Source organism: Macaca mulatta, chromosome 8 (assembly GCF_049350105.2).
Source record: "Macaca mulatta isolate MMU2019108-1 chromosome 8, T2T-MMU8v2.0, whole genome shotgun sequence".
NCBI lineage: Eukaryota > Metazoa > Chordata > Mammalia > Primates > Cercopithecidae > Macaca > Macaca mulatta.
In genome coordinates, this window is record NC_133413.1 from 25,367,062 (window position 1) to 25,655,419 (window position 288,358).

At 42.1% G+C, this 288,358-nt stretch overlaps 3 protein-coding genes, 1 long non-coding RNA gene and 1 other non-coding gene across 6 annotated transcripts; 1 reads left to right on the plus strand and 4 right to left on the minus strand.

Annotated features, from left to right (window-relative positions):
- Window positions 1-19,009: 19,009 nt before the first annotated feature.
- On the plus strand, window positions 19,010-159,334 carry LOC144330755 (uncharacterized). The gene is made up of 4 exons (XR_013397200.1): window positions 19,010-19,130; window positions 118,402-118,476; window positions 119,878-120,028; window positions 158,720-159,334. It is a non-coding gene; the product is annotated as an uncharacterized LOC144330755 (long non-coding RNA).
- On the minus strand, window positions 28,858-33,077 carry NKX3-1 (NK3 homeobox 1). 2 transcript variants are annotated; one of them, XM_077942644.1, is made up of 3 exons: window positions 33,009-33,069; window positions 32,762-32,789; window positions 28,858-31,810 (listed from the first exon to the last, which is right to left on the minus strand). In XM_077942644.1, exons 1-3 carry the CDS (start codon window positions 33,039-33,041, stop codon window positions 31,392-31,394), a joined length of 480 nt encoding a protein of 159 aa, XP_077798770.1. In that variant the 5' UTR covers window positions 33,042-33,069; the 3' UTR covers window positions 28,858-31,391.
- Window positions 58,037-63,230, minus strand: NKX2-6 (NK2 homeobox 6). Its single transcript, XM_015144985.3, has 2 exons — window positions 62,567-63,230; window positions 58,037-59,380 (listed from the first exon to the last, which is right to left on the minus strand). Exons 1-2 carry the CDS (start codon window positions 63,039-63,041, stop codon window positions 58,749-58,751), a joined length of 1,107 nt encoding a protein of 368 aa, XP_015000471.3. The 5' UTR covers window positions 63,042-63,230; the 3' UTR covers window positions 58,037-58,748.
- Window positions 159,335-175,344: 16,010 nt separating the features above from the next.
- LOC114680496 (small nucleolar RNA SNORA67) lies at window positions 175,345-175,485 on the minus strand. The gene has a single exon (XR_003732714.1). It is a non-coding gene; the product is annotated as a small nucleolar RNA SNORA67 (small nucleolar RNA).
- A 37,486-nt stretch (window positions 175,486-212,971) lies between these two features.
- STC1 (stanniocalcin 1) lies at window positions 212,972-224,161 on the minus strand. Its single transcript, NM_001261309.1, is given in 4 exon segments — window positions 212,972-214,678; window positions 220,929-221,140; window positions 221,836-221,978; window positions 223,999-224,161. Coding segments are annotated over 4 exon segments (744 nt in total). The 5' UTR covers window positions 224,117-224,161; the 3' UTR covers window positions 212,972-214,407.
- Between the last annotated feature and the right edge of the window lie 64,197 nt (window positions 224,162-288,358).

Consider the following 288,358-nt stretch of genomic DNA (forward strand, 5'->3'; position numbering starts at 1 on the left):
TAAGCAAGTTTGCTCAGGAAGTGTCTAAGAGAGTGGATAAACAGAGGGGATCAAGATGACCTCGATATGACAGGTTCAACCCTTGGGCTTGGGCATGTGTTCTTAGCAAAAGAAGTTTTGCTGGCGCTCAGCTAGGAGGGAGGCACTTGCCAGGTGTTGGAGGGCTTGGCCCTCTTCCCACCCTCCCCATCTTTTCTGGCCTTGGCAGTCTCCCACAGCCTTGATAGTAACCAGTGAGCCAGCTCATCTCATCTTCTGCCATGCAGGGGAATGTTGTATTGAAGACTATGAGTTTGGAGTCAGAGAAATTGGTCTCTAACCCCACCTCTATCATTTGCTTATCCACCGAGTGACTTTGGGAAAATTATATTAATAAAAACTCTCTCTTGGGTACAATGATTGGGCATGCTATTCGGGTGACAGGTATATGAAAAGCCCAGACTTCACCAGACTATTCATATATGTAGCCAAAACCACTTATACACCTAAAGCTGTTGAAATAAAAAAGTTAAAAATAATAAATACAGTAAAATGGTTTTTTTGTTCTATTTGTTTTTATTTCCCTCACAAGAAAAATAATGGACTAAATCTTTATTTGCTTTACATTTTTAATAGAAGAGTAATTAACAAATTGGTCTTTCTTACCTATATTTACTGTTATCCCAATCAGACGAGCTTATTGTTTTTGTTTAGCTAACTTTGTACTTTAATTAGAGACTATTAAATAATTAATAATGTTTTGAATTATAAAAGCCTGTCAAACCAGGAAGCTAAGTTTAATCCACACATTCAGTGGAAACATCTCTGGCTAAGATAATAAAGCATAATTAATTATTTTTATTTTTGAACTTTTACTTTCAGGAGCACATGGCAGATTGTTACATAGGTAAACTGGTGTCATGGGAGTTTGTTGTTCAGATTATTTCATCATCCAGATATTAAGCCTAGTACCCATGAGTTATTTTTCCTGATCCTCTCCCTCCTCCCACCTTCACTCTCTGATAGGCCCCAATGTGTGTTGTTCCCTTCTATGTGTCCATGTGATAAAATGCTTAAAAATAAATAAATAAAATAAAAACTCTCTAGGACTCAGTGTTTGTATCTATAAAAACATGAGTCATAATGGTTCTAGGGTACTCTGTCTACCTAGTGGGGCTGTGAGGACAACTCAGGTGACTCTTTTAAAGTGTTAAACACAATGCTTAGAACATAGACTGTGCCTTGTAAACATTAATTAGATTATTGTACTTGGTTTCTCTGTGGCCTTATCTACTCCCATGCCTCTAGGCACAGGACACCAAGATCTTTAACTGTGGCTCCAGCTTTCCTCCAGAGAACTAGAATCCTCTATCTCCGCACTGGACTTCTAGGACATTCGAATGCCACTTTCAACTCAGTAGATCCCCAATCAAACTTCCAAATCTTCCCAACTTCTTATTTCTGGAGAAATCCTGGTGCTACTTTCGAGTCTAGAGGCTTTTGCCTTGTTGCCTACATCCAGTGAGTTACTAAATTCTCTTAGTTTTTCATTTTTTACTGTCCCATGCCAGATCATTGCAATAGCTCCCCACTCAAAGACTTCCTCTCAGTGAATCCTTTCCCTCCTGCCTTTTTATTTTTAAGATAGAGTCTCACTCTGTTACCCAGGCTGGAGTGCAGTGGCACAATCTTGGCTCACTGCAACCTCAGCCTCCCAAGTTCAAGCGATTCTCCTGCCTCAGCCTCCCTAGGAGCTGGGATAACAGGCGTGCACCATCACACCCAGCTAATTTTTTGTATTTTTAGTAGAGACAGGCTTTCCCCATGTTGGCCAGGCTGGTCTGACCTCAGGCAATCCACCCACCTTGGCCTCCCAAAGTGCTGGGATTACAGGTGTGAGCCACCACACCCCACCCTTTTCCCTTTTAACCACCTCTAATCCAGCCCCAAATAGCTATTTGAAGACTTTCCTAATTACTCCAACTTCAAGAGATTTGTGTTTCTTTTAAACCCCTGTAGTGCTGATTTTCTGCCCCCGCCCCCCCAATTTAGTATTCCACTTTATCTTTTAGTTATCCTTTGTAAATGTGTGGTTTGGTTTCCAAATAAGCTGTGAACAGGAACTGAGTCTTAGGCTTGTTATATCTCCCCCAGTACCTAGATCTCTGGTGAACATATACTAGTTGCTCAGTAAATATGTATTGGTTGATTGAATGTGAATCCATCCCATCAGAGTTTGCTGCCTTTCTTGAGACTGTGTGAGGGGGCTGTGTTCTGAGTTTAGGGACCGTGCATAAAGCTCTGCTTGGCCTGCAGGTGTGGGTAATGAGTCAGTTTCTTTTTCATTAGGGCATTACTCTCAACGCAGAATTTTCTATATTTAAGCCCCAATTTTCTGTATTAAAGGTCTCACCTTACCACTTAGCCTTTGACAATGGTCGTCATATGCAGTGCCTCAGCACAGATTTGTTTACTATCCCTGGACCTTTAGGGCTCTGGATAGTGGAGCTGAGCATCCTGGAAACAGCACATTGGAAACATCAATCAAATACTGGTCTTTTGACTTCATGACCAATCATGCTCTTCTCTTCTCTTCTCTTCTCTTCTCTTCTCTTCTCTTCTCTTCTCTTCTCTTCTCTTCTCTTCTCTTCTCTTCTCTTCTCTTCTCTTCTCTTCTCTTCTCTCCTCTCCTCTCCTCTCCTCTCCTCTCCTCTCCTCTCCTCTCTTCTCTTCTCTTCTCTTCTCTTCTCTTCTCTTCTCTTCTCCTCTCATCCCTTCTCCTCCTCTCCTCTCTCTCTCCCTCCCTCTCTCTCTCTCTTTCCTTCTTTCTTTCTTTCTTTCTTTCTTTCTTTCTTTCTTTCTTTCTTTCTTTCTTTCTTTCTTTCTTCTTTCTCTCTCTCTTTCTTTTTCTTTTTGTGGGTGACTTTGGGTAATTTACTTGACGTCTATGTCTGTAAAATTTAAATTAAAATGTCTATTTTAAATTAACCAAGTAGGATGTTGGAAAGTCTTATTACAGTGCCTAGCACACAGTAGCCATTCAAGAATGGTGGTTGAACCTGAGTTAGGGAGGCTATGAACTCAGCTCCTAGGAAGGGCTGGGGGTGACTTCACCGGGAAATCTCCTCCCTGCTGTCTTTGAATAGGTCCTCCACTAATGCCTGAAACTCCACTTTCAGAAGAATGAAGATTCTGAAGATTCATTCCTCTGATCTATCATTGCCGTCTTCAATTTGCATTTTTAAAAATGCTCCTTATTAATAACTTTAAAATGTGAAGAGTTACATATTGAGTCCTAACACCATAATATGTACTTATTTATAGGGAAACAGCAGTCAGCCCAATCTTATTTATGCCCTGGGCAGTTGTGGATATTGGATATGGGGGAAAAAAGGAAGGAGAAAGGAGTTGGGGGATGTGGGAAGCAGACTCCCAAGTGAGCAAATTTGTAAGTCAGTATATGCATGGCCTACTGGCACCCCTGTACTTTAGTGTGTTAGAAGAAAGTCAAGAAGATGGCAATGAATTACAAACATCTGATCTTCCGTTGACGTTTTTCGTGAATGTTAGACAGTGTGACTTTCTTTTCTTTTTTTTTTCTTTTGAGACAGAGTCAAAAAGACAACTCTTGTTGTCCAGGCTGGAGTGCAATGGCACAATCTTGGCTCACTGCAACCTTTGCCTCCCAGGTTCAAGCAATTCTCCTGCCTCAGCCTCCTGAGTAGCTGGGATTACAGGCATGTGCCACCATGCCCGGCTAATTTTTCTATTTTAGTAGAGACGGGGTTTCACCATGGTGGCCAGGCTGGTCTCGAACTCCTGACCTCAGGTGATCTGCCCACCTCGGCCTCCCAAAGTGCTGGGATTACAGGCATGAGCCACCGCACCCGGCCGATGGTGTGACTTTGAGTTTCCAGATGGAGGTGGAACTCCTTCAGATGATGAGTCTGCTCTGGTAGGTCTTCCAGGAACCACAGATAGGTCCCATTCTCATTCTCTCCCATAGAAAACGAAGTACTCAGAGGAAGGTGTGTCCCTAAAGAAATAATAAGAGCTGTTTTTATTGCAGTTTGTGTGTTCCAAGTCGCAGTTCCAGCCAGTTGCATATGATTCAGTATCATCTCTCATTGTGAGCTTATTTTCGTTCTATTTGAAGTCCTCCTCTCCTGTGTTTCTTTGAAAAGGGGTTTATGTGAACAGGGCTATGCTTTCAATGCCCTAGGTCTGCCATGCAAATAAGACACTTCCATCTCAGTGTGTTCACCTAGAGAAAGATTTTATTAGGTAAACAAAGCAGTAAGTCACCTTTACATCAGAATAAATACAAAGACATCCAGCCTTTTGTCCTTTTCTCCTCCTTTGCCAAAGGAAACGACCCACTCACCTCACCGAATTGTTCCTCATGTGGGTTCATGGGACACAAAATGTTTTTAGCAGGAGATGAGGCATTTGCTTGACAAGAACATTTCTGAGCTGAGGCTTCTTGTTTTAACTTTGTCAACCAGCAGGCAGCATTTCTCTGACTGTAAATCTGAGTTAATTTACAGACATGCTCCTAAGGAAGGAAAAACTGAATCAGTACCCTTGGTCCTGACACAGAGAGATGGCCGCTGAATTGAGAAAGTCACCACCAGGAGAAAAAGAAAAAAAAAGATCTCAGGTTTCAATGAGACAATAAACTTGTAACCACCTGAATATATCAATGAGGCAAAGTTAATGGTCTGTCTTTTCTTACTTTTACAGATACCTCTTGAGCTGTGTGTTTTGATTATGTTTCCCCCTTTAAACTTACCTGGAAGCTCATTGAACCTGGATTCCCTTAAATAAAAACATTGTGGAGGTGAAGGATCAGAGAGCAATGGGACATGATTTGCTTCTGACCCTTGGAGTCTCTTAGAACAGGCTTGGGCCCTGGGGACACGCAGGGCAGGCTGGGATGGGAAAGACAGAAAAGAAAGCAAATGTCTGCTCTGGCTCCCTGCTCCTTCCGTTGAGATGAGAGCCGATGGGGGAAAATGAAGTCTCTTCTGAATGTAGGCAGCTGACATAGAAGACTGATGTGAAGATGTCTTGTCTGATTGTCTCTGAAGTGAGTCTCTGAGTCACAAGAACAGTGGTCTAAGAGAAAAAGAAAGTGTTGGAAAACAGTGGGCCTAGAGAGGAGCTGTATAATCACCTATTGTTCTTGCCCTCAATTCCAGCAGTTGGCTGCCCCGTCAAGCTGACTTGGCAGTAAGGGGCAGGGGGAATGTTGTATCTGTGGAATGCCACTCAAAGCCTGACCAATTTCTCACAAAGGTGACAGAACTCCAGAGAACACCCATAATTTCCAATAGCCAAGCCACTGGTAAGAAAAAAAAAGGTTGCTGGTTTATCCTGGTTGCTTTTCTCACTAAATGTTGCCTCTTTTTTTGTTTCAAAAGTACAAACATGACCACTCCTTTCTTCCTTATAGCCTGCAAAGGGATGGTGTCATTGAGAAGAGATTACTGTTTGGAGCAGGGGTCAGGAGACCGTTTCTGGAAAGGGTCAGACGTTAAGTATTTTAGGCTATGCAGGTCATATAGTCTCCTGCCACTACAGTCTGAAAGCCATGCCTGTGGCTGTGCTCCAATAAAATTTTATTATTATTTGAACGACATATATTTTATGTGTCATGAAATAATATCTTTCTTTTGCCTTTTTTTTTTTCTCTGCCATTAAAAAATATGAAAACCATTCTTAGCTCACAAGTCATCCAGGTGGCAGGCTGGATTTGCCCTGTGGTACAGAGTTTCTTGACCTCTCTGGTCTAGGGTAAAGAAAGTCAAAATGAGTAAGAAAAACACTTTCGAAGTCAACTGTATTGAGGTATAATTTGCATACAATAAAATGTACTCATTTAAAATATACAGTTTAGTAAATATTGACAAGTAATGCAGTCATGTAACCACCTCCACAATAAAAATGGAGAGCATTTCCATCACCCCAGAAAGCTCCCTTGTGCCTCTTCTCAATCTCACCTCCACCGCAGCCAAGGACAAGAATGGCCTGATTTCTGCCACTTAACAGGCCATACCCTCTTTTCTAGACCCTGATAGAATTACATAGCATGTCCTCTGTTGTGTCTGGCTTCTTTTGCCTAGAGTGATTTTCTAGATTTGTCTATGTTGCTACATGAATCAACAGTTCGTTTCTTTTTTGTGCTGAATACTCTTCCATTGTGTGAATATACCACAATTTATTTATCCATTTACCTCCTGATGGACTTCTATTTTTTTTCTGTTACAAACAAAACTTCTAATGACCTTTCATACACAAATCTTTGTGTGAACATGGTTTTCCTATATCTCAAGTAAATGCCTAAGAATGGAATTGCTGCATCATATGTAAGTGTATATTTAACTTCATAAGAAACTGTGAGATTTTCCAAAGTGGTTGTACCACTGCTGGTGAGTGCTTATGCATTCTTACCAGCAGTGTCTGAGAGTTCTGCTTACTCCTCGTCCTCACTAACACTAGTGGATATGTGGTGGCATCTTACTACACTTTCAATTTGTTTTTCTCAGATGACTAGCTATATTGGACATCTTTCCATGAACTTACTAGCCATTTGTACATCTTCTATCTATTGGCATCTTTTGCCGATTTTTAATTGGGTTATTTTTCTCCTATTGAGTTATGAGTTCTCTGTGTATTTTGTATATAAGTTTTTTGGTTAGATAGGTGTATTGCAAATATCATCTCCCAGTCTGTAGTTAGGCTTCTCCATTTCTTAATAGGGTATTTTGATGAGCAGGTGTTTTACATGTGATAAAGACCAATTCATCAATTTTGTTTTTCATGGCTCATAGAAAAAGACTCTTTTAACTTTTAAAACTTCATGGACCCTCATGTGATGGTGGGTATTAATTCTGTATCTAAGTTTGAGAAAATTACATAACACAAAAGCCACTGTTAACGTTTCTTAACAGGTTTTTTGAGATATAATTCACACGCCATACAAACATGTGAAATAAAATAAATAAAAACATCGTGGAGGTGAAGGATCAGAGAGCAATGGGACATGATTTGCTTCTGACCCTTGGATTCTCTTGGAACAGGCTTGGGCCCTGGGGATGCACAGGGCAGACTGGGATGGGGAAGAGAGAAAAGAAAGCAAATCTCTGCTCTGGCTCCCTGCTCCTTTTGTTAAGATGAGAGCTGATGGGGGTCACCTATTTAAAGTGTAGAATCCAGTGGTGTTCAGTGTAATCAGAGAGCCATGTAACAATCACTGTGGTCAACTCTAAAACATTTTATTTACCTCAAAAAGAAACCCTGTACCCTTTAGCTATCACTCCTCTCTTTCCATTCTCCCCACTGCCCCGGACCTATGCAAACAGTGATTTACTTTCTGTCTCTATGGGTTACCCTATTCTGACATTTCATGTAGATGAAATTGTGGTCTTTTGTGACTGGTCTCCTTCAATTCACATAAACATTTTAAGGTTTATCCATGTTGTAGCTTTCATGAATACTTCGTTTCTTATTTATAGCTGAATAATAGTCTGTTGATGGATATATCACATTTTGTTTATCCGTTCGTCAGTTGACAAACATTTGAGTTCTTTCCACTTTTTGTTATTATGAAAAATCCTGCTACAAACATCTGGGTACAAACTTTTGTACAGACATATGTTTTCACTTCTCTTGGATATTTGCCTAGGAGTGGAATTGCCAGTTCATATGGTAACTGTATGTATACTTGTTTGAGAAACTGTCAGACTGCTTTCCACAGAGGCTGCGTCATTTTATGTTTAATATAAAATCAGAGGGTTTTCTGATTTCTCTATATCCATATCGAGACATATTCTCTGACTTTTTGATTCTGGCCATCCTAATGGAGATAAAGTAGCATCTTAATATGAATTTGATTTGCTTTTCCCTGATAAGTATACAATCTTTCTTGGAGAAATGTCTATGTAGGTTCTTTGGTCATTTTAAAAATTATGTTGTCTTTTTATTATTGATTTACGAGAGTACTTAAAATATTCTGGAAAAAAGTCCCTTATCAGATTACGATTTGCCAATATATTCTCCTGTTTTGTGTGTTGTCTTTTCACTTTCTTGATGAAGTCCTTTGACACACAGAAGCTTTACATTTTTATTGTGTCCAGTGTATTTATTATAGATACATAGTAGTTGTACATTTTCTGCTTATGCTTTTGGCATCATATCCAAGAATCCTTTATTAGTGTGAGGTCATGAAGACTTAGCCTTATATTTTCTCCTAAGAATTCTAAGAGTTTTGTAGTTTTAGTTTTTATGTTTAAGTCTTTGTCCTATTTTAAGTTACTCTTTATATGGTGTGAGGAAGAGGACCAACTCTTCTCTTTTGCACATGACTATCCCGTTGTCCTGGCATCATTTGTCGAAAAGGCTATTCTTTCCCCCATTGAGTAGTCTTGATGCTCTTGTAAAAAAAAAAAAAAATCAGTTGACTAGAGAGATATGAAGTTACTTCCATACTCTCAATGATATGCAATTGATTTATATGTCTACTTTTGTGCCAACACCACACTATCTTGATGTCAATTGCTTTGCAGTGAGTTTTAGAACCCGGAAGTGTGAGTCCTCCTACTTTGTTTCTTCTCTTTGAAGATTGTTTCAGCTATTTATGGTCCCTTATAATTTCATATGAATTTTAGAGTCAGCTTGTGAATTTCTTCAAAGACATCAGCTAGGATTTTGATAGAGATTGTGTTGAATCTGTAGATCAATTTAGAAAGTATCAACATCTTAACATGTTAAGTCTTCCATTCCATGAACATGGGATGTTTTCCCATTTGCTTCCCATTGCATGTATATGGAAATACAATTGATTTTTGTATATTAGTCTTGTATCCCACAAACTTGCTAAACTTGTTTAGTACTTCTAATACTTTTTAGTGGATTATCTGGGGTTTTCTATATATAAGATCATGTCATCTGCCAATAGAGGTAATTAAATTTTTTTCCAACTTAGATGACTTTTACTGCTTTTTCTGGTCTAATTACTCTAAAACTTCCCAGAGCAACACTGAATGGAAGTGCTGAGAGTAGACATCCTTGTCTCTTCCTAATAATAGGGGGAAGACATCCAGTCTTTCACCATTAAGTATAATGTTACCTGTGCGTTTTTCATATATGCCCTTTAATGGATTGAGGATGTTTCCTTCTAGTTCTATTTATTTTTTGTATGTGTGTTTTTTTTTTTTTAAATCATGAAAGGGTGTAGAATTTTGTCAAATGCTTTTTCGGTATCTATTGAAATGATCATGTAATTTTTGGGTTTTGCTAAATTTTTAATAACTTTGTGTTATTAATTACAACGACACATACTCAAGAGACTATTTGTCATTAATTCAGACTGCTTGATTCACAATGGAGTTCTTGGTTATTTGAAAAAGATACTGTAAACTTCAAGTGTCTATAATCTCAAGTTCAGAACCATTGGTCTGGCAACTTGCTATCTACATAATAAGTGGAGTGTTCGCTACTTTACTCTGTGAAATGGGTTCTAGTGTAATAGAATCCTAGCATTAGGAGTGGCTTGATTGTGTAAGTAGTCTGGTCTTCTGCCCAATGTGAGAGTCTCCTCCACAGTATCTCCAATAGGTGGTCATCAGCTTGGAATCCACTCAGGAATTAAAGTAGGCCTTTTGGAAAAGGTGCAGGGGCACTGTGTTATAAAGTTTCAGTATCATTTTTTACAAAAACACAGACTGGATTTTCTGTATTTATTTATTGACTAGACTAAGGGTCAGGAACCCAGGGTTTCAGTGCTGGTTTCAATCCTGACTTGTTATGTAAACCTAGCCAAGTTTCTGCTCCACTGATCCTTAATTTCCTTCTCTGTTAAATGGCAACAATAATAGTAACAATGCCTTATAAATTTTATTTGTCCTAGCTTCTTCACAGATGCTAGAAGGCTCAAAAAATGAATTACATGAAGACAAATAAAAAATAATTTCATAAATTTAACTTATTAATATCAGACAACCTTGGTATTATTTGTAACTCAAGTAATAAGAGTTAATGCCTTAAAAAGAGTAGGTGGGCCAGGTATGAGGCTCACACCTATAATCACAACATTTTGGAAGGTTGATGTAGGCGGATCACTTGAGCCCAGGAGTTCAAGACCAGCCAAAGCAACATAGTGACAGTCTGTACCTATAAGAAAATTTTGAAAATACAGCCAGCCTGGTGATGCACACCTGTAGTTCCAGGTACTCAAGAGGCTGAGGTGGAAGGATCACTTGAGTCTGGGAATTTGAGGCTACAATGAGCTGTGATCACACTACTGCACTCCAGCCTGGGTACATAGTGAGATCTTGTCTCAAAAAAAAAAAAAAAAAAAAAAAAGTAAATAAATAAACAAAGAGTAGATATTCATTATTTACATTAGTTCCTTAAAATTTCAGAAAAGCAGAGCTCACGGATTTTGTCTGTTGGTGTAGATGAAAAGTTGAGTAGATAACTTGCTTTGGAGTTGAAACTCAACTAAGCTGGTTGCACAGGTGTTAACTGAAGAGCTTAAAGGTAAGAGAGTCATATAGAACAGACACAAGACCCCAAACTCTATTCCAGGGTAGAGTTAATCTGTAAAATTCAGATTCTGCATTCTTCACTCCCAATGTGAAGTAATATACTAAGAAGAAATCCTGCCCATAAAACACTCACATTGGCAACATTACATAATCTTGAAGGAAGATTATAAATAACAGCCTGACACTAATAGAGAATGGTTTTGGAGACCAGCTGTGTGGCTAGATACTTTAGAGAATATTTATCTCTTTACTGACCTTCTCAAGAAGTGGAAACAGAATGGAGATAGAACCCTCTCCTCCCAGAGCCTGAGGCTTTGGAATTCTCTGGCTCTTCTATATCTGAGGTCTTCTGTGTTGGCAACTTCTATGAAAGAAGTGTGAATTACTGCAATGTTTGTGTTTCAGAAAACAGACTATAAGCCTCCAAGACATTTGTTTCTTCAGTCCTCTTTCCCCTCTATTCAGTAGAATCCCAAATCTGAGTACTCATGGGCTCTAAAAAGGTGAAAGTTTTTTTCTACACTCGTACGGAACACTTCTGACTATGCGCCTCTCATCATCAAATGTGTGGGTTTTTCTGCACCAAGCAATTGCTCAGTTTTCTGAAGACACCAACTGGGTGTCCTGTAATTAAATTCATTTCTGACACCATTTATCTGGGGTTAGTGCCGACTCCACAGGGCAAGGGCTCAGTCCCAAAGACTGCCTCCACTTCAGATGCCAATTGCAAGTCCCAGGTTAATACCTGTGCTTCTGCCTGAGCTGGCTGTAAATTGAGTTCTCATGACTCCCTCTTCAGGTTCAATAATTTGTTACAGTGGCTCACAGAGCTCAGGGAAACGTTTTTCTTACTATTAACAGTTTTATAAAGCAGCAGTTCCCAACCTTTTTGGCACCAGGGACTGGTATCATGGAAGACAATCTTTCCACAGATGGTGGGGGGATGGTTTCAGGATGAAACTGTTCCACCTCAGATCATCAGGCATTAGATTCTCATAAGCAGTGTGCAACCTAGATCCCTCGCATTGGAGTTCACAACAGGGTTCATGCTCCTATGAGAATCTAATGCAGCCGCTGACCTGACAGGAGGCGGAGCTCAGGTGGTAATAGGAGTGACGGGGAGCAGCTGTAAATACAGATGAAGTTTGTCTTCTCACCTGAGGTTCACCTCCTACTGTGCAACCCAGCGGCAGGGAGGTGGGGGGTGGGGGCAGGCATTGAGGACCCTTGTTATAAAGGACACAACTTAGAAACGGCCAAATGGAGGAGATGTAGAGGGCAAGGGATGGGGAAGGGGCACGGAGCTTCCATGCCTTCACTGGGCGTGCCATCTTATTCAAGCCTATTCACTGACCTAGGAACTCCGTGAATCTCATAGTTCAGAGTTTCTATAGAGGCTTCATTATGTAAGTATACTTGATGAGGTCATTGGCCACTGGTGACTGAACTCAATCCCCAGCCCTTCTCTCCTCCCCAGAATTCCTAGGTGGGGGTGAAAGTTCCAGTGCTCTAATCACATGGTTCCTCTGGGGTCCAGACCCCATCATCCAAGAGTCACTTCATTTGCATAAACTCAGGTATAATTGAAAGGGGCTTATTATGAATAACAAAAGAAGCTCCTCTCATCACTACTCAGGAAATTCCAAAGGTTTTAAGAATCCCAGGCAGAGACCAAATATGTATTTCATAGTATATCCCAATATTACATGCTTTCGCCCCATTTAGACCTTGGGCATCTGTCTGTGCAGCCATGGAAATATTGGAGCTAAAATCTCCCAGGCAGAACTGAACATCCTTGCCAGAATTCACTTGGTTTCCCCTTTCAGGTACTGTATTTTGATTTGAATAGCATCAGAAACCAGATGTGAAGTTCTTCCTGAAAACTACTCTTCTGTTCCAGGGCAGAAGGAAGTTTAATGGGAGCCATTTTCCTGCCCTGGAAAATGACTTCTTTGGGGAGAGGATGACAGCAGAGGGTCCATCTCCTTGACCCATGGCAACAGGCCCTGGATTGGAAAAAAGCAAGACAACAAGGAACTGTTGCTGAACTGGTCATATCAGCTGGAACCCCTGCTCCCTTAAGGAGCTGAGGCTAGCAGTTGTGTTTGTTACTCTGTTGCTACTGGGGATGGCTATAGCACAGTCTAGCATTATAATGAACTGGGTGTGTAGGAGCTGAGAGCTCTTGACCAGCTCTGTAATTAAAAGGGGACATGCATTAAAAGCAGAGCACATCCTGCACATCCCTGGTCCTTTGCCAGGGGCCACAGATTGCATTGTCTGCACTTTGCTTCTTCACTCTGATGGGGTTTGGCAGTCTCTGGGGCACTGGGAGGTGCAGAGCCTCATAAATACAGTGTTTGCTTGGAAGTCCAAAGTTCCTAGGTTCTATTTCTGCTTTGGCTCCATTTAGGAACCAAACTGGAAATGGTGGCTTGATTTCCTTTCTCCAATACTTGGGGGGCCATGAGGACTCTTGAGATAGTGTATGTACCAAAGGCTTGCTAGAATCTCCTGTTCTGACTGGTTAGCTCAGCTGGTTGACAGTGGGCATTAACCAAAGCTGAAGTGTGGGTCCTTTTCCTTTGTGGGCATGTGAGCTTTTTTCTATTTCATGGCCATGGGCTGCATCTCTAGCTCCAATCAGGCAAAATTTCCTGGGTGAATTAATGTAGATTAAATGCCTTGCCTAGGATACAACTTGGTAGGTATTTAATCTGTGTTTGCCCAGTGAATGAATGCAAATCATTCAGAGAATCACAGAATGACAATAAAAAATGTTTTTAGAGACCATCTGCTGCATCCCTTTACAATATTATTTGTCAGAGAAAAACAATTCTGAGTCTCATTTGACTATTTACAGTTACTATGTAATTTTTCTCAATTGGAGGGATAGAATTGCATTTTACTTATGCAATCCTTTATGTCCTCTCCAGCACCCAGGGCCTTGCCTGGCAATTAGCTGAAACTCAGATGGCAGTGCCCAGCGACCCTCAGCTCTGACAATGGCCCTTCCCAAGTGGGCTCCCTGTCCAAACACCACACTGGGTATAAAGGCTATCACAATTACAGAGCTTTGAGTACAGAAACCTGTAATCTAGGGAAGAATTCACCCAGAGCAGTTCCTCCTACACCAGGAACAGAGCCTACAGCAAGCAGTGTAGAGACCTCGGTGCTCCAAGAAGGCCTGGCCTCTGGGGCTGCTGCTGAGAAGCTATTTGGGGGCCTTGGAGCAGACTTGGGGCTGCTGAAGGCTGTACAAGAGGGAGGACCACCCCAATTTGTTAGTGAACAGAGGGGAGAACTGAAGACAAGCCTCTCTGCCTTTGCTTAGGCCCAGGACCGAAGAAAATAAATAGATGTGTAGTTGAATAACACCACTTTAGATGATATGGGAGGAGAAGGCCATGTGACTTGATAGGAAAATCGACTTCATATAGCCACACAAATTAACCAAAGACTTTCTCCAGCGAAAGATCTTTGGGATGCCGTAAGGAACCAAGTTTGACTCTAAATTGCAGAGGAGTGGTCTTTGGGATGCATATAGGAAATTGTTTTGTAAAGAGACAGAATCCAGGTTTGGAATCTGAGAGGTGCAGCAGAAGTCAGAGTGGAGACTTGGTGGCTCTAATGTAGCGGAGAAGGAGTAATTACGTGATGGAAGGCTAATGCCCACTCTCATAAACCTGGGCTGGAAATGTGGGTCTCTGCCAAGCAGGTGTACTGCTTACGAGGCCCCCCAGGGGCGCATGTCCTTGTGCCACTCTCCTTCGTGTAGCTCTTCAAGGAATTCCAGTGGCTAGGATTTTTTTTTTTTTTAACTTTGATTTTTTGGAGGTATTTGTGGGTTTCCAGAGGGGATGCCTGTCCTTCCATGTTGGTGCAATAGAAAGGCATGAGTGTGACTCCCAAAGCAGCTGGATGGAGCCGTGGTAGAGGCTCCCCAGCTCTGGATTTGAGAAGACCCAGCAGGGCTGGGAGAAGTGCTACACAGGAGGCCAGGGGTAAAGCTCGCCTCTGCTCTCTGGAGGACTTGGCCACACCAGCCTTCCAGCTCTTGCTCACAGACTTCTCTCCACTGTAAATGTTCTCCTTCCATCTTTCCACTCATCTTAGTCCTTCCAGCCTTCAGAGTTCAGCTCAAATCCCCATGCTACCACAAAAACTGGCTGGCCCTCCAGAGAAGACAGCTTCTGTCTCTGTAACTCCTTTAAGCTGTTATACACTAACTTTGTCATCAGAGAGGCTGAATTCAAATCCTGGCTCTGCCATTTGTCATCCATATGACTTGGCAAGTTACTTAACCTCTTTGAGCCTCGGCTTCCTTATCTGTAAAACAGAGATAATTATAATGGCAATAATCCTAGCACCTCTTCTGGAGGCTATTGTGAGCATTAAATGAGATAACACATGTGAAGTTTTAGTAAACACATGGTAAGCATTTAATAAAGGTTACTTGTTATTACCAACTATTTGACACTCAGATCAGATAGCCTTATATTACTAACATTTTCACATATGATGTTCTCTCTTTTTGTGCAGAATATAATTTCCTTGATGCCATATACATTGTCGTTTTACTGTTCAATAAGTATTTGTTGTGTCAAAGGTATATTTTTATTTTATTTATACATTTTATTTGATAGACAATGATGTATACATTATTGTATTTATGAGGTACAGTGTGATATTTTGCTATATGTTTGCATTGTAGAATAATTAAATCAAGGTAATTAACAAATCTATCACTTATATACTTTTTTTTTTTTTTTTTGAGACGAAGTCTTGCTCTGTCACCCAGGCTGGGGTGCAGTGGTGTGATCTCGGCTCACTGCAACCTCCACCTCCTGGGTGCAAGCGATTCTCCTGTCTCAGTCTCCTGAGTAGCTGGGACTACAGGCACACGCCACCACACCAGACTAATTTTTGTATTTTTAGTAGAGATGGTGTTTTACTGTGTTGGCCAGGCTGGTCTCGAACTCCTGACCTCAAGTGATCTGCCCACTTTGGCCTCCCAAAGTGCTGGGATTATAGGCATGAGCCACTGTGCCCAGCCTGCTCATACACTTGTTTTTTTTTTTTTTTAAATGGTGAATATACCGTACATTTTTAAATAGACTTTAATTTTCGAAAAGTTTTAGATTTTCAGAAAAATCGCATAGATAGTACAGAGAGTACTATATGCCCCAGAGAACTCCCATCCACCCTCTCCAGTTTCCCTATTATCAACTGCTTACACTACTAGGACTCATTTATTACAACGAATGAACTGATATTGATACATAATTAATAACTGACATCTACTGGTATATTTTTTCAGGTTTCGTTAGTATTTACCTAATGTCATCTTCCTGTTTGAGGACCCCATCTGGGATACCACAGTATATTTGGTCATGTTTCCTGAGGCTCCTCTTGGCTGTGAGTTTCTCAGACTTTCCTCATTCTTGATGACCTTGACAGTTTTGAGAAGTATTGGTCAGGTATATTGCAGGATGCCTTTTATTGAAATGTGTCTGATGCTTTCCCATGATTAGACTGGATTAATGGGTTTGGGGGAGGAAGGTCAGAGAGGTCAAGTACCATTTTCACCATGTTATATTTAGAGTACATGCTCTCAACTGACCTTGATCATATGGATGAAGTGGTGTTTGTCAACGTTTCTCCACAGCAAAATTCCTCCCGTTTTCCCCCTTTCCAAGCTGCACTCTTTGGAAGGAAGTCATTATTTGCAGCCCATCTTAAGGAGTGAAGAGCAAAGTATTCCACCCTCCTTGTTGAGGGTGGAATATCTACATAAATTATTCTGAATTCTTCTGCACAGGATTTTGTTTCTTCTCATTCATTCATTCATTCATTCAGTTATTTATTGTTACTAGAATGCGCTTATGTGTATTTATTTCATGCTTTGGGTTATAATCCATTATTCCTTTATTTATTTTATTACTTAAATCATTTCATATTTGGCCACTGGGATCTCTTTCAGTTGGTTCCTGTGTCCTTTTGATATACCCCCATCATTGTGTGTGTGTGTGTGTGTGTTTAATGCTTTCTTACTTTCTGAAACTATAAGATGTTCTAGGCTCATTTTGTATATTTTCTGTAGAAATGGGGTTTTGCTATGTTGCCCAGGCTGGTCTTGAACTTCTGAGCTCAGGCAATCCAACTGCCTCGGCCTCCCAAAGTGTTGTGATTACAGACGTGAGCCACTGGACCCAGCACACTAAGTGAGTTTAAAAAAATTTACATAGATTAAGCATCCCTCTTTGTGAGGTAAAGTTCTGTGGGTTTTGATAAATGCGTCGTGTCATGTATCCACTCTTACAATGTTACATAGAAGTTTCACTGCCTTAAAAATCCCCTGTGCTCCACCTATTCATACTTCTCCTACTCCCCCAAATTGCTGGCAACCACTGATTTTTTTTAAAAAAGCTATTTCTATAGTTTTGCTTTTTCCAGAATGTATAATTAGAATCATTTAGTATATAGCATTACCGTGCTGACCTCTTTCACTTATTAATATGGATTTAAAATTCCTCCATGTCTTTTCATAGCTTGATAGCTCATTTTTTATCATTAATACTGTTCCATTGTATGGAGGTACCACAGTTTGTTTATTCTTTCATATGTTCAAGGACATTTTGGTTGCTTCCACTTTTTGGCAATTATGAATAAAGCTTCAATAGACTTTCATGTGCATGTTTTGTGTGAACATAGTTTTCAAATCAAGTGGCTAGAAACCTAGGAGCACAATTGCAGAGTCATGGGGTCAGACTATGTCTAGCATTCTAAGAAACAACTGTCTTTCAAGGTGACTGTACCAGTTTTCATTTCCACAAGCAATTAATGAAAGTTCCTACTGCTCCAAATCCCCACCAGCATTTGGCATTGTCAGTTTTTTTTTATTTTTCATTTCAGCAATTCTAATATGCGTGTGATGTTATCTCGTTGTTTTACATTGCAATTCTCTAATTGCAAATAATGTCTAGCATCTTTTTATAGGCTTATTTGCCATCTGTATATCTTTGGTGAGATGCCTGTTCAAATGTTTTGTCCATTTTAAAATAGGGTTGTTTGTTTCCTTATTGCTAAATTTTAAGGATTATCTGTATATTTTGGAGATGAATCCTTCATCAGATAGGTGATTGCAAATATTTTCTTTCAGTCTATGACTTGTCTTTTCATTCTCTTAAATGTGTCTTTCAAAGAGCACAAGTTTCTAATTTTAGTGAGATCTAACATCAGTTTTTTCTTTCATTGAAATCATTCATGGATTATTCTTTTGGTGTTGTATTTAAAAACTCATCACAAACCCAAAGCCGCATAGATTTTCTGTGTTCTCTTCTAGAAGTGTTATAGCATTGTATGTTTTATTTAGGTCTATATATGATCCACTTTGAGTTGACTTTTGTGGAAAGTATTAGGTCTGTGCCTACATTATTGTTATTATTTTTTGCCTACGGATATCTAATTGTTCCAGCCCTATTTGTTGAAAAGACTATGATTTCCCCCATTAAATTTCATTTACTGCTCTTTAGTCAAAGATCCCTTGACTATATTTACATGGGTCTGTTTCTAGGCTCTCTATTCTGTTGCATTGATCTATGTCTCCTTTAACTAATGATCACACTGCCTTGGTTACTGTAGCTTATAGTAAGTCTTGAGGTCAGATAGTGTCAGTCCTTCAACTTCTTTCTTCTTTTTCAGTGTGCTGGGTATTCTGGGTCTTTTGCCTCCATATTGCATTTTAAGCTTCATTGATTCATCAAGGTCTAGCTTAGAGCCTTGCTTAATTACAGGCTCTGAACTAATTGTCTACTGTTTGCTTACCTCTGAGTACAACTAAAGTCATTTTTTAAGACTACTGGAAAATAAGTTACCTTAGCTTTTTCATCTGAAAATTTTTCTATGGTTATAAATTGTATATTTATATAGTACTATTATGATGAGTAATAAATTATTACCATAATGGTGGTAATGTATTACCATAATTTACCACTTTATGGTAACAATTTATAACCATAAAATTTTCAGACAAAAAAGCTAAGGTAACTTAAACTATTTTAGGCACCAGAATTCTTCTTAGGGAAAAACACCATTGTTTGGAAAAAACATTTTGATAAGTTACTAAGAAAAGAAGGTAAATTTTGCAAAGGCATAAGTCAAGGCAATAACCAACAAAAAATAGTGCCCTGCTTGAACCAAAGAGAGGGCGCTCTGTGCTCCCAAGAGGGAGGGTACAGAAGACAGGAAAGGAAAGATTAAGAAAGGAGATTGGAGGAATGAGCAGATGAAATAAAGCTGAGATCCACATGCAATGAAGCAACCATTAGAAATTCCACCACATAAGATTAGGGATGCCTGATGTTGAATTTGAAAATCTTCCTGTTGCTGTGATATGACACTCAGTTTTGTCCCTAACCACTTCATCTCACCCTTACTAAACTCTATCACACTCATGAGTGCTTTGTGTGAAAGTTTTGTTTTGTTCTTTAGGAATTCAAGAAAGAACTCGAGTTCTACTTTTGCAGTGAAGAACAGAGAACACCTGAGGAAGCTGAGAATGAAATGAGACCACCAGGACTTAGCAACCGTCTTGCTGAGGTTTGGATTTTGACAGGGCATGAATGGTGGTTGGAGATAAGCTTATCTGGTTCTCCAGGGGCCAGGAGACCTCAGCTAGGTTAGTATATGCATTGCACATATTACAGTAAGGATGCCTGTATAGTTATCAAATTACTCTAACAGCATTATTTCCTTTGACTCTGTTTAACAGTCATGTGAAGCAAACTCTTTCTGTAGATTGTGCAAATTTAACTCAATCTGTATTGGGCTGGACATTGTGACAAATTACTAGGGATCTACTTGAATGACACTTTATATGCAAACTTTATCTTTACCTTTTAATGTATTCAAACTTATATGGTTAGGAGAAGAGTCTGACAGCTTCAAAAATAGAAGAAAAATCATTAAATGTTGACTGGTAGAGCTGGAAGAGATCTCAGCACTACTTTATAGATGAGGAAACTAAGATATAGAGAAGTGGATAACTTTCCAACATCATACAGCCTTTGAACAGTAGATTCATTGCAACAATTGAAAGAGAAAGTCTTCTTTCCCTGCTAGGGGAATTTCTGCCATGAACCACTCCTCCCGTAGTACTCAAAGGTCTAACTTGGCTATGGAAAAGCCGCCATCCCAAGAATGTTTATGTCTTTGGATCCTTTCCTCTCTTTTACAAAAGAATGCTGGAGAAAATAAAAAGAAAGGTCCACATGGTCATAAAACACTGAACTTCAGCTTTTTCTGAAGCCACCGTTTGTCCAAATTTTGGGGACTTTACATGGATGGGAGCAAGCAGTGTTCCCACTTCCTACCTCTCCCAGGACTGGGAGAGTCAACTGAAAACCAATCAATATATGTTTCATTTTTGTTTTCTGTATAAATAGTTGTCTTATCTGAAATGACCTTTTTCCAAGAGCTAATAGCCATAAATTTTTGCAGCCGGGCATGTTTAGAAATGTCTCTTAGCTATTTTTGTTGATTTATTTTCTTTGTCTGTATTTGTGCAATCCAGCTTTGGTCATAGAAGCAACAGCTCTGGTTTCTGGTCCTCTACCTCTAATGATTTTAATTCAGGGGATGTAGTTCTCTTTCTGTGGGAATGGTCCTATATGGGATTCCATGGAGTCATATCTCAGCCCAGGAGATATTACTCTATCTTGGAGACTCATATTGAATTCTTTTGTGGCAACTTTTTCTGCATTTTCTGCATTTCTTTCTGAGTTTGCTTTGAAATGTTTTTATCTATCTACCTGCCTACCTACCTACTTCCAATTTCCATGTCCAATAATATGGTTATATATTACAGAGTATTAACTCACTGGCATATTAAGTGACCACAAAAAATACAAATGAAAATATCACCTGCTGTGTAGCTTCATGGAACAGCACATCTGAAACATATTAAGTGACCATTTCATATATTTAATTATAGTCTAAAAACTTATGTAACACGTGGATAATTTTAGACATTTTCTCAAAAAGAAGAAAGTGAACTGGCAGTTCTTAATGGCCTAATATATGCTGGATTTATCTCATTTAACCCTTAGAACAATCCTGTAAATTAGGCATCTATTTGAAGACGTAGAACCTGAGTCTCAATGGATTAAATAACTTGTCTAAAGTCACACAGCTAATATTAATATAAAGGTATAGCCAGAGTTCCAGATTGGTTCTAAAGCTGGAATCTCTGCTCTTTTCATTATGCCATGCTACATTTAGAGAAATCTAAACAATGATAGACTTAGGTAAAGGTCTTAGAATTGTAGCATTTTGGGTTAGAAATAAAAATAAAATTAAATATAAAAATATTTTTGTCTCCCTTCATCTACACTGTATTAATAATTTCTGAGTTGGAGGAAAGGACACATGACTGACACAATAGAGAGAAATCATCATCCCTCTCTGTCCTTTTGCTTCTAGAAGAATGTTGTTCCCTCTCTCTCTCTGGATATCCATTTTCCAGGCCACAATATATATGTTCTGAGGTCTGAAGTCAAAAGATTCCAAGAAAATAAGGCAATAGCTTAAGCCCAGAATGTAAGACTAAGCAATAAAACAATCAGAATTATCTGACTTATAAGCAGTGCTAAACTTAGATGAAATTTAGAAATAGAAATATAAGTTTATCTTTTTCTTCTCAAGCCGCCACTATGCTTTCCCTTCTCTTTTATACAAATTTGTTTTCTGTATCACATGGTGCTGTGTTGATATTAGGAAAATTATTCATATTAGGAATAAATGATTCATTATGTTTAATTCATTACTTCTCCCATGAATATTCATATTTTAATTGGAAATAAATTCTTAAGGTTCAAGAATGAATCCCTACAGGTGGAATTTCAGATATTAATCAGCAGGTATCAATCAATCAGTAGATCTTCACTGTCCTTGAAATCACACAGTTGGTTTCCTTACGAATCAAAGATGGGACCTGCAGAGCTGATTTGATTCAATTAACCACCAGGAGAATTAATTTCTACGTTTAACAGAGGAGTAGCTGAAACTCACAGAAGTTGGGTGATTTACCTACATCTCACAATTAGTAGGTGGCAGATGAGTTACAACCAGATACTTCTCTCTAGAGCAACAGAACCAGAGTGTTGACAAGGATCTTAGAGTAGCACCATGCTGTTCATCCTTCTCAAGACCTCCTTACCAAATATTATTTTTGAGAAACTTCCCCAATGACACAGAACACACATCAGCCCAATATTTTTGCAGGCGTTGCTGATCTCAGTCCTATGTCACCTTGAAGATTGCACCTACGACAACACAGAAAAAGTCTAGTCCTTCTTCTCTTCCTTGAACCCCATGCCTTCCCCACCCTCAGCACCGACTTTTCTTTTTCAGGATAAATATTCCTAGTTTCTCCTACTTTTCTTCATGTGACATGTTTATACTCTTGCATCCTCCCAGTTATACTCTTCTGAACTTGCTATAGTTTTCCTCAAAGTATGGTGTGTAGAACTGAACCTAGTACTCCAGGCGAGGTCTGAACTCACTCATTCATTTATTCATTCATTCAACGTATATTTGATCAGTGTCAAACCTCTGTCTGATCAGTGCAGAGAAGGGAGGGGACACTTAGCTCCATTGCTCAAGATGCCATACACTGTTGGTTGTAGCCTAAGATCAAATTAATTCTGGTTTTTAGGGGTTCATTTTCAATGAGTTCTCTGGAGATTTTCCCGATGACCTACTATGTAGTGTGCCTTGTTCTTCACCAAGCTGCTTTTCTGTGTGTGAAGCTGGCCGTCTTTGTATGGGGGGTGTGTGCCTGCACAGGATTTTATAAAACCTATTTGGGTTATAATGAGAACACCTTTCCTCAGATCCCAGTCCAGCTTTTGTTCCTTCCTGATGCCAAAGTTGACATGTCCCCGGTCTGTCTCTGTAATAAAATCTAATCTCCAGGATGTGGAGCCATCTCTCTGCTCAGGGGTCAATCAGGAGCCAACAAGAGGGGTTGTGAGCTCATATGTGTACAAAGATGCTTCTGTAGCCCATGGAAAACTACCCATCCGGTTCTTCCCCCTTGCTTTGGACTCTTCGCGGTCCCTCCTCCTTCTCTTTTGCTCTTCCCATGCAGTTGAACTGGCTCAAAGCAAAGAAAGGCAACAACCCAGTAACAGGGCACACAACTGAAGTCAAGGCCTGAGAGACATTTCTGAAGTTGGGATTCTGCAGATAGGAGGCTGAAGAATTCTGAAATCTACACTTTGGGTGTCTTTAATGTGTCTTTTCTTGCCCATGCTATTATCCTTCACCCTGTTCACTTTTTTTTTAATCTAAAGAATTACTTCCACCAGAATTTCTTGATGCAGTTTGCAATTTACGGAGTCTTGTCTATGCACTTTACAGACAAGGAAAACTAAAAACCCAGATAAATCCTTTGTAGGAGTCACATTGTGGACCCCGGGACCTTTGTCCTAAACTTTGATGATCAATTTACCCTGGTAATTTGTGTGTTTTGCTAACGGAGCAACTAAAGAAAAATCCGTACCCTCTGTAAGTCTCTCTAATGTAATCCAAGTCTCTCAAGCTGTTATTTTTCCCCCCACAGGAAGGAGATGGTGGAACATCTAAGTAGAGCTCTGCTAAAGCTAATTAAGCACCTTCTCATGTATCTTTATTCACTGCAATCCTCTGTGCTCACTCCACATAGTCACCTACCATCCAAGTCTTTGAAAAGCAGGGGAACCTGCACATATTAGCCTTTCGTGAGTCAGATCTTCCTTGAAGGGAAAAAAATATAAAGGATCTAAGTATAAACCAGCTCTCAGGATGGAGTGAGGGAGAGATCCAAACTTTTCCGTGATAGGATGCCATCTCCTCCCTGCTCTCAAGTTCGTGTTGTGAATATTGCCTGCATTCTTCTTAATAAAAGAACTAACTCATTTCCATCCCTCTTGTTTGCAGATGCTGTTTAGGTCAAGTTTAAGCTTTTCTGGCTTTAGGGTGGAGTTCTAAGGCCAACTCTGCATTTATTGCAAGCAAATTTTAATTTAAAACTCAAGGCATATTCCTTCTCCTTGGAGCACCCTCCACACCCATCTAACCCTGAACACATAATTTAAGTCTGCTATCTACCAGGATGCAGTAATGTGCACCTGTAGTCCCAGCAATTTGGGAGACTAAGGTGGAAGGATCATTTGAGCTCAGGAGTTTGAGTCCAGTCTGGGTAACATAGCAAGACTCTCTCTCAAAAAAGAAAAAAAAAAACAAAAAAAATTAAATGTACATTACCAATTTGGCAGAAGGATGTGTAAATGTTGTGTCAGCCTTAAGACATGATTTAATCCTGATAGATGAGTTGTCAGGGAAGTGTGACACTAGTTGACAGATGTTAGCTGGCACCTGCTATTCCCAGCAATGCACTAAGAAGGCTCTGTGGTTCTGGCTGGGTGAAAAGTTGTCAGCGGCACAGTCAAAAATGAGATTTTCTTTTCTGTCTTCCATTGGTGAAGTCAAAGAGTGTGCTGCCAGTCTGGGGGAGCCTGGGTTGGAGGTGGGTAATAAATGCTTCTGAATGACCAGGTTGGCAAAAGCACGCACACATTTTGGGTCCCTTAGACTTCTATTGAGGGATCAACCAGAATGAGCTGGGCTTTTCTAGATTACAAAGGGCGTTTGATGATATCAGACATTCCAGGAGGAGGAGGCTTGGTAGGAAAATAAGAAAGATTGAACATCTGTTTTCTGTAAAAAGAAAAAGCAAGTCAAAAACAAAACAAAACAAAACAAAGAAAATCCACCCCCAACTCCTCCCTTGCTGGTGGGCACCTCCAGATATCTCTCTCCTGTCCTGGCATCCATTTGTCTTTCACAGGATTTTATAAGGTCTGAGAGGCCGAGTAGACAAACCAGTTGAAAGGAGGATAAGGAAGTGGTTTGTAATCTTGGACACTGTTAGTTTTTAAAATAAGTACTGAGACCAGATGCCTCGGCTCACACCTGTAATCCTAGCACTTAGGGAGACCAAGAAAAGAGGATCACTTGAGCCCAGGAGTTAAAGACCAACCTGGGTGACATAGTGAGACCCCTTTTCCTACCAAAAATATCAAAATTAGTCAGGTGTGGTGGTGTGCACCTGCTGTCCTAGCCACTCACCAGGCTGAGACAAGAGGATGGCTTGAGCCCAGGAGTTTAAGGCCGCATTGAGCTATGATTGTGCCACTCCAGCCTGGGTGACAGAGCAAGACCCTCTCTCAAAAAACAAACAAACAAACAAAACCTCAAAAACCAAAAACAAAAAGCTGATGCCTGAGCCCTACTTCCAGATATTACAGTAGAGTTGGTGTTAAGTAGGAAGTAGTGCTGGGCCTTCGTATGTCTTCAAAGACTCCCAGGAAATTCTATTGCACAACCAATGCTGACAACCACTGGGTAAAAGGCATCTACAGGTGCAACTGCAATTGTAAGTACAGTTGGTATTTGAGACTAATTGCTGCTGGACTTGCACTGTTAAGAGAGCAAAATCAGCATTTATTCTCCCATACAGATTTCTAGGTGATATGGTTTGGCTCTGTGTCCCCACCCAAATCTCATCTTGAATTGCAATTCCAATGTGTCAAGGGAGGAACCTGGTGGGAGGTGATTGGATTATGGAGATGGTTTCCCCCATGCTGTTCTCATGATAGTGAGTGCGTCTCACAAGATCTGATGGTTTTAAAAGTGGGAGTTTTTTCCTGTGCTCTCAGTTCACTTCCCACCTGCCACATGTAAGATTTGGTTGCTTCCCCTTTGCCTTCTGCCATGAGTGTAAGTTTCCTGAGGCTTCCTAGCTATGCTTGCTGTTAAGCCTGTGGAATTTTGAGTAGTTAAACTTCTTTCCTGTATAAATTACCCAGTTTTGGGCAGTTCTTTATAGCAGTGTGAAAATGAACTAATACACTAGGCTTTAAACAAATTCTCTAGGTATCCCATAGTCATTCCAATGAGAAAATAGAACTTTTCTCTGTGTATCACCCTTTTCTCTCTACCCGGTCACACCTCCCCAGTACGGGCTCTTCCCATGATGGAGCTGGCTGGAAACAGGTGAAGAATGCCCAGTTAGAAGATGCCACACAATGGATCTATCCTAAATCTCTGTCCTAAATCTATCCTAAACTCCATATTGGACCCAGAGCAAGCTCAGGAAATAAGTCAAGTCTGTATCTACAGCCTTTGCATAAATTAGGGGAGAACATACCATGGAAACTGAAATTCTTTTCCTTTCCCTTGCAGACTTTAGATAACCCTTTCCACGGGGTAGTCTGTCTGGGAAAGTTTGCATGAAGGCCAAGTCTAGGCTAAACTAGGAGCTCTTCATGTCCCAGGGCTATCGGTCCTGCCCTTTTTCTTGAGCAGTAAATAACTCTCAGCTTTGAAAAGCATGCCCTGGTGACGTGTTCATCATGGCCGTGGGAGGAGCAGAGTCTGGCTGTCTGGGTGCAGAACTCGGAGCTCCAAACCTCGTCTGACACCGATTTTCTCACTGCGATGAATGGTGGAGACTGTGGCCCTGAGAGTGACCAAGGAAAGGATCCTGTCTTATCGTGGATCACATGGTGCTCCACTGAGTCCTGCTGTGCAGGGCTGATGTGCCCCCTCCCAGCTGCTAGGCATATTGGTGCAATGAATCACAGCTGGGTCCCTCGATGGCCATCGCCTAACACAGACAGGACGACATTGCCCAAGGTTATTCTCATTTTCGGGAGGCAGCTGATGCTGGGATACAAATGTCCAGCCTACAGTCCTCAATTTGGTGCACAGTGGTTTTGGAGCTTCTTAAGGTATTGGGTGAGGCCTCAGTCGCAGCTGTCTTAAAAGTCACGTTCCCCTTCTCCTCAACCCTGCCTTCCTCACTTCCTCCCAGATGTGTCCCGAGCACCCTCTCAAGAAAGCTTCTGGGTGCAATTTCCCAACAACTGGAGCTGTTTCCCAGGCACCTAAGCTAACTAACTTTCTCATAATGGCCACTGTTTTCTTCAAGGTCAGCTTTAAGATGTGTGAAATTAACATCACCCTACAACAGTAATTTGCTTTGATAGAAGGAAAACATTGTTGTTAGATGCAAGCCTCTGACATTCATTTCCCCTCTCACAGCTATGGTTGGCCTTCCTAAGGACGCTTGGGGAGAACCAATGGGACCACAGATGACAAAGCTGCAGTGGCTCTAGAAACTTTCACCAGAAGTAACTTGAGAGACAAATTGAAGAGAAATTCTAGATGTCACGAAAATGTGGCATGCTAACTGGGATTGCTGGACGGCATGTTAAGGGGAGTTGCTAGAAGAAGACGGGTGTGAGATTAGCAGAGATATTGAAAGAAAGTGGGAAAAGGGACAAAAAGAGGAGGGAGAAGAGGACTTTCTTAAGGGATGGTAGATTTTTATTTAATTTCCTGGATTAGGTATTTTTATTTATTTATTTATTTTTTGAGAGGGAGTCTCGCTCTGTTGCCCAAGCTGGAGTGAGTGCAGTGGCGCGATCCCGGCTCACTGCAAGCTCTGCCTCCCGGGTTCACGCCATTCTCCTGCCTCTGCCTCCCGGTTAGCTGGGACTACAGGCGCCCACCACCATGCCCGGCTATTTTTTTGTGTGTTTTTAGTAGAGACGGGGTTTCGACGTGTTAAAATCTACATCTGTTAATTGACTGCAAGTGTCTTTGTAATTTGAGAGCTCTTGGCCTTCCAGGCAAGGAGAGGATGATTACAGATTTGTGCAAAGAGGTAAATCTTATGATGTGAGCATGCCAAGAGAAGCCCCACCTGTGTGTACATGTGCTTAAAGGATTAGAGCAAAGTTTGAAATTATGATATATTTTCTTTAGAGTAAGCACCTTACTCTTTAAGCTTCTGTTTCCTTGAAGGAGGGAGGAAGAAACCGTCAATTCTTGAAGGTAATCGGGTGAATGGGATTCTCCTCTTGTGGGATTTAATGAAGGTTTAAGTGCAGGGAGATGAAGGATGTGTTGTTTATGTTTTATTTTAACACATTAATAAAACCTATTTTTCATACTTGTGATTCCAGTTCAAAGGCGTCACTTGCAAGAGGTCTGTCAGCTCTGGATGAAGGTGACATTTTTTGGGAGATGCAGGAGCCAGGGAAGTTATAGCATGAGGGGCTAGTGGGACATAAAAGGGTTTTTTCTTTTTTTTTTTTTTTTTTTGAGACAGAGTCTTGCTTTGTCGCCCAGGCTGGAGTGCGGTGGCATGATCTCAGTTCACTGCAACCTCCGCCTCCCGGGTTCAAGCGATTCTCCTGTCTCAGCCTCCGGAGTAGCTGGGATTACAGGTATGTGCCACTACACCCAGCTAATTTTTGTCTTTTTAGTAGAGACAGGGTTTTTTTTTTCAGCAGGTTGGCCAGGTTGGTCTCAAACTCCTGACCTCAGGTGATTCGCCCGCCTTGGTCTCCCAAAGTGCTGGGATTACAGGCATGAGCCACTGCACCTGGCCAAAGGGGAACTTTTAAAGAAGGATTGCTGTAGTCTTTGTGTTCCCTTTAAGGTCTTCAAGAAAGTAAGTACTTGGTTATCTTTTTTTAAACGAAAGGTATTCCTTGACTGGAGTAGGTGATTATTTAAATTTTTTATTTTTATGTTTATAGGATCAGGGGTACAAGTGCAGTTGTGTTGCATGGATCTATTGCACAGTGGTGAAGTCTGGAATTTTAGTACTCATTGCCTGAATAGTGAACACTGTACCCAGTCATTTTTCATCCCTCACTTTCCTCCCACCCTCCAACATTTTGGAACCTTCAGTGTCTCTTATTCCACTCTGTATGTCCGTGGGCACCCATCATTTAGCTCCCATTTCCAAATGAGAACATGCCGTTTCTGACTTTCTGTCTCTGAGTCATTTCACTTATGATAATGGCCTCTAGTTGCATCCATATTGCTGCAAAAGACATGATTTCATTATTTTTGATGGTTGCATATGTATTCCATGGTATATATGCACCGCATTTTAAAATCTAATCATCTGTTGATGGACACGTAGGTTCAGCCCATGATGTTGCTATTGTGAATAGTGGAACAGTTGATTATTAAACTGAAGAGAGAAAAGGACTTCCTCTCCCCATGACTTAACAGGAATGAAGGACAGTGCATTTATAAAAGGATGGCCATCATTAGCTACTGGGTAGGCTGAGGCTTTCGATCACCATAGGTTGCAACTGGTGTGTCAGGTGGACGAGGGCAAGAGGATATGGTAATTAGAAATATCTAAGTTACACAGCATGTAATTTTTGGGAAACTGAAAATCACACACAGATACATCTAATAAAGACACGGGTACTTTATTTTCAAAACACTCATATGTTGCAAAAAACACATAGAAAAATAAAGTTTGGTGGGGGTGCTGACTAAACTTCAAGTCACAGACTTTTATGTTACAGACTGGAGCATGGTTTGTTATGCATGTAGAGAACCTAAACTAATTTATTAAACAGGATAGAAACAGGCTGTCTGGGTGAAATGGTTCTGAGAACCATGCAGTTCCCCTGTCAGATGCTGATAGACTAGCTCTTCAAATGTTTTTCTGCCAGTTCAGAGATGGGTTAATGACTAGTTCCAACAGGGAAAAAGCAAGATGGATTCACAAGCCAAATAATTTTAAACCAAGACACTTTTTTTTTTTCTTTTTTGCAACACAATATACATCACAGTGAAATGTGGAATCCTTGCAAATTGCAAGTTGAAAGAATTAAATTCAGAGGAGGGGAGAGAAAGAGTACTCAGTAGGGACTGAGCACTATATGCTTATTTTAAAAGAAATGTAAAGAGCAGAAAGCAATTCAGGCTACCCTGCCTTTTGTGCTGGCTAGTACCCCGGTGGGTGTCAGCAGTACATGGCATTGAATATTTCAGTGTGGAGCCCAAACCACTGAAAATGGGGTGAAATTGGCCAACTTTCTATCAACTTATGTTGGCAATTTTGCCACCAACAGTAGATTGGCCCTTTTAATAAAAGAAAATTGAAAGGTTTCTCACTAAATGGAATTAAGTAGTGGAATCAAGAGACTCCCAGGTCTCAGCATACCTCATTAGTAATTGTTTTGTTGTTTCATGTTTTTCTAATGTCTCCCCTCTACCCGGTCACCTGAGATAACAGAATGAAAGTGGAAGGACAGCCAGATTTCTCCTTTGCTCTCTGCTCATTCTCTCTGAAGTCTAGGTTACCCATTTTGGGGACCTATTATAGGCAATAAACACAGTTCCCAAAGCGTTTGGACAGTTTCTTGCTGTGTTTTAAAATGGGTTTCCCTTTTCTTAGCCTTTTCCTGCAAAAGGCTCACTCGGTCCCTTGTTTGCTCAGTGAACTGCGCTCCCCAGGGCCTAGGCTGCCTTCTTTTCCATGACTCCGCCCATGAGCCCTCCACTGGACAGCTCAGTGAGCCTGGCCCTTCATTCTGCACTGTGTTCTTCCTTCTCTATGAAAATCCAATACCTCTTACCTCCTCTGCATGCAAAGATTCTCAAGGATTGTCAGACTTCAAACGTAACAGCAGAACCACCAGAAGGTCCTATAAATGTAGCAGTGACCTTCTCAAGCTGTCAGGTATTTAAATAGGATTTGGGATTTAATGCTATATATTTTTAAAGGAAAGAAATAAGAGTTGCTAGTTTTAAAAATGCATGTCTTTTAGCCAATTCAGAATCTGCCCCCAACCTTTTTTTTTAAAAACTCAAGACAGATAAAGCTTTGGGGAGAGGAAAAAAAAAAAAAAAAAAAAAAAAAAGACCAGATCTCGGGATCTTGGGCTAAATACGTGAGGCATAAGTTAGGTGCAGCCAGACTAAAAGTCTGGACTAAAATGAAGCCCTTTAGTGAGTAATTGCTGCAAAAAAGGAACAAAAAATTGTAAAAGGAGGGAAGGAAGAAATATGTTGCCTCTGAGGATACAGTATATATGATAGCCTGAAAACTCCAGGAAACTTCTGATTCTAAATTCTCCAGTCTGGGAGAAAAAAGTTGAGGAGAGTCCTTTCCACTTTCTGCTAACAAAAAACGCAACAGTCCCGAGCAGCAGTGTGGAGACCCTCCTTAGGCTCCTGTCTTGGACATGTGGAGATTCTCCTGGCACGGCCCCACCTCTTGCAGTGGAGTTCTGTTTATACAGCTTGTCTTAAAATCACAGCCAGTGCATCTTGTTCTATTTGGGCCACTCTGTAAATACTTAAGTTGGCATACCATTTTAAAAGGAATAAAAAGGAATAAGAAGCAGCTGATATTTTCATCTCCTCCCACCCATCTCCCCCTCCCATGCAAATGTGTGCTAAGCATGAGGGTGTTCTCTTGGAGACCCTCTATTTGCCCCACTCTTTTACAGGGACAGAGAGAGCCTTGGCCATATTCCAAGGCCAACAGGAGGCTTCTGGACTTAAGTTTAATTCAGTTGGTGACATCCTCGTCCTGGCTGTCCTTTCTCCCGTTAGGTTTGCTCTTTCAGAGTTGATATTCAGTGACACAGGAGGATGGAGTTGTAGAACAGAATCCTCACGTGTACAGTTCCTCCAAAATCATGCAAAGAGCTGAGAACAGCACTTGATTTTCCCTCTCTCCCCTTCAAACAGGTAGCCAGAAGCAAAAAAATGACCTACAGTATGCACTGGGGGACAGACTTAGATATTAAAACGTTCACTGTCTCTGTTGTTTCATTGTCTCAGTAGTGAAGATGTGAGATTTCCACAGAAATCTCCAATAGCTTTGTTGCGCACACCTCTTGCTCCCTGACCTTGGCCCCTTGTGCTTTTCATAGCCACACCCTGGGGAAAGCAGTTTTTGATCATACATGGTTGTCACCTGAGCTGGCATTACCAAAAAGCTGGGCTCCAGCTGCCCACGCAGTACAGGTATGGGTAGTAAGGATAGTTGTTATACAAGGAGACCAGGGAGGCCCGGGAGAAGGCCTCCTCTTTCAGAGCCGGCAAAGAGGAGTGCTTCTCCAAGTCTCCCAGCTCCGAGGAGAGCTGCTTTCTCTTAGTCTTATAGCGTCTGTTCTGGAACCATATCTTCACTTGGGTCTCCGTGAGCTTGAGGTTCTTGGCCAGGTGGGCCCGTTCAGGGGCCGACAGGTACTTCTGATGGCTGAACTTCCTCTCCAACTCGATCACCTGAGTGTGGGAGAAAGCAGCTCGAGAGCGCTTCTGCGGCTGCTTAGGGGTTTGGGGGAGGCTTGGAAGGGAGCCTGAAGTGTTTTCACAGTCCAACAGATAAGACCCCAAGTGCCTTTCTGGAAAGGACAGCGGGGAAAGAGGGATGGGAAGACAAAAGTTACATGTTAGCAGGGAAGAGAACAGAATTCAATCCACCCTTATCTCTTTAGTGAGTGAACAAACAGCCCACTGTCATCGTGGATACATTTCACTTTTTTCACATGACTAAGGAGCTCTCCGGAGTGAAGAGTGAGTAAATATGTTTATAACCTATTCATTTTCTAAGAATCATTAAGAACCCAAAGTTAGAGATGTTTCGTGGTTGAACGTTCTCCCTATTGTCTAGTAGAATTAGATGGGGATTCTGGATCTGTGTGCTGAGGAGAGGCAGGAGAGGGAGGCAGGGAAGACAGAGGAACAAGACACCCGGGAAGGCCGGACCAAAAGGCATCCGGTGTTAGGACTCAGGTGGGCAAGAAAGGGCTTGTGCCACGGGAGACGCAGAGGCAGGCTCATTCTGGGCTTTAATTCCGTCTTCACTAAACTAGGCGTTCAGTCGCCTCATCAGAAGTGACAGGGAAGAAAATAACTCTTTCCTGGAGGGAACCCAAAATGTACCGCTTTACTGCCCACGGGATTGGGAAGCACACGGAGGCTTTCCTGGTCAACCCCTACTTTGTCACTATTAATAAGTTATCATTAGTTCTCGTAACTACCGTGGGGCTGGCGCCGATCGCGGGTGGCACGGGGCGGGATCCGCTCCCGGGACGGTGGAGGGCGGTGGCGCTGCGGTCGCGCCGGCTTCTGAGCCCCGGGGAGCGGAGGGCACGGAGCCGGGAGAGTCCTGCCGTGTCAGAATCCTGCGCCGCCCTGACGCTGGGGCTCAGGGTTCATCCCCGGGGCGCGCGCGCGTGGCTGCGGAGGCGGGGAGTTCCCTCTGCCTGAGGCCGCGGGGCCCCGCGTCCCTGCACCGCAAGCTCTGGGGGGTCCACCTTAGGCTGCCCTCGGGTCCCGGCCTCGCCGCTTACCTGGCTCCGTCTCCGCCAGCGTCTCGGCCTCCTCCGGCGCGGCGCGGGGCCTGGGGCTCAGCTGGTCGTTCTGTACCCCGGCGGGGCCGCGTCCTCCCTCCGGCTCTGGCTCTGGCTCCGGGTCGCGCCGTCTCGGGCTGTCCGTGTGGCCGCCTCGCCGCTGCGCGCCGTCCCGCAGGATGTCCTGGATGAGGAAGGACGTGAGCGGCTTGGACGGGGTTGGCGGCGCGGCCCCCTCCGCTTTCGCCTCCCCGGGCAGCGGCTCCGTAGCCCTGAGCATCCCGGCTGCCCCGCTCTGGCCTCGCTGCGCCAGCCCGCACAGCTTTCACTTTCCACCTCCCAGCGCGCTTATAGCCCCGGGGGAAGCGCGCCGCGCCGCCCTCCCATTGGCCGCGGGACGGGCCGCGCCGCGGATTGGCCGCCCTGCGCTCCAGGTGACGCCGCGGAACGGGAAGGCCTGACCACGAGCCGGCTCCGCTCCTCCCTAGGGGATTCCTTCCCCAGTTCCCTCTCCTTCCCCAATTCCCTATCCTTCACCCAGCTCTCCTCCCTCCGCCCTGAGCCGTTTTCCCAGGTCGGGAGCGCACCCCAAAGCTGGGCTCCTCTGCCCCAACCCACCCGCAACAGAAGTTGAGAAGCTCATGGGGATGGGATGACCAAGACGAACACTCCAGTTAGCTCTTCAGGACGGTCAGAGCCAATCACACGGGGTGAGCACGCAGTCACTGCAGCCGCACGGTACTGTGAGAGTTCTGGATGCTTTCTCTCTCTGGGAGAGATGGTGGCAAACTTAGATCTGCAATATCTAAGATCTCAAAGAGGCATGACAAGTAGGTGCAGCCTGACCCCAGGCTGAAAGAAGGAAACCATATTTGCCAAAGCCTTTTCCCATTGCACAAGTGGTTTTCTTTGGTGGTTCCTTTATCCGCAATAACCTATTAACTTTCCTTCCTTCCCAGACACATGACATACCATCCTTTTGAAAAGTTTCCAGAAGGATGGAAGGCGTTTTAGGCCAGGATAGGCGCAAAAACTGCATTTAAAAAAGTAGTTCAAAAGAACATCAGCATACTCTTTTTCCACATTACCAACTGTTAACATTTAACCCATTGGCTAAACAATGGGTTAGCTTAATTGGACCAGCTGGTACTGTGATTGGACTGGACGGTACCGTGACACGGACGAAAGTGGAACATAGATGATAGAAGTATTTTCTTTCCTTGGCTTTTGCCTTCTTTTTCTACGGACAGGATCTCCCTCTGCCGCCCAGGCTGGAGTGCAGTGATGCCATCATAGCTCAGTGCAGCCTCGATTTCCTGGATTCAAGTGATCCTCCTGCCTTGGCCTCTCAAAGTGCTAGGACTACAGGCGTGAGTCTCAGCGTCAGGACGATGGTGGAAGTATTGAATTAATGTTAAATTTACTGAAGTTGTACACTGTACTGTCAGTGTATAAGATAATATTTTTAGGAAATTAACACTGAAGTGTGTAGGAGCAAAGGCACAAGATCTACGAAACTTACATCAAATGGTTCTGAAACAAGGATGCAGTTAGATCCCACACCATAAAGCCAATGGGTTAAATGGTAACAGTTGGTAATCTGGAAAAAGGGTAGGCTGATTTTTTTTTAACCATTTTTTTTTTTTTAATGCGACATTTTTGTCTGTCCTGGTCTAAGATGCCTTCCATTCCACTGGCAACTTTTCAAAAGGATGGTATGTCATGTGTCTCTGGAGGAAGGAAAGTTAATAGGTTATTGCTGATAAAGCGGCCGCCGAAGAAAACTACCTGTGCAATGGGAAAGACTTTGGCAAAGCTGGTTTTCTTCTCTTATCTTTTCAAAGTCTCTTTATATTAGAACATTCTTTAATGTTTTCTTTTGAATCGTTGTAGATTCACAGGAAGTTGTCCTCCAATGACATTTTATACAACTGTAGGACAATGTAGAAAACAGGAAATTTACATTGGGACATTACAGTTAACTAGACTACAGACTTTTTATTTATTTATGTATTTATTTAGAGTAGGGTCTTGCTCTGTTGCCCAGGCTGGAGTGCAGTGGAGGGATCATGGCTCACTGCAACTTCAAACTCCTGGACTCAAGAGATTCTCCCACCTCACCCTCCTGAACAGCTGGGACTACAGGTGTGTGCCACCCTGCTCAGCCAATTTTTACATTTTTTGTGAAGATGAGGTTTCACCTTGTTGCCCAGGCTGGTCTCAAAGCCCTTGGCTCAAACAATCCTGCCTCCACCTCCCAAAGTGCTGGGACTACAGGTGTGAACCACTGTGCCTGGCTTTATTGTGGTTTAAATTTTTAATTTGCATTTCACAAATGCCTAGAGATGTTGAATACCTTGTCATGTGCTTGTTTGCCATCCATATTTCCTCTGTAGTGAAATATCTGTTCAAGCCTTTTGCTCGTATTATAATTGAATTTTCTTTCTTTTTTTTTTTTAACTATTGAGTTGTGATAATTCTTTATATATTGCTGTATGTAAGTATTTGTCTGATAGGTGATTTGCAAATATTATCTCCCAGTCTGTAGCTTGTGTTTCCATCCCTCTAACAGGATCTTCAACAGAACAAAAGATTTTAATTTCATTGAAGATCAATTTATGAATTTTTGAATTTTACAGAATGTGATTTTGATGTCCTGCCTAAGAACTCTTTACTTAGTCCTAATACTGAAGATTTGCTCCTATGTTATCTTCTAAAAGTTTTATGCTTTACTCTTAAATCCATGATTCATTCAGAAGTAATTTTTGTATATAGTGTGAGGTTTAGATTGAGATGGCCTCCTTTCATTTTTAAAATTGAGAGTTGGGTGTGAATTATTTAATAAAAAGTGCTGCCATTTGGAAATATAAAGTCCTATTCTTATGACAAAATAAATTCCAGACAGCTCAAAGATGTAAAACACAAACAAGCACGTGAAAAAATAATTTTAACTACACTTCATCAGTGAAGGAATGCAAATCAAAATCACATTGAGGCAAACCTTTTCCACCTTTCAGACTGACAAAGGTTGAAAGAAAATGGATAATGTCCAGTGTAGAGCATGGAGGAACAGCTGCTATCATAAGGTCATGCCCTGCATCGTGACGTTTGGTCAGTGACAGACAGCATATATGATGGTGATTCCATAAGGTTATAATACTCTATTTTTACTGTACCTTTTTATGTTTAGATATGTTTACATGCACAAATTCTTACCATTGTGTCACGTTTGCCTACAGTATTCAGTATAGTAACATGCTGTACAGGTTTGTAACCTAGGAGCAACAGGGCATACCATGTAGCCTAGGTGTGTAGTAGACTATATCCATCTAAGTTTGTGTAAGTAGCTCTGTGATGTTTGCACAACAATGAAATTGCCTAACATTGCATCTCTCAGAGCATATTCTTTTCCCTAAGGATGCATGACTGTTTTTGGATGGTAACTTGGGAATATTTGTCAAAATAAAACTGAGCATATCCTTTGACACAGCTATTCTGTGTTTGGCGATTTGCCCTAGAAGTGCACAAATACACAATGTATTGACTTGGGAATATACCTTCAATTTGGTTAGAGACTGGTCCAAGCTGCAAAATGTGTTATAGACAAAACCCATTGTATAAAACAGCATTATAAGTTACCTATATAATGTTTTTCATTTGAACACTTTAACATACAGACTATATCAGGAACAAGATATATACATATGTATTCTTTTTTTCCATAGAGTAGTTACCTCCTCTCAGTGAGATGGAGAGATGGAGACAGTAGGTTGGGAGAGGTGCGGGAGGATAGTGGAACAGGGTGTATTTCCTTGTACTCGTTGATAATTTAAAAAGATGAAAAATATCAAGTTGGAGCTGAGCCTAGACTGCCCTCCTCCACCACACCCTCCTCAAGCCTGTGAGTGGGGCCACAGCTCATGGTCCTCAGCCTCACCTCACTGCATCTTTCCTCCCCTTGTGCTTTGTATTTGGGGGGTGTGGACAGCTCATCTTCTTTATGAGACTATGGGCTCCCTGAGAAGGGACTGTATCTTCCTCATATTTGTACCATCCCTAAAGTCTGGCTTAGTTCTCGGCATATAGAAAGTGCTCCATAAATGCTTGCTGGCTCAATGTCCAGCTCCAGTTGTTATGAGACATCTCACTGGCTAGCAGAATTATCCAAGAGGGGCCAAAGGACCCCCAGGGAAATCACAGTGGAAGGCTCATCCTCCTCCCCTTGCTGTGTTTATGCAGTTTAAACTGGGTGAAAATGTGCAAGGCAATCTGGAGACACTCAGGGGCTGCAGCCCAGAACAATGCCCCCTTCCAGTGATGGCCAACCCCTAATCCCCAGATTCTGTGAATATGCTATGTAAATAGACAGCGAAAGTTAATGCTGCAGATGGAATTAGCTTCGCTGGTCTGCTGATCATGAGGTGGGAAGGTTATTCTGGATTATCCAAGTGGGCCTGTTGTAGTCACAGGGGTCTTTATCAGCATAAGTATGAGGCCGGAGAATCAGAGTCAGACAAGATGTGACAAGTGAAGCAAGGCTAGAAAGACTCAACTGTGGGAAAGACTCAACTGGCTCTTGCTGGCTTTGAGGGTGCAAGGAGGACAGGAGCCAACTGATGGAGGCAGCAGGGAAAGAAAAGAAGTGGGTTCTCTCCTAGAGCTACCAGAAGGAACATAACCCTGATGACTCCTTGATATTAGCCCAGTAGGCCAGTGTGGGCTTCTGATCTCCAGAACTATAGCATAATAAATGTGCATTGTTTAAGCCACTAACTTTATGGTAATTTGCCACTGCAGCAGTAAGAAACTAGTATGGGGCACTAGCAAAAGAGTAGCAGTGATGAAGGAGGCCCTACCAGCTTGACCTTGACTGTACAGATGAACTTTGGAGCCTTTTTTCCTTTTAAGTTATAAATATCTCTTTAGACCCATGATCCCATCCCTTCATTAAAACTGTTTTCTTTGTGTGTTTTCTTCCAGTCTTTGGCTAGCTTCAATGGTAGGATAAATATAATTTTGTATCCTTTTTTCCTCCCAAATTCATATTACACAGAAACATTTTTACATTGCTCCATTGCATGTTTTAGAAACCATCTGAGAGCTAGAAGGGACCTCTGGATTATCTAAGAAAATGTCTTGCTTTTCTAGGAAGGAGCCTCAAGTTTACAGAGATGACAGAACTATAACAAAGTTGAGTCCCTAAACCTCTAGGCCCTTGGATGTCTCCACTGCATCACCCTCAATCCTTCCACCCACCCCACCTGCCTCCACTGATACCCTTCAGGGTAGGAAGTACAACCAGAGCCCATAGAATTGGCCCCTGTATGTGTGTTTGAAAAGGTATCCGGGGTTTGTTTTAATTAGGTATGGTAAGACACACAGACCCAGAAGTGAATGTCACAAAGGAAGAAGGTGTTTTATTTATTTATTTATTTATTTATTTATTTATTTATTTATTTATTTATTTTGAGACAGAGTTTTACTCTTGTTGCCCAGGCTGGAGTGCAATGGAGCAATCTCGACTCACTGCAACCTTCACCTCCCAGATTCAAGTGATTCTGCCTCAGCCTCCTGAGTAGCTGAGATTACAGGCACAGGCCACCCCACCCTACTAATTTTTATGTATTTTTAGTACCCCATGCTGTCCAGGATGGTCTCCAACTCCTGACCTCAAATGATCCACCTGCCTCGGCCTCCCTAAATGCTGGGATTACAGGCATGAGCCACCGCACCCAGCCTGGAAGGAAGTTTTATGCTCACATGCCCTAGAAGCAGGGGGCACAGCCTGCAGGGCCATGCAGGGAAACACCAGGGTCAGTTGGGACATAGAGAGGGTGAGGGGAAAGCCAGAGACTTTACTGTGGTTTTAATGGAAAGGAATGGATTAGGGGAGCAGACAGCTACACAGATTTAAGATTGGATAGTCACAATCCTCAGCTTCCCTGTCCTCCCTCCCCTTCCTTACTGACATTCTCCCCTGCCTCTCCTGACTGGTTTGTCATGGTTTCCAATTGTGTCATGCTCACTTCTATCAGTCCTAGGCCTTTTTGCAAGCTGCATGTACATTTTCTATCTCTTGTTTGTGTTCACTGGTTCAATTTCCACCCAAAAGACTTTGTAGCCCTCTCCAGCCTTCACTGATGGCTCTGCGGCTCATTTGGGCACATAATCTTATATTGCCTTAGAGTATTTAACCTTTTGATGCTCACCAGTTGTCTCAGTCCATTTGTGCTGCTATAACAAAATACCATAGACTAGGTAATTGATCAAGAGCAGACATTTATTTTCTCACAGTTCTGGAGGCTGCAAAGTCCAAGATGAAGGTGCCAGCAGGTTCGGTTGTCTGGTGAGAGCTGCTCTTTGCTTCCAAGGTGGTGCCTTATGTTGAAGTCTCCAGAGGGGAGGAACGCTGTGTCCTCACATGGCAAGAGGTTGAATCCTTTGTGAAGCCACTTGCACAAGGGACTTAATCCCATTTATGAGTGAGGAGCCCTCATGACCTAATCACCTCTTAAAGCCCCATCTCTTAGTACCATGAAATGTCAACACCTGAACTTTGGAAGGGACACATTCAAACCATAGCACCAGTTTTCTTGTAAACCTTATTGAGGCCCAGGGTTGTGTTTTGGCTTCTCCTCTTCCTTCCTCACACCAGGACAGCGCAGAGAAGACTGACACCTGTTGAATGCTCACTCTAGGCTCACCACAGTGAGTCTGTGGCTCACTATAGGCATTCAATAAGCACTACAACCCACTGGGGACTGTTTTGTGCAGAGAAGGAAGCTCAGGCATGAAGGTAACATGCCCAGGTTCTCACTATTAACCCAGGTTGTCCTGGCTCCAAAGCCCGTGCCTTCCCCGCCACCCCATGCACTGGGCACATAGCAGGTGTTCCATAAACACCTGTCAACCTGGCTCTTTGGAAATGGCTTTGAGAACAGGTCAGGCTCTTTGACAGCCTGGGTTTCATTGTTTGGGTTGACACTGGGAAAAGAGAAAGTATGCATCAGTTTCACAGAATAAGGAAGGCAGCCAGGACTGTGGACAACTTCCCGAGGGTTGCAGCGGTTGTCCATGGCTTCTCCAAAATTCCTAGCTCAGTTGACCCTCTTTCCTGGCTTGTTTCTCTTTTTCTTCTCCCAAGGGAGCCCACTAGGCAGGGCCATTGAAGAATGGAACCAGAGGCAAATGACACTGTCCTCAGGCCACTTCCTTTCCTCAGTGGTTCCCCGGCAACCCCTCCCCACTGGTCTTGCTCTGGGCCCTACATTTTTCCCTGTGGCATTTGGTTAAGATTATTGTCATGTGTTAATATGAAAATGTGATGTGAGTTTGGTGGCACATTAAGTGATCCTCCACCATTTACACAGTGGCATGGATTAGTCTGACCTTTATTTTCCAGCTGGTGGTTGGCAGAGGGCGGAGCTGCAGGTTATGAGAGACCTGGCCCAAGAGGGGAGGGTAAAGAGACCAACTGCTGGGGCACCGCTTACACACATTGAAGATCTTGTTAAAATGTAGATTCTGAGGCCGGTCATGATGTCTCACACCTGTAATCTCAGCACTTTAGGAGGCTGAGGCAGGTGGGTCGCTTGAGATCAGCCTGGGCAACACGGCGATACTCCATCTCTACAAAAACACAAAAAATTAGCTGGGCGTGGTGGCATGTGCCTGTAGTCTCAGCTACTCAGGAGGTTGAGGGGTGGGGGAGGATCGCTTGAGCCTGGGAGGCAGAGGTTGCAGTGCAATCACGTCACTGCACTCTAGCCAAAAAAAAAAGTAGATTCTGTTTCGGTAGATCTGGGAGGGCCCTAAGATTGTGCTTCTAACAAACTCTCAAGTGATGCCTGTGCTACTGGTCCAGCAAACACTCTCTCCCTTGAGCAGTGAGACCCGAGGGCTCTGAGTGGCTCAGCCAGAGAGGGAGGGGGGCTTTATGAGGAGGAGACAGAGGCCACTATAGGTTCACGCGATGGTCTCCATTGTTCCTCTTGGGGACTCCAGACCTCATGTGTTTCTGTGCTCTTTATCTCATGTGCCCATTCATGCTTCCTATCTCATACCTGCAGAAAGTCCTCCTCTCTTCCATCCCAGAACCCTTTAAAAATGTCTGACCTCGCCACTCTGTAGCTGTTTGTGCCAGCTGTCCCTGCAGCCCTTTCTGTAAGGCCAAGGCATGAAGGTTTGGGAAACATTTGCAGCAGATGATAGCTCAACCTTATTATACCCCTCATCAAGGCTATGGCCCCAGAAAAGCCACCAGTGGGCATTTACTGGGCAATAGGAATCCAAGAGTATTTTGCTAACGGTGCCCTGGTCACCTCTTCTCACCCCTCCATGGCTGCTGGCTTCTGGAGAGCCCCGGGCTGCAGGGCTGAGTCTGCAGAAGTTTCCCTGCCCTCTCACTGGGTGGCCTTGGTCCTTCCGAGCCTGGTCTGCTCAACAGTTTAACGAAGACCCTCGCCTGGGAGATACATCGGGTGTTGTTTGTCTAAGGGAGGAGGCTCTGACCTTCCCACCCTGTGCTGCCTGCCAGAGCAATTTGAGACCTTCCCTCTGCCACTCCCTGCCGCACAGTGCCCACCATAACATGAAGCAGGTTATTGTAGCCTCCTGGTGCCCCAACATGACACCTTCCCAGGTGGATGATCATCTGAGAAGGTGATGGAGCTCATTTCCAGGCACGGGGTGGGTGCAGATCCCTGTGGGTGAGCGGCTGGGTGCCAGGCCTCTGCTTGGCTCTCGAGAGGATTCTACTGATCCTTGAGACTGGACAGGACCTGGGGGGTTGGAGAGGCTGCCTCACAAAGCAAACGGCTTTCTCTTAGGACTGCTGACTGTGGCTCCTCTGATGGACACTTTCCTGAAAATTATTCGGGACGGCACAACCGTGGACCACTGGGTGGGGAGGAATTTGCTCAGCCAAGAGTTCCAGTTTGGCCTGAGGCAGGTCCCATCCCTATTGCTCCCAGGGAGGGAAGCAGGCAAGACCCTCCTGTTGTTTTCACAGCTCAGAAGGGAAATGGCCACCTCAGGCATGTGGGGAAGGAAGGGCAGACTCCCGAGACCACCCTGCAGCAGCGCCCTGATGCCTGAAATACTTTGGGCATGGACAGAACCTTTCATCCATTCATATATTTATCCAGGCTCCCTTCCCCTCTTGAGGGGCTGGGGGAGGAAAGAAGGAGATAGGGAATAAGCTGGAAGGCATGGAAGCAGGGAATGGCAGAGAGAGGAGAATGTCCAGGAACAGGAGACATTGCGGCATTCCCACTTAAACATCCACAGAATTGCATGATAAAGGCCTTAGGTATCATTGTAGTAGTGGAGAAACTGAGGTTCAGATAATCTAAATGACTCACCAAAAATTACATGTCAGTGACCAAGTCAGAACTTTGACCTATGTCTCTCAATGTGTAGGTCAGTTTTATTTTGATCTCCTAAAAAATGTGATTTTTTTTACACTAACATGTTTTATTTTTTATTTGTTTTAAATTTTAAAAATTAATTAATTAATTATTTTTTTGAAACGGAGTCTTACTCTGTTGCCCAGCCTGGAGTGCAGTGGCAGTGCCATCCCGGCCCGCTGCAAGCTCCGCCTCCCGGGTTCATGCCATTCTCCTGCCTCAGCCTCCCGAGTAGCTGGGACTACAGGTGCCCACCACCACGCCCGGCTAATTTTTTTTTTTTAATATATATTTTTAGTGGAGATGGGGTTTCACTGTGTTGGCTAGGATGGTCTTGATCTCCTGACCTCGTGATCCGCCCGCCTCGGCCTCCCAAAGTGCTGGGATTACAGGCATGAGCCACTGCGCCCGGCCACATGTTTTAAACAATTAAAAAAGTGGAGGTAATTGTTATAATTTGATTTATCTCATGTACTTTAAGAGAAAAGAAACACAATGTCACAGGCACAGTCAAAGCCCCTTTCTAGTGTTTTATTTCTATGACATGGCAATGGAAATGTAAAGGACTTAAAAAAAAAATCTCATTCACATATTCTCCCGTCAAAGCCAGCAGTTAAGCCTGGGCAACATGGTGAAACCTCACCTCTACCAAAAATACAAAAATTAGCCAGGCATGGTGCTGCATCTGGGAAGCAGAGGTTGCAGTGAGATGGCACCACTGCCCTGCAGCCTGGGTGACAGAGCAAGACCCAGTCTCAAACAAACAAACAATAACAAAACAAACAAAAACAAAACAAACAAAAAGCCAGCAGTTAGCTGATTGGCAAATAGAGAAACTGACCGGCCAGATCAAGCATGACAGCGCCTCTTCCCTAGACATCTGGAGAGAATCAAGGTCAGCTAGAGGAGGCAAGGGGAGAACAATGGTGAGCAGGTGGCAGGGAGGGCTCCGGTCTAAGCAGGTGATCTTGAAGAGGAGGCTGCAGGTGGGGGACCCACACTCTGACTACTGAGCTTAGCTGAAGGCCCCTGGGAAACCAGTCCCCACGGGCACATTAAGGCCCCACATTCCTGATGGCTGCTTTCCTCAAATATGGATATAAGCTGTTTGGTGCCATCTGAGATGTGAGCAGGAGGAAAAGTGTGGAAATTCCCCAGGGATGGGGAATCCTAGAGCAGGAGAAAGGAGCAGCCAGGTGAGACACCTGGTTTTCAGGGACACACTTATCCACCCTCCAGTGAGGGATGAGTGCTGGGGGGAGGCTGCCCCATTTCATGTCCAGATGTTTTAGGGTGACCTGAACTTGCATTGGGAGTGCATGAAACAGTCCGAATGCTTCATTAGTTTGAATGTTTCCAAACTAATGAAATTCAGCAATGCAGAAATCCTTAGCTTGGCATTAAAACAATAGTAGCTACTTCTTACCTAAAGCTTAGAATGCACTGTTCAAAGCACTGTGCTTGTACTTATTGATGATATCAATTGATGTAATATCAGTTGATTGTATATTAAGATTGATATTGATTATATTAGTCGTCCCAGCAACCCCACACACAGAGGCTATTATTATACCTCCATTTTATGGGAAAAGAAACCAAGGCAGGAGAAGTGGACTAACTTTGTTGCAGCCACTCAGCTAGTAAGAAGCAAAGCCAAGATGCACACTATCTGGCCCCAAATCTTGCATGTTTAATCACCTAGGATGCTGCTTTCTGCTGACATTGCTCCTAGCCACGGATTCTCCATAGGAGGAAATGCCATATCCTTAAGGGATGAGTAGGAATTGTCCCTGGAGTCAGCATGTGATTTAAATTGGGAAGAGGGGTGTTGGGAGGTTGCAGAATGTGCTGTCTGCCCTCAGGGAGCTTAGAGTCCAACTGGAGAACATGATAGATCTGAAACAGCAGCCTTCTTCTCACACCTATCCCCCACATTACTCAAGGTGCAAAAGGATAAAGAAGTGACCACTGACATAAAGCACTGGAACTCAGGAAACCATAAATTACACATAAGATGCATTTTCTGTGCATTCACACTAACGCTTCTGTGCATTCACAGAAATGATTCACTCGAACATGAGGGTTGTGGTTGTCTCTGAGAAGAGAGTGAGCAGGCAGGGATTGGGGTAGGGCTTTAGCTCTGTCTGCATTGTGTTATGTCTTTAAAGAAATACCTGAAGCAGACGATGGAATAGTCATAATAAATAAACGTATCTTAAGCCTTGTTAGCCCTGGAGATAACCAAATATAAGACCTCATCCTTGCCCATGAGGAGTTTATATTCAAGTTGGGGAGACAGATATACACAAGAAAAAACAATTATATCAACAGCGGTAGAATATACCAGATGTCAAATTCATAGTGAACAGCAAGTGCTGGAGGAGCTTCCAATTTGTAGAATGAGAAGGTTGGACTGGATGCTGCTTATTATGCTATCATTACTATGTCATACTAAAATTTTATAGTAGTAATATAATTATATTACATATAATTTATATAATACTAAAAAAGATATTATATAACATTATATAAAATATATAATATAATAATATATTATAAATTGTAATATATAATATATTGTGTTGTCATACTATATATTGTATTATAACATATATATCATATATAAATATATGATATATAATACTATATTAATATGCATTAATATAATACATTAATATTATATGCTAAAATAATATATAATATATTGTTATATATAATATAATATATAATATAATATATAATATATTATAATATATTATAATATATTATAATGTATAATATATAATATAACAACATATTATATTATATATAATATATTATAGTGCATATTATATATAATATAACAATATATTATACATTATATAATATATTATAGTGCATAATATAATATATTATATATAATATACACTATAATATATTACATATTATATTAAAATATATATAATATAATATATTATATTAAAATATAACATATAATATATTATGTTAAAATATAACATATAATATATTATGTTAAAATATGATATATAATATATTATGTTAAAATATAATATATAATATAATATATTATGTTAAGATATAATATATTAAATATAATATATAATATATTAAATATAATATAGTCTATATTATATATAATATAATATTATATATAATATAGTCTATATTATATTTTAATATAATATAGACTATATTATATTAAAATATATAGTATAATATATAATATATTATTATATATTAATATATTATATATAATATATATATTAATATATATATTAATATATAATATTATATATATTATATATATAATATATTATTATATATTATTATTATATTAATATAATATATTATTATATTATAATATATTATATATAATATGACATATATGACATATATAATATATAATATATTATATATTATTATAGCATGATATAATATATAATAGAAAATATAAATATAACAATATAACAATATAATATTATTATTATATAATAGAAAAAAATAAGTAAAATATAAAATATTATATTATAATAATATATTGAATAATATATTCAGTAATATATTGAATACATAGTATTGAATACATTATTATAATATATTTTATATATTATATTGTATTCAATACTATATTACATGATTCAATATATTCAATATTATATTACATATTTTTATAATATACTACATAGAAATACTATATTATATAATATACAATATAATAATTATGTGTATGTGATACATAAAATATTATGTATTATGTTAGCAGCAGAACCTTTTTCAGATGAAATTTTCCAGAAATCCCAAATCCATGGCAGATAAAGGTGAATCTGCTGCCGGGAGCTCATGACCCCTCCCTGCCACATGAACCCAGCAGCTGTTTGTCCCAGTGTAGGTCCTGAGGACCCTTGTAGTTTTTTAGCACCTAGTTTGAAAGTCACTAGACAAGGAACCCCTTCAACTCTCACTCTCTGAGACCAGTGGCTTCAGGACAGAAGGTTTCATGGAGGAGGTGGGCTTTTACATGGGCCTTGACGCATTGAGAGAGTTGGAGTGGGTGCAGAGGAGGGAGGAGAAGGATGCGGGGCCTGTGTGAGATGGGAAGCAGCCTGGACTGCCACACGGAAGGGTTTGTATACAACAGGCCACTCGGGGGCTGTGCAGTGATTTGGAGCAAAGAGAAGCAATACCACCAAATTTGCATTTTGGAAAGACACTGCTGACAGAAATACTAGGTGTCCACTTCATAGTGGACAGCATGTGCCGTTGCAGCACTTGAAGACAGGTTGCAGCAGTGGAATCAGGAGGCCCAGGCCAGTGAGCCTGAGCTAAGGAGGTGGACCTATGCAGGAGAGGATGCAAGGAAGCCAGCAGGCTTCAGGCTCTCAGAGGCCAAGTTTAAATCCCAGTTCTGCCATTTGCGAGGTGCATGTACACTTAACCTCTCCTGGCCTAAGCGAGCCCTCTGATAAATGAGAGTCCTAAGGGTTGGCTGTCACATGGAAGTGTGCCGAGGATTGACGAAGTATGTGAGGTCTTTGCTTTAGTGTCTGACCAGCTTATGAGCTCAGCCTTGGACAGCTCCATCCAGCAGTGTCCCTGATGCCTCTGATGGGCCATGTCACATTCCCTATCAGTATAGATGGAGGAGGGCAGGACTTCCATGAGCTTACCCAGAAGAGCTTTGCCAACAGTTTCACTATCCAACCTAGAAGCTGAGAGTGCTTGAAAAGCAGGAAAAAGTGTGTCTGAAGAAATCAATTTCTGCTTTAATAGTATTGTTGGGTGAACCCTGGGTTCACTACCTCTGGATATACAATTATCCTGAAGCCTGGGACTCTGTTCCTCAAGTGTTGAGGCTCAGAGCTTGAGAGGAGCCGCTTAGCGGGAAGGGAACCAGGCAGCCCTGGAACAGAGCCTTCTGTGGGGGTGGTGTAGAATCAAAGCAATCTGTGGTCTATGGGCTCCCCACTACATTTTGTATATAGAGGGGGGATCAGGTCAAAGTAAAGCCTAAGGCAGTTATCAGAGGATGCTGCAGGCTGGAGGGCATCTGGTGTCTCCAGCTGTCCCCAGAACAGTGGGTGTGTGTGTATGTGGAGGCTGGTAGTTATAGACTGGACTTCATGCACATTAACTTCATTTTGATCTTCCTGGGTGGAGCCAAGTCCTTCTCTTACTGCCCCTCTGTGTATCTGCCAATTGCCACAGCTTGCAGTCCTGGGAGGAAGCCAGCCACTGCATCCCAGCCTGACCCACCCTGGAGGTTTTGGCCCTTCCCTGTAGATAAGGCTAGTTTTAGGTCAAGAGGATTTTACTCCATAGTGTAGGAAAGCACAGAGTCCCCAAAGCTGCACTGATTTTTTAATTCAGTGGTTAAGAGATCCTGCTATTCCCTGGTTTCAGCCATCCTTAAGTGCAGCTCCACCTTAAGCCTTTCTGCCATTCAGCCGTGTGGGCAAAGAAAGTGCCCATGCAGGTGTGAGTTGGGCCTCTGTCACTTACAACCCAAAGAGTCTCATGGGTGAGATTTAACTCATTCCATCTTACCTAAGATGCAGTTGAAGGCTGGAGAGATGAAATAACTCGATCTCCATCACCGAATTGGTCAGGATAAAGTGAGGCCAGAATCCACTAGATTCAATGATGTTGATTCTCCAAGCAGTCTTCAACTCAGGAAGAGTGGGGAACCTCTGCTCTGAGTCAAGAACAACAGTTCAGTGGGAAGGAACTGATCCGATCACCTTCCCTTCGGTGTGTTGGAGTGAGAGCCTGGACGCTGGTGAAGAGGCAGGCAGAATTGCAGGCTAATCTGTTAGCAGTATTTGCTTTACCAGCCCTTCAGAGGGCGTTTCTTAAAAACAGACAGTTATATTTTAGGTACACAAATTAAACCCTGAACAGAGGATTTGTTAACAGGATTCATGGGTTTGTATTCTCTCTCTGATTTACAAGCTGGGTGACCTAGGGTAAGTGCCTCAATTTCCCTAGTTTCTTCAGCTATGTGGGAATAATACTTTCTCATATGGTGGTTAAATGAGACGGTATTTATGGAGGACATTAATGCATTGTAAAGCATCCCACTGATCTGATAGCCACCAGCAGCACCAATGTTATCATTAATATTTGCCACACTGAAACCACTGCCAACAACAGCAGCTATCCCTGGAGCCCTTAATCTGTTGATTCAATGTCTCCAGTTCATCCCCAACTGTCAACATCCAAATAGGAAGGTAAAGGGCTTGACCTGAAAAAAGAAACCTGAATCATTGCTCAAAGTCAAATGGAGCTTCGAGTGGAGTCCCGAGGAGTTTGGGGGAATTCCCTCTTTCCCACGGTAGGAAACTGGAGGCAATGGTGTCCCCTGGTGGGCAGTTGAAGTTCTGCAAGCAATGGCTGCTGGTTGCTCCTCTAGCACAGACGTTCTTGGCGTTATATGCAATATTCATACGTAATAAGTCGTTTATAGATTCTGAATGCAGACATCCCGGGATAGAGATCAGAGCCCCATGGGCATCGCTGAGATCTTAGCCTTCTGAAACGTCTGAAGGTGCTCTTTGGGCCACTTTCCCTCCAAGTCACTCCCTCTGAGGCTGGGATGAAAATAGCAGGATCAAAAAACACCACAATCAGTCAGAAGGCAGATGCTGGGTGCTGAATCATTGGCAAATAGAGCTGTATGTTTAAGTAGTTAAAGAATAGGAGCAGCAAATTGTAATGAGTGCCAGAAGGCAACAGGATATAATGGAAAGCAAGTGGACTTTGGAGGCTCAGCTTCTACCTCTACCTTTAGTGATGGTGATTCTGCATAAGTTTCCTAATCTCTCTGGTCTTTAGTTTCCTAATTTGGGAGTTTATTGGGCTCCACTGGATTTTAGAGTGTAGAGCGTGATTATAGTGATTAAATACTATAAAGCATGTCAAGAGCTCAGCACTCGGTATGGGTTTAAACATTCATTATTTTTACCTCCCTCTGCTCCTCCAATGGTTCAACTCAACTGTATACCGTTATACAAACATTCATGGTACTCTCACTCTCTATCTGTATTGCCTTGTTCTGGGCAAGGAAGGGGAAGAAGGGAGACGTGAATAGACAACTGATTATGGATGGTGAGAATATGGAGCTCCCACTTCTAGTGGGAATGTAAATTAACACAACTCCTCTGGATAAATAGATCTACTAAACCTGGCCATATGCCTATCCCATGACTCAGAGTTTCCACACCTAGTATATACCCATCAGAAATGTGCTCATATGTTCACCAGAAGACATGCACAAGAATATCTGGCTGGGCGCGGTGGCTCACGCCTGTAATCCCAGCACTTTGGGAGGCTGAGGTGGGCAGATCACCTGAGGTTGGGAGTTTGAGACTGGCCTGACCAACATGGAGAAGCCCTGTATCTACTAAAAATAAAAAATTAGCCAGGAGTGGTGGTGCATGCCTGTAATCCCAGCTACATGGGAGGCTGAAGCAGGAGAATCGCTTGAACCCGGGAGGTGGAGGTTGCAGTGAGCCGAGATGCACTCCAGCCTGGGCAACAAGAATGAAACTCTGTTTCAAAAAAAAAAAAAGAATGTTCACAGCAGCACTAATGAGAATAACTCCAAACTGGAAACAGCCCAAATGCCCATCCATTGTGGAATAGATGCATCCATTGTGGTATATTCATACAATGAAAACCAAACAGCAATAAGAGTGAATGAACTGCAGCCACCTACAACAACATGGATGAAACTCACATACATAATGTTAAGCAAAGGAAACCAGACAAAAATTGAGTATAAACCATATGATTCAACTTATGTTTACTTTTGCCTTTTCCAAAAACAGGCAAAATTAATCTATGATGTTAAAAGTCAAGATAGTAGTTTCCTTTGGGCGGTGCTGACCGTAAAAAGAGTACAAGAGAGGTTCTATGGGGGAGGATATTAATGTTCTGTTTCATGATCTGGGTGCTGATGATATGGGAAGTTCACTTTATTAAATTTCCTCTGGCTGTACATTTATTATTTATACAATTTTTTCTACATATGCTGTACTTCAATAAAAATGTATATACACAAAGAAAATTGGGTAAAACTGATTTCTTCAATTAAGTGGCTTATGGTTTTATTGGAGAGCAATTAGGGAAACAGCCAACTACAATCCAAGGGTGAACTATGTGCTACAACAGGGAACAAACCATGAGCTGTGGCAGCTCGGAGCACCCTGAAGAGTCCTTGACTGGGTAGCTCAGAGGACTTCCTTAGGGGTGGCATTGAACTGGGCATGAAAGACCAAAAGAGGAAGACATGCCTTATGTGTTTTGGAGAGCCAGAGGTTTGCTGACCGCAAGCAGAAAGCATGCAGAAGAATTTGGCAAGGAATGAGACTGAAAATGTAGGGAAGAGACAGATTATTGAAGCTCTTGTGTGTCTGGTTGAAGAATGCAGACTACATATGAAAGTCTTTTCATCAAGAAACAGAATTTTTAAAAAATCCTATAGAAGCATGAGGAGTGGCTTGGAGAGAAAAAGGAATGGCTTGGCATCCAGGAATGCCAGTTAGGAGAAATTGCACATGGTCAGGTGGGAGATAGTAACCTGAGGCCTAGCCTTCTTCTATCTTTTGTTCTGTCATAATCTAAGATAGCTGCTACTGCTCTCACCATTTCATCTGTATTCCAGCCAGCAGCAGGAAGAGAAGGAAAGTGGAGGCGTGTCATGGAGAGTGCCCCCCTCACAACTGCTTACATCCTTTTGGCTAGAATGTAATTATTTGGCTACCCCTCACTGCAGAAAGAGTCAGGGAAATATAATCCTTAGCTGGGAGACTGTGTGCTTAACTAAAACTCGGGTTCAATTACTAAAGAGGAAAGAAGGAAAATGGACATTGGACGACAGCCAGGTTGTCTCTCATCATAAGCATCTTTTGGACAGGAATCATAATGTAGACATTCCATTAATTGAATGAATGATTGACCACAGTCAGAATAAATAGTTCCCTTCTGTGTGCTCCCGGGCGATGTTTATAATGCACCTCTTCTAGTTTTCCATGTGGTATAATTAGCTGTAGAGGTGCTGTCTCACCTGCCAGTTTATAATCTTCTTCAGAATAGGACTAAATGTTCTTTGCATCCATGGGTCTCTCTTGCTCTCTATGCTCCCTTTTCTCAGTGCATAGAAGAGTATTTTGCACTAAGTAATAGGTCTCTTGTAAATATTTTTTAATGATACTGATCTTATATTCACCCGCAACGCTTGATTTGTTATACTTGCTAATTAAAGTTAAGTTGATCTACAGGAGAATGGTTGGAAGGAGCAAACAAAGAACTTCCTTTTTCTCCATAGCCATAAATCCTGGCTGACAGAAATTCTTAGGGTCCCTGTTATCAGGGGTCAGACAATCCCTGCCAAGAGCTAGGTCCCTATCCGCACAGAGAAGGGATTTCTTCCAGAGGATCTGACTGCTCAGGAGCCAGCTCAGTGCCTGAATGTTTAATGAAGACTTTGTGAGGTCATACAAAAAAGTCAACCAGCAGCCATTCATGCATTTGATCAATCAACAAATGGTATGGGGCCCCCTCCGCTATGTTGGGCACAGGGCAAGTTGGAAATACATAGGGCAGATTCATTGCTTAAAAATAACAGACAACTGATTGTTTAAAAAGGACAACAAACGTGGAGAGTCACCGAGCTATCGTGGAGACATCTGGGGTACTCCAGGATCTCATGCCGGAGGCACCTGACCCAGTTGGGGCATTAAGACAGGCTGTCTACCAGGAATGTCCAGGCAAGGCACCAGAGGGCTCTGCGATGGCCTGGATATGGGAGCTGTGCAAGGAAAAGATCCCCTTTGGACCACTAAAGTCCTCACTTAGATTTCAATCCTGTGCCCTCAAATTTCAGGCAATTAAACTGGACTGGCGATGGGAGGAAGCAGGAGTCACTGTTGCACGAGTGGGAAGGAGGCAGGCATAACTGAGAGCAGCTTACAAGGACAGCCCCACAGGGACAGAGTCAGAAGCACTCTGAGGTTGGGGCTCAGGGCTGCTGGGCATATCTTTGCTTTTCTTACAGTGGAATCTGGACTATGTCACTAAGACCACATTTCTTTTGGTTTGGGTGGGGGTTGCTAGACAAGTCTAAACAGAGGGTCAGGGAGGAAGGCAGATCAGCTTCCCAGGAAGCCCTCTCCCCACTGTGGGGGGAGGTGGAACTGAGGAGGAGAAACAGTCAGGGGAATGCTCCCCACTCTGAAGAGTTAGCCATTTGAAAGCTTGAATCAGTGTCCCCAGGGCCTCAAGGCACACAGGAAAATGTGGACTGAACTAGGCAAGGGGAATGCAGAAGCCAGGGTCATCACGCATTGTTTACCCACAGGAATAGGAAGATGCAGTTGTATCTCTCCCTTCCCTCCCCACCCTTTCTGGCATCTGGCTTCATATTTCTCCCCTCTTCATGCTTTCCAAAGGCCTCCTACCTCTTCTGCATTTTTCACTCAGCACACACAGAAAGTGTCACTCGAGAGTCCCGTGATTTGTATGAAGACAAGAATGCCTTGTGGAGTATTCAGTGGAAGGAACCCAAGGATGAGAGGACAGAGAGCCCAGGGTCTATTCCCAGTTCCATCACTAACTCACAATGTTGCTGTCACTTTTCTGACCCTGGGACTCTGACTCTGGATGGCAGTAGTAATATATTCTGCCTTGTACGGATGGTAAGTACAGCATAAAATCATACCATAGTTCAAAGGGTATGCCAGTGCAAGGCTGTTATTTGTTATATAAAATAGAAATCTATCAGAGGATGGATGCTTGCCAGCAAGTCACAAAAGTGCATGACAGCCCAGGACATATTCCAGCTATGGAATCCAGCTGTACCTGTGAGACAGGGTACCACTAACAGAAATCTGTTACAATCTACAGTTGGAAACTCCCTACATTTTCAATAAATACATACATTGAGGTATAGGCATTTAATGGAACACAGAGTAGCAATGAAAATGAGCTAACAGAAGCTGCACACAACAGCATAAACAAATCTCACAAACATCAAATTAAATAAAAGCAGCAAGTCATGAAAGAATACATACATAGCTGGGTGCAGTCACTCCTGCCCATAATCCCAGCACTTTGAGAGGCTGAGGCAGGAGGATCGCTTGATGCCAGGAGTTCAGACCAGCCTGGGCAATATAGCCAGACTCTGTCTCTAAAAAAAAATTGGGCCGGGCGCGGAAGCTCAAGCCTGTAATCCCAGCACTTTGGGAGGCCGAGACGGGTGGATCACGAGGTCAGGAGATCGAGACCATCCTGGCTAACACGGTGAAACCCTGTCTCTACTAAAAAATACAAAAAAACTAGCCGGGTGAGGTGGCAGGTGCCTGTAGTCCCAGCTACTCGGGAGGCTGAGGCAGGAGAATGGCGTGAACCGGGGAGGCGGAGCTTGCAGTGAGCTGAGATCCGGCCACTGCACTCCAGCCTGGGCGACAGAGCGAGACTCCGTCTCAAAAAAAAAAAAAAAATTAATATTTAAAAAAATTAGGTGCAGTGGTGTGTGCCTGTAGTCCCAGATACCTGGGAGGCTGAGGCGGGAAGATCTCTTGAGCCCAGGAGTTTAAGTGAGTTATGATTATACCACTGCACTCCAACCACAGTGAAATCCTGTCTCAAAAAAAAAGAAAAGAAAAAAGAAAAAAAGAATATATGTAGTATGATTCTACCTATAGAACATTCAAAATCCAGCAAAATTAAACCGTATTTGTTAAGAGATGTATCCATATGGGTAAATACAAAAAGAGAAGCCTGGTAAATCCGTAAAAAGAAGCCTGTTCATTATTTATTACTATTAAAGAGAAGTCAGAGTAGCTGGTACCTCCTTTGAGAGGAGGAGGGAGAAAGGGTTGGCATTCTGGGAGGGGTGTGGGAAGAAGGGTTGCTGGGGAGCTGGCATCCCATGTTTCTTGCTTTGAGTGGGACTTCCATCTGTGCTCACTTTACAGGTATTCTTTAAACCGTACATATGTTTTGTGTAGTCTTCTGGATCTATGATCTATCTTATAATTTAAAAAAAGTAAGCCGGGCGCGGTGGCTCACGCCTGTAATCCCAGCACTTTGGGAGGCCAAGGCGGGCGGATCACAAGGTCAGGAGATCGAGACCACGGTGAAACCCCGTCTCTACTAAAAATACAAAAAATTAGCCGGGCGCGGTTGTGGGCGAGTAGTAGTCCCAGCTACTCGGGAGGCTGAGGCAGGAGAATGGCGTGAACCCGGGAGGCGGAGCTTGCAGTGAGCGGAGATCGCGCCACTGCACTCCAGCCTGGGCGACAGAGCGAGACTCCGTCTCAAAAAAAAAAAAAAAAAAAAAAAAAAAAAAAAAAAAGTAAAGGCATCTGAAATCAATAGGGAGCCACCTCAAATTAGAATAGTAGCCTCAGAGATCCATCTCCTCAATTGTATAGGTGCAGAGAGTGAAACCCAGAGAGGTTAGGAGGCTTACTTAAGGTCACAGAGCATGTTCTTAGTGGAACTGGGACTAGAATGAAAGGACTCCAAACTCAGGTTTCTCTACATCCTCTGTGTCTCTGGACTCTTCGTTAGGGGAAGGGAAGGGAAAGGAGGAGCACAGTTTTTAAGCCTGAGAGTTCCCTCGTTTTGTGAAAAAGAAAAAGGGTCAGTTGACAAGCAATAAAATACTAAAGAGCTGGTCTAAACATTGAGGGTTGTAAACACTTTTCAAATGGAATTTTAAAAGATTTAAATATGCCTTCCTCAAATCATCATAATGATTTTGTTAATCATAATAATGACAACATTACAAAAAATAAATACCAGGAATCTGGCAAGTCTGTGATCTAGAATTAGACTCCATCTGACTTGCAGATGGTATCAGGATGGAGCTGGCTTGGAGTGGGGCTGGGATGGGAAAGGAAAGACAGGGAGCCAGGAAGTCTGCAACTTTATTGACTTATCCACCTGGCCTAGGTGAGACCCCTAGCCCTGGGACAGTCAGGAAAGGAACCTCTGCTATCTCTCTGAGAGCTTTTTTGTTTTGTTTAGAGGTCAATTACTTCCCATTTGGGGAACTTGTGAACATTAAGAGGTGACCGGAGTGAACGATGGAGATAAGAGGCTGATTGCTTACAGAGCGGCTCCCTGGTAAAAGCCCTGCAGAGGATAAGCAGTTGTCGGGTAAGAGACACACAAAAAGGGGCAGCTTTCAGTGCAGAGGAGAGATTAGGGAGATGGGAGACGGAAGACAGGCAGCTGGGGGTGGGCTTGATGAGCTGGGAGACCGATGCGTTTTAAAGTGATCTTGACAGGCAGAGAGTGGGGAGATGGGGGAAGAGAGTTTTCCTTCACTCTCCTTTCCTTTAGGAATGAAATCTTTGCTGTCATGTGAATCTCAAACTTCCTTGCTGTGGTCTGAAGGGAAAGCCACGTGGATTGCACATGGACAAGATTTTGGTTATAGTTTTTTTTTTTTTTTTTTTTTTTTTGCCAGCCAGATATAGATGCCACAGCAATCCAGGGAGCATAACAAAAAATGTGGCAGGCAAATGGAACATCTAAAGGATCTTGGGTGTACATGTAACTGACACCCCTTCCCACCTCGCACACCCCTTCAGCCAACTGAATGCAGTTTACAAAGTCCCTGAAGCTAACTTGAATTGTGTCTCAAACTACTATAAAATATAGCTCTGGCTTTGGCATATACCCATTTCTTTTATCCATTCCAAAGTCCTAGAGATTTTCTGGAACGTCTCCCAGCAAACAGTGTCATTCCTGTGCTAATCACCTGGATTAACCCCCATTCTCCATGTAGCCTTCTCTAAGCACCCCAGCTTGGGCCGGATTTTCCTTCTCTCTAGAGTGAGCTTAATGTCTGTCCTATTTGACATGCAGCATGGACCACTTTGTATTTTTAGATACCTTCCTCATGTTGGTCTTTGCTTTCCCAATTAGAAAATACATTCCTTAAGGATGGCAGCCAAATCTTATTTTTTTCTTGTGTCCCTACCAGGAATGTTCAGCAATGACTGAGTTCCTGATGATTAAACTGCGCCTCTTTCTTGCCCCCTTCACTCTGAGCCTTGACCCAACTGATCTTCCTGTACCTCTCCCTGTGGTCACAACGGTGTAGAGGAGGCAAGGGAGTCTTTCACTCACCCTAACTCCAGAGACAAGGTTATTCAAAACATCACATATCTAGTAACTGCTTCTTCTGCTACTATTCTATGTTAGAAGAGGGTGAGAGGGTGAAGGAAATAACATTTATTAATTTCCTACTCTGTGCCAAATACTTCTCAATCCATACTACAGTGACCTACATTTCTGGGGTAGGGACCTTCCCCGGAGGATTTTAAACAAATTAACATATAGCATTCTAGAATCTGATAATAGAAAAGTTTAATAAACCTCACTTAACCATTGCAGGCTGGGCAGATTATAATTCAGTGGCAGCATTGGACTGCAGCTCACCTGTCATGGGTCTAAGGCTGGAGTCCAAGGGTGAGACCTCTCCTCTTGTGAGGAATGGCCTCCCAAGTGAAAGAAGAGTGGTGGCACTCTATGACAATTCTCTCATGGTGGAAATTTTCAGTGTAATCTCCACTTTTTTTCTCAGTTTTGTTGACCAAGTTGACTCACCGATATTCCCAAATTTAAAATAGACATATCCACTTTTTAATCCCAGGGGCACAACACTGTAATTGGAAGATACTGTGAAGTGTTTCTGAACACACTTTTATTGGCAATGAGCATGGAGAAATGAGGGCTGGGCTCGGTGACTCACACCTGTAATCCCAACACTTTGAGAAGCTGAGGCGGGAGGATCGCTTGAGCCAGCCTGGGCATCACAGGGAGAACCTCTCTATATAAAAAATTTTAAAAATTAGCTGGGTGTGGTGGCATGCACCTATAGTCCCAGTTGCTTGAAAGGCTGAGGTGGGAAGATGGTTCAAGCTTGGGAGGTGTAGGCTACAGTGAGCTAAGATTGTACCATGACATTACACTTCAGCCTGGGCAACAGAGCAGGCTCAATAAATAAATAAATAAATACCCCAGCCCAATAATAAATAAATAAATAAATGGAAAAAAAGAAATAAAAGAGAGAAGTGGCAAAACCCCAAAGGAGAGAAAATGTAAGAAAATGATAGTAAAAAAACCTAACCACTACTTTTTTTTTTTTTTTTTTAAGCTTAAACATATACACTCTAAGGGATGAAAGCTATCAACAGTCAGGTATAGTTTACACACCCTCAAGCAGTCTGCTTCTCACTTTAGTAAAACAACCAGGTCATATTAGAAATGAGAAAATTCAGGGGTAGTACATTTGAATTAAATATAGGAATTTATCAAATACGAGAATTTAACATTCAAGAAGTCAGTAGTCCTGCGGGATGAATAATTAGAATTTTCATTATCTAAAAATGCAATTCAAGGGGAGAAAAAAAGCCACATTTTCTTACTAAATGTTCTATAAAATCTGTCTCGGCAAACACACATTTTCTATTTGATCCCATGTCCCTATGAGTAAAATGAGTTTGTTTTCATTCTTGAGTTTGCATGACCTCAGATACGTTAGGGGTGGAGATGTCAAAATTTCACAATTTTAGAAAGCCTAAAGGTCAGGCTTTCTACCCATCTTTTTAGGACTTCGGGGCACTTGATCTTTTCCTGGCGCAAAACTTAGAAACTGTTGATGCTCCAAAGAAAACCTACAAAGAGGGAGAGAGGAGTGTGAAGGAAGAAATTAGGAAACCTACCTCCAAGACTGAATTGGTTTTGTTCTCCTAGCACTTCTGAGCTTCATTTTTACTTTAACTCGAAATTGTTTCAAGGTAATGGCGTATGTATGTTCTAACGGCCTACACACACGCAACCACACGCACACTTGTTTAGTGTATTTATTGGAGGTCCTGTGCTGTACAAAGAGAGAAAATGCACAACAGTGAAAGGCACCGGAAGGTAGAGCCTACTTCCAGGAGAGCAATCATGGCGGGAAAAGAGCGCTCCTCTGGATTAATGGAGTCCGCAGGGGCGCAGCCTTGTGGGGATGTTTAAACCCCACAGGAGGAGGCTCAGAGCAGGTCCCTCTTCGTGAACTTCCCCATCCTCAAGTTCCCGGCTCTTCAGCCGGCTTCCCGCACTCCCATTCTCTTCTCGTTCTTCCCCAACAGCTGTCATTAATTGGAGGATGGTAGGCCCGCTAGATCACCATCTCCATTCACCCCCGATGCACCGGGGCTGCTGCGTACAGATGCGAGAGCCTCTTGGGCCTCTGGGGTTGAAGCCCCAAAAGTCACGCGCCTCAGTACTGCTCCCACACCCCAAACTGCCTGTCAGCCTCGGTTTTCTTCAGTCCCTGTGTTGCTTGGTGGGTGACCGGTAGAGGGTTCGCCTTTTGGGGGAAGAACGTCCCAGGCAAGGCCTTTAGCTGGGTGACTATGGTGCAGATCGCAGTTCCAGAGATCGCTTCGGAACGAAGCGCCGTTGGGCAGCAGCTTCCCTCCAGCGCCGCGTCCCCTCCTTCTTGTCGCGACCTGCGGGCGGAGGGGAAGGGACCGAGCATCTGACCCTAGTGGGCAGAGTCAAGCCGAGGAGCCTCACCAGGCCCTGACGCCCTGCAGCGTGGCTGCCAGATGGTCCTGCGGGGTGGCATTCTGGCCACTGTGTCCGAAGCCCGCGCTGGCCAGTGGTGTGTGCGGCGCAGGACCGGAGGGCGCGCCCGCGTAGCAGCTGCCGTAGCCTACTCCGTAGGGTGCTCCGGTGTAGCCTCCGTAGCAAGAATAGGGCGACACTGTGGCGCCATAGGGACTGGGGAAGGCAGGTGCGCTGGGCCCGGGGCCCAGGCAGGGCTTGCCATCGCGCACCAAGACAGGCACCGCCACTCGGCGCGGCGTTAGAGGGTGGCCGGCCAGTTCGAGCGACTTGTCCTGGCGCTGTCTCTTGCATTTGTAGCGTCGGTTCTGGAACCAGATCTTGACCTGCGTGGACGTGAGCTGCAGCGCGCTGGCCAGGTGCTCGCGCTCGGGCGCTGACAGGTATCGCTGCTGCTTGAAGCGCCGCTCCAGGGCCAGCACCTGCGCCTGCGAAAAGAGCACGCGCGGCTTCCGTCGTTGCCGCGCCTTGGGCTGCTCGGAGCAGCCACCCCGCACGCTGTCGCCGCCGTTGCCAACGCCGCACTCTGGCACCCTGGTCCCGCCGCCGAGGGGCGAGGCCGCGCTCAGGCCGGGTTCTAAAAGCACAGGAAGTGACACATCAGCGCCCAGCCTAAGGCTCACCTGAGCAGTTTCTACTTAGTTTTCAAGACTTCCCTCTCCCTGGCAGCCTTCATTCTGCCCATCCCCCTCCTCGCTCCTACTACCCCCGAACCCTGTCCCAGGACTGTCTCAATGTTCTTTCCCTCCAAGCTCTGTCACTTTTATGTTACTGCTGGAACATAAATTGTGACACCATGTGGTCCCCGATGTGTGCGTCCTTTTCCAAAACGTAGACTCTAGATAAAGAGTTAAGGCAGCTCCATTTGCTTCTTAGAATGTGTGTGCATGGGCCGGACGCGGTGGCTCACGCCTGTAATCCCAGCACTTTGGGAGGCCGAGACGGGCGAATCACTAGGTCAGGAGATCGAGACTATTCTGGCTAACACGGTCAAACCCCGTCTCTACTAAAAATACAAAAAAATTCGCCGGGCGTGGTGGCGGTCGCCTGTGGTCCCAGCTACTCGAGAGGCTGAGGAAGGAGAATGGCATGAACCCGGGAGGCAGAGCTTGCAGTGAGCCGAGATCGAGATCGAGCCCCAGCACTCCAGCCTGGGTGACAGAGCCAGACTCCTTCTCAAAAAACAAACAAACAAACAAAAAAACCGTGTGTGTATGGTGGTCGAGTTTGGTAAACCTTCGCTGTGAGGAACAAGTGTGAGTGGAGGTGTCGATCAGATTGGGGAGACTTTGGACTCTCGTTGGAAGTAGAGAAAGAGGAGAAGAAAGAGGAAGAGGAGGAAGAAGAGGAGGAGGAGGAGGAAGGCGGGGAAGGAAGGAAAAACAGAGAAGCCCGGGTGTCAAGAAGGCGCAAACTCGGTGACAGGCTCTCAGGAGGCTCCCGTCTGCCTCATTTTCCTTCGCAGCCCCAAGCGCACTGCAGGGAACTCAGCTCTAAGTCCAGGAGCCGGGGCCTTGAGTGTCTCCTACCTTCACCCCACTTGTGTGCACACTCTTGTCTTTTTGACGCAGCACTCCACCAACACCAGGATGCATCCCAGCTTTCTTGGATGTGATGGTTTGTAATCCAAAATAACAATATATGATGAAAACAAAATATTTCTTGGCTCCTGACTCTTGGCTCAGAAACTGAGGTTCTCTTTGAGAGTTACATAAAGTTGAGGTCCACATTTGGCTTCTTAAAAGGTAGCCTCTCCTTCCTTTGGGGTCTTTCTGGCAAGCAGGTGATGTGGGCTTCACCCTGAAGTCCTCCTTTCACCCAGGGCGACCCCTACAGCTGAGACTGTGCCCACCGCGGTGCAGCATTTTCCTCCCTTCTTCTCACCTCTCTCCTGTCTGGGCTTAAGCCCCATTTTACCCCAAGGGTGGATAGAAGGGAAATGCTGAGTTTTCATGGAATCTCATGCCAGGAGAAAACCAGGAGCATGGAGGGGGTGCAAGTTCATGGCAAGAAGGGACAGGACTCTAAATGAGCCAGTGCGATTGGAAGCAGACTCCTAAGACCCAAGGCCCTGGCACAATGTCATGGGGGGATGGAGCTGTTTGGTATTTAAAGTTTGAGGAGAGAACAACTTCCTTCAGAGACGCCTGTGCTCAAATAAACTGAGGCCATCTCTCCTTGCAAAGAGGAAAAATCCTGAGGTAGGTTTGTTTTCTTAGCACATCGAAAGGTAACAACTGACCTTCAGTCAGGCTGTAGAGCAAGGAGGACCCCATTTGAAAGTCACAGATCATGCAGGCCCTGGGGCTGCACAGTACTGCTGGGCGCGCCAGCACCCTGCGCCCTCCTGCTCACAATCCTGGAGTTCTTGAAGGCAAGGTGGTTGACTGCGATGGAGGAGGGCATGAAGCCCACCGAAGGTGCCTTCCCTGTCCTGATCGCTACCGCGGCCTTGGGCTCAGTTCCTGGAGCCCGCCTCGGGTCCCTCCTCGGCGGCGTCCACTGCTGCAGCAGAAGAGACGCTCCCAGGATTTGGTTTCCAGCGGGACAAGGAAGGCGCCACCAATACCATCGACTGCGAGGCGACTGTGGTGGTCGAAGAAACGTGATCCTTTGTCAGCGGAGCAGAAGTGATCGCCGAGTTAGCTGAGCAGCGCCGAGGGAGTTTAGAATCCGCTGCAGAAAACCTACCAGCTTCTTCGCGGACACAACAGATAATGTTCTCCGGCTTCCGGAGTTAGTGAGTAGCCGGCCTGCAAGCCGGTAACTCCGATCCAGCCCCTTGATTTATTTCGTTCGTTTGCGCCTTGAATGGAGGCGCCATGGCAGTCTGGCAGAGGAGGCCTGCCCTGCCGGGCGCTACTCAGAGTCCCTGCGTTGAGAATGCTGAGCGAGGTGCTGAGGTTTGGAGAGAAAAAGGTGTAGTTTTCATCCCTTGGAATGTCGGGCCTCTCCAGCCAAAGCCTCCGTATCGACGCAACACAACTCCCCGCCAGCCCCTTCCCTTCCAGGCTGCTGGACACAGGTGCGTGGGCCTCGCAGCTCGGCGCGCATGGTTGCGCCTTCGGATTCAGGCGACAGGACTCGGCCAGAGCCATGTCCCAGGGCAGAGAAAACCCTGGCAGCCTTTAACACTCTCCCTGACGCGGAGAATCCTGTGCCAACGGGGCCTTCCACTTCGGGAGACTCAATCGCCACCCGGTCCCCATCTTCCGTCTTCCAGAAGAAAAATCCATGAGGAGGAATGGGCCTCCCCGCCCCCGGCCAGGCCAGCAAGAAAGGGCCTGGTTAGGAGTGACCTCGGAGCCACTAGGGTTCCACTGCTTTGATTGCTCACACTCTTTTGCAAACGGTTTGGGGGTGGAGAGACACCAGGTGATGGAAGGGAAGGGTGGTGGTGACTGGCACGGCTAAGACCCTGCAGAGGGTTTCGCTGTGGAGATGAGAAGATGGAGGTTCTGGGCACTGTGGCTGCGAGTGGGAGCCATGCGTTTGTGGGAATCAGAGGAGCGGATTTGGGAAAAGTGAATCCTTAAGATTCAGGGGCTTAATTTCGTTAGAGGTGTGTGAAGAACGCTGGGTGTCGGGAGAGGGTGGGAATGGGGTTCGAGAGGCCTTTTTTGGACTCCTGAAGTGAGAAAAAATGAAGACAGACTCTCGAACCCAGGAGACAGGAGCCGTACTTTCCCCATGCACCCATGGATCACGCCCCCCCCGCCCCCACATTCCCCCCGTAGGAGGCAAGACCTGAGCGCTTACTCACGTGGCTCCGCCATCCGTTCCGCGTCCATCTCCAAGACTGCCTCACAGGCACCCCCAGGAGGCTCCGAACCGTCCAGCCTTCTGTCACCGCCGCCGCCACCAGCGTTGTGAACCTCTGACCCTCGCGGCTCTGGGTCCATTCTCAAGTACTGAAAGTTTTCCGAGCTCTTCCGCATCCCCGGATGTGGCGAAGCCGCCGGGCAGCTCCGCTCGCGCTCCAGTCGCAGGATGTCCTTGACCGAGAAGGGCGTGGAGGTGACGGGGCTCAACAGCATCCCGAAGGCGGATGGGGCGGGGCCGAGGAGTGCCTGGTCCCCGTGAGGATCGGCACCCTGAGCTTCCTGTCTTGTTGCTGCAGGCCCCGCAGACAGACCCAAACTCTGGGACAGACGCCCAGCGTCCCACACAGCGTCTTCCTCTGGGTCATGCTGGCAGGCCCGGGTCCAGGGCCGGGTGACGAGACCGTAGCCCCCCATTGGTTCTCGCAGAAATCACGTGCTAACCCTGCACCTTCCTCCCCCAGCGCTTTCTTCACGCACCCGTCTAATCCTCTCCAGTCCCCAGTCGCCTTCCTGGGAGGTTTGGTTCGTACTGATGGTTCTCAAAGCAAAGAAAACGCGGAGAGACAGTGCTGCGCGGCTAGGATCTTCGTCAATACGGTACTAGCGGGCGCTTCCGAGGTCAACCTAGGGTCCACGGGGACCCTCCTAGTGGACATGCGAGGATTGGGGGTGGAGTCCTTGCTGTGCAACCCGATCCGGTCCATCCAGCCTGCTCTTAGCTCAACTCTGCATTCTTATGGCGGAGGAAAGCTAAGATAGAGACAACTGGGACCCGCGGGATTTGAGGTGCGCGCTGGGATCTTACGTGCGCAGAGGCCGTACCGCAGAGTTGAAGTGAGTCATGACCCGCCAGGGCCTATATTGAGATGGAAACCTCTCTCTTTGAAATGAATCCGGGTCTGCTGAGTCCCGACCCGCCACTTCCTAGGAGCAGCGTCTCAGTCCCAGGACCGAGGAATGGGTGTGGGGGTTACATGTCTGGAGCCCTCGGCCTCTTAAAGGGCTCCGCGAATGGTGGGGGAGACGGGAAGGCAATCGCTGCGGCCGGCGCAAAGTGGTCAGAGGCGAGGTGGGGTGGGGGGCTCCCGTCGCCCTGGGTGTCCCCACGTTCGTTTTCTTCTTCTGCTTTATCCTCCTTAAAGCGGATTGCCTGGAGCGTGCCAGCTTGTGTGCGCGTATAAATGCGGCGCCCGCCGAAGGGCTGGGAAGATTTGACTCGCATTAGATCTCCAGAAAAGTCCCTCGGTTACAGCGGTCGCCGAGTAAATGGGGCAGTGTGGCCCAAAGGTCACCAATACGGAGACAGCGCCAACAGATCCAGCCCCTGCTGTTACTACTCCTGGATCAGCGAAACGGGATTTGGTGTCAGCAGTTCCAGCACAGAATCGAAGAGGGTTTAAAAATTGTGTTTTAATCACAATGGGATCTCATTAGAGTTCTTTTGGGGATTTCAGATCAAATGTTTCTTTTTCTTTTTCTTTCCTTCCTTTCTCTCTCTCTCTTCCTTCCTCCCTCCCTCCCTCTCTCCTTCCTTCCTTCCTTTTTTTTTTTTTTTGAGACAGAGTCTCTCTCTGTCTCCCAGGCTGGAGTGCAGTGGCCAGATCATGGCTCGCTGCAGCCTCGACCCGGACTCAGTGATCCTCCTACCTCAGCCTCCTGAGTAGCTGGGACCACAGATGCAGCTACTAAGCCTGGCTATTTATTTATTTATTGCAGAGCCGGGGTTTCACCATGTTGCTTAGGCTGGCCTTGAACTCCTGGGCTCAAGCAGTGTGCCCACCTCGGCCTCCCAAAGTGCTGGGATTACAGGTGTGAGCCACCGCTCAGGCCTCAAATGCTTCTTAAACCTACTTACGTGAATTCAGTGTTACAACAGCTGTTTGAATATGATTATCTCCTGAAATCCAGATAAACCCAACTCATCTCCCCAGGCTAATGGGTGCAAAATTGCACACAAAGATTTATGCAAAATTTCAGCAAATTTGATCATTCAGCTACCAAGTAATGATTTCTTGTACATAGTAACATTTAATCTTTACATCAAAGCTATACCCAAATGTTTCCAGCTGCTGCTGCTGCTGCTGCTGCTTCTTCTTCTGCTGCTGCTGCTGCTGCTGCTGCTTCTTCTTCTTCTTCTTCTTCTTCTTCTTCTTCTTCTTCTTCTTCTTCTTCTTCTTCTTCTTCTTCTTCTTCTTCTTCTTCTTCTTCTTCTTCTTCTTTTCTTCTTCTCCTTCTCCTTCTTCTTCTTCTTTTTGTTCAGCGAGGAGTCTAGATCAGAAAGGTGGCCCAGATAGTTCACCAAATGGCAAGACCAGACTAGCCTCTAAACCAAGATAATTAACCCTTTCTTTCTTTCCTTTGGAAATAGATATCCTTTGCTCTTAGAGATCTCAAAATCTTGTGATGACCCATACGTTCATTTGGATTTTTCTTTCCTGATAAAAGTCAATCATGTGCACCTTGGAAAAAGTGAAGAAAAGTTAAAAGTAAATATCCACCCAGAGATAACATTTTCGTGCACCTTCTTCTCTTTATTTTTGCATATATGAGCTCATCGGGTATATCTATTTGTATATGTTTAAATTTACATCATAAGCATGCCCAGTTCATCTTTAGAATTTTTTTTAACAAATATAATTTAAAATAGGTATCTAATATTTCATGTTATGGATAGACCATAATAGACTGTGTTTGTGTTTTCAGATAATATCTTTTTTCCATCACTGTAAATAAGACTTTATTTTGTGGCTTTAATTTCCATCCTTGTCAATATTTTCTATTATTTTCTCAGGATACATATATAGAAGAAACATCAATGAATCAAAGATTTTAATGCTCATAAGACATGCCATTCATTCCAGGGCTTTCTAGAAAAACAGTATTATCGTATTTTTTCCCTGGAGGTGCAGGCGAGTGCCTAGTCTATGGGTATTTACAATCATCACCGGACACCCACAAGAGACCCTGAATTTAGAATATTTCCGCGGTAGGAGCTCCGCCTCGTCCTTGCAGGGGATACTGACGGCTCACTGGGTTCTCGCCTTCCAAGTGCTGGAGGCGGGAAGTAGCGTGACCCGGGGTAGAAACCTAACGCCAGAAACCTTCCAGCGCCTTATCACTTGGTGGAATTTTCGTGGCAGACAGTCGCGCTCTACCTAAGTCATAGAAGAAAGGACACCTTGGGGGGGGACTTGGCTTCGGAAGCCTCGATTTCAAATCCTAGCCCTACGTCCCCAGCCTTGCCCTTCCTGGCTTGCTGCGAGGATCAGATGAGATTTTTGTACGTGAAAATGCTTTCTAACCCCTCTCGAGTGGTGGAAACATCTCCCTTCGCCCGGAGTCCAGGTCTGCGGAGCAGTTACCCGCCGCTTTGCAAGAGCAGGCTCTCCACCATAGCGAGTCCTTGTTACGGAAAGGGTCGTTTCGGCTCAGGATGCGCGCTCCGGGCGCAAACCTGGGGATAGGAGTCCCGGTCGCGCTCGCCCCACCCTTGCAGGGAGCAAGGTCGTCCTTCTGCAGCACTGCGCCACGCGGCGGGAATTTGCAGTGTCCTGCGTTCAGGTTTCAGTTTCTTTGCTCGCTTGAGTCTCGCCCTCTCTCAGTCACCTCTCGGAGGGGCCTGGCGTCCCTCCACCCTCCTCCTCCTTCAGCGCCAGGAGCATTGAAAGCCGCCTGCCCGCCGAGAGTGGAACTGGTACCTGGAATCTCGCCCATTCCGGGTCAATTGGAGGCGCATTAGCGGCTGCTGCCTCACAGTGCAACAGACGCGCGAGCGACGGGCCACCTGCCTAAGCGCTGGCGCCCAGGAGAGCCGGGCAGGAAACTAGGAGGGGCGGCGAGAGCAGAAAAGTCAGAGTCCAGAGACTCTTTCTTAGGCAGGACTCCGTGCAGCCCCAACAGCGTGGTGCGGGGAGGGGTGTGTGTGTGTGTGTGTGTGTGTGTGTGTGTGTGTCCATTACTCAGGAATGGAGACATCGTGATCACCTCTGTTCTTACGTGAGATGGAGACAGTCGTGCTGGGGGTGTGATTGATCCGCTTTGCTTCACTCAGATCCACAGAGTGTTTTAAGCGCCTACCGTGGGCCGGCTTTGCCCAAGCTCTGGGAATACTGAGAAAATGAGAGGTCACAGCCCTCTTATCCGAACTTGCATTCTTGCATAGAAGACAGACTTTTAAATGATTCCCATGCAGTGTGTTACCTTGCACAATCAGAAGGAATTTGTACACTATATTTATTGAGTTTTTAATTTTTCTTTTGAGATGGAGTTTCACTCTGTCGCCAAGGTTGGAGTACAGTGGCATGCTCTCCTCTCACTGCAACCTCCGCCTTTTCGGTTTCAAGCGATTCTCCTGCCTCAGCCTCCCAAGTAGCTGGGATTACAGACGCCCGCCACCACGCCCGGCTAATTTTTGTATTTTTAGTAGAGACGGGGTTTCACCATGTTGGCCAGGCTGGTCTCGAACTCCTGACCTCGTAATCAGCCCGCCTCGACCTCCCAAAGTGCTGGGATTACAGGCGTGAGCCACCGCGACTGGCCCTGAACCTCTTCTTCTCCATGGTTAACAAAAGTCATTATTTCCTGTTTCTTTCACTCTTCTAAAACGAAGGGATTCCCTCCAGCAGGTACCATACTCAACAGGCAATTCCTGGTTACCTTGCGGCTTAGTGGGCCCTGTGGGCCGAGATAAAATCATTCCTCTTTAACCCAAGTGCAGGATCCCCGTTAGACTAGACTAGACTTGGGCTCTGGGTCTGTTGTCACAGCTGTGTCCCCAAGGCACGTAGTAGGTCTTTAACAAATATTTGTTGGGGACAGGTATCTGTCCTGCTTGATTGGGGATAGTTCCTAGGATACTCTGGGGACTGGCCCAAAGGGTGTCTGGGGATCATCAATGGTGGAAATTTCCGCTTTGCTATGGTCCCTTTTGCTGGGATCCACTTTTTAATACTCTAATAATGTATTTATATTTTTGAGTATTTGAAAAATTAACATGGTTCTCAAAATCAAAATTTTGTAAAAAGATATTCTAAGATATTCCATATTAAGAGACTGGTTGATCACTGGTGCATCCTTTTTCTGCTGCCACAAGGCAAGCACATCTGCAGCCAATCACACACCCAAAGTCCCATGGCTGGCACAGCCTCCTCCCCAGAACATGAACTGTTCCCAGCTCTCATTGATTCCTGAAGATACTCTTTTGCCATTAGCTTTTTTTCACTTAACAATATATTCAGCAGTCACATCATATTGGTCCAAAGAGGTCTTCCTTATTGTTTTCTGTAGTTGCCTGGTACTCCATTACATGAATGTACCAAAGTTTATTCAACCACTGTTCTATGAATGAGTATTTAGAGTTTTCCAGTACTTTAAGTTTGTATGTGTTTTCATATTGTTGGAGGCGTGTGCTCAGAGTCAAAAGACAATTGTCAGTTGAATTTGTCAAAAGACAAATTTCTAAGAAATGGGACCATAGGTGAAACATAAATGCATATATAATATTTTTAGGAGTTCTCCTCTCCAGAAAGGTTCTACAGGTTTGCATTCCACCAGTATTGTATGGGAGTGCCTGCTTCCCAGGTAGTCTGGGCAACGGAATGCATGATCACGCCTCTTAATTCTCACAAATTTGATAGGTGAGAAACAGTATCTCAGTGTTGTTTTTAATTTGCATTTCTGTAATTATAAGTGAGGTGCAACATCCTTTTATATGTTTAAGGGATATATACATATGTGTATGTATCTATATATACACATATGTGTTTGTATCTATATATATACATGTATAATATACATAACAATTAAAAACACATAAATATATACACATATATACACAAATGTAAATTGCATCCATCTCCCAATTTCAATTTTTAGGTTTTCTCAATATCAGTTACTTTGCTTATGTGTGCTATGTGTTGAAAATATTTTCTTCCTGTTTGACAATTGTCTTTTGACTTCTTTTATAGTGCTTTTTACCATGCATTTTATAAAATGTAATCATTTTTGTTATCTCTCTTGCTTCTTGATTTGAGTCATGGTGAGAAGACCTTTCTTTTCCTACACTGAGGTTAAAAAGGAGTTCACCCACTTTTTATTCTAGTATTTGTTATAATTTCTTTGCTTACATTCGAGTGTATTCGAGTGTATGGTGTGAATTAAGGATCTGATATGATCTTTTCCAGAATTGCTGTGCTGAGGCCGTTTTGACGGTTTGCCCGCTATCACTTTCAGAGGCGCTCCCCGCGAACCCCGAAAATCTGTGCAAAATTCTCAGGGTTAGGGGAATTTCCGAGCATGGGTGGAGCGTAAAGTGAAGCGGGCCAAGAGATTTCTTGCATCAAATGTTTAGAAAAACCAACCAGTTAAAGAAAATAAAAATCTGCTGGTACGTAACCGCCAGGTGGGCTTCTCCATTTCTCTGCGTCACCCTCCCCAGCCGGCCTCCCAGCTTCTCGGCTTTGGGTGGCGGAGACCGTTTAGTTCTGGGACGGACCGTGGGGCTGACTCCGGGGGGTCGCGGGAGCCGAGCCGCCTCCGCGCGCGTTTCATTCCTCCACCTTGGAAAAGAAAACCCTCAGCGGCCAGAGAGGCGGCGGGTCCTTCCCCGGATGGCGGATTCGGGGAGCCGCAGCCGGGGACGCTGCTGGGCGAAGCTTATCTGCTCCGCGCTCGCCAGCTCCGTTTCAATTAACATTCCAGTGCCGCCGCCTGCCGCGGTAGCGGAGTCCGCACCAGGCCCTGGAAAAATAAACTCCAGGCCCAGCGGCTGTGCATGCATCTGTGTGTGCGTGTGTGTGTGTGAGTGTGTCTGTAGGGCCAACAGAGTCCCAGATCAGCGCAGCCCAGAGCTGCCCATCCCCGCGTCGCGGTTCCCTGCCCGGTGGAGCCTGAGCCGGGCTGCAGCTCTCAGTCCCACTGCGCGGCAGGACGGCAGCTGCTCTTTTAATAACTGGCAGTCGGCGGTCCTGCTGAGCCCTACAGCATCCCCAAAGCATGGTGTGCGATGGAACACGTGGCTGCGTCCCCAAACCCCGAGAGGGGAGTTGCACACACATTGCTGACCTTGAGGGTCAGACAGACCCTTTCTCATCTAGTTTTTAGCATCAGATGTAACCTCAGCTTGGGCTTGTATGATCTCATCGATGTCCCTTTGAGATAAGCAGGGCAGACGTCTTTCTCTCCATTCCAGGGATGGGATGTTGAGGCTCAGAGGAGTCCCTTAACTTGTTTATAGCCGCTGGCCAGCCGCTCGCCTAGGGAGGGGGACATGACAGGTATACTATTCATGGCTTCCCGGGGCGGGCGGGGGAGGCGGGGAGGAATAGCTTTAGGAGATATACCTAATGTAAATGACGAGTTAATGGGTGCAGCACACCAACATGGCACAAGTATACATATGTAACAAACCTGTACGTTGTGCACATGTACCCTAGAAGTTAAAGTATAACAAAAAAGAAACAAAAACAAACAAACAAAAAAGAAGTTACCAACCTGCACATTGCTATAAATAAGTTTCTAGTATCGTTATTGTTATTCTCTACAAATGTAAAATATGTCTACACCTCTCCTTGTGCCCACTGAATATAGGGCCACCCACCCCCTCCACTGGCTGTATATGTGGGAGATGTCCACAGTGAACAACATTCTAAATGGAATCTTTCTACAAAAAAAAAAAAAAAAAAAAAAAGAAAGAAAAAAAAGGCCATTTAAACAAACAAACAAACAAACGGAAACCCTTGTTGATTTCTTTCTTCAACATAATTACAAGTTCCCAAGAATTGTTCCTGAATTCACCCTCCAGGGGCCTCCTGTGACTTGCTAGAATCAGCCCAGGCTTCTGAACTTGTTTTTCTAATTAAAAGCTATTTTGGGGGTATAATACAGATAAACTAGTTGTGCTTGTGAGTTTAACTTTTAAAAGACCTTTTAAGCATGCTCTTTAGGAAAAGGAGAAACCTGCTAAGGTGAGATGGGTCAGGCCAAACTAGAAGCAGTTCTAAGTGTTAAGAGCAGCTGTGAAGTGGGCTTCTCAGTTAAATACCATCCGGCCGGGCGTGGTGGCTCACGCCTGTAATCCTAGCACTTTGGGAGACTGAGGATCATGAGGTCTGGAGATCGGGACCATCCTGGCTAACACGGTGAAATCCCGTCTCTACTACCGTCTCTACTAAAAATACAAAAAATTAGCCGGGCCTGGTGGCAGGTGCCTGCAGTCCCAGCTGTTCGGGAGGCTGAGGCAGGAGACTTGCTTGAACCTGGAAGGCGGAGGTTGCAGTGAGCTGAGATTTCTCCCCTGCACTCCAGCTTGGGCACCAGAGTGAAACTCTTGTCTCCAAAAAAACCAAAAAACCAAAGAAACAAAACAAAAAAAACCCCTCTATCCCAGCTTCTGGGGCCCATAACTGAATGGAGGTATGAATGAGGTGACACGACATCCTTCAGATGTATTTTGCCTCTGCACAGCACTCTTTAAAAATTTTTTTTAAAATTTTACTTTAAGTTCTGGGATACATGTGTAAAACATGCAGGTTTGTTACATAGGTATACATATGCTATGGTGGTTTGCTGCACCTATCAACCCATCATCTAGGTATTAGGCCCAGAACACACTAGGTATTTGTCCTAATGCTCTCCCTTCCCTTGCCCCCCACCCCATGACAGGCCCCCGTGCATGATGTTCCTCTCCCTGTGTCCATGTGTTCTCATTGTTCGACTCCCACTTATGAGTGAGAACATGCGGTGTTTGGTTTTCTGTTCCTGTTTTAGTTTGCTGAGAATGATGGTTTCCAGCTTCATCCATGTCCCTGCAAAGGACATGAATTCATCCTTTTTTATGGCTGCATAGTATTCCATGGTGTATATGCGCCACATTTTCTTTATCCATTCTATCATTGATGCACAGCACTCTTTGAGTCCTAAGGTACTCATAGTCTGATGATCTATTGCCCCCTAAGGCAACAACTGTCAGACTATGTCCCTAACCATCTGTGGGACCACCCAGCCCTGGAGGGTGCCTTGCATGGAAGGAACTTTATTTGTAGTATGGCCACAGGCTTCCATGTTCCTTAATCCTGGAATGATGCCAGAGAAAGTGGAAACTCTCCTGAGATCTTCCCCCAATGCCCAGGGAACTTGTGGATGCTTCCCAGCATGTGAGTTACTGTGCAGGGGGAGTGGAGGGGAAACCCGGGGCCTGGGGAGCTGCTGCAGCACAGTCCATTACTCTTTCCCCAGTGGCCACTCTCCAAACATGCATAGCAGTGGTGGGATGGGGAGTGCAGTGGGGAGCAACTACGTGGATAAAGATGGAGCAGGCAGGCACAGCAGCATGCTGATGTTTGGTGCCATGTAGATAAATTATTCTGATAACCAAGTGTGTGCTTCCCTTTCTACCTCCTCCCCAGACAGTCTGACGCTGGGAAGAAATATTAGAGAGCAGGATGGGTCATTTAAAAGCGACCCAGGGAAGATCTTTTTTTTTTTTTTTTTTTTTTTTTTGAGCAGGTCCATTTTACATAAAAGAATTAGGCCCAGAAGACTCTCACTGTGCCAGAGCTGCTCATCCAACTTTCTTTGGCAGGACTCCTCCCTCCAGGCTGCCTTGCTTGCCTGGAGCAGGGTTGGAGTGGACCTGTGGCCAGAAGACCCTGGGTATGCTTGGGGTAGGTGAAGGATGGAAGGGGAATACATTTACCCTAAAAGAAGCTGCTAATTCATTATCCATTCCTAGCAATTTGAGAGACTGCAGAACAGAAATTATAAGAAAAAGTTATAGAATATTTGACTCTGAACTGTCATGCCGACTGTCAAATAGTCACATCTTCAAAATTTTACTTTCTGTTTCCTTTTGATCCCTCTGGGAATCTGGGAATAGAGGTAGGAAGGGAGGAGCTGAAATTGTGTAAACACACAGGAGAGAGTGTCAAACCAAGTTTATGCAGAGAATAAAGCTGCCGGTCCTAACAATAATTGTTATTTCCTGTCTTATTCCAGGAGGGACTCTTTATCAAAAGCTAATATTTGGCTATTAATTTATCCAACTCTAGGCATTATCAACCACCCCTTCATTTTTACAGACAGGGCCAGAGAAATTGAATAATGTAATTGACAGCACATCCTTCCAAGCAGAGGATCAGGGCCTCTATTATGCTGGGAATGCCACATTCCTCCCTGGGTCTCCTAGGCATGAGTTAGGTGTCTGTGGGATATCAGCTTTTGGCATTCTCCCCCCGCCCAGCCTTCTTACCTAGTGCCTTTCTGCCAAGTAGCTTTAAATAAACATGGTTGGTTTAATTATAAATGATTTATTAAAATTCACAGCATTGCTTTTCCATTTTGAAGGGAGAGGTGGACTAAATATTAATAGTAGCTAGTACTCATTCTGTGCTTACCAGGCGCTGTGCTTTCTGTGGATGTTTCTCATGTGTTTGTACAATTCTCTACCCGTAGCATTATCTTTTCTGCCAGATGTCCTCATAGCCCCTTCAGGTCTTTGCTTAGGTCAGCTTGATTTCTGCCTTTAGGAGCTTACACTGGGGAGGGAGGAACAGGAAACAAACAAGAAGTATAACACATGGGTAAACTGCATAGCAAGTTAGAAGGTAATGTAAGATAAGTGGCAAGGGGGATCAGGGATGTGTGTGTGCCATGCATGTGTGTTGCACAAAGGAGAGCAATTGCAATTTTAAGAAGAAATATTAGGAATAGGCCTTTTTGAGAGGGTGCCGCTTGAGCAAGGACCCAAGGGAGGTCAGGGAAGGAGCCATGTGGGAGTCTGGAGGGAGTGTGCAAAGGCCCAAAAGTGGGCTCACACTTGGTATGTTTGAGAATCAATGTGCTGAGAATAGATGGAGTGGAGTGAATGAGGGGAAGGGGGAAAGGGGATAGAGGAGATGAGGTAAGAGAGGTAAGGGGGCCTTGATGGGCTAGTGAATATCTTTGGCTTTTACTTTTGAGGCAAAGTCAGAACATGGGAAAGTTTTGAGTAGCAGAGTGTATAATACATAATGTGACTTAAGATTGTGAAAGCCCTCCTTGAGTTCTGTGTTAGAACAGGTTACAGGAGAACAGAGGTGGAAGGAGGGAGACTTGTTCAGAGGCCATTGCAATAATCTAGACAGCGGACCCAGGTGGAAGCAGTGGAGGTAGTGAAAAGTGGTCAGATTCAGAGGATATTCTGAAGGGTGAGGGAACAAGCTTTCCAGACAGATTGGATGTGGACAGTAAGACACAATGATGAGTCAAGGATGATTCTAAGTTTTTTGGCTTGAGGAAATGGATAGGTGGAGTTGCCATCAGTTGCGAAGGGAAAGGCCACAGGCAGAAGAAGTTTTGGGAAGACCAAATGTTCAGTTTTAAAATTTGAGCTGATTATGAAATACCAGATAGAGATCTCCATTAATACTTAGAGTCAGGCATTCAGGAGACAGGCCTAGGCTAAGAATATATATTGGAGAGTTATTGGCATGTGGATGATATTTAAAGCCATTATCCCAGATGAGATCACCAAGAAAATGAGTGTAAATAGAGAAGAAAAGAAGTCCAAAACCAAATTCTCAGGCAGCCCAGAAGTTAAGAGGTTGGGGGATAGGAGAAATTCACAGACCAACTCTTCTAAACTCTGCAAAAAAGGTCAATGTTATTATTATTTTCTTTAAATGTGCTGAGCTGATCTAGATTAAAAGAAGCCAAAGAGTGATCACCACCAAATACATTTTGTGAACCTGGACTGGATACTGACTAAGAAGAAGCTACAAGAAACAAACGCTTTTCGGACAATTGGAGAAATCTGAGTAGATATTAGATGGTATCATATTAATGTTAATTTTCTTAGCTGTAGTAGTAATAGAGTGGTTCTGTTGAAAGTCATGGCATACGCAACTTTCAGATGGCTCAACAAATACACATGGAGAGAGAACAAATGTGGTGAACTGGCAATAGCTGGTGAATGGTTAGGGGAATAGTTGGGTGAGGGAAATAGGAGTGGGTATTCATTGCCCTGTTCTTTCAATTTTCCTATAGTATGAAAATTTCAAAAAAAACTGTCAGAGAAAAAAAGGTCGGGAGAACCAGTATAGGAGACTCTAGAGAAGAGCAGAACAACCAGAGAGGGCAATAGGTGTCCTGGAAGCCAAGTGAAGGAAGCGTATAAAGCAGGAGGGAATAAAATACATGTGAAATGCAAGGCCGGGCACAGTGGCTCACACCTGTAATCCCAGTACTTTGGGAGGCCACGGCAGGCCCATCTTTTGAGGTCAGGAGTTTGAGACCAGCCTGGACAACATGGTGAAACCCTGTCTCTACTAAAAATGCAAAAATCAACCGAGTGTGGTGGTGTGCACCTCTAGTCCCAGCTACTTAGGAAGCTGAGGCACAAGAATCACTTGAACCCAGGAGGCAAAGGCTGCAGTGAGTTGAGATGGTGCCACTGCACTTCAGCCTGGGGGCAGCGTGAGAAAAAAAAAAAAATCCATGTAAAATGCTACTGGTAGGTGAAGTAAGAGGACCTAGAAATGAACCTTGAATTTAAAAACAGAGTTAATGGTGACCTTGGCAAGGTGGCTGGGCAGGCGGGTGGGTGACAGTCACCTCTGCTGGCTAAACCCAAAGGATGGGCATGCTGATTCAGAGCCTGGGCCTCCAGAAGCCAGGAATGCATGTGTGTGTGGTCACTCATCTTTGTGTAGGATGAGTCACGGTGAGTGAACTGGGCGGCTGTACCGGGCAGGAGGGCGACCCAGGGGCTCTGCCTTGGCTCTCCAGTTTGGCAACACAGATTGACTTTTCTCTGGCAGCGCTCAGGGGTGGTTCAAAGAAACCTCTGAGTACAGTAACTGGGATTGGCTTTTATTTGACAGGGAGTAAATTAATTCAAATGGAGAAGGTTGCATAGAAAAACCAAAATAACTAGAATAAAGCGTACATTTATTAAGCAAATTCCAGTTTTCTCCAGGCAGAAAAACAGCAGAGGTTTCTTCTCCTTCCCTCCCTTCCTCCCTTTCTCTCTCTCTCTCTCTCTGTCTCTCTCTCTATCTCTCTCTCTCTCTCTCTCCTGCCTGAATTACCCCAGTAGTTGCCTCAATTCAGAGTTTTCTAGGGATATAGACCTTGCCTCAGGGTTGATTGCACAGAAACCAGCCTTGATGACAGGTCTGCCCTCACCCCAAGGAGCCAAAGTAGTTTTGAAAATGTCGTGAATCAATCTCAATGTCTCTTTTTTCTCGATCACTCTCCTTCTTCCTTTATTCAAAGACACTAGATTCCTAAAGTAGCACGCATTCATCAAACACAAAGAAAAATTTAGAAAAACACAAAGAAAATCAAAATCTCCTAATCCCGTTACCTAGAAAAAATTTTTTGTTATCATCCATTTGCTTATTTTTTGTATATGTATATAATTAATTCCTTTTAAATAAATAAGGATTAGATATGTGGCTTTCTGCTTTCCCCCCTTCACAATATAACAATGTATTGTAGAAATTGTGCATGTCATCAAACATTCTTCTATAACATAATTTTGAGTAATTATATTTTATCCTGTGGATCCATAGATTTTTTTTTTTTTTTTGAGATGGAGTCTTGCTCTGTCACCCAGGCTGGGAGGGCAGTGGTGCAACCTTGGCTCACTGCAACCTCTGCCTCTCGGGTTCAAGCGATTCTCCTGCGTTAGCCTCCCAAGTAGCTGGGATTCCAGGTGCCTGCCACCATGCCTGGCTAATTTTATATTATTGGTAGAGACTGGGTTTCACCATGTTGGCCAGGCTAGTCTCAAACTCCTGACCTCAGGTGATCTGCCTGGTCCGGCCTCCCAAAATGCTGGGATAACAGATGTGAGCCACTGCACCCAGTGGATCTATAGAATTTTAACATTAGAGTTATTTTGTGGGATATTTAGGTTTCTTACAGATCACTTTTATAAGTAACATTTCTACTGTCAAAAGACAAAAAATCGTACCAAATTTGTGATAGATGTAATTGACTTTTAGTTGCCATTCCTGAATGGGGGGAGCCTCCATTCTACAAAATATCTGGAGAGTTGCACTGGGCAGTGTTTGAACAGTGAGTTTTGGAAGGTGGGAACAAGGAAACAAAACAATAAAAAAGAAGCTGATTGGTTAATATCAATTTACTTTTTTGTACGGGTTAAAGCAGAGGGGACTTTCTGATTATCCTGACTTGAATAGACTGGAATCTCTTGTTTTTAGGGAAAAAAGTGGCCGTTTTGAAATCTGTCTGCTTTCATAAAATTTCAGTTTGATTTTGTGGCATTTAGCATGAGTGACTCCATTTTGGCTGGTCTGGTCTGTTGGAGCCTGGTGCAAGAGCTCAGTCTAAAACAATGGCCTCCCACAGTGTTGTTCATCACCATAAACTTTCCTGCAAAAAATATTTTTCTCAGGTTGTTTTTCCTTGGTATAAAGTGGGGGAGAGGGAGGAGGATGGAGGGCATCAGTTCTTCCAGAAAGGAGGCCTGTGGTGGCAGAACCTACTAGAAAAGTGGACACCACTCAGAGAGTCTCAAGTGATGCCTCTGGGTGTAGTCTCAGCCCCTCTGTGCCCAGCTGGGCCTTGGCGCCTAGCAGGATCCATTCACAACCACTTCTTCTCTGGGTGGGGGTGGGGTGGGGGCTCCTCCCAGCCTCCTAGGAGACCTCAGTTTCTAGAGAAAGTGATCCCACCAGGAGAAGCCAAGGGATCAGGAGGTGACAGGGGTGGAGGGGTGGTGGTGGATGTTGAATGGGCCCAGTTCCTGGTTCCCAGAGTTCCCTGGCTCAGAAATGGCTGTTGGAGCTTGGAGAAGGGCTCATGTTGGGCAACCCACTGTGGGGCACAGCCTGCTGCCAGCGCAGGGTTGTGAGGGCTTTCTGGTATTTTTGCAAGTTGCCTTGGGGATGTAAGGGGCAAACGTGGAGCACATCTGCATCATTTGGCTTTGAGATGGTTGCACAGTAGCAGACATGAATTTTTCTTGGCTGCCTGCAGCTTCCCCCACTTCGGGCTGCCTGGGGCCAAGAAAACCCAGTGGTTATAGAGGCCACGACCAGAATCTTGAGGATATTTGTCTTGCATCGCAGGAGAATGTCTTGGAGGTAGAATTTTAAGGCACCGACTCAAAACCCCAATGTCCCTAAAAGTGAAAAGCAAATGGTTAAAGCTTCTTTAAAAATGAGGCCAGGTGCAGTGGCCCACACCTGTAATCCCAGCACTTTGGGAGGCCGAGGTGGGCGAATCACCTGAGGTCGGGAGTTCGAGACCAGCCTGACCAACATGGAGAAACCTTGTCTCTACTAAAAATACAAAATTGGCCAGGCGTGATGGCACATGCCTGTAATCCCAGCTACTCAGGAGGTTGAGGCAGCAGAATCGCTTGAACCAGGGAGGTGGAGGTTGTAGTAAGCCGAGATTGCGCCATTGCACTCCAGCCTGGGCAACAAGAGCAAAACTCTGTCTAAAAAAAAAAAAAAAAAAAAAGAAAAGACTTGGAAGAATATTTTCATGACTTCGGGGTAGGGGGTGGATTTCTTATAATACATATAACTATGTAGGAAAAGACTGGCAAATGAGACTACATTTTGGTCATCAAAAACCATCAGTACTCTACTAAAAAGGCGAACCAGAGAGATTTTTGCAGTATATCATGGCAAAGAGCTGGTATCCAGAATATGGACCAATCTCTTCCAAATCAGTAAGAATTTAAAAAATGGACAAACAACTTTTTTTTTTTTCCCCAGAAGGAAGAAATCTAAACAGGCAATAAGGCATAAAAAGGGGCATTCATCAACAGGTTAAATTGGCTGAAAGTTTAAAGCTTGACCACAGGAGGCGTGGGCTAGGATGTGGAGCCAGAGAAATGTCCATACACTGTGAGTGGGAGTGAAAACTGAAAGTCTGCATGACAGTGTCTAATAAGGTTGGAGGTTCAATTATTCTATGACCCAGCAATTCCGCTTGTGCAAATAAACCCCACTGAAGTATGTGAACACCTGCACTGAGACGCTTACATTAATGTTCATGGTGGCACTGTTTTCAATAGCTCCAAAATGGAAATAATTCAAGTGTTCACCCATAGTAAAACTGGATAAAAGAAAGTATGTTATAGTATGGAATGACACAGAATAATATATATGAAATACTGTAAGCATGATATGCTAAGTAAATAAGTAGTATGAAATACTCTACAACAACAAAAGTAAGTGAAGTACAGATACACACAACAAGGATGAATCAATCTTTCTTTCTTTCTTTTTTTTGAGACAGGGTTTTGCACTGTTGCCCATGCTGGAGTGCAGTGGCACAATCAGAGTTCCTTGCATCTTTTATCTGGGTTTAAACAATCCTCCCTCCTCAGTCTCTTGAGTAGCTGGGACTACAGGCATGCACCACCCATGCCTGGCTAATTTTAAAATTATTTTCAAATGGAGACAGGGTCTCACTATATTACCCAGGCTGATCTTAAACTCCTGAGCTCAAGCGATCCTCCCACTTCAGCCTTGAAAAGAGCTGGGATTACAGGTGGGAGCCACCATACCCGGCCCCAGGGGTGAATCTTAAGGACAAAATATTGAGCAAAATAAGCCAGATACAAAACACACACTAAATGATTTCATTTACTTCAAGTCTTAAAAGCAGGCAAAATTACTGTATATTCTAGAGGCATACTTAGGTAATGCAACTACTAAAAAGAAAAGGAATGAATTCCATAAAAGTAAGGGTGGTGATGACTACTAAGGAGGAGGAAGAGAGAGAGGTTTATGAGCCAGAAGAGGCTTGTGAGAGTTTCCGGGGTATACTGATCTGGGTGGGTGTTGTCTTAGTGTTTGTTTTACAATTCATTAGCTTCAACATTTATGTTTTATACATTTTTTGGTGTGTGTTTGCTATATTTTGTATGCCTCCTCTCAGTTAAAATAGAGAGAGAGATTATCTGAGGCAGAGATTGGGGGAACCCTTTTTATTTTCTGATTAAAGAATGGAGGAGTGGAAGGATAAAGTTTTGCTGTTTTCAGCTATGCACACAAAGTGAAACTATGTTAGTGAAACATAAAGTGAAACTATGTTAAGATATTGTGGACGTTACATTCTTTCCTAGTAGATTCTTCAAGGGCCAATTTAGTCCTGTAGCAGAGATAATTGATTTATCTTTACTTGAATGTAATGAACATGACAAGGCTTAGCCTGAAACAGTGTCTCCATCTTTTGAAAGCAGCCTGCAGTCATCATCTTTGCATTGACGAAATGAATCATTGCTGGTGTTATAGTATCTATGTCCTTATTATAATTATTTTTACTTAACAAAACTTTTCTCCACAAATAGAGCAGACACTTCAAATAAGTCATTATTCCCAGTCAGGTGTGTTCCCAGTTAACAAAAGCCAGCTGCCCACCAGGGTTTCAGCCTCTGACTGGGAGGAACCCTGAGGTGGAGGCTCCCAAAGCCCCGCCCCCTTCCCTATTCTCAGCAAAACCAGGCAGAAAGCGGGGCAGGTAAGGAAGCTGTTCACTCCTACGTATATTACTGGGAATGTATGGACCAACTGGGGAAGAATTTCATGGCAAAATTAGGGAAACGAGGGGAATTAGAAAGTGTAGATGGCGGCTGGGGTGTGGTGGCTCATGCCTGTAATTTCAGCACTTTGGGAGGCTGAAGTGGGCGGGTCACTTGAGCTGAGAAGTTTGAGACCAGCTTGGACAACAGAGAGATACCCCATTTCTACAACAAACAAACAAACAAACAAAACAAAACAACAAAAAAACCCCAAATTAGCCGGATATGGTGGTGCCCGCATGTAGTCCCAGTTATTTAGGAGGCTGGGGCAGAGGATCGCTTGAGCCCAGGGGGTTGAAACTGCAGTGAGCCCTGACCATGCCACTGCACTCCAGTCTGGGCGACAGAGTAAGACCCTGTCTTTAAAAAAAAAAAAAGTGTAGAGCATGGGTTCTCAGGCAAATCAGAACTTGCTGGATGATTTGATTTTTAAACTGAAAGGTGATAAGCGGTGATTGTCTCAGCAGAATTATTTGTGTAAGATTTACTTGTATGTTGCATTTTCTCATTAGAGGTTTCTCTTATCATTTTAATAGAATAGCCATTCATTTAGCTATCTATTTTGAAATATACACCTTGAATTTTACATTGAAACAGACACAAATACTCCGTAGAAAAATAACCTGTTCACTTTCTAAATCTTAGAGAACTTTGTTTTTTAACCCTTGATGATAAGAATGTTTACGTGGTGCCAGGCCCTGTTCTAGTCCTTTATGGATATGAACTCGTTTAATCCTCGCCCAGATGGTTTGAGCCGAGTACCCCTTATTGCAGCGGGGATACTAAGGCCGGGACAACAAAAGCACGTCGCTGATTTGAAGTTGGGCGGCGGGTTTCAGAGGCTGAGTTCTTAACACCAGAGCACTTCCTTGTAGCCACCGCGCCCGGCTGCATCCTCCACCCGGCAGGTTTGTAGAAACAGGAGATACCGAGAAGTTAGGGTGGCCCAGGTCTGGCCTTAGATCTGCGGAGGGGCGAGTGCAGATTGCGCGATGGCGAGGTTCCTGCGACAAGGCGAACAACAAGGACGCGAGCTATCTGGAACGACAAAACAAACTCTGGGACGACTTTGACACCGCGGCCACCTCCTAGGAGCTTCTTGGAAGGATGCGGCTGTGGTGCCTGCTCTCCCCGTGGCCCCGCTTACTTTTGGACTCTGTCCGGATGGGGCTGGGGTCCGGGTCCGCCTCCGCCTCCGCCGTCAGTCTCTCTCTGCTCCCCGCTGGGTGGCGCCGCAGGGGGTTGGGTTGTTTTCGTTTGGCCACGGGGACGTCCTTGTCATTCCAACAGCCTCCCGGTGTGGCCTAAACACCCTGGGCCACCCGACACCTCCCGCTGTTGACGGCGCGGGGCCGCCGGCGCCAGGGCGGGTGGTGGAGTTCGGCGCGTGCCGGGGACCGCAAGAGGAGCCGGGGCGGGCGGCGACCCCGGGCCGGGCAGGGGCGGCGCAAGAAGTCCACACAGAGCAGTGAAACGACCAGAGGCCCTCCCATTCTTCCCGGACGCCGAGGAGCGAAGCCGGCAGGGACTGCGCACCCACCCTGGGCACTGTACCTGCATGGTGGCCAAGACCCTTTGTCCCGACCCTACTGTTTTCCTCTCGCACTCCACTTCCCTCCGTACTGTTAATATTATTTACTTAATAGCTTATGTTGATTTTACTAACTTTTAGAAAATGTAAAACAAAATATTTATTTTAACTTAAATCTAGATAATAGTGTCCGTAAAAGCATAGTATCATATGCTTTAACGGATACTGTTATTGCATTATAACTATAACTTGCAAAACTGTTTCTTCTCATCGTCTTTCACGCTGGCTGTGACCTGCAAACCACACTCGAGAGATTGTTTAATCCTATTTTAGACCTCTTCTCCCCACCACAACCAGTCCCATTGTACAGATGAAAGAGGTGAGGTGCGTAGAGACCTTTCTTGGGGATGGCAGCACGCACCTGCCCCACACCTGACCTGCACCTGCCCTGCACCTGCCCCACACCCAGCTGCGCATGCCTTTCCGGCTTGGATCCGCAGCACGGTAATGCTCAGCTCCTGGGTGACTGGAGGAGACTTCCTAGCCCAGGGGCGGGGCCTTGACTGAACATTCACTGCTCTCCCAGCCTGGAAAGGCATGGGAGGTGCAGGAGAGCACCCACCTGGTATCTGCTGGCACTAGGCAGCCCGCACCTGAGGTTTTGTAGGCAAGCTTAGAAAGCGATTCCTGCAGTTCTGACAGTCTTGCCGCTTGCTCTCCCATAGTGCCCCACCTACACTCCAGGACTACTCTGGGGCCATTCAAGAGCTCCCCCACTTTGTGATTGCTAGAGCTTCCTTGCTGAAACAGCCTTCATGTACCTACGCTCACCTGCCCACTGAGGCTTACTGCCAGGATGTACCCCTTTGGGGAAAGAAAAAAACCAAAAACCTAGCTGGCAGATTTGATGGCATTGGGTGTCTGGCTCAATCTGTTTCTCCACTTTCCATGTTCACTTGATGAGGGACAGTTCTGCTAGAGACAATGCCTTATCCCACAGGACTGCGTGTCTGTACCAGGGCTTCCCAGACTTTAAAGAGTCTAGGAATTACCCTGGCCCTTGTCACAGTGCAGGTTCTGATTCAGCAGTGTGGGACCTGAGATTCCACACTTCCCATAAGCTGCTGGTTCTCAGACTACACTTTGAATAGCAAAGGTCTAAGGGATTCAGAGTTTGGGGCTGGCTCAAGGGACAGAAAACTTAGGGCAGTTGCCTTTCCCCACAGCCCTCAGTTGGCATCACCTTCCTTTGCTTGAGTGGACTCTTTGTTTATGAATTGATTACAATGGCAAGGAGGTTTGGCCAGGGGAGGTGACTCATGCCTATAATCCTAGCACTTTGGGAGGCAAAGGCAGGTGAATCACTTGAGGCCAGGAGTTCGAGACCAGCCTGGCCAAATTGGTGAAACCCAATTTCTATTAAAAATACAAAAATTAGCAGGGCATGGTGGTCTGCCCCTGTAATTCCAGCTACTTGGGAGGCTGAGGCAGGAGAATCCCTTGAACCTGGGAGGTGGATACTGCTGCTGTGAGCCGAGATCATGCCACTGCACTCTAGCCTGGATGACAGAGTGAGACAAGGTCTAAAAAAAAAAAAAAAAAAAAAAAAAGACAAGGTTTGTAATGAAGAGCAGGCCTCTTGGAGGCCAAGCTGTTAAGTTTGGCTTACATCACTTACTGCATGAATTTGGGTGAGTCACACAGCTTCTCTGAACTTTGTTTCCTCATCTGTAAAATGGGCATAGGAATCTGTATCACTGGGTTTATGCAAGAATTATGGGGGGAAAACCCCATATAAACATGCTTTTTCTAGATGTAAAGCCTTGACTGCCTTTAAAGGTTTAATATTTTCTTCTCCATGGATTTGCAGTAAGTTCTCAAAAGGTAGATTGATGTGACTAACCACACAAATAAAAGGGATATTAAATGCATGTGCATTCACACAGAGCTGTTTTGTTCAAAAGTGAAAGTTACATTCCTCTCCCTGAAATGACTCAAGCATCATGCTTCACTATTATGAGTTCAAATTCTTAAGGAAAGGCATAGAAAGAAAAGTGACAGTTTGTGGCGGCATTGGTTTCTGTACCTCTCACATCAATCTTAGGAGAGCATGTGCATTGGGGTGGGGACCCTTAGGGGCACAGTGCCATCTGGAGCTGGGCATTGGAAGGCATCCTTGACCACATTGACCACTGCCCTTGGTACTTTATCAGGCCTCATTCCAACTCATTTTTGGGAATGATGATCATTTTTCTATTCCGTGGACTTTTTCCTGTAGTAACTTACAGCTCACTTAGAGCAAAGACAAGTTTTATCTAAGCCTGTTCTTAGATAGGGTGAGGACCCTAATGTTGCAGTAAGGTGCATTGACAAGAACTTGGAATTGAACAAAAAGCCTAAATTCTAGTCTTGACTTAGCCACTAACTAACTACTGTAGTCGTTAATGGGCATCTGTTCCTTTTTCTGAAAATAGGGTTCATTTGTATATTAATGGATTCACTTCTCTTAAACAAGGGTTACCAACTATTGGTCCTGCAGAGATGGTGCGTTTGGCCCATGCTGTATTTTTAAAAAATTAATAGACGTTTTTTGTTTTTTAGATGGAGTCTTGCTCTGTCACCTAGGCTGGAGTGCAGTGGCGCAATCTTGGCTCACTGCAAGCTCTGCCTCCAGGGGTTCACACCATTCTCCTGCCTCAGCATCCGGGGCAACTGGGATCACAGGTGCCTGCCACCAAGCCCGGCTAATTTTTTCATTTTTATTTTTAGTAGAGATGGGGTTTCACCATGCTAGCCAGGATGGTCTTGATCTCCTGACCTCGTGATCCACCCGCCTTGGCCTTCCAAAGTGCTGGGATTATAGGCATGAGCCACTGTGCCCAGCCAAATTAATAGACATTTTTTAGAGCAGTTTTAGATTTATAGAAAGATTAAGCAGAAAGTGGTGTTTCCATGTACCCCACCTATACAATTTCCCATACTAGATAATAAAATCTTGGATTAGTGTGATATATTTGTTATAATAGATGAACCAATATTTGATACCTTAGTCTTAATCTAAATTCCATAGTTTACTGTAGAGTTCACTCTTGGTGTTTCATATTCTATGGGTTTTCACAAATGTATGATGACATGTCTCCAATATCACCGTATCATAAAGAATAGTTTCGCTGCCCTAAAAATCCTGTGTGTTCCCTTCATCCCTTCCTCCTTCCCCCTTGAATCCGTGTCAACCAATGATTTTGTAAATGTTTCTGTAGCTTTGCTTTTCCCAGAACGCCATATGGCTGGAATCATAGTCTGTGGCCTTTTCAGATTGTTTTTTTTTCACTTAGCAACATGCATTTAAGGTTCTTCCATGTCTTTTCATGACGTGATAGCTCTATTTTTATTTTTTAAATTTTTTTTAGAGAGTCTCAGTCTGTTGTCCAGGTTGGAGTGCAGTAGTATGATTATGGCTCACTGCAGCTTCATCCTCCTGGGCTCAAATGATCCTCCCGCCTAAGTCTCCCGGATAGCTGGGACCACAGTTGTGCACCACCACACCTTGGTAATTTTGTTTATTTTTTGTAGAGACAAGGTTTCACTATGTTGCCTAGGCTGGTCTCCAACTCCTGGGCTCAATCTTTCCTCCTGTCTTGGCCTCCCAAAGTGCTGGAATTATAGATGTGAGCGACAGTAATATTCCATCATCTGGATGTATCACAGTTTGCTTATCCTTTCATCTATTGAAGGTCATCTTGCTTACTCCTAGTCTTTGGCAATTATGAATAATGCCGCTATAAATATTAGTGTGCAGATTTTTGTCTGCACAGAGGTTTTTAACTCATCTGGGTAAATACCTAGGAGTTTGATTGCTGGATCAGTAAGAGTATGTTTAGTTTTGTCAGAAAATTCCAAACAGTCTTTCAAAGTGGCTGTACAATTTTGCTCTCCAACCAGCAATGAATGAGAGTTCCTGTTGCCCCACATCCTCACCAGCATTCAAAATTGTTAGTGTTTTGGATATTAGTCATTCAAATGATACCTCATTCTGGTCAACTAGTCATTCTAGTAGTATCTCACCACCGGTTTAATTTGCAATTCATTAATGGGAAATGACTGGAGCATCTTTTTATGTGCTTATTTTGCCATCTGCATGTCTTCTTTGGTGAGGTGTGTGTTGAGGTCTTTTGCCCATTTTTACATTAGGTTGTTTGTTTTTGTATTGAGAGTTGAGTTCTTTGTATATTTTGAACACAAATCTTTTTTCAGATATGTATTCTGCAAACATTTTCTCCTAGTCTATGGCTTGTCTTTTCATTCTTTTAAAAGCATCTTTCACAGAGCAGTATTAAATTTTAATGAAGTCCCATTTATCAGTTTTTCTTCCATGAATTGTGTTTCAGTGTTGTATCTAAAAAAAAAAAATCATTTCCTGGTCCACACTGTATGTTAAAATGTTTGAATATAAGCCCATACTTTAAAAGTAGAAATATTCCTGTAAGCCCAGCACTTTGGGAGGCCAAGGTGGGTGAATCACTTGAGGTCAGGAGTTTCAGACCAGTCTGGCCAATATGGTGAAACCCCGTCTCTACTAAAAATATAAAAATTAGTTGGGTGTGGCTGCGGGTGTCTGTAATTCCAGCTACTTGGGAGGTTGAGGCAGGACAATTGCTTGAACCCGGGAGGTGAGGGTTGAAGTGAGCCAAGATGGTGCCACTGCACTCCAGCCTGGGTGACAAGAGTGAAACTCCATCTCAAAAAAAAAAAAAAAAAAAAAAAAGTATGTTAAGGAACAAATCTGACATTGGATAAACACAAATTGAGGGATATCTTAAAAAATAACAGGCCTTATTTTGGTTATTATGTCTGTGTAACAAATAACCCCAACACATATTTATGTCAAACAATCATTTATTTTGTTTATGGCCTCTGGGCTAGGAATTCAGAAAGTGTGAAAAGGAGTGGTTTGCTCCTACTCCATAATATGTGGGTCTTGGCTGGAAGACTCAAAGCCTGGGGATTGGAAGTGTCTTAAAGTTCATTCACTTACATGTCTGGTGGTTGATGCTGCCTGTTGCTGCGATCTTGGCTGGGCCTCTTGGCAGAAACACCGATATGCGGTTTTTCCATGAGACCTACTTGGTTTCTTCACAACTTGGTGACTGGATTCTAAGGATAAGTGAAGAGAGAGACAGCAAGAGAGATAAAGAGATAGAGACAGAAAGAGAGAATCAGACAAAAGTCACATTCTTTTCATAACCTAGCTTCAGAAATCAGAGAGCATCACTTCTGCTGTACTCTACTCGTCAAAGCAACAACAACCCACTCACGTTCAAGAAATAGACTCAATGGAGAATGTCAAGACTATTCTGGAAGAGCATATTGAACTAGAAATACTGTGGCCATTTTTAGAACATGCGATCTATTACAGGTCTTTAATCATCAAAATTGTTAAGATCATAAAAGTTAAGGAAACAATGAATAACTCTTCTTGATTCAGTGAGACTAAAGAGACCTGGACGTTGAACGCAAAACATGATCCAGGAGTCTTTTTTTTTTTTTTTTGATGAAAGGCAATATTTGGAAAGTTGGTGAAATCTGAGTAAGATGTTAGTGCTAATTTCCTGATTTTAATAACTTCACTCTTGTTATATAAGATAATGTATTTAGAAAACATATACCCAAGTATTTAGGTATAAAGAGGCATTATGTCTTTTTTTTTTTTTTTTTTTTTTTTGAGATGGAGTCTCGCTCTGTCGCCCAAGCTGGAGTACAGTGGCCGGATCTCAGCTCACTGCAAGCTCCGCCGCCCGAGTTTACGCCATTCTCCTGCCTCAGCCTCCCGAGTAGCTGGGACTACAGGCGCCCGCCACCTCGCCCGGCTAGTTTTTTGTATTTTTTAGTAGAGACGGGGTTTCACCGTGTTAGCCAGGATGGTCTTGATCTCCTGACCTCGTGATCCGCCCGTCTCAGCCTCCCAAAGTGCTGGGATTACAGGCTTGAGCCACCACGCCCGGCCCATTATGTCTTAAACTTCACAGTTTACAAAATAACTCACACACACACACATAGAGAGAAAAAAAGGATGAAGTAAATGTAAAATTTTAATGTCCAGGGAATTGGTAAAGGGCACATGGGCATTTTTGTACTGTTCTTGAAACTTTTTTAATGTTTAAAAGTTTTTCAAATGAGAAAGGGCGAAAAAAATCACCAAATCTTGATTTTTGGCATTTCTCAGAAACTGGAAGAGCTGGCATCATATATTGTTTTTCTCTCTCCCTCTTTTTTTTTTTTTTTTTTTTTTTTTTGAGACGGAGTCTTGCTCTGTCACCCTGGCTGGAGTGCAGTGGCACAATCTTGGCTTACTGCAACCTCTGCCTCCTGGGTTCAAGTGATTCACCTGCCTCAGCCTCCATCAGCCACCCTAGTACCTGGGACTACAGGCGCCCACCACCATGCTCAGCTGATTTTTGTTTTGTATTTTTAGTAGAGACAGGGTTTCACCATGTTGGCCAGGCTGGTCTCAAACTCCTGACCTCAAGTGATCTGCCCACCTTGGCTTTTCAAAGTGCTGGTATCACAGGCGTGAGTCACCATGCCCAGCTGAGTTTCAGTTTTTATGGCACCAGAGACAGTGAGCCTAAGGCTCACTGGGTATAAGCTAATAGAGAATTTCTACAGAAAGCTAGGACTTCATGTGATGACATTCTCTGTGCAAGAATGATTTAGAAAAGAGGATACAGCCAGTTAATTTGCCTACTAAGGCAGAAAGTAAAAAACATATTACCTGAGAACTCAAGCTGAAAACTGGCACCCACACAGGTTTGTAGCACCAATTCACATCATCAGGCTGGTCTGAACATCACACTGATAATTTACAAGCCAATAATTTATGAGCATGCTTATAGATTGGTAGTGCCCACAGGGTCCTGGTGGAAGCATGTGCAGATATTCGCTGCAGGAGCCCAACTCTAAGACTCAGAATTCACACAGGTAAAATGTCACAAAGTAGGAAACCAAAGGCAGAGTTAAAACCCACACGTAGGCAGGACATGGTGGCTCAAGCTTGTAATCCCAGCACTTTGGGAGGCCGAGGTGGGCTGATCACCTGAGGTCCGGCTGAGACCAGCCTGGCTAACATGGTGAAACCCCATGTCTACTAAAAATACAAAAAGTTACTGGGGCGTGGTGGCGGGCACCTGTAATTCCAGCTACTTGGGAGTCTGAGGCAGGAGAATAGCTTGAACCCGGGAGGCAGACGTTGCACTCCAGCTTGGGCAACAAGAGCGAAACTGTCTCAAAACAAACAAACAAATAAAAAACAAACAAACAAAAAACCTCCCACATATACACACAAACAAAGCACCATAAGCTAGGGCCAGTGGAAACAACACATGGCAACATTAGGTCCACAAAAGTTACAGATATTGAAGTGATCTGACTCAGAATGGAAAGTAACCATGTTTGGTGTGTGTAATGATGTAAAAGAAAGGACTGAAAATTTAAAATGTAAGAGACTATTGAGAAAGCAAAAAGTAGCCTCTAACATCTAATATCTGGCCTGACACTCACTGTTCTTTTGTTGAACATAGACAACAGAAAATTGGCTGAGCGCTGTGGCTCACACCTGTAATCCCAGCACTTTGGGAGGCCGAGGTGGGCTGATCACTTGAGTCCAAGAGCTCGAGACCAGCCTGGGAAACATGGCGAGACCCCCATCTCTATAATAAATAAAATCATTAGCCAGGGGTGGGGATATGCAGCGCCTCTGATCCCAGCTACTTGGTAGGCTGAGGTAGGAGGATTCCTTGAGCCTGGAAATCGGAGGTTGCAGTGAGCCACTGTAGTCTAGCCTGGGCAACAGAGTGAGACCCTGTCTTAAAAAAAAAGAAAAAGAAAATCAGCACCAGACAAGGCTACTCTGTGACCACTATGGACCTGGGCAAAACCAAGACCACTCCACTGTCATGTCTGACAATATATGAACATTGTCCTAATAGCAAAAATGACCAAATATCCCCGTATCTTGGCTAATATGAGTGATCATAATTGTCCTCTTTTTAGATAAGATTTATTGATACACAGTTATAGAATTAATTTTGCTTCCTCACCGCATCCAATACAAAGCAAAACCCTGGTTTCTTAAACCTTCCCTCAAATCACCCAGCCAAAGTCCAAATCTTTTTAACAGGTCCTTTTACTACTCCCTTACTGAGATGCCTAATGGCATCTACAGCCTCTAGACCCTCTTACTGAGATCCTCATGGATCCTTATGGTATGCATGTGCCTTTGCTGCAATGAGTAATGAACCCACTTGCTCAACTACAGGTGTGTTCCTGGTGTTCTTTGCCTAAAGATAATTGATAATATAAAATTCAAGCCAATTTGAAAAATAAACAAATAGTACTTCAATAAATAAAATTATAAAGTTAGGAACTAATTGAACACATTTAACAACAGCTTGAACACTAGAGAGAGAATTAGTGAACTGGAAAATGCATCTAAAGAATTTACTGATTATGCGTATAGAATGACAAACACGAGCTATGAAAGAGAGGAGACAGCAAAAGGTCTAACATATATGTCACCTACATTCCAGAAGTTCCCAAAGGTGAGGAGAGTGAGAATGAGGCTAAGGCAATATTTGAGTAGACTGGGCTGACAATTTTTCTGAAAGGATAAAGGTATCGATTCTCAGATTCCAGAATCCCAACAAATCCCAATCATGAAATATAAATAGAAATCTACACCTAGATACATCAGAGGAAGTGGCAGAATGCAAAAAGCAGAGAAAATCTTAAGGAAGCCCTAAAGACAGATGACTCAAAAAGGAGCAATGATTAGACTGATGGCTGCCTTATCAATAGAGTGCTCAAGAGCAACAATGAAAGCCAGAAGACAGTGGAATAATATCTCCAAGATATACCAAGGGTGTCAAGTGCCAAGAGTGAACACCTGACAACCTAGTATAGTGTATCTAAGAAGGACATTATTAGACTAACAGAGAGCATTTTCACCAGCAAATCTTCATCAATGCACTTTAGCCACAAGGAAAGTAATCCCAGAAAGGAAGTTTGAGATACAAAAAACGAATGGTAAACAAAGAAGATGGTGAATTGAAAGTAAACAAATTGAAAGTAATTGAAAGTAAACAAATCACAAAGGCATATAACATTCATAAAAATAATGTCCTATGGGATTGGGGAAAAACATAAAATAGAAAAGAACAAAAAAAAGCATGTTAAGACGATAGGAAAACCATGGTTAAAATATCCCATAGTCCTTATGTTGTTCATGAGGATGATAATGACCTCATTAATGGTAATGATTTTGATAAATTGGGTATGCATGTTATAGTTTCTGGGGTAGTGTATTAATTCCCTAGGGCTACCATCCCAAAGTACTAAAATCTGGGAGGCTTAAAACAACAGAAATTGATTTTCTCCAGTTCTGGAGGCTTGAAGTCCAAAATCAAGGTGCCAGCGGAATTGGTTCCTTCTGGGGCTGGGAAGGAGAATCTCTTCCACGCTTCTGTCCTATCTTCTGCTGATGGCTGGCAATCCACAGTGTTCCTTGGTTTGGAGATGCAGCCCTCCAATTTCTGCCTTGATCTTTACATGATTTTTTTCCTGTGTATCTCTGTCTTTTCATAAGGACATCAGACATATTAGGTTAAGGGCCCACCCTACCCAGTATGATGACCTTAATTTAACTTAACTACTTTGGTAATGACCCTATTTAAATGATGTCATGTTCTGCGGTACTGGGGCTTAGAATTTTCACATTTTTCTGGTGGGGTCGTGGGGAGGACACAATATAACATATAACAAATAGCTACTAAAAGAACAGAAAGAGGGAGGGAAATTGGAATGAGAGAAAAAAATTCTTCATTATCAAAAAAGGCAAGAAAGGAGAGAAAGGGAAGCAAAACAAACAGAAAAGCAAATAAATAAATAAAAGGTGGGACAGGACAGAAAGGAAATATAAAATAAGATTATAAAAGTAAGTGCAGGCCTGGTGCAGTGGCTTACACCTGTAGTCCTGCCTGTAATCCCAGCTCTTTGGGAGGCTGAGGTGGCTGGATTGCTTGTGGCCAGGAGTTCGAGAACAGCCTGGCCAACGTGGTAAAATCGTATCTCTACTAAAAATACAAAAATCAGCCAGGTGTGGTGGTAGGTGACTGTAATCCCAGCTACTTGGGATACTGAGGCAGGAGAATCGCTTGAACCTGGGAAGCAGAGGTTGCAGTGAGCCGAGATTGCACCCACTGCACTCCAGCCTGGGTGACAGAGAGAACCTGTTTCATTTAAAAAAAAAAAAAGTGCAAATATACAAGCAATTACAATAAATGCAAACAGACTAAATCCTGCAGTTAAAAAATAGATTTTTCCAAGAAACACACCTAAAACATATTCACTTAAAAATACTTGAAATTAAAAGAATGAAAAAAGATAAAGCACATACCTACTAACTCAATACTATCAATTATGAGAAAATAGACTTTGAGTTAAGAAGCATTCTTAGAGAAAAAGTGTTGCCCTATAATGAGAGATTATGTTTGTGAAGAAGAGTTAATATTCTAGACTTGTATGTATCTAATAACATAGTTTTAAAGCATATAGAGCAAAAATTATTGTATGTGTAAGGAGAAATAGACAAATAGATATCCAGAGTGAAAAAGTTTTAAAATAATACTTTTAGCAATTGACCTCCTCCTCCTCCTCCTCCCCTTCCCCTTCCCCTCCCCCTTCCCCTTCCTCCTCCTCCTCCGCCGCCATGGCCTCCTCCTCCTCCTCCTCCTCCCCTTCCTCCTCCTCCTCCTCTTCTGCTGCTGCTGCTGCTGCTGCTGCTGCTTCTTCTTCTTCTTCTTCTTCTTCTTCTTCTTCTTCTTCTTCTTCTTCTTCTTCTTCTTCTTCCTCCTCCTCCTCCTCCTCCTCCCCCTCCTCCTCCTCCTCCTTCTCCTCCTCCTCCTCCTTGAGACAGGGTCTAGCTCTGTCACCCAAGCTAGAGTGCAGACCATCTCAGCCTCCTGAGCAGCTGGGAAGACAGATGCACACCACTATGCCCTGCTAATTATTCAATTTTTTTTTTTTTTTGTAGAGACAGGGTCTCATTATGTTGCCCAGGCTGGTCTCAAACTCCTCAGCTCAAGCAGTCTTCTTGCCTTGGCCTCCCAAAGTGCTGAGATTATAGGCAGGAGATACCACGCCCAGCCAAGTAATTTATCTCTTTAAATGAACATATTTCAGAGTTCTAATTTATCTCATTTATCTCATTAATTAAGTTATAACTTATTCAAAGGACAATTCGAAATAACACACTCACACACACACACACACAAACACACCCACACAGATAAGGAGTGCTAAAATGAATTTGAAATAGATGCAAAATGGGTCACTAATCAATTGCATTCAACTGGACCTAATTTATTTGTACTTTTTTGTTTGTTTGTTTGTTTTTGAGATGGAGTCTCGCTCTGTCGCCCAGGCTGGAGTGCAGTGGCGCGATCTCAGCTCACTGCAAGCTCCGCCTTCCAAGTTCACGCCATTCTCCTGCCCCAGCCTCCCAAGTAGCTGGGACTACAGGTGCCCGCCACCGTGCCCAGATACTTTTTTGTATTTTTAGTAGAGACAGGGTTTCACTGTGGTCTCCATCTCCTGACCTCCTGATCTGCCCTCCTCGGCCTCCCAAAGTGCTGGGATTACAGGCGTGAGCCACCGCGCCCGGCTAATTTGTACTTCTATAGACAAAAACATTTGCATCATTGTCAGAGTTTTTCAACTTACGGAGTTATAAAATAGTTCAAAGGTAATGAAAGGCAGGTACAACCTGGAATGATGCTGTAGACAGAACACTTAGTAATCTTTTCTTTCTTTGCACATTTCAAAATCTGAACATTGTTCATGATGATATTCCCCCTTGTAATAATACTCTCAAAGAAAGATTATTTTTGTTCACAAAATAAGGTTGCTTTTGTGAGATTAGTCTTATTTAAATAAGTGCAACCAGACTGTTAATTTGCCATGTAGTTTGCTTTCAAATCTGGAGCCAGATAATTGAATTAAATCAACAGTATTATTTCTCTGTCACCATTGTTCCTAATGTGCAGTCTCAGTCACATGTAATGTATATAACTTATAAATAATAGCAAAATTTATAAACCCATGAGTTAAAGAACATAAAATACAAATTAAAAATCATTTATGACTGAATTATCATAAAAATACTACATATCAGAATTTGTAGAATATAGAAGAAAATTTATAGCTCCAAAGTGTTTATAACAGAAAAGAAGAAAGGCTGAAAATGAGTGAGCTAAGCATTGACCTTAAGAAGTTAGGAAAAAGATGGTGGAGAATTCTAAAGAGAATGGCAAAGTGGAAATTGAGAGAAAGGTAGAAGTTGATGGAATAGAAAACAAACATGCAAAAGAGAACTTTAGCAAAGCCAAAATGCTGTGTGTAAAGATGAACACAGTTGAAAAATCTCTGGCAAGATTGATTAAGGAAATGAAGAAGGCGCAAGAAAACAAAACCAGGAATAAAAAAATGGAATAATAAAATATGCTGCAGACATTAATCAGGTGATAGAAGAATATTATACATTTGGAAATAGATGTAATGGTAAAATTCCTGGAAGAATACAGTATACCCAAACTGATTAAAGAATAAAGGGAGAATGTGGGACATGAAAGGCACAGGCAAAAGAAAGAGTGGACAAACTAGACCACATGAAAATGAAAAACTTTTGTGCATCAAAAGATACTATCAACAGAGAAAACAGGCAGCCCACAGAATGCGAGAAAATATTTGCAAATTACATACTGATAAGGTATTAGGATTCACAATATACAGAGAACTCCTAAAACTCAACAACAAGATAAACAATCCGATTAAAAAACGAGCAAAGGACTTAAAGAGACATTTCTGCAAAGAAGATATGCAAGCATCCAACAAGCACACGAAAAGATGCTCAACATCACTAATCATTAGGGAAATACAAATCAAAACCATACCACTTCATACCCATTAGGACAAGCTACTGTAAGAAATCCCAGAATAATAATAAGTGTTGGTGATGATGTGGAGAGACTGAAACCCTCGTGCACTGTTGAGGGAATAAAAAATGGTACAGCTCTGGTGGAAAACAGTATGTTGGCTCCCAAAAGAAATTAAACATAGAATTATCGTATGATTCAGCAATTCCACTTCTGGGTATATAATCAAAATAATTGTAAGCAGGTGATATGGTTAGGCTTTGTGACCCCACCCACATCTCATCTTAATTGTCATCCCTGTAATTTCCACGTGTCAAGGGAGAGACCAGGTGAAGGTAATCGAATCACGGGGGCGTTTTCTCCTATGCTGTTCTCATGATAGTGAGTGAGTTCTCACAAGATCTGATGGTTTTATAAGGGGCTCTTCCCTCACCTTTTCTCAGCACTTCTCCTACCTGCGACCCTGTGAAGAAAAGTGCCTTGCTCCTCCTTTGCCTTCTGCCATGATTTTAAGTTTCCTGAGCCCTCTCTAGCCAGGCTGAACTGTGAGTCAATTAAACCTCTTTCCTTTATATAATAAATTACTCAGTCTCTGGCAGTTCTTTATAGCAGTATGAAAACAGATTAATATAGCAGGACCTTGAGAAGATATTTGTGCACCCATGTTCACAGTGGCATTTTTCACCATAGCCAAAATATGGATACAACACAAATGCTCAACAACAGATAAATGGATAAGCAAAATGTGATACATACATACAAAGCAATATTATTCAGCTTTAAAAAGAAATGCGGCTGGGTGCGGTCACTCATGCCTGTAATCCCAACACTTTGGGAGGCCGAGGCAGATGGGTCATCTGAGGTAAGGAGTTCGAGACCAGCATGGAGAACAGCGTGAAACCCCATCCCTATTAAGAATATAAAAAAATCAGCCAGGCGTGGTGGCAGGTGCTTGTAATCCCAGCTACTCGGGAGGCTGAGGCAGGAGAATTGCCTGAACTCAGGAGGCAAGATTGCACCATTGCATTCCAGCCTGGGAGACAAGAGCAAGACTCTGTTTCAAAAAAAGAAAAAAGAAAAAGCAAGTCTGACACATGCTGCAAGGAAGAACCTTGAAGACATTCTGTTAAGTGAAGTAAGCCAGTAACAAAAAGACAAATACTGCATGATTCCACTTACATGAAGTACCTAGAGTAGTCAAATTCATGGATAGAACAAGTAGAATAGTGGTTCCAGGCACTATGGGGAGGGAAGAATGGAGTCTTGTTTAATGGGTTTCAGTTTTGCAAGACGAAAGAATTCTGGAGATGGATGGTGGTGATGGTTGCACAATATGAATATACTTAATACCACTGAACTATAAACTTAAAAACGATTAAGATACAAATTTTATGTTACATGGATTTAATCACAATTAGAATAACTTACAAAAATTTAAAACTGGAATAATTTTACAATTTTGAAAGACATTATTGGTGATAATAATAGCAAATGAATAGCCCTTGCCATGAGCTGGGCATCATTTTAAATGTTTTAGGTAGGTTAGATCATTTAAAGTAGGTGATCTTATTATTCTTGTCTACTGATGAGGAAATTAAGTCACAGATCACATAACTTGCTAAAAGGTATGCTTGTAGGAGGCTAAGCTGGAATGTAAATGCAGACAGTTGAGCTTTAGGTCTATGCTCTTAATCAGTATACTATCCTGGTCCTCAGTTGGTAGCTAAAAAATGTTTCCTTCAAGAAAGCAGTAGTCCCTATTGACCGCACTAAGTTCTTCTAAATATTCAAGGAATAAGTAATTCCAATTCCACAGAAACTATTCCAGAGCATACAAAGAGATTCCACACTGAATCTTGCATTTCCCCAAGAAATGTAGGGTTAGTTTAACTTTATAATATCAATGAATGCCATTTGTCATGTAATGAGCCATTTTGATATATTTAGATATAAGATTGATTATAATTCTACATTCATAATGAAAACCTCAGCAAAGCAGGAATAGAAGAAAGCTTTCATAATCAGATAATGTGTATTCATTCTTTTAAAACCTACAGTGTGAAGGTAAAAGACAAGACACAGAAAGCATTCCCTACAATATCAAGAGTAAGACAGGATGTTCACTACCAGCACCTGTTTTCAGCATTGTGCTGGAGGTCCTAACCAGTGTAGGAATGCATGGACAAGGCACACAAAATACAAGGACTGGAAAGAAAGAAACACAATAGTCATCATTCACAGATTATATGGCTGTGTACCTGAAAAATTCAAATGATTCTACAGATAAATGATTAGAACTGATAAGAGCTTCGCAAGGTTGCTGGGCATAAAGTCAAGGTGAAAAAAGCCGATTACATTTACATTATTAACAACAAACAGAAATTAAGTAAATACATACCATCTATAATAAGTCCAAGAAATGAAGTACATAAAAATAAATCTTTAAAAATACGTATAAGACCTTTAGTGGTGAAAATGATAAATCTTTATTGAGAGCTGTTAAAGGCTGGGTATGGCGGCTCATACCTGTAATCCCAACACTTTGAGAGGCTGAGGCAGGAGGATAGCTTGAGGCCAGGAGTTTGAGACCTGCCTCAGCAATATAGTGAGAACTCTGCCTCTGCAAAACATTTAAAAAATAGCTGGGCCTGGCGGTGCACACCTGTGGTCTGAGCTAATTGGAAGGCTGAGGTGGATGATCACCTGTGCCCGGGATGCAGAGGCTGCAGCGAGTCGTGATTGCACCACTGCACCCTGCCTGGGTGACAAAGTGAGACCCCCATCTCAAAAAAAAAAAAAAAAAAAAAGTTGCTAGAGAAGCCCAGAGTCTTCCACGCATGTGGCATAAGCTCTGCCTCTGTACATACAAGGACTGGGTTTTCTCTCACCTTTGAGATTCCTCAAGTTGGAGGCTCCTCTCTCCTTCCCGGGTGGAGGCAGCCTGGGCCTGGCTGGAGCAGGCAATTCTGTGCTGGTGGTTAGAGAGAGTCACACCCCAAACCTGTTCCTTTTCTGTTCATGGTGTTGAGCAGTCAGTGACGACTTTGCTAATAAGGAGAATGCCCTGGTTCAGATGGTTGACAGGTGCCAGGCCCAACTGGCTGAGAGTTATCTGCAATGGCCCTAAGTTTCCTGGGAAGCCCATCACATCGGCTTTGATACGCATCAGAGCTGCAGCCTTCTCAACAAGGCCAACAGAGCTAGGGTCTAAGACTGAAGACTATGGAAAGTCTCCCATCTATTGTTTCAAAAATCCAGAATCCTAAAATTTCCAGAATGCTTCATTGTTTATAACGCTGGACCTTTTTAAAATCCTGTAGTTTATATTTTAAAAAGACCTTAAGTTTTTAACTTTTTAAAAGTAGTGGCATGTGGGGGCGGTTCCAAGATGGCTGAATAGGAACAGCTCCAGTCTACAGCTCCCAGCATGAGCAATGCAGAAGAGGGGTGATTTCTGCATTTCCAACTGAGGTACCAGGTTCATCTCACTGGGGCTTGTCGGACAGTGGGTGCAAGACAGTGGGTACAGCCCACCGACTGTGAGCCAAAGCAGGGCGAGGCATTGCCTCACCCAGGAAGCGCAAGGGGTCAGGGAATTCCCTTTCCTAGAAAAGGGAAGTTGTGACAGATGGCACCTGGAAAATCCTGTCACTCCCACCCTAATACTGCACTTTTCCAATGGTCTTAGCAAACGGCACACCAGGAGATTATATCCTGCACCTGGCTGGGAGGGTCCCACGCCCACGGAGCCTCGCTCATTGCTAGCACAGCAGTCTGAGATCAAACTGCAAGGTGGCAGCGAGGATGGGGGAGGGGGCACCTACCATTGCTGAGGCTTGAGTAGGTAAACAAAGCAGCCGGGATGCTTGAACTGGGTGGAGCCCACCACAGCTCAAGAAGGCCTGCCGGCCTCTGTAGACTCCACCTCTGCGGGCAGGGCATAGCCGAACAAAAGGCAGCAGAAACCTCCGCAGACTTAAATATCCCTGTCTGACAGCTTTGAAGAAAGTAGTGGTTCTCCCAGCATGGAGTTTGAGATCTGAGAACGGATAGACTGCCTCCTCAAGTGGGTCCTTGGTCCCTGAGTAGCCTAACTGGGAGGCAGCCCCTAGTAGGGACAGACTGACACTTCACACGGCCGGGTACCCCTCTGAGATGAAGCTTCCAGAGGAACAATTAGGCAGCAACATTTGCTGTTCAGCAATATTTGCTGTTCTGCAGCCTGCACTGCTGATACCCAGGCAAACAGTGTCTGGAGTGGACCTCCAGCAGACTCCAACAGACCTGCAGCTGAGGGACCTGACTGTTAGAAGGAAAACAAACAAACAGAAAAGATATCCACACCAAAACCCAGTGTGTATGTCACCATCATCAAAGACCAAAGGTAGATAAAACCACAAAGATGAGGAAAAAACAGAGCAGAAAAGCTGAAAATTCTAAAAATCAGAGTGCCTCTCCCCTTTCAAAGGAATGCAGTTCCTCACCAGCAACAGAACAAAGCTGGATGGAGAATGACTTTGACAAGTTGAGAGAAGAAGGCTTCAGACAATCAAACTTCTCCAAGCTATAGGAGGAAGTTCAAACCCATTGCAAAGAAGCTAAAAACCTTGAAAAAAGATCAGACGAATGGCTAACTAGAATACCCAGTGTAGAGAAGTCCTTAAATGACTTGATGGAGCTGAAAACCATGGCACGAGAACTATGTGATGAAAGCACAAGCTTCAGTAGCCGATTTGATCCACTGGAAGCAAGGGTATCAGTGATTGAAGATCAAATGAATGAAATGTAGTGAGAAGAGAAGTTTAGAGAAAAAAGAGTAAAAAGAAATGAACAAAGCCTCCAAGAAATATGGGACTATGTGAAAAGACCACATCTACATCTGATTGGTGTACCTGAAAGTGATGGGGAAAATGGAGCCAAGTTGGAAAACACTCTGCAGGATATTATCCAGGAGAACTTCCACAACCTAGCAAGGCAGGCCAACATTCAAATTCAGGAAACACAGAGAATGCCACAAAGATACTCCTCAACACTCCAAGACACATAATTGTCAGATTCACCAAAGCTGAAACGAAGGAAAAAATGTTAAGGGCAGCCAGAGAGAAAGGTTGGGTTACCCACAAAGGGAAGCCCATCAGACTAACAGCAGATCACTCATCAGAAACTCTACAAGCCAGAAGAGAGTGGAGGCCAATATTCAATATCCTTAAAGAAAAGAATTTTCAACCCAGAATTTCATATCCAGCCAAACTAAACTTCATAAGCAAAGGAAAAATAAAATCCTTCACAGACAAGCAAATGCTGAGAGATTTTGTCACCACCAGGCCTGCCCTACAAGAGATCCTGAAGGAAGCACTAAACATGGAAAGGAACAACCGGTATCAGCCATTGCAAAAACATGCCAAATTGTAAAGACCATTGATGCTAGGAATAAACTGCATCAACTAATGAGCAAAATAACCAGCTAACATCATAATGACAGGATCAAATTCACACATAACAATATTAACCTTAAATGTAAATGGGCTAAATGCTCCAATTAAAAGACACAGACTGGCAAATTGGATAAAGGGTCAAGATCCATCAGTGTGCTGCATTCAGGAGACCCATCTCATGTGCAGAGACACACATAGGCTCAAAAAAAAAAAAAAAAAAAAGGGAAGGAGGAAGATCTACCAAGCAAATGGACAACAAAAAAAGGCAGGGGTTGCAATCCTAGTCTCTGATAAAATAGACTTTAAACCAACAAAGATCAAAAGAGACAAAGAAGGCCATTACATAAGGGTAAAGGAATCAATTCAACAAGAAGAGTTACCTATCCTAAATATATATGCACCCAATACAGGACCATCCAGATTCATAAGGCAAGTCCTTAGAGACCTAAAAAGAGACTTACACTCCCACACAATAATATGGGAGACTTTAACACCCCACTGTCAACTTTAGACAGATCAACAAGATACAAAGTTAACAGGATATCCAGGAATTGAACTCAGCTCTGCAACGAGCAGACATAATAGACATCTACATAACTCTCCACCCCAAATCAACAGAATATACATTCTTCTCAGTACCATATTGCACTTGTTCCAAAATTGACCACATAGTTGGAAGTAAAGCACTCCTCAGCAAATGTAAAAGAACAGAAATCACAGCAAACTCTCTCTCAGACCACAGTGCAATCAAACTAGAACTCAGGATTAAGAAACTCACTCAAAACGGCTCAACTGCATGGAAACTGAACAACCTGCTCCTGAATGACTACTGGGTACATAATGAAATGAAGGCAGAAATAATGATGTTCTTTGAAACCAATGAGAACAAAGACACAACATAACAGAATTTCTGGGACACATTTAAAGCAGTGTGTAGAGGGAAGTTTATAGCACTAAATGCCCACAAGAGAAAGCAGGGAAGATCTAAAATGGACACCCTAACATCACAACTAAAAGAACTAGAGAAATAAGAGCAAACACATTCAAAAGCTGGCAGAGGGCAAGAAATGACTAAGATCAGAGCAGAACTGAAGGAGATAGAGACACAAACAACCCTTCAAAAAAATGAAAATGAACGAATCGGGGGCGGAGCAAGATGGCCGAATAGGAGCAGCTCCAGTCTCCAACTCCCAGCGCGAGCGACACAGAAGACCGGTGATTTCTGCATTTTCAACTGAGGTACTGGGTTCATCTCACTGGGGAGTGCCGGACGATCGGTGCTGGTCAGCTGCTGCAGCCCGACCAGCGAGAGCTGAAGCAGGGCGAGGCATTGCCTCACCTGGGAAGCGCAAGGGGGAAGGGAGTCCCTTTTCCTAGCCAGGGGAACTGAGACACAACACCTGGAAAATCGGGTAACTCCCACCCCAATACTGCGCTTTAAGCAAACAGGCACACCAGGAGATCATATCCCACACCTGGCCGGGAGGGTCCCACACCCACAGAGCCTCCCTCATTGCTAGCGCAGCAGTCTGTGATCTACCGGCAAGGCAGCAGCGAGGCTGGGGGAGGGGCGCCCGCCATTGCTGAGGCTTAGGTAGGTAAACAAAGCTGCTGGGAAGCTCGAACTGGGTGGAGCTTACAGCAGCTCAAGGAAACCTGCCTGTCTCTGTAGACTCCACCTCTGGGGACAGGGCACAGTAAACTAAACAAACGCAGCAGACACCTCTGCAGATGCAAACGACTCTGTCTGACAGCTTTGAAGAGAGCAGTGGATCTCCCAACATGGAGGTTGAGATCTGAGAAGGGACAGACTCCCTGCTCAAGTGGGTCCCTGACCCCTGAGTAGCCTAACTGGGAGACATCCCCCACTAGGGGCAGTCTGACACCCCACACCTCACAGGGAGGAGTACACCCCTGAGAGGAAGCTTCCAAAGCAAGAATCAGACAGGTACACTCGCTGTTCAGAAATATTCTATCTTCTGCAGCCTCTGCTGCTGATACCCAGGCAAACAGGGTCTGGAGTGGACCTCAAGCAATCTCCAACAGACCTACAGCTGAGGGTCCTGACTGTTAGAAGGAAAACTATCAAACAGGAAGGACACCTACACCAAAACCCCATCAGTACATCACCATCATCAAAGATGAGAGGCAGATAAAACCACAAAGATGGGGAAAAAGCAGGGCAGAAAAGCTGGAAATTCAAAAAATAAGAGCGCATCTCCCCCGGCAAAGGAGCGCAGCTCATCGCCAGCAACGGATCAAAGCTGGACGGAGAATGACTTTGACGAGATGAGAGAAGAAGGCTTCAGTCCATCAAATTTCTGAGAGCTAAAGGAGGAATTACGTACCCAGCGCAAAGAAACTAAAAATCTTGAAAAAAAAGTGGAAGAATTGATGGCTAGAGTAATTAATGCAGAGAAGGTCCTAAACGAAATGAAAGAGATGAAAACCATGACACGAGAAATACGTGACAAATGCACAAGCTTCAGTAACCGACTCGATCAACTGGAAGAAAGAGTATCAGCGATTGAGGATCAAATGAATGAAATGAAGCGAGAAGAGAAACCAAAAGAAAAAAGAAGAAAAAGAAATGAACAAAGCCTGCAAGAAGTATGGGATTATGTAAAAAGACCAAATCTACGTCTGATTGGGGTGCCTGAAAGTGAGGGGGAAAATGGAACCAAGTTGGAAAACACTCTTCAGGATATCATCCAGGAGAACTTCCCCAACCTAGTAGGGCAGGCCAACATTCAAATCCAGGAAATACAGAGAACGCCACAAAGATACTCCTCGAGAAGAGCAACTCCAAGACACATAATTACCAGATTCACCAAAGTTGAAATGAAGGAAAAAATCTTAAGGGCAGCCAGAGAGAAAGGTCGGGTTACCCACAAAGGGAAGCCCATCAGACTAACAGCAGATCTCTCAGCAGAAACTCTACAAGCCAGAAGAGAGTGGGGGCCAATATTCAACATTCTTAAAGAAAAGAATTTTAAACCCAGAATTTCATATCCAGCCAAACTAAGTTTCATAAGTGAAGGAGAAATAAAATCCTTTACAGATAAGCAAATGCTTAGAGATTTTGTCACCACTAGGCCTGCCTTACAAGAGACCCTGAAGGAAGCACTAAACATGGAAAGGAACAACTGGTACCAGCCATTGCAAAAACATGCCAAAATGTAAAGACCATTGAGGCTAGGAAGAAACTGCATCAACTAACGAGCAAAATAACCAGTTAATATCATAATGGCAGGATCAAGTTCACACATAACAATATTAACCTTAAATGTAAATGGACTAAATGCTCCAATTAAAAGACACAGACTGGCAAACTGGATAAAGAGTCAAGACCCATCAGTCTGCTGTATTCAGGAGACCCATCTCACACGCAGAGACATACATAGGCTCAAAATAGAGGGATGGAGGAAGATTTACCAAGCAAATGGAGAACAAAAAAAAGCAGGGGTTGCAATACTAGTCTCTGATAAAACAGACTTTAAACCATCAAAGATCAAAAGAGACAAAGAAGGCCATTACATAATGGTAAAGGGATCAATTCAACAGGAAGAGCTAACTATCCTAAATATATATGCACCCAATACAGGAGCACCCAGATTCATAAAGCAAGTCCTTAGAGACTTACAAAGAGACTTAGACTCCCATACAATAATAATGGGAGACTTCAACACTCCACTGTCAACATTAGATAGATCAACGAGACAGAAAGTTAACAAGGATATCCAGGAATTGAACTCATCTCTGCAGCAAGCAGACCTAATAGACATCTATAGAACTCTCCACCCCAAATCAACAGAATATACATTCTTCTCAGCACCACATCATACTTACTCCAAAATTGACCACGTAATTGGAAATAAAGCACTCCTCAGCAAATGTACAAGAACAGAAATTATAACAAACTGTCTCTCAGACCACAGTGCAATCAAACTAGAACTCAGGACTAAGAAACTCAATCAAAACCGCTCAACTACATGGAAACTGAACAACCTGCTCCTGAATGACTACTGGGTACATAACGAAATGAAGGCAGAAATAAAGATGTTCTTTGAAACCAATGAGAACAAAGATACAACATACCAGAATCTCTGGGACACATTTAAAGCAGTGTGTAGAGGGAAATTTATAGCACTAAATGCCCACAAGAGAAAGCAGGAAAGATCTAAAATTGACACTCTAACATCGCAATTAAAAGAACTAGAGAAGCAAGAGCAAACACATTTGAAAGCTAGCAGAAGGCAAGAAATAACTAAGTTCAGAGCAGAACTGAAGGAGATAGAGACACAAAAAACCCTCCAAAAAATCAATGAATCCAGGAGTTGGTTTTTTGAAAAGATCAACAAAATTGACAGACCACTAGCCAGACTAATAAAGAAGAAAAGAGAGAAGAATCAAATCGACGCAATTAAAAATGATAAAGGGGATATCACCACCGACCCCACAGAAATACAAACTACCATCAGAGAATACTATAAACACCTCTACGCAAATAAACTGGAAAATCTAGAAGAAATGGATAATTTCCTGGACACTTACACTCTTCCAAGACTAAACCAGGAAGAAGTTGAATCCCTGAATAGACCAATAGCAGGCTCTGAAATTGAGGCAACAATTAATAGCCTACCAACCAAAAAAAGTCCAGGACCAGATGGATTCACAGCTGAATTCTACCAGAGGTACAAGGAGGAGTTGGTACCATTCCTTCTGAAACTATTCCAATCAATAGAAAAAGAGGGAATCCTCCCTAACTCAGTTTATGAGGCCAATATCATCCTGATACCAAAGCCTGGCAAGGACACAACAAAAAAAGAGAATTTTAGACCAATATCCCTGATGAACATCGATGCAAAAATCCTCAATAAAATACTGGCAAACCGGATTCAGCAACACATCAAAAAGCTTATCCACCATGATCAAGTGGGCTTCATCCCTGGGATGCAAGGCTGGTTCAACATTTGCAAATCAATAAACATAATCCAGCATATAAACAGAACCAAAGACAAGAACCACATGATTATCTCAATTGATGCAGAAAAGGCTTTTGACAAAATTCAACAGCCCTTCATGCTAAAAACGCTCAATAAATTCGGTATTGATGGAACGTACCTCAAAATAATAAGAGCTATTTATGACAAACCCACAGCCAATATCATACTGAATGGGCAAAAACTGGAAAAATTCCCTTTGAAAACTGGCACAAGACAGGGATGCCCTCTCTCACCACTCCTATTCAACATAGTGTTGGAAGTTCTGGCTAGGGCAATCAGGCAAGAGAAAGAAATCAAGGGTATTCAGTTAGGAAAAGAAGAAGTCAAATTGTCCCTGTTTGCAGATGACATGATTGTATATTTAGAAAACCCCATCGTCTCAGCCCAAAATCTCCTTAAGCTGATAAGAAACTTCACCAAAGTCCCAGGATACAAAATCGATGTGCAAAACTCACAAGCATTCTTATACAGCAATAATAGACAAACAGAGAGCCGAATCATGAGTGAACTCCCATTCACAATTGCTTCAAAGAGAATAAAATACCTAGGAATCCAACTTACAAGGGATGTGAAGGACCTCTTCAAGGAGAACTACAAACTACTGCTCAACGAAATAAAGAGGACACAAACAAATGGAAGAACATTCCATGCTCATGGATAGGAAGAATCAATATTGTGAAAATGGCCATACTGCCCAAGGCAATTTATAGCTTCAATGCCATCCCCATCAAGCTACCAATGAGTTTCTTCACAGAATTGGAAAAAACTGCTTTAAAGTTCATATGGAACCAAAAAAGACCCTGCATTGCCAAGGCAATCCTAAGCCAAAAGAATAAAGCTGGAGGCATCATGCTACCTGGCTTCAAACTATACTACAAGGCTACAGTAACCAAAACAGTATGGTACTGGTACCAAAACAGAGATATAGACCAATGGAACAGAACAGAGCCCTCAGAAATAATACCACACATCTATACCCATCTGATCTTTGACAAACCTGACAAAAACAAGAAATGGGGAAAGGATTCCCTATTTAATAAATGGTGCTGGGAAAACTGGCTAGCCATATGTAGAAAGCTGAAACTGGATCCCTTCCTTGTACCTTATACAAAAATTAATTCAAGATGGATTAAAGACTTAAATGTTAGACCTAAAACCATAAAAACCCTAGAAGAAAACCCAGGCAATACCATTCAGGACATAGGCATGGGCAAGGACTTCATGACTAAAACACCAAAAGCAATGGCAACAAAAGCCAAAGTTGACAAATGGGATCTCATTAAACTAAAGAGCTTCTGCACAGCAAAAGAAACTACTATCAGAGTAGGCAACCTACAGACTGGGAGAAAATTTTTGCAATCTACCCATCTGACAAAGGGATAATATCCAGAATCTACAAAGAACTCAAACAAATTTACAAGAAAAAAACAACCTCATCAAAAAGTGGACAAAGGATATGAACAGACACTTTTCAAAAGAAGACATTTTTGCAGCCAACAGACACATGAAAAAATGCTAATCATCACTGGCCATCAGAGAAATGCAAATCAAAACCACAATGAAATACTGTCTCACACCAGTTAGAATGGCGATCATTAAAAAGTCTGGAAACAACAGGTGCTGGAGAGGATGTGGAGAAATAGGAACACTTTTACACTGTTGGTGGGACTGTAAACTAGTTCAACCATCGTGGAAGACGGTGTGGCAATTCCTCTAGGATCTAGAACTAGGAATACCATTTGACCCAGCCATCCCATTACTGGGTATATACCCAAAGGATCACAAATCATGCTGCTATAAAGACACATGCATGCGTATGTTTATTGTGGCACTATTCACAATAGCAAAGACTTGGAACCAATCCAAATGTCCACTAATGATAGACTGGATTAAGAAAATGTGGCACATATACACCATGGAATACTATGCAGCCATAAAAAAGGATGAGTTTATGTCCTTTGTAGGAACACGCATGAAGCTGGAAACCATCATTCTCAGCAAACCATCGCAAGGACAAAAAACCAAACACTGCATGTTCTCACTCATAGGTGGGAATTGAACAATGAGAACACTTGGACATAGGAAGGGGAACATCACACACCGGGGCCTGTCGGGGGGTGGGGGGAGTGGGGAGGGATAGCATTAAGAGATATACCTAATGTAAATGATGAGTTAATAGGTGCAGCACACCAACATGGCACATGTATACGTATGTAACAAACCTGCATGTTGTGCACACGTACCCTAGAACTTAAAGTATAATAATAATAATAATAATAATAAAAAGTAGCAGGATGTAAAAGAGACTATCAAATAGGGTGACAGTTTAGTTTCCATTTGAAAAGGAATACATTGAGTCTTAGTGACAGGAAGTAGATAGAAGGGCAAAGATTTGAATAAAATCATATCCTGATGTCTATTTCTTTTAAAAAAGTGGAACAATGGACACAGGATTCAAATTCTTCTGGAAGGATCTTAAGCTGGCCTGAAGGTGACACTCTCCAAGTCCACATTTACAGGTCTGGATGACCCATTGAGAGGAAACTGGATGAACAAAATCCTGGTGTTCAGCCTTACCTGGAAACGGGCAGAACACCTGCTGACAACTTCCGTCATCCCAGACAAATAGTTACTTTACAAAGTTCCAGATTGAATGTGAAAGACCAGAGATGTTATGATTTTTTAAAGAGAAGAATCAGTTGACCTGTTCAAACAATTAATCGAAATCACATGATGTTCCTTACGGTGATGGGACAGTAGTCATGGGGTCTTGGTGACTGTGTGAGGTGGGCGAGTTACTGGCTGCTATATTTATGTGCTGAGGACTGGCTCTGGGACAGATTTTCTCCTTTTCTGCTCTCCTCTTCTCTCTTCCTCTCTTCCCCCAACTCCCATGTCAACAGTCCTATAAATCTATAAGATTTCACATTGATGCTTTTCCCTACTTACTCTTCGGTACTCAAAACACCCTGAACTGCAGTGTGGTTTACCGTGAGGCCTTTGTTTTCAGGTCTTGCAACGTGTGTGTGTGCAGGATCCCCGGCTCCTTCAAGCATGAGATTTCTAAGCATGTCCCTAGACCACCATTGTGCCATCTCGTACCTTAAAAACTTCTTATGATATTAATGAGGAAAGCCACACTGCTTTCAGCGATGTGTAGATGCTTTGGAGAACTCAGTGCAATGGGTTATTTTACTTTCAGATGAATTCATTTTGAGTAATAAAAAAAAATTCAGGTATTGTCTTCGTTCTGCTCATGAAATACCTTCTATCTGCAGATTATCAAATATCTTGACACTTTGTCATCCAGACAGACCCTTTTTTTTTGTGGAGGGGAAGGAGTTTATGTGGCTGCTTGACAAAAAATGGTGAGCCTAGCCAGTGGAGACACTGATGACCCCGTTAGGTCTTTTGCCTGTTAAGAGACATCCTGCTTCCCAAGATTCAGTTAATTAAACAACACTGGTTCTCCCCTCATCCTCCTTTGAGCGTAATTTAGACAGATCAGTCGGCATAACCGTCTCCTAACTATGAATAGCGTGACAAGTGCCTGGCCCACCTGGCTGAGAATAACTGTTCTTTACTCTTCTTGGAGGGAAATAGTGCCTCTCAGTTAGTAAGCTGTTTGGTCACCTTTGTCCTGCCCCCTACTCTCTACCTGGCCTAGGGAGGCCAATTTATTACTCCCTTCTTATTGCATCTTCAGCTTTTGAACTTTGGTTTCTCATATTATTCTTTTGTTGCAGTGGCAGGCATCTATTTCTAGTTGAATAGATAGTATTCTCTTTAAGAAATTAATATGCAAGAGAAATACTTAAAATTAACTTTTTAAAGCAAATGATAACAATTAAGGTGTCATTTACATTTTCTCCTGTTTCTTGTGTACTGTATTTTACAATTTTCTTCTTTTGTTGCTAAGTGACATCAAAGAGCCAGAATTTAGATTTCAGTTAGTAAGCTGAAGTCATATCATAGCTGTGGGACTGAACAATGTGGGGTTGAGTCAAACACAAGGAAGTACTGGCAACTCCAGTAGCTGAACAGTGGAGAAAACGGTGTGGTTTTCTCCAGGAAAACCTCCAATCTAGACCTTTAGAAAGAGATCAAGCCAGCTTCTACTGCCTGGGAGGCTTCCTGCCACATACTACTTGGACTTTGATATTGCAAAATCCAATGTCATCTTTCATTTCTATGCAACTTTTAATCTGCCTAGATGTGGAAAAATATCTCTTAAAAACTCCTTCAAGATTTTTATTTTTTTTCCAAATTGTGTATTCAACTTTTGCTTTTGTTGTAAAATTACCTGCTTCTAGTGTTGGGGATTCAGAGGGAGGGCACTGAGGAGTTTGAATTCTCAGTGTTGTGAATCCCTTGTCTGCCTTCTCGGGTGCAAACTGAGCCAAAGTCCTGGACCTGCCTTTTTTGGTTACTTACCTGCTTGCCCTTGAGATTGCGGAATCATTTCCAGAGAAATTGAAATTTCTTCCCAGAAAGAAAATCTCCCAAAGACTTTTAAACAAGGGGCCTCCTATCCCCACTGATAACACATTAGGTTTTTTTCAATCTCAAATTGGAAACTCACACGAGCCTAGCACCTGGTTACTGCCTGACCTGGCAACTGCCTGATCTGGCAATAACTCAGCTTTCAAGGGTTGAACCCGGGAGGCAGAGGTTGCAGTGAGCCGAGATTGTGCCACTGCACTCCAGCCTGGGTGATAGAGCAAGACTCTGTCTCAAACAACACCACCACCACCACCACCACCACCACCACCACCACCACCACAGATTCCTGGCCCTCACTGCAAACCCGTTCCATTCAATTATCTGTGGGTAGCGCTCGGGGCAGTTCTGACATGCAACCCCCAGGTTTGAAGGTTGCTGGCCTAGGTAACTGGGTCTCCTTCAAGGGACTTCCTCGAAGGGTCCCTTTCAAGGGCGGTATGGCAAGCAGGTACAATTTAACCAAATGACCCTTTTTATCCCAATGAGAATATAGGAGCTTGGAAGAAACCGAAAGGGCTGGACCCTGAAAGCAGCATGAAATCTATGTCTGCCTTGCAATCTCTCTCTCTCCCTCTCTCTCTCTCTCTTTCCTCTTTCTTTCTCCTTCCTTCCTTCCTTCCTTCCTTCCTTCCTTCCTTCCTTCCTTCCTTCCTTCCTTCCTTCCTTCCTTCCTCCCTCCCTCCCTCCCTCTCTCCCTCCCTCCCTCCTTCCCTCTCTCTCTCTCTCTTTCTTTCTTCACTCTTGTTTCCCAGGTTAGCGTGCAATGGCACAATCTTGGCTTACCACAACCTTTGCCTCCTGGGTTCAAGGAATTCTCCTGCCTCAGCCTCCCGAGTAGCTGAGATTACAGGCATGCGCCACCATGCCCAGCTAATTTTGTATTTTTAGTAGAGATAGGGTTTCACCATGTTGGTCAGGCTGTTCTCAAACTCCCAACTACAGGTGATGCTCCCACCTCGACCACCCAAAATGCTGGGATTACAGGCGTGAGCCACCACCCCGGGTCCCTGCCTTGCAATTTTTAACAGAAGTAATCCCAGCACCACTGTGCAACTTGGAGTCTATTTGCTTCTCTGATTTTGTCCATAAGGAGCATAACATATTTAAATATGAATTACTTTTTATATCTTTTGTAAAACACAAGAGGCAACACAAACACTTATTTTTTAAAAAAAAATGCTAAAATAAATGAGTAGTATAGTCTAAGCAATATTCTTTTCTATCCATGGAGTGGTTTAGTGATCACAAAAATATTCCTGTCTCAAAATACTTGTAATTGAGGAAATAAGCCAATTTTATAACAACTGCCACCCAAAAAGAAAAACAACAACAACAACAACAAAAAAGATAAAAGCTAAATTAAAAAAAATGACTTCTGAGTATTTGGTATGATTTATACTCAGAACATGTCAAACTATATTTTTAACTATTCAATATTTGATAAGACAAAACCCCCCTACAAACTGAGCATGTCCTTTGACTTAACAATTCCGTTTTAAAAATTTATGTTTATTTTTATTTTTTTGGAGACAGACTCTCGCCTAGACTGGAGCAGTGGCCTGGTCATAGTTCACCCTATGCTCAAACTCCTGGGCTCCTTAACAACTGTTTCTGTTTTACAAAAGCAATGCCATAATTACATAAAGATGTATGCCCCAGGAGAGTAATTGGACTGGCATTTGTAACTGAAAAACAAAAAAACCCCATTCATTAATGTATATTTCAGTGGTAATACAGTGATATAGCACATACCCACTATAAAAATGTATGGACTTGGAAAAAAGATATCATGATATATTTTTAAAGTGAAAAATATGAGTTATGGACCAAGAAATTTTATATAATTCCACACTGAGAAAAAGAGTTTACATGCGCATATGTATGGTATGTATAAATACACAATGGACTCGTGTGTTTCAACTTAGGAACAAGTCAGAAAGGATACAGATGAATGTTAACGGTCACTTTGTGAGGTGGGATTGGATTGTACTTTACAGAATTCAAAGAAGTGATAGAATTAGGAATTATATTTGCTACCTTTTATTATTATTAAAACAAAAACAAAAACACAACAATGCCTTTAGGTCGAAAGCTTAACGCCGAAGAAAGATCCGTGGGAAAACCTTGAGCCGACACTGCTCTCTGCTGGGAATCTAGCGCCATGCACCTGCTTGGTTTGCGCCGCACTCCGTGGTGAGGTCCCTCCGCGCTCCTGCAGAGGGCGGCAGGCCCAGTGCCTTCTGCTGGCGCAGGGAAGGAGACCCGGTTACTCAGGTCAGCGACCTTCAAACCTGGGGATTCCACGTCAGAACTGCCCGGAGCGGCACCCACAGATAATTGAATGGAACGGGTTTGCGATGGGGGCCGGGAATCTGCTTTTTTTTTTTTTTTTTTTTTTTTTTGAGATGGAGTCTTGCTCTATCACCCAGGCTGGAGCGTAGTGGCACCATCTCGGCTCACTGCAATCTCTGTCTCCCAGGTTCAAGCGATTCTCCTGCCTGAGCCTCCCGGGTAGCTGGGACTACAGGCACCTGCCACCACGCTCAGCTAATTTTTGTATTTTTAGAAGAGACAGGATGTCACCATATTGGCCAGGCTGGTCTCGAACTCCTGATCTCAAGTGATCCACCTGCCTTGGCCTCCCAAAGATTATAGGTATGAGCCACCGGGCCCAGCCTGCTCTTCTTTTTATAGTGCAAAATGGCAGCATTGAGGATGGTTAGAAGAAATAACGTCACACCTGGAGCCTCCATGGGCAAAGGTAACCATGCCATCCTGGACCTCCTCATTCATTTTAGAGAAGCTCTGGGGATGCAGTGTCTATTTAATCCTGAGAAAACCCTTTGGAGATGGAAGAGGGCATAAAGAAATGAAAGCACTAAAAAACTCCACAGTGTAAAATTTTCTAGTTTTAAAGTTTTAAAACATTTCTCCTAAGGGAAAAAAAAAACTTTCCTGTTTTCTGTCTTCACATTAGAAGATATTCAAGCGTTTTATGAGAAAACTAATTTATGCACAGTATATTTCTAAGCTGACAAAGTGACTTTAGAGCCTCAGTGAGTATTATGATATGCAAAGCATTCAAATGTGTTCCCAAACTTTGTTTCTGCATGCCATTATAATTACTGGATATTTCATTTATATGAGCAGGGCTCTTTTTGAAACACAGATGTTGGAGGGGATTTATTTTAATGGGCAAGGAGGAGCAGGATATTGGATATGGACACACAGTGTTTGGGGGAGCCCAGAGTGAGGTGGAGAGGTGTCCATACACAGAGCAGGGAGGGTTCCTGGAATGCAGGAGGTGAGAGCTGAGAGTGGGTGTATTAGGGCAGGGCAGGGGCCCCATGGGGAACAGCTGCTGCAGCAGTGGTTTCTTTTCTTTTTACTTTTTAAAAATTTTTATTTTTTTATTATACTTTAAGTTCTAGGGTACATGTGCACAACGTGCAGGTTTGTTACATACATATACATGTGCCGTGTTGGTTTGCTGCACCCATTAACTCATCATTTACATTAGGTATTTCTCCTAATGCTATCCCTTCCCCGTCTCCCCACCCCACGACAGGCCCGTGTGTGATGTTCCCCGCCCTGTGTCCTAGTGTTCTCTTGTTCAGTTCCCACCTATGAGTGAGAACATGCAGTGTTTTGTTTTCTGTCCTTGTGATAGTTTGCTGAGAATGATGGTTTCCAGCTTCATCCATGTCGCTACAAAGCACAGGAACTCATCTTTTTTTAATGGCTGCATAATATTCCATGGTGTATATGAGCCACATTTTCTTAATCCAGTCTATCGTTGATGGACATTTGGGTTGGTTCCAAGTCTTTGCTATTGGGAATAGTGCCACAATAAATATATGTGTGCATGTGTCTTTATAGTAGCATGATTTATAATCCTTTGGATATGTACTCAGTAATGGGATGGCTGGGTCAAATGGTATTTCTAGTTCTAGAGTCTTGAGGAATTGCCACACTGTTTTCCAAAATGGTTGAACTAGTTACAGTCCCACCAACAGTGTAAAAGCATTCCTATTTCTCCACATCCTCTCCAGCACCTGTTGTCTCCTGACTTTTTGATGATCGCCATTCTAACTGGTGTGAGATGGTATCTCATTGTGGTTTTGATTTGCATTTCTCTGATGACCAGTGATGATGAGCATTTTTTTCACATGTCTTTTGGCTGCATAAATGTCTTCTTTTGAAAAGTATCTGTTCATATCCTTTGCTCACTTTTTGATGGGGTTGTTTGATTTTTTCTTGTAAATTTGTTTGAGTTCTTTGTAGATTCTGGATATTAGCCCTTTGTCAGATGAGTAGATTGCAAAAATTTTCTCCCAGTCTGTAGGTTGCCTGTGCACTCTGATGGTAGTTTCTTTTGCTGTGCCGAAGCTCTTTAGTTTAATTAGATCCCATTTGTCAACTTTGGCTTTTGTTGCCATTGCTTTTGGTGTTTTAGTCATGAAGTCCTTGCCCATGCCTATGTCCTGAATGATACTGCCTGGGTTTTCTTCTAGGGTTTTTATGGTTTTAAGTCTAACATTTAAGTCTTTAATACACCTTGAATTAATTTTTGTATAAGGTACAAGGAAGGGATCCAGTTTCAGCTTTCTACATATGGCTAGCCAGTTTTCCCAGCACCATTTATTAAATAGGGAATCCTTTCCCCATCTCTTGTTTTTGTCAGGTTTGTCAAAGATCAGATGGGTATAGATGTGTGGTGTTATTTCTGAGGGCTCTGTTCTGTTCTGTTGGTCTGTATCTCTGTTTTGATATCAGTACCATGCTGTTTTGATTACTGTAGCCTTGTAGTATAGTTTGAAGTCAGGTAGCGTGATGCCTCCAGCTTTGTTCTTTTGGCTTAGGATTGTCTTAGGAATGCAGGCCCTTTTTTTGGTTCCTTATGAACTTTAAAGTAGTTTTTTCCAATTCTGTGAAGAAAGTCATTGGTAGCTTGATGGGGATGGCATTGAATCTGTAAATTACCTTGGGAAGTATGGCCATTTTCACAATATTGATTCTTCCTATCCATGAGCATGGAATGTTCTTCCATTTGTTTGTGTCCTCTTTTATTTCATTGAGCAGTAGTTTGTAGTTCTCCTTGAAGAGGTCCTTCACATCCCTTGTAAGTTGGACTCCTAGGTATTTTATTCTCTCTGAAGCAGTTGTGAATGGGAGTTCACTCATGATTTGGCTTTCTGTTTGTCTATTATTGGTGCATAAGAATGCTTGTGATTTTTGCACATTGATTTTGTATCCTGAGACTTTGGTGAAGTTTCTTATCAGTTTAAGGAGATTTTGGGCTGAGATGATGGGGTTTTCTAAATATACAATCATGTTATCTGCAAACAGGGACAATTTGACTTCCTCTTTTCCTAATTGAACACCCTTTATTTCTTTCCCTTGCCTGACTGCTCTGGCCAGAACTTCCAACACTATGTTGAATAGGAGTGGTGAGAGAGGGCATCCCTGTCTTGTGCCGGTTTTCGAAGGGAATGCTTCCAGTTTTTGCCCATTCAGTGTGATACTGGCTGTGGATTTGTCATAAATAGCTTTCATTATTTTGAGATATGTTCCATCAATATCTAATTTATTGAGAGTTTTTAGCATGAAGTGCTGTTGAATTTTGTCAAAGGCCTTTTCTGCATCTATTGAGACAATCATGTGTTGTTTTTTGTCTTTGGTTCTGTTTATGTGATGGATTACGTTTATTGATTTCCATATGTTGAACCAGCCCTGCATCCCAGGGATGAAGCCAACTTGATCATGGTGGATGAGCCTTTTGATGTGCTGCTGGATTCAGTTTGCCAGTATTTTATTGAGGATTTTTGCATCTATGTTCATCAGGGATATTGGCCTAAAATTCTCTTTTTTTGTTGTGTCTCTGCCAGGCTTTGGTATCAGGATGATGCTGGCCTCATAAAATGAGTTAGAGAGGATTCCCTCTTTTTCTTTTGATTGGAATAGTTTCAGAAGGAATGGTACCAGCTCCCATTATTATTGTGTGGGAGTCTAAGTCTCTTTTTAGGTCTCTAAGGACTTGCTTTATGAATCTGGATGCTGTTGTATTGGGTGCACATGCATTTAGGATAGTTAGCTCTTTTTGTTGAATTGATCCCTTTACCATTATGTAATGGCCTTCTTTGTCTCTTTTGATCTTTGTTGGTTTAAAGTCTATTTTATCAGAGACTAGGATTGCAACCCCTGCTTTTTTGTTGCTTTCCCTTTGCTTGGTAGATCTTCCTCCATCTCTTTATTTTGAGCTTATGTGTGTCTCTGCACGTGAGATGGGTCTCCTGAATACAGCACACTGATGGGTCTTGACTCTTTATCCAATTTGCCAGTCTGTATCTTTTAATTGGGGCATTTAGCCCATTTACATTTAAGGTTAATATTGTTATGTGTGAATTTGATCCTGTCATTATGATGTTAGCTGGTTATTTTGCCCGTTCGTTGATGCAGTTTCTTCCTGGCATCGATGGTCTTTACAATTTGGCATGTTTTTGCAGTGGCTGGTACTGATTGTTCTTTCCATGTTTAGTACTTCCTTCAGGATCTCTTGTAGGGCAGGCCTGGTGGTGACAAAATCTCTCAGCATTTGCTTGTCTGTGAAGGGTTTTATTTTTCCTTTGCTTATGAAGCTTAGTTTGGCTGGATATGAAATTCTGGGTTGAAAATTCTTTTCTTTAAGAATGTTGAATATTGGCCCCCACTCTCTTCTGGCTTGTAGAGTTTCTGCTGAGAGATCCACTGTTAGTCTGATGGGTTTCCCAACCTTTTTCTCTGGCTGCCCTTAACATTTTTTCCTTCATTTCAACCTTGGTGAATCTGACAATTATGTGTCTTGGGGTTGCTCTTCTCAAGGAGTATCTTTGTAGTGTTCTCTGTGTTTCCTGAATTTGAATGTTGGCCTCCCTTGCTAGGTTGGGGAAGTCCTCCTGGATAATATCCTGAAGAGTGTTTTCCAGCTTGGTTTCATTTTCCCCATCACTTTCAGGTACACCAATCAAATGTAGAATTGGTCTTTTCACATAGTCCCATATTTCTTGGAGGCTTTGTCCATTTCTTTTTGCTCTTTTTTCTCTAAACTTCTCTCTCGCTTCATTTCATTAATTTGATCTTCAATCACTGATATCCTTTCTTCCACTTGATCAAATTGGCTACTGAAACTTGTGCATGCTTCATGTAGTTCTCATGCCATGGTTTTCAGCTCCAACAGGTCATTTAAGCTCTTCTCCACACCGTTTATTCTAGTTAGCCATTCATCTAATCTTTTTTCAAGGTATTTAGCTTCCTTGTGATGGGTTTGAACATCCTCCTTTAGCTCAGAGAAGTTTGTTATTACTGACTTTCTGAAACCTACTTCTGTCAACTCATCAAAGTCATTCTCCATCTAGCTTTGTTCCATTGCTGGCGATGAGCTGCGATCCTTTGGAGGAGAAGGGGTGCTCTGGTTTTTAGAATTTTCAGCTTTTCTGCTCTGGTTTCTCCCCATCTTTGTGGTTTTATCTACCTTTGGTTTTTGATGATGGTGACCTACATATGGGGTTCTGGTGTGGATGTCCTTTTTGTTGACGTTGATGCTATTCCTTTCTGTTTTGTTGGTTTTCCTTCTAACAGTCAGGTCCCTCAGCTGCAGGTCTGTTGGAGTTTGCTGGAGGTCCACTCCAGACCCTGTTTCCCTGGGTATCACCAGTGGAGGCTGCAGAACAGCAAATATTGCAGAACAGCAAATATTGCTGCCTGATCCTTCCTCTGGAAGCTTCGTCTCAGAGGGACACCTGGCTTATAAGGTATCAGTCAGCCTCTACTGGGAGGTTTCTCCAACTTAGGCTACATGGGTTCAGGGACCCACTTGAGGAGGCAGTCTGTCCGTTCTCAGAGCTCAAACACTGTGCTGGGAGAACCACTGCTCTCTTCAGAGCTGTCAGACAGGGATGTTTAAGTCTGCAGAAGTTTCTGGGACCTTTTGTTCAGCTATGCCCTGTCCCCAGAGGTAGAGTCTACAGAGGCAGGCAGGCTTCATTGAGCTGCGGTGGGCTCCACCCAGTTTGAGCTTCCCGGCCACTTTGTTTACCTACTCAGGCCTCAGCAATGGCAGACACCCCTCCCCCAGCCAGGCTCGTCACCTCACAGTTTGATCTCAGACTAGCAGTGAGCAAGGCTCCATGGGTGTGGGACCTGCTGAACCAGGTACAGGATATAATCTCCTGGTGTGCCATTTGCTAAGACCATTGGAAAAGTGCAGTGTTTAGGTAGTAGTGTCTAGATTTTCCCAGTACAGTCTGTCACAGGTTCCCTTGGCTAGGAAAGGGAAATCCCCTGACCCCTTGCACTTCCCGGGTAAGGTGACGCCCCACCCTGCTTCAACTCACCCTCCATGGGCTGCACCCACTGTCCAACCAGTCTCAAGGAGATGAACCAGGTACCTCAGTTGGAAATGCAGAAATCACCGTCTTCTGTGTCGAACACACTGGGAGCTGCAGACCGGAGCTGTTTCTATTCGGCCATCTTGGAACGGACCTGCAGTAGCGGTTTCTCAATTTTGCTGCACATTAGAAGCCACGTAGCAGGCTGAAAATGGCCTCCAAACATATCAGGTCCTAATTCCTAGAACCTATAAATGTTGCCTTCTTTGGTAAAAGGGCCTTTGCATATGTGATTAAGTTAGTTAAGGAACTTGAGATGAGGAAGTAATTCTGTATTATCCAGGTGGATAATGCCATCTCTCAAATGCCATCAAAAAAGTCTTTTTCTTTTTTTTCTGACAGGGTCTCCTTTGTTGCCCAGGCTGGAGTGCAGTATGTGATCATGGCTCACTACATGCTCAACCTCCTTGGATTCAGGTGATTCTTCTACCTCAGCTTCCAGAGTAGCTGGGACTACAGGCACACGCCACTATGCTTTGCTAATTTGTTGTTGTTGTTGAGACAGGGTTTCACCATATTGGCCAGGCTGGTCTCAAACTCCTAGGCTCAAGTGATGGAATCCACCCACCTCAGCCTCCCCAAATGTTGGGATTACAGGCATGAGCGACTATGCCCAGCCATAAGTGTGCTTATAAAACAGAGGTGGAGAGAGATTAAATACACAAATGCAGGAGGGGATTTGGAGACAGAAGCAGAGATTGGAGTGATGTAGCCACACATCACAGAAAACCAGAAGCCACTAGAAGTTGGAAGAGGCAAGAATCGGATTCTCCCCAAGAGCCTGCAGAGGGAGCTCAGTTCTCTAACACTGTCATTTCAGCCCAGAGAGAACTGATTTCGGACCTCTGGCCTCCTGAGCTGTGAGAGAATACGTTTCTGTTATCTTAAGACACCACATGTTTGGTCATTCATTACAGCAGCCACAGGAAACAAACCTAGCCACCCAGGAAGATTTTAAAAGTCCCAACACCCAGATCACACTCCAGGCCCATCAGTTAATTTGAAATGTCTAGGAACAGGAGCCAGGCCTCAGTATTTAAAGCTCCTCAGATGATTTCACATACAAAGTTTGGGGACCATCAGCTACCATAAAGATTCTTATTTCTTATTTCAAAATCTGCCCCATCTGGCTTTCTTGGAGCCTGATACTCCACCACTTACCATTAGGGATTTGTTTCTTGGCATTCCTTCATCTGTTTGCACCTGGGGCAGAATATGCTCTGGTTATCCTCAATGCAAATGATAATCCAAACATTTTCCTACATTTTTTTTTTTTTTTGAGATGGAGTATCGCTGTGTTGCCCAGGCTGGAGTGCAGTGGTGTGATCTTGGCTCACTGCAACTTCTGCCTCCAGGGTTCAAGCAATTCTCCTGCCTCAGCCTCCCAAGTAGCTGGGACTACAGGCCCATGCCACCATCCCTGGCTACTTTTTTTTTTTTTAGTAGTAGTAGAGACAGGCTTTCACTGTGTTGGTCAGGCTGGCCTTGAACTCCTGACCTCAGGTGATCCACCCACCTCAGCCTCCCAAAGTGCTGGGATTATAGGAGTGAGCCACCACGCCTGGTCAAGACACTTTCCTAGTCAGTTTAGACTATCTAGCCCAGTAGATAGGTTAGAGTGAGTGTCCTCAAATTTTGAAGAAGAGGTTTTGTGTTTTTAACTTACCAAGTAATTTGCATGACTTATCATCAACTTCAGTGATAAATGTCTAATGAACTATTGGATTATTGAACTCTAAATTTAAGATAACAGCAAGTTGTGGTCAGCCCTTGAGAATATGTCTTATGGTACCTTCAGTCTTTCTGTCTTCCTTCCAGGGTTCCTTTTGTTGAGGACTGGTATGGTTTGACTCCGTGTCCCCACCCAAATCTCATCTGGAATTGTAATCCCCACCTGTTGAAGAAAGGACCTTGTGGGAGGTGACTGAGTCATGGGGGCCCTTCCCCCTTGCTGTTCTGGTGATAGTGAGTGAGTTCTCATGAGATCTGATGCTTTACAAGTATTTGGCAGTTTCCTCTGTGTGCTCTCTCTCTCTCCCCCTCTCTCCTCCCTCTCCTCGTTCCTCTCTCCCTCTTCCTCCCTCTCTCTCCCCTGCTGCAATGTAAGATGTGCCTTGCTTCCCCTTCCCCTTCTGCCATGATTGTAAGTTTCGTGAGGCCTCCCCAGCCGTGTGGAACTGTGAGTCAATTAAGCCTCTTTTGTTTATAAATTACCCAGTCTTGGGTGTGTCTTTATGGCAGTGTGAGAATGGACAGATATGGGGACCCAGTGCCTTCATGGGCCCTTGTCCTCCTGATGAAGCACATGGGGGAGGCATCCCACTTCCCCATCCATTCCTCACCTCTCCTTTCCCTGTTAGTGAATCACTGGCCTCAAAGAATTTCATAGTTCTCTGACTCACACCTCTGAGTCAGCTCTATGGGAATGGCACCTCTTCTAATAAGACAATATGCAGAATCTCCAGGCCTTTTACATGAAAGGAGAAAGTCCCAGTGAGCAGGAGTTGCTGATTAAACAATCTTGACTTTGCCCTTTAAGTTTTGTTGATCATCTCAGGGTAGAACCTCTAGCCTCAAGAGTTCGCTTCTCCATCTTTAGATCTCTCTTCTCAGCTAGGATCAGCTGAGATTTTAAAGAAACAATGCATTCCACTACATAGAGAGGAAAAGAGATTTAAGCCAGGCATGGTGGCTCACACCTGTAATTCCAACACTTTGGGAGGCCGAGGCGGGTGAATCACTTGAGGTCAGGAGTTTGAGATTAGCCTGGCCAATGTGGTGAAACCCTGTCTCCACTAAAAATACAAAAATTAGCCAGGCGTTGTGGTGAGTGCCTGTAATCCTGGCTACTCGGGAGGCTGAGGCAGGAGAATCGCTTGAACCTGGGAGGTAGAGGTTGCAGTGAGCCAAAAATTGCACCACTGCACTTCAGCCTGGGTGACAATGAGACTCTGTCTAAAAAAAAAATAAAAAAAGAATTAAGCAGAGAATGTAAGGAATTTGAAAGATGTGGCTTGCAAAATAGATTCCACTGTTACTCGCTGTCTGGGCCCTGTACCAGTTTACTTGGACCTTTGGAAGAAAAGAGGACAAGAGGACCCTGCTAAGGAATTCTCCCTTTAAACCTTTAATATCTTCTCTTCTCTTTTTGAGACAGACTCATCCCTGAGGTGATCTCTACCCTGCTTTGCTCTGGGGCAGGAAGCAGCTTTGTGTCTAGTACAGGTTGAACAGGATTCTAATTGTTTAATACAAGATGATAACCAGAGCATCTGGGTGGCTAAAATCACACATATGTGGAAAGATGCGAGGCAGTGGGGAAAATATGTTATCCGTCACATTTACCTTCTGATGAAATTACTTCCTGATGCAAAGTCTGACTTATTGTAGTGTCTTTTTGAATGCATTTTTACATGTAAACTCCACTTTACATGCTTTCGTATGAAGGAATGACTTGTGCCTAGGGCAGATGCATGCAGCTGTGTGTACATGCCTGAGTGCATGTGGATTGATGTGCATTTGTGGGAAGGGGAAGGGCGGCTTACACATGACCCCTTTGATCACATCGCATCAAGCAGTGTTGCACGAATACAGCGTCATGGATACTGTGGGTTTTCAAACTTGTGTTGATTGAGAATCAAATGTTCTTTTCAAACTGAGAAAGAACTGTGAGAATGGACAGATATGGAGACCCAGCGCCTTCGTGGGCGCTTGTCCTCCTGATGAAGCACATGGGGGAGGCATCCCACTTCCCCATCCATTCCTCACCTTCCTTGTTCTCCTTTCCCTGTTAGTGAATCACTGGCCTCAAAGAATTTCATAGTTCTCTGACCCACACCTCTGAGTCAGCTCTATGGGAATGGCACCTCTTCTAATAAGACAATATGCAGAATCTCCAGGCCTTGTACGTGAAAGGAGAAAGTCGCATCTAGGCATAGATTTGAGAATTGAGAAGGAAGGATAAACTAGATTTGCCTCTTTCTGGTGCAAGGCATGAAAATAGGAAAAAGGTGGCTTTGGGAGGTCAATGTGCCCCAGAACACTGAGGCCTGAAGATTATTCTAATCCCCTGATGCTGTCAGAAGCATAAACTACTAGCTTTTTAAATTTTTTTCTTTTTGCTTACCACATCAGCTACCTTCCTTTTGCTAACCATAACCCTAATCCTGCCCTAACCCTAACTCAACCCTGATCCTGCCTCGGTTCCCCTGTTACTGTGTTTCTACAGAGCAGGCCACTGATTTACCTCCCCTGCAGCTCAGCTTCCACACCAGTTTTCAGACCAATTTTGAATTGAGGCAGGAGTAGTCTACACTGGCTCAGCTCTGTAACAGTTCCCCTACTTCCAGACCCAAACACACACACACACACACACACACTAAAGTGGGACACAGTGTTGAGTCACTCTTTTTGCCACCACAGCCATAGACCTCTGCCTTGTTATTTCCCACAGCTCCTCCTGCACCCTTATATTTGATACATGAACTTGGCCTTATAACAAGGTTCTTTTTCCAAGTTCCACAGCTGGAGCCTTTGCCATGCACCCAATATATTTTTGTCATTTGTTTCTTTATTCATTCCGTATTCACTGAGTCCCTGCTCAGGCCTCTGCTTGTTGCCAGGGATTTGTACCTGCACAAAGAGCTCACGTCCCCTTGGGCTCCTGTTCTGATCACCCTGTGGGGTCCTCCGTGACTGTCTCATTCTTGCCAGTTTCCCCTCCTCAAGTGCTGAGACCAAGTGCCTCACCTCTCTGGGTGGCAGAGTCCCGTGACTCACACCTTCCAGACGATGCCTGCTTATGTGCCTGGACCTCAGAGTCCTTCCTTCCGGGGCCTGGGCTTGCTCTGTTTGGGAAGGAACATCTTGTTACAGATAATGCATCCCTGATGCTAACTCTTTGCTTGAACTGTGATGGGGCAGGATAGGCTGAGCCTCCACAGACGGCCCCTTGTAGTAGCAAGAAACCCTGTCCAGCCCCAGAGAAAACACAGAGCTGACACCTGCCCGTTTCATGCAGTTGGCCTCGCGTGCTAATTAGCTAAGTCCTGGAAAGTGGGTAAAGCCCAGTAACCGATGGTGTGAGTCCCAGTTGGACATGGTGACTTGATGTGCATCATTTGCATAAAAGGATTCTGTTGTTAGAAAAGAAGTAGCTCTAGGAGGAGAAAATTAAAGGGTAAACTAGAGAAAGAAGCCTCTCAGAGTCACATGAGCAAGTTCCTTAAGAAAGAATGTTCTGCGCTTGCAAGATGATGGAGGATGCAGATGAGACTGGGCTGGGCTGGAGGGACTGCAGCGAACTTCACTGAGGAGAGAACTGGATTGAGAGTCCCAGGTCCTACCTGTGCCACTAAGCGCACTGTGCGACCACAGTGTATTACCCATGTGTTTCTGATGCTTTGACATGTGGGGCCTTGCTGCCATAGGAGGCACTATCCCTTCCAAGGCTAGCTAGTTTCCAGAGATGGTGAAGAACTTGCTTCTGAGTGTACCTTTCGTATACAGACCAACCCATCTAGAGCCCATTCCTTCAACAACCTTCTGTATCTGGCTCTCACACTCCGGACTGCTATTCCCTTGCCTTCATTACCCCAGGCCAGGTACTAGATGACTAGGGCCAACCCCTAGCCCCAGAGCCCACTGAAATTATTCAAACCTGCTGACCCTAAGCCTGCTTACCCTGTCTTGCCTCTTCTTTCACATGGAAGCCCTCTGCCTCCTGACCCAACCCTGATGGCCTCCCACTCCCATGGCCTGGCGTACCCTCCTTCTCTTGGGAATTTTGAGTAAATCTTTTTTTTTTTTTTTTTTTTTTTTTGAGGCAGGGTCTTGCTCTGTCACCCAGGCTGGAGTGCAATAGTGCAATCAAGGCTCACTGCAGCCTTGACCTCTTGGGCTCAAGCGATCCTTCCATCTCAGCCTCCTGAGTAGCTGGGACCACAGTATGCAGTACCACACCTGGCTAAGTTTTGTATTTTTAGTGGAGAACGGTTTTTGTCATGTTGCCCATGATGGTCTCAAACTCCTGAGCTCAAGGAATCTGCCTGCCTTGACCTCCCAAAGTGCTGGAATTACAGGCATACATCACTGTGCCCGACTGAGTTGACATTTTAATAGATGAATTTTTAATAGAGAAATAGGCTTTTTAGAGTATTTATATTGACAGCAAAATTGAACAAAAGGCACAGAAGTTTCCCACATCCTGCCTGCCCCGACACATGTATAGCCCCCCCAACTGTGGACATCCCCCTCTAGGTGGTACATTTGTTACAACTGATCAAACTATATCAACACGTCATAATCACCAAAAGCTTGTAGTTTAAGTTAGAGTTTACTCTTGCTGTTGGACATTCTGTGGATTTGGACAAAGGATACATAGCCACCATTATAGTATCAGTCTGAATCTCAATTTTCGTTGTCACTAAAATGAGGGGTTGGATTAAATGGACTTTTCTGGAGTCTCCTTTTTAAGGACCCAGATAGGCTTGAGAGGTAGCCAGTGAGTCTCTCACTACTCCCCTAACTCCCTCAGGACCCCTAACCTGTGGATCCTGCTCCTCAGAGTGGTGGAGGAGTGGGGGTCTCACTGTGTAAGGCATCTCCCTGCTCACTGCCGGCAGGCTTAATTCCTGCAGTCCCAATGAAGGAACTCTGCCTCGTACAGGTGGGGATTAGAATCTCAAAATAAAGTCAGATAATGCCAACATTGACATCCTTTTAAAACTGAAAGGTTAGAATTCGAGAGAAAACACTAAATTCAATTGCTTGAATGTGGAACTCTTAATCACCCTAATTAAATATCTTCATTTAGGAAGTCTTGGAAACATGGATCTTGACATTTTTGCTTTGGCAGAATCACAGAAGTGCGCTTAGAGACATTTTCCTTTCTCCCCAACTCTCCAAACAGGAATCCCTTCTTCAGTGCCAGAAAGGCAGTTTTCTGCACTAGGTGGTGCTCTGAGTTGTCAGATGGATGCCCAGAGCTGGGCTTGGGGGTCAGATGTGGCTAAACATCTCCAATCTAGGCTCCTGCCAGCCTGGCCCCAGGCGGAGGTCGCATTTAGTCCTCACTATTGAACGCTTCCAGCTCTAGGATTTGCTTGAAGAAAAATTTTGCCTTATAAATCCCCTAGATGGTGCTCCTTGTCAAGCCTGAGCGTTTCTTTCTTTTTACCCCTTTCTTTTGAAGCTGCTGGCATCTCAGCAGCTTCAAAAGGCCCAAGTTGGCTGCTGTTGTCTCAATGGAAAGTTTCGGTTGTCAGACTCAGGGAGTGATGTCAGAAGTGATTTCTGCTGGAAACAGTCCCCTCCTTTGGGTATTTCACAATGGTTTACAGTAGGAATGAGATATATGCCGTGTTTATGTGGATGGCACGTGGCTCTTGTTGTCACAGGACAGTCATTCTGTATACACAGAGGGTCACTGCAGTTGGTGGCTGACGTTACTTTGATATGACTGGGGTGGGGGGCATGGAGGAGTGAGGTGTCAAGAGGTGAGTTCAAGTCCCTGTCTTCTCCGCCTTCCTTTCTCTCCCTGGTTCAACTTTTCTTTGGAAAGACAAATATAGACTGGGCATGGTGGCTCACACCTGTAATCCCAGCTTTGGGAGGCTGTGGTGGGAGGATCACAAGGTCAAGAGATCGAGACCATCCTGGCCAACATGGTGAAACCCCGTCTCTACTAAAAATATGAAAATTAGCTGGGCATGGTGGCGTGTGCCTGTAGTCCCAGCTACTTGGGAGGCCGAGGCAGGAGAATAGCTTGAACCTGGGAGGCAGAGGTTGCAGTGAGCTGAGATCACGACACTGCACTCTGGAGACAGATTCCATCTCAAAATAATAATAATAAAAAATAAATAAATAAAAAAATAAAAAACCCCAAATCTATCTGGAAATTCTGATCTATCACAAACTCTACCTAAAATGCTATCAGGCCACATTCATTTCTTTGGGTTATAGAGAAAACATATATTCATTCACACTCACAGTTAGCTGAAATCATGCTACTCTGTGAATTAGAATTCTAAGTTTTTTCTGTTTTCTTCCAAGTTTATTGAGGTATAATTGACAAGTAAAATTGTGTGTGAGAAGCTGAGGTGGGAGGACTGCTTGAGGCCAGGAGTTCAAGATCAGCCTAGGCAACAGAGTGAGACCCCATCTCTACAAAAATAAAAAAATTAGCTGAGCATGGTGTGGTACAAAACTGCAGTTCCAGCTACTCAGGAGGCTGAGGCAGGAGGATCGCTTGAACCGAAGAGGTTGAGGCTACAGTGAGCCATGATGGCACCACCGCACTCCAGGCTGGGCAACAGAGCAAGATCTTGTTCTCCAAAAGAAAAAATATTGTATGTATTTAAGGTATACAACATGATGTTGTGATACATGTGTACACTGTAAAATGGTTACCACAATCAATTTAATTAATATATTAGCTTTATAAGTTTTGGTGGAGTGGAATGTGAAGTCAGGAGAGCAATGGTCAGAAAAGGAGCAGTTGTTACTCAAATAGTTAGGTTGTACCAGCCGTTTTCAGTGTTCCCTCTGCTGTTTATTGCCGTAGCACAGTCGGGCTTCTGTCCTGGCTATCTTTGCTTTCCTTTCTCTCACTCCCTGAGCTCTGATTCCAGCTTCAGTATGTTACAATCCACTGATCTGGAGATGCAAACCGTTTCTTGAGGAAAGAAGAATAGGAGAATTGAAGAGACAGGGTGGATAAAGGAGCAGAGTCTCTTAGTATCTGTGGTGTGTGCCTGCCTGCCGGGCTGCAGGCATGCAAACCTGCTTGTCATCCTCCAGTCCTCTATCAAAAGGTGGTGGTGTCTGATTTAGGGAACAGGAATGCATAGTCCTTGTAGCTTATTGGACTTCATAGATAGACCCAGGGTTCTATTCTGCCTTACTTGTGCCCATGATCAACTTCTTCAACTTTTTTTTTTTTAAGACAGGGTCTCCCTCTGTCACCAAGGCTGAAGTGCAGTGGCATGATCTTGGCTCACTGCAGCCTTGGCCTCCTCTGGCTCAGGTGATCCTTCCACCTCAGCCTCCTGAGTAGCTAGGACTACAGGCACGCACCACCATACCCAGTTAATATTTGTACTTTTTGTAGAGATGGGATCTTGCCATGTTGCCCGGGCTGGTCTCGAACTCCTGGGCTCAAGTGATCTACTCGCCTTGGTCTCCCAAAGTGCTGGGATTATAGGCATGAGACTCCATTCCTGGCCAACATGATCAACTTGTATTAAAGTGTCTGATGAAATCTCACAATATCACCTCTCCTAGGGATTTTTGCATTTCTACTAAGAACTCTTGAGTGAAATCCAAACTTCTTAGCTTTGAATTCAATGTCCTCTATGCTTAGCTCCCCATCCTACATTCCCAGATATGTTCCCCCTCTAAATACCTTTCAAGCCACCAGGCCATCGAACAATAAGCTCCTCTGAGGCTGGTATATACTTTACTAAGTGGTACTTGTGGTAGATACCCAGCAAGTCATATTTCCCTTAATCCACACCTGTATAGTTCCCTTTCTCACTGAATCTGGTTGACGTTATGACTTGCTTGGATGTGGTGTTGGGCCTAGGCTGGAAGAGACCTGCAGCTTTTGTTTTTGCTCTTTTGCTGTCTTGAGAGGTCATGCAAGAAAGCCTGGGCCAGCTTCCTTGAGGATGCATGTTCTTGGGAGAGAGAAAGGCCCTTGAGTATTAAAGGCCATGAGGAAAGGAAGAGGAACACCCAGCTTTTAGCTAGTTGGAGCTAGCTAGACATGCCAGGCTATGAGTAAGGCCATAGGGTTCTTCATCCCTGGGCTGAACTTATCGTGGAGTGGAGATAAGCCATTCACTTGAGCCCAATATAGATTGTGTAATTGCAAACAAATACGTAGTTGCTAAGCTACTGAGTTCTCGGGTGTTTGTTACACAGCAATAGATAGCTGATACAGTATTGTAAGTCATCTTTGTGTCTGATGCCAAACAGGGTTTTATTGGTTTGCTCACTCACTATTTCCTGGGCATGCTTCATGCATTCACACCTTCTCCTGTACCCATGGTCATATTCCTCCAACCTGGAAACATTTATTTTTCCCTTTTATCTATTCAAATACAACCATTTCTACTTTCTCTGATACTCCAGTTAGAGCTTCTTGTTCCTGAACTCCTTTGGGGGCCTCTTGCTATTTGGCATATACTGTTTGTGTGTGTGTGTGTGTGTGTGTGTGTGTGTCTGTGTGTGTGTGTTTTTTTTTTTTTTTTTTTGCATAGGTCTTCTCACTATAATTGCTTTTAAGCTCCTCAAGAATAGGTCCTATCTTTAAAACATCTTTATTGAGATATAAGGCACATACCAACAAATTTGCCCATTGGAAGTATGCAATGTGAATTATATATCCACAAAGTTGTGCAACCATCACTACAGTCTAAGTTTGGAACATTTTCTTTTTGTTGTTGTTGTTGAGACAGGGTCTTCCTCTGTTGGCCAGGCTGAAGTGCAGTGGTGCCATCATGGCTCACTGAAGCCCTAACCTTCTGGGCTTAAGCCTCCAGAGTAGCTGGGACTACAAACACATGCTATGATGCTTGGCTAATTTTTTTTTTTTTAGGTGGAGTTTCACTCTTGTTGCCCAGGCTGGAGTGCAATGGTGCGATCTCAGCTTACTGCAACCTCTACTTCCTGGGTTCAAGCGATTGTCCTGCCTCAGCCTCCCGAGTAGCTGGGATTACAGGCATGCACCACCACACCTTGCTAATTTTGTATTTTTAGTAGAGATGGGGTTTCTCCATGTTGGTCAGGCTGGTCTCAAACTTCCGACCTCAGGTGATCCACCCACCTCGGCCTCCCAAAGCGCTGGGATTATAGGCGTGAGTCACTGCACCTGGTGATGCTTGGCTAATTTTTGTATTTTTTTGTAAAGACAGGGATTCACCATGTTGCCTAGGCTGGTCTCAAACCCCTGGGGTCAAGTGATCCTCCCGTCTCAGCCTGCTAAAGTTCTAGGATTACAGGCATGAGCCACCGTGCCTGACTTACAACATTTTCATTACTCCTGAAGGAAATCTCATATCCATTAGTTGTCACTCCCAATTCCACCCAACCCTGCCTCTAGGCAACCACAAATCTACTTTCAGTCTTTAGAGAATAAGGATCTATATTTTTTTGGTTACATAGCAGAAGCCCACAGAATGACTCTGTGTTGATGAATTGAACGAAACCTCCAGAACCTTTTTAAGATCCAGGGAATGACGATTTGGTGGTCCAATTTCAGGTTCTGTGATAGAAGCCGTGGAGACTCCTATTGGGGAGGGTATTTCATGGCATCTCACATGTCACCAGTCTCTGTGACTTCTTTCCTCTTTCTTCAGAGGCAACAGGATAAATTAGAGAAAGTGCATCTCAGGACCTCAGGCCAAACCTTGCCTTAGCTGATGACTCGTTGTGATGTCTAGAGCTGGTTACTCTGCTTCCCCGAGCCTCAGTTTCTGCAGTAATAATATTTTGTAGAAGAAGTGTGAGGACCAAATTCATAACACATGGGAAACACCTCCCATCAGACCAAGGGAGATGTTTCCTTTTCTTCCCTTTCCTTCTCATGCTTGTCCCATTGAACCCCTTTCACTGCCCAGTGATTTGAAGGTGGCTCTTTCCTCTAGTTTTTCCTCCACTTTAGCCACCATCTCAACTCTATCCCAATAAGGAATGGGTGGACCAAGGTATCAGGTGCTGGAGCAGGCTGGAGAGCTGAGGGACAGCATGATGCTACTGGGGGGAGCCAATGTGATACCCAGGACCAGGACATTCCCAGACTCACTGGACAAACTTTTCATCAGTCCCTTCCAAAGATGAGACTTCGGATATAACTCTTCATTTTCCAGTTCCCTCTACAGTGACTTTTGGGGCACACATGCTCAGGTAGCCATTTAGTTTCATGGAAACTTGAGTTTCCATGAAAAAAAAAATCCCAGAGAACCAAATAGTTGCCTATCAGGTTAGCTCCAGATTGGTTGTCTTGTTGGATCAATTGGCTGACATGGGTTTGCTCACACAGAATGCTGGCTAAGCATGGTGGTGGTTTGGTTTCCCCTAGAGGAGATGGCCAGAGAGACAAATGTGGGCAAACACAAGGGCCTGGTGCCATCTATGCCGGTGGACTTGATGTGCTGTGCTCTATTTATCTATCAGTTTTCACAAAATAGACAACCTGGGCTGCAGGTTTCATCCTGAGCTTCCGCAAAGAGAGCACACTGGGAGCAGGCTGCCGCAGATGGACTGTCAATTACATTCCAAGAACTTCCCAATGGGTCCCCCATACTCTCTCTGCTGGGGCTCCCCCACCTGGGGGCTCCCAGGGGTGGGCAATAAGCCTGTACAACCAGAGAGACTTCTAAAGAGAGCATTCTTGGGATGGAGGAGCTTGATGCGGTGTGGCTGTGTCCCCACCGAAATCTCACCTTGAATTGTAATAATCCCCACGTGTCAAGGGTGGGGCCAAGTGGAGATAATTGAATTATGGGGACGGTTTTCCCTATATGGTTCTTGTGGTAGTGAATACGTCTCATGAGATCCAATGGTTTTATAAAGGGTAGTTCCCCTGCACACGCTCTCTTGCCTGCCATCATGTAAGACGTCTCTTCGTTCTTCCTTTGTCTTCTGCCTTGTTTGTGAGGCCTCCCCACCCATGTGGAATTGTCAGTCCATTAAACCTCTTCCTTTATAAATTACCCAGTCTCAGATATGTCTTTATCAGCAGCGTGAGAACAGACTAATACAGAGTTCATTGCTATGGTGGAGGGCAAGTTTGGGGCACCCTGGCAAAGAGAGCTGGGGCTGTGTTTTTGCTTGGCAGACGGGACATGCTCACCTGGCTGAGGTTCCAACTTTGGGAAAGGAAGATCTTTTGGCCCTCAGTTTTTGCCTGATTCTGTAGTCACAATAGACCTAGTTCTGTCTGTGCTCTGACCTCCCCCCAGAATTGTGGGATGTCCTGGTGACATTCGGGATGCTCTGCTGCACATTCTTGGGTCTCTCTGTCCTCACTCTGCGCCCGGCTGCTGGCTGCTCACTGTGCCACCTCCAATCCCTTTTACCCATTCCCCCCAGTGGTGAAGTGGGGGTGGTGGGGGCCACTCCTGTGCTCCAGGAGCAGGCGAGGAGTTCAGAAGCTTAGGATTCTGGTTTCTTCCGCTGACTGTTCAGAGGACTCCCACCTCCAGCACATTGACTTCTGCAGGACTGAGGGCACCTGCCTGCTCATCTAGCTCCTATCCTTGGTCAGGATGACTCAAAATGAGCTCTGCTAGGTTCTGTCTTCTCCACCAGAGCCCGAGGCTGACAGAGAGGAAGGCTGTCGGAGGTGTTGCCCCTATGACAGTGCAGGAAGGGGGGCCGGGGGTATGGGGATATGAGCAAAGACACGCAGGAGATCCACTGTCCTATCCCTTTGATTGTTTTCTTCCCCTCTTTTCCACTCCCATACGACCACACTCATCAAAATAGGAAACGATGTCATCACTTATGTACATGTCTCCGCTTCGTGCGTTGCTCTGGGTCACCACTTCCTGTTTCTGAGTCATCAGGAAGGTAATTTCCCCCGGTGCTCAATATCCTCCAGGACACTGTGATCACTCAGCATCTACCCAGCTTCCCCTCCTCTATCCCTTCCATAAAAACATACCAAAAAGACCACCTCCCGTACCACTACAAAAAAGGCCTAAACTAAACACTGTGCAGCTGTTGGTCTGAGTTGCTGCAAGCTCACAAAATGCATGGGGATCACAGCCCCCAGCCCTATCTGGAAGGATGGCTGATTGCCTGGATTTAATTGGATAGTTAAATACAGATGAAGATGATTCTGGAGTGCAGATGAGTCCTGGTGCAACAAGATCTGTCTAAGACTCTGCCTACTAAGGGAAGTAGGGTATTTGGTTGCCCCCTAAAATAAAGAATGAATCAAACTGCCAGAACAAGACACCCCAGGAGGCATGAGATGGCACTGGAAGGATTTGTGTTAGAGTCAACTGAAGCAAAACTTTAAGGAGCTAGTCCTGTAGACAGCCCCCAACTACATTTTTCCTTCCTTCCCTTCCTTTTCATCTTCTTTCCCCTTTTCCTTCCTCCCCTCTTTCTTTCTTTTTCTTTCATTCCTTTTTCAGTCATGCACTACACTTTCTGTCTACCTATCTTTCTTTCTTTTTTTTTAATCTGATGTTCACAAGAGGGAAGTGACTAGTGATAGGAACTAAGTGATTGGGGCTCAGTAATTCATTCAACAAACACTTATCAAGTATCTACCATGTGGCAAGCTCTTTGCTAGGTACTGAAGCTCAGATATGTGTAAGATACCTTTCTGGCTTCCAAGAAGCTCATAGTTGATGGAGTGTCACATAAATTAATAATTGATATAGAATGTGAAAAATCACATCATGGGGATGACTCAGGGATTGTGTGAACACAGAGAACAGACCTCATGGCACAACTGGGTGATGGTGGAAGATTCTGGAAGAGCAGTCACCAGAGCAGAGGCTTACGAGGCGGAGTAATTACTAGGGCACTGTCTGAGTAAGGTGTTTGATTGTTGGAGGGTGAAGAGGGAATGGGAACTGAAGAAACAAGAAAGTGTGTATAGGTTGACATTTTTGAGGAGCTTGACAATGGAAAGACAGAGGATGAGAGGAGACAGATGTAGGGTTCAGTTGTTTCATTGAAGGCACATGTATTGTGAACTTGTGTATGTGATAGACACTGACCAGGCACCAAGTACCCGAAAGCGGATGAAATTTTGCCTGCAGCCTTAATGTCCTATTGGGAAAGGCAAACAGACACATAATAGACATTTTAAGTAAAATGTGAGAAGGGCTATGATAGAGCTATGGACAGAGCTCAGGGCAGCATCTAGTGAAGCCTGGGTGTTCAGGGAAGGCTTCCTGGAGAGAGGCTTCTAAGCGATTTCATTTTTGAAACTGGTTTTTACTTTTATGTGAAGTTTTAAAAAGTGATCAAATATACATAACATAAAATTTACCTTTTTAACCATTTTTTAGTGTACAGTTCTGTGGCAATAAAAACATTCACATTATTGTGTGACCACCACCACCACCATCATCCATGTGCAGAACTTTGTCATCTTTCCAAATGGAAAGTCTGTGCCCATTCAACACGAGCTCCCATTTCCCCATCCCCCAGCCCCTGGCAGCCCTGTTCTGCTTTGTGCCTCTGTGAGTTTGACTCTTCTAGGTGCCTAGGTACAAATGGAATCATACAGTATTTGTCTTTTTGTGACTGTCTTATTTCACATGGCATCCTGTCACAATGTGTCAGGATTTCCTTCCTTTTTAAAATTTTTTTTTATTTTTTGAGACAAGGTCATTACTCTGTTGCCCAGGATAGAGTGCAGTGGCATGATCATGGCTAACTGCAACCTTGACCTCCTCAGGCTCAGCTGATCCTCCTGCCTCAGCTTCCTGAGTAGCTGTGACTACTGGAGTACATCACCATGCCCAGCTAATTTTTAAATTTTTTGTAGGAATTTTTTTTTTTTTTTTGAGATGGAGTCTCACTCTGTCACCCAGGCTGGAGTGCAGTGGTGCTCTCTTGGCCCACTGCTTCCTCAACCCACACCCTGGGTTCATGCAATTCTCCTGCCTCTGCCTCCTGAGTAGCTACAGGTGCCCACCACCACACCCGGCTAATTTTTGTATTTTTAGTAGAGACAGGATTTCACCCTGTTGGCCAGGCTGGTCTCAAACTTCTGACCCCCAGTGATCTGCCCACTTCGGCCTCCCAAAATGCTGGGATTACAAGCGTGAGCCACCACACCCTGCCTGGATTTCCTTCCTTTTTAAAGCTGAATAATATTTCACTGTATGTGTAGACCTCATTTATTCATTCATCTGACATGGACACTTGGGATGTTAAATGATATTTTTGAGTACAACATGGGCAAGGTTAGGGGCTGAAAGAGTTAAGTAGGATTTGAAACTAGAGCACCAAAAGGAACCAAGGCTCAGGAAGGCATTTTTGGTGGCCGTGCCTGGGTGAAGGAAGGGGTATGTATCCCACTGAGGTTGGCACAGAAAAGCTAGGAGTGGATTGGGAGGACATAGGTAGGCTGTGGGTAAGGGCGTGGGACCCTGAGGCAGGTCCTGTCCCTGAGCCTTTGTTTTTTTGGCAGATGCAGGAGGGAGGCTGGATGGAAGAGAGGCCTGGTGGCAACAGGGCAGCTGCAGCATGAAGAGCCAGGTTTGGGGTCCACGCAGGGACCATGAGCAGCACCCTCTGCTGGAGCAACTGGGGTAGCCGAGAGTGCCTGCAGGTGGGATACCTGGCCGCACTGTGCATGACTTCCTCCTGCAGCTCCCAGGGGCTTCCACTGTATTCATAGTTTCTCCTTTTGTTTGCCCTGCTCTCTGAGCTGTTATTCAACAGCTAGAATTGTGCAGCATTAAAACCAGTGCCACAGAGAACTTTAAACAGAGACAGATCCAAATACCTCCTTCCTGAGAGCCGATCTCTCTGGGAATACCTCCTTGCCTCTCTTCTGGAGCGCAGCAGCTTAGCCTGGTTTGCACCTGTGACATCTGACTTAACTACAGCTGGTAGCCCTTGTGGCCCCGAGCATGCCTTTAAGGAGACAAGTGATGGTGGATTGGGCAGGCTATTGAGCAGCTCTGAGCCTTGGTGTCTCCATCTACCAAGAGGAAATGATGATGGAGCTGTGGGGACACACGTGAGAGCAACACAGGTGAAGTGCAGAACAGGAATCCCGGCCATCTCTGAGGGTTCGGTGTGTTGGCTGCTTGGGTCCGATCATAGGGCTTAATCGTTAGCTGACTGCTCTCCTCTCGTCACGCTCCGGCCTCATGCACTGGAGTTGCCCCCTGTCCACTTAATCTTAATCCCTTTCTAATCGGCCCATGGCGGTGAGAAGATATCGACGGTCAGCAGCTTGGTCTGGTGAGTGCCCCTCCCCACTCTGTGTGAGGCTTCTGAGCACAGCAGCCCTGATACAGTTTCACATATTATTTGGGCTCATTCACCAGGGCTATTTTGGAAGGTTGGCTTTGTGAGGCTTCTGGGAGCCTGGCTGAACATTATGCAACTGCTTTGGTCTGGTGTACTGAAGACACTGAATTCTATAGCCAATGGCCCTACGCCCGTAGAAAATTTGCGGGGAAAGCTGGTGAAATCGAACTTCTTAGGTTCCTAGCAGAGAAAGAGAGAATTCGAGTTCAGAGGCTAACTTCTCCTTAGAGAATTCACTGACCTTAGAGAATTCAGCTGTGAGCTGCTGAGGAAAGAGGGGTGGAGAATAAACAGAGGTGGGCTTTCTTGGTCCTGAGTCCTAACACTGGGGACAGGAGATCTCCAGAGTCCATGACTATAGAGGAAAAGGGAAAGGGAAAGGAGGGCACGGGAGGAAAAAGAAAGAAGTCAGAGAGAGGGAGAGAGAGAGAGAGAGGGAGAAAGAGGGGACTTCGTAGAAAGAAGACACTGCAAAATATTCATTAAAGAGTTAATTTTACTTCCCAGCTTCTCACTGCGGTAAACTTGCCCTCCTGAGGTTATTCTGTCCCCTCCTGCTCAAGTGCTCTTTGGGGACTAGAACTTGCCCTCCTCTGGGGTCTGAAAGTATCATTTCCTATGGTAGAATTTCTAAGAAAATGAAGTTCGGGAAAAAAGGGGGGTTGACAAGCACAGGGGCCTCTTGAGCCCATGGGGTGGCTGAGCCTCGGCTCCCATTGCCACGAGGTCAGGTCTCTGCAGGCCTCTTATCCCTGTCCCCAGGCTGGTGCAGCCCAGTCTGTAGAAACAGATTCTCAACAGGTTCATGCTGTGTTCTGAAGCACTTGCAGCACATCATGCTTCCTTTCTTTTTCTGAGATGGAGTCTCGCTCTCTCACCAGGCTGGAGTGCAGTGGCACGATCTCAGCTCACTGCACTCTCTGCCTCCCAGGTTCAAGCTATTCTTCTCCCTCAGCCTCCCAAGTAGCTGGGACTACAGGCGTGCACCACCATGCCCAGCTAATTTTTTTGTATTGTAGTAGAGACAGGGTTTCACCATGTTGGCAGGATGGTCTTGATCTCCTGACCTCGTGATCTGCCTGTCTCTGCCTCCCAAAGTGCTGGGATTACAGGTGTGAGCCACTGTGCCCAGCTGTCATGTTTTTTAACACTTGATTCAGGCCTTCGAGGTAGGTGTTATTCCCATTGTGCAGATGAGGGGTCTATGTCTTGGAGAGGTTAAGTAACACATTCCATCTTACCTGGCTTTTCAGCAGCAGAATCAGGTCTCACCACAATTCTGCCTGGTTCTGAAGCCATTCCTTATGGTACCTTTTTTTTTTTTGGACGGAGTCTCACTTTGTTACCCAGGCTGGAGTACAGCGGCAAGATCTTGGTTCAATGCAACCTCTGCCTCCCAGGTTCAAGCGATTCTCCTGCCTCAGCTTCCCGAGTAGCTGGGATTACAGGTGCGCACCACCACACCCAGCTAATTTTTGTATTTTTTTTCTGTAGAGATGGGGTTTTGCCATGTAGGCCAGGCTGGTCTTGAACTCCTGACCTCTGCCGATCTGCCCACCTCGGTCTCCCAAAGTGCTGGGATTATTGGCTGGAGCCACTGTGCCTGGCCTCCTTATAGTACTTTATGCAACCAAAATGTTCTGTCGATTCCATCCCCAAAACATGCCATGGTGCTCTTCACTTCCGTTTATGACCACAGATGTATCCAGGCTAGATTGCCCTCATCTTGTGCCTGGCAACTTGCAATAGTTTCTTAACTGATCTCTCTCTTCCTGCTTTTGTCTCTCTTCAATGCATTTTCCACAGAGCTGCTAGAGAAATCATCTTAAGAGGTAAATTGGCTCACACCAGACCTCCACATAAAACTTCTCAAGTTTTCAAAGGTACCATAAGGAATGGATTCAGAACCAGGCGGAATTGTGGTGAGACCTGGCTCTGCTGCTGAAAAGCCAACTAAGATGGAATGTGTTACTTAACCTCTCCAAGTGCTTCCCAATAGACTTGGACTAAAAGCCAGACTTCTCTCCATGGCCCACAGGATCTGTAAGAGCTGGCTCCCTTTCTTGGAGGGTCTCAAGTGCATTCTTGAGTCTTGTTGGTACTGCTGGCTCCTTTGCTGAATATGCTGCAGCCACACTGGGCATTTGGTTCTTTTCTGCCTCAGGACATTAGCACATGCTGCCGTTTTAGAATGGGATGATGCTCCCTCCAGTATTCGTCTGGTTAAATCTTTTTCATCCTTTGGGTCCCAGCTTAAAAAACCGTTTCCTTGTATAGTAGAGACCTTCTCTGAATGCCTAACCTAAACTATACCCTCCCTGTGCTTGGAGTTTCCTGGTAGGCAAAGAAGGAAATATGGTCCATTACAAAGATCTCATTGTCAGAAAGGAGAGAGAATGCTAGTTGTTCATGATGAGAGTTTCCTCTGGCACAGAATTTGAAAAGAAATTTCCTGCATGGGGCCTTCTATAGGAATCATAGGCCAATGTAAAGGACAGATTGTCCTCAACAAAAACTATGTGATTCAGAGTGGATTGGATAGATAAAAAATACTGAAAGATCTCAGAGGTCTCTGTTGGAGGAGTTGACTGGGGAAAGCTTCATGGAAGAGGCAAGAACTTGGCCATGCGGAGGGGAAGGATTTGGAATAGCTTGAGAAGAAGACAGCATGGATGGGGCTTTATTAAGGATGGGAATTGAAGCACATAAAAGACCGTAACACGTTGCCCAGTGTGCGATGGGTGCACAGTTTATTTTAGTTTAGTTTCTTCTAGTCCCTGAAGGAAGGTTACCATTTGTCGGCATAATCTATGCCTTGACTTTGGTAGCCAGTGCAGCTTTTAGGCCAATCCATGAAGAGGCTAATCCCTGCCCACTTTCTGTGTCTGCTTACCCTTTTTTCACCCAAACATCTTAGCAACTCTACCCCACAGGCCTGGGACCAGGGCATGGTAAGCCAGGCACCGAGGGTGCTTGTTAGGTGATCCTGAGAGAGCAGCTGCCTTGATGTTGCACCCTGACTGCAACTCAGTCCTGGGACCCTAACTCATGCTGGCCAGTGTCTGACCTTAGCCCATCAGGTCATCATCCATTTGTGCTGAAAGGAGCCACAGGAAACTTGCAGCAAGTATGTGGGGAAGGAAGTAGGAAGAGTGGCACTAGAAAGAGATGAGGTGCTAGACACATTCATTCAAATACCCTTTCCAAAAACATCTGACTTAGTTTCTTTACATTGTCAGGGAAGCTTTTAAAGACCAGCTGCCTCTTATTAATGCTGTTTAGGCTGATCCTCTTCCCGCCAGCCCTGCTCTTGGGCTGTGCCAGCATAAACGGCCTGGTGGAAGTGGAGGACATGCCGAGTGACGTCAGTGGCTGGGTCTGAGCTTCAGATCTTAGCCCAGGCAGCTGAGAACACAGCGCCTTGGTCCCCTTCCAGGGAGAATATAAAATACTCTATCCACTGCCTGAGAAGGCTGGCTAAGCTTTGGGGGACCAGAAGATGGAAGGGCCTCCAGAGTCAACCCCAGCAGCGGAACTGGCCTTGCGTGAAGGAAAGGCAGAGGTTGCCAACACTTTGTGACTTAAGAGGTGGCCCGTGGTCCCCAGGGCCATATATCTCTATTAGGGGAAAGGAGCATGGGGTTTGGGGGTCACAGTGCTCTGAGTATGAATGCAGACATTTGCTAGTTGTATGACCTTGAGCAAGTTATCTATTAGGTTGGTGCAAAACCAACTGTGGTCTTTGCCATTGCTTCTAAATGTAAATATCACAATTACTTTTGTACCAACCCAATAGTATCTCTGAGCAGTATTTCCTCAACCGTCTGATGGATGGGAGTAATGATACCAGTAGCCATCTAAGAGGGTTGTTGGGATTACAATGTTTATTTATGTGAAGGGCCCAGGACAGATGGAATCTGGTACATAATAGATGTTCAAGAAAATTTTCCCTCCCTCCCTCCCTCCCTGCCTCCCTCCCTCCCTGCTTCCCTCCCTCCCTCCCTGCCTCCCTCCCTCTCTCCTTCCCTTCTCAGTTCTTCCCTTCCCTCTCTTTCCTTTCTCTTTCCTGCGCCGCCCCCCCAACCTTCCCTCTTTCCCTCCTTCTCCTTTGGTGAAAGCTAAACTGTCTGTGAGGTTGGCATGGGGGTAAAATCAAGAAGGAAGAAATCCATTCTTGTCATGAAAACTCTGAAAAGCTTGGAATCAGAGGCATCAGGTACCACTGAAGGTGGAGGCACTGGGAAAGGGCAAAAAGCAGGCTGCGGGAACATTTGCATAAGGAACCATTAGATACCCATATTTTCTCTCCCATCTTTAGGCAACCAGGCAACTTCCCCAGTACCTGCCATTCCCCCTGCCACACCCCATGCCTGGGGATTAATTCTGGCACTCAGGTCATGTGCTGGAAGCAGGGGCACTAAGTGACACTTTGCATGCGGAACAGGAAGGTTCCCTTGGCCTCTTCTGCTTTACAGCCCACTCAACACAGGCAGCCAGGTGAGGAGATTGGCTTTCCCAAACACAGGGCCTAGCAGAATAGATAGATCCTTTCTTAAACTCTGGAGAAGCTCATAAGGCAGTAGGCTCTGCCCATGCATGATGAACTTCTTAAATGTAGTGCCTAATCATTAAGTATGAAGAGAAACCAGGAATCACCAAAAAACTGAGGCAGATTGTAAGTGTACATGGAGATTCTGACAGATAAATGAATGGAAGAAAGGAGTAGAGACAATGTAGGAGGCATAAAAAAGTTCAAAATACAATGATTAATGCTATTCATATGATAAGAGAAAATATATCTATGAAATAAGAATGGGATTTTATGTAAAGAAACATTCAGAGAACAGGAAAGGGCTTTTGAAAATTAAAATATGTTAGTATTTTCTTTTTAATAAACAGGGTCTCACTCTGTTGCCCAGGCTGGAGTGCAGTGGCACAATCACAGTTCACCTCAGCCTCAACCTCCTGGGATTAAGCGATCCTCCCACCTCAGCCTCCAGAGTAGCTGAGACTACAGGCATGCACTACCATGCCTGGCTAATTATTATTATTATTTGTGTTCTCTCTGGCAGCACATATACTAATTATTATTTCTTTTAATTTTGTAGAGGCAGGGTTTTGCTATGTTGCCCAGGCTGGTCTTGAACTCTTGGCCTCAAGCAATCCTCCCACCTTGGCTTCCCAAAGTGCTGAGATTACAGGCATGAGCCACCATGCCTGGCAGATCGTAGAAATTTTAAAGGCCAATAGATAATGTTGAGGAAAGATAATGTCTCAGAAGAAGAAAAGAAGGATAAAGTGATGGAAAGTAGAAAAGATGAGAAAATGAGAAAATCAGTCCAAAAGATCAAACATTTAACTAATAAGAGCCCAGAAGGAGAAAATTGAAAGTAGAAGAGGTTAGTTATCAAATAAATGAGAACAAAGTTTTCAAGTCTTCTGAAGACCTGGCTTTCCAAACTGAAAGAGCCAGTGAGTACCTAGCGCATAATAGATGAAAAACAGTTCACATACAAAGTACAGCATGGTGAAATATCAGGACCCTAATGATAAAGAGAAGTTTGTAAAAGCTACCAGAGAGGAACGGGTTATATACTAGGGACCAGGAATCAGAATAGCATAGGACATCTCTACAGTTTGGAGATGGTGCAGCAGTGCCTTCAACATTCTGGGGGAAAATGATTTCCAACCTAGAGCCATAGCCCTAACAAAATGACCATTTAAGAGTGAGAGTCGACTTGCAAGGTCTCAAAAGATGTTCCTTCCCTGCCCTTGTTTTCAGAAAGCTACTGTAGGATGCGATCCATCAAAACAAGGATATAAACCAAGAAATAGAAAGACTTAGAATCTAGGAATCGGGTTCTCTAAAACTGGGAGAAGCAAAGAAAAAATTAACAGATGGTAGCAAAGGAAAACCTCAGTATGACAGCTGGACAGTCAGTCTAGGCAGTAATCCTTCCATATGGAACTGATGATGGAGGGATTATAGGAGACGCAAATATTAAGCGGTGGATTTCCTCATGTGTTTCATTGTATTGAGAAGAGTTTTACTGTTCTTTTGGAAAGTGTAGGACTGAACAGGGAAAGAAAGATTAGGAAAAAATATGTAAAAACAAAATGTTTACAAGGAAAAACTAAATTAGTAAACTAAATTAAAAAACATTAGTACACTAAATATATGAAATATATATATAGACATGGCCATGTGAATATTGATTAATTAACCACTAATTATGGTATAACAATCTGGAGAGGATGAAGGAAGGGGGAAAAGGGATGTTTGTGTGTCTGGTGGGAGATGCTGAGCAGTTGGGAGAGAGAGCTTGATCTTCATCTTCCATACTAGGGAGATATAATGTTTAAATATAAAAAGTTAAAGTATAATGTACATGTTATTTAGAAAAATGAGGATTATGGAAAAATATCTTAAAATTTGTTAAGTTGTGTAGCATTATTTAACTTCAAAAGCTGTGCTTATGCATTCCTTTGATTTAAAAAATGAATGAAAAGTATTTCTTGCACAGCTTGGCTATGCAGAGCACCATTTAGATGTGGGATCTTGAGTCACAGTAACTTTTTTCTTTTTTTAAAGTTGAGGGAGGCTTAAATGCAATTATAAGCTAAAATCTGAGGGAAGAATAGAGATAGGAGACACAGAAAAAGAGGGATAATTAATGTTTCAGGGATAGTCTCTAAAGCAAAGGTGGATGGAAGAATGAACCTTAGAACACTGCTTGGAGAAGAAGCGGTAGGTACAGAAACACTTAGGAAGTTGAGGGAGATCTTGCCTGAGGCATCCTGTTTTTGGTGAAATAAGAGTCAAGATACCTTATTCAGAGTGGAGATGTTGTTGTGGAGAGGGTTTGAAAAGAGTATTGAAGTTGGAATCGTTACTGCAGAGACTGGGGAAAAAGAGCTGACTCAGGAATATAACAGGATATCTTGGCAGACCTGAGGGTTTGGCTGAGAATGGAATCAATATATTGGGAATGTCGAATCTCCCCAGCTGTAATGTTTCTTTAGTAAGTCCTGTAATCCTGGGGAACATGGATGGTTGGGATCCTGGGAGCTTGAGGGACCAGCGTAGCTCAGAACAGGACAAGGGAGTTGAGAGTGATGGGGAGAAGTGGTCGACATTCTTCCACTTAGGGTCTGGTCTAGACAAGGGTGGAGATGAAGCAGAGGAGGGTGAACAGCTTTGGAGGAAAGGCTTCAAGGGCCTGGGTGCTCCATGAAGCTGGAGAGTAGGGTAGGAAAAAAGAGGGAGGAAGCTGCAAGTATGGGATGTTTTGCAGGTGGTGAGGTGAGCTCCAGGGTCTAAGAGGCTAATATTTTGCAAGTGGAGCCGTTGACCTTGGGACAATGAAACCAGGGTGTTGGAAGGATTGTCCCTGGGATGCCGGCAGTGCTTAAGGTGAGGAAGAAGCTAGTGATCCAGCTGCCGAAGTCTGATGACTGTAGTGGGATTTACTGGGAGGTCAGGACACGAATACTGTGAGAAAAGTCAGTGAGTGGTAGAGCCAGACAGCATGGGGGCCAACAGGGAGGGACTTTCAATGTGACAATGAAGATCTGGGAGAATATCCCAGCTCTAGCATAGGGCACAGGGGTGCATACACTCTCTATTCTGGAGGGCTACAAAGGAAAGCACTGATGCTGGGGAAGGGTGAGCTTTAGACAAGGCAAGTTGATGGAGAGAGTCTCTTTCGGTGGCATAGGTGGGGTTTTCAGTCAGCAGGGAGGCAGAGGGGCATGGACCAAGGTGAAAGAGGAGGGGGTGAGAGCCCTGGAATTAACTGATTTTGATTTAAAAGCTTTAAGGCTGAAACATTTTCTTTTATTGGAAGAGAAGCAAAGCTACAAAAGCAGTGGGGAGAAGGGTAAGGCATAGTGCATTGACTAATCTGGCCCCCTAGGAGAACCCCAAATGCAAAACAAGCAAACAAGCCCCACAGGTGCCAGGGAACATGGAGATGCTGTGCCACTGAGCTGGCTGGAGTCCTACCAGTTCTTCCAGTTTAATACTTCTTTATAGGACAACCCAAAACTAGCAGCGTCTGCCTAGCATGAAGAAGCTCAACTTACTTTAGTGCAAGGTGCTTCTAAGAATCTTGTCTTTTCCAGGACTAAAATCACATTGGGAGTTGTAGGACAGTATCTTCTTGAGTGGGACTCTCAGAACTGCCCCAGATTGAGTTTCTTAAACTTACTCTTTCACTGCCGCTATATGCATCTTCTAGGCTTTCTCACAGTTTTGCTTGGCTGCAAAATCCCCAAATAAGCCAATGTTGAATTTCATCTCTCCACAACCCATCATTCCCTGTTTGCTGCTGGAGATAACCACACAACTCTGTGGATTAGCATCACTACAAAGGCCTGAAGGCTTGCTTTCTACTTTATCAAGAAAAGTGGAAACCAAAGGGCATGATTTTCTTCAATATATTTAAATCTTCCCATAATCTTTTCCAATGTACTTGCAGCTCTAGTTTCCTTGTTATTTTCTACCATTTCAGGGTGTACCTGTGTTCCGGGCCCACGGCCACCTGCTTTGCTGCTTTGCTGCTGTGTCTGTGCTTTTGACCTCAGCTCCTATCACTTTGGTACATTAACCTACCCCTCCATCTCTTTCCCTACCTTGGCTAATATCCTTGATCTTTCTGTCTCCTTACAGTTCCTTCCTCTCAGTCTGTAAACATGGTTACTTCTTTCTCATCCTAATAATACCGATGTTCCCCCAACTCTCCTTTGACCTTGAAACCCCCTTCACCACTTCTCAAACCATGACTGACACTGCTCTTTTAATGTCACGGCATTTCCCTAATAGCCATATCTAAAGGATTTTTTTTTTTTGTACTGAGTTTTCTCTAGCTTTCCTCTGAATCTGATACTATGAATGACTTTCACCTTCTGAAAATGTTGTACACTGGCTTTCAGAACTCATTAGTCTCCTGATTTTTCTAGTTCCTTTCCAACCATTTGTTAACACTTCCTTCAGGAGCTCCCTGTCTTCTGTCCAACTTTTTTTTTTTTTTTCTTTTGAGACAGGGTCTCACCCCATCGCCCAGGCTGGAGTGCAGTGGCATGATCATGGCTCACTGCTGCCTCAACTTTTGGGGCTCAGGTGATTCTCCAACTTCAGCCTCCCGAGTAGCTGGGACTATACGTGTGTGCCACCACACCTGGCTAATTTTTTGTGTTTTTTGTAGAGACAGGGTTAAACTATGCTGTTAAGTCTGGTCTTGAACTCCTGGGATCAAGCAATCCACCATGGCCCTCCTGAAGTGTTGGGATTACAGGCATGAGCCACTGCATATGGCCTTCTGTCCAACTTTTCACTGTTTGTGTTCTCTTGGGTCCTGTCCTTAGCCCATGGTCCTCCATACTGGAAGAACTCATCAAAACCCATGACCTCAATTACCACCTAGATGTAGGTCACCTTCAGGTCTCCATGGGGACCCCTAGACATGTATATTCAGCTGCCTCCTAGACATCCTACTCAAGATCCCACAGACACCTCAGCCCAATGTCTCCAACATTAGACTCATTCTTTTCTTAAACCAGCTCTGTTTCTGGTGATTTGAATGCCACATGCACCACCAAATGCCACCCCCCACCCGCCTGCCCGCTGTATCTAAATCACCACCAAGACCTGCCAACTTTTCTTTCTAATTTTTAGATTTGTCTCTTATCTCCATTCCTATTAAAAACATTATGTTTGGGTCTTTATTACTTTTCACCTTACTATTGTCACAGTCTCTTGACTCATCTGTGCCTCTGGTCTTGTTCCTGTTAAATCTACCCTTCATACATCTGCCATGATGATGTGTTTAAAATGCTGATCTGATCACGTCACTCCCCTTTCTTAAACTCCTCCAAAAGCTCCACGCTGTCTATAGGAGAAAGTTCAAACTTCTAACACAGCATGCAAAGCCCAGCACAAACCAGCCCCTCCAGATTTCTCTACCTCCTCTGCCCTTTCTTCCTGTCTGCCTGTCTCACATTTATGTTCTAACAATACTGGTGGCCTCAGCATTCTCAGCTCGTGCTGGGCTCCTGCTCACATCACACTTCTACTTAGGTGGTCCTCTTGGTGAAGATGGTGTCTTTCCTCTTCCTGCCCTTTCTTTGAATACTTCATACTCATCCTTTAGGACCCAGGTCAGGTGGAACCTCCTCCAGGAAGCCTTCTTGGAGCCCTTAAAAAGCTTCTGCTCAGAGTCCTCCAAAGTCTGCCAATAAATGAGCTCTGTGGTATAATGAAAAGAACAAGGACTGTAGAGGAAGCATGACCTGGATATAAGTGGCAGCACTGAGGCCTTGGGAAAAGTATTTTCCAATTTTGAGCTGCAGTTTTGCCATTTATGTATTGGGGATGATGATATTTAATTTATGGGGATAGTGGAAGAATGATCTTAAATAATGTACGTGTAGTGTCAGGCCTATAGTAGGTACTCAGTAAATGGCATTCATTATTGACATACTCATTGCTGTATCTATTACAATATTTTTTATAACCCACACGTAGGGGAATCGTCACTTTTCATGCCTTTTAATTCTTGTTCTTAATGCATGAAGCATTACCTGGGAATTTACTGCCTTTTGGGCATGGGCTCTTCTAGGCAGCTGTTGCTAATCAATGGTGACTTTGCCTTTAGAGAGGTGCTGATTGAAGGGTAAGAAATGGATGCCTCTCCAGCCTTGGCTCTGCAACATGATTGAGGAGCAGTTCCTGTGTCTTCCTAGAGTTTTTTCAGTCTTTTTCAGACCCAATACTATGACAGTGGAGGAATATGTCATTTTTTGAGGGGCTGTGTAGATGTCAAAAGAACAGAAGAGGGTGGACTGAATGGAGATGATATCTGTATCTAACGTGCTTGTTCCCTTGTACCTGACCAGGGAGGGCATTACAAATGGAGGTCTTTGAAAAGTAGACATTTCAGGTGGTGCTCCCTGTTTTCTGATATGTTTTCTCTTCCTTTTCTCCCTTACCTTTCACAGAAGGCTCCACCATTTCCCATACAAAGTGTATGCCCCCAACCCCTGCACCTTAGAGATCTGAATGCCTCTTGCATGGGCTGAACATTGATGGGACTTGTCCCAGTTTTCATCGCTGCCTCTGGCTGAGTAGAGTTGGACTTTAATTCTCAAAATAAGGATGAAATTACACTGTAATTTCAGTGTAATCTCTCCACAACTTTCAACTAAACTCAAGCTTACCTTATAAAGGCAGGTAACACAGTTGAGGCTTGAGGAAGGTCTATTTCTTCTCCTAGTGTGATTGACTCAGCCTGTTGCAAAGCAAGAAAACCTATCATTCATGATGAGTATTCCATTCCACCCTGGTGGCTACCAGTGCCCTTAAAGCCTCAGCCAGTTGGTAACAGGCTGAGCCATTACACCTGTTTAATTTTTCAAAAAATATTTTGTAGCGATGGGGTTTTCCTGTGTTGTTCAGGCTGGTCTCGAACTCCTGGCCTCAACTGATTCTCTCTCCTTGGCCTCCCAAAGTGTTGGGATTCCGTGTATGAGCCACCATGCCTGGCCCAGTAACAGGTTTAATTAGATTTCTCATAGTTTTCAAATATCCTTTCCATAGAATGAGGGAGGAGAAGTCCTACTTCATTTTGACACAGAATTATCTGTTCATGTGTCTGTATTGCAGAGTAGCTTGTGGGTTTCTTCAGGGTAGGGTCTGTGTTTTATTCATCTCAGCTCTCTGTCTCTCTTACAGTGCCTGCCTCATGGAAGGCTTTAATACCTGCTTGTTGACTATATGAATAAATTCCAAAGTTTAATTAGAATTTTTTCGGACTTTTCTTTCTTTTGTATAAATCTGGAGCTTCAACTTACAAGATTTTTTCCTAGCTCAGGTCTCCCCTTCCTTGGGGGCTCAATATCTGTAAGTCAGGTGGGCTTTGGAGTTCCACATTAGGCCTGTAGAACATTTCAAAAGGTGGTTGGCTATTGATGCTCATTAATTAACTCAGCAAGTATTTACTGAGGTCCTACAATGTGCTTGGAAATGCATTAGGTGCTGGGACCAAAGGAAGTGAACAAGAGAGAGAGCCCTCCTGGAATCAACAACTTTGCTCTAAAATCTTAATCTTTAGGCAATAGGGCAAAGTGAGTTTTAATAAAAGGAGGAACACACAGTGTGACTTCAGAGGAATTCTTCCTTGCTCCAGCTCGCTATTTAAAATGGACTTTAGAGTTATATTATTTAGCTCTTTAATGTCTTTTATATAACATGCTGGACAGATAATATCTACTAGTATTTAACACACTTGTAGGAAAAGAGGATTGGAGAGGCTTTGATTTGAGAGGAGAGAAAGACAGTGAAGCTCCCTGGCTATTATGTTTGGAGAAACAGGATGCTTCTAGAGGGGGAAGGGAGAGAATGAAGGACCCGGGATTCCGGTGACTGATCTGGAGGAGTAGAGCAAGGCAGTGCAGAGTTGATAGTCACTGGATTCTCAGCTCTGCCACTCGTGAGTGGGTTAACTTCTGGCAACATCTTCAAAATTCTAAGGGTCTGACTTGTTTTCATCTGTAACATGGAGATTACGACACTTACTTTTGTAAAGTTATTACTTTTTTCACTTTGACAGTTTGCCTAGATCTGTGTGACCTGTGAGCAGAGGCATTATTCTCTGTTGAAATGCAAATACTGTTGAAACATAGAAAACTATTGTTGACCATAGGCATATTGGTAAGAATTAGGGTTTATCAAATAAAAGTGGTCACCTTGGGAAACAGAGCAAAGCACCAAGATTATGCCTCTTAGCTGGGCCAGATGTGTATGTTGAGAAGGGAGGATAAGTGTTTTACAGACATGAGCCAGAGTTTATTCTGCAGTGAGGGGAGGCTTGAGTAGCTATAGTATATAAGGAGGGAAGGAGGGCTCTGCAAATAGGAAGAAGGCCCAGGGTTTGGGATGGGAACATGAACATGAACTTGCTCCTATGCCTCCTTCACAGTATGTTGGGCTCAGTGCATATCTCTATACACATCTGTTTTTATGTTTAACATTTTATGAAATCATCATAGGAATATAAGATGCTTCTATGTGAAAAAGTGTGCATCCATTAAAGGCAACATTTTGCCATAGGGAGATAGTGATAGGAATATATAAAGACAGACAGGGAGGGAGGGAGGGAGAGAGACAGAGAGAGAGAAGAGGAAGAAGAAGGGGGAGACAGGGGAGAGGAGGAGAGGGAAGGGAGGGAAAGGAAAAAGAAAAGGAAATGAAAGGAAATAAAAAGAAGGAAAATAAAATGAAAGAAAAATATATTTGGTGGTCAATGTTATGTCAAGGGCAATATACCCTATCCTGGTCTGATGGCAACATGAATATCTTGTTCTATTTATGGGTGCCACATTTTATGAAGGACATTTGTAAATCTCAGTATAACTAGAGTTGTGAGAAGCCATTTGAGAAATTACTTAAAAAAAAAAACAAGGATGTTTAACTTGGAGAAAAGTCTCAGGACCTTCAAATGAAAGTTATTTTCAAACATCTAAGGCGGAGTCGTGGGCAGAGGAAGCAGGGGCTTGTCCTCTGTATGTCAGGGAACTCTGGGTGAAGAAGGGTCTGTGAGGGTCAGGGTCTCTTCATCCAGGATCCTGGAGGTCTGGCATGTTGGGGGAGCTTCTGTGTGTGGGAAATTAGGCTAGATGACTCCAAAGTTCCCTTCTGGGTCTAAATAGTTAACCAATTGCTTTGAGTGCAATGAGACTTAGAATAATCTATTATTAAAAATACTTTAAAATCCAGTTATAAAATACATGTGGATTACAAAAGATTTGGGAAGTTAAGAAAAATATAAATGTGTAGAAAAAGTATTGTTCATAATCCTACATAATGGTAGCAACTACAGCCAGCCCTCTGTATCTGTGGGTTCTGCATCTGCAGATTGAACCAACCATGCATGGAAAATATTTTTAAAACCCCAATAAATAACAAAAATACAACAATAAAAATAAATAAAAACGACACAATATAACAGCTCTTTGTGAAAAAAGATACAAATAAAAACAAGGCAGTATAACAACTATCACAATACAGTATAACAAGTATTTAGCATTTACATTGTATTAGGTGTTATAAGAAATCTAAAGATGATTTACAGTATAGGAGAGGGTGTGCATAGATTTTATGCAATTACTGTGTCATTTTAGATCAGGGACTTGAGCATTTTAGTATCCAAGGGAGGTTCTGAAACCAATACCTTCAGATAAGGAGGGACAACAGTCCTAATATTTTGGCATGTTTATTTTCAGTCTTTCCCTCCATGTTTTAGGAAAAATTGAGAAGCAGATGAAATCTCTGGTGCTTACTTCTGCCTTCTCCCTTGCTTCTTTTATGCTCATCCTTCATCCAGTTCCTTCATACTTTTCCCCATGACCTCATCTTAAAACCTGCTCTAGAGAAAAAAAATTACATGACTTTAACAAATACGTTGTGAGATTAAGCCTGTGTGCCATTTCTACCCAAAAAATCTGCCTTCTAATCCTTATACTTGATCATAGAAATAGAGGTTTTTTCAGCTGAGAGCACTCTTCAAGTACCAAGAGCAGGTGCTTAGGGGTGGTGCCAAGGGAAAATGGAGCCTTATGTGTGCTCCTGAAGTGGTAATTGCCACTCCTGGATATTATTATTCTCCATATTTATTGGCTCAATCCTTGACCTGTAAACTGTCATTTCTGTCAGCCAAGGTTCATTCTTGCAAATAACAGAATCTATCCTAGCTAATTTAGGCCAAAAGAGACGTATTGAAGAATGTTGCAGGCTGGGCATGGTGGTGTACGCCTGTAATCCCAGTACTTTGGGAGGCAGAGGCAGGAAGGTCACTTGAGCTCAGGAGTTCACGACCAGCCTGGGCAACATAGTGAGATTTCATTTCTACAGAAAAAAAGTGTAAAAAATTAGCCAGGGATGGTGGCATTTACCTGTAGTCCCAGCTACTCAGGAGGCAGAGGTGGGAGGATTTCTTGAGCCTAGGAGGTCGAGGTTGCAATGAGCCATGATTGCATCACTGCATTTTGGCCTCAGACTAAGACTTGTTTCTAAAAAAAAGAGTGTTGCATATTTTACAAAATCTCTGGGAGGGCCAGATCACCAGACTGGGTGCTGCACAACTGAGAGTGAGCAGCCCATCCAGGAACGAGGTAGTTAGGACCCACCCTGAGCCACATAATGGAGCTGTCCTGGCAAAAATACCACTGCTGCCACCTTCCCCAACTGTAAATGTGTCTGGTACTGGATTCAGAAGCTCCATCCTAGCACTCAGTTACTGCCTCATGTAATTCTCTTCTGCATCCAAGTCATGTGGATCCAATGGGCCATTTGCCTGTAACTGCTGCGAGGGAGTCTGGGAAGTATATTGTTTTTGATCCTACTTTGGGAAGGTGTATTACTCAGGGTTCTCCAGAGAAACAGAAGTAATAGGAGATCTGTCTGTCTGTCTCTCTATCATCATCGTCATGTCTATCTATTTATCATATTCATTATTATCGATCTATCTTCATTATCATCTATCTGTCTGTCTGCCTGTCTGTGGAACTGGGCCACGTGGTATGGAGGCCGAGAAGTCCCATGATCTGACATCTGCGAGCTGGAGACAGGAAAGCCAGTGGTATAGTTACAGTCTGAGTATGATGCCTGAGGATCAGCAGAACTGATAGGGTGAGGGTTTTTTTTTTTTTTTTGAGATGGTGTCTCACTCTGTTGCTCACGCTGGAGTGCAGTGGCGTGATCTCAGCTCTCTGCAAGCTCTGCCTCTCGGGTTCATGCCATTCTCCTGCCTCAACCTCCTGAGTAGCTGGGACTACAGGTGCCCGCCACCACGCCTGGCTAATTTTTTTGTATTTTTAGTAGAGACGGGTTTTCACCGTGTTAGCCAGGATGGTCTTGATCTCCTGACCTCGTGATCTGCCCACCTTGGCCTCCCAAAGTGCTGGGATTACAGGCTTGAGCCACCGTGTCCAGCCGACGGTGTGTTTTAATCCTAGTCCAAGTGTGAAGTGCTGAGAACTGGGGAATGATGATGTAAGTCCAAAGGCCTGGGAACCAGGAGTATCAATGGCATAAATCCCAGTTCAAAGGCAGAAGATTGATGTCTCTGCTTCAGCAGTCAGGCAGACAGAGAGAGAGAGAGAGAGAGAGAGAGAGAGAGAGAGAGAGAGAGAGAGAGAGGAAGAGGGTTCCACCTTCCTCCACTTCTCTATTTACTCAGGCCCTCAATAGGTTGGTGATGCAACCCACATTGGGGAGGACCATCTGCTTTACTCAGTTCATTCATTCAAATGCGAACCGTGTCCAGAAACACCCTCTCCAGCATCCCCAGAAATAATATTTAACTCGATATCTGGGCATCCCATGGCCCAGTCAAGTTGAAACATAAAATTAACCATCACAGAAGATGAGACTCATATTGATGGAAGTAACAAAATAGAGAGAAGGCCTTCACAATGTAACATTTTGTCCATGGTTTATACAGGTCATACCTGTGAGTTTTGGGGATCAAATGCTAGGCTTCGAAACTGGAAGTTAACCTCAATATCTGAGCCTTTGTCTGTGCCTTCCGCTAACTGAGGCATCTCCTGGCAAATGCCTGTGAACCTGTACTTGTGGCAGGATAGCTCCTGTTGCTTTAGTGTCTACTGCTCGTCAGCCTATCCTACGGGGCCAAAGCTGGCTTCGGCTGGGTAACATTCTCGCAAGCCATATATTCAGTGGAGCTTTGTACCTATTACATGCTTGTGACAATTTTTAAAGAAAAATTTTGGTATTCTTTTATTTTAAGTGACTGTTATTAAACACTCTAAAAAGGCAAGTTTGTTGGATAACTTCATAGCTCTTTAAGATGACTTGTTCTTCCATGATGAAACCAAGTTTTCTTTTTTGAAAAGTCCGTGAAGGTATTCTCCGTGCCCTTCTTAGTACTGCAAGAAGTGATTTTTAAAAAAGTAAACTGTGATGTTTGGCTCATTATGAAAATGCTATACGAGTTACAACTGAGTTTATTTTAGATGCAATTCAAATCCTACCTTTACAATTTTATAATGAGGAATTTCAGTGTCTTTCTGTCTAGTAAGGGGTTGCCTTTCAGGTCAGGAAAGAAACAACTACTCCAGCAACACATCACCCTTCAACTCCTCTTTGGTGCCTTTCCCCAGCAAACCTTCCCACTCAAGCAAAGTCACCATAAATTGGCAACCCATTAACTAGTAAGTACGGTATGTTCCAGGAGTACCACCTCTCCCTCCCTCACCCCATCGCATGGATACTTACTTTTTAATCTGTCAGGTAACAATGAGCTCCTTAAATTATTTGTCTGAATTTACTCTGTGTAAACTGGAAAGGGAACTACATACCAGGAAGGCCAACAACTCATAAATCTTCCTTGGGGTCAGGTCAACTTTTAGGAAGGAGTGGTTGGATCCAAGGATTGAGTGAATGGAGTGGGTTTGAAGGAACCACTGCCGAGAATCTGAGAGAAAGCACTGATTGAGATTTATGTAAAAGAATTGCCAAGGATCATTGAAGGCTCAGTATTCTTCTCGAGTTGGAAAAAGAAGTGTACAATGTTCAGTTATAAAATACCTCCAGCAATTTACCTCTTACTATGTGGCCTTGTTGAGATATTTGTATTAATTCTTGTTAAGGACTTTGTATTGACTATAGCCACATTTTGAATAGTCTGCTCCTAGAGTATACTGTTAATTAATAGAGTAGCCCAATAATTGTAGTTTTTGCTTTTCAGAACAACCTCTCTTTCTCCTCCTCTCTCTCCCTATAAATATCACAGAAAAGAAGAAATATGAGAACAGTGGATAGAATGTCTATAATGATGAGAAGCATGTACTTCGTGTCATTTTATTCTTCTGAAATGTAGATTTCATGGTGACTCTTGAAAAGTAAAACATTTTTGAATTCCTTTTCAGGTGGAGAATTGTTGGAAGTACTTTGGACCTTGTGCTTTGTTAGTTAAATAGTTTTAGCATTCCTTAGAAACCAAAGAGTTTTATAGACATCTCAGTTAGGAAATGTTGTGGAAAGTATTTCTTCATATATGGGACACAGAGCAGAATTTTTAGCAGAATTTATATGAAAATATTTTAGAACTGAGATTAAACTAGTGTCATGACACATGGTTTGCACATAAACAACTGATACAATACTTTTAAAGCATTCCTCTCTATATTTTCAAAGCAGATGGTCTAAAGGCATCTGTTTTTGTTTAATTTTTTTTAATGGGGACATTTAAAGCAATCTCAGTAAAACAAACCTAGGAGTACAAAAAAGAATCAAGGAGCAGAAATTGAAGACCTTAAAATCCTACCTCAAAGAGGCAATCACTGTTAATATTTCCTTTCAATCTTTTTTCTATTTATGTTTTAGGTAGTTGCTATGACCTATGGTATCAGACATGATAGACTTGGTTGTGATGTGGTAATACTCACCTCCAAGTTTCGATCGTGCAAGAGTACAGTTGCTTATTTCTCACATGTGCTACATGTCCTTTGCAGATTGATTGGAGGCCCTGTACCCATGTCATTATTGTCTTTACTCAGAGTAATCACAATCTGGAACTTTTCTGGTTACCACTGTAGGGTGAAAAGAGTGCACTGAATGGCCACACACTGGAAATTAAACATTTGCACAGGAAATGACACGTATTGCTTATGCTCGCAAATCAATGGCAAGAATTGATCACGTGGCCTAATCCAACCACAGACCCCCATTATATCATGCATACTTTATTAAACAATGAAACTATTATTAAATAACACTTATAAAAGTTAGTTTGAGTTATTGTATGAAACCTACAAAATTATATATCTTTTCTTTTCTTTTCTTTTTTTTTTTGAAACAGGGTCTCACTCTAGCCCAGGCTGGAATGCAGTGGTGAGGTCTTGGCTCACTGCAACCTCTGCCTCCTGTGTTGAAATGATTCTCCCACCTCAGCCTCCTAGGTAGCTGGGATTACAGGTGTGCACCACCATGCCTGGCTAATTTTTGTATTTTTAGTAGGGACAGGGTTTCACCATGTTGGCCTGGTGGGTTGAAATTATATATCTTTTCAAATTAGTCTAGAGTCATACTTTCAGTGAATTCCTATTGGATTGTCAAGGGTTCACTTGTATTGGTTACATTGATAGAATTTGGTGATGGAAAGGAATTTTTTCCTCCACTTTAGATGCTTCCTTCCATGGGATGGGGATTCACCAGCTTGATGCTGTTGTCCTTTAGTTACTTAATTTGATTAGTGAGCTTGGAAGGAGAAATTGGGCTCCACGACTGAGGCCTTCCTGGTTCCTCTCTCTCGAGAGGGAGCTGCCTGTAGGAAGTGTAATCTCTTCTTCTCCCCATGCTGTTGGAGGCAGTCTACCCTGGCCTAGCTGGGGTGACCCATCATCCAGGTTTGCTCAGGACTTAGGGGTTTCTTGGGATGTGGGGCTTTCAGTGCTAAAACAAGGATAGTATCTTCTTGTGATTGCCTGGTAAAATATGGAAAATTCTGGGATCCAAGATGAGGAAGCCTATTTGTTCCATTATCTTAGCCACCACATTCTCTACTGTAATATTTATCAGTAATAAAGATGATAATTTAGTCTCTCATTAAAGAGAGGTTTTACTCTCATTTCTCAGTTGTCCCAGAACCCAGGCCAGTAAGAGAGATGTTCTTTAGGGGGCCTCTTAAACCTGAATGCTGGGATTAGCACTGTCCTCATTTGCCCTTTCCCCACATAGATTGTACTATGGATGGATCTGGCAGCCTCCACAAATAATGAATCCAGATCTGAAGTTGCACTTCTCCAAGATAAACATCCCTATGGGACTAATAAACTTGATGTAGTTGAGGTCTAAGATCAGAGTTTATTTATCTATTTGGCTTCTGTAGTGTAATTTCTCCAAAGCCCGATAATGTTTAGATAAACAGACCCATTGTGATTAAGGGGTAGGGGGTCAGATCAAAGTAGAGGCAGAAGGGCAGGGTGAGAGGAAATCAGTCAAGAGGATGAGAAGGAGGACAGTCACTCGGACAGCCACTCGGACAGCCACTTCACTTTGAGGAGGGTCCAGGTGGTAGGCAAATCACAGAGCAATTTCTGATTCTTGAGTGCATGAGGCACCCTTGACACTATAGCTGAATTCACTTCAAACATGGAGAACTGAGGGAAGCAGCAATAAGTCAGTGGAGTCACTCCTGCTTTTCATTTACTTTTTAAATTAATTAATTATTATTTTTTTGATACAGAGTCTTGCTCTCTCACTTAGGCCGGAGTGCAGTGGTGCAATCTTGGCTGACTGCAACCTCCATCTCCCGGGTTCAAGCAATTCTCATGCCTCAGCCTCTGGAGTAGTTGGGACTACAGGCACCTGCCACCATGCCTAGCTAATTTTTGTATTTTTAGTAGAGACAGGGTTTTGCCATGTTGGCCAGGCTGGTCTCGAACTCCTGACCTCAGGTGACCCGCCCATCTTGGCTTCCCAGAGTGCTGTGATTACAGGCATGAGGCACCACGCCCGGCCATACTCCTGCTTTTAGGCAGAAACATTGTCACATATGCAGCTTTCTTTTACTTTCCATAAATCACCAAATATTTCAGTTCAAGCAAGAATAACAAGAAACAAAACCTCCTTCGAACATTTAAATGTTCATCTGCTTTGCATATTTGTGTACTTGTCAATTTTACAAATAGGGTCCCTTAAATATTTTTAAGAATTACCATGGCTGGTGTTCAGCTACTTTTACTATGTCCTTGCAATGATGACATGCATGAAGTTTGGCAACTGGGATAGCACAGGCCCAGGCCAATCAGCACAGATACTAGGTACAGATCACTGGTATGGCCCTGCAGGTGCATGCAAGCTGCAAACCAGCCCTATATATATGGGAACATGTGAATTGTCTTGTTAATACCTCTCTGTGGGTAACTTGGATTCCTACATTTTCTGGCTAATTCAGAGTCTCCTAATCTAACCTACTCTCTGGAACACTAAGCCTCCCATCTTTTTATGTTTCCTTCTTCTAGCATGGGATTTCTCAAAGAGTGATGCTCTAGACACTTTGTTACTCAGACCTGTTGAGTTGGAATTCCTGGAGTGGGGGCTAGGTGTCTGCCTGTTCACAGGCTCCTCAGGTGATTCTGATGCAGCTCACCAAAGTGGGAGGACCCCTCTTCATGTGACTTTCTCCGTTTATAAAGCGACACTTGGAATGTGACTGCATCTACCTCCAGCTGTCCTTCTCTCCCCTGCCTTTCATTTTATAATTTTCTCTCTTAAAGGCTGACCCTTATTATTGTTTGACATTTTGAGATCATCAAACATAATCTAAGCAATCATTCTTTTCATTGTCTCAGAAGCAGTCAAGTTTATTGAAAGTAAACATAAGCCTTTTCCAAAGATAAGACCCACAGACACAGTCTTTGGTCTCATTTTCTTGTCTGCAGAGATTTTTCTCTTTTAAAGCTCTACAGATTAAAACAAAAGGAGAAGTGAAATGAGCCTGCCCCAGTCCCAATCCATACCTTCTTCCCCTTTTCTGGAGGGAAGGTGGGAATGAGGTGCTAATTCTTTTGTTAGAAACAGTAAAGGCAGGTGTTAATTTTCCTCCCCACTGCCCCCTGGTCAGTTTCATGGTCAATGAGTTTATGCACATATTTATTCTACTTTAGGCAAAGGTTATCAACAGGGCTGGTGGTTTCTGTAACAGTTGATCAATGTCTGGTTTTAAAGCAGGTTTTAGGATCTTCTGGCAGTTTGTGGAGTTAGAATGACATTAGCTACGTTCATGAGTTTGCTGTCAGATGTCAAAAATGCCCACCATGTCTTCTAAAATGGATCCCAATTAGACCTGTGGAAGAATTTCAGACAGAGACCTTTGCAGACCGACCAAGCTAGTTGTGAGCATGATTTCCATGGACAAGCAGGTACCACACCATTTCTAAGTTGCCTGCTTTATGCCAGTGCTGTAGGGGTCTAGGAGAAGGTAAGAATTGGTTCTTGATCTTTTAGTGAAACTGAAGACAAATGATCAATATGCATGAAATGAGAGAAAAACAACAAAAGGCAGCAGAAGATTATATTATCCAAATTGTAAGTGCTGTAGGAGCTCAAAGGAGGGATGAACCACTAGGCACTAGAGTGGAAAGGCAAAGCTTCTCTAGAAAGATAAACATGAACTTCACCTTGAAGGATTTGAGAGGGCAGAGGGGAAAACGAAGGATATTGTTGACTCAGGAGAACCTGAACAAGGCTGGTCTGTGTGGGGATCAGCTTGCCCACAGCCAGGGCTCACTTTGTGGTCTTCAGGGAACAGGCTGAGAGAACCCCAAAAGACATGCAGAGAGGCTAAAAGCAAACAAGACAGGAGATAGAAGTCCAGTGTTTCTCAATGGGAAAAGTGATGTGTTTCAAGAAGAGCTTTTGTGGTCCAGGTGAAAATTGCTTTATGATCCCGGATTTCACTGCAGTTCAACAACTTAGCAACTGCATTGCTGAGCTTTTAGGAGCTGCACTTCCACTCAGAGCTGCATTTCCCTCTTCTACTTATTTTCCTGATTTTTTGTAGCCTTTCCTTATGTCTAGGCTTTGACCAGTCAGAAAGGATGTGTCCTTGTGTTGAAGCAAGTTTCTAAGTCTGGTCCAGGTGCTCACCCTTCAGTTGCTGGATCATGGGAAGTGTGGGTGGCTCTAGGACAATGTTTGGGAAAGGAGAGTCAGATAACTCTCTTTCTCTCTCTCTCTCTCTCTTTTTTTTGGGAGATGGAGTCTCACTATGTTACCTAGGTTAGTCTTAAACTTATGGCATCAAGCAGTCCTTCTACTTCAGCCTACCAAGTAGCTGAGATGATAGGTGAGAGCCACCATGTCTAGCTTCATTAGCCATTCTTTAAAACCAACCATTAGGGACATATTGAAATATTTTAACAGCTAATGCAGCTAAGGAGACTGATGAGTTAGTTTTCATTGATATTTAGTTCTTGGTGATAAGTTTCTCTCATTTTATAGCAAAAGTGGAGTGGAGAGGCTGAACGATCTAAATCATACAACAATGAAAGATAAAATCAAGGTTCTGTATTAGATTTGTCCTTTGGTCTCTAGATCCTATTTTCACCTTGTTAAAAGATTTCCTGAATTTCAGTTTACAATAGCAAAGACATGGAATCAATCTAAATGCCCATCAATGGTAGACTGGATAAAGAAGCTGTGATACATATATACCATGGAATATTATGCAGCCATAAAAAAGAATGAGATCATGTCCTTTGCAGGAACATGGATGGAGCTGGAGGCCATCATCCTTAGCAAACTAACGTAGAAACAGAAAACCAACTACCACATATTTTCACTTATAAATGAGAGTTAAATGATAAGAACACATGGAAACAGAGTGGGGAATAACATACACTGGGCCTTACCAGAGGGTGAAGGGTGGGGGGAGGGAGAGGATCAGGAAAAATAACTAATGTGTACTAGGCTGAATACCTGGGTGATGGAATAATCTGTATAACAAACCCCCATGACGTGAGTTTACCTATGTAACAAAGTTGCACATGTACCCCTGAACTTAAAGCTAAAAAAAAATGTGAGGGAGAATAAATTGTTCTGTCTCAAAAAAATATTTTTCAGAAAACGTTTGAATGTGAATGGGAGAGGAGAGTAGAAATGGGAAGGAACAAGAAGATTCCAGAGGAGTGACGTAACGAAACATTCTCAATCCACAAATGACTGCAAAGCAGGTAACTCCAGGTCTACTGGGAAGCCAAGCTTGGGAGGTATTTGCACCAATGAAGAACTCTTGCAGCATCTCATTATTGAATGGGTGAATAAATGGTGAATGGATTAAAAAAGAAGGACAAGGACCTGAAGAGGGAGTTCAGAGACCAAGTTCTGGCTCTAGAGTGAATAGGCAAGGCTTCTCCAAGAAGATGAACATGAACTTCACCTTTAAAGATTTGAGAGAGCAGAGGGCAAAAGGGAGGACACTGTTGACCCAGAAGAACCTGAACAAGGCTGGTCTGTGTGGGGAACAGCTACTAGACAGCTGTGAAATCACGGGCAAATCTATTTTTCTGGAATTTTCTGGAACTGGTGGCAAATTTCTTTATGGAACTTCTTTCCTTGGGGATAATTATTCCTCAAATGGTGATAATTATTTCTGCATTCCCCGGGGGGAGGGGAGGGTTGTGGGATCAGATGTGATGGTGACTGTGTGCACTTGTGAGCATTAAAAGCTTCAGGCAAGAATAAGATTCTTCATGTCCTTCCACTCTAGCTTGCTTTGTAACTTTCTGTGTGTTTTCCAGATAACCAGAGTCCTGATGATTAACTGCTGTCAGTGGAACTGCCTGTTTTTCCTCAAGTGGATCTTTCCTTCTATGCAAAAGCAGTTGAAGTGGGTGTCTGTACGCTACGTCCTAGCCCTGTGCCGATTTCCTATTGAGGTCAGTGGGCCTTTGTTGAGGAGTGGAGATGTCTCACGGACTTTGAGCTCCAAGGCCTGCAGGGGCTTCTTGGGCAGTTATCACCAGTGTTGTCCTGTCATCTGATGGTTCCTGGGGTCATGGTTGCATGGAGACCTGGGAAAACAGACTGTTGACCACAAGAGGCCCGAGGCCTCTGACGCTGACCAGAAGCCTAAATTTCTCTCAGCCAAATGGCCCCTGGTAACCTGAACAATCTGGGAGATGAGCTGGATATTAGAGGGGCCTCCCACGCATGTTGAGTCATGGAGCAGCCAGAATGTCCTCCTGTGCGAGGGCTATTGTGACCTGGGGTCAGGATTGTTCTGACTTCAGTTTCCTTTACTTTCATAATCATTTCCTGGCAGTCCTCTCCCTGACATGAGAAATCCTGGCCTCTGTTTATGGAACTTGTGGGCCAACTTAGATATATTGGGGTCCTGATGCTCTCAGCAGGGGAACATCATGTTGGTAACATTCAACCAAGAACCCGTGTGAATGTCAGGCAAGTGGTAGAGGAGCTTGGATATGGAACTAGAACATCTAAGTCCAAGTTCTAGCTACAACACTCTCACTCTGTACCTGTGAATGCCGGGGAAGCCCGGCAAGCCACTCAAAGCCTTATGAGCTGCACTTTCCTCATCTTACAGTGGAAATGAGAATCTATGTTCCCTGAAGTCTGTCATAAAGATCAAACTGGATGTTTGAGAAAGTATTTTCAAATCAAGTCACCACGAACGGTGTAGGGTAAGGGGATTTTTCCCTTATGGCAACATGAGGGATGTACTGGGGAAAAGGGGAGCACTAGCCCCTCAGATACCGCTATCGTGAAACTTTTGGGATATTGTCAAAGCCCCAAGGATAGCACTGGGTCAGCTTGGCTAGTCTGGCAAACCTCTGGGAAGTATGTTCTGCTGGATGGGCAAGCAGGTCCTCAGGGTAAAAGAGGAGGAAGTAGATTAAGCAGCGTGGTCTTTAGACACACCTGGGAATTATTCGTATTGCCAGGGAAAGGGTTGGCACTGCTGCTATTTCTCTTTTCGCTTTGCAGGCTGGCCTTGTGGGTGTGCAGATGTTTTTTCAGGGCTAATGTGATGGAATGGTGGTGTAACTTAGTGTGAACACGGTGTGGTGTGTGAGCTCTTCACGTTCCTGTCTAGAGATAGCCGAGGCTGGTTTTGAAGAAGGGAAAGCTGGCTCATGTGTGACTGTTCACTTACCTGCCCTTAATCTCACTTCCAGAAAAGGTAAAATTGCTCCATTCCCAGAAGAGGCCAGCAAGGAGCTTGCTCCTGGGTTGGTTCAGGGTTGTGTCTCAATGGGCATCTTTTCAGAGCTAGGTTGGAGCCAAAATCTACTTTGCCGAGTCCCCTTTTCTAGGTGTGTTCAAAGGGATATAAAATCCATGTTTGGGACCCGTTACACTTGTTCACCACGGACCATTTGGCAATCATTTTTATCCCAGAATGATTTCCTGCCTTGGAGTGAGGCCCATCCAGGGCAGTGGGGTTTCCTCTTTGCTCTGCTCTTGTCTTGCAGAGTGACCTGGGTTAACCTATCTGTCCTTTCTGTTACTCATATCTTTAGCCTTAAAAGATGATGTCCTTTTAATTTAAAAAACAAAGCCAAACAACCCCCCCGCCCCCGCAAACCACTAATCTTTCAAAACGTAAAAAAAATGTGTCTTTTGAAAAGAGGAAATTGCTTTTTATTAGGTGTAAAAACCAACAAAAAAAGCTCCCAACATCTCCAGAGGCCTAGGAGTTGCCATGAACCGCTGACCCCATTCCGTTAGGTTGGCAAACAGCCTCCCCAAGCCCGCCATCCAAGCAAAACGGTGAGCTTGACTTGTGCCACAGAACAGCCTTGCCTCACATCGAGACACGTTTCCACATCCTCTGGAGGGTGCCAGCGTAGCCTTGGCACATGTCTTTTGTAAGGGACATTCATTTGTAAATTCAAAAGTATGCTGGAGTGATCTTGAAGGACAGTAGTGTAATCACATCATTTAAGAGATGAAGAAACTGCAGCTCAGAAAAGGAGTCATTTGCTCAAGCCACATGTGGGTCTGTGGAAGACCTGGGACTGGAACCTCATCCTTCAGAGCAATGCTGTTGCCACGAAGTCCTTGGAGACTTGGGAGGACTTTCCAGGTGGCGGGGCATAGTCACTGCTCACCAAACCTTCTGGGTGTCCCCCAGTATTCCTTAGTAGTCAGGTTGGGGCTGCATGACTAGACCTGGCTAATGATGTCCTAGCAGAAGTGAACAAGAGGTTCACCTTTGTTGTGTTGGGCCACTGAGATTTCGGAGGTATTTTTATTACTGTAGCGTAACCTAACTTTATGCATATCTATGCAAAAACTAACTTTGCAAAACCATCTCAGAAGAGCTGACTCTAAAGTTAGAACAATGTCTCACTTAAGGAGTGATATTTTTTATTGAATGGGGGGCAGGATAGTATAATAGTTTTGAGACTTTTCTTTCTAAAGCTTGGGCATCTGGATGCTAAGATGTGTATCTCACATCCACTACTTATTAGCTGTATGATTTTGAGCGATTGACTTTACTTATTGTGCCTCAGTTCCTCATCTATATAATGGGAATAATAATGATGACTCTATCATTGACTTGTTGGAAGGATCAGAGAGGATAACACATGGAAAGCCCCCCCTCCCCCGCCTTTTTTATTTTTGACAGTCTCACTCTGTCACCCGGGCTGGACTGCAGTGGCGTGATCTCAGCTCACTGCAACCTCCGCCTCCCGGGTTCAAGCCTTTCTCCTGCCTCAGCCTCCTGAGTAGCTGGGACTACAGGCACATGCCACCATACCCAGATAATGTTTGTATTTTTAGTGGAGACAGGGTTTCACCATGTTGGTCTAGCTGGTCTCAAACTCCTGACCTCAAGTGATCCACCCGCGTTGGTGTCCCGAAGTGCTGAGATTACAGATGTGAGCCACTGAGCATGGCCAGCACATGGAAAACTCTTTTTGCAGTACTTAGTGCAAAGTAAGCTTTCAATATATATGAGCTTGCATTATTTACTGAAGATACACACCCTGGAAAAGGCATTGGCCAGATTTTTCAGATGCTTTAGGAATGAATTGACTTAAATCCCATCTTCAAGGTACTTGTCATGTATTATGAGGCAGTAGCCCAGCACCTGGATGAAATCCCAGTTTACAGCCATGGAAAATATGGACCCTCTGAGCACCACAGTTGGGGGTTGTATCAGAGAGCCCCAAGTTCCAGCTTCTTTATGTGACAGCTTCACCCAAGTTCCTGGAGTCTCTAGGATGGTGTTGGAGTGTATCTCACAGAGGAACACATTCAATTTTAGTACTGACAAATATTTGCTCTTCGTAAAAGATTGTTATTTGAACTTAGATTCTGTGGTAGCCAATATAAGTAGAAGATTTCAACATACCTAAGGGCCATGGTTGAAATTAATGAGTACTCTTCTTTGGGAAAAAAGAAAACCTTACAAGGGAAAAATAATAAAACACTACATAAAACTCTGTTTCCAAATAAATGGATCGCATACCCTGGCTTTACTAAATGCCTAGAGAAATATTTATTTACTGAAACACATCAACTACTCTACTACTGGCGTTGGTCTGGGGAGGTGGGGGCAGGAACGCAGGCCTTCAGTGTATCTCGCATGTCATCTGGAACCACCTATCCTCTATCTTCTAGCACTGTCCCTGGCCCCACATGCCTGTCAGAATGACTCTTAGGAATCTTTGCTTTTGACTTTAGTCATTTTCTACACACTGAAAGGGAAAGAAAAAAAATCAAAATATCAGAATTGCCCTGGGCCTTAATTTCTGGAATGGAGTTTGTGACTGGGACTGGCAGAGCATGTTCCTTTGTTTCTAAGTTCTATCACAACCTGAAACGCAGCTCAAAAATGAGGAATTCATTTTCTGAACCTCTTCAATGTGGGGTGTTTTTTTTTTTTTTTTTTTTTTTTGTTTTAAATAGGAAATGCCCATTGTGACTAATGACACACATAGGCTAATTCCTCCCCACATTTCCCAGCAGTATCCTCTGTCGTGTGAACCAGCTTGTTGTCAGAAATATTCACAACCTGAGCATTTTCATCAGATAAAAACCAACCTATTTAGGAGATGAGCTTTGCAGGAGTCTTCCTGTTTCAGTTTCTTCCTGGGACTTTTTTTGTTTTTTAAACTAGATAAAAAGAATCTTTAAAATGACCTTTTAAAAGAATGTGTTAGAAGATAAATCTGAGCTAGGTGTGGTGGCTCAAGCCTGTAATCCCAGCTACATGGGAGGCTGAGGCAGAAGGAGGATCACTTAAGCCCAGGAGTTGAGACCAGTCTGGGCAACATCGCAAGACCCTCTATCTCCACGTAAAAATATTCCAACGCTCCATGTTTCTTTCTACCCTATAAAGTGGTTGCAAGGGGGGAACCCAGGAGGGACTAGAGATGCTCCTAGGGGAATATCACATGACACCTCCCAGGAGAAAGGAAAGGCTCATTATCATGCATGCTGTTGTTTTGGGTCTGTGTTTTCTATTGTGCCAAGATGCTTGGCCTGGCCTCCGAAAGTGCTGGGCTCTTTCATCGTGCACAAGCCTATGCTGATGAACAAGGAAAGGGAAGTGCTACCTTTGCACCCTGTCTGCTTCTGAGTCGGACACATGGGAACCCCAGAGCTGCGTGGGTGAAATTTGCCATCCGGAGTAGGAATTCCTTAAGAGAGGAAGGAAAATGTATTGACTTGGCTGGGAGACCAAAAACAAAAAGGACCTGCACTGTCCAGGAGGAAATTCAGAATAAAAACAAGACTTGCCACCACTTTCTTCCCATAGGGGCAGCAAACACTGAGGGACATCATATTTTTCCCCATAATCAACAGGAACATTTACCTTATTGGCAGAGGTTTATCTTCCCCGGGATCTCCTCGTGCTTTTGGAAAATACTGAGATAGTACAACAAAGGACACAGCCCTTGAAAGATACGTGCCTGCTTTTTAATACAGAACTGCTGTCAAGTCAAATAGTTTAATGAAAATAGGCATGAAAGAGGCCAAGAGAAGGCTTTTGTCTTTAGTTTTGGATGGTACTCAGGAGTCAATACAGTGGGGACAGACCTTGTTCTGTCCAGGTGGTGCTGAGTCAAAGGATCCCAGCCTCAAATCCTGTTTTTTACCTCCTGTGTATGGCCCCATAGCTGTCTGAACTTGAAATTGTCACTTCTCCTCTCTCAGCCTCAGCTTCCTCTACTGCAAAATGAAATGCTTGGAGAAACTATTTTCAGTTCCCTGCAAAGAAGGCCGGGCATGGTGGCTCATGCCTGTAATCCCATGATTACAGGGATTGAGAGGCCAAGGCAGGTGGATCACCTGAGGTCAGAAGTTCAAGACCAGCCTGGCCAACATGGTGAAACTCCATCTCTACTAAAAATACAAAAATTAGCTGGGTGTGTTGGTGCGTGCCTGTAGTTCCTGCTACTCCAGAGGCTGAGGCATGAAGGTTGCTTTAACCTGGGAGGTGGAGGTTGCAGTGAGCCGAGATTGCACCGCTGCACTCCAGTTTGGGCAACAGAGCAAGACTCTGCCTCAAAAAAATTCCCTGCAAAGAAATCTTTAATTCCAATACAGCCACTTGAAGTCGCTGCTGGGTTTTGGCAGACAGTTCTTCCCTTGGCCCACCAGGACTTGTATCTTGAGCTAAACTTACTACTTCTCAGAACAGCTTCCCAAGAGAGTCTGGGTCATTCTTCCTGGACAGCTCTGAAATGGGGTAAATTCTCCTTGACCTCTAACAGTTGAGCAGGTCCTGGCTTAGAAAAGGGAGTGATTGAGATCTGTACACCCATGAGAGCTTCAGAAGCATCAGAATCACCCCGTTCACTGGCTGACAAAACAGAATGGACACCTCATGGAATCCCTATGGGGTTATCTCTGAAATCTCTATATTGAATGAAATTCCTGCCAGCTTAAATAATCTCTCAGGGCTGGGCGCAGTGGCTCACGCACGTAATCCCAGCACTTTGAGAGGCCAAGGCAGGCCGATCACTTGAGATCAGGAGTTTGAGACCAGCTTGGCCAACAATGTGAAACCCTGTCTTTACTAAAAATAATAAAAATTAGCTAGGCGTGGTGGTGCTTGCCTGTAGTCCCTGTAGTCCCAGTTACTCGGGAGGCAGGAGGATCACTTGGGCTTGGAGGTAGAGGTTTCAGTGAGCTGAGGTCACTCCACTGCACTCCAGCCTGGGCAACAGAGTGAGACTCTGTCTTTAAAAAAAAAAAAAAAAAAAAAATATCTCAGATCTCTTCTGGCACTTTGAGAACAAGGACATTGTTAATGAGCTCCCAACATTGGAGTGAGACAGGGCTAGCCAGAAAGTTGACCACTGTCCCACCTTGCATACATAAGCCACAAGACCTCCCTTCATGACATCTGTGCTCTTGTCGGCTGGCCCTCTCCTCCCCATCTCTTGGACCTTCCAAATTCATCCATTCTTTGCAGCCTAGCTCAAATCTTTCTTCCTGTATGACATTGTCCCTACCTATTCATCCAGCCCAAATTTGTTATCCTTTTTTTTTCCTCTCCCTTGAAACCCATCCTATACTGACTCACACATTGTCTCTTGTGACTCAGTGAGTTCAGGCTGGTAAGTCTTGACCTTCTGGGGTGTGAGCTACTTCCTCCCAAGCAGGTGGCCAGGGACACATCTTTCCCGTGCATCCTCCTTGGTGTTGGGCACAGTGCCCATCAGAGGGTGGAATGCCCTGGGGTTCCATGCACTCGGGGCCTGCAGACTCCACTACAGGACCAGGGTCACAGTTGTATGGAGGCTGTTGTGGGTAGATGGGGGAAAAGGGTGGTAGCTAGGGATGTGAGCCACATGCTTTCAGCATGTTTAAAGACATATGCCATCAGTGCCTGAAGGAGAGCCCCAGTCAGCCTGTGTTCCCTTTTCTGGCAACCGTAGGCCATGCCTTTCTCTCGTCCACTCCTTACAGCCTCATGACAACCCTCTTCCTCTTCAAGAATGGCATGGATGTCTATTGTAATTTGATTTTCTATCAACTAAAAGATGGTGAGGCTGTGGTCTTCCCTACTGTCATCTGCTGTTTAGTACATGGTTGTGTACCTTTTGAGTCAGTCTAAATCTGCCCTGTCCAATGGGGTAGCCACTAGCAACAAGTACAACTTAAATTTAAATTAAATAAGATTGAATAAAAATTTAAAATATAGTTTTCCAGTTGCAGTGAGCACATCTCAAGGCTCATTAACCACATAGGGCTAGCGGCTACCCTATTTATTGCACAGGGCAGATAGAGAACATTGCAATCATTGCAGAAAGTTCAATTGAACACTGCTGGTCTAGGCTGGGCTCAAGCCCTTGCCCTTCCACTCCTTTTCTGTGTGATCTTCAATCAGTTACTTAGCATTTTGGTGCCTCAGTTTCCTCATTTATAAAATAGAGAAAATAATAGTATCTACTTGGCAAAATTGTTGAGATTTAAATAGGATAATCCATGCAAAGGGAGTGTCAGAAAATGAGAACTCAAGGTAAGTTACAACAGCAGCAACAACAACAGCAGCTTATATGTTGGCCCTGTTGGATCTGAATTCCATCTTCCCACCACAAAGAACAGCTTTGACACCACATACAAGGTGGCCTCTCAATAAATACTTAAATGTATGAGCTGAATTGAAAGGGAGGTACGTGGTTGCTAGATCCAGTAGGCTCTGTTGGGTCAAGACTGAGGTTTTCTCTGTGTACGTGCAGTTCCTTGGATCTGCCTGTGAACCAGAGGACATTTTGATGCTTTCACCTTTTCGGAAAGGACGGAAATTTCCCTGATTGTGGGCTTTCAGCCAGAGGTGAGCACGTATTGACCCTCTCCAGTTCTCTCCGTCTTTTTTTTTTTTTATTTTTTATTTTTTTTCCCACACTGAAAGCGTATTCCCTCCTAAGAGGAAGTTTGTTTTCTGTGTCCTGGAAATGTCAGGCTCCCCAGAGAGCTTGAGGGTGGATCTGTCTCAGTCAAATGTCTCTTCCTCTGATGCAGTGGGTGACGCCCCCTGCTTTCTTGAATGACATCAGCTGAGCCGTAATCAAAGTGCTCACGCCTGACTCACCACGCACTGTGGAGAATTGACTTCCAGCATAGCGGGGGGTGGGGGTGAGGTGGAGGAAATGGCCCTTGGCATGTGAATGACTTCTTGACTTTTGACTCAGACAGTTTCAATTGTGGTCAGGCCTCAGCATTCCCGTGCATGTCTTCATTGCCTAAGGCTTCTTGACTTAATTCTTTGCCAGTTTACAGTAAACCTGAACATGGGAAGTCCATCCTGGGCTTCACAGGTCACTGCAGAAGGACTTGGGAGGACCAGGTTGCAGCAAGAGGGAGCTGGGAAATTAGAATACTTTGCCAACTGTGCCCAGATGCTGGCTTCTGAATTGTAACTTCCTAACAATATACAGGAGCTGAAGCACACGAGTCCATGCATTTTGGCATTTGGTGATGACTTACTGGGGGAGAGAAGGCATAGTTTGTGGTTTCAGGAGCCAACGTAGCATTAGGAGCTCACCTTGAATTACTTTCAAAAGCAGAGAGATGTCAGCTGTTTCCCAGCCTCTCAGCCATCTCGTCTCCCTTGTAATTATAATTCATTGTTCCACTGACTTCCTTTCTCATTGGACAGTGTCTCAAGGGTGGACCTGTCTCAGGGCAGGGCTTTCCAGAAGCAGTCGTAGATGATGCTCAAACATGTGTGCTGGGATTTTCCCAAAGCTCCCCAAAGTCTGACGGCTGAGTTGTCTAAGAGCCAAACCAAGTCTAGCAAAAGTGAAAATTCATTTAACATCAGGGCTCTTTCCCTAGCGAAACAATTGATAGTTCATCACCTCATCCATCATCTGAAACTCGCCACTCGAAACCTCTTTTTCCTCCTGCTTTCTAGTGCATGGCAAGAGAGAATTTTTCACTCTAGGATATACTTTTTTCTAGATATTGACTTATTTGGGTCACTTGTTATTTTTCTATAATTTTAAAATTCCAGCAAATTTGCAACGATAGTCTAGAGAACTTTTGTGTACCCTTCTTTACCAGATTCATCACCTGTTGACAATTTCCCCCATTTGCTCTCTTTTCCCCCAAATTAAAAATTATGGTAAAATACACATAACATAAAATTTAACATCTTAATCATTTTTAAGTATGCAGTTCAGTAGTCGTAGTTATATTCATAATGTTACGCAACCATCATCACCATCCATAACTCCATTTGATAACTCTTTTCATTTTGCAAAGCTGCAACTCTCCCTATGACATAACACCACGTTTCCGCCTTGCCTCAGCCCTGGCAACCACCATTCTACTTTCTGTCTCTATGTTTTTGGCTACTCCAATTTTCACTTCACCGTTTCTCTGTCTCACCATTTCTCTCTTTGTCTCTCGCTGTTATCTGTCTCTTGTTCTGTCTCTCTCTTTATATACACATACATTCCCTTTGAGAGTAAATTGGAGACATTGTGCCTTTTAACTCCTAAATACTTCAATGTGTATTTTCTAAGGATACTTTCTTACGTAATTATAGTGTGGTTACTAGAGACCATAATATTTAAAAAAATTTATTTATATTTTTGTAGAGATGGGTTATCCCTTTATTGTCCAAGTAAGTCTCAAACTCCTGGGCTCAAATGATCCTCCCACCTCGACCTCCCAAAATGCTGGGATTATGGGCATGAGCAACCTTGCTCAGCCAAGGCTGATTTTTAAATGGAGGCAATAATGTTGAGATTGCATAAAGCTTAAAAAAAATGTTCTGTATGCCTTTCTTGAGTGTATTGCTACAAAACCAGAACCAAAACCAGCCAAGCAAACAAAACTCCCAAACGTGTATTAAGGGCATACTATATATCCAGCAAGATGTTTGGAGCTGTGTCCAAAATGAGGAAAATATAAGACACTGATTTCTTAAATGTGAATTTTATTTTTTATTTCTGTAGAGATGGAGTCTTCCTACATTGCTCAAGCTGGTCTCGATCTCCTGGGCTCCAGTGAGTCTCCCACCTTGGCTTCCCAAAATACTGGGATTACAGGCATGAGCCCTAGCTAGGAAAATAATATAAACATGTAAAATGTTAAAAATCAAGGAAATATTTTAAAAGAGCATATTAATTAGTTAAATGCAGATTCTTTGGGAAAAATAATTTAAAATACCCTTGAAACAACCATTAGAAAAATCGTAAATTCAGTATAAAAATAATGCCTCAAACTTTATTTTTAGGCTGTATAAATTCCTTGGCTAATTATAAAATTGTAACACGATGTTGAGATAATTGGCAGTAAAGTTTTGATAGGATTGGATTTTTCATAACTTCAATCAAATTAGGATATGGAGCAAAAACTATTCCTTGTTTTAGTAGACAAAACCTCCAATTCCCAAAGCAAGGGAAACTTGTAGTAAAACACGTGTGTAGTCTTTAAGTGTCCAAAGGATTGATGGAAAGCTAGATGGAAGCCAGCACATCTAGTATGTGCCAGGCACATACTAGATATGTAGTATGTGTTAGGCACATAGGAGATATGTAGTATGTGTTGTTTGATGAAAAACAATGGCCTGTATTTGGAGGCAAAGACATGAAGCATGAATACATATCCTGGGGTACCAGAACTTTGGATTATTTATCTTTGTCTGCAGAAGAAGAGGTGCAGTGAAACTGTATATACTATTTTTTGGTTTGTTTTTGCTGACACTTCTCCCTTGTTTGGTGAGAATTCAAAGAGGAGACAAGTGTCTGGAACAGGGTGCACACTCACCCTCACCATGGCCCATGTGCAGAGTAGCCTGGCCCTCTCAAAGAACTAGGATGAACAGAGAGAAGGTATTATTTGAAATGGACGACGATCCCAAATAGGGGTTGGTCCCAGTGCATGTTCAAAAACAAGAGAATTGGCTGAAATCCACTGAAGAATTATAAGATGGTGACCTAGAATGGGAACCCTGAAATAATAATTAGGGCAGCAAGGATAGAATCAAATGATTGGTGATCCAAGGAAGAGGAGTGAAGGAACTAGGGTGAGTCTGAGTGAGTAACGAAGATAGGATGCGGCATGTGGCTTTCATGTATTCACAGTGAGTCTGCATAGATGGGCTTCAGCCATTTTGGGTAAAGGATGGAGTAGACATAGAGTAGAACTTGATAAATGTCCTCTGAAATGAAAGACAGCAGTTCAGTACCTTATTATGCAGGTCATTAAGAACCACCAAAGAACCTCTGAACTGAAGACATTGTTGTCATCCTCTGCAAGGATTTGTAAGTATATCCCACTCCTACCTCTCAGATGTATACAGGATTTACTACAGACGTGGTAAAACAGCTATTCCCATCCTGAATTTATAAACTCAGGAGCATAAAAGTCATAGATATGAAATGTGAAAATGGCATTCTACATTATGGATGTCAATAATTGCCCCCCGCAACAGCTTCTCATCCTTATTACTTGTCGTCATGTTACCCAAAATAAGTCCTGTCTCCTCACTTCCTTAAGCTCTTCTTATTTCTTTGTCCTCCACCCATTCTCAGCCACTCATTCCCCTAGTTACACTTGCAACTTTGTCATCACCAATAATTACATCTCCTTAATCTCAATCTCATGGCTCTCTTTCTTTGACCAACACCTCCACTCTTCTACCTCCTTCCTTCTAGTAGTCCAACACCAATGACCTTTCTATTCCATCAGACTTTCAATCCATTGGTCCTACTGTATTTTCCCTGCCCTTCATCCCCTCACTGTCATGATTCCCTTGCTGTCTTGATTCCTTCTTCACCTATCTTAAATTCCATGTTCAATTGTTATAACCCTTGCATATGTCTTTGACTCGCTTTCCATTTTCTCATATATTCATTTTAACAAACTGCAGCCTTGATTAAATCCAGCTTTTTGCTTGGTGCCTGTATCTGTGCTTGGACAAATGTAGTTGGAGGAAAAGATATAATTACACTGGCTAGTTGCACTTTAAAATCATGACCTTGACTCAAATAAACTTTTTAATGCAGAGAAACAATTTTACTCTTTGTCCCTGGCCAATGCACACTCTCATTGTTCTAGAATTGCTTCATGATTTGTTACAGTCTCATTCCATGTACTCCCTCCTATGCAACTGATTTTTAAATTGAATTTTGTCAAAGTAAAACAGGTACATAGTTTAACAAGTCAATAAATAATACTAGGTAGGTAACTAAGAAACAGTAGTTTTGTGCCAAATTTCCTTTAATTCCCAATTCCCATGGTAATATTTTTAACTCTTATGTTTTCCCCCATAGACCATGATTATACTACCATTTCTTATTTTTTCAATGATAGTGCCTTTACACACACACTCATGTTATTCTTCTGACTGTTCTCGCATTCTTCCAGTTTGGTTTTTTTTCCCAAAATTTTTGGGTAAGTCATTTTTCAATGTTTATATTATTACTATGTAATTAATATTCACAGTTGAACTTACACAGTATGCTAGGATAACATTTTTTCTTCTTTTTGAAAAATAATGTTTGATTTTTTTCTTGGAATTAATTATTGCCACTTCTTTATTTGCAAAATTTTCTTTGCATCAGTTGTGAAATCTCTGAAACTTTCCCCTGGAATAGACCAGAAAGTCTTGTCTGAGTGTGTTTACAACCTGTCAAGTATTCTGTTACTTATATTTTCTTCATGGCTGTCTAGTCCAGAAGCCTCCTGCATCTGTTCTAGTCAAGCTGATTTCTCTCTAGAGAGAAATCTAGAGAAACTTCTAGATGTTTCTAACTAGAGCTGCTATCCTGGGACTTCTCTTCACTCTCATCCTGTGAACGCCTTCACCTTTCCTGTGTAGGAGCCTTGTTACCTCGTTTCCCTGTCTTTCTCCTTCCTGCTTAACTTTTCACTGAGGAGGAATGAATGGGTCAACCAGTAGCTTCCTGGGAAAGGTAGCTGGAAAGACAATTTTGGGGGTATATTGAAACTCTGAAATATCCTTATTTCACCTATATGCTTGACTGATAGTTTGGCTGGGTACAGAATTCTAGATTGGCATCAATTTCTTCTCACATTTTGATGATATTGCTACATTGTTTTCTACCAGTGTTGCTAATAGGAGTTTTAATGACAGTGATATATCTTTTGTAAATGAACACTTTTTTTTTTTTCCACCGTTCACATAATTTTAGGCTTTTATCTTTGTCCCTGGTATTTACAAATACCACACGATGGACCATTATACAGAATATTTTTTCATCGATTGCACTGTTTTTTCAGTGACCCCTTCCAATCTGGAAACTCATGTTTTTCAGTTCTTGAAGGTAGTACTGAAATTATAATAGAATTGTTACTCTTTATTTTCCCTCTTTTTCTTTTCTAGAACTCGTGTTAGTTGGCTGCTATGTATCCTGGATTGATCCTCTAGTTTCCTTACTTATTTCACAAACTTTCTTTCTCTCTTTTTTCTACTTCCTGGGATATTTCCTCAACATTATTTTCAAACACTTCTGTTGGATTTAAATTTTTGCTATTGTATTTTTAATTTTCAAGAACACTTTTTTTGGGTAACAAAATACTGTTTATTGTTTACTTTTTAAATTGACAAAAATCATATATATTAATTGTGTACAACCTATTTTAAAATATATGTATATGTTGTGGATGGCTACATCGAGCTAACATAGGAATTACTTCATATATATACTTTTTTTTTGGTGAGAATACTTGAAATCTATTCTCTTAGCAATTTTCAAGAGTACAATACATCGTTATCAACTATAGTCATCATTTTGTATCAATAACTCTTTCTGACATTCTGAATGTATCCTTTTTGTATTGTATCATGTTCTTTTTCATGGACTTTTTTCATTTCTTAATTTTTGGAGGCTGTCAGACATAAAATATTGCTATTAGTCCTGGACACGGCATACAAACAAAAAATTGTTGGCCTGGCGCGGTGGCTCATGCCTGTAATCCCAGCACTTTGGGAGGCTGAGGTGGGTGGATCACCTGAGGTCAGGAGTTCAAGACCAGCCTGGCCAACATGGGGAAACCCCATCTCTACTAAAAATACAAAAATTAGCCAGATGTGGTGGCTCACACCTGTAATCCCAGCTACTAAGGAGACTGAGGCAGGAGAATGGATTGGACCTGGGAGGCGGAGGTTGCAGTGAGCTGAGATTGTACCATGGCATTCCAGCCTGGGCAAGAGAGCATGAGTCTGTCTCAAATAAATAAATAAATAAATAAAATAAAAATACATAAAAAATATTGTTAAAGAGCACCTGAATGCCTCTGTCCCTTGATAGTTGGTGCTCAGTGCTGGGCATGAGATGTAATTTAAATGTTAGTTCTCATCATTCCAGGGAAATCTTTCTTCACTACTCTTGCCTTATGTCTTGTCTCAAAACTGAAGATAATTGTTTTTAAATGCTGAGAAGGTTTGTGGGTGGTGTCACTAAGGACATGAGAGGACACTGGTTAGACGAGTGGTGAGGATGTGAAAGGTGGCAGCACTTATGTAAATGTAAAACATTTGAAATTAATTTGTCAAATCATTTTCTCAGATTGCATGAATACAATAGATTCTTGCATAATGAAGTATAATTTTCCAGTAGTACCCGGTATCCATTTCTTGTTTCTCTTCAGGTTTTAATTGTGGTTTCAGAGTTATTCACGGATTGACATAATATTTGCTACAGTTGCTTCTAACAGCTGAAGAACATTTTCAATTTTAAACAAAAATACTCTTCAATTTGTGTATGTGTGGATCCAGATGTAACATTGTGAAATGTAATACTAATTCTTCATTGGCAAGTAGATGGACATTGAATTGGGAATAAATTTATTTTTATAAAGTACATAGTAAGATATAATTAAGTAAAAAAAGTTAAATAAAATTCAGCTTTACTTAAATAATTTTGATTTAAATTTGATATTTTAAATTACTTTTTTTGTCTTTTAATTTTAATGGATTACTTTGTGTGCTTTGGAAAAAATACCTTTTTGAAACATATTATAAAAATAAACTTTTTATTTTTTGAAATTTACTATTTGTTGAAAATATATTGAAATTTTGTAAACTTTGATACAAATATATTTTAAAATCTCATTACTATCAATAGAATATGAAACATGAAAATCTCAATGATAACAGTGATTTTGCTGAAATGAAGGCAAGGAAAATAAAGCTTATGGAATAAATAAGTAGTAATTATGAACCATGTTTGCTTTTATTACTTATCTACACACTGCTACTAGCCCAACAACAGAACATTAGGAAAAGACAATAATAATTATATTTAGTCATTGTTGAGAGATATATATACACATATATATGTATTTCTTTTGCCTCAAAAAGTGATATTTATTCAAAGAAAAAAACAAGATGTCCACTTCTTTTCTCCCTTCCTTCCCCTCTCCTGCTGCTCCTCAGCCCCCCAAGATTGAACCCTGACTGGGGCTAGGTAGTAGGACATCCCCTCAGATGAGGTCAGCAACATTGAGGGGCATCTTCCCAGTGGAGGTGTTGTAGAAAGTTTCAATGTCTTGAAGAGTTCTCTTGTCTTCTTCTTTCACCATGTTAATAGCCACACCCTTATGGCCAAACCGTCCACCTCGACTGATTCTGTGGATATACTTTTCCCTATTGATGGGAAGGTCATAGTTGATGACTAAAGAAACCTACTGTACATCAGAGCCTCTGGCCTATGTCAAGAAAGGCAACTCTTCAGCATGTGCATGAGAGGACAATCTATCGTGAAGGGAAGAGACTTAGGTGTCCATGTAGGCAGCCAAGGAAGGCAGAGGAAATAAGCATCCCCTGTTCCCCAAAGACCTTAGACATGCTAGATTCTATTCTAAGTTAGTACTTTCCTGAGAGGGGTACTGCATGTTCCCTTGGAGAGGGAGTCCCCTTGGATTGTTGATATTTTTTGATTTTTAGTTATTTAAAACCCTAGCTTTACACACGCTTTTCAATTTTATTGTTGTGAGGGAATATTCATCAAGATAAGAGGAGAGAGCATATTTTATTTGTTAGCTTGATCTATACTTTTAAATATTTAACCATATGGTACATGGGCCTTGATACATATTCTTTCCCTAGGTGACTTAGAGTCCTGGTTATTCTCTTGGGCCTAGGCCCAGAATTGAAGGCTACTGAAATTATTACCCGAGCCCTTCACTGTGTTCATGTCTTCTTTCCCCTGTCAGCCACTCCTCCTCTAAATTGGAATAGCAAAGCAAAATGGAGAATAATATATGATTTATGTTCTAACAATCCATGGTTGAGATAGAAAATAGCAAGATGTTCTTTATATAATCAAGCACTTGTGGTGAGATGAAATGTCCTAGTATCTTTGAGAAGGAACCAATAAGCATTACCAGCTCCTTGAGGATAGAGGCTATGTAGAATTAATCTTTTTTCTTTAACTGTGCCTAGCAGAGTATCTTGCAAATTAGGGAATGTTTTTGGAAACAAGGCAACTTTGCAAGGCTTGGAAGATGAGTAGAGTTTGCATAGACAAAGGGTTGGAAGCATCTGAGCTGGGAATGCAATTGTCAGCCAGGTACAAAGGTACATGTGTGTACCTATGTATGTATGCATGTATGTGTATGCATGTTTGTATAAAGGTACACACGTGTACCTGTGTATGGTGTGCATGTGTGTTTATGAGACAGATGAGACTAAGGGTGCGAGAGGGGTGAGGGTAGAAAGGAAGAAATTTTAGCTCAGGTGAACTGGAAGGTATGCTGGAGGAAAGTTAGAAATTAGATGGGATAAAATAGGGCCCCGACTGATGCAAGACCTTGGAAAAAAAACATTATTCTCAAGTTACATTAGGAACGTGTGGAACAGAGAGGACAGTGCTGCTGTTGGAAAAAAGGTGATTTAATGGGTAATTGCAAATTATTGTAATTACTTCCAATCAAACAAAACAAAGGGGGAATAATTAAGACAGTGCCAACTTGTAAGAAATTTGAGTTTTAATGTCTGCAAAGCTCCAGCGTAAGCAGAAAGGAAAGCGCATTACCTACCTTACAACCGGGCACTTTTTCTAAAGACATTTTAAAGAGCCAATTTTTTGACTGCCTTTGCTTAACTATAAAGAAAGCAAAGAGAAGCAGGAAGGGTGAGGGCCAGGAAAATTTGAGATGATTTTTCCCTTGTTACATAATGAAATTAAAAAAAAAGTAGATAAGCGCATCAGTCCATCAGTTTCTTTGATTTTGGGCCAAGTCGAAATGTCCTCTGTTCTGTTTGCTCGTTTTTAAAAAGCTTCATGTTAACAAACTCTAATCCATTTAAGTCTTCTTTTGGAAGGACATTTATGCTCATAAGAAGATGCAACACCTGTCAAAGAAAATCTTGTGAGGTTGAGAAGATGAGCAGTTTTTATTAAAGTGAATCCAAAAAAGAACTGGGGCAAATTTATCTCCAGCACTCCTAGTCCTAAGAAAGGTGTTGGAGAATATTTAAGGGAAGGAGCTGGTCCCAAATGGTCCTTTTTTTGTTTGTTTTGTTATACAAAATACAACAAACATGCACCCCACAGTAGGGGAATTACCCTGTAAGTAAAAGTCATTGCAATAATATCGGGGAGTTCCATTGCTGGTCCTATTATCAGTTGGCTCTGTGACTTTGGAAAACTAATGCCACCTTTTTGTGCCGCTATTTTCATTATCTGAGAACTTAAAGAATTGAAATACATGATTGCCAAGGTTTAGGAGGAAGAAATGGAGGGCCAGGGGCAGGTGGGAAGTGGTTGTCCAGAGAAAGATCTGGGTGCTAAGTGTGTTCATTGTTTCTGGGGTTCACTGTTACAAGGCTTTTGAGCCTTGTCAACTGACAGAGCAAAAAAATGTATGTGTGTAGTAACTCATTATAAACACATACCTATAAATAGATCTGAATATAACTGCCTTGTCTATAGAAATCCAAACATAACTTCATACTGATAGCTCCAACTCAAATCCATTTCCAGATGGATCAGTCTAGCCTCCTCCGCTTGTTTAATTGCAACCTCCAACTCCAACAATGAGAATCTGGCTCCCACCATTTGAGATCCATTTATTTACTTGTTCAGTTCTAGTATGTTTGTACAGTGGTATCATGATTGTTAAATTATACCCTGTGGGAAACAGCTTTATCAACTAGAGTATAGTGCTTTTGTACAATTTGTTTTGGCTTTGATGTTACGGAGTCCACCCATTTTCAGGTTTGTTAGGTTAGTATCTCTCCCCAACCCCCTTCAGGGAGGTGGTTTTATACATTTGTAATACAATTAGATTATTTTGCCATATTTTGCATTTCATCTTGATATTCTTCAAACTTCTAAATGATTTTTGAAAACAGTGCATGCATTAAGGCTTGCTCTTTGTGCTTATGAAGCTCTGTGGGTTTTGACAAATGCATAGTATAATAATGTATTTACCATTACAGTATCATAAAGAATAATGTTGCCACCCTAAAAAATTCCTTGAGGTTTACCTACTCAACTCTCTCTCCTTCCCCCAGATCCTGGCCAACACTGATATTTTTACTGTGTTTATAGTTTTGCCTTTACCAGAATGTCATATAGTTGGAATCACATAGCATATAGGCTTTTCAGACTGACATTTTTCATTTAGCAATGAATGCATTTGAAATTTCTCCATGTCTTTTGGCAGCTTGGTAGTTCTTCAAAAATCACTAAGTAATATCCCATTGTATGAATGTACCACTTTGTTTATCCATTCAGCTATTTAAGCATATCTTAGTTGTTTCCTGTTTTGGGCAATTATGAGTAAAGTTACTACAAGCATTCCCTTGCAGTTTTTTGTGTAGGCATGAGTTTTCAAATCAGTTGGGTGAATACCTAGAAGCATGATTGCTACATCTTATAATTAGAAAGTGCCAAACTGCCTTCCAAAGTGGCTGTACTATTTTACATTCTTATTAACAATAAATGAGATGAATATTACTTTTTAAATTGACCCAGGAGATTTAAAATGAAAATCTTTGACTTTGCTGGAAAGTTTTTGGTTCCCTTTCATGAAGGGGAGAGTACAGAGATGGTTCAGGGATCAAACACTTGAGGGTTATGGAGACCAAGAAGAGAATAAATTAAGAAAATGGATATGTATGAGAAAAACAGAGTGACTGGGTCTGTGGCTACTCAAAGTATATGTCTAGCTGCCACTTGGCTGTAGCTAATTGTTTTGACGCAGGAACTTGGGTCCAGTGTTTCTAAATTTTGTAAGTTTTTCAAGAGAAGCCAAAAATCTAGATTTGTATAGACTGTTCCATTTTAAAAAAATATAGACAATAAACTTTACATATTAAAAGTATAAAATTTGGTAAAGTTTGACATATGTTTATGCCACTAAACCCATCACTCCAAACACTTTTCTCATTTTTCTTGAAAATCCCTTTCCTATCCCACCTCCCAGACAGTCATTGATCTTTTTTGTCACTATACATTAGTTTGCATTTTCTAGAGTTTTTTTTAAGTAAATAAAAGTATACATTGAGCACTCCTTTTATCTCCCTTCTTTGTTCAGTATAAATATTTTCAGATTTATTCATGTTGTGTTATCAATAGTTCATTTTTATAGCTGCATAGTTTTACATTGCATGGTATACTATAACTTGTCTATCCATCCATCTATTACTATTCATTTAGGTTGTTTCAAATTTTGGGTATGACAAAGATGATTTGCATATTTGTATACAAGTTTTTATATGAATGTGTATTTTTTATTTCATATTAATATTCTTAGAATGATTGGGTCATGCAATAAATGAACAGTTAAACTTTAAAGAAACTGCCAAAATATTATCCAGAGTGGTTGCATCATTTTACATTCTCACCAGCAGTGAAGGAGAGTTCCATTCTTCCGAGTCCTCACCAACACTTGGTATGATTAGTCCTTTTAATTTTAGCTATTCCAGTGGGTGTGTAGTGGTATCCTTTTGTGGTTTTAATTTGCACTTTCCTGGTCACTAATAATACTGAGCATATTTTCGTCCTTTATTTGTCCTTCACATATCTTCTTTGATGAAGTGTCTATTCAAATAGTTTGTCTGTTATTATATTGAGTTGTGGTTTTCTTATTGGGAATGGAGAGGTTTAAGAATATTATATATATATTTCAGTTCTAGTATAGGTGTATAGTGGTATCATGATTGTTAAGTTATGCCTTGTGGGAAACAACTTTATCAACTAGGGTATAGTACTTACGTACAGTTTGTTCTGCCTTTGATGTTGTGGAGTTCACCGATTTTCAGGTTTGTTAGGATAGTACCTCCCCCTAACCTCCTTCAGTGAGGTAAATAAGTGTGTGTGTGTGTGTGTGTGTGTGTGTGTGTGTGTGTATTCTGTATGCATCCTTCATCAGATATATGCTTTGCGGATAATTGCTTGCTATCTGTGTTTGCTGTTTTTATTTTCTTGGCAGGGTCTTTTGAGGAGCAGATTGATTTGTTCTTGGGTCTTAATTTATAGAGATTATTGAGTGACAACACAGATAGGTCAATGCCATTGAGAGAAAAGCTTAATGTTACTCATAGTTTCCTTAGAAATGATAGGCACAGCATAAAATACTGGCCACAGGTGAAGCAGCAGTGTCAGTTAGGAGGCAGAAAGAAGCAAGGGGAAGGCACAGGTCACAGAACTTATTGGGGTCTCTATTGGAAAGGCAAAGTAGGGCAGGGGAAAAAACTTACGATCAGCTCCAGCAGCCTTTAGGGTACAGGGTTGTCCCTAGTTGTTTGGTACCTTGCCCTGGGTTGATTTAGGGCAGGGGAAATACTGACTTGGTGTGTGAGAATTAGATAAAGGAGGTGATTGGGGATATGAACTCTGGATTGGTTAGTTATTTAATAATATATGAAAGGTAGGCTTACCAACAAATTGTTTACTCTCTCTGGGAATGAACTAGCCCTTGCAGGGGCAATCTTTCCCTAGGCAGCAAGATCCTCCCCAAAATGTCAACACATTATAAAATATACAAAATAGAAGTTGTGATTAATACACAGATGTTGACTGGGCACAGTGGCTCACACCTGTAATCCCAGCACTTTGGGAGGCCAACGTGAGCAGATCACTTGAGCCCAAGAGTTTGAAATCAATCTGGGAAATATGGCAAGATCCCATCTCTATAAAAATACAAAAATTATCTGGGTGTGTTGGTGTACACTTGTGGTCCCAGCTACTTGGGAAGCTGAGCTGAGAGGATCGCTTGAGCCCAGGAGTTAAAGGCTGCAGTGACCGTGATTGTGCCACTGCACTCCAGCCTGGGTGACACAGTAAGACCCTGTCTAGAGAATAAATAAATAATACACAGATGTTTTTATATTTAGATGAAGTCCAATTTATCAACTTTTCTTTTGTGTATACTCTTCTTTTTGTTCTAGATAAGAAATCATTGCCTAACTCTGTGCCACAAAGATATTCTTCTATGGTTTTGTCTAGAAGTTTTGTTTTACATTTTGGTTTACAAAACCTAGAAGCTTTAGGTTTTACATTTTAAATCTATGATCCATCTTGAATTTACTTGTGTGTATGTTTTGAAATACATATTGAAGTTCTTGTTCTTTTTTGCTTATGAATATATAATGATTCCAGCACCATTTATTGAAAAGGCTGGGCTTTCCTGACTTTCTTGACTTGCCTTTGTACTTTTGTCAAAAGTTAATTGTACACATATCTGTGGATCTATTTCTGGACTCTTTATTCTGTCTTACTGATCTATTTGTCTATCTTTATACACGTACTACACTAGGAAAACATGGAGTAGACATAAAACTACCAGTATCGGGTGTGAAAGAGTTGATTCTACAGATACTAAATTTGACCACTTCGATGAAATGGACATATTTCTTGAAAGACACAAACTAGCAGTGCTTACCCAAAAAGAAATAGTTAACCCGAATAGCTCTACATCTAACAAAGAAATTTGTGATTAAAAACCTTAAGAAAACTCAAGGCTATTGTTTTGGCTATTGTCCTGTCTATTTTAGATCTTTTGCATTTCTGTAGGAATTTTTGAGTAAGTTTATCAATTTCAACAAAAACCTACTAGAATTTTGAAATTTTGATTGGCATTTCATTGAATGTATAGATAAATTTAGGAATAATTCACAGATTAACAATATTGGGCCTTCTGATCCACAGACAAGGTATAACTCTCCATTGATTTAGAACTTCTTTCTTTCTCATCAATGTTCTGTAGTTATTTTTCTTTTCACTATCCTCAATCACAATGGGAATGTGTTCTGTACTTTTTAGTGTACAGACCTTGCATATCTTTGTCAGCTATTACCCAAATATTTTAATACTTTTAATGCTATTGTAAAAGGTATTTCATTTTTTTCTATTTCTAATTATTCCTTACTGTTTTGTAGAAACAGAATTAATTTTTCTATGTTGATCTTGTATCCTGAAGCTTTACTACAGTCATATATTAGTTGTAGTCAGTTTCTTTTAGATATCATCAGATTTTCTACATAGATGATTATGTGATTGCAAATAAAGACAGTTTTGTTTTCGTTCTTTCCAATCTGGAGCCTTTTGTTTGTTGTTGTTTCTTTTCCTGATTAAACTACATGAAACTGTTTATAGAATGTCGAATAGAAGTAGTGAGAGTAGAAGTCTTTGCCTTGTTCTTGATCTTTAGGTGTAAAATATTCAATGTTGTGAGCTATGGTCTTTTAAAAATAGGTATATTATATCAAGTTTCTTCTAATCCTAGTGTTTCAAGAATTTATTTCAGGAATTGATGTTGAATTTTAACAAATTGTTTTCTGTTCCAATGGAGATCATCATATGATTTTTAGTTTTTGGTTTATAAATATGGTGAATTAAATAGATTGATTCTTGAATGTTAAAACACTGATGGATTATGATGTATTGTCTTTTTAATATATTGTTGAACATGCTTGCCAAATTTTTTAGTTATAATTTTACACTAAAAGTCATGAAGGATATTTGAGGCTTTTTTTCTAATATAGGTATTCAGTGATGTAAATTTACCTTTAAGGATGGTATCAGGGAAGTTGGTGGAGTAGGATGTGCCAGGAATCTGTCTCTCCACCTGGACAACAATAATGCAGCAGAAACTGTAAGAGGTAAGTGTTTTTGGACCTCTAGAGTTTATTTGAATGTTTGCAACTTCTGGGTGAAGACCTTGGCTGGTAAATTGCAGCAATGTTGGTCACTTTTAACCAACAGTACAGTGGCAGCTACCTATTCTCTTTCCATTCCCAACCCTGTGGCAGCTGCTGAGGAATGGCAACTTGTGGTTTTAGTGCTGCTTGTGTTATCCACAGTAGGTAATAAGGACTTTGTTCCCCAAATATTGGGGGTTTGTTTTGTGGTTTTGAATTGTTGCTTTAATGGTTGAGGTATGGGCATGGAGGCTGGATGCCATTGTTCTAACCTCCATGGGCTGAGGTGTTTTCCAGGATATTGAAAGGTCTGAGCCTGTTCTTTGGACAATCAGAGGCAGCTCTGCATACAGAAAGCATTAGAAAGTAACTTCTTATGCCCAGAAAAAGACACAGATGCAGTAAAAACCTAATGAAAACTTAAGCTTTTACTTTAAGCTGACCCAGGCATAGCGCCATGCTACAAGAATCAGAAGAAAAGCAAAATCTGAAGGAGGAGAATCTAATTTCCATAGTTATTACATTATAAGATTCAAACTTGCAGTTTACACCAAAAAAGAAATCACAAAGAAACAGGAAAGTATGGTCCACTCAAGGGAAAAACGTAAGTTGACAAAAATGTACCTGAGGAAGCCCAGACATCAGACTTACTAGACAAAGACTTTAAAACAGCTGTTTTAAAAATGGTCTAAGAGCTAGTGGAGGATATGGAAAGAGCTCTAGGCACAGAATTTTGTATGTTATTGAAGTTAAATTCGTCTAAAGTCCAATTAGATTGTTATAACTTTAGGATGTTAAAGGTGAGCCCCATGGTAACCACAAAGAAAATACTGAAAACCAAAACAGTTCACTACAAAAAATTAAGTAATCACAAGAGAAGACAATAATAAATGAAGAACAAAAAGCTATATGGCAAATAGTAAACATATAGCAAAATGGCAGAAGTTTCTCCTTAACAGTAATTATTTAAAAATGCAAATGGATTAAACCCCCTAATACAAAGACAAAGATGGGCACAATGATCCCCCTCCTTCAACGAGATGATCTAATTATATGTTGACTACAAGAGACTTACTTTACCTCCAAATACACGAGTAGGTTGAAAATGAAATGATAGAAAAAGATATTTCATGCACATAGTAACTAAAAGAGAGCTGAAGCAGCTACACTAATGTTAGACAAAATAGGCCTAACTTCAAAAAAGTTCAGAGGGCAAAGAAGGATATTATATATTAGTAAAAAATTTAATATAGAAATATGATATAGTAATTTAAACATTTACATATGTGAAGCTTGAATTACTGTTGTTGCCTGTGCTTTTGGTGTAATATTTCTGGACTTGTTACCAAATCCAATGTCATAAAGATTTTCTCCAGTGTTTTAAGAGTTTTATAGTTTTACCTCTTATGTTTAAATCTTTGATTCATTCCAAGTTAATTTTTATACAGTATAAGGTAAGAGCTCAATTTTATTCTTTTGCATATCAATATCCTGTTTTCCAGCACCATTCATTGAAAAGATTGTCTTTTCCTCACTGAATAGTCATGTTATCCTTACCAAAAATTGTAAGGTTAGCCAAGAGAAAGGATGAGAGACAGACCCAAGGTCAGGTGAGGAAGTTTATTAACCTGCTGGCTGCTCCACCGCAGACAGAGGAGGCAGCACTAAGCTTACAGAATGAGGGGTTTATATTGGGCAGGGGAGTTTGAGGGAGTTCTTTGGTATGGCTGGGCAGGGGAGTTTGAGGGAGTTCTTTGGTATGGCCACATCCCGGGGTTGTTTGCTGGTTAATTTGGCCACATATCACCTTGTGATGTTCATTACAGGAGGGTGTAGGTAAAGTTTGTTTATGCTTCCCATGACCTCCCCCTGTGCAGTCCAGATGTTTTGTAATTGGGATTTGCTTATCGCAGCAAGGTCTGATAAGTGAAGTCTGCTGGCTTCACTGTGGCACCTAGACAAGGGCTTAGAAATGTAAAGAGGCTTGGGGGAAGGGTGAGCAGCACCAAGAAGCTTTCTTGGGGCAATTTGTCCCTAACAAAAATCAACTGACCATATTTGAGGATTTATTTCTGGACTCTGTTCTATAATATTTCATTGGTCTATATGTTTGCCTTTATGCCAATGCTATACTGTTCTAATTACTGTAGCTTTATTGATAACATTATCCAAGTTTTCTATGTACTTTCTGATTTTTTGTCTACTTGTTCTATCAGTTATTGAAAGAGGGATATTGAAATCTGCAATGATAATTGTGTATTTGCTCATGTTTCCTTGACATTCTATTAGTTTTTGCTTCATGTATTTTTCAGCAATGTTAGGAAGAGCATAAACATTTAGGATTATTACAACCTCTTGATGAATTGACCACTTTATTATTGTGAAATTACCTTCTTTATCTCTGGTAATAATTTTTGATTTGAAATCTACTTTTTCTGATATTGATGTAGTAATAATCTTTTTAAAATTAGTGTTTGCATGGTATAACACTTTTAATTTTAATCTATTTGTGTCTATATTTAAATCACATCTCTCCCATTCATTTTTATATGCAATTACTTATTAATATTAGTAGGGACTCATGGGTATTTATTTTATAATTTGGGTTATAATATAATGATACCTAATTTATTTTCTTGCTCAAAATAACACGAAAACAGTCTTGTTGGTAGAATATTTTTTCTTTCTTTCTTTTTTTTTCACCTAACTCACCCATAGCAGAATATTTTTAAAGATATTTTTTCTCCCTCCCCTTCTTAGGAGACTTCCATAATATGTATGTTAGTCCAACTAAATTTGTTCAACTGATACTCTTTCCTGTTTTTCTCTCTGTGTTCCTTTTTGTATAGTTTCTATTGCTATGTCTTCACGTTCTTTTCTCTTTTCTTCTGCAGTGTCTCATCTGCCATTATTCCCATACAACATTATTTTACAATCTGCAATGCACCTGTGTCTTTATTTACCTTCCATATTTCTACTTAACTTGTTAATACTATTATATTTTACATTTGTTTTAATGACCTTGCATTCTAATTCTAACATCTCTGTTAGTTCTGGGTTGGTTCTTATGGATTGAATTTTTTCTTTATAAGGCATTTTTTTTTGGTTTATTTGCACATCTGATAATTTTTGACTGGGTTCTAGACATTGTGAATTTTATTTGTTTGATGCTAGATATTTTTGTATTTTTATAAATATTTTTAATTTTTGTTCAGGCACACAGCTGAGATATTTGGAAATATTTTGATTCATTTGGTGTCTTGCTGTTTAAGATTTGGTAAGTGGTACAAGAACAGTGTTTGGTTTGGGAGTGTATTAGTCTGATCTCATACTGCTATACAGACACTGCTGGTGACTGGGTAATTTATAAACAAAGGAGGTTTAATTGACTTACAGTTCTGCATGGCTGGTGAGGCCTCAGGAAACTTACCATCATGGCAGAATGGGAAAAGGCAAGTTTTATATGGTGACAGGTGAGACAGCATGTATGAGGACAGGAAAAACTATCATTTATAAAACCATCAGATCTCGTGAGAATTCACTCACTATCATGAGAACAGCATGGGGGAGACTGCCCCCATAATTCAATCACTTTTCTCCTTCAACACGTAGGGATTACAACTCAAGATGAGATTTGGGTGGGGACACAAAACCTAACCCTATCAAGGGCTAATTATTTCATACTATTGAAGCAAGACCCTTTTGGGTGCTGTACCCAATGCTCTGTGAATTATGAGATTCTCTAGTCTAGCTATTGAAAATAGCCAATATTCTTAGCTTCATGTGAATGCCAAAAACTTTTTTCCTGGTCCTTTTGGATGGTTCTTTCCCTGGCCTCATGTTCTGACTAGGATTCTGCTGAAAACCCAAATGGCACTATGCAGATATCCATGGTTCTTTCCATGTGCATCTCTCTCCTTTCTGATAGTTTATCCTGTGAATTCTAACTACCTTAGTCTTTCAGCTCTATTTTCTCAATTTAGGGACTGCTTTAGGCTCCTTATAAGTTATTCTCCCTACTATTCTCTGGCTTGGAAACATTCTCAAGGCAATATATTGGGGGCAATGGCAGGGCTCATCTCATTTAATTTATCATCTTTCAGGGATCATTGCCCTTTGTTACCTGATGTGCAGTTTCTTGAAAATTTTTGTTACATATGTTTTGTCTTTTTTTTGTTGTTCTTTTGTTTACTTTGGTTTGTTTGTTTCAGGAAGGAGGGTAAATCTGATCCTTGTTACTGTATCTTGGATAGAAGTTGAACATCATTTATTAAATACTGACATTTAATACAGAATTTTAAAAGATATACTGCAAGCAAACAAAAACCACCTGGGATTTCTTTTAGCCCATAGGTCATTAGTTTGTGATCTCTGAGATAGTCAGTCACATGGACAGGCAAAAATGGCATTTTTTAATTGAATGTAGTAAGAGCCATGATAAAAGTTGCTATGGGAGCTCAATAGTTGAGGCTCTAACCCCACAGTAGGTATGAGGAAGCCTTGATGACTGCGCACATGTTATTTGATAAAGAAGGCATGGTGGGAGGAGAGGATACCTCAGGTCAGAGGTTCACCGTGGATAAAAACATATTGATGTGGAATCACATGGTATGAAGTAGGAACTACAATCAGTTTGATTTTATCAAAGAATAATAAGCAAGTGTTCAAGTGAGAGTTCCCCAGAAAGACAGAACCCAATAGGATATATGAGAGGGTATTTACTAGGGGAATTGACTCACAAAATCACAGGAGGCAGAGAAGTCCCATGATAGGCCCTCTGCAAGCTGGAGAACCAGAGAAGGCAGAAGTGTGGCCCAGTTCATGTCCTGAAGCCTCAGAACTAGGGAAGTCGATGGTGCAGCTTCCAGTTTGAGGCTGAAGGCCTGAGAGCCCTAGTTAAGCCATTGGTGTAGGTCCCAGAGTCTAAAAGCTAAAGAATCTGGAGTATGATATTCAAAGTCAGAAGGAAAAAAAAGTCATATTGTTTGGGAAGGGAGAGCGAGAAGAGAGAGAAAATCCATCCTCTTCCTTCTGTTTGTCCCAACTGGGTCCCCAGATTGGATGGTGCCTGCTCACACTGAGGGCAGGTCTTCCTCCCTTAGTCCACTGACTCATAGGCCAGTCTCTTCTGGAAACAGCATCACAGACACAGCCCGAAACAATGCTTCAGCAACCATCCAGGCCATCCTTCAATCCAGTCAAGTTGACACCTAAAATTAACCATTGCATCAAGGTAGAAATGGTGGGTGAGACTGGAGAAATGGGCAGCTAGCTCATGAACAGCCTTATCTGTCATGCTCACGCATTTAGCCTTAGTCTTATAAATAATGGAGAACGTCTGAAGGTTCTCCTCTGAAGCAGGGATGTGACATTAGAGACATCACCCTGTAATGAGGAGGATGGAGTTGAGGGGCAAAGACTGACCTTCAGAAGATAAGTGGGGAGGTTGTTACCTTTGTCCAAGGAAGAGAAGCTGGGGCCTTACTGTAATATGGGGTTAGGGATGGACATTTAGGGAGAGAGAGGAGAATTATTTAAGATGTTAAAATGTCAGGACATCTTAACTTACTGTGTGTGAGGGAATGCGGGAGAGGGTGTGGGCATAAAATAAGTTCCAGTCTTTTGGCTAGAATAACCACATGAAAAATGCTGGAAGGAAATGTTACGAGCTGCAGTGGGGAGGAACAGTTCTGGGGCAGGGAGAGTTTAGGAAGTGCTGAGCTTGAGGTGGCCGTGAGAAGATGCTCTTTTTGATGCTTATTCTCTCTCTCTCATTTGTGCCTGCCCTACTGGTGGGACAAAAAACATAAGAGAATTTAATACCTGATTGAGGAGACATTTTCTCAAAATCAGATTCCCATTCACAAAACTCTGATTCTTGGTCCGTTTATCAACAGCCTCTGATAATTTGGGGGAAGCCATTTGGGGCTGCTGTACTAGGTTGTGCACATTGTCTGTGGTACTGCTGTATAGCCGCTATTCATATCATAATGCAATGAATGATGCTCCCTGGAATTGGTCTGCACAGGCCCTAGGGAACTCTATGTGGGGGGGCATATTGTTGTGTTATAGAAAGAGCCTGATCTTGACTCTTACTGGACCATTTACACATTGGGTGACCTAGGTCAAGTCACTTAACTTTTATGATCCTCTGTTACCTTGTTTGTACTGTGAGTGTGATAATTACTACCTTACAGAGGTGGCTGTGAGAATTAAACAGGTTACAAATTTAAAAAGCATTAGTTGTTATTAATATTTTATCCCACCTTTTAAATCTATTTGCTAATATTGAGGAAGTTGAGTGACAAGCTTTGGATGACACATTTGCTCCATGGCAATGGTGGCTATGGCCAGAGGAAAATAGAAGAAAGACAAAATCAAGATTCAGGACTTGAGGACCGAGAGGGTGCAACAATATCTTTCATATCTTTTTGCTGTTTTGCTCCCCTTCTCCAACCATCTGATTCCTGTATTTTCCTAAAGCTTTGTAAGGGGCTTGGGCTGGGTATAAAAATGAGAAGTAAGGGCTTGAGCAGTGGTTTTTAATCTTGGATGCACACTAAAATCACATGAGAGTGCTAAAAAATACTGATGTCTGAGTACCACCTCAAGGGTTTGTGCCATAATTTACCTGGGGTATGACTTGAGCTTTTGAATTTTTTTTTTATTTTTAATTTTTTTTTAAGACAAAGTCTTGCACTGTTGCCCAGGCTAGAGTGCAATGGTGTGATCTCAGCTCACTGCAGCTTCTGCCTCCCAGGTTCAAGTGATTCTCCTGCCTCAGTCTCATGAGTAGCTGGGATTACATCCACCCACCACCATGCTGGCTAATTTTTTGTATTTTTGGTAGAGATGGGGTTTCACTATGTTGGCCGGGCTGGTCTCGAACTCCTGACCTCGTGATCTGCCCGCCTCGGCCTCCCAAAGTGCTGGGATTACAGGCGGGAGCCGCTGTGCCTGGCCACTTTTGAATTTTCTAGTGCTCCCTTGCTTCCAATGTGCATCTGGGATTGAAGAACCACTGCTTTAGCCTTTGCATGTCACTGATATAATTGGAGGCCAGGATTGCAGTCTGTGCTGGGGGCAGGGGAGGGTTTTTCTTTGTTCTGTTTTTGTTTTGAGATTAGTGTTTGTTATTTGGGTAGGCTGGGCTAAAACACAGATACAAAGATCAGAATGGGGCTGGCGAGATGGGCTTGCTAATCTCTGAGCTTTTTGTTGTTTTTATAGTCTTGTTATGAGAAAAATGTTGAAATTTACTTATGAAATAAACCTATAAATAAAAAGATACTCTATGTTTTCAAGATGAATGAAATTGGCAGCTGATGTCTCCCTTCCTGCTTTAAGGGTAACTAAAAGCATTACCATATTAAAATTTACTGGGTTCCGAAGGAGATGAGAGGTCAGTATGAGGATAAAATAGCATCTTGCCAGACCCAGCAAATAACAGTACAGAACACATTTCAATTTGAATTGAAGATAAATGAGGGATACAGTTTTAAGTGTGTCTCATGCGTGATTTGGAACATATAGGTACTAAAAATATTGCTTGTTTGTCTTAAATTCAAATTTAACTAGATGCCCTGCCTTTTTTTTTCTGGCAAGCTGAGGGTAAAACTACTCAGTGAAGCTGAGAGAAGAACCTGAAGCCAGTCAGGGTGAGCTGCTCTAGGAATCAAAGTCATGATTTGACTATAATCATAAATGGGTTGCCATTGGCTTAGGTTCTTGGGATTAGTCTGGCTTTGAAGGAAAGAATTGAAAACTAAGTAGCCCACAAAGCTGTTTTAATAATCTGATCTCTTACATGGATATAACACATATGCTTTTCCAAAGTGCTTTCACAATACATTCTCTCACTTTATCCTCCAAACCACCAGAAGGTTAGCTCACATTAGCCACAGTTTGACAGTGGAAAAACACCAAGGGCTAGAGAAAAGAAATTGCTCTGAAGTCCTCAAATGGGTTGTATTAAATCAAGACCTAGGATCTATTTTTTTTTCTTACTTCTAGCTCATAGTCATCTTTAGGTGTGGAGTTAACCTTTAAAAATAGAGGTACCAGGCTGGGTGTGGTGGCGCACACCTGTAATATCAGCACTTTGGGAGGCCAAGGCAGGAGGATCACTTAAAGCCAGGAGTTCGAGACCAGTCTGAGCAACATGGTGAAACCCCATTTCTAAAAAGAATAATTAAAAAAAAATAGGCTGGTGTGGTGGTGAGTGCCTGTGGCCCCAGCTACTCAGGAGGCTGCGGTGGGAGGGTCACTTAAACCTACATCACATTATTCTAAAACTTCCCAAGTTCATGGAGTGAAATGAAAAATTTGGAAAATAAAAGGAAGTATATTGTAAAAGCAGATTATAGTAAAGCCCAGGGGCATTGAATTTTGGCCTGAATCAAAATTCAGTGGGATCCTCCAGGCTCCAATGAGCCACGATCTCTCAGCTGCACTTCAGCCTGGGTGACAGAGTGAGACCCTGTCTCAAAAAAAAGAGGTACCAATGTGCTTAGACTGTGTGTGTGTATAGACTTTCAGCAGTGGGGACAACTAGTTGTCAATATATTATTTGTCCTAGCAAGGGAGGAAGAGGTTAATCTATTTAATATATGTCTAAACCTATGAATTTTACCCAGGTCACCCTTCTCACTCCTATTCCATAGCTGAAACTGAATTGAAATCCACCTTGCAGCCACAGCTCTGTTGTAGGCAGTTCTTTGGTCATGCCCACTTCACATCTGCTCTAGCTTCTTCCTCTGTTACTGCCTTTCTTTGCCTCTTGGCTCTTAGTTTTATTTACTGTATCTGGCTCCATAAGACAGATTTCAGGGTCTCAGGTTTCATAATGATTATCCTGTAGAAGCAACTTGACTTGCTCCCCTCCTCTGGTTCTTCCAGTTCCTGTCATCCCCACTGAGCTCCAGCCCCTAGGCCCAAGCCTACTTTCTAACCACATCACATTATTCTAAAATTTCTAAACATTTTAGGAGAAAATGATGTACTGGAATTCAAATTATCTGATTGTCAAATGTCTAAGTTTGGTAGGGCATTGGAGACTCTGAGATATTGAATGAGGTTGACTTGGGCCAAAATTCAGTGCTCCTGGGCTTTATTATAATCTGCTTTTACAATATACTTCCTTTTATTTTCTGAATTTTTCATTTTACTCCATGAATTCGGGAAATTTTAGAATAATGTGATGTAGTTAAACTGGAGGAAATATCCGAGCTATAAATCTAGCTCTTCATCAGATTTAAGACAGGGCTGATTCTCCATTGTAGGGTGAAGTTCAAACTCCTTAGGCTGCCATTGAAGACCTTCCCCAGGCTGGTACCTGCCTACCTTCCTGCTTTTATTCCTCATGTGTCATCTGCTTACTCAAATTGGTTTCCCTGCTGTTCATGGAACACTCCTTATATTTTGTCTTGTCTGACTCTTTTCCTGTTTCTGGAATGGGCTCCTCCCTCCATGCTGTCTACATTCTAAGCCATCTCAAGGCCAAGCTCAGATGTCACCTTCTCTATGAAACTTTTCTAACACCCTCTGATCTCCTAGGCCATTTTTGTTTGCACCATTCTTTGATGATTTGTTATATACTAGGAATGCTGTTCGAAACCCTGAGCACTAACTGATCATAATGGTTGCTAGCTATAGTGCTAGCACATGATTCCAAAGGCCCTTCTCTGTGCCAGATATTTCCCTGTAATTGCTGAATGATGGAGAGGCCTTTAAGGCCTGAGCAAGGGGTCAGAGTGGCCAGAATAGCAGGGAGTGCAGAGGTGGGAGTGCTTTGGGGCAGATGCCATTTGCCACCCAGAATAGAAGTATTTTAAGATAGCACAGACATAACAGTGCATACCAGATGAAGTCATTTTGCCATGTATTGTCTTATTCTTCTTAACTGGATTTATGTGTATGTTTTAGAAATCATGTAGTCCAGGGCTTCTCAACCTAGGGTCTGTACTGTAGACTCAAAGGGAGTTGATGGCATTTACCAGATTTTCAAAGGTACGTGTAATGCAGAGAAGGCTAGGAAACGCTGGTCTCTCCAACACTTTGGTTTACAGATTAAGAAATTGTAGCTGAGTGAGGTTGAGCATAAGAACTCTGCATGCAATGATTTTCAGGGAGATATTTGCCATCTGCAATCCGATTCAAGTTCCCTTATTGAAGGTACACTTAGGGTGTTCCATGACATCATATCAATGGACTGTCCTCACTTTTTGTCCTGCAGGGAGCCTGGAGGGCTTTCCTGGTTGGTCAAGACTCTTGGTAAGGTTGGCAGAGAGCTGGTGCAGACAATAGCTCTTCTTAAACAGTAGATGAAGTACTGGCACTAGTAATTAGCAATCTATTGGGAAGAGGAGTTCAGAATCCCAGTACAAAGAATCTACAGTTGGTTGTCAGACCAAGGAGAGGGATTGAAAGCAGATATTAATAATTTACTGAGCATTTACTGTCAAATAGGCCTTTTGTTTGTATTAAGCTATTTAATCTTAATGAGAATCTTATGAAGTAGGAACTGCCAGCCTCTGCGTTACAGATGAAGAACTCAAGGTCCAGAGAAGATAAGTACCTTGCCCAAATGTATGCAACTAGGAGAATTAGGATTTGAACCAATGTGGTCAGGCTCCAGCATCTTCACTTCCATCCACTATACCAGGCTGCCTCTTAAGAGTTGGGTTGTGGAGCCAGGGAATGAAAAAGCAAGGAAAGGTGGGTTTCAGTGAGTGGGTGGTATACATGGGGTTGGGTTGGAGGAGGCCCTACTAAGTGCTGATACCCTTGGCCAGGCCTCATGTAGTCTGGTGCTGGGATTCTGGACTTGTGTCAAGAGCAGTCATATGGTGGATAGAGTGTCTTAAGAGTCTGAAAGCAACTTGCATTGTGATATTTATTTACTCATTCATGTAGACTCCCCTATCTTGGTACTGAGGACACAAGATGTACTTACCGCCTGGAAAAAGAACTTGCAGTTCTTTCCAAAGGAATAGAAAACTGAGAATGTGACAGTTTCGTTTTGGGTCTATACTCTCTCCTTTCTTAGTTGTTCCTGTCCCTTGATGTTGTTTCTTTTCTCTCCTCCGGGATCCTCTCATCCTTACCTCCCCTCTGTCAAAATTCTGTTCTTAGGAAGGGAAGGGAAACCCTTTGAGACTGAGATGTGCACAGCTAAGGGGGCATAAACGATTACATTTCCTGGATATTATTTTGTGCATGTTTTGTTTAGCTCTTGCCTTTTAACTCCTATGCCTCCAGAAGATCCATGTAGTTAGCACCACATGCAACTAAGCTCCAAGCACTCCCACTGCATTTTCAACCCAAGTCGGGGACCCTTCCTTGGCACTGGGCTCTTGCTTTGCCTCCTCTTTCTGTGTCTGCATTTTCTTTGGGTTTGTGTACACCAACCTCTTCCCTAGCGCTAACTGGCTGCTCTTCTTGTCTCCCTCTACCAACCCTCACCACCACAAGCCACGTCCAAATGAGCCTGGCTGGGAAGAGGGCCTACACTCATCAGAAGCTATACTGGGTTGACTTGTGTTGAGGTAGCTACTTGACTGGGAACTGGGACTGAAAAGAGCCAGGGGATGGGTGTGACCATTCCTGAGGTCCCACCAGCCTTTGAACTTTATACACCTTATCTTATTGAATCTTCCCTACAACCCTGTGTGGGTTGTATTTAGTGACTCATTTTTTAGATGAGGAAATTGAAGATTGGAGGGTTTAAAATAATTTGCTCAAGCTCACACAGCTAATAAATGGCAAGCTGGAACCTAACCCTTATCTGTTGGATTGCAAAGCCCATGTGTAATATTTCCCCTGCCCTGGTACCAATAAAGAAGTAGCACCCATCATCTAGTCTGGGGTAGTAAAGAATGGCCAGAAATTTAAAAGGAAAGTAAAAGAGCTAGAAGTTGAGTGGACATTGAAATGGAGCAGCCAGAAACAAATGTACAGGAAAAGAACAAAGATAGAACTAGAAAGTCAGACAACTACAGAGAGTGAAGCTGGAGTTCTTGGAACTTTTTATTTTTGGTCTTCGGTCCCATGGTTTGGAGGAGGGGTGGCCTGGCCCAGGGGCCCAGAAGGGGTACCCCTCAGCTGAGCTTGGGTCCTCACTTCTGGATCTGTTCTGCTTACAGTGACCACTTCACCAACTGAGCTCCAGCCCCAGGATACCGCTCCAGCCTTGGCCAGAAGCAACATGGGGCTCCCTTCAGCCTTGGATGGGACAAAAGGAACAAAAACTAAGGGAATGAGCAGATAAGGCATCCTGGGTTTTAGACATTAGAGAGTTTTCTAAAAGCTTGAGGATAACCTCACATAAAGTTGTATAGGTGATATTGGCCCCATGAATGCTCACGTCTTGGTCTTTTGACCTCCCCTATGGTCTTTCTGGGGAGATCAATCCTCTCCCTCTCCCCATTATACTCTGTACTTTCTGGCTGGGAGGAGAGATGGAGGCTGCAGATGGCTTGGAGGAGCCCCAGTGGTCTCAGGTGTAGCTATTGAGGCTGGAGAGGGAGGTTTCCAGCTCTACCCTGAATGGCTGACTCAACTCAGCTCCACTCTTAGGGCTCAGAGCAATGGATCGTTTTCTTCTCTGCTTCTGGGTTTTAGGCAGTGTCTTGAGAACTGCATGGCTGAGAGAGAGGAAACAGGTGGACACCACGTGGGCTTGAGGAAGCCCAGGGTCACCAACCCACCCTGGGGCCAGAAGGCAATTGCTCCCTTTGGAGGATGGTGTGTTAATCATCAGATCACTGAGCTGTCAGGCAGCAGAGAGGGGAAAGTTAAAGTCAGGGCTTGTTAGATTTGCAACAACGAACTGATTTAGCAGCAGTTTGAGTCCCTTTCAGTCCTTCTTATTCTCATCAGCAATAAGTTGGATGTTGGAAAGAATTTAACATGGTAATTTATGCCAGGTGAACTACACTGTGCTCTGTGCTTCTGGGGTGCTTTCCTGGAGTCCTGGAACTTTGTAGTTAGGAAAGGCCGTCTGGTCCAGTGCCTGATGATTGATTGGTTCTTGGTCATGTTTTTTCAATCTTACTGATTCTCTGGAGAAGGGAAGTGACCTGCCCAAGGTTGTGTAGCATGTTAGGGCTGGAGGGGGTCTGGTCCCAGGGAGTAGGTGCCCTTCTCCACAGGGACCATTGAATTCTGTGCTCCTGGAAACCTCCATCATAAATATGATCTCCAAAATGAGCTGAGTGGAAGGGCAAATGTAAAGAATTTCACACATCACATGTTATTTTCCTATTGATTTGTCAATTTTATAGATAATTTATCTTATATATTGTCTTTAGAATTAATGAGTATTTACATTTCTAAGCCTTCTCCCTTAGCCGCTAGGTGAAACTTGTACTTTTCTTTTCTTTTTCTTTTTTGCATTTAATATGCTACAAACATTAAGTGACCCAGGGGGTTTACCTGTCTGCTTGGGAAGGCAGTAAGATTTAATGGAAAAAGAAATGGATGAGGAACTAGGCAGGCCTGAAGTTCAAATCTTTTCTCTACTACTGATCAGATATGTAACTTTGGGCTGGTTACTTTATTTCTCAGAATTTCTGTTTTCTTATCTGTGAATAGGGCAACAGGACACCTCCCCCAACCCCAATGGGTTACTCTGAGGATTAAATAATAATACATGCATAGCATAGCATCTAGCATATAGTAAGTGCTCAATAAAAGTCATTAATACTGAGTACTTAACATTAATTTTCTTCCACTTATAGAATGTTCTGTTTTCATCATAAAACCCTCATTAAAAAAAGAAAAACCAAAGAGCAATTGCCTTTTAAAATTGAATGTTCTTGTATTGGCTCACATAAGTGGAAATGCACATCTGTATTTTAAATTAGATCACCTGGTGTTTATAGCATCTCTGGGGCATACAAAAGACTTTTACATTAGTTTTGTTTAGTTTTTTATAAACTCATTAATTTTCACAGCATTCTTATGAGACAGGAATTAGACATATTGTTCATGAATTAATGAAAGTACAGAGAGGTTTCACAGAGAAAACCTGTCCAACATCACAGAGAAAAATCAGTGACAGGAATAGTATCGACATTTCCAGGTGGGAAACTTGGTACTGACTCGCTGTCCACTGATGACATGCTTGGTGTTTGTGTGTGTGTCTTTTATCCTGCAGCAGGATTTTGTGTCTCTTAGGTCCTCTGTCCTGGCGCAAAGGTCATGAAGGGTGCACACAGAGCTTCTGTCAGATATTGGCCACTCCTCCCCTGTGCTGGTTTCCACTGGACAAGCAGGGAGGGGCAATTAGAGCAGTGCTGATGAGAGGCAAGTGGAGTCCATGAAATGTCCATTAAGTTCTATTCCACAACCAAAGGCACTTCAGGCATTCGTGAGGTGGTGGTAGTGATGGTGAATATTTTTGGAGACCAGCAGTGGCATTCCCAATGCTTCTAAAATCACCTGGTAAGGGTAGGGATCTTTCTGGTTCTGGATGAGGGGTTCTGATGAAAATTATGGTGTCAGATTCTGGGGTCTGATTGCCTTGCTCTTAGGGTGGGCCCAAGCCCCCCTCTGGCAGAAGAAGTCTGCTCCTCAAAGGCAGCCCTGGGATTGACTCTGGAATGACCAGGTGGTTGTGCCCAGTCTCCCTGTTAACTCTGGCCATCTCAAACCTTGGGATGACTCACAGACTCTTCCTCTTTCATGTTTTTGGACAAGCTGTATTGTCTTTTCTTGACTTATCTGCTAATTACACTTGGGGTCAACCTTGACTCTACTTTGGCCACTGTAACTGTTTTGATATTTTTTTAAAATTTATTTTTTATATTTAGAAGGTACAAGTACTTTGGTACTTTGTTTTATTTCCTTTACATTTTTTTTTTTTTAATTTCCATAGGTTCTGAGAGAACAGGTGGTATTTGGTTACATAAGTACTTTCTTTAGTGGTGATTTGTGAGATTTTGGAGCACCCATCGCCCGAGCAGCCTACACGAACCCAATTTACAGTCTTTTATCTCTCACCCACTTCCCACCCTTTCCTCCTCAGTCCCTAGAATCTATTGTATCATTCTTATGCCTTTGCATAAGAATCCTCATAGCTTAGCTCCCACTTATAAGTGAGAACATATGATGTTTGGTTCTCCATTCCTGAGTTACTTCACTTAGAATAATAGTCTCCAATGCCATCCAGGTTGCTGTGGATGTCATTAATCCATTCCTTTTTATGGCTGAGTAGTATTCCATCATATATATATATATATACACACACACACATATATATGTATATGTATATATATATGTGTGTGTGTGTGTGTGTGTGTGTGTATGTGTGTATATATATATGTCTCACTAACTGTGTTTTGAGTTTCTTCTTTTTTTCTGGCAGCCTAACATTGCACCGTCTCTGATTTTTGACTTCGAACACTTGTCTTGATGCTGACTACTTAGTTTTTTTCCGTCATTGCTAGCATATAAGAAGAAAGAGGGTGGCACAGGTGGATGGCTCAGAGAAAGTTTCCTGTAGGAGGTAGGAATTGAGCTGGGTCTTGAAGTTTGGGAAACATCCTAACACATGTAGAGAGCTGGAGAGGGGGCCTCAAGCAGCAGGAGCAAGAGCAAGGCAGTACAGTGTGGAGTCGTAGGAAGCCATGGTTCTAGAGTTCAAAGTGTGAGTGGGCTCTGATGCTTACAAGAGTCAGAGTGCTTACAAGAACCTGACCTTGGGCAGGTTCCTTAATGTCTCTGGAGCTTGGCTTTCTTACTTGTAAAATGGGGATAATACAACTTACTCCTCAGAGTCATTGGCACTAGTAAATACTACATATAAAAGCAACTAGCATGTGCCCCTGGTAAGTTCTCAATAAATGTTGATATTATGTCATTTCATGCTGCCTACAATGCTGGTTAACTTAGGTGGGAGAAAGAGCTAGAGAGGGGAAGAAACTCCTGTTCCTGCTCGAGCCTTTTGCCTGGTCAATTGCTCAATGCTGAGTAAAGGGAAAGCTTCCTAAACAGATGTGCCTGTCCCTCCAGGGCCGGTCCTTGAGTATCTTGATTCCTGGAGCTTGCACATGGGGCTAATGCTGCGTTATCTTGCCCTTGTTAAAACACAGCCTGGGGATGTAAAGAGATGTCAACTCCTCCCCCTCCCAAGTACCTGTGTCCCTCATCCTCCCTCCCTGGGGTGGTATATTCCAGCTGTTGTAGGCTTTGTGCATTTAACAAAAGGCATCATTATGGAAACGCCTGTATTATATTGAGTTCAGGGAGACCTTGATGTTGGGAGCAGCCTGGACTCATTTGCTCTTGTTAACCAGATGTGCTTGTGTGAACATGTCTTGTCCCAGCTCAAGCTCCTTCTTCAGGTGACCTTAGCACCCCTATCCTGTTTATCTTGCTGCTAACTATGGCTCTTTCTACATTTATTGATCATCTGCTCTGTCTCTGGGTTCTGATCTTTGCTCCAGGATTTCTGTCTCTGGACTTGAACCTCTGCTAACAGAATGTAGTCATTGTCTGTGGTATTTAATATCTAACTTCTTTTCTTAAATTTGATCTAGAGGTCTCATCAGGCTCCATCTTCTCTCATTAGTAATTAAAAGTACTACTAATCAGGCATTAACACTAGGGTCTCTGGACTGGATGTCCAGAATTCTTTTTTTTTTTTTTTTTTTTTTTTTTTGAGACAGAATTTCGCTGTTGTTGCCCAGGCTGGAGTGCAATGGCACGATCTCGGCTCACTGCAACCTCCGCCTCCCGGGTTCAAGCGATTCTCCTGCCTTACCCTCCCAAGTAGCTGGGATTACAGGCATGCACCACCATGCCCGGCTTATTTTGTATTTTTAGTAGAGACAGGGTTTCTCCATGTGGGTCAGGCTGGTCTTGAACTCCTGACCTCAGGTGATCCGCCTGCCTTGGCCTCCCAAAGTGCTGAGATTACAGCGTGAGCCACCACACCCGGCTCAGATTTCTTTATTTCTATCTTTAGTTGAATCCCTGGATCCAGATCTTCTATATAGGTTCGACTACCTATATCCACCAAACCCGTCAGAAATGCCTTGCTAGGATTCCTTCTAGACTCCAAACTCATAGATTCCAGGAGAGATTCTGATTCAGAAGGTTGGTTAGGGAAGGAGTTGGGGTGAGAGAGAATTACAGGGAACCAGAGCTTAGAACCTGCCTAGAATGCCACGTGTTTCTGATATAGGTGGATCATGGATCAGACACTCTGAACAACACTGATCAACACTGAAGTTTCTGAAAGTCTGACTTTCATATAAAGGGAAATATTGTCATATTGGCCAATAGAGATTTAAAGTTGCAAGGTTTAAGACCAGGTAAGAATAACTTAAGAAATCAGATCTTCTTTGCAGGTGGCAAACAATTTAATTTCCTAAGTAAGCTAAATGTTCTCTCCCTAAGTTTGTCTCTTCTAAGTATTTTCTTGATTAGCTGTTTCTTCAGAGGAAACTCAGAGGTGAACTTCAGGCAATGTTTTGTTCAAATTACTTTAAATTTTGAATGTGTTCATATCTGTGTTTATGACCTGTGCCTGGGCTTACAGAGTATAAAGTGTATTCTCATCAGGCCCCATTGTCACTTTTCCCTTCCTACCCTTGCCCTTAATCTGCCCCATACTCCAGCCAGCTCCCATGAACTGTTGGTTGCCGTTCTGGTAAGTACTTCATGGGCGATCTTTCTCTGAGTTGTATTTTTAGAGGAAGAGATGAAAGGAGACTGAAAAATTAAAATTGAGATAAGCAGTCTCTCCCTTGGAATGTTATTAAGAGGATGTGGTCATTTAAAAGTACTTTCCTCTCTCTTCTCTTCAGTGTTTGACATCTGAAGTCATAGAAGATGCTATCACACCTTGCTTTATTAACATGGCTAGAGTCACCTGTTTCAAAAGGCCCAGGAACATTAACCTTAAGTGAAAAGAAAGTGGCACTAAAGGAAAGATAAAGGGAAACTGGCTTTTGGCAGCAGGAGACACTGGCTCTCAGCCAGGCCCCTGCAGCTACTCTGTTAAGTGGCCCCATAAATTTATTTTACAGGGAGATTATTTCCACTATCTGAGTATACTGAGGCTGTCGTGGTTCGGACATCTTGTGAAGTTATATAACTCGTTGCTCTTCCAGGAGAATGTGGGAAGCGGGTAGTAAGTTAGGAAAGGGAGTTGACCAGGCACATAATTGGAATTGGCTCGCTTTGGAGCTCAGCAGGACTTGCCGAGAAGAGTTAGAGGGTTCAAGAGAACTTGGAATGAGGATCGTACACGCTCTTGCCATAGCCATTGAGCCCAAGGCCAAGGGAGGGTTCTGGCAGAGCAGAGATCTTGAAGGAAAGGCGAGGGGAAGCAGAACTGGGGGCGTGGGCTTCACCCAGCTGGCAGAAGCCCTGTAGCAAAGCACTGTGGCTGATTCAGTTTTCTTACACTGAGCCCTGAGCTTACACTGGGCTTATTTCTGGTTGTTAGAGATTGAATATTCCTAAAAGACAGATGGAGTGGGCCAGGGTAGGGGTAGTCCTTTTGGGCATGGTGACCTTGTAGCCCAGCCTTTATGAGACAGTACAGATTCCGTTGCCCTTCTTTGTTGACTCTTTTGCCCATTTGTCAAAGTATATGTCCTGATTTTGGGGTGGGTGACCCCTGTGTTTGGTTTCTCCAGCAGTGTATCACAGAGTGGCTTTGGATTCTGTCAGTCTTCATTTCCATGTCTGCTATTTCCCCTCAAAAGTCTAACAAGGCAAGTGATTTTTAGTTCTTTAGTATATTAGACTAGTTCATTATTCTATAGAATAACCAGGACTGAGGAAGGGGTTTGATCAAAAGCAAGACAGCTTGTTTTGCTTCTTCCTGAGCACAGGCAGAACCTCCCCTATAGCAAGCTACCTTGCAAATGATAAGAGCCAAGTGCCATAGAGCCAAAAAGAGTGGGGGAGGGGGCAGAGATCAGGTGTGAATGGATTTCGCCACCTGGGAAGCCAGCTCAAAGCATGTGTCATCAAGATGGCTTTATCATCATGTAGAAGGAACAGTAAATTAGTATGCTGGCAGGGAGTACTTTCCATTCACTAAAGAAAACGATAAAAAATTATGAACTGTAATCATTTTGTAGGGGTGAAGGTGGTTATTAGTCCCCGGCTGTGATTACTTCAGAGCCTCGCACTTAGTAGGAGCTGGATCTTGGTGTTGCATGTTGTATGAATTGCCTTGACCTTGAGATGTGTGACTCAGCAGTTTTCTGGGAACAGACACATATGTCTTAAACATTAAAATCACTGGATGGGGTATGTGAATAGCTAGTAATCAAACATGACAAAGGTGTTTACTACTTTCAAGAGGCCTTTTATATAAATACATATGGTTAGAACATGGTATTAATACTTTGGATCCTTTACGGTCAATCCAGAGTAGTTTTATGGTAGTAAGTGACCGATTTGTTGAAGGCCTGCTTTTTGATTGTGATTTTGTAAAAAAATCTTACTTTTGTCTTATTACAAAAATATAGTATCTTGTAAAAATACTGAAAAAAACCCCTCAAACCCAAACTCAAAATGGTAAGCAAACGTATGAAACAATCACTACCAACATTTTAAAATATAACCTTTTAGCCTTTTATATATGCATATATGTGGGTATATTTATATACATATACACATTTTAAAAACTTTTAAGTTCAGGGGTACATGTGCAGGATGTGCAGTTTTGTTACACAGGTAAACGTGTGTCGTGGGGGTTTGTTGTACAGATTATTTCATTACCCAAGTATTAAACCTAATATCCATTAAGTACTTTTCTGATCTTCTGCATCCTCCCACCCTCCACTCCCAGGTAGGCCCCAGTGTGTGTTGTTCCCCTCTATGTGTCTGTGTGTTCTCAGCATTTAGCTCCCACTTACAAGTTAGAACATGTGGTATTTGGTTTACTGTTCCTGCATTAGTTTGCTAAGGATAATGGCCTCCAACTCCATCCATGTCCCTACAAAGGACATGGTCTTGTTCTTTTTTATGGCTGTATAGTATTCCATGGTGCATATATACATATTTTTACAAAAAGGAGATCATATCACATATTTTACTAAATTATTTTTCTACTTATATGTATATGTTTATAAATAGACTTTTTTACATTTATTTTTTATTTTTTGAGCCTGTATCACTGGCAATGTTTTTTATCCTTTTTAATAAGTAAATTGTTGTTTCATCACAAATTCCTTAATCACTCTATTGTTATACATACAGATTATTTTGAATTGTTTGGCCACAGAAAAGTTTTGTCATAAATATCTGTGTCATAAAATGTTACACATGTATATCATTTTCTACTACATTTCTAGAAGTACATTTCTAGTTCAAAGAATTTGTAAAATTTTAAGACCTTGTATAGGTCTTATCCCCCCGCCACACAACCAAGGCACTCTATTTTGCATTCTCATCAGTAGTGTTTGAAAGTTCTATTTTCTTCAAACACTGATCAACTCTGGAAATTATTATTAAAAAATATTTTCCAATTAGGCTGGTGAAAATGTATGTAACTTGAGCATTTTTCATCTGCAGTTGTCAACTGTATTTGTTGCTTTTATTTCTTTTGCTGCTTTTTCTACCAGAGTGCTTTTGCTTATAGATGATAAGAACTCTTTGTATATCTCATATGTGTCTTGCTACTGTCACAGAACAAGTCTTCTGAAAAGAGAATGACTACCTTTTAACATTAATTAGGTCATATCTTCCTATAATTAAATTAAACAAGTATCTACTGAGTACCTATTAGGTGCTGGGCACTGTGCTAAACAATAGGCAATAAGTGTACAATTTTGTAAAATGACACCAGCTCTCAAAGAACACATAGCCCAGGGAGGGAAGTAAAACAAGTCAATATGCACATTAAATCCTCTAATAGAGAGGTGATTTCATCCATTCTCACACTATGAATAAAGACATACCCAAGACTGGGTAATTTATAAAGGAAAGACAAAGACTGGGTAATTTACAAAGGAAAGAGGTTTAACTGACTCACAGTTCCGCCTGGCTGGGGACGCCTTGGGAAACTTACAATAATGGCAAAGGCACTTCTTCACAGGGTGGCAGGTGAGACAATGAGTGTCCAGCGAAGCAGGAAACCCCTTATAAAACCATCAGATCTTGTGAGAACTCACTCACTATCACGAGAACAAGATGGGGAAAACTGCCCCCATGATTCAGATATCTCTACCTAGTCCCTCCCACGACATGTGGAGTTTATGGGAACTACAATTCAAGATGAGATTTGGGTGAGGACACAGCCAAACCATATCAAGAGGTAACCATTAGATGCTTTGGACACAGGTAGAATGGGCACCTAACTAAACTTGTCTTAGGTAGTCATGGGAGGTTTCTTGGAGGAAGAGATGAGTTTGCTGAATCCTAAAGGATTAACAGTAGTTAGCCAGACATAGAGATATGTGTGTGTGTGTAGGCCAGTGAGATGGAATACTATTAGCAAAGTATTATTGCATAGTTAATACAATGGTATTAACAAAGGTCAAGGAGCAGTTGTACCCCTTAAATGTACATAAATTTAAAAAAGGAAAGCAAGGTAAATGCATGGAATGGCATACACTACATACAAGACTGGAGTTCATAGTGGGAGAGGTAGAGTAAGGGGTTCCATTTTTTACCAAGGGATTAGGCTGAAAAGTAAGAAGTGGACAGATCATGCAGCATTTTTATATTGCATACTAAGCAGTGTGAATGTCTTTTTCTGATAGTTTATATTTGACATTGATGGTTTTCAGGAAGACAACTGACAGAATCAGATTTGCTCTCTGTGAAGGGTCCTCTGACCCCAAGGGAGGGAATGGATTTGGGGTTGAGGGCAGTTCCAGGTATTCCTGGAATCTGAGAGAGAATTTAGAGGGCTCCTAAGGATGGGCCTAATGTCAATGTAGATAAATGGACATATTTGAGAGATAATTAGGAAGAATCAATGAGTATGATTTGCTGAGAGGGGTAAGGAGAGAGGAGTCAAAGATGGTATCCATATTTCAGGGGGATGGGGATGCCATTCACTGAGCTTGGGAACACAGAGGAGGAATAGTCTCTTTAAGAAGGAAGGTTTAGAGAGAGTTCAGTTTTGAATGTATTAAGACTTTAGTGGCTGTCATACATCAGAGTCTTCCAGTTTGATATGTAGATCTGAAACTCAATAGAGTTTTTTTTTTTTTTTTTTTTTTTTTTTTGAGACGGAGTCTTGCTCTGTCACCCAGGCTGGAGTGCAGTGGCCGGATCTCAGCTCACTGCAAGCTCCGCCTCCCGGGTTTACGCCATTCTCCTGCCTCAGCCTCCCGAGTAGCTGGGACTACAGGCGCCCGCCACCTCGCCTGGCTAGTGTTTTTGTATTTTTTAGTAGAGACGGGGTTTCACCGTGTTAGCCGGGATGGTCTCTCGATCTCCTGACCTCGTGATCCGCCCGTCTCGGCCTCCCAAAGTGCTGGGATTACAGGCTTGAGCCACCGCGCCCGGCCACTCAATAGAGTTTTTAAGGGATATACAGACTCTTGGAGTTATTAATACATCAACAGCAACTGAAATAGATGAACAGACCAGAATGTCAAATAAGAATATATAGAATGAGAAGATAAGAAAGGCCCCCACAGAAAGCCAATCCATTATTTAAAGAATGAGAAGGGAAGGTAAAGATTGAGGTGGAACCTTTAGAGAAAGGAAAAAGTATTGTCATGGAAAGCCTTTTCAGGAGAACAGCATGCTTACCAGTGCCAAAAGGCATTGATTAATTAATTAAGACAAAGAATGGAGAGCTTCCTCTGGACTTAGCGATGAGGAGTCTTTGACCTTGTTGGTAGCCATTTCAGTGGAGATGGATGCCAGATTCTAAAAGGTTAAAGGTTGAATTGGAGGTGAAAAAAAGAAGAAAGTAAATTCAGACATCTTTTTAGAGTAGGTTAGTTTTGAAGGGGTGAGAAGGATATGGTGGCAGCTGAAATACAGATGGTTTTGAGGGGAAGCAGAGGGGAGCAAGTGCTGATTAGGCTGTAGAGATCATGGAGGCTGAAGTAGAGAGAAGGTGCTAATAATGAATGCCTGCAGGCTAGAAGGTCTGTTATGAGTGGCATCTAGGATTCAGGTGGACTCATTAGTCTGAGATAGGAAGGGGGATTCTGTACCTTTTATGACAAGGGAAAATAACAAAGGATAGGTGTGGACGGGTATGGTGGCAGGGAATTGAGGAATTTGCCATGTGATGGTTTCTATTTTGTCTGTGCAGTAGGAGGCAAGATTTTCTCCTGGGCATTAGAAGGGAGGTGGCTGGGTGGGAGGTTTGAATGGATTGGAGAAGGTTTTAATAGTTGCTATGGAGAGTAGAAAAGGAAACTGAGCGGGGAAGGATAAGAAAATTCCCAGGCAACACTGAGGGTCTTGTTGAGCTTGAAGCTGACAAATTTTAAGTGACACCAAATCTGTTCATGGCTTTATGATTTTTTTTTTTTCCTCTAGCTGAGAAGGCAGACTCCAGGGCTGGATATTTTCCAGTTGAGTGTGGCAAAAGATTGATGAGGCAAGCTATTTGAGGGCAACGCAGTGGTATGGTTGAAGTGATTAACCATGGTTCCACGGTTGGGCAGAGAGGAGATGCTGATAGGAGGGCAGGAGAATGTAGAAGGGTCAAGGGAATGGAGCTTAAAGAATGGGTATAGTGCAAATAAGTGAATAGGAGAGCCGTAAGGAAAAGAAGCCATAGTTAGAAGGGGAGATTTTGGATTTCAGAATTGCATCAGTTTCAGAAAAGGGTGATATTCAACATGTGTAACTGGCATGACAGGGAGAGTAATCAGTTAGAGTGAACAGCCAGTACAGCAGCCATACTGATGTGTACCTCCTGTTTCTAGGGTGTGGCTAGGGAATGCAGGTTATCATTGTTGGAGCCAAAGAAGGATTGTAAGTTTGAGCACTGGATAAATCACTCATATAAATATTGAATATTCCCAGACTTATGATGGGACTTGAGAATGAAAAGGAAAATCATACATCTGACATGAACATCATTGATCAATGAGAGGCAATTTCTGTCAATATCATTCCAAGATACTTTTGGGCTGGATAACAATGATACAGAGAGGAGAAAGGGGTATACCCTCAGTCAATCAGAAGCTTTATAGGACAGTAGCAAAATTATTTCTGGAACAGCATTGGGAAAAGAGGCACACGAACCCCATTTGTCAATCTTGAGACTTGGAATAATAAGCCTCCATTTGGGAGGAATGCATGGGACAACTGTTCTTGAGATACCAGGTTTCAGTTAAGACAGGACACTGGAGGGAATATTAAAGAAGAGATTGAAGATGTAGTAGAATTGTTTTTAAAATCTCAGAATGCACAGATTTTGGAAGGAGGAGAGTAGTGGGAGATTGACTCAGGGAGGAATATAAAGCCGTATGGGAATGTGCACACAGGAGGGGCTAGATGATTGGGGGGCTTACATTTTGAGTGGTGAGTTTGGATGACCAGAATATAAGGCATGAAGGGATTAGCAGTCTTCAAGGTTTCCAAATAATTAGTCCTAGCAGCCTCCCAATGCATAGGAGATGGGGAGGAAAGGAACTTAGGCTAGTGTGGCAGGAGAGAGCTATGGCCAGGAGCAATTGTGTTTCCAAGAAATCCCAGGACAAGTGAGTGGGCTGTCACTGGAATTGTTTCCAGGACTTTGGCCACATGTTGGAAACAGCTAATCTCTTGTGGGACATATACTGTATCTGGTTTTCCTATAGCAGAGTACACCTGCAGTGTGACTTAATTGTGCTGGAGTTGAGAACAACATTCTGTCCTCAAGTGGAAGCCACAGATCCCTTAGTCCTGAGGGGGAGCAGAGACATATTTAATTGGCAGGCAAGGATTGGAATTAGTGAGTTCTCAGCTTAGCATGCTGCAGGTCATACAGGCATAGTGTTGAGCAGCACACTGACACTTATTTAACAATCAGGCTTTAATTTATTATTTGCAAAATAGAGCAATGTGCATTGCTCTTTAGATTTTACAGTAGGGTGGTGGGGTAGGCTTAAGCAATGTCTCACCTATTTTCTCAAGTTCTTCTTTGAGGTAAAAAAAAAAATCAAATCAAAGGGTCATGAGGATTGCAGTTTGCAGTAGAGCTTGAGCATAGGGAAGAAGAATTAGTGAGCATAGGGGTATTATAAGAATCACATGACAAAATAGCTAAGGATACAGGAAACATGATGGAGCTCAACTTGCAGGTGGATATAGTCTCTCTGTGTTCTAGATCTCTAGTATGGTGCTTGGCATAGGTCAGGGAAATATCTAACCGTGTTTGTTGGTGAGTCTTTTGTTGCTCAGATTAGCAGGAGAAAGTAGCAGCAAGTGGGCACTTTTATTAGAGCTAGTGCTGAAATGAAATGTAGTTATGTACTGTGGTTGCAAACTGGCAGACTTAAGGATATCTGAAGTGGCATCTGCAATTAATTTCTCTCCCCACCATGGCCACATGCCCTCTATTCTCTGGCATACCCAAGTATTGCTGCTAGGGCCTCAGCATCCTACTGGGGGAGATATCATAGATTAATTGGTGGTAGTGGAAAGAATTCCTCTCCTCTCCTCTCCCCTCCTCTCCCCTCCTCTCCTCTCCCCTCCCCCTCCTTCTCCCTCTCCTTCTCCCTCTCCTTCTCCCTCCCTCTCCTTCTCCCTTTCCTTTCCTTTCTTCCTCCCTTTCTTCTTTCCTCCCTGCCTCCTTCCCTTTCTTCTTTCCTCCCTGCCTCCTTCCCTTTCTTCTTTCCTCCCTGCCTGCTTCCCTCCCTCCCTCCTTCCCTCCTTCCTTTCTCCTTTCACAAATGCTTAGTGGATGCCAGCTTTGTGTTAAGCATCAAAATGACTAAGTCCTTTTCTGCTAACAAGAAGTCTGCAGTGCCATTTGCTACCAGGAGGTGACATGGGCTTTGGTGAATGAAAAGGAGTCTGAGAAGAAGGCTACTCATTATAAAAATATTCATTAGAAGGAACTATTCATTAGAAGGAATTACCTACCTGTGAAGATAATCTGAGAAAGTCATGAGGCAGAAAAGGTCATGGTGTCTTTGAGGGGATAGCAAGAAGTTAGCACCAACAGAATTTAGAGTGAATAGTAGGATGAAGCTCTTCTATGTTGAGGGGCTTAAATTTGAAGTCAAGATGCTTTATTTTCATCTTTTAAGCAGTGGGAGCTACGAAAGCAAGGAAGTGAAATGATCATATTTGTACTTCAGCAATATCCCTGTAGTGTGGAGGTCCCTAGGACTGGGGAACTGATTCAGGTACGCCGTGATACTTGGGACGTTGCTACTTAAAGCATCCTCTGTGGAGCAACAACATCCGTATCACCTGGGAGCACGTGAGAAATGCAGACCCTTGGGCCTCATTCAGCCATTCTCACTCACTTTAACAAGATCTCCAGGTGATTTTTGCACATGGTAAGTCTGATAAACTCTGACTTAGGAGCTATGTTGATGGCTCTTCGGCACTCACATATTCCCCACAGGAGGGGAGGCCTGGCCTTTTCCTCTCATACCACAAACTCACAGACCATTCCATGATCTCTGTCACCTCTTTTTTGGAAAGGATAGTAACAATTTTTTAAAAATTAAATGTATTTCAATAGTTTGAGAAATTCTATCTTTTTGAACCATGGCTTTTCAAAATGTTTTAGAGGCACAGATTGTTAATGGGTTCAGGGAGGCATGCACAGGAGATTATTATACCCACGTTATTCTATTTTCCAAGCTTGGTGATGGGATGCAGGTGTTCATTTGCCATTTTTTTGCAGGTTGCAATAATTTATAATTCAAATTTATAAAATCTGGCTGGGCACAGTGGCTCACGCCTGTAATCCTAGCACTTTGGGAGGCCAAGGCGAGTGGATCACCTGAAGTCAGGAGTTTGAGACCAACCTGGCCAACATGGTGAGACTTCATCTCTACTAAAACTACAAAAATTAGCTAGGCCTAGTGGTGGGCACCTGTAATTCTAGCTACTCGGGAGGCTGAGGCAAGAGAATCGCTTGAACCCGGGAGGTGGAGGTTATAGTGAGCTGAGATCTCACCACTACGCTCTAGCCTGGGTGACAGAGTGAGACTCTGTCTCAAACAAACAAAAAAATTATAAAATCTTAATTAAATAATAATGTTTGGTGACCTACAAAAGGAAAACGTCAGAAAAACATTCTCCATCCAAAATGGTACCTCAATACTCACGGTGAGGGTGGGAGTGGAATCTAAATAATGGGAATAACTTTAATGTAAATGGTGAGAGTTACATGTATTGAGGGCTCAAGGAATTCTATTCTGAGGGTACTTGCTATATGGTAGACGCTATTTTAAGTCCTTTATATGTAACACATTGAATTCTCAGTTACTTTTGGAACTAAGGCCTATTATTTGTCCCTATTTTGTAGGGGCATTTTCATAAACGAAAAAAAGCTAAAGTGTGAAGATATCAGACACTTGGCCCAAGGCCACAGAGATCGTAGAGGACTAAGGTTTAAACTCAGTTTATACAAATCCCAGGTCTGTTTTTTTTTTTTTTTTTAAACACTATACTATAGTGTAGCATGCAATCTCTTTATATAAATAAATATTTATAGAAGACTATGGATGAAGGATAATAATAAAAGAAATGTGCTCTTTTTCCTTGGCTGGGTCAGAGTAAAGCAAATGCAGTACATATTTGGCCCTTAAGTGACAATTCATGTACTGTTTCCTAGTTGCTTTGGGCATAACTGAACTCGGGAAAATGCAATTTGGAGCTAGAAATGAATGATGTTGAGAAAAATTATTATTAATTTGTATATATTATATATATAAATTTTATATGTATTTATATATATAAATTATTATTTAATTGTGAAGATAACCTTCACAATTAAAGGTGTCTCATATAAGGTGTCTCTTGAAAAAAATTATGCCACCGAAGCTCCCCTTTTTATGTGACCAAACTCATAAGCATCCTCCAAGACCCAGCCGTCATTCTGTTGTGTAGTCTTTGACCATTTTCTGAGATAGGGAGCTTTTGCTCTCATTGTCACAACTTGTGTGATACCAACTGACCCTCGTTGAGCATAATCGTGTATTGGGAATGTTGTAAGCAGTTCACTTGTTTTATTTCCCCATAGCAGCTCTGTGAGATGACTGTCACAATCCCCATTTTATAGAGGGAGAAATTGATGTGTTTTGAGATTAAGAAACTCATCTGACATCATGTGGTTAATGAATGACAGAGCCAGAATTCAAATCTTTTGTTTTAACTGCAGCGCTATCTGCCTCCCTTGTCACACTCAGTTGTCTTTTTCCCCTTCTTCCAACTCTTTCTAAATCATTCATTTAAAGTATTAAAGATGCTATTTTAGTGTTGGGGACACACTGGTGACTGACACGTGCTTCTCCCCATCATGCTTTCAGTCTAGGTGAAGGATGGAGAAAAAAATCTTCCAGAAAGAGATAATAGCATAAATAAAAGACCTGGAAGGGAGAGAGCCCAGTCATTCCCAGAGCTGCCTATGTGGCGCGAGCGTAGAGGTCACTGAACAGAAAGAAAGTTGGGTCTTACAGTTGAGCAGCCTGCAGACCTTAAAGCTTCTTCCAATTTTGCAAGGAGTTTGGGATATCATCAGTGAGAATAATGGGAGCTACTCAATGCTTTTTAAAAAACTTAGAAAATGTTGATTTAAACAATATGTCAAATTTACATATTGACAATTAGTGACTTTAAAGAAAGTAGTCAGTCTTGGTTCATGTTCAGGAATTCTCATTCAATAAGTTTTTCAAGAATAACAATGAAAGACATGGGGGGAAACCAATAAAACGTAACACTTTATTATTATTTTTATCTTAGAAGGAATTCACCAAAGGCTTCATATTATGCTATGGCATCTTTAATTATAAAAATAAGCAAATAAAATAACTTGCATCTGTCATTACCATGATATGTTTCATAACCTTTATATGCACATGGAGCTTAAAAATGTAATTTAACAATAAATAATGACATATACCAGATATGCTCACTGTTTATTCCAGTACTCAGCCAAAAACCTAAATATCATTTAAATTATAAATACATAATGCAAATATAATGGCACAAAAATGTCTAAAGTGCAACCAAATCACAAGAGAAGAATCATGCAAACTGGTCTAGGTCAGCCCCCGAATTACTCTGCAGCAAACACAAGACGAAGCTTTGGAAGTTTAAGGGGGAGTCGGAGGGAGTGGGGTGCGGGAAAGAGAAGCAAAAAACTAGCAACATTGTGAGAACTGCTTCTTTCTGTATGTGTAGATATATGTATTGTAGATACATATATAGATATAATTGTGGGGAGAAAAGGGGGGTACCACGGTTTGAAGAGGTCACAGCAAAAAAAAAAAAAAAAAAAAAAAAAAAAAAAAGAAAAAAGGAAAATAAAGGAAAAAGGAAATCTACCAAACTGAAAAAAGAGAGAAATTTGCTAGGAATACTCATGAACTACTTGTCGCATTGGGGTCCTGGCTTAGTTGGGTTTGCAAAATGGACACAACACACAAACTTTAATAGCTTTTCTGGTTCAGAGAAGTCAGCCTTGCCTGGGGATGGGAAGTGTGGGAGGGAGGGGAAGAGTCTAACTTAGAATATGGTCTACCTGATTTCCAAGAGGCTAAGGCAGTGTCCATAAGTTTGGGGACCTGGGGATGGGACAGTTCTGAGTATAAAAATGCCCTTAACAATCTGATGTCAGCACGCTTAGAGGCTGTGTGGGGACAAAGGCAGCAACGTTTGTGCTGCTGCTGCTGCTGCTGGGTCTGCTGCAATTGCTCTTGGTCCTTGAGCAGCACGTTACTGGTTTTAAAGGCTTTATGGTAAAGTTGTATTGCTTTTCATTTTTCTGGAGATGTGCCCTCTCTCCTCCCACCAGGATCCCTATCACTCGATTTGGTCAAATCTTGAGTTTAGCCTAGTGAGAGTCAAGCACCAATAGTTTCTACCTAAGCGAGTTTGGAGTGGCCCCTGCAGTCCTACCCCTCCTCCCTCTCTTCCTCTCTTAACATTGACCTTTGGTGGGCAGTGACGCTCATAAGGGACTGTTGGGTTCAAGGACAGTGACCCTGAGAAACTACTGTTGTTCATAGATAGGTTAGTCATTTGACTTTGGTGGTCGCCATCTTGTAAACATCATGGCAGAAATGATCAAACCACCAGCTCGTTTTCCCTCTTTCTTTCTTTCTTTCTTTTTTTTTTCTTTTTTTTTTCTATTTTTTTACGATCCTACAGAGATGGCCCAGCTGCCAGGACTACTTTGGCAGGCAGCGTGCTACAGGACGAAAATGTAAGAGAAGTCTATTAAGGCTGGACAGCCCAGGGTTATTTATACTCTCTCAGCCCCAAGTCCCCCGGACTAAAGACCCAAAGGCTGATTGACTCATTCCTGATTGATTTAATGGAAAGTCTCCCACCCCATCATCATTTGCCAGAGTACCAGGCACCGATGAAAGGGGACGAGTAAAGAACTGCCACTTCCTAATGTGTAGTAGGCCTTATCACACTGTAAGTGGTCTAAGCCCATAGGGATGATCTTTTTGGTTCCCGGAATTTCCAGTTGGATGTGACAGAGATCTTTCAGTATAGGTCTAAGTCAAGAGTAGCCTCTGGGTTGAGGTGGGCTGGGAGATTAACATCTTACCTGGGGTCCTTCAGATAAACCTGTTGGTTTTTCCTGTCTCATACAGGCCCATCTTAAGTTTTGATGTTGAATTAAAACTACTTCTACCCCCTTAGTTATAAAAAAGGCCACAAGGAGCATTTATGTGGATATCTGGAAGTGAGATAGTTATTCCATTCCCAGGAAAAGAAAAATAAAGCTAAGTTACAAAACTAAATCTATATGCAATAAAGTTATTATATACTGCTTTGTTTAAGCAGAGTCCTCTGGAATTTATGTACAGTACATTAGTTTTCAGCTATTTATATTCCACAGTTAGACCTTAAGATTCTCTGGTTTTAAGACAATTGTTAAAGATACTTTTAAAGCTCTGAGCAGTTACAGTACATAAAGATGTTAGCTTTTTGTTTTTCATTAGATGCAAGAAGATGCAGGCTCAAAGTCTGGTTGGACAGCCAGGCTCAAGCAATTTGGTAAATGTGTCGGAAAGAAAATTAGACATTGGAGGATCAAGACCATAAGACACTAGCTCATTAGAGATCAAGAATTCAAATGTGACATTCATATTCGTCCATGGCCAGCACAGATTCATAACACGAATTCCATTTAACATCTTTATGAGCATTTAAGACATGCATTTAAATAAAGTTTTCTTATCAGCTAACTCTACTGGGGCAACCGTTCTAAAGGGATCCACATCTTCAAATTACAATGGCTGGAGAGTTACATGAATGTTTTGTATTTGGGGGTGGTCTGAGGGGAGCAGGGGAAAAAACATGGCAGAGGAAGTTGGTAAAAGAGGGTACTTTCTCCTGAGGAGAGGCAGAATGATCACATGGATTTTGTTGGTGGGAACGCTGCCATTGTAGAATGTTGGGATATTTATTACAGAAGCCTAGTTTCATGCAATTTTCTTTAAGGGGGATAGAAAATAGGAACTACTTTAAAAAAATCAAACCAGGCACAGTACACTCAAAATTGGTGTGTCAACACCCCTAAAATGATACTAGTTTGGCAAGGTTGTGAATAACCTCTCCCTGGTTATGCACTCTCTTGGGATGTGCGTTTGATGTGGGAGGGAGAGTCCTCCTCACCTCGGAGGTTCCTGAGGAGGACTTTCAGCTTCTGCGGCTCATTGGTGCGTCTCCTGTTGAAGTCAGCTCGTGGGTGTGTTTGGGCACAGTGGTCTGTCTGCAGGATGTGGAAGAGGCTGGCCATGTTAGGTCCAATTTTCTCCATCAGGCTGTCTCTGATTGTGCTGACTGTGTCTTCATCACATTCCAGCAGGCTTCGGACAAGTCTGTTATAGTATCTGCATCAAGAAAGAGAGTGCATGTGGTAGTCATCCAGTGAGAGCCAGGCAGGACCCAGGCTTTCACCCGGGCTCTAGCCAACACGAGTCCCTAATGGCCTGACCATGCAAACATCAACAGTTCATCAGTTGAAGGTGGCTTTTGCTCTCTAACCCTTGTGCTGTGTCTCCCTAGTTTCAATGCATCTACTCCTAGGGTTTATCACACAATGCAAGACAGGTCTTCATGTTTAGAGTTCAGGAGATTTAGATCACACTTTGAAGAGCAGGCTGACTGTGGTGATTGACAATTTTAGAAACAGAATTACAGAGCTAGCTGGGACCACAGAGACCTTTTGGTGACTAGTTCAACTCTCATTTTGTAGAGAAGAAACTAAGGTGGATGAGCTGAAGCAACTTAGAATGAGGTGAGTCCAATGCTCAACACTGAGATTAGTAGCCATTGTACATGCATATGTAATTATTTTGATGCTTTTTTGTAATTTTCCTTTTTTTTTTTTTTTTGGTGCGTGGGCACAGGGGTGTGTGTGTGTGTGTGCGTGTGTGCAGATGTGTGCATCTTCTGATGAAACTTCATCTAAGGCCCCCTCTTCTGTGTGCCATGCATTTTTCTACATAATCTAATTCCCATATCACATACTTGGGCAACTCTGATAAAAGATATTGACTGACTCCATCTTCAGCCCTCCATCAAAGGTATATTGTAGTTAGAAGGCCAAATCCTAGGCAAGAAGGCTATTTAAATGGAAATATTGGTGGTTTTTAAGGGTTCATGCTACTATAATTCATGAATCCTTCTCCTACTGTACCAGGGTTTGCTAACCTCTTCCCTTTTTGGATATTTATAGATCTTTGTTCACCATCATTTGTGATGGCTTTCTTTCCCTGACTAGACTGTAAGCTTACTGAAGGCAGGATTTGTGTCCTTCTTTGTATTCCTCATGGCCCAGTGCCATTGTGCTACATTGCCTGCTCACTGCACATTTGTTGATTTATTTTGCAGCCACTAAGGAAATGGAGTTTTAAGAATATAATTCTCTTCAATAAGTAGTGATTCCTAGAAGAAAACTTAACTGTAGTTCTGGTAAATTTTACCAAAACCCCTTATGTTTGGTATCAGTTACCTTCATATTTGGAGCAAATTCTTTAAACACCCCCCAGCAATGTAGCTAAGCTGTGTGGCTTGGAAAGGATTAAACTGTCTAATATTTAGGGCATATCAATGACTTGTCCTGTTATTTGGGAAGACAGTTCAGGTATTTTCCAATTTAGATTGGGATGCCTGTGGTCCATTTTGCGGTGGTAGTTGAGTTGTCAAAGCCCATTAGCTTTGTGTTCACTAATAAGAGACTCTGGGTGACAGTGACCTGCAGTATTTATAAGGAGAGAACCTTTCCTCAGAGGAGCCCGTGGATCTCTGGGGCCACTGGATCTTCCGTGAAAAGAAACCTGTTTATTTTTAACTCACTGTACAGTGCACAGGATCAAACATCTTTCCAGAATAACTTAACCCCCCAGAGAGGTTCTTTCAAAGATGTATGGTAAATAGCATGGAACGTGGCTAATGAGGTGATATGGTCACCCTTCTGTGGCCCAGCAGAAGGAAGCTGGGGACTGAGAGGCAAGTGCAGTGTCTTGGTTGCTGACACAGGCCTGGCAAAACCCTTCCCTCCGGGGAGAATTATATCCAGAGGTGGTTAAAATTGGGACTCTCTGGCACAGAGGAACATTTTCCAGCTCTTTGGAATTATAAAGCACATGAGTCAAAGGAGATCTCCTTTGGATGGGGAAATGGGGAGAAAACCAGTTTTGGAAAAACATAGAGTAAACAACTTTGCACCAGCAGCTTCTGACATCTACACACCCACATAGGTCTCCAGGCATCTCCTAGCTCTTGGGCTCTGCTAGGACCTGGGTCCTTGGATGGCCGTGTCTATTTCAGAGGGTGATTAGATCCTGGTAGCTGGTTTCTGATCTCCCATCCCTCCAATAAGGACTTTATAACTTAGAAGTTAACCCTTCCATTTCTAGAAAGAGCTGTTCATGCCAGATGAGTCCCCAAATGGGCTGGAAAATACAATCTTTCCCTAGAAAGGGATAAAAAGAAATGCAAGTTCTTTCTTAGAAGGACTTGAAAGCTTTTGTCTAGACAAAGAAGTCTAGTACCCTTAAGGGAATTAAACTTCTGTAGCCAGCTTTGTAGCTTCAGGGCCATACGTTTCCTTCAGGCCCCACTTTGTCAGAGTGCCTGCTCTTTTTTGGAGGGGTTCTACCTTTCTACCTTTACTGTCACTTTGTCTGCTGGCTCAGATATGATACCTGACTTTGGTGTTTCTTGACAATGACCCTTGCCAGCCTGAGGGCTCTTCGTGAGAACCACCCACCCCCACTGGAATCTACCCTATTTCCCTCATGGAGCTTTTGTTAACTCAACAAGGGCAGGCTGAGAAAGCTCTTTAGAATATAAAAAAAAGTCCATGTCTCCATTAGTAGTTCTTCAAATGCTGGAAAATTTGTTAGGATTCTTTGATGTCACCAGTTTCTCAGTATGAGCAATAGGTTAACCCAGTGCCTGTCCAGTGAGGGCTGGAATAGCCATTTACCTCTGGGATCATGCTTGCCAATGACATAGCTCTTTCCTGTGTCATTAAGTGTGATAGATTATTTAAGAGGTTGTGTCTCCAGCAAAAGTTGGCTTAGCAATCATCACCTATTTAGTGAGCACCTTCTTGTACTACAGTCTTATAGTTCCTACAGTTATTGGTAGGATGTGTCCATCCTTTTGAGAAAGAAAGTACACAAATTTAATTGTGGACTACCATGGTTCACATATATTCAATTGTGCTTAGTATTTTATTTTTGGGTTCTGGCTATTTCCTGCAGATTTTGCTGGCTGCCATTTTTGAAGTAGAAATCAAATAGCTTGGCTCAAGGCCACATGAATTCTAAGCCCAACTTAGTTATTCACAAGCTGTGTGACCTTCAGCAGGTCACTCTACTCTCTGAGCCTTTCTTCTTTAATCAGTAAAACGAGGCAGTTAGTCTAGTTAACCTCTGCAGTCATCTCCAACTATGACATTCTCTGTTTCTAGGGATTCAATACACATTTTTCTTTTAAATTTTGTAAAAAATAGAGCAGCTCTGCTTATATCTCCTCTTTTGCAGTGGTAGTTAGGACTGCTTAAGAAGATTCCTTTCTTGGTTGGGCATAGTGGTTCATGCCTATAGTCCCAGCACTTTAGGAGGCCAAGGTGGGTGGAACACCTGAGGTCAGGAGTTCAAGACCAGCCCGGCCAACATGATGAAACCCTGTCTCTACTGAAAATACAAAAATTAGCTGGGTGTGGTGGTAGGCGCCTGTAATCCCAGCTACTTGGGAGGCTGAGGCAGGAGAATTGCTTGAACCCAGGAGGTGGAGGTTGCAGTGAGCCAAGATCTCACCACTGTACTCCAGCCTGGGCAACAGAGTGAGACCCTGTCTCAAAAAAAGATTCTTTATCTTTATGGAGGATGGAGGAGATGTGTTGGAAAGACTTGGTGGGCTAAGGGTTCTGATTGCCCAGCCCGAAAGTACCTTTTTAATTATGTGTCTTTTTTCTCACTTTGAAAATTCCATCCCTGACCTTTTTTTTCTTGGTAAAGAATAAGATCAGATATTCTCCATAGCTACTGTTTCAGCCACGCTTACCCAAATACACACATACTGCCTAGGAACGTTCTGTGTGAGGGTTTATAAATAGTCCTTTGTTTCCCTTGATCAATATTATTCTTCTGTTTCCTGTTCCCTATCCATGCCCTAGAGAGTTGGAAGCTTTGTCAGTTTTCCCACTCTGGATCTGGGTTGGTCTAAGTGGTTCCCAAGCCTCACACCACCCTGCTGGCCTGATCAATTTTGCCTGCTTCCCACGGGGTTGAAAGCATAGTTTGCAAATTCAGGCAGGTGGAAACTCCAGCTACCTTTTTAACTTCTAGGTGCATTTCTGTCATGGAAAATCCCCTTGTTCTGGCTCCTGGTCCAGTCACAGGCTTTTGGATTCTCCCAGCCCCAAATCTCATGCTAGATAAGTCACAGGAAGGTGGAATGAACCTGTAACTACTTCCTCTTGCAATTCTGTGCCAGCTGGCACAGACTTAGCATGTGTCTATGGTGGGATAGAGGCTGGGAAAGCAGGATGTCTCAGGAAGGTGAGCAGCTTCAATGGAGCAAAGCAAGCCCAGCATGGAACCACACATTTCTACAATCCTGAGCAGGAATAATATAGCCTGTTAAAGTGAAATTTTTGGAGAAAGGTTGCATGGAAGATTCTGGTTTTCAAGGGCTGGCCATATTTTTTTTCTCCAATTGACCTTTCCTAATGAGTCCCTAAGATGAAAGAGGGAGATAAGAAGACTTTCTTTGTGACCATTTTCTAAAGGTGTTGAAAATAAGGCACTGATTAGAAGAAATAATGGCCTGGTTAAAAATTTACTAGTCTCTTCTTAGATAAGTTGGGACCTCTAGTCTAGTAGCTATATAGTTCTGCCTAAAGACCTCTCTGCCTTTCTAATGGAAGACACTACTTCAGATGAAATAGGGAGATTAGCATTGCCTCACAATTGGAAATATGCCGTGTTATAGATATGATTTGTCACAGAATCCTTCAGGATCTAAATTGCAATAGTGGCTTTGCTAATGCACCCCTCCCCCCACCTCTAACTACCACACAAACACATACTTTGTCCTTAGCCCCTGTCTGGCTAAGAATTCTTCATTTCTTTTCCTAATGGTGATGGAAGTCTCCAATAATTAATCAGGTCTCCCCTCCCCATGACCTGCCCCTATTTCCTCTGTGCAATAAGAATCTTCCTAGGGGAAATTTAAAACCAAGAGTTATATAGAGACAGCCCACTTGAGAGAAATGGTTTTATTTTTCTGTTCTGAGAAAACCATTTAGAAGCCCATGATAAAGTCACTTCCAAGGACTAGAGAAGTGATTCTTACAAATTGACTTGCGGTTCTGAAGGGCACTCACCTGTAGTTAAGGGTGAATAAGAAATTTTACAAAGTGTTTGTGTTAGGCACCTTAGCCTTTCCCTAAGGAGGAATTAGTTCTTTGTTGCATGTATGTACATGACTAAATCACTTGTAAGCCCCAGAGGGACTTGGCTGTGGCCACTATCTTAAGAAAGGTGGTGGCCCCTGGCTAGGAAATTAATCACATAAGCCTGTGAGAACTCTCAGATGATCAGAGTAACATGCAAAGGACTGATCATTGTGGATATGTGCAGATTTGAGTGGAGAATCAAAAAATCATAGAAATTCAAGACTGGGAGTCAAGTTTTTAGGCTGAAGGATATCACAGGGGACTAAACTTGACCGGCCTGCACTGCCCCTGCCATACCTCCATGCCAACCCCATCAGCATCTCTCAGTTCTTGCTGGGAACCTTTCCAGGCCACGCACATGAACTGAGGATGCCAGCTGTCTCATGTAATAGGAATTCACTCCTGGCTGGTAAAGACACCGAAAAGTACAATGCCCAGATGTTACTGTACTAGCTCAGTGGCCTTGGGTGGTGTTTGAATACTAAGATGAGAATGGGATCTGGACAGGCATAGAACACACTCATTCTAGGAAGTGTTGGACTAGAGGAATGGGATAATATAAGGCCTGAAAGGAAACCTGAAAATGGTCCAGTCCAGCCATTTCACTTTTTGCAAAGGAAATCTGAGCCCCAGGGAAGTGAGATGGCTTGCTCTGGGCTCCCCAGTGAAATCTCTGACTGTGTTTGGGACTCTTTTGAAATAGATGGAGATTTAAAATCTGCATTATGACATTTAACCAGAGGGCTTTTTTTTTTTTTTTTTTTTTTTTTTTTTTTTTTTTGTCATGGCCAATTGTGCTGTTGCACGGTCATGGTTTCAGCCAAATCTGATGTCTTAAAAGCTTGTTTCCAGAAACTTCACCATTCCCTTCAGGCTTATGGCAAAAAATGGTCAATGAAAACACCCAGGGATGCTGCAGATGAGGCTGGCTTTCTATGAGCTGCATGAAAAGACTTTTCCTATAACAGTAGGGAAAAAAAAGCCCAAGCTGCTTAAACTGTCACAACCAATCACAAACATATTTTTTTTCCTGCAAAAGCTGGGAAGACTGCAAGCTAAAATAAGAGCATGACTGTGGCAATTTAACCCTCCCTTCCAGTCTGGCTCTGCCAGCCAGCCACCTGCTCCCAGTCCCCTGACTGTGAAAAAGTGAACTCAGTTTGTACCTGTTGGAGAAGTGATTGGGCAGCTGGACGACCTCAGTGATGGCTTCGGGGTTCCGCTTGGCGATGCTGCACACGTTCAGCTTGCTGTAGCACTCTTCCTGCACCTCAGCAATCATCCTTTGGAACGTGGAGCACCTCCGAATGGCGAGGAAGACCTTGGAGGTGACCCCGTTGGCGATGCACTTTAAGCTCTCTTTGACGAATGCTTTTCCCTGCCATGGAGGAAGGACAAGAGGGAAGTCTTTAGGTTGACCTGAAAAGAGGATGGGCATACACGTGGAGGAATTTAAGGGGGCTCATCTGGGCAACATATCATGGCCATCTGCATATGCTTGCAATGAGAAGATTGCATGTCCTGGCTAAGGATTAAAAAAAAAAAAAAGCCCCCTCCCCACCTCCCTGGCTTCCCTTGAGAATTGAGCTCTACCAAAATGAAATTAGAGAAAAAAAGATGAACCGTGATCAACCATCCTGCAGCTTAAAAATAGTCATAATCTGACTTTCTATTCTTGAGATTGAGACTTTGAGAATTCAGATCAAAAGCTAGTGTGTTGGTCATACAGAGAGAACTTCCTTGCTCTATGCATGTTTTTCTGTCCTCTCACAGAGAAAAATCTTTTTGTCTTATCACCCCTGGCCTTATAAGACATCCTCTACTAGCTCCTTAGAATCATGCATTATAGTGAGTGGGGCGTGTCTTATACAGAACCTATTTCCTGGCCAGATGAGTGCCTCTGCATATGTGTGGTGTGTGCACACTCGTGCATACACGTGCTGAGATGGGAATTTAGAGTGGGGAAGCTGAGAAGTAGGGCTGGTTCCCTACAAGACTGGTTCCTAATAACAATGGTCTAACACACTGTTAAAGACAAGCAGCCAGTGGGAGCAGTGGTCAAGGTCTTATTACCTGAGTGTCAAATTTAGCAGCGCTGTACAAGAAGGATTTACAGATGTCATACATCCCATCTGTGTCACAGGTGGAGTTTTCCAGGCATGCAAAAGCCCCGCAGCCAACCTGTAGAGCACTGTTGAGGCAGCGAACCACTTCAGCTGAAAGAGACAAATTCATCCATTCTGGGTCAAACAGTGAGGATGGCTGGGTGGGATCAAGTGGGTGCAGAGGTGAATTTCAAGGACATGGGGTCAGAAGAACTTATCCTAGGAATCTGTCATGAGAGGCAATGGATAGACCCATTTGAATGAGAAAGAGAGGATAGACAGGCTCCTTTTGCTTATGAGAGCTGGAGCACATGATGGACAGGGAGGGAGTTCTCTGTTTCAGACACAGGCTCCCTGTTTCACCATTACCTACAATTTTGGTGTCTGGAGAAGTGAGGCTCAAGTCTTGAAATGCACCGTGCCTTTAAGCCGTTCCATAGAATCAAAGGTCATTGCTTAGCACTTGAAAGCATGGAAAGGCAGGAGACAGTGGCTGGTGGTCAGGTTTAAGAGGTAAAAGGTCCAGGGAATCCATCTAGCTTTGGAAAAATGCACTCCCGAGTAAAAAGCATGGGATTTTAGTCTAAATGGAAGAGAAGACTGTGCCAGGAGTCCACTTGGAGACCCTTCTGATTTCAGGCTTTTAACTTACGGTCATATTGGCAAAAAGAAATCTGATCCGTTCATGTTTCACCCCAACCCTCCACTAGGACAGTGCTTAGAGGTATGTATAATCTCTTTCATATTAAAAGCCTTAAAAAAAGAAAAAGAAAAGGAAAAAGAAACACAGGTGTGGAATAACCAGGCCAAGGCATCCCTTGTGCAAGACTGGAAGAAAACCGCAAAAAACTTGCATGAGGCTTTCTACGTTCTGGATAAGATCTCCCATAAAAGTAATTTTTCTCCCACAGAAGGGGGGTGTTCTGGCAGGCAGCTCGGCAAGGAATGATCTGCAGCCTTCATGCCACAGGATTCTCCTCTGAGATCAAAAGCATGGTTCAGTTAGTCTTCCCCACCCCCTCCCACCACCCGCAGCCTCTAGGATGTTACAAGTCATTTCCCTAATTATATATTTCCACGGGTTTAAATTATAACTTTGCTTTAAGCAGTTTTAATATGCATTAGGGCTGCTATTGTTTTAGGCAAGCTCGAATTGTGAATCACTGCATCTCTATAGCAACTAAGTACAAAAGGAAGTGAAGCAAAAGCCCTCCTCTCGGCAGGGACCTGTGCTCTTCCAAGGGGATCATCATCTGCAGCATTTTGACACCTGCGATCCGATCTTTGCTGACAGTTGGAGGACAGAGGGCAGTATTGGAAGGGGAACAAGTGGAGCCAGAGAAGTCAAGAGGCAGAGGTGTCAATGCGGGCTTCCTAATGATTCTTTTCCTTCGGAAGCCAAAATAATGCACAATTAGCTGCTCCAAGAGTCAAGACGAAAGTGAGACCTTACCCTTGGAGAAACAGCTGCTACGTTTCACAATTTTTTTTTTTTTTTTCCAGGGGCTCTCTGGCTACGGGCTGCAGGGACGATTGAATGGAGCCCTAGAGAGCCAGCAGGGAGACAGGCAGCAGGGTTGGGGGTGGGATGTATAGGGTTTTCTCTGAATCCGCCCTGGATTTGTCAGACTTGAGGGCTATGGTTCTGAAAATCAGTCTGAAGAGGGAGCTTTTCTGTGTATTCTCTTAAGAGGTAGAGAAGTCAAGAAGTGAAGAGGTAGGGTCTTAAGAGGAAAGGAAGAGGGACAGCATCAAACAAGCCAGGTCTTACCTTAGATCAGCTTCTGGAAAGTATAGAGAGCGCTTTGAAGCATGCCAACATTCAAGCCTTTCCTCCCCTCTCACCCCTCCCCCTCCAAGAGGGTACGTGCCAGATTTCAGGCAATCAGGCTAGGCTTATGCAATGAAATACCCTCAGCAGAGCGTCCAGCTTCTTCGTTTAGTTGCATGCAATTTATTAAACAAAGGAGCTCCACTGCCTAAGGCTATTGGATTACACTGGCAGTTTATTGCCATCAGGCATGAAGCACATTTATTATCAAGATCAGCCTTCACAGACACAGTTGCAAAAGGGAGAGGCAAATGAGGACAGCTCTTTCGGGGAGAAACTGCTCTTGGGTTTGCTGCTTACCTGAGTTTTGAGCCGCCACTCGGGATTTCCTGGGGCTCACAGAGTCATTCTGCTCCGCCTCATGGGTTGCAGAAGCACTGATCACCAGCACCAGAAGCACTGCTGAGTTTTGGAGCATTCTCTGAGAAGTTTCCGCTAAGTTGTTGGGTTTTTTTTTTTTTTTCCTGCCCCCCTTTCCTCTTTCCCTCTCCCGGCTTGAGTGAAGATGTGGATCTGGATACACTGAAAGCTTAGGTGAGGATTTGATGAGGATTTTTTTTGTTGTTGTTGCTGCTGATGCTGCTCCTGCTGCTGCTGCCGCCGGTGCCTCCGCTGCTGCTGCCGCTGCTGCTGCTGCTGCTGCCGCTGCTGCTGCTGCAGTCGCTGCTTCTTGCACCTCTGGCTTTTGCAAACTGGGGGCCCAAGAGCTGCACCCAGGGATTTTATAGCCGTTCTTATCGGTCCTCAGGATCAAGGACCAATCAGGTCCCTCAACCGGTCTGGCGAGCCAATAAGAGGGCATGCAATTCAGCTGGAGCTTTTTGACTTCTTAGAAATATTTTCCAGCAAATTAAAAGTACCTGCTGCCAATGTTTTATATGTGTGTGTGACTGTGTGTGCAGAAACGTGTGAAAAAGCTATTTTCATGGAAGTAAGGGATATCTCTGTATTGATTGAATTAAAGAAAAATCCTATAGAAATCTCTCCAAGTTGCTTTTTGAAATCTAGCCATCTTTTTTTCTAATGAGCCACTTGGGGGAAATGGATAGCAGGGGTATGGTGGGGAAATGTGATCTCTTTAGATGGAACTTAACCTGCTTACAGCAGTTTTAGTCTAATTTTAACAGTACATTCTCTGTTCTGTTTTGTAAGCTACAAATGCAATAACTCCCTATCTTCTCTGCATGTACATGTTCACATGTCTGTGATGCATTTTTGTTTGTATGTGGACATCCTGGGTTCTCACTCACACATTTGAGCCCTTAAGGGGGAATTTATGTGAGTGGAAAAGCCTTGGGGGACTGAGATATGACAGCTCAGAGCTGAAGCCTTAGTCCCTCTACTGATCAACCTATGACCCTAACCAAGTCTTTTTTACCTTGCCCACCTCTGTTTTCACATCTGTAACACGCCAAAGTTGGACTCTGACATTCTCTATACCTCTAAAATAATGTGATTCTTCAATAATCAAATCAACTTTGACTTCATCTTTTCAGTCACCATCAAAGTTGCAAAGTCCAGGAGTGTTAGTTACCTCAGGTACACATGTGCACACCTGCACACACCACCATCAACAGGGAGACATCATGAATGCCTGAAAATTAATAAACTGTGTTCAAGCCCAGCAACTTTATAATCACTTTGAAACAATAAGCTGGCCAAAGCAAGACTAAACTTGCTGAATGGAAACCAGTTCATTTCTTGGGGAGGGGGGTAGGAAAAAAGGGGGCGGAATGGAAAGAAGGGGTAGGGAAAGACCAGAATGTGTAGGAGAGAAGAATGATAAACTCTAGACTTAATAGGAAAATTGCACTGCAATCGCAAATCATGCCTGGTATAGAAGCTTATATTTTCTTATAAGTGAGTTGTAGGCAACACTGAGGTTTGTCCCTCACATGTGAAGGAGGTTAATGAGCCAGGAGAGAACTTCTCAGGGTAGGAATGTGGTGAAGGTATTATACAATAAAACCTTTAATAATTTTGGGGAAGTAGACGAGAAAGGGCCACTGGTAATTCATACAGATTTGGGCAGGATAATCTTGCAGAGAAACAGGGCCAGTGGCTTTACTTTAAATCCTAAAACCTTCAAACAAAAGTTGAAGAAAGAGTGCCAACCCTGTTAACCACAAACTAAACCAAGAATCAGCTCTGTATATGTTGCGGGGTGATGGGGTGGGGGCAGGGATGGGGGTGGTTCTGGGTGATGAAAGCCTATCCCTCACAAAATAGGGTTGTTTGGGAAGTATGAACGTTTGCTAGAAAAAGGAATACAAGGAATAAAGGATACAGGAAATGTCTAAAAGAAAGGAAGGGAATTTTCAGATTTACATTAAATAATAAGAATACATTTTAATTTATATTAACAGGCAGTATTGGTATTTCTTGAGTACCTTCTGGGCTGAGTGCTAGGGGACAGTGTGGGAGGATAAGTGAAAAGACATAGAGAAGAAGGTAAATTCATGATTCTTGTCCTGGAGGTACTTGCAGGTGAGTTGGAAAGATGACCAGCCACAGTCATACTTCCTAAAGGTTCAGGATGTCAGGACCTCACATGGTAGGACATAGGCTCAGGCAGCACTGGCTGGAGATGAGGGGAAAGCTCTTGAGGGAAAGATCAGTGGGAAAATATGTAAACTGCTGTTGTTGCTTTTTAAGAATTTAGGAAAAAGCTATGCTATTTCATTTTTAAAGAACAAAGCTTGTATTGTGGAAAGCTTCAAGGTTGTTTGTATTGCTTTAGTCAGGAGTAGTAGATGCCAGGCAAGGCAATAGAGTTGCTCAGTGCTCTCTTCCAGGAAGGGAATAAGAGGACAGATGCGTGTTCCTCCCAAGGGTCTTGACTTCTGTTCTTTAGCATTCTCTATCTCCTTGGCCTTTATTCATCATCTGAGGCAGTGCCATTTGTTTCTCTTGGGCTTTCCCTGAGTTTGTCTGCTTGGCCTGGTAGGGTGATAATTTACCACCAGCTGTCCACTTTGTTTTTCCAACTTCCTATTGCTCTCACCAGAACATGATGACCTACAAGCATCAAGATGTGTTTGTGTGTGTGTGTGTGTGTGTGTTTTCTGATGTTGATTTATTATTCCTTCTTATTTTGCTCACTTACTATCTTGTGCCTGGAAGTTCATTGCTAGGTGTGCCAAGTGTTTCCCAATAACAGGTAAACTGTCCTTTGAAGAAATACAATAGTGGTCAACCCATTGATTTGAATGTAGCTAGTATGCATGCCAATACATTTGAGAACCTTAGGGGAAGGAGCTGAAGTCTACATGAAATGCCCAGTGTAAAGATTCTTTCTAGAATGTCATGGTTTGTGGATATCCAAGTGCCCTCAATCATTGTGCAACTATCTAGAACTGTGATATAGCAATGATAAAAGGGTCTTGGGGGCCCTGGTGGTGATGTCTGGTTTCTTTGTAACTTCTCTTGGGGGTCTGAGAGAATATGGAGGAGTTTGCTTAGCAGGCTTCAGAGTCTGAATTTTATCCCATAAGGAACAGGAAGTTATTAGGGCTCTTGAGCAGGAATTGTTAAATGGTGGGTGGAAATAAGTGTTTGGGCAAGGTTGTTTCATCATACTTATGATGGTTTGGAGGAAGAAAAGAACATAAGTTTTAAGACTAGTTTATAACATAGAGTATCGTTGATGAGATTCTGGTCTACAACGGTGGTGGCAGGAAAGGAAGGGAGACAAATATGAGAGGTATTTTAAATGAACTGGAAATTATTAATTAACCTAAGGATTGTCTTGGGAAAACCCTTTCTCCCAGTTTAATGATAATGGAGATAATGCACATGAGGACTTTTCCCCCCTTATGTTTTAGTTATGACTTTTAGTTGACAGGACTATCTAGTGGCTCCGTTAGGCAGGTGCTTCCTGGCATTCTGTTGAGCAGCAGAATTACCTAACAAAAGGACTTGACTGCACATTAGGGAGCTGCGCCCAAGTGCAGTGGGTGGGAGGGGAGGGTACACTTTGCCATTGCTCTGAGCAGGGAAAGTGCTAAGAAGTTGGTGGGAGAAGCTGCCAACACCTAAGACTGGGTGATGATGCCCTGGCTGTGCCCGTGCAAGGCTGGCATGAGTTCAGTGAGAAGATTAAGCCAAAAATCTCTGGGGCTTTGTTGGATTTGGCTAGCTTAAAGCTAAGCAGTGAACAGCTCTTTGCCGTTTGGTGAGAGGAGCCCAAGAACAGAGCATGTTTTCTTGGTAAATGTTCCTGTGTGTGCGCGCGTGTTTGGCTAACAGAATGCAAGACCCACCAAGGTTGTTTTGGCATAGTGACCAAAGTTGGACCATTTTTCTTTGGGAATTCTGAGCCTGTGTTTTTTTCAATTGGACTTCGGGCTGTTGAGTCATGCCTTCCTAACTTCAAGACAAAGAAGGAGAAGAAGGAAAAGGAGGAAGATGAGGGGAAAACATTTTTATTTACTCTTCTATAAAGGCACCAGATCATCTGCGTGGACAGTCCTCAATTCATGAGAAAATTGGTGCCATTTGCAAGTCTTTGATTGCTGTAAACTCTACTAAAGGAAGAAGGTCAGAAAATATATTAAGAGGGCAAATCCCCACTTCTCCCCTTTGTTGATGGAGGGTGACTGTGTGCTTGGTTCTAGGTCAGGTGTTGTGGGAAATGCAGAGAGATGGTTGACCTTTGCCTGCACCTCATGAATTCCCAAGCTAGCTCTTAAAGCACGCATGTTGTATTTGAAGAAGAATATCTGTTTTCTGGAAATACAATACAGCAAGTGGGTTGGAATAGAGTTTGTAGATTTGGATTCAGTTAACATTTACTGGGTGCCTATCTGCTCTATGCCAGGCATTACTGCAGAGGCTTCTTACCTGTGAGCAAAGAACTGCTCTCCTCCCTTCCCACAGGAGGATATGGGGATCCGAAGAGAAGAATGACTTTCCCATAGTCATAGAGTGGATGGTAGAAAAATCTGAGATTTGCTTATTACACAAACAGCTCTGGGTTCTTTAGTTGTGTGACCAGTGTAGTGATAGAGAGAGTGTGCACGCTGACAGCCCTGCCCCTCAGGGTGCGGGGAGCAGGGTACAGGAAAAAGAAATAGACAGGATGACCTAACATGCTTAAACCAGAACAGGCAAGTTGAAATTAGCCTCCAAGCCTGTTAACATCTGCTTCTCATTCCTTCACGTATAAGTTCCAATGTCACTTTATATCAGGGAGGACAAATTCATCATTCTAGAGCAGCCCGAAAATCTTCAGTCTCACACGAGGCTTCCGAAGCAAATAGGAAGAGGATTTGTGTGTCATGGAATCTGTCCTTTGAAATAGCTCTTGGGGAGACCTAAAATGACATTACTCTATTGAGACACATGAGGGCGCTCGGATCAACCAACAATGAGGATCTGTTTCCTTTAAAATTAAAAAAAAAAAAAAAAAAAAAAAAGTTGTGAATGCTGGCTATGTTCTATCAGCCATTGTTTCATGCTGTCAGGATGCTTCTGTGTTAGTGGTTTAGGGCAGTCACCTATAACTCAGCCCTTGAGCTTGCAGATTAGAGTGGTCCTGCATATTTAGAAGTTTTGCAACATATACCGTTCTGTATACTATTCTATTATTGCCTGATAGGGAAATAGGTTGCAGGCAAATTTCTTACCTGATCAGCCCCAGTCCTAAGTGAAGAATAATATCTGTACTCAAATTGTTCAAGGCAGTTGAGAGAATATGTCAGATAATACACTTGTGGTACTTTGGGCTTCTTAGTTTAAAAAGAGGATTCTATCTCAAGGTGGTAGTGAGCATTCCTTTTCATTACTAGAGAAAAAGAAACCTTTCATTCATTTTTCTACCTAGGATTATTTTTTTTTCCAGTTGTCTCTAGACAGATCAAGGCTGAATAACCTACTCTATTTCTGTCACTTTTTGTGCCCATCCTCCTGCCTGGAGATCTTCCAGGGGACTGTGGGAGGTAGATATCGGGACAAACCTGTGCACCTGCTACTTCATGCTCCTGTCCCCAAATACCTTTGTGAAGAAGGGATTTTGCATTCAGGTGGACGCAGGGACTGGTTTGGAATACCTGAGGGGTGGGGCAGGCTGTCACGCTGAGTGTGTCTGAGATGTGCAGACCCCTTCAGTGAAAGGATCAGGGCTTACCACTTCCAGCGACAAATCCATCCATCAGTGTGCATTTCTTCTGCTCTCTGTGCCGAAAATGGTGTTAGCATTGTGAGAGTACAATGAAGTCCTGGGGCAAGGCTTGGGCTCATGACACTGAACCCAGGGTAGCATATGCATGATGTTAAAACCGAGCTATAATGAGTAGGGCTGATCAATGATGCCAATGAATTTGTGAAATAGAAATATTTAAAAGTCCACTCCAGCAACCCATGCTGAAGCATCATTCTGACATATTTAGCCTAAAGCCAGCTTGTCATTTGCAAAATGCTGTCAAATTGTAAAGAAGTGTCTTTCAGCCATTCCTAAGTGCTAGACAAATCTATCATTACTAGTTTATTGGCTGAGAAAGAGAGGTGTGGGGAAGAAACAGCCTTTATACAAAGTTACCTGGCAAGTCAGGAAAAGGGCTAGACTGGGAGATTATAGATTTCTTTACTTGATGTTTGGAAATCTTGCCAAGAATTTTTTTTATGGCAATTCAGATGTATTTTATAATCAAATTGCATTTAATATGCTTTAGGCTAAAGTGCAATTAAGATACACCAGTTCCTGGCTCTGGATGGGTACCATGGGAGAATCAACATATTCCCATTACTGTATCAGAGTAATAAAGTGCAGAATGCAGAGTCAGAATTTAGACTGTAGGATTTTGATAATGGTAGCAAAAATGGTCACCCAGTACCATTTTGTCTGCTTTTACGGAGCACAGTTCTTGTTAGCTCTTTGGGAAATGAACTCTCTCAGCCCTTTTAAAAATTAATTGTAAGGAAATTTAGTGGAACAAATGGAAATCCAAGTGCAAAGGAAACATACTCTGGCCTCCAGGCAAGCATTTTCTTGAACATGTCATTCCGCACTCCCTAGTGACCATAATAGGAAGGGGAGGGAGAGAGAGAGAAAAGTTACAGCTTTGGAGGAAGTGGTGAAATCCATAAGAGCAAAAATGTCATTGGGGGAGTCACTGCTGCTAAGATAGGGAAATTCAGCTCAGAAAAGTGTGAAAGGGTGAATTTTTTTTTTCATGCAGCAAATTTTAATTTTATTTTCATTGCTTTTCATATTTGTACTTAGAATAATTTCTTCACACAGTTGAAATTGATTGTCTTTACTGTTTCTCTTGTTAGATTAACAAAGGAAAGGCTGTTTCCTCTGTATGGGGTGTGTGTGTGTATGTCTACCCTTCTTTTGATTTAGTGTTTCAATCATTCACAATAGACTTTGGTATACGGGAAACAATGTGAAATGAGTCATACTGTGAAAATCAAACATTTGAAGTAAGAAAAGTGTATTTCCTTTCATGATACATATCAGACCTTAAAACATGGGTTGATTTGAAGAAGGGTTAATGCTTTGGGCTTTTAGAATCACAGCTTCTCTCTCTCTCTCTCTCTCTCTCTCTCTTTTTTTTTCTCCGTAGAGGTAGAGAAATGGACTGACAGCTTAGACTTATTCCATGAGTCCAGATATCTTTCCAGACCATTCAGAAAGGGGTACAGACACAGAGTCATTCTCCAGAGATCCCTGTCATTGCCCTCACTGGCCCTTTATTGCAGCCCAGGCTGGAGCTGAGGACGTGAAGGGTGGCCTTAGTTCCACAGTGAGCAAGGCTCTGAGAATTCTTACCTTTATATAATCCTTACTTTTTCCTTTTGAACAAGTGAAATTTCTCTAGATGACCTTTAGAAGCTGTGAGGTTTTCTTTCAGCCTTGCTCCAACTCCTTCCCCCACTCACTCCAGAAAATGTTGCCTTTTGCCATCTAGAGCTCCTTTCAGAAGCAGTGAATGCGAAGCTGCCAGCTGTGAAATAGGTGCTGTGAATGGCTTGTCACAGGGAGGGTAGATTTACTGAGAATGAGCTGCGCTTTGCTGCAGACTTCTCTGACTATTGCCAAAAAGGGTTTGCTACATGACAAAGAATCCGAATTGTGCTGTCTGTGGGCCCTGAGGGCTGTGGAAGGTGGGGAGGGAGAATCCTCTGTGTACCCTATTATTAGGTTCAGTAACTGAATCCAGGTGCTACTCTTATGCCAGGGGCTTGGTTCATAATTTTGGTTCCTTACTGGTTGGAACTTCTGCAGCTCCAGGGTGTGTGTGTGTGTGTGTGTGTGTGCGCGTGTATGTGTGTATATCATATAAGTGTATATCCACGGTTAAAAGGCATGGCCTTTCTCAACTCTAGGTTCTCATTCTCATGGAGCTCCTAAATCATAGCACAGAAAGCATGTTAAAATGCACCCATATTCTATGATAAGTGTATTTTTATGTAATTATATATAATGTAATGAACAGCAGTTGATTAGTTGACATGGTGTTACATTTTGTAGATGCTTACTTAAAAATCTGTTCAACTTTGTGCAGTTTTCTTTTTGCATTTTTTTCTTTGGAGTAGGCATTTTTTTCCCCAGTTCTCAATCATCTTTAAGCCTTAGAAAAGCTTGTAGATGCTGGGCACCATCCTATAGTGTGCCTAATGAATAAGATGGCTCTGGGTTTTGAGTTCAAGAAAGAGTTGTCAGACAGAACACAGAGGTCCATTCATTTAAACTGACATTTCCCAGACTATAGTCCTTTGAAATGCACTAAGAGAAAGGGACTCCATACTCAAATTCATTTTGGTGTAGGGGAGTACCAGGAACATCAACATGTGAAAGTCACCCAGAAATCCTGCAAGAAGAAAACTTTTAAATTATTGAATCCAATGTTTCCCAAATGCATTTGATTCAGAAATTTTATTTAAATGAGTACCACTTACTATTCTCCTAAAAAACTAGTGTTGGAACTAACTTTGGGAACTGCTGAATAGAAACCTCTTAGCTGCCATGTTAAGCCCTCTGGGTTTACCTTGGTCCTACTCTGGACTACATTTTTATGCCTGCAACCTCAGGCATCCTTCTTTACAGACATACTCAGAATTAAACCCACCTTTGCTTGAGGGTCAATAGGGCTTTGAGTGCTGGACATACCTAATTCAATTAACCTCACCATTGCAATCTTCATCACAACAGTGTAATACAGGTATTATTATGCATATTGTACCTACAAAGAGCATGAGGTTCAAAGAAGCCCAGTCAATAAGAAGTAGAGTCTTTATTCAACAGAATATGGGGTGTATATGACTCTAGAGCCCATGATTCTAACCAATGGCATGTTATAGAAGAAAACTAACACTGAATCCAGAAATAAGTATATTCAGGAATCTAGGACATGACTATGCCCCATTTTCATTCCACTGCAGGTCTCCCCATATATGTCTTCTGTCTATTGCTTTAGGAAAGGCAATAGAAAGTGTGTGTTTCCTTTAGGTACTGGTAAATTCTACCTTCAACTGAACAAAACTCTTCTAAACTGCCTGATGAAGCAGCTCAGGGAGGAAGGAGTGCAGGCATTCATGACCAGTATCTCTCCCCCAGTTTGGAAAGTTCTCTCTGCTGCTGACAAGGTGCAGGGTGGTTGGGCCAGGTTGCACCCAGAGGTTTAGGATTGCTTCTTCCTTTGGAATTTATCTCTGGCTTCCGCTCCTCACTGGCCATTTTTCCACATGGATCCTTCTAGTAATCACTGCTGAAGTAGTTACTGGCTACATAAAATACTGCAGCAAAACAGAATCGTCTGGGGTGCCCTTTTCTCTCTTTTCAGTTTTGTCCCATTAAAATTGCTCTTGCCTCTCACTAGGGAATGGCCCAATCTCTGCTTGAGGGTTCTTTTCTTGACTTGAGAAAATGGAGGGGCAGCCCAATGGCTGCTTTGATGAGACTGTAGAGTGCATGGTGTCCTGGCTTTCTCTCTATACAAAGAGAGGAACTTCAGAGTTACAGCTCTTAGTGCTGCTCATTTGAAGGGTCCCAAATCCTCACTCCTCAAAACTGCTGGGGAAAATTCTAAGCTTATGCCTTTCTCCATTCATATGTAGTATAGAAGGTGCACACCTAGTAAAGGTCACAGAATCTAATATTTGTAAGCATCTCCTTTCATAGAAGGGCCTCTGTGTGCCACCCAAGTAGTTGATTCTCCATCAGTGAGATCCTCTGTCTGAGCTCTAAGGCTTTGTATAGTTATAGCCTTCCCATGCCTTGTTTTTTTTGGAGGGTGGATTCTTGGAGGAGTGGTCATACAATTGCACACCTATACTCTCCAGGCTTTGTAGCTGTGTGAAACAACAACAAAAAAGCCAAATTATTGAAATAAAAAGGATAATTAACATTTATGTTTCTCTTTCATGCTATTTCTAAGCTGCGATCATTTGGGATAGGAAGAAAATATGTGTTAAATATTACTTTGGCATTCGACATGATATGAAGGAAAAAGTTTAATCACATTCTTATGTATACCATTATGTTCAGTTCTCTATTAATATCCATAGTTTGGCTGAGTGAAAATTACAGGCTAACATTGAACAAATAGTCACAAATGTGCTGTGTTGCAACTCAAAAATTCAAGACAAGAATCAGACTGAGCCCAGGTTGGGTGATTAGAGAGAGTTTCCTAAAGGAAGAGATATTTAAGCTGAAATCGAAGTAGCTGAGTTGTAGTTAGACAATAGCAGGGACAGGGTAGTTGGGTGCACAACTCTGGAGATCACCAGTTACAGTATCTAGACTAGTCCTGAGTGCAGAGGGTGTGAAATTAGGGTGATTGGTGGGGAGAGGTTTCTAGTGAGAAGGAACAGCATGCGTGACCATCCTGAGATGCAGTATTGTGGGTAAAAGAAACTGAAAAATGGCCGGGTGCGGTGGCTGACGCCTGTAATCCCAGCACTTTGGGAGGCCGAGGTGGGCGGATCACGAGGTCAGGAGATCGAGACCATCCTGGCTAACACGGTGAAACCCCGTCTCTACTAAAAACACAAAAAATTAGCCAGGCGTGGTGGCAGGCGCCTGTAGTCCCAGCTCCTCGGGAGGCTGAGGCAGGAGAATGGTGGGAACCCGGGAGGCGGAGCTTGCAGTGAGCTGAGATCCCGCCACTGCACTCCAGCCTGGGTGACAGAGCGAGACTCAGTCTCAAAAAAAAAAAAAAAAAAAAAAAAAAAAAAAAAAAAGAAACTGATAAATGCACGACATGGCAAAACTTAGGGAAAGGAAGAGTGATATTAGATGAGACCAAAGAGGTTGGATGGGGCTAGATCAAGCATGATTTTGTAGTCCCTATTAAGGCTTTTGGACTCTTCCTAAGGGCAATGTGAGAGCGCTCGATTTAAAGTAGGCAAATGCCAGGGTGAGATTTGCATTAATAGTATATAATTCGTACTACAATATGAAGAATAGGTTGGTTGAGAACTAAAGTAGAGTAGGTAGACTAATGGGAGACGAACCATAATGAATGTTGTTTGGACTAGAGTGATAGCGGAGTTGGAGTAAAAGAAATGGGTCCAAAAGATATTTAGTGGGTAGAGGGAGTGTGAAGAGAGGGAGCGTGTGAATTCAAGGATAATTTCTAAGTTTCTGTCTTGAACTGGCTGGATGAAGGCAACATTTACTGAGATACAGAACAATGGTGGGAGAGAGTTTTCTGTGTGCCAATGCAAGAGGATGACCTCGGTTTTGGACAAATTGAATTAAGATGTTAACATGTGTAATGGAAAATTTTGAGTAGGTGGTTGCTTTTGTGGATTGGGAGCTCAGGAGGGGAGTCAGCTAGAGTTTTAAATTTGCTGGCTATCAGGTTCTGGAAACCATAGAAATTGGCGAGATTATTTAAGGGGAAAACATTGAGTTAGAAACAGGAAAGTAAAAAAAGTAAGCGATCTATAGAAATCACACACGCCTTAAATGGTTGGGTAGAGGAAGGAGATTATGAAGGAGATTTAAATGGCATGTTCAAGGGAGGTAAGAAGATCTAGTCATCAAAGGCAAAGGAAAAGATTGTTTAGGAAGAAGGAAGTAGTTAACTGTTAAGTGCTGTAGAGAGAACAAGGGCGTAAGGCTGGAAGTAACAGAAAAGCTGATTCAAATTGCTTAAACAACCAGGGTATATATTGATTCTTCTTACTAGAATTTTAGAAGTAGGGAAGGCTTCCAGTTCACCTTATTCTAATGGTTCTGCCTTCATTACTCTGGATTCTCTTGGGGGTACCCTTCTCTGTGTGTTGGTTTTATTGTGAGACTATTTCCCTCATGGAGACAAAATGTTTGTAGTTGCTTCTGGTTTCACATCAGTACCTTCTGACATCTGGAAGAGAATTTTTGTCTCTTCTACTTGCTCATTCTTGAGACGGAGAAAACTTAACTTTACCGAAGCCCCTGGTATACTCTTCCTGGCTTATTATTGGGCTAAATTGAGTCATGCTTATTCCTGAACCAAATTCTGGACAGAAAAATACCTTGCATTTAATGACTTAAGTGTGATTTCCCAAATTTATTATTGCTAAGGCGTTAGGGGTAAATAAACCAATAAATCTTACCTCAGGAAATAGGAATTATCTTCCCTTGAGTCATAAGACTAGCGTTCTTTTGGGGATGGTGAAGGAGAGAACAGATGTAGGTTGGGCAACCAACAATGTCCACTATATTAACATAAGCAATAAATGAGAATTGCTTATTGGAATTAAAAAAATTATAGATATTTATTGAGTTATACTTGACGCATATTCATTGCACATATTTAAAAATGCAGCATGAAACCATGACCACAGTCAGGATAATGAATACAAAAGTTTTCTCACTACCTTTTGTAATCACTTGCTCCTCTCCTCATCCTTCTCGTCCCCTCCTTGTCCAGTTCTTGGGCAATCACTGATCTTCTCTGTCACTATAGATTCATTTGCATTTTCTAGAATTTTTTTATAAATGAAAGATGTATATGTTCTTTTTTGTGTGGCCTCTTTCATTCAGTGTAATTATTTTGTGATTCATCCATGTTGTTGTGCACATCAGTAGTTCATTCATTTTGATTGCTGTATAGTATCCCATTGAATGGATATGTCACAATTTGTTTATCCAATCACATGTTGATGGACATTTGGGTTGTTTGCAGTTTTGAGGTATTGCAAATAAAGGTGCCAGGAGTATTCATGTACAAATGTGTTCTCTAGGGTAGACACCTAGGAGTGGAATGGCTAGGTCATATACTAAGAAACTGAAAAACTGTTTTACAAAGTTGTGGTTCCATTTGACAGTCTCACTAGCAGTAATGGGAGTTCCACCTCCTCACTAACATTTAGTAGTGTCAGTCCTTTTAATTTAAGCTATTCTAGTGGGTCTGTAGTGCTATCTCTTTGTGATTTTAACTTGCATTTCTCTAATAACTAATAATGTTGAGCTTCTTTCAATATGCTTATTTGCTATCCATATACCTTTTTTTGGTCAAGTATCTGTTCAAATCTTTTGCTTTATTTAAAAAATTATTTAGTTTCATTCTTGAGTTGTAAGAGTTCTGTATGTATTCTAGATATAAATTATTTATTAGATATATGATTTGTAAATATCTTCTCTTAGTCTTTGGCTCCATTTTTAATCTTCTTAATGCTATTTTCTGAGGAGCAAAGTTTTAGTTTTGATAAGGTCAAATTTATTTATTTTTATGTTTGTGCTTTTTGTACTATATTTAAAAAATCTTCACCAGACTCAAGGTCATTAAGATTTTCCCCTATGTTTTCTTTCAGAAATTATATAGGTTTAACCCTTAAAGTTAAAACTATTATTGATTTTGAGTTAGTTTTGTATATGGTTTGAGGTAAGGGTCATGTTAATTGTTTTTTTTGTATATGACTGACCAATTATTCTAGAGCTATTTTTAGAAAAGATTATTTTTTCTTGGCTTAATTTCTTTGACATACTTGTTGAAAATCAGTTACTTATATGTATATGCATATTATACAATTGATTTTTAACAAACAAGTGTATATATGCAAAATCAATATATGCAATTTTCAACAAGTATATATATGTATGTGTGTGTATATATACACACATACATGTACATACATGTATATATTCCTATATTGTCTCTCATCTTTGTTCCTTTATTTGGTTTCCACCCACTTTGACCTTCCAATGTAATTATTCTTAACAGTGTGGTGAGTATTCTGCTAGATAGAATGCAATACCCAATGTTATCATTGCTTCAAAATTTAAATGGGATTACATTGCACATATTGTTCTGTAATTTGCTTTTTTCCCTTTAAATACATGTCTTGGAAATAAGTAAACACAAATACACCTTATTATTTTTAAACTGTTCTATAGAATTAGTGTGCAAGATATATAGCCAGCCTCTGAATGAGGGACATTTAGCTTGTTCAAATATTTTCAGTATTACAAATTACATCATTGTAAATGCCTTTTGGGGCATGCATAAGCTTTTCTGTAAAATAGGTTCTTTGAGGTAAAATTTTTGGATCAAAGGGTAAGTACATAAAATTTTATATGTGCTTAAAAAATCACCTAAAGGCTTTATCATTTCTTTGAACAATCTAAGAAAGTAATTATTTTGTCCATACACTCGCCAATGCTGAATATTGGCAACTAAAAAAATATTTGGTGAAATTAATGGAATACTATGAAGCTATGAAGAAGAACAAGATCATGTCCTTTGCAGGAACATGGATGGAGCTGGAGGCCATTATCCTTAGCAAACTAACACAAGAACAGAAAACCACATACCACATGTTCTCACTTATAAGTGGAAGCTAAATGATGAGAACAGATTGACGCATAGACGGGGACAACACACACTGCGGCTTTTCAGAAGGTGGAGGGTTGGAGGAAGGAGAGGATCAGGAAAAATAACTAATGGGTACTAGGCTTAATACCTGGGTGATAAAATAATTTGTACAACAAACCCTCATGACACACATTTATCTATATAACAAACCTGCACATCTGCCCCTGAACTTAAAAGTTAAAAAAAATTTTGGTGAAATTAAATGGTCATTTTAATTTATTTCCTATATTACTATTGTGTCTTTCAAAGTGAATCCTTTTCTCTATTTTAAATATGTTTTGTTTGTTTTTTTGTTTTATTCAGATTTTCTACCCTTTTCTGAGTTTATGTTGGCAATTTATGTTTTTCCTAGAAAAAGTTATTCATCTATATTTCATTACATTAGAATAAATTTCTCTATGGTATTCCCTTTGAATTAGTGAAATTTCCTCTGTAACTGTGATTGACACCATCTGTCGGCTTTGAATATTGTTTATTTGTATCCTCTGCCTTTTTTAAGTAATAAGACTTCTTAAAGATTTGTTCATGTGTTTTCAAAGCACCATTGAGTTTTATTAAATCTTCTAATTAAAATCTTTTTATATTGTCATTAATTTATTTTTTCTACTTTTAACATGCTTGCTTTGCTGTTAGTTTTTCCCTTTCTGGAAAATATTTTTAAAAATTTTATGTGATCAATATTCAACATGTTTCAATAAACTTTATTGTGTTATAATTTATACATAACAAAATTAATTCCATTTACCCACCCCCTATACTTTTAGGTATAGTTATCACATTTTTTACTTTTATTTATTATAAACCCACCTTCTGGTGATATTATATTTGCTTTCAACAGTCAGTTATCTTTTAAATAAATTAGAGAAGAAAAAAATTATATTTACTCATTTATTTACCACTTCGGTTTCTCTTCATTCCTTCCTATACATCCTAGTTCTCATCTGATGTCATTTCCCTTCTGACTTAAGGCTATGTTTTAGTACTATTTCTAGTGAAGATCTATTGAACAGGCTGGGCACGGTGGCTCATGCCTGTAAACCTAGCATTTTGGGAGACCGAGGCGGGCAGATCACTTGAGGTCAGGAGTTCGAGACCAGGCTGGCCAACATGGTGAAACCTCATCTCTACTAAAAAAAACAAACAAAAAACGAAACAAAGCAAAAAAAAAAAAATATATATATGTATATTAGCCTGGCATGGTGGTGCATGACTGTAATCCCAGCTACTCAGGACGGGAGGCTGAGGCATGAGAGTAGCTTGATTCCAGGAGGCGGAGGTTGCAGTGAGCTGAGACTGTGCCATTGCACTCCAGCCTGGGCGACAGTGAGACTCAGTATTTAAAAAAAAAATTACTGAACAAATTCTCTCAGTTTTTGATTTTCTGAAATATCCTTATTTTTGCCAGATACAAAAATTGTGGACATAGTTTTTTTTTCTTTTTTTGCACTTTAAGTATGTCATTTCATTAAATTCTGACCTCCATTGCTTCTGATGAAAAATAATAGTCTTTGTTATCTATACTCCCTTACATGTAATTAATCTTTTTTCTCTGGCTGATTTTAAGACTTCATCTTTGGTGCAATTTATGATCATCATCCTCAGAGTGGTTCTCTTCTCTTCATGTTTATCCCGGTTGGAGTTTATTGAGCTTCTTGGATCTGTAAATCAGTTTTTTAAAAAAGCAAATTTAAGAAAGTTTCTAGTCGTTATTTCTTCAAATATTTTTTTCTGTCCCATCTTTCCCTATTATCCTCCTGAAATTCTTATTACACATAGGTTATATACCATTTGATGTTTTCCCACAGGGTCACGAGAATGTATTTATTTTTCTTCCATTTTTTCCTTTTTATCCACAGATTGAATAATTTCTATAACTCTGTATTCACACAGACCGGGCTAGACATCCAAGATGACCATTCACATGTTGATGCTGATTGTCCACTGGACCCAACTCTGTTGAAATTGTCAAACACAGCGTCTCTATGTGGCTTCTCCGTGTGGCTTAAGCTCCCACAGCATGACAGCCAAATGTTTCAAGAGGCACAGGTGGTATCTGTTGGGCTTCTTAAGACCTTGCCCAGGATGTCTCGTTATTACACTTCCACAGTGCTCTATTGGTTAAAAAGTTCTAAAACTAGACCATGGGAGATTGGCACATACACTTTGAAAAAGAGCATATGGGATAGGATATTGTTGTAGCCATCTTTGGAAGATACAACCTGCCACCACTTCTTTAGAATCTTAGTCTGCTAAATACAACATCTGAACTTGTTTTATTGATTAATTTTTTTTCCTTTAGGATAGGTTACATTTTCTTTGTTTTTTTAGAAAATATTTTTAGTGGCTTTTATTGAATATTGGACATTTGGAATAAAGCACTGTAAGGATTCTGAATTCTGTCATCTTTCTTTGAAGATTATTGAGGCATGTTTTAGCAGGCAGTGAAATTAGTGGTTGGTCATTTTGAATTTGTGTAGAATTGACTTTATGCTTTATTTGAGTGGATATATTTCCCAAGCCCCTTTAAGTCCTGGCAGTCCCTTATAACAAGAGGGATCTCAACTCCCAAAGACCCTCTTCCATAAAGATCTTGTCAGGGCTTAGTTTTAAGTGTTACTGATTTTCAGAAAGTCTAGAATAAGTCCTGCTCTAGAGCTTTATCCTTACTTTTTTCTGGTAATTCAGCTTGATGTTGAGAAATTAATGAGGAATCTCCACTCTGGCAGTGTCAGAACTCCCTGGTACTGCTCTTACCTCAGCACAGTCCAACCTCTAGAATCTAGGGTCTCTTTTCAACCCTGTTGCAGTTGCTCTCTGGAAAACCGTGAATGGAATTGTCTTGTGCATGTGCAGTCTGAATCTCGTTATGGTCTCAGGTAGCTAACACAGATTGTTGGAGCCCCCAACTCTGCACATCTGCCTCTCTCTCTTACATCTTTCCCTGTAAAATCAGCTGCTTTGAACTCTGATCTGTTCCTCCTAAACTCAGCAGGATCGTCAAATTCAGCTTACCTCCTGAGTTTTCCTACTCTCACAAATTATAGCTGTCTTGACTATCATCCAATGTCTTAAAAGAGTTGTTTATATAGCTTGTCCAGTTTTATTTATTTATTTATTTTTTGAGATGGAGTCTTGTTCTGTTGCCCAGGTTGGAGTACAGTGGCATGATCTCAGCTCACTGCAACCCCTGCCTCCCAGGCTCAAGCAATCCTCCCATCTTGGCCTCCCCAGTAGCTGGGACTACAGGCACGCGCCACCATGCCCAGCTAATTTTTTGTATTTTGGATAGAGGCGGGGTTTCACCATGTTGGCCAGGCTGGTCTCAAACTCCTGAGCTCAAGTGATCTGCCTGCCTCAGCCTCCCAGAGTGCTGGGATTACAGGCGTGAGCCGCCGTGCCTGGCCTTATAATTGTTTATAGTGAAGAAACTAATGTCATAGGGGTTACCTCATCATGGCCAGAAGCTGAGGCTCTGTTGGTGTTTATATTATGACTTCTCAGTTTTGTGTTATATTTGGAAAAACTGTCTCCATTCTGCGATTACAAATTAAAACTCATATTTTTTGTAGCACTATTTATGCTTTTTCTTTTTAAAGATTTAAATCCCTGACCCATCTAAAATTTATTTTGATGATGTATGCTATGAAATATGGAGCCAATTTAATTTTTTCCTCATGATGGTTACTCTAGTCCCCAAAGCATTTATTTAAAAAAATCCTTAAGTTTTAACAGTTTACTTGAAATACCTCCTATATAATTTACTATATTTTAATTCTTATTTGAGTATATTTCTGGACTTCCTAGTATGTTACATTAATCTCTCTGTTCAAATACTTAACCGTTTATTTTAAACTTTATGATGCATTTTAATATATGATAAAGCTGTTTCCTCCTCATTAATCTTTTTCACAGTTGCAATGACTCTTCCTATTTTTAAATTTTTTTTTGAGACAGTGTCTCACTCTTTCACCCAGGCTGGAGTGCAGTGGCGAGGTCTCGGGCTCACTGCATGCTCTGCCTCCCGAGTTCACTGCATTCTCCTGCCTCAGCCTCCCAAGTAGCTGGGACTACAGGCTCCTGCCACCATGCCCGGCTAATTTTTTGTATTTTTAGGAGAGACAGGGTTTCACCATGTTAGCCAGGATGGTCTTGATCTTCTGACCTTGTGATCTGCCCGCCTTGGCCTCCCAAAGTGCTGTGATTACAGGTGTGAGCCACCGCGCCCAGCCCTCTTCTTATTTTTTTTATATCAACTTTAAAGCCAACTTCTAGAGTTGAAAAATTCCATTATTATTGCACTTGGTTCATACTTAATTTAGCAAGAATTATTATCTTTGTGATGCCATTCTCTTCAAGAATGCATATTTCCATTTTATTTACTTAAGAATTCTTTTGCATTCAGCAGTAGCACATTTTTTGTTAAATTTACATCCAGGTACATCTTTCTTGTGATATTTTTAATGAGGGTCATATTTACAGTGCACCCTTTAACTAGTCATTGTGTATATGGAAAGACTTTGGATAATATATGGCTATCAATTGCTCATTTTCAATCAGTGTTTGACAATCCTCTGTGATGATGTAGGTGTTTCTCATTTTAATATAGCAGTATCACATTTGTGAATTACAAAGAAATCACAAAACTACAACAAATGGTGGTCATCACAATATAATCCTCCACCTTGAAAGTGAATAAATAATACAAATTGCCTTTCAGTTTTTAAGGCCATTAGAATGTGTGGATGCTGTTCGCTTTGCACTTCTCAGTTTGTGACATTGCTACCATTTGGTCTATCCCTGCCAGGAATTGCAACTTTTCTTCTTTCTCTTGATGAGACTCAAGCCCAAATCCGTGTTTTTTTTTTTTTTTTTTTAAGGTGGAGTCTCACTCTGTTGCCCAGGCTGGAATGCAGTGGTGTGATCTCTGCTCGCTGCAACCTCCATCTCCCCAGTTCAAGCTATTCTCCTGCCTCAGCCTCCTGAGTAGCTGGTATTACAGATGCCTGCCACCTTGCGTGGCTAACTTTTTTGTATTTTTAGTAGAGACAGGGTTTCACCATGTTGGCCAGGCTGGTTTTGAACTCCTGACCTCAAGGGACGTACTTGCCTTGGCTTCCCAAAGTGCTGGTATTACAGGCATGAGCCACTGAACCCGGCCCAAAACCCTGTTCTTCAGAGCTCCAGTCCCCTGAGCAGGTAGGTCTTCAAGCACCCAGGATGATGAGAATGGGCTATCGGCAATGCCCTCACCAGAGACATCCAAAGTGGCCAGTGCACTTCTTCTATCCCATAACTACATCTGGGTCTCTGGGAAACAGCTTATGTGGCCTTCACCCTCCCTTCCTCACTCTTTTAGTGGAATTTGGACCCATGAACTGTCTGGCTAACTGGCCAGCTCAGTTTTAGACATGACAGCTGAACTACCTCCAGGTCTGGGTCTCTGGGGCTTCCCACATCTTTGTTTTCATCCAGGGAAGGTAAGAGCCTGGCTTCCAGAAGGTTGGAGTCTCAGCTGTGGGAAGTCCCTCTCTAGAACTCTCTGCATTCAGATAGGACACGGTGCAGACACAAGGATGGTGATAGACCCTCGTGTTGGTGCCAAGGATGCCTCTATAATATTGTTCCAGAAAGTAAGTTCCTTCTCTCTGATGCTTGTGATATCACTAACACAACTTTCTGGAGCTACTGCTGCTGCTACTATCATCCTTTTATGTCCTTAGACCTGAGAATGGCGCTGGGCAGAAGGTTCAGGATCTTGAATAACTCACATCCCTGAATGGATAGGGTCATCCTGCTGCAGTCCTTGACACAATGCTTTTCTTCTTGTATCCCTGGACTCTTCCTCTCACCTGCTGCCAGGCAGCCTGACCTGTGCCATGGCCTTCCACTGATTGGTGTGGTCCTCCCTTTCTCCTGTGCTTTCAAAAGGACTTGTGTGTTGAGTTTGAGAAACGGTGGAATAGAGCATTGTCTATAAACAGTCCTCATAAAAATGCCAATATGTTTATTTGTTGCATCAAAGTTTAATATAATTCCAATATTCACCAACAGATTTGTAGATTAGCTAGTTATCATGCACCATAGCATAATAATGCCACTTAACATAGGCCAGCTGAATTCTGATGAAGGAAGAGGCTTAAATTTATTTAGCATTTGCTAATCCTAATCATGAGATTCCAAGGAGAGAAATAAGGAAATAGAGGGATGCAGAGAATGGTCTTTTCTTATGTTATAGGTTTGCCTTTGTGTAGCTCTAATTTGACAAAAATTGAGTGAATGTAAGAACTTATCATGACTGGAGAGAGCCCTTGTCGGTGAGGGCAATTTTAATCCCCTCGTATTCACCTCTTTCCCCACCTGGCCCTCAGGTGAGCACCGTGAACTTCAATTTCACCGGCTCCTTTTTTCTCTTCACAGTAACTGCATAAGTAGGGAACTCTAACCTGGTTCAATCCCATCATTTTATATTTGAGAAAACTGAATTATACTTATCTCAAAATGACTTTTCCAACACTTTTAATCTTACATCATGTAATATTCACAGGCTCCCTTAAAAACAATAAACTTCAGTCCTCCCAATATGGCAGCAGAGAACAGAGCCTCCTGTGATGATTCTCCTTTTGGGACCATCTGAGGAGATCTAAGCACAACTTTTCAAAAGCTTCCAGTGGGCTTCTTTGCATGCATTTTGTTGTTCTGGAACTTTGAGTATAGCCACAGTAACAGCAAAAGCTTTTGACAGTGGCAATCTCAGGTTTAAGAGAAGAGAGTTCTTAGCAAAAGGGTGAGAAACTGGTTGATAGCTCTGTGATATGATGTCAGAGATATGTGCAAGGACTAGGGAAATATCTATTTACCTAACATCTCTAGGTGAATGTTGTCTTGAGAAGATTGGGAAGAAAACATACTATTGAAGGAAAAAAGCAGATTTCTGGAGACATCAACTAAAGAAAGAACTGAAGAAGGCCGGGTGCGGTGGCTCATGCCTATAATCCCAGCACTTTGAGAGGCTGAGGTGGGCGGATCGTCTGAGGTCAGGAGTTCTTGACCAGTCTGGCCAACATGGTGAAACCCTGTGTCTACCAAAACAACAACAACAACAACAACAAAAATACAAAAAATTAGCCAGGTGTGGTGGTGGGTACCTGTAATCCCAGCTACTCAGGAGGCTGAGGCAGGAGAATTGCTTGAACCCGGGAGGCGGAGTTTGCAGTGAGCCGAGATTGCACCACTGCACTCCAGCCTGGGCAACAAGAGTGAAACCCCCTCTCAAAAAAAAAACAAACAAACAAACTGAAGGCCAAAGTCATGACTTGTTTGTTGTCCCATGGCTATTTTTTTGTTGATTACCAACAATTGGTTTAACTTTATTAGGTGTCAGATTCTCTATCTTTTTAAAAATAAAAATCATTTCCAAAAAATTTACCCATATTTTTACCTATCAATCATCTAGTATCATGTTTTGGACTACAAAGGCATGGTATTTTTAATGGATTTATTTGTTTTTCACATTGTACTATAATTGTCTGATCAAATGTATTTCTTCAAAAATACCAGACTGAATTATTTGAGGAGAGGGCCCATGTTTTCTTTGAACTCTGTGTCCCTGGGGTCTAGTAGAGACAGCTTGAGGATGAATTAATGAGCTCATCGTATAAGAGAACAGAGAGTAGATGCACTGACTTTGTGTGTGTGTGTGTGTGTGTGTGTGTGTGTGTGTGTGTGTGTATTTGTATAAACTAAGTGGCTAACAAATGGTGCCAACATAAACTAATATAAAAGCTAATATAAGAGTTGAGAGTACAAGAAGGCATTCTAAGGATTAGACCCTCAGCTAGTCCTTGACAGAGGGAGAATTGGATCTATGGATAGAATATCAGAAGATGCTTGAGAAAGGGGAAATGGTGTGAACTAAGATGTGGAGTCAGAGGAGCATAAGATGTGCCTGGGGAGCAGTTGGGATCAACGTGCCCAAATGGGATGGTTTGTGTTGCGAAAATCACAGGCAGAAGGGCCCAGATTTGGGCCAGTGTGTGAGCATCTTGAACATCTGCAAGACATTTATATTTTACCCTTTATGCACAAAATGAGGATGTTGGGGTATGAAGTGGGATGGAAGGACTAGCAGCTTTGAAGAGAGTACTGGGCTTTCGTTGTGATGCTGCCACAGTGAAAGCAAAAGGGTAAGAGAGAGTTTAAAAGTAATTAACTCATTCTACCCATTGTTTTTTTCCTATGCCATACAAAGTCCCAGCCACTAGGGATACACTATTGATAAGAGTCAGTGAGTATCTGCCCTTGGGAGCTTTAGAAGAGGCAAGCAGCAGACATTTACAATACATGTAATCAGTGCTAAGGGGTCCATATGATGTGATTGGTCATTAGAAGGATTATCTGACACATCCTTGGAGGATGGGCAGGGAAAGTTTCCCAGAAGAAGTGACATCTTGCTGAGTCCTAAATAATAAGTAGCAAGTTATGGAGGGAAGGAAGGCACCTGAGAAGGAAAAAGAAAAAATCTCCTAGCGTGCCACAGAGAAGAGCATAGCACTTTCAGGACATTTCAAGCAGTTTAACTTCAAGAATAAGGGACTGAGGGGAGGAGTAGAAAGTAGTGACAAGAGGGAACTGGAAAGTCAGTAGGCTGACTCGCAACCCTAACCAGCTGGTTATTAAGAATGGAAGATTCTTAATATCTAAAATATTCATCTTCCTTATATCTCCTCTAAGATGTTTATCAGTTTACATTTTTTATACTATGTTATCTTAATTCATTGCCTTCTCTTTTCCTCTTAGAATAAGGGCTTTCAAAACCAGTGGAATTCTGTCCACAAAGTACAGGGACTCTAGTTTTCTTCACTGATAATCTGCATTCAGTTAATGGATTTCTAATATTATAATTCAGGAGTTTCTAGAGTAAAACTTGATTTATTAAAAAAGTATTTTTCTAATAATTGATGGATTCATTTACCACTACTCTATTTCAGAGTTTTGCTTATGTATTTTGCCAATGGGATTGTTTTGCAGCTGTGTTTTTGAGTGGACTGTTTGTCAGATTTCAGAGTAGATAAGTATAACTTGGTGAAGTAAATCACCAGTTAACTTTCTATTGTTTTTTATGGCCTAGTGCATTTTTTAAAGAGTGAAGAAATGATCTTTCCGCAACATTTTGAAAGCTTTATAATCTAGTAAGAAGAGCTTCTAATGGCATAAATGTTCCTCTGAGAACAATGGTGGCCCCAAACTTGTTTAGTTATATAGTGTTTGTATCTCATTTTTCTGGATAATTTGCAATTGTGGTTTGTATTTGCAATTTCTTTGTGTTTATGTATATATTTATTTTTTCTTCCCACCTTAAAGTTTTTGAATGTATTTCCAATTTTGTACAGAAATTTCTTAAAGGTGTGTTTTCTAGCCTAGTTTTTAAGTTGGTTTCACTCATGAATTAAAATGATTGCTATGATTTTCCTTTTTTAGAAATCATGTTGTGTTCATAGATTTTGATGTAAAGCAGTGATAGGTAAACTTCTGTGAAGGGCCAGATGGCAAGGCTTTGCAGATGTACAGTCTCTGTTGAAACTGTTCAACTCAGCCATTGTAGCGGGAAAGCAGCATTAGATAGCCTGTTAACAATAAGTTATGCTTCAAATGGCGATGTTCCAATTAAACTTTATTAACAAAAGCAGACAATGGGGTGAATTTTGCCTGTGGTTCAAAGTTTGCTGACCTCTGGTCTAGACTACTTTTGATTTTTGCAATTTAGTGACAGAACTTTAATATATGGTTAACTTTTATAAATATTCCCTGATCACTAGAAAAGAAGGTATGCTCCATCTACACATGGTACAGTTTTTATCTCTTAAATCTTATTTCATATAATTTAGGCCATTTTTTTGGGTCATATTTATCAGCCTTTGACAAATCAGGTCATTTCTATCAATTATAACAATTTTATATGGCATAAATGAAATATTTGCCAGTTGTCCTCTAAAAATGTTCCAGGAGAGTGCTGAAAGGTCTTTCTGTGAAACATTATAAACTGGTAGCTCAGTTAATTTTTTGGTGGTGGGGGTGCTTTACAATGTGTTTTTCTGTTTTGTTTTGTTTTGCTTGAATCAGTTACCAACATTTAGCTATATGGAGATTTTATAAAATTTTGTAAAATTGAAATTTTATAAAATAAAAATTTTTAATTTATTTTTTTATAAAATAAAATTGAAATTTTATAAAATTAAGATGCCATGATTGATTTTAGGATACATCATTATTTTACATACCACTAAGGAAATAAAAACGTTGTTGCCAATTATAACTGTGAGATACTATTGATTATAATACATATCCTGACTTTAAACCTGTTAAAAATGTGAAAATTATTACATCTGAGAGTCAGTGAATTATGGTAAAAAGTTCTGGATTTGTGGCTGCCTTTATTCATGGGAAGACCCAACAGTATTGGGATCACATTGTCATGTCTCAGTCATAAGGCTGCTCTATTGATGGCTTTGAGCTTTGAATTTTTCACAATCCCCACCTGGCTCACTAATTTATGTAAGTTACCTGCAGGTGTGACTCCTGTTTCTATGGTAATAGACCTAATCCAGAGGCATGCTCTTCCTTCTGTGGAAATAGAATGGCTCCTTGCAATACTAAAGAGAACACTTGACATCTCAGATGGCAGCGTTTGAATTGCAGTGACTTTACGGACAGCTGGAGCTTCCATGGTTAAAGAACAGGTACCTTTACAGAGGACATTTGCATGCCGAAGGAGACTCACCTTGAAGTGCCTCTCAGAACAAAATGTCTGCCATTTATTTTTAGGTAAATCCAAGCTTCCAAACTAAGGATCACAGAAAGCATGTTTCTGGAAGTCTTAGAATAGCAATTTTGTTCCTACTTCCTGCTACCAAATGATCAGACACACTGAAGTCCTTTCTTCGTGTATCCCAGTACAGAGTCTAGAATGTTTTCTTTTTAAATGATTAAATAAATGGACATTTTTATATCTAGCAGGCTTTATTTATAATGTAACTACACTAGAAGCCAAAATATTTTACAGTTCAGTTTAATACTAAATACCTAGAATTGCCATTTAAATATTCATTGTGAATTCTACCCTTTAGCATCATAACAGAACCCTCTTTGGAATGTTTTATGCTTTTGACTATGAATTCTAATTTTTCTGCCATAAATAGAGCTATCCCTATTTTAGTCATTGCAACTTACCTGACATATCTCTGCTTATTCTTAGAACTTTTTGGATCACTTTGTTTTATGTTTGTACCCAGAACTGATAGAGGATGGGAGTAACTGCTTCTAGGATTTCTCTTTTCTCCTTGCAGCACACACAGCATTTTCTGCTGTCCCGGGAAGGGCAGAGCAACACTGCCTTCCTTATTTTAGCTCAGATATTTCTGTAAGATATCTTTTCCTACTTGTTTCCAATAGGGAAGCCTAATCTTGTTGTATTAGTCCATTTCCACATTGCTATAAAGAAATATCTGAGACGAGATAGTTTATAAAGAAAAGTTTAATAGGCTTATGGTTCCACAGGTAGTACAGGAAGCAGGATGCTGGTATCTGCTCAGCTTCTGGGGAGACCTCAGGAAACTTTCAATCATGGCAGAAAGTAGAGTGGGAGCAGGCATCTCACCTGGCTGGAGCAGGAGCAAGAGGGAGAGACCGGGCCGGTGCCACACACTTGTAAACCACCAGATCCTGGGAGAATGCACTCACTAACACGTGATCAGCACCAAGGGGATGGTGCTAAATCATTAATGATATCCACCCCCATGATCCAGTCACCCGCCACCAGGTCCCGCCTTCCATACTGAAGATTATAATTTAACATGAGATTTGGGTGGGGACCAGATCCAAGAAGCCATATCAGTTGCCATGAGGAGAAATCCGATTTGTTGTTTCTTAATCCAGCTCTCCTCGCTGGAAATTACTAACAGAGTCTGACATTATTTAATCTTTAAACCTGAGTTTTTGGTACAGCACATTATCATATTTCCCTGTACCCTCAGCAATATGTAGTGTGAATTTGGTAAAGATGAGCGCCATTTTAACCAGAAAGTTCTAAGTGCTATTTTTAATCCCTCCCCAGCTGAAAAGGTAGTTACTGTCTGTGGGTTAATGTTTCTGACTTCAAACTTTTTTTTTTCTGTTCAGCATGAATAATTTGGGGGAAAACAAATTTTTTTTTTTTTTTTTTTTTTTGCTTAGTACTTCCCTTTCAAGAAACATCAAGTACATTATGACCATTACTTAGAAACAATGCATAGTTTATTTGGGTCTTGTGTGTTCGGTATGTGTGTGTATTTTTCTAAACAGATGTTGAGTAAAATCTTCAGAAGGTCATGTGTGAGGCAGAATACTTAGAAGAATGCTTCAGAGCCCAGCCGACTTTAAACAACTTGCTAAATCCATTGTTTATTAAAGTGAAACAATGGAAAAGAGGAAGTGGCAGAAAGCTGCTTGGTTAATATTAAATGAAAGTCATCTCTCTCCCCCTCGTAAGACATGTCAAACCACCGTAAATTACAAGCTAAATGAAGTTGGAGAGCTGGTTCAGATATCTTTGAACCAAACCGAAACAAAACACAGCCCTAATGACATGAGTTTCTTGTAAACTGTTTTACCAGGTTGTTTACTGCAGAACAGAGGTGAGTCTACAAGAGGTGGATTCTCAGGGTCAACCTGAGAATGACTACCAAATGGGAGAAGAGATGTAGCTGATAGAGGTCTTGAGAAAAGTGGATTTAGGAAGACAAGGAATGTTTTCCTATTGCTGGAGAAGAACTGGCTCTACTTTAGATCGACTGAATATGCTTTTTAATGTTTGTTGTTGTTGTTGTCGTCGAGACAGGGTCTCACTCTGTTGCCCTGGCTGGAGTGCAGGTGGCATGATCATGGCTCACTGTGGCCTCTGCCTCCCAGGTTCAAGTGATTTTCCTGCCTCAGCCTCCTGAGTAGCTGGGACTACAGGCATGTGCCACCATCCCCAGCTAATTTTTGTATTTTTTAGTAGAGACAGGGTTTTACCATGTTGGCCAGGCTGGTCTCCTACTTCAGACCTCAAGTGATCCACCCGCCTCAGCCTTTCAAAGTGCTGGGATTACAGGCATGAGCCACTGTGCTCAGCCTAATATTTAAGTAAGATCAAAACATTCACTCCAAGCAGGCCCAGTACTCTACAGGAAACCTAGCCACTTGGAAGAGGAAGCAAGGTTGGAGGGATAAGGAAGATAACTGGTTCCCTTTCTATGATGGCTAATGTTATGTGTCAACTTTACTAGGGCATGGTACCCAGATATTTGGTCAAGCACCCGTCTAAATGTCACTGTGAAGGTATATTTTAGATCAGATCAATATTTAAATTAGTAGATGTTGCTTAAAGTCATAATGTGGGTGGGACTTCAACAATTAGTTGGTGACCTAAAGAGATAAAAGACTAAAGCCTCTTGAGGAAGAGGGATTTCTGCTTGTCAACTGTCTTTGGACTCGAGGTACACCATCAACTCTTCCATGGGCCTCTAGCTTCCCGGCCTATCCTGCAGATTTTAGCCTTGCCCACTCCACACTTGTGTGAGTCAATTTTCTGAAATCTCTCTCCCTCTCTTTCTCCCCTCATCCATCCTATTGGTTCTGTTTCTCTGGAGAACCTTGACTAACGCACTTGCAGAAGTCCACAGAGAGTCCATTACTCCACCTAGGTGAGTGCCAACTGATTCTTTCTCTTTCTTTGGTCACAATGCAGTCAACCTCCCTAAGCCATGCAGTTAGCTCACACCTGAATCTGCACAGTTTCTAGAGTGGCTCCTCATTGCTGAAAAGTCAAGTTCAGAATTTTATAACTGAGAGGTGAGACTCATTGTAATCTGGCCTCATCCTCTCTGTTCTACGTCTCCTTTTACAACATAAAACCTCTGTTGTAGATCAATAGTTTCTTTTACTCTACTTATATCTCTAGTAAGCCTCACATTACAATTACTTATTCTATAATATTGATTGGATATGCTTTTAAATTCAACTGGAGGCTTCTGGAGAGAAGAGACCAAGCCTTTTATTCATTCTGCCTATCCCATGGTATCTACTAGAGAGCTAAACACACAAAAATATCATCCAGTTCTTGACAATTGATGGCTGAAAGAATCTCATCTGGGGTTACGCAAATTAATCCTATGTCTCCTAGACCCATACGTGCATGTTAAACTGTGCAGTCTTTTATACGCTTTCTATTAAGGGAAATGTGACTTCAGTGTGAACAATAACCATGATTTCCTAGCAGTTATTGTTCATGTCTCCCATTAGTAAATTGCTGTTTACTGCCTTGTAATAGCTTCCGGTAGAATTCTCTTTTGAGGTGTTGTTTGCTTTTCCCATGCTTTAATATTTTATCAGTTTATATCTTAGAGTTTAAAGATATTTAGTAGACCCCACAATTCCTTGCACATAGTAGGCCCTCCATGAACCAGGACATAATAAACCAAAAAGCCAATAAGCAAGTGAAAAACCTGAAAGATACAATCTCAAACACTATAATCCATAATGTTGAAATCCTAAAAGATCAAAATCCCCAAATTTTAACTGTAGAAAAAATAATTTAAAACATTTAAAAAAGTATTCACTTATATTTTAAAATGGGGATTTATTTGAGAAATATAAAAACATGACAGAACACTTCACAGGCCACTTTACACAATAAAATAGGCAAGAAGAGCATATATATTTTTGCAAGCATAGGCACTCAGTTATGTTAATGACAGTTGCACCGATACAACAGTGGTGAGCAGATAAACCACATCTATAAATAAATAGATAAAAAAGGGAAATATATAAACACATATTGTAAATGGCAATTGTGTGCACCCAACTTTATCACTGCAGTCGTCTGCAATATTGTGATAGACAACCTAAGCCTTTGACAAGATTGTTCAAAAACCATGATGGGTCACCACTGCATATGCACTTGTTCAGAAAGTCAAGATCTTGAGAAATTTTATCTTTCATCAATGCAGATGTACCAAAAGGACATCTCTTCATTTACTGAGAAAATTTCAAAGTTTTTATGTACACGCACAATGTTTACATGCAACGTCAATGTTGTGATAATGGACTTTCGTGGAGTCAAGTTTGCAAAAAATGCATAAAACAGATTAGAATGCTCTAAAAGTCTCTAATAACTTATATTTCCACTACTGGAAATAATGTGAATACGAAATACATAGTGTAGAAAATTAGTAAAAAACTGTGCTGAAAATGAAAAAATAGTGAAAAAAACTAAAAAAAGAAAAAGGGAAAAAAACTGACAACCAAACCAAAACAAACTAAAAGGAAAACTTGACATATGAAAAAGTGGATTATAGGGATAGTTTATGGGCATTCACATGGAGATAGCCCATAAGAACCGGCCTACCATGATGCAACTATCCTGTGATGATGATTTTCAGGATTTTAGACTTTAGAGATTTTGATCTTTCAGGATTTCAACTTCGGGATTATGGAGTTTATTGCTGGGTCTTTTGGGATTATGGTTCAAATCCACTATAAAGAGTATGGAAAGATGTTGTCCTCTTTTTTGCAACAGCTTATCGCCAACTTTAACCAAGAGAAGGCCCCTCATCCTGTCTAAGCCTGGGCATGGACCATAGTGGAAACAAAGGAACTCAGGGTTAAGAATGTCTGCCTGAGCCCCAGGAAGTTGCTTTGAAATTCTAAGCTTGTGGCTTTGTAATGTATGTTTGTCCATCAAATAGTTCCATGATTTCTTCTGAACAAGATTGTTTTCATAGTTTTAAAAGATGTGTTTGCAGAGAATTTTAAACATAGAAAAGATGAAAAAAATATTGGTGGGTGGAGAGCCTCATTTCCATCAAAAAACTATGCTCCATGAAATAGTTCAAGGGCTTCTCATATAAGCCGTCTCAGAGGAAGGGCCTTTTCAAGTTGAAGTGAGGCATAAAGTTGTCTCTCTGATCTTGGACTCTGAGAAACCTCATCCTTGATGATGCTGCTTTTCTTTCTGTTTACTGTCTCATCCCCTTGCCTACTGAATCCATACACTATACAAGATACCAGTTCTGTTTTTTAAAAACAAACTTAATATTTAATCAACATATAATTGAGCACCTACAATGTGCTTGTCACTTTGGGTTCTGAGCATGTTTCTCCTGTCCTTGAAAATCTCTCTTGATTTCCCTTTGCTCCAGCTTAAGTTCACATTTCCTTTCCAGCTACAGCTCTCACCACATCAGACACAGGCTGTAGGGCACACCCTGTTTCTTCCACTAACATTCCATGCCTTCCATACCTCTGTGCCTTTGTTCACATAGCTTCCTTTGCCCGAAACATGCTTCTTCCTACTCCATGTCTACAAATCTCATTTTATCCCTCAAAACTTAGCTCCCATTTCCATCTTCTGTGATACTTTTCCACTCAGGCTCTGTTAGTTAGCTTCTGCAGAAACCCATAGCTCATAATTCTGCTGTGGCACCTGAACTGTGATTGTCTGTTTATTTGTATTTCTCTCTCTACTTCAGTAGGACATTAAGTCTTTTATCTTACTCATCTCTCAATCTTTGGCACATAACAGATAACAAAATTTTGATAATATGTTGTATGCAATACATACATAAATTATAAATTTTTGTCAATTAAAAAATAAATAATCAGAGGAAAATAAATTCTGGGAAAATGAATAAATGAGGAATGAAAACTAGTCAAATGGTTGAGTATGCTCCTTCTTGGAGTCTTGACTGGCACACGGAATGAAGTCTGTGTGGTACCATTTTGAAGGGAGGTCTTAATGGTTTCTCAAGTATCTCTTCCAACTTCTCCCTGATTCTTTTCTCACTGATGGGAGAATCTCTTTTCCCTTAGTGGGGAACAATGACCTTCATTTTGCAAGTAGGAAGAAAACTTAATTCACAGTTACCCTTGGGCAAGGTCACAGACCAACTACTGCTCACCTTGAATGGTCCATTGATTAATACTAGAGCTTTTTCTGAAAGCAGACTTTGGTGGGTGATGGAGAAAGAATTGGCGTGGGGCCTCAGAGTCCAGAATGCTTGATGAGCTTGGGAAACACAACATAGAAAAGGATACTGGGGATTTTAGGATGGTGTCATTATCCACTCTAGAAGCTCTTCTGCAACACTCTGAGATCACTGTGGGAGGCATTTCCTTAGTTCCCTTTGCTGGTATGTGTTGACTTGCCTTAGTAATACGAAATCTGCCACCTTCTATTTGCACAATATCAGATAAAGTGTTTAACCCCCTGAGTCTCATTTACAAATGGGGATTATAATATGTAGATCAGAAATTAGTTGTAAGGATTAAATAGGGATCATGTATATAAAAACGATATAGCTCTTTGCAAATGGAACAGATTAGTATGCTATTTTGTGTTTTTTCCATTAACTAGTGCCATGCCTGGCATCTACTGGGCATATTTTTTTAAATGTTACATATTGCTCAAATGTGCATACGCAGTGTACAACTTGTGACCATGGTTGGAATCCCCGTAAGCCTGTATCAGGGTTGAATCAGGAAAAGCGTTTAGAAGCAGAATACCTGAGAAAGTTTTTCTTCACCTAGTGAGTATAATATATTCCATACTTTCTGATAACCACACTGAGCCCAACTCACCTCCTTTTTTATTTTTGTCCATTAGTGTACACCTCATTTTTTCTAGAATCCTCGATGGCAATTCTTTCAGGGCTTCTGCCTGATGACTGTATAAACTAGAATGAACCAGGGCCAAGGAGGACTTCTTGGGGTGCAGTTGCCCGGCATCTATTTTCATCAGCCTTGGGAGATGGGCCATGTTGGGAGTCTTACCACATAGGAGATTCCCATGACCTGAGTCTATGCATGCTTTTATAGTTACTTTCTTATCCAAAAGTTCTTCCACTACTCCTGATCCCATATTACTCATTTTTAAATGTTCCTCTGATTTTTGAGAAATTATCCTTTCCAAAGCTACAGGGGAAGGAAGGGGTTGAGTTTAGGGACGAAGAACTAGTATTCAGGGATAACAAGGCGAGAGAGATAAGGTCAGAGCCCATTCGTCTGCATGAGCCCTTGGGCACCACAGACAGGATCCTGCAATGAAACCAGCCACACTGTCTTGGGCATGTGCCATTCTGCCCCACACCCCTGCTGGTCAGTGACCTCTCACATCCAGTCTCTTCTGAATATGCCTCAGGTAACGGTAACTAGCAGACCCACACACTGTAACTAGCTAGTCATATTGAGAATATTCTTTTTGGAAAAAGGGGCTCTGGATCATAGGAAATGCAGAGTGGCAGATGTTGGAGTATGTTAGATTTTGGGTGCTCTGTTTCCCTAGCTGAACAGTGGGTAGATGTGGTTGGTGCCCTGGCATGATGGGTGATTTTATGTGTCAGTTTGACTGGACCATAGAGTGCCCAGATATTTGGTCAAACATTATTCTGGGTATATCTGTGAGGGTGTTTTTGAATGAGATTGACATTTAAATTGGAGGACTCTGAGTGAAAGATATTGCCCTTCCCTATATGGGTGGGCCACATCCAATCAATCAGTTGATGGTCTGAATAGAATAAAAAGGCTGTATTCCTCTCAGTAAGAAAGAATTCTTCCTGCCTGACTGCTTTTGAACTTGGGCACTGGCTTTTTCCTGTCCTTAGACTTGAACTGAAACACCGGCTCTTCCTGGGTATTGAGCCTGGAACCACACCATCAGCTCTTTGGGATCTCGGGCATTGAGACTCAGACTAGAACTAAACCATTGGCTCTCCTGAGTCTCCAGTTTGCTGACTGTAGATCTTGAGACTTTCCAGGCTCATATGCATTGAGACTCAGACTAGAACCAAACCATTGGCTCTCCTGGGTCTCCAGTTTGCTGACTGTAGATCTGGAGACTTTCCAGGCTCATATGCATTGAGACTCAGACTAGAACTAAACCATTGGCTCTCCTGAGTCTCCAGTTTGCTGACTGTAGATCTTGAGACTTTCCGGGCTCCACAGTTTTGTGAGTAAATTCTTAATAATCAATCTCTCTCTCTCCCCACTCCACCTCTGTATGTGTGTGTACATATATATGTATATATACACATACATATAATATATACATGTATGTGTGTACGTATATGTGCGTGTGTGTGTGTGTGTGTGTATATATATGTATGTCTCCTGTTGAGAACCTTGACTAATACACCTGGTCTCTCTGCATAGCTCTGGCCTCTACCTGAGCTCTGGTGATGAATCAGGGTGATTGATAAATGTATAAAGCTCACAGAGAGGTTATTCAACCAGCTCATGTGGCCCTGTTTGGTGCCTGGTTACTGACTGCTGTTTTCTGTTTCCCGTTTGACAGGATCCGAATTTCTGGTACTGATCTGGGGCCAGATTCTGCTATGTCCACCTTTCCCAGACAGGATTTTTCTAGACCATTAGGGAATCCAGGTCTCTGATAAAAGGGGTAGAGAGGATCTCTGCCTAACGGACCTGGAAGGTGGTATATTATAAGGATAAAATCAATAGAATACTGGGGATTGAAGGGGACCAGTACAATTTAGTGGCATAACAGGTAGCATAATACGAACCTGATTTTCTGAAGCCCAGTTTTTGCTCTGGTTACGTGTCTTGGTGTGTGTTCCTTAAACAACAATGAAATGTTGTTTTTGGTATTTTTGAGTGTGAGAGGTTAAGAGATTCTTCCCAACTGTGAATGGGATGGGAGTATGCAGGGACTCATATGAACTCTGGGTGCCATTTTATTGAATCATGAGGGCAAATGTCTAGAACGAGCCTAGGGCCAAATGTGAGTCAGAGAAATCACTCATAATTCTATTTCTACTTTTAACTCAGGAGGTGACCTTGGGCAAGTCATTTAATTGCTCTTGGCCTCCTATGTCCTCTTACTTCTTGAAAAGTGATCTTCAAGCCAGCAGTCACAGCATCACTTAGAGGCTAGTTAGAAATTTAGACGTTCACACCTTGCCCCAGACCTGCTGAATCAGAATCATTTTAACAAGATCACCACGTGATCAAGTTTGACAAGCACTATTGTGGAGGAAAAAACACAATGTTTGGGAATATTTAGAAATGGCCGTTTTCTTGATCTGTACATTCCTGTATGACTTTGGATGTGTCAGTGAAACTCTCTGAGCCTCAACTTCCCTATTTGAAAACAAGGGGTAAAAATAGCTGCCTTACAACCTGATGGACTTTTCATGAGGATGAAATTAAAATCTCATATGCATGTATTGAGTGACTTGCATGAGCCTGGTCCCATCTAAATACTGCAGGGTACAGAGATGACTGAGACACAGTGCTTATGCCCAGGAATTCAGCCTCTAGTAGAATGAGAAAACATGTGTGACAGCACTTTGTAAATGCAAAGGGCTACCTAAATGTTAGCTATTCTAAGTATTAATAGGGATAATAATACTTGCCCTACTTATGCTGAGTGGCTATCATTAAGCTTGAGTGAGATAAAGCATGTCAAAGTCATCCAAAAAGTTGAAAAGTACTGACGTAAGAACTTATTATTAGTATTATTATCGCCATCACCGAGTGAATGATCATTAATTTTAGTAGGCAGAAACTTAGATTTAATTATATTTACTCAGGCAGCAGAGGATGCTGGAGTTTAAATAGCAAACTTAGAACTCTCAAGTTGAACACACAAGGAGATTCTCGCTTGCTTTTGGTTCTGCAGGGGAACTACATCGACAATTAAGAGTCTGTTAATACTTCTGCTATTTCAGAATATCTGATCCTAGAAGCAGGGATTTCTTTAGAGTTTATTGGCGACCCACTGAAATGCATCCATCTGTGAGGTGGAATGTTCTATCTGATGGGCAGCCTGACAATAGCACTACCCTGCCGATTAGGATGTGGTCAGGTGGAAAAAACACAGGTGGCTTATGCTTTGCGAGGTCCTCTATTTGGGTGTCCAGGGGCAGTCTTGCTCTGTACATGACTGTCCACAGAGCCCATGGTATCGTGCTGAAACCGTGGAAACTCAGGGCAGGCAAAGGAACTGGGAAATCAAGCTAGTCTAATTCTCAAATTTGCAGACACTGTGGCCCAGAGCGTCAAAATGTTGTCTGTGGCTGGCTCCAGATCACACTTGAAGATGACAGAAAAGTTGGGACTTGAAAACTTAGTTCTCCTGGCTCCCAGTACAGGGCCTTCTCCTTACAGCTTCATGCATTGAGGATGCTTTTTTGCTTTGAGTCACATACCAGCAAGAAGACAGTGCACACTGCAGTTTTGATCTGGTCATGTCTCAAGTGTCTACCCTTTGCTTTGTTCTTGACAGTGTAGATGTAGTCTGGGCTCTTCTTCCTCACTTCCTCACTGTTGCTCTTCTCTCCTGACACTGCCTGTGATGTGGTCAGTGCACATTTTAATGAGGCAGCAGCAAAAGGGCAAGATTAACATTTCCCTCCCTGACAGTCCTCATGCATGTTGCTTATTCTTTTATTACATGTTTATCTTGGTCTGCCTTGACTTTGAGTTAACATATATGTGTTTACTTTTTCCCTCTAAATTATAAGGCTCTGGAGCTCCGGAGGCGGCAGCTCCATGGTTGAAATCCAGCTTTGTCACTGCATAAATCATTCTGTGATCTTGGGCAAGTCACATTGTCATTTTGAACTTTTTTTTTTAGCCTGTAAATTGCGATACAATCATACCTACTCTATAGATGGTGAAAACTAAAGAATACACGTGATGCAACTGATCCATTGTAGTTACTGTCTCTTCTGCTCTCAGATGTGAACCTGAAGGGACAATATCTGATTAACCACAGCCACCTTCCTCACCTTTCCATGCTATATGGAACCAAATGGACTCTCAGGACAAAAATGTCCTGAGCCTCTCAAGTGAACTTCCAGACATTTTCCTAAGAAAGGAACTTTAAGTCACTCATGAGGTCTCTTTTTCTGACTACCGGTCTTTTCCAGGAAGGTTGGGTCACAGACCATTAACTACCATTTCTTTCAGCCTTTGGTTATTGTTTTTTTTAGCTCTGATGTCTCCCATTCTCTTACTTCCAAGCTCATTCCCATTTTGTTTTGAAGGATGGTGATGATTCTTTCAGGATACAAATATTGCCTGCTTCCCTCTGCATGAGTTAATGTGTACTGAATTGAGAACAGGTAGATGCTACCATGCCTCTGGGCCTTGGCTCCTTATTTGTGGCACATTTACTGTCTTAACTTCTTCCTGTTCTGAAGCTCACGGCCGGAAGTGACCTCTTCCTCTTTTGACTCTATGACCTCAAGGGCAGGCCAGCCTTGGATTGCTCCAGGCCCCCTGAAGCACTTTATATCCAGCAGAAACAATACAGAGTTGCTTGATTCCTGCTTCTTGAACTTGATGCTCCTCTTTTAATTAAAAGGAGATGTTTCCCTCTCACAGCATGTATTGGAATTCCCCCGAGAGAGTGTCTCAGCTCCTTCCCTAGAAAAATGTCTTGTTAGTCTATGAGGTGTAGAAATTGAGCCTCTGGGGCTTGGTGCTGAGGTTTCTGAAGGAGAGAGATTCTTTACATAAGAGAGAAAAGAATATTTGGAGCTGGGGAATTGGAGTGTTCAGGAGGAAGGTGGTGAGGATCTGGGAGAGAAGGACAGAGCAGATGGGTGAACATGATGGCAGAATGCCACCCTCTTGATGTTATGACCTCTACCCTGATTCTCAAGTAATCTGAGAAGATGGGTGTGATGGGCTCTGCTGTGGATGTGGAAGAAAGGCTGATTCTGCATCGTGAGTGGGTGGAAGGCAGATCTGGAGACTGGACACCTCTGTGATTTCACAGGAACTTGAAGGAGGAGCATGGATGGGAAACAAACTTTGAACTTCCCCACCCCTTGGAAATGGAGGTCTGATGCAATGTGTGGGGGGCCCAGCAATTCAAGGAAGTTAAGTCAAGAATGCATGGAGCAGAAGGCGCCCCGCTGACCTCTGGGTTATACTCACATTGAGCCTGGCACAAAGTCAGGCATTTAAAATGATATCCTGCCAGGTTTTTTTTTGTTTGTTTGTTTCCTTAGAAAAGGATATGGCAAAGTTTCAAGGGGAAACTGTTGATACCAGAAGGCCACTTTGGGTCACCTCATCCAAGAGTCTGTGCAAACTCCCACGATGCCCAGGGACTAAGTTGGCTTTAGAGTCTGTGGCCACTGCTGTTCTCCCCACTGCCTTATCTCTAGATAGATATAGGTGGCAGTGACCACAGGATACCAGGCATTTGGGGAATCTTAATGCTGCTGTGTTGTAGGTAACTACTACTTGCTGTGAACACCACCACCTCCTCTTCCACTGAGAGTCATGGAGCCAGGCTGGCAGTCAATGTTGTGAACCTGAAAAGGGGCCCTTAGTGCACAGAGACCATGCTCAGTGGCCTTATCAGCACTGTCACGAAGAGGAGACAACCAACCAAACCCATGTGATCTTTCAAGAATGAACAGATGAAGGTTTCTAAGAAGTTCCCCAAATTATTCCTTTAAAAGAGCGCCTCTGCAGTCTTTCCTGTGTTTGCTGTGAGACAGCAGCTGTGTAGCTGTCAGCAATTGCTGCAGAGATGCAAGATTGTAAGAGGTGGATCAATATTTTTTTTCAATATGACTTACCCACAGCTGTTCGCATATTTGGTTTCTTTGAACATTCTTTCCACTGAACTTAACCAGGGGAGGAGTTTCTAGAATCATAATGTGACATGCAGAAAAATTAACAGTAAAAGTTTTAAATTTAAAAGTGACCTAAATAGTTCTTGGGTTAACAGAGAAATCAAAACTGCAGTAATAGAAATGAGTATTACTCATTTTCTAATGAGTAATAGACTCATTAGAAAATAACCAACAATGAGAATACACATATCAAACTTATGCCAATGTTGTTCTTGAGAAATGTCACTGCTCTGAATATTTTCAGAAATAAACAATAAAAATGAAGGAGAATTAAACTGAGAAATGCAAGCAGCCAGAAAAAAAAAAAAAAAAAACTGAAGAAAATAAGAAGAAATTTTTGAGGGTTGATACAACATTACAATGCCTAAAGGTAATAGAACATATTAATAAATCCAATAAGCATTTGTTTTGTTTTATTTTATTATTTTTTTGAAATGGAGTCTTAACTTGTCACCCAGGCTGGAGTGCAGTGGTATAATCTCGGCTCACTGCAGCCTCCACCTCCAGGCTTCAAGCGATTCTCCTACCTCACCCTCCCAAGTAGCTGGGACTACAGGCAGCCACCATCATGCTCAGCTAAATGTTTACATTTTTAGTACAGACGGGGTGTCATTATGTTGGCCAAGCTGGTCTTGAACTCCTGACCTCAAATGATCCACCTGCCTCAGTCTTCCAAAGTCAATAAGTATTTATTTTTAATAAAATAAGATAGGCCAAACTCTGGCAAATATAAATCACAAATATAGTGAAAATGCAAATATTTAATATTAGAAGTAAGAAAGAGAATGTACCTTAGAGAAAGAGGTGATTTAAGGAGCAAAACAGTATTATGGGCAACTGTATGCCAGTAATCCTTAAAACACTATGTAAATAAATAATTTTCTTATACATACAAATCACCAGCTTGACTGAAGAAGTACAAAACTGAAACAGAAGAGTAGCCATGAAAAAACTGAAAAAAAAAAAAGTTCAGAGGATTACTTCAAAAAAAAGGTCCTGGTATATACAGTTTTATGTTTTTCTTCTTTAAAACTTTTAAGGAAACATAGCAATCATAAAAGAAAAATCAACAGATTTGGTTACATAAAACTTAAAAAAATATTATGGTAAAAGATATCAAAAAATTTTGAAAAGATGATAGATGGAGAGAAGAAATATGTGCAAATATATATACGAAAAGGCTAATATTCCTTGCATGCCAAGAACTCAGAGACTGAAGAGAAAAATTATCTAATAAAATAGGTAGGATTTATTATATTTATTACAGAAACAAATTTATCACATGCTTTTTAAAACTTTTAATGGTACATATGCAGGTTTGTTATACAGGTAAACTCATGTCATGGGGGTTTGTTGTACAGATTATTTCATCACCCAGGTATTAAGCCTGGTACCCATTAGTTATTCTTCCTGATCCACTCCTTCCTCCCAGGCCCCACCCTCCAGTAGGCCCCAGTGTCTGTTTTTCCATTTTTTGTGTCCGCGTGTTCTCATCATTTAGCTCCCGCTTATAAATGAGAACGTGCGGTATTTGGTTTACTGTTTCTGCATTAGTTTGCTAAGAATGATGGCCTCCAGCCTCATCCATGTTCCTTCAGAGGATGTGATCTCATTCTTTTTGTGGCTGCATAGAATTCCATGGTGAATATATATTACATTTTTTTTTTCCAGGCTACCTTTGACAGGCATTTAAGTTAATTCCATGCCTTTGCTATTATGAATAATGCTGTAATGAACATACTCATGTGTATGTCTTTATAATAGAACAATGTATATTGCTTTAGGTGTATATCCAGTAATGGGATTGCTGGCTCAGATGGTATTTCTGTTTCTATGTCTTTGAGGAATTGCCACACTGCTTTCCACAAGGGTTGGACTAATTTACACTCCCACCAACAGTGTATAAGCATTCCCTTTTCTCTGCAACCTCACCAGCATCTGTTATTTTTTGACTTTCTAGTAATAGCCATTCTGACTGGTGAATCACATAAATTATGTTGCCTTATAATACCAAGCCTTCTAGAAGTAATTGACATGTTCAGTATAGGGGGATGATTGTACAAATTATAAAAGTAGTAATAATTTCTCAGGCCCAAATCTTCTCTGTTTTCACGCATACTCCATATCCAATTCATCTATAAATTCTGTTTGCTGTCCCTTAAAAATGATTTCAAATCTGAACACACTTCTTCACTTACACAGCTACTTCCTGGTCCAAATCCCAGCCCTCTCTGGCCTAACACTGGAGAGTTTCTCACCTGCTCTCTCTGCTTTCACTCTGCACCTCCTGTTGTCTCTTATGTGCACACGTGCCAGACTAGGAATTTAAAATGCCAAATAGGTACCACCATCTTGCTCAAAACTCTCTAGTATCCATCTTCTTATTGCACTTAACATGATAGCTGACGTTCTGACCGAGGCTTACAGGATGTTACTTGATCTGAGACTTGGCCATTGCTCCAACCTCATTTCCTCCTGTTCTCCCGTTTCTGGCTTCTCTACCAACACTGGCTTCTTGTTGTTCTTTGAACATGTGTATGAATCTTTTAACTTGATGTTCCCTCTATTTGGAACACTTTCCCCTAAGGTTATTGACATAACTTTCTTCTTCACTTCCCTTGCATCTTGGTTCAATTTTGTCCTTCTCAGACCGTCCTATTCAAAATAGCAATTCCCTTCTGATCCTCATTACACTGGTGACGCATTCTGAGAAAACACAAGTCCAAAATTCAAGAAAGCATTGAATCGTAGTTTAAATCATTGCTCCCAAAGCTGGGTTGCAGTGGTATTTCTACACCAATTTAAGTGCTTTATGCAGATTGTCTCATTTAATTTTCACCATGACTCTTTTGATCAGTGTTTCTTATTTTCAGATCATGAACTGAAAGATGAGAGATGATTTCCTATAGTGTAAGTGGAGGAGCCAGGACTTGAACCGTGGCAATGGGGGTCGGCACCAACAGGCTAAACTGCTTCCCAGGGCACTGGGCACATCTTTGCTTCTCACCCTTGCACTGTGTCACAAGGGGCAGCATCTGTCTTTAATTTCATGTTTCACTCTCTCAAAATTTCCCCATTTTTCTAAAACTCAGCCTACACTGATTAATTGCTGTCTCATGCTCTACTCCCTTCATCCTGGGTCTCTCTCCTTCTTAGACACCTCCACTTTAAAGCTATCTGGAAACCCTGACTTCTCCAGCTCTATATTTTTGGCCACTTTGTCATCATTTGCATAAAGAAGCTCAAAAGACAGTCTGGGGGCATGCCACACCCTCCTACAAAGGGGCAAGAGGAGAGACACAATTCTCATCACACATGTTCAAGTTTTTAGAAGATGCCTCTGCAATACTTCAGTACTGAGCACACACTTCCTGAACTACTCCAAGTGGAAATGATTTCACTTTCCTCTGAATTTTTATAGAATGTGTTTCTGTTTCCATTGATTTGACCCTAGTATTCAACCATATGAAGCAAATGGTAGGTGTGTTGCCTTTAGCAAGTTATTCACCACTTTGTACCTTAGTTTCTTTCTCTGTAAAATGGAGAAAATAATACCTACACTTCAAGGTCATTGAAGGGATTAAATAACGCAAGATACCTATTAATACTTGACATACAGTTGACACTCATTAGTCATGAGTTGATCTTGAATATGATGCTGAAGGCAGAATATGTATCTTTCCTCATACCTGTAGTGTTGAGTCATTGTATTAGTCCTGAGGAAGTAACTGGAAAAGAAGTCTTAATTTCACTGCCAAAGAAATAATTGGATCAAGGTTACATAGTATATATATATATAAAAAAAAAAACTCGAGCAAACAAAGAAACAAAATAAATGTGTGCATGCTTATAACCCTCTTTTGCATGATTTCCAGGTCAGACATTTCTAAATGGAGTCTTCTGTGGACACCTTTGAGCACTGAATGACAGATGGCATAGAGTGATGGATAAAGAAATGGACCCAGATAGGAGATCTGGATTCTAACCCTTCCTCCCTCGCTATGTGACCCAATTTAAGGTACGTTCTCTCCTTAGGCTCAGTTTGTTTGTTTGTTTGTTTTTGTTTTTTTATCCTTTAATGGGAAATACTGGAAAAAAAAAACCAACAACGAACAATAGGGATTTCTACTTGCTTCATAGACTGGCTGTGTCAAGAAAGGTAATCTACATTAAGGTATTTTGTGCATTTAAGATAGGAGAGATTACTTCAGTAATTTTACTGTCTCCCTTTCAATTGAAAAAAATGCAGCTATAAGTAAGTGTTTCCCTCAGTGTTGGGTTCCCAGATACATTCTGCAGATATTGAACAGCTTCTACTCTTTTTAGGGACATGCCATTCTAGGATAACTGCATCAGTGTGAGGATTAGGAAGGGCATGATCAACAACTGAATCTTAAACCATGGCTGACTTCCAAAGGCCATTGCTTCGCCTTTGATAGGACAGTGACTCAACCTCCAGGGCTGAGTGATGCCTGATGGCCGTGGAGTGATCTCTATTTTCCTCTCTATATACATCCACACATTTTTTTCTGTCTCTATCTCTCTATATATTTCTATATGTGTGTATATATGTATATACACATATATATGTGTATACATATATATATATATATGTATCTATCTATCACATACCTGTATCTATCTATCTATATACCTATACCCATACCTCTCTCTCTTCCTCTAGTTTTTTTCTTAATCAGGGCTGTTCTTGATCTAAATTCCTCTTTTGCTGCAAAACTAGCTTTATTCATTGTCATAAATTTATTCACCGTCATAAAAACAAATGCTCCAAAACGGTTGATTACCACACAAATAAAGACAGATTCATCTCTCTATTATGTCTCTATCCATCCATCTACCTGTCTATCCGTCTATCAATTCAAACTCTTGTTCAGCCCATCCATTCAATCCTACCTGCTAGAGTATATCTTTTTTTCTTTATCTTTTGCCTATCTTCGGGCCCAACCTGGAATAGAAACTATGGCTTCCATCCAAGAAAGCATCATTCAAATTGTTCTCAGCCACATGGCAGTCTAAATTTGGAATCCACAAGGTTTTGAGAATGTCTTTCAACCTTTGGGTGATTATCTGAACTCAATCCAAACCTTCATGCTTGAAGACTCTGCTATTGTTAAATATGGCTCCTGTTCACCGCTGGTCACTCACCTGGGTGTTTTCATTTTGCCTGGGAAATGACCTTGTATAAATTCCCTGGATTGTTTGAAACCAACTGCATGGCAGAGGCTGGTTGATGATGGGTGAACCAAAGTAGGTTGCTAGTTTTCAGCTTAGCCTACTCTGGACGAGGGCCTGAAGCTCCTGGCTTTGAAGAAACTCAAATGCAATTCACCTGGAACAGCAGCTTTTTCTAACAGTTGTTTGTGTTACAGACTTAGCCACAAAAGCCTCATGAGAATGCTGGGCCAGAAAACACAGGGATGGGTGTGATTGGGGCCCGAATGGGGATAGGGGAGTTGATTACAGGATACGCTCACCTCCCCCACCACGGATGTAGCTTTGGTTTGGTGGTTTGATTTTAGTACACCCTAAACTAATTTAGTCCTATCCATACTAAATTCTAGTTGGGCACTTGACAAAGAGCTTTTATTTCATCCTTGGCTTAAAAAAAAATAAAGGCAATATGTTCTTTTTAAAGAGAAAACAACAAAACAGGTTTTGCAAGGGCTGGATTTTCAGTTCTGGAGTTTCCCACACTATCTATGGCCTAAAGGCTTGGCAAGGGCAAACCAGGGCTGTTTAGGGTGAAAAAGATAAAAATAATATCTTATGCTTGTATAGAGCTTTATACTTTAAAATGTCTCTTCAATCATTGCTGATTGCAAACTTAATCTCTGCCATGCAGTTTGCTGGGGGAATAAAGAAATAAAGTGAGGTTCTAGCTCTCAAGGAGCTCACGGGTTAGTAGAAGGAGATCAGCACTGATGTAAGCAGATGTAACAAGACACTTTCATGCCACCATGCCGGGAGAGAGGAGGGAGAAGTCAATTCTGTTGTGTAAAAGGTAAGGCAGTTAGAAGAGTAGGACAAAAATATTATAGAATATTCAAGCTTAAAGGAACCTTAGATTTTATATAATCCTACACAATCATTCTAAAGATGAAAGAACTTCATCCCAGATGTGAAGTGACTTGCCTAAAGTCAAACAGCTAGATTAGCAGTGCAGTGGGTCTAGGATGCTGAACTTCCAGTTCTCAGGGTCGTAGTTCTTTTTTTCCCCACCCAGCATGGCAATATCTCAAATTCTAAGCAGGGGACCTGAGCACTTCCATGGGGTACTGCACTGTGCTGGTGAAGAACCCACAAACTCCTGTGTCTTGCATGTAGGGCTAGTTCAAGGCTGACTGGGCCTCCAGCCTGTGTTCTCTCTGCCTTTCTCCCTCTCTTTCATTGATGACCAGTGTTCTGATGCTCAGGATCTCTCCAGGAATCACATATGCTCACCCATTCTAAGGAGTTAATGATTTCCTTTTGGAACCTGTTCCAGAGTACAGCACTCAGTATAAGGTCTCAGGAAAAGCAACTAATAGCAGTCTTTTAGGCACTTAGTAGAGATATATTTGGGAGACAAGAACCTTCCTATGTCCCCTCAGTCACTCTGCACTGAAGACCATTCAGTAGGTCTAGTTTTAGAAGTGAAATTATCAGGGAGAACCTCTGCCTTGTTGTCAGAACCAATCCTTAGCTCATGGAAATGCATTGGGAAGCCACACCATGGCTCACAGGTGAAGTTAGATAGAAGGGTAACTGGCATTTTACGGGAGGAGACTGAGAAAGTGATGTGAAGGCTAAGGTCCCACAGCTGGCAGAGGACCTCCAGTGCTCATGCTGCCTGATGGAGATTTAATTGGCGTCCCTCTTACCAAGCTCTGGTTGAGTCCAGATACTCACAGATGCCGTGGGAATAGTGAGGTTTGAGAGCCAGGTTTGGAGGCTGAAGGCTTTTCCGTGTGATCCTGGAAATCCATTACCCTCTGTGTTCTTGGGAATACCTGCTCTTCTTCCCTGTGCTGGTCTGAAAAAGAACAAACAAAAGTAAGTCTTGCTTTCCCCTGCGTTTGACAAGCACTTTATCATGCGGGCCTTTTTTGTTACTTAATTCCTAGCTGATTTTTGGCTCTGTGTGCAGAATATTGGCTCTTGGGACAGTTGTGTGTGTATATGCATTTTAATCTCTGTGTGTCAATATACTAAAACAATGAAGTCTCAAAGTTTGTTTCAGGCATCTGAGTATGGTAAAATTTGGCTTCTGGAAGGTCTAGGTCCTGGAGTTTTCTAGGCTAAAAGTTTTTCAAGCTGTTTAAAGTCATGAATCTTTATGTAACAAAGAATCTCATAATTGTGGCTAAAAATTTACTTATATGTATGTGTGGGTGTATATGTATATGTGGATATATATGCCCACACATGCATAGCTTTAAACTATAATATCTATTTGAAAATGTATCTATTACTCCTTGCCATGGGTATATTGCAACTGACCCTTAATATATTGTGCTGTAAATAATGCTAGAAAGGAATCAAGGATGATGAGTGAGTATAGGAAGGGAGAGAAGGAGGGAGAAGCATATAATAACTTGTTAAGATATATTGACAAACCATTTTTTTCTAAATACTGCATCTGACATATACGTAGAAAAACATATACGCATTTGCACAAATTTAAAATAGGAAATAAAGCAGAATTTTTATCAGTTTATAATAGAGATCTATGGAAAGGTTATTGGTCGTTAATGATAATAATACTGCCCAGGAGGAAGCATGGAGTGCTGCATGAGAGAGTTGGGGGGACAGTGCTAAGGTTTCAAAACAGCTGCTCCCACTTAACAGCTCTGTAAGCTTGGGAATATTACTTTCTATGGGCTTCAGCTTCCTACTCTGTAAAATCAGGGGAAATGATGTTTCTTCAGAGAATAATGAGAATTAAACAAAATCTTAAATTACTTGGCACATGACCAGCATTCCATAAAATGTCAGTTCCCTTTGTAATCCTAGCATCTTTACTGTTTATGGTGGTAACATAATACTTACATATTGTTATGGACTGAATATGTCCGCCCAGAATTGGTATGTTGAAACCCTAACCCTCAATGTGATATTTGGAGGTGGGGCCTTGGGAGGTGATTAGTTTAGATGAGGTCATGAGGGTGGGGCCCTCATGGTGGGATTAGTGGCCTTATAAGAAAAGACACCGGAGAGCTTGCTTCACTTTACTCTCTCTCCTCCAAGTAAGGACACAGTGAGAGGGCGACCATCTGCAAGCCAGGAAGAGAGCCCTTATCGGGAACCAAATTGGTCAGCACATTGATCTTGAACTTCCTAGTCTCCAAATAAATGTCTGTTGTTTAAGCCACCCAATATGTGGCATTTTGTTTTAGTAGTCTGGCTGGCTAACGCACACTTGATGGCACCTTATTTGTGTAATTCCCAATCCTAGGAAAAGGTAGTTATGGCTTGATTTCTTTTTTTTTTTTTTTTTTTTTTTTTTTTGAGATGAAGTCTCACTCTGTTGTCCAGGCTGGAGTACATGGTGCAGTCTCAGCACACTGCAACCTCCACCTCCCGGGTTCAAGCCATTCTCCTGCCTCAGCTTCCTGAGTAGCTGGGACTACAGGCGCCCGCCACTACACCTGGCTAACTTTTGTATTTTTAGTAGAGACAGGCTCTCACCATATTGGCCAGGCTGGTTTCAAACTCCTGACCTTGTGATCTGCCCGCCTTGGCCTCCCAAAGTACTGGGATTACATGTGTGAGCCACCACACCTGGCCGGCTTGATTCCTATTTTAAGGATGGCAAACTGGAAGTCTTAGGGAAGTTGTGAAGTCCAACATCACAAGAAAGAGCCAGCATCAGGATTAGAGTTTGCACTTCCAGTGTCTAACTCAGCATAATTCCGTGATACCATACTTCCTCTCTCTCTAATAATTAGGGCTGTAATATCAGAAATGGAGATGGTGTGGAGTTCCATCTTACTTCATTGTTTTTAATTTGGTTTCTTATTGGGGTGACGCAGATCTTTTTAACCTGGAGCAGTTTTGCCACTGCCCCTCCACCCTGGGGAGTATTTGGTATACTTGGAAACAGTTTTGATTGTCTCTATTTTGATTGGGGTAGAGGGTGCTACTAGAATTTAGTGGTTAAAAGCCAACAATGCCACTAACCACCCTACAATGCATAGGATAACTTTAATGGTTGAAAAACCCTGGGTTATGGTCATACAATGAAATGCATTCTCTACCCAGAGACAGCAATACTTGTGCTATATGCCTTTTGCTGTGACTGAAGAATTTGAGGATTGACATCTTGCTGCAAAGTGTAATATAAAGCTAGAGGGGGAAAATACAACCAAACTCAGAAACAATAGTCCCTGAACACTTTTAAAAATATTATGGCATTGACAAAATCATATTAAAATAACAAGAGGTATCCAAGATAAAAATATTTCTCAATTTCATCACCTAATTAAATCATCCCCATACATATTTAAAATGTGAGATATTCATAACACCATCCAAATTGTAAGTTTATTAGTAAATAGTCAGCTGGTTCTCATGGTTGTATAATTCTACAGAATTGACAAAAAGTATTCTAGAACCTTCCTTACGAGTCTGTTATTGAAGAACTGGAGGCTGGGCACGGTGGCTCACGCCTGTAGTTCCAGTACTTTGGGAGGCCGAGGCGGGTGGATCACTTGAGATCAAGAGTTTGAGACCAGCCTGGCCAACATGGTGAAATGCTGTCTCTACTAAAAATATAAAAATTAGCAGGGTGTGGTGGTGCATGCCTGTAATCCCTATGAGGCTGAGGCAGGAGAATTGCTTGAACCCGGGAGGTGGAGGTAGCAGTGAGCTGTGATTACACCCCTGCTCTCCAGCCTGGATGACAGAGTGAGGCTTGGTCTGAAAAAACAAGTTAGAAAAAAAAAAAAAAAAAGAAAGAAATGAACTGGAACTTTGATTAATTTGATCTTTGGCTATTTGGAATGCCTATAATCTTATTTAACAGAAAATATAGAAATGGCAAGAAAAAGAAATTTATGTGAGGGATTTGTGGAAAAATTTCTAGGGACTTTGCAGAGGTCAATGTGGATTTCAGATTTCCCCACTCCCTGCAGGCACTTGAGCAATCTGGTATATGATGTAAATGATCCCAGGCCCTTGTGTTGCCTCAGTTGTCCTGGACAAACTTAGCCTGACTTTGCCAAGGCAGGAAGGTAAACCCAGAAAAAAAATTGCATCAGCACAAAAGATTGGGAATGAGGAGAAATTTTTTGCGGGGTTTGGATTGATTACCTGAAAAGCTCAGTACTCCAGGATGTTCTAACCAATGGAATTTTATTGCAAAACACCCTGTATATGTGAAAGATTGAGTAGGAGGCTAGAGGAGGATACATACTCCAGCACAGAATGCTGTTAGAGGTGAGACTTTACTGCAAGAAGCTCAAAAATCCTTCAGCCAAACCTCCTGGGAGTGTTAAGCTGGGGGATCTTGGATGGTGACAACTTCCATGATTCTGTAACCAAAGCATACTCAGATTGTGGCAGAGGAATTCTTCCCTTGGAACATGAGATACAGGATGGGCATGGAACGCTTGTGTGGTGGCTTGGCAAACTTCTTCTCAAAAAAGTAAATTATTTTTGATTTAGAAAACAAGAAACGCACAGAAAATTAAAAAAATACATACCAAATATAATTAACAGTAAGATGTAAACTTTGCACCTCTCACCCGGATTTTCCAATGGCATCATCTGGCCTCAACACTTCCATCCCACTGGGCTTGTATAGACACACTACCTTGGTGCCAAACTGTTGACAAATAGGCTGCAAAATCATGACAATTCACTTCTAAAAGCTTCCTCGTGCAACTCCCAGGGAAGAGAGAATTCTCATTCACAACCACACCCTTAACAAATCTAAGGAAATTAATAATTTCATATCATCACCCAACAGTCTGTAAAGTCAAATATTCCTAATTGTCCCGACAATGTTCCCTATGCCCTGTAGCTATTGCATTGCCTGTATATCTCTTTACTTTCCTTCCATCTAGACCAATCCACAAGTCTTTCTTTGTTCTTCATGACAATGAAGCTTTTGAAGAATGTGAGATTGGTCTGAAAGTTTCCTCATAATTAAATTCAGGTTAAACAATTATGGCAAAGTACACAAAAAGAATGTGTGTACTCATGGTACCACACAAAGGGGCATACAGTGTCAGCGGTCCCACTATTGGTGAGGTCAAGTTTGACTATTTGGGTAAGGTGGTGACCCCCAGACCTCTCTGTTGAGAAACACATCCACTCCACCTCCCTCTCCTCCTCCCCGCTCCATCCCTGGAATTTAATAAATAACCAGTGGGGTGATACTTTAAGATTCTTTTTTTTTTTTTAGCATACATTGATGATTTTTGCCTTAATTATTACACTGGGGGGTTTTCTAATTTTTTGAGTCCTTTTACATTTACTAGTTGACATTCTTTGGTAAAAAGAGATTTTCCTTTCGCTCTTATTTCTCTTCTCTCCCCTCCCCATGTTTCCTCTTCTTCCTCTTCTTCTTCTCCTCCGCCTCTTCTTCCTTCTTTTTTTCCTCTCTTGTTTTACTTCTTCTCTTTCTTTTTCTCCTTTATCTTCCTCATCTCTCTTTCTCTGTTTTTCAAGTATCAGTATTATAATAACATCTGCATTTCTTCAGTGTTGTATTTTATTATTATTGTTACTCCTTATGATCTGCAGTCATCCCAGACATGAGTAATGAGAGCCCCTTCAAGACAGCTCCTCCGTCTTTTGACCTGTGTCCATCAGTCCTGGACTCTTGCTTGATTCTGGCTTAAGATGTGTCAGGCTTTTCACTGTCCAGGCCTGGAGTCAGCATTTCTCAAGGAAAAGTGGTTCCTATTGGTGGGGAGTGGTGTTTAGAAATACACACACAAACACACACATACACAGACACACGATTCATACATATACATCCTATTCATGTAGAAAACCACAGAAATTTCCCCCAGCTTCTCTCATTCCATATCTGTGATTCCCTCTTGTAAAGTGGAAAAGCTGGCTCCCTAAAATATTAATTTACTTACACGTTTACTCTATATTACACCACAGACAAAGTAGTTTCAAAATTACAGCATGAACGCCACTAGGAACAGCAAACCTAACTGTGAAATTCACAATTTGGTTGCAATTCATCTTCTTAGACTACATTAGTCCCCCTTATCTGAAAATGCTTTTCAATGTTTCAGTTATCTGTGGTCAACCCTCTGTCCAAAGATATTGAATGGAAAATTTTAGAAACAATTTATACATTTTAAATTGCACACCCTACTGCAGAGCATGATGCAATCTTGTGCTGTCCTGTACCTTCCTGCTCTGTCCTGCTGGGATGTGAATCATCCCTTTGTCCAGATCCTCCATGTTGCGGATGTTCCCTGCCTGTTAGTCCCTTTAGTGCTGTCTTGGTCATCAGATTGACTGTGATGGCATCACCATGCTTGTGTTCAGGTCACCCTTATTTTACTTAATAATGGCCCCAATCCACAAGAGGAGTGATGCTGGCAATTTGGATGTACCAAAAAGAAGCCATCGGATATTTCCTTTAAGTGAAAATGTGCAAGTTCTTGAGTTGAAAGAAAAAAAGCATGTGCTGTTTTTGTCCAGGATCTATGGTAAGAGTGAATCTGTGAAATTGAAAAGAAGGAAAAAAAATCATGCTAGTTGCGCTGTCACACCTCAAACTTTATCATAGGTACATATGTTTGTATAGAAAGAAACAGCATATATAGGGTTCAGTACATCCACAGTTTTGGGTGTCCACTGGGGGTGTTGGAACATAGTCCCCATGGATAAAGGGAACTACTACATATCCTATCGTATTCAAGTTACTTTAAATAATTATTTTTCTCTGTTTTCATATGTCTTAAACTTTATATAGAGTTTGAATCATTTGTTTCTGTTTGTATTCAATTCTAGGGTTTGCCTTTTATATTCTTTGCAATTTAAAAAAATATTTAAACTCTTAACATGATTGAAAAGTCAAAATTATATAAAAAGATACACTCAACGAAATTTCATTGCTTCTTATACGCTCTTGACTCCATTCTCATCACCTTCTATGGATAATCATTTTCACTACCTATATTCTTAAATAAAAAGTAAACAAATACACATATGTGTATTCTTATTTTTCCACTTTTCTTTTGGAAAAGGCAGCACACTCTACAACCTCTTCAACACTTCAGTGTATATTGTACATCGTGCAAGTCACCTCTCCCCTCCCTCCCTGCCACAATCCCACCTTCCAGAGATGCCACTGCTCCCAGCTAGCCATCTATCCTTCTACCCTCCCCTTGAATCATTCTAAGTAGGTGATGGCACCAGGTTGAAAACCTCATGTGATCTCCCTTCTCTGCTGCCCTATGATGCCCAGAGTGTTTTCAATATGGTCCAAATTAGAGCTTCAGGCTCCTTGTGCCTGCAGCGGTTCCTCATTCAGAAGCCTGGGTTGACTCCTAAATTTGATGCCGCTTTGCAAATTCAAGGCTCTCTTATGAGGAGGGCTAGAGACAAAGGTTTGTTACCACCATCCACTCAATTAGGCGACTCTTATATACTGCGCCTTCTAGCATGATGGCCATTCAGGAGAATGATACATACAATGTTCCCCTCATAACAAGGCCTGGCTTCCAAAGGGGTTGCAAGTTAAAGTTTGGTTATAAATTTAATGATTGGTTGAAATTACTACTAGGAATACTTTGAATGACAGTTCAGCTTCTGTTAGAGTTCGGCTAAGCAGATCCTGCTGGAAAACCCATTTAGAGCTATACGAAAGTGGCCGGGCTATGTTTTAAAATTAATAATCCCATTGCTTATAAAAGCAGTCTTCTGCTAATTCCTCTTTGCCCCAGCTGTATGAGGTATCTCAAATTTTACTTGTTTTCTTCAAGTATAGAGTTTATCAGGTAATAAACCAGAAAGATCCTTTCTGGCTCTGACCATCATTTCGGCAGAGGTACCACAGCTGTGACAAGAGCAGCCTGCTCAGGGGTGATTTGTTAATGCCTGGGGGAGATGGGCAGGGTCAGGATGGCTGTGCTAGGAAGGGCTTGCTTTATTAGGTTGGAAAATATCACATGGAGGCATGGCCCTTTCCCCGAGGGGCTCTTGGAGGGGAAATCATAAACACAAGGCTTTGGAGCAGAATCCCTGGAAAACCATTTATTGCTACAGTTTCATGGCTTGGCTCTGGAATCTTGTCTCCAGCACAGTTCTGATTCCAACTCACTCTGCCCTGCCCAAGCAACTGGGTCATGTCCCCACCAGGGTGTTGGACACTCAAATAACTTTTAGAGACAAAGACAGTATGGTATTTGCCCAAGTTCCTCTTGGTGTCCTATGTAGAGTCCAAATCCTTCAGCAATGCATTTGGAGGTCTGCCAGAATCACCATATGTCTGTCTTAAAAATGTCTCATCTTATTCAACAGGGAACCTGTTTAACACTGGGCCCTGGGCTGGAGGGGTCTTATAATAACATTATACTTTATCAGGAGGAGAACCAGAGAAGCTTTTGCTCACAGCATGAAGGTTCAGGCTGAAAATCTCCTGGGGCATCACTTTTTAGTATCTTCTTCCTCCACAAAGGCAACATTTCTCAGAGATTGTCAGGAATGAAGCATGGGGAAATAACTTATCCCGGGCCTCCTTGTGCAGAGGCTGGAGAAGAGGGAGGGAGAGTGACAAGGATTCTCATCTCCATTCTAGATGAGGGGTGGGGTAAGTGTTCTATAGCTTGACTCCCCACCCACTTTTTCCTCAGTTCTCTGACCTCTTCAATGCCCTGGAAGGTGGGAGTGGGATTCAAGGTCAAAGGGCAGTGGGAGTAAGAGGGAGAAGAACTAAGATCTGTTGAGTGCTTCCTATGTGCTGGGTAACATCCATGCTTTGTGGAAACCTGACAATCACCCTGTAAGTTAATCTTCTCTGTACTCTACGGGAGAGCAACTGAGTCTCCATCACACTGAACGACTTGCCCAAAGTTAAACAGAGAGTGAGGGGTGGAGCCAGTATCTGAACCTAGGCTTGCTAGCCTCGTCCAGTAAGTCACACAGATGCCTTTCACTAGTGTCCCCAATAAAGGATCCCTATAGAAGTGAAAAATGGGTTGGGAGGAAATAGAACAATGTCCAACACTCAGAACAGAGGCAATAAAAGGTACCCTCACTCCTTTCCTCTCTATTCTCTCTTTCCATTATCACAGGATTAGAGGTGGAGAGTGGGTGGCAGCGGGTGGCGCTTCTGTGGAAAGAAGCGAAGCGATACCAAATCGAGGCCAGCTGGAGGAGGACACTCTTTGAGAATCTGGGGAGCATGTCAAAAGGCACAATGATCGTTTTCTCTCTCTTCTTTCTCTCTTCACTGGTAAGACTTAAGGACAAGACGCATTTAGCTTCAAAGATGCTGTTGACTGTTGATAGCTAAACGTAGCAGCTCTCAAAGTTTTTGGCATGGGTGCTTTCACTCCATGAAAATTATTAAGGAATCTTAAGTGGTATTTAAAATGTGTATCATATTTATTAGTATTTACTAAGGCAGATATTAAAATAGAGAAAAAGTTCAAATACTTATTAGTTTCCTTAATAGTAACAATAATATACTGTTGTATGTTAAATTACATATTTTAATTAAAAAGAACTGTATTTTTCAGAGCAAGATATTTATTTGGTAGAGAAGCATTGTTTTATTCTTGCAAATCTCTTTTATGGGTGTCTTAACAGAAGACAATAGCATTTTTATATTTGCTCTTACATTCAGTCTGTTGGAATGTACTCTTTTGGTTAAAGTATATTTGGCAGAAGCTTTATACAGATATGTAGTTGGAAAAGAGAGTATTTTAATAGCCTTTTCAGATAACATTACTGTTCTTTGATATGTCAAAGCTCAACAAGTGGTGATTTTTAAAAGGTTGGTGCAATGCAGAATATGAAACCGTATCAATGAACTTTATGTGCTCTGTGAAATTGAAATATATTGGTCTATCTTGCACTTTGAATATATCTTCATTCATGCATGATTCTATAATTTTCCTGCATTGGTGATTTGGAAGATATTAGCTCATTGAGTCATGCAAATCTTCCAAATGTTAATTGGTTTTATTTTTAAAAGTCACATTCATTAATTGCTAACCTCATCAGAAAAGTCACTAAGTATTGGAAAGCTATCAAGCTCATAATAGTGGGTACAAGTTTCCTAATGTTCTCATTTCTTTTGAAAGCTCAAATTTTATCATTGGCAACAAATACTGATTGTTTCTCTTTAAGTGACAGATTCACTTTTTTCGTTTTCAAGAAAATGTCTACCAAATGCACGAATCTAAATAACCATAGTATTATGACTAGTCATTCTTCCAAGTAAAACATTTTGCTGCATTAAAAATTCAGGTAGTTTAACTCATAGCTTAATGACATCAGTGCTTTTTCTTGAGACAATCATTGGACTTAGGTGTGTAGCAGAAAAGCTTTATTCATATTTCCCACTTAGTTACACCGAATATTGAAAAGACATGTACTCAAAGGTTAAAATATAATAACATTACTACTTTTTCCTGCTTTATGAAGGATATTCTCAAGATAAATTGGCATTTTTCCTCTGTGCTAGTATGTGGTGTTGAAGAATATGGCCACTGGTAGGGTTTGATGTCACTTCCTTGATTTATGCTAAGTGAACAGCAATTTTATCTACCACTCCTGTTCCACTATCAGTGCAAATGTCAACATAGTTGGTCCAGGATAAAACATGAGATTTTTAAAAGTTATTAAGCGCTTCAAATATGTCAGTACCACTGTGTTTGTTGCCAAGCACTTACATAAAACATCCTCTTTGATCATTAGTTGTTGCTGATACCAGACAAATTCTAGCAAAACAACAAGTTTAGCCATATCTATAGGCTCACTTAATTGTAAACAAAAGTGCAGTTATGCAAAGGAGATACTAACTCAGTTTTTTCTGTTTACAGACACATTTTTAATTCATCAAGTTACTGTGTTTTTGGAAAGTGGCAGTGTCATGATTTTGTTAACAGACTTTTCATCTAGTAGGGAGTTGGCAGATGTCAAATGTGGACACTTTATTAACGTCTCAGTTATTATATCCACTTCTCAGCCAATGCTTTAGATGCTGAATCTCAAAATGATACTGCACCTTAACTGACACCAAAATACCATTCAACAATGTTCTGTTACATAAGACACACCTGGTAAATTATTATCTATACAATCAAGGAAAAGATAACTTTTACTTATTTTTATTTCTTATTTACAATTTTGCCCAGTTTGGGGCAGTTTCTTCCCTTCCAGGAGTCAAAGAACTCTGATATGTCAATATTATCTTTATTAGCATTTTAGAGATAGATAATGCAGCTGTGAGTTGAAAAAGTAAGTCTCTAATTTCTCCTTTTAAGTCAACAATCTATCCTAAAAAATGCAAGAAAAGCATATTTTAAATGCATTTTTATTTATTTTAGAATAAAATTCTATTAAGTCCTAAAATAATGTTTTAGATAGAAAAGTTTTAAAAATAGAAAAATAATTTTGCAAAAGAAGACAAAAAGTGTATTCACATTTTTCTTGTGCTTCTTATAGGTATGAGGAAAACTTGGGGATTTTAAAATAACAACTTATTGGACAGTAAGAAGATAACACAGATCAGATTATAGATGGTATAAATGGAAGTAGCTGGCAAAATCTCAGTAGAAATCCCAAGAACAAACTGAGCTAACCGCTGGAGGCGCGTGTGTTTGTATCCTAAACCTACAGCCTTAAAAAGTTCTGGAAAACCCAAGAACACAGAAACACATATTTCATTAACCATCAGAACAATGGAATTATCACACATCATGTGGCTTCAGGAAAATACCTTATACACCCGTGAAAGAAAAAGAGTGAAGAGGGCAAATGACGTTTGTATTAGTCCGTTCTCTCACTGCTATAAAGAAATACCTGAGACGTGGTAATTCATAAAGAAAAGAGATTTAATTGGCTCATGGTTCTGCAGGCTGTACAGGAAACATGGCAGCTTCTGGGAAGGCCTCACAAAATTCACAATCATGGTGGAAAGCGAAGGGGAAGTAGGCAAGTTTTTCACAGCTAGATCAGGAGGAAGGGAGATGGGGGGATGTGCTAAACCATTCATGAGAAATCCACCCCCATAATCCAACCACCTCCCATTAGGCCTCACATCCAACATTAGGAATTACAATTCGACATGAAATTTAAGTGGGGACACAGATCCAAAGAGTATCAATGTCTTAGTAATGTGACAAAAATAATCATGACATCATGGACTCTCTAAAAGAACTGCTGATTCTTTGAGAGCTGGTGGATAAGGGGGGACTGAACAAGGTTCACAGCAAAGAAAGAAAAAGGTAACCATTTAGGAACTGTTTTTGATTTTTAAGGGAAAGAGATAAAGGGGACATGAAGGTACCACTTTGTACCGTATCTGAGTAGGCAGGCAGAGAGGAATTTGGGAACAGTGGCCCTACTCACGAACAGAGGCTACAGATGGCTTGAACATATTTTCTCTCTGTGTGTGTGTGTGTGTGTGTGTGTGTGTGATTCTAAGTTGACTCTACATAGCAGAGGATTGCTGGCTTAGGTACCAATCTCGTGGAGAGCTGGGAACACCTAACAGTAATCAATCGATAGAAGGCTTTTTAAAGGTGAAAGAGGAAAAGGAACAGAAAAACATATATATTAAGAGATTGTGTGTTTTCACCCTGAACATAATGTTTCTATTCTTATCTTTTTCAAATCATATGGAAAAAAGTCAATATTTATTTCTTTACCACTATTCTTCCATTATAGTTTCTTGTTTTCATCCCCCACCCCATGTCCATTTCTTTGCCTAGAATTTTCTTGCCAAATGGTGAAGAATCTGAGTTGACCCAGAGTTTGGTAAGGTGCAGTGTTGGGTCTTCAGTGGCAGTGATATTGTCTGGCAAGAAATGGTTTTGTCTGGAAATAGCCAGTGCCCTTCTGACTCATTCTCCTGCCATCAAATTGTAACTGGCCTATTTCTTCATCTTTTCCCTCTTCATTCATTAGAGGATTTAAGATGAATTAAAAACAAAACCCAAAATATAAACAAAGTTAAAACTTTACAGCAGTCCAGTTCATTAGAACTTACTGCAGTTATGGATATATCCCATATCTGTGCTGTCCAATATGGTAGCCACAAGTGACATGCGGCTATGGATCCAAGAAATGCCGCTACTGCAACTGATGAATATTTTAACTTAATGTAATTTGAACTTAAATAGCCAAATGTGGCTTGTGTCTACTATATTTTATTGCACATCTCTAGAAATCATTGGCTGTTACTGGTCTTTCTAGTTTCATCTTTAGTCTCTGTACTCCTAAATCCTTTAGGTTTCAATGACATATCTTTCCTTCATAGCATTTATTCATGTTGTTTTATCTGCTTGATGAAATCTTATTTGTCCCTTAAATTGAAATTTCAATGTCATCCATTTTGCTAAATTTCCTCAGCTTTTGGAGCCAAATTAGTTGTTCTTTACTCTGTGCTCACGTAGTATTTTGTTCATGCTACTGAGATAGCACCTGCCAAGTTGTCTTTTTTGTAGTCATAATATGTTTGTCTCTCTCATGCACGTCCAATACAGATGCCACTGGCCACCTGTGGCTATGTAAATTTAAGTGAATGAAAGTGGGATGAAATTAAAAGTTCGTGTAATTAGTTGCACTTGCCATTTCAGGAATTCAATAGCCACATATGGCTAGTGGCTGCCAGATGGGATAGCACACATATAAGATATTTCTATCATTGCAGGGAGTTCAACTTGACAGCATTGACTGAATTATCTGATAGCAAAGACTGTTCATCTTTGTGGCACTAGGATATACATGGTGTCTGAAAGGGAGTATATATACACTTATCCTATCAGGCCATGCCAAGAAGACAGGACTCATGGGCACATTTAATGCTCGAATGTGAGAGATGGAACCAAATGCCATTTGATGAGTTGAAGAATCAGGATATTGGAAAAAGATTGCTAAATACCAAAGCCTCTTGGGGTGGTAATAATGATGGCATGGCCAGGGATTAGATACCTGATGAGTTAGCAAATCAGGGCCAAAATCAGAGAAAATTTGCTAGATAAAATATGGGCACTAACGTTGTAATCAAAGGACTTTTTTTTGGACAGGCATTGTCTGTACTCTTGCTAAATTATTGGTAATTTTACACTTGCACTTAAGGCCTGGCTTCTTTTTTTTTTTTTTTTTTTTTTTTTTGAGACGGAGTCTCGCTCTGTCGCCCAGGCTGGAGTGCAGTGGCCGGATCTCAGCTCACTGCAAGCTCCGCCTCCCGGGTTTACGCCATTCTCCTGCCTCAGCCTCCCGAGTAGCTGGGACTACAGGCGCCCGCCACCTCGCCCGGCTAGATTTTTGTATTTTTAGTAGAGACAGGGTTTCACGGGGTTAGCCAGGATGGTCTCGATCTCCTGACCTTGTGATCTGCCCGTCTCGGCCTCCCAAAGTGCTGGGATTACAGGCTTGAGCCACCGTGCCTGGCCAAGGCCTGGCTTCTATCAGGTGGGAGATAGTGCTCACTCATTGTAAAATAAAATGAACAAAATATAAATGCAAATTATATATTTTAGATATAAAGTGCATAAGTTATAAGCCACATATACACTGAAGAGAAATAGACAGGTCTAGGATGAATAGTTTCTCCAGTTAGCAAGTTCTTAGTCTAGGTAGAGAGACACATATACAACCAGCTAGAGTAGTATGATAATGCTGTATTAATATGAACAAAACGTGGAACCCACTAGGAAAGGTGGTTAATTCTACTCTGCTTTTAATAGCCACATTCTTTCAATATGAAACCTTCATTTGCTCAGTGCTGCACAGGTACAGAAATGTTTGTCAAATGGAGGAATGGATACCCTGTTAACAAACATAATGTATTTCTGCTTTTTGTAATCTGGGCATCACCTTCTCATTACAGCTCATTAAGATTCCACCAACATCACTCCTGAATACTTGGACAACTTTCCTTTCATCACTAGACAATTATTCAACCAATGTTGCTGGGGCATCTACAGGGCATCCTGCATACCGTTAGGTGCTTTGGAAGATAATGGATAGGTGCTTATTCTCAAATAGCTTAGGATTTTATAGGAAAACAAGTGTAATGCACTTTTAAATATCATCATCAATCCAGTGTACGTTAAATATCAGATGAGTGGTATAGACATTAAGTGCTAGGCCAGTTTAGAGGAGGGAGGGATGTTTTCCAGCTGGTGGGATCCAGCTGCTGTGATTAATCAGCAGAAGGATGCCCCGGGGGATGGTAGCTAGGGGTCTGTTTTCTGAGGTCTTTACTGCTAAAATAAGCCATTCTAGGGAATAAGGAAACTGACTCCATGAAAACAGTCCCACTCTGCCTTCTTTCCTAGAAGAGCCTTGGCAAGTGGACTTCCCACTGTAATTCAATGACCAGCAGCTTGACGCAACTGTTGTAGATTGTCTTTTTTTTTTTTTTTCTTTTTTAGCTTCTTTTGGGTATGAATTAGGCAAAAGAAATTTCTTAAAGTCACAAAAGTACCATTCTGGTGTCAGTTTTTGGACATTGCAGAATGTCCCCTTATTGTGTGCTTGGGAAACTCTGAATCTCATGACTTACTTGTAATTCATCGCAATATGGAGTAAGATCTGGATTTAAATTTCAGTTTGCCACTTGCCAGCTGTGTGACCTTGGACAAATCAACGTCTCTAGCCTTTCCTCACTTTTCCACTTTTATTCCTATTTTCTGCTTTTATTTCTGTGTATGCAGTTGTTAAATGACACTACAAGTGATCAGTTTATTCAATAGTCACCTTTCAGTTTAATAAGATCCAGGATCTCTTGTTTATAGATTTTTCTTTCCCTATCAGACATAATTCTTTCTGTCTGTAGCTTCCCTTCGGACATAAATTATATTATAGTATTTCCAGTGTAATTGCCTCAAGAAAAGAGGCAGAAACCTTCATCAGGACCACCTAAAATAAAGGCTTCACTTTAAAATATTCAAAGGCAACATTCCCTCTAAATTTAATGTCAATCGTGGCTGAATTATGGTATAGAGATATGGGTTTTGTGGTGTTGAAAGATTATCCTGTTGAAAATGGAACTTGTCATTTCTTTCTTTTCCATACTTCTTGTTATATAGATCCGAGTTTCCAGCCTATGCTATTTTTCTTCCCCCTGAAGAATTTTTAACATTTCTTAGAGAGCAAGTCTGATAGTAAATTTTCTTGGTTTTTCTTTATTTGAGAAATTCTTTATTTCTCTTCCACTTTTGAAAGATAATTTTACTGGACAGAGAATGCTAGGTTGGTGGGTTTTCTTTTGTTTGTTTGTTTTGTTTTTTTGACATTGAAGTATTTCATCCCACTCTCTTCTTGCTTGCACAGTTTCCAACAAGAAGTCCACTGTAATTTTTATCTTTCTTTCTCTATAGGTAAGGTCTTTCCCTGTCCTTCTTCTCCACTCCCCACCACCTTCTCTAAAGATTTTGTCTTTGTCTTTTTTTTTTGTAGTTTAATATATTATGCCTAGGTTTACATATTTTTGTTATTTATCCTGCTTAGTGTTATCTTGGCTTCCTGGATCTGTGGTTTGATGTCTATTTACTATTTATTTTAAAAATTATTGGCCATGACTCCTTCAAATATTTCTTCTTCTTCATTCTCTGTATCTTCTCCTTCTGATATTCCAATTTTCTGAACATTATATCTTTTGAAATTGTCCCACAATTCTGGGATGTTCTTTCTTACATTTTAAATTCTTGTTTTTCTCTTGGAAAAGATAAAGTTTTAAAAATTTCTATTTGAACTATCTTCAAGTTCACTAATTTTTTCCTTGGCCATATCTAATCTATTGATGAGCCCATCAAAGGCGTTCTTCATTTTTGTTACAATATTTTTGGTTAATCTCATTGAATTTCTCTTTCCTGGAGTTTTCATCTTTGTGTTTATATTATTCATCTGTACTTGCTTTTTTAAAAAAAAATTTCGTTAAGCCTTTAACATATAGTCATAGTTATTTTAAATTCCAAAATCCATGCCATATCTGAGTCTGATTCTGATGCTTACTTTTTTTAAAAAAATATTTTTTCCATAAGTTATTGGGATACAGGTAGTATTTGGTTACATGAGTAATTTCTTTAGTGGGGATTTGTGAGAACCTGGTGCACCCATCACCTAAGAAGTATACACTGCACCATATTTGTTGTCTTTTATCCCTCACTCCCCTCCCACTCTTCCCCCAGGTCCCCAAGGTCCATTGTATCATTCTTATGGCTTTGCATCCTCATAGCTTAACTCCCACATATCAGTGAAAATGTCAGACGTTTGGTTTTGCATTCCTGAGTTATTTCTCTTAGAATAATAGTCTCTAATCTCATCCAGGTCATTAGAAATGCTGTTAATCCATTCCTTTTTAGAAATGCTGTTAATCCATTCCTTTTTATGGCTGAGCAGTATTCCATCATATATATGTATATATACCAGAGTTTCTTTATCCACTCAATGATTGATGGGCAGTTGGGTTGGTTCCACAATTTTGCTATTGTGAATTATGCTGCTATAAACAAGCAAGTGCAAGTATCTTTTTTGAATAATGACTTCTTTTCCTCTCTTCAGACATTGTTGTTTTACTAACTTTTTGTGGAAACTGCACATGATATGTTGGGTAATAGGAACTGAGGTAAATATGCCTTTTATCAAAACATCACTGTACTCATATAAATATGTACAATTATTACATGTTCTTTAAAATTCCTTTTTAAAATGGGAAATAATAGGCTTTACTGTAAGGTTCTATGTTAATCTGTCTAGGAATTGGGCTGTATTTAATGTTTGCTGCAGCTGTAGGTTCTAGAGCTCTATGTTTCTCTGTTGTCCTTGTTTCATTTGTTGTCACTGGGCTTCCCTGGGAGCTCCTCCTTAGACAGTCTCCACCTTGCAGTTCTTTCAGCTATAGTCACTGTTATTATAACGGCATCCTGCTGGCATAATGGTGAGGTCTGGAGGGGAAGAAGCATTGTATAATCTTACGATTAGTGCTCAGTCTTTTAGTGGGCCTGTGACCTTCACAAGGGTTTCTTAGATTTTATTTTCTCACTCTTTATTTGACACAGAAAAGTTAGTTGGGGCTAAAGCCCCCAGGTGGAATAAAGCTCTGAAAACATATTTTCCCTGGGAGGACAGGCTTTTGAAATAAAGAATGCTCTGGGTATATTCTATACTGGTTACTTCTTCTCCCCCCTTGCTTAAGCTAGTCAGGGATCTACTTGGCTCTTCATAGTGAGAACCTGGTGTAATTCCTAAAGGTAAAACCCATAAAAGTGTGGGGGTCCCTCTAAGACTGTGCTCTCAAAGAGTTTCTCACTCTCTGGCTATTGCACACTCGGCCTGGAGAAAATCACCAAAATGACCATTTACATGTTCCTACTAGTTTATGGCTCCAACAGCTTCTGCTCTAGGTAGGCAGATCTTGTCCATGAGTCTCTGAATTTGCGTTTTTCTCCAGATTTCAAATGTTAAAGACATATACTTTGAGTATTTGATTTGAATGGACTCACTGTGTGAGCTAGATTTTGCATATGTGTCCTTCTACATGCAAATCAACCTTGGCTCTAAAACTACACTTGGTTTTCAAGCCTTTTGTTTAGGTTTGTTCTAGGGGGTTGTTGAGGAGGGGGTTAGTGGGAACAGAAGGAAGATGAGTTTTGCATGATGTTTTGTGTTTAATGAATTCTTCAGAATCTGTTTTATTTCTTGGGCTTATGGTAACAAGTTTTTGTAATTACACAGGAGTGCCTGAAAAATCTTATAATTCCTTATACCTGTAATACTTAGTCTATATTTGAGATTGGCAGAATAGTAGGAAAGCTATGTTTCTCTTGGTGTTGTTTCCAATAAGTAGAGTGTTTGGTGGTTTAAAACTCTCCATTTATTCTGCTATTTTCTCCATTTTTCTCATGGGATGGACTTAATCCAGGGACAAGGTAAATGACTGAAGTGTTACTGATCAAGATGAAAGGAAGAGCACTGCTCCTCTCTCTTCAGGTCAGTACAGGCTCATTTCCCTTCCCTTGGGCCATGTGGATATGTGTGTTACAGCTATATTTGTTAAATTGAATGGCAGTCCTTAAGGGCAAAGCTATACAATCTATCACCAACTACCACAGTGCATGGTATATGTTAGAATGTAAATCATTCAAAAATACTTTAAAGGCATAAATGATATTTTAATTACAATATGTCAGAAAATAGAGAAAAAGAATAAGCCAATTTATCTCATACTTAATTTTCCCCTTTTTATGCATTTCCCTCCTTACTCCTTTTTCCTATGCATATGTTTCATGTAACTGTAGTCACAGAGCAAACATAATTTGTATCCTGCTTCCTGAACATTGTTCTATTGTTATGAACTGAATTGTGTTCCTCCTTCCCAAATTCATATGCACTAACCTCCAATGTAACTGTATTTGGAGACTAGGTCTTTAAGGAAAGTAACTAAGGTTAATGAGATCGTAAGGGTAAGATACTAATCCTATAGGACTGATGTGTGTGTTTGTGTGTGTAATTTTTTATTTTTATTTTTGAGAATGTATGTGTTTTTTGTGGTGGATCATAAGGGGTAGAAGAAGGACTGGTGTGAGATCTATGAGGGTGATTTGTAGTATTACAGACTTCTGTTCCTCTCCCTTAGCCCTCTGCTGGGTGATGGGAACTTAATGGTATCTGTACCTGTGAAACCTAGAGCGCATCCCATCCCCAATAAGACTTGTAAAGTCAACATTGCAGAAGGTACTCTGCTTTCTAGTTTTTATTGCCCCAGGCTCTAGAATTTTGTCTATACGGCAACTAATATCTGCATCTACAGCTATATCTAGTTTTTATACTTGGGAAATTTTAAAGGAAGCAATATGATTAAGTTAGATGACTCAAGACACACTAGGAAATTAGAACTATAAATATTTTGGTATACAGTTAACATAAGCATAAAAATATATGTTAACAATGAACAGACTTGGAATCTGTTTCTTTTCAATTAGGAAACTTTTAACCATATATGGCTAA

What these genes read in the sequence shown, in the direction of transcription:
- NKX3-1 (XM_077942644.1), bottom strand. Translation starts at nt 33,041, where the DNA reads ATGCTCAGGGCTACGGAGCCGCTGCCCGGGGAG. An exon ending in CGGAGCCGCTGCCCGGGGAG is followed by an intron (nt 32,790 to 33,008) that starts GCGAAAGCGGAG and finishes GCGCCGGAGGAG; the next exon opens with GCCGAGACGCTGGCGGAGAC. An exon ending in GCTGGCGGAGACGGAGCCAG is followed by an intron (nt 31,811 to 32,761) that starts GTAAGCGGCGAG and finishes TGTCCTTTCCAG; the next exon opens with AAAGGCACTTGGGGTCTTAT.
- NKX2-6 (XM_015144985.3), bottom strand. Translation starts at nt 63,041, where the DNA reads ATGGGGGGCTACGGTCTCGTCACCCGGCCCTGGACCCGGGCCTGCCAG. An exon ending in GGAACGGATGGCGGAGCCAC is followed by an intron (nt 59,381 to 62,566) that starts GTGAGTAAGCGC and finishes CTGTGCTTTTAG; the next exon opens with AACCCGGCCTGAGCGCGGCC.